We start from the raw sequence: 288,358 nt of genomic DNA on the forward strand, positions 1-288,358 counted from the left end.
GGTGCTGTCGCCATCATCGGTTGCCTACCAGTGCCATTGCTAATATAGCGTTGCTGTCGTTAGTACCGGGACCATTGCCGGTGTCGTTGAGGTAGGAGTGCCGACCACACGGCACACCCAGTGTGTGGTTGAGAGGAGCAGGGAGACTGGGCTTGAGCTCAGGAGAGAGCTGTGGTGTACCAGGACCATGGTGTTCATACCCACACAGGAAAGTTGTTACTTAACATTAGTAACCTGACACTAACCCTTAGTATGCGTGCCTCATAAGCATTACTTAACCATTACTGAATGCTTTTTGGACCCTTATTGTAAAGTGTAAACATGTATACCATAGGTAACACTTTATAAATGCTTAACTGCCTCATAAGCATTACTTAACCGTAGGTAACCATTACTGAATGCTTTTTGGACCCTTATTGTAAAGTGTAAACATGTATACCATAGGTAACACTTTATAAATGCTTAACTGCCTTATTAGCATTACTTAACCGTAGGTAACCATTACTGAATGCTTTTTGGACCCTTATTGTAAAGTGTAAACATGTATACCATAGGTAACACTTTATAAATGCTTAACTGCCTTATTAGCATTACTTAACCGTAGGTAACCATTACTGAATGCTTTTTGGACCCTTATTGTAAAGTGTAAACATGTATACCTTAAGAAATGCATAACAGTTGTAAATAAGCATTACTTAAGCACTATTAGTTTAAATGTAGTTGAAGCAATCACATATAAGCACTTAACACATTTTATTAAACACATGAAAACACATAAAAACAAATATAGAACTGTCTCTCCACACTGTCTGTCAGTCTCCACTGTCTGTCAGTCTTCACCTGTCTGTCTTCACCTGTCTGTCAGTCTGACAATAAACTCAGAAGTGTTGTGTTCACAGTAAATGGCAGGTCATTGTTTACAGTTCTTGATAATGTTGAGATCAGGAAAAAAGAGGCTATTTTAGAAAGGCTATCTGCTCATCTGCAATTCTTTGAGCTTGCCGATTCTCCACTCGTTGAATATCCTCATCTTGTAAAAGCTCTCCGGTCGCAGTTCGGCTTGCTCCGCGTCCTTGACCTCAAGTTCCTCGGCCTCTGCCCCTTGCACCCCCGATAGCACGGCCTCCTCTGGCTCTAGCACGACCGCGTCCCCTTGGAGCTGAAGACGTGCTCGGTTCAGGACTGTTAGCTCGGGTCTGAGCCAGTGCTCTCATCGTGTAAACTCTAACAATGAAACAACAAACATAGCGTTAGCCTAATAGAATATGTATCTAAGTTTTATAGAAAAATTGAGATATTGGCCCAAATTTACTTTCCTAACACTTCTGCATCACCCTGCATAATTGTCAATAAAAAACATAGCAGATATGCTATGTGACTAATAAAAACATAAAATACACGTTTGTCAGTGAAAAACACGTAACAGTTATTACAATGTAATTTAGCTGATGGGTCTGAATCCAGCCGTATCCTTGGGGAGATTCAGCAGATTCAGACCCGGGTCCCGGATCTGAATCTGCACAGACTGATGTGCTATAAAACAAACAAAAAACATAATAATATAGTTTACTTACAGGTAAATGAGACATGAGTCTGTTTGGTTGTTGTCCAAAATACTTAGAAAAGGCTAGCTCGTAGCTCTCCTCTCCTCCCTGCAGCAGTGTGCGCGTTCCAGTTTGTGGGGGCGTGGCTTGGACGGACTCACTGACGGGAGGGGGAGCAGCGGGGTTGAACCAAAGTCCTCTCTGGTTGAACTTAGAGGAGGCAGGAGGAGGTGCTATTTTCAAATCTTGCTAGCTCTCTTGCTAGCTTTCCAACATTACCAACCCTACCTTTAAGCATTTATAAAGTGTTACCTATGGTATACATGTTTACACTTTACAATAAGGGTCCAAAAAGCATTCAGTAATGGTTAAGTAATGCTTATGAGGCACGCATACTAAGGGTTAGTGTCAGGTTACTAATGTTAAGTAACAACTTTCCTGTGTGGGTATGAACACCATGGTCCTGGTACACCACAGCTCTCTCCTGAGCTCAAGCCCAGTCTCCCTGCTCCTCTCAACCACACACTGGGTGTGCTGTGTGGTCGGCACTCCTACCTCAACGACACCGGCAATGGTCCCGGTACTAACGACAGCAACGCTATATTAGCAATGGCACTGGTAGGCAACCGATGATGGCGACAGCACCACTAGAAACGGCTTACTAAATGCGGAGTAGCGCATGCATAATGATAACTAATTACATGATTCAACTTTTATTAATGCTTAATAATGTGTTAATTAACTTTGAGTAGTAAACATTAATTAAGTACTTACTAATGCATTAGCTAATGTGTTACCTAATGCTAAGTAATACATAATAATGATTGTTCATGTATTACTAAACCGTTAAGTAATGCTTAATAATGCACTACCTAACGTTAATTAAGGGACCCTTATTGTAAAGTGTTACCAAATCTGTTCTGAGAAACATGTAAACAGGAAGTTAGATGGATAAACACTAACATACATTCCTACTGAATATTATTAATATTAAAAACACCATGTTTAGTCTTAATTGGGTTTATTTAAAGGTATGAAACCAAATGTGTTAATTCAACCACAGCTTTTCATACTAGAGGGGTTTTTAATTAGTGCCTTTTTAGAAAAGTGGAAGCAGATAAACAGTGATGATGGTGGAACAACTGAGCAGGCCACAGATTTCAGATCAGGTTTCATATCAGCCTAGTTAGACCAGCCACTACAGTTTAGTGTGGGCAGATATACTGTAGATGTAAGAAGGCATCATGAAGCAATATCTGCGGTTTATAGACAGAATGCAATAACACCTCAAACGTATACTTGCTAAGAGATCTGATGTAACTTTAAAGTAAAACTACGCCACCTAGTGGAGGTACGTATATATACAGTCAGTCAGGGAGACAGCGATAACTGTTCTGTACAAACCTCTCAGTTAATAAAACATGTTAGTATTCAATAAGTTGTTGTTCTCCTGGTGTATAGGGAAATAATGACTAATCATTTCAGCCCTAATATATTATTGTATTCACATCTTTATGCTACACTGCCTCTCAGCTCAATGAATAAATATATCGGTCATGAATTTCTGTATTGCCTTTGTTTCTTTTTGTCCTTTTTTGTTTGTTTGCTTGCTTTTTTCTCCTTTCTACATGTTTATTAGTGATTGCTGCTTGTTTTTTGCTTTTTTCACGTAAACACAACTGAGCAGCTGCTGCATTGGTGAACACTCCCAGTTATTTGCCGTTGCATTTGATTTGATGATAGTTCATGTTTTAATTTGCCATTGTGGCTCATTGTATAATTTGTCAGTTTCAGTGTGTTGGGGTCACTGTTAACTAACTTCTGACTAAACTGTTGGTAAACTGGTGCTTCAGAGTAACTGAAGTCACACATGTAAATGTATTATCTGACTTTATGTCTTTCAGGCCAACAGGTCAGTGTAGCTGTGGAAGAAGGAGCAGACGTCATTTTACCCTGTTCCCTCAGCACCAAGGAGAACATTGAGAATATGATCTTTGACTGGAAGAAAGATGGTCAGAAGGAGGTGTTCTTCTACAATAAAGGCGATCATTACAACAATCGTCTTACAGGTCAAGATGAGCAGTTCAAAGGACGAGTTTTTCATTTTGAAAATGAACTTCAGTATGGCAACGCCTCCATAAAAGTCACAAACATTAAGATGAATGACAATGGAACCTACTCATGTACTTTCCCAGGAAAACAAAAGTCCCACATTACACTTTTTGTAGGTGAGTATTGTTATAAAACAGTTTTAAACACTGATGTGACCAGTTTACACTCACTAAATGGACTCCAGTCAGGATCCTTTTCCCCAGCTTGTTGTGTAAAAGTTGATAGTTATTGTTGCTGATTATTCTCATATTTCTGTTTCTCCCTCTTTCTCTAATCCAACTAAGTATCACGTATGTGATGACACACACACAGACACACAGACACACACACACACACACACACAAACACACACATAGTCCAACTGTAACAAGGGGGATTTTGCCGATTTTACAATTTTTCTTCTATGCGCGATTCTTCTAATCTGAAGATGTGGCAGTTTTCTCATTATAAGATTTCTTCAACACTCTTTTTATTTGAAATTAACAATATTTTTTTACAAATCACATATTTTATATGAGTGAAGAGCTTTGTGAGAACAATTTATTCACAACCAGTAATGTTGTGTTATGTAATGTTATCCTCAGTGAAGCCTGATAACTGATATAAATTCAGAGGTTGAAATGTCTCAGGTGTCACATTTTTGGCATGTTGGTAATATCACAATCATTCTGAGTTAATTATGTTCTGTTTTCTTTTTAGCTCCTGACCCAGAGCGCTTTGTCTTAACCTCTTGTGGTTCAAATTGATTTAATGCATTTCTGGCCCTTAACACCTTCTCACTTTAAACTGTATATAATACAAAAACTACAAAGAACTGACACATTTCCAGTGAAACTCTGTAAAGCCCCAAAATAAGTTTCAGTAGGTGTGTTTCTCTTAGTCACAGCTCCAAAAGAGCTGAACTGGTAAAGGATTAAACAGAAAAAAATGGAAGATTTCACGTTTTTTCGTTTTACTTATTTTTTTTAAATAAAATATATCAGTCATAATCTGGACTACCAGGCTGAAATTCACAGGATAGTTCCACCAACATGTCTTTAATGTATTCACCAAATTTCAGGTTGATAGTCAGAAGTGGCTCTGAGATATTTCAGAAAGAGCAGTGATGAGCATCTCAAACAGATGACTACAGAGCTCTCTAAAACCTCTTTAAAGTTAATAAATAATGATGATAAATATCTTTAATGATGCTGAAAAATGTCCTTAAATATTAAAGTTAATTATAAAAATAAGTTGTTAATATTTAGATAAAGATTTACATATTTATTATCATTGAATCATGTCTGCTTTCACAGATTAAACAGTTTCTCTCTTATGTGGGTGTCTCAGCACCACAGGAAGTCAAACTACATTAACTTCCATATATGGTTCTGCAGGTGATTTTAGTGGCTACAAACTAACTGTGTTTTTAAAGTGCAGAGTTTCTATTGGATGAAACTAGCTGTCAATCAAACTCAGGTGGAGCTCACCTAAGCATGCCCTCCTCTGATTGGTTGATAGAGTTAAAAGTCTGTTAATTTCGTCACTTTATGTCGTGTGAAGATGCGGATTGGTCAGTTTTGTTCCTGGGCGTTTCCTGATCGCACTGATACTGAACATCATTGGTCAAATCTGTTATCGAGCCGTTAAATTGATCAAAATGTCGTTGTTTCGGAAGTTTGACGAGCTGCGCTAAAACTAGACGAAGGAAATAATTCACGTTTATTCAGATTATTTTAACTTTGACTTGAATTTCTAGGAGCTGGATTTAATCAGTGTATTTTAGTTGTTTAAAAGGAGCCGTCGTTAGTTAGTGAATGTGTGTTATTAAGCGTGTAAAAGCCTTTTAACTGCGGAGAGACAGGTTAGCAGGTAAATGACTAACTGTTTACTGCTGCAATGTGTGACGCTGCTGCTTTTATGTCGTAAATCCTAAATTGAGACGCTTCCATCGGTTGAAAAAACGAACATTTAAGCTTTCAAACGAGATATAATATGTGTGTACTAACATATACAGTCAACATGAAAATATGTAGTATATTTATTTATTATTTTAACGTGTAAATATCGGGTCGCATCCAACCTCCGCACCTTAAACTGTTAAAAGACAGAACAGGTGAAAACATCCCAGGTGAGTCCTGATTATGATGACGTCATTGATTGGTACATTTAACACGAATATAGTTTATTACTAAACTAAAGATTTTTGTATTTACAATGTTTGTAGTCCTACACAAAAACAGTATTCTAGTTATTCTCAGTTATAAATCATTTTAGTATCTCTGCAAAACTCCACATTCATAAACAATATTCATTTACAGTTTTCATAAGTATGAAAAGAAGGCCTACCTACTAAAACCAAAAGGAAACATATTTGCTTCGTGATCAGAAGTTTTTTGTAAATTACACTCACTGTAAAAATGTGCTTTCTTGAGTCAAGGGTGACAATAATGCCTTCAAACATGAGGATAAAATCCAAATCCCTCTGAATCTTAAATATGATAATAAAACGCCTTTAATATAACATTACTGACACCAACGTGTATCAGCTGGAAACTTTTCATCAGGTGTTAAAATGAAACATAAACAAAGACATTCAAATAGGTAGCACTCTGCAAACTCCTAAACCTTAAAGACTCTAAACACAATACTTCTATAATTGTCTGAACCTTTTTGTTTAATATACATTTATTTAGCCATGAACCAACCTTTTTCAAATTCTAGAAGTTTGGCTCCACAGGTCAGGGCAGTATTCAGGATGTTTATATAAATGTACATTACAAATTTAGATTTATTGTTCCATAAAGTTTGTCACATTAATTTTTTACAATTGTTTGAATTTGAAATAAAGTATTTGAGATATAATATTTATAGTATTTAATGTGCATCAGGAGGATGAGGGCAATAAAGTCATCTTACCTTACTCAGTACTTGAATGTGCTGATATCAATCTAATATATTGGATCAATGCATCTCTAATGATACATTAATATTATATTATTGTCCTAAGTTAGTACAGATCATGGATGGATGGTGAAAGATGTTTCTCATATTTTGTCCAGTTATTGATAAACAATGATCAACTTACTTGTTGTAAAAATGAAATAATTTACAGTAAAATCGTCAACACGCTTTTCTGGACTGCAAACAATAAGTTTAAACAAATGTATTGATCCGTTTTCCATTCAGCACCATGATTAGATATATTTCTCTCTAACCCTAACCCTGATGAACAGGTATACACTTTAATAACCTTTAACACAATGATCACAGCAAACTATAAACATTTACATCCATGTGATTTCTTCTCAAGATGATTTTTGTAGCATCATTTCTGGGCTGAATTTGTGCTTCTGTCATGATACAGAGGTGAACAGTTAACACACTTTTGTAAAAAAAATTAATTAATTAATTAAAACATTTGAAATCTTCTCTGTCAAATTATCCTGGGAGCTGTAATTAAGATGGACTGTGTTATTATTATGGACTGCGGCTGTGGCTCAGGAGGTAGAGCAGTCGTCCTCCAATTGGAAGATTGGTGGTTCGATTCCCGGCAAGACACTTAACCCCAAATTGCTCCCGTTGCTGTGCCAACGGTGTATGAATGAGAATGAATGATTAGATTCCCTCCTGATGAGCAGGTTGGCACCCTGCCGCTTTGAGTGGTCGCAAAGACTAGAAAGGCGCTATATAAGTACAGTCCATTTACCATTTACCATTATTCTCTGTTTTTCTGTCCTAAACACACTTTAATCCTCATATACACAAGAAAAAACAATGTTACATTAATGATATTAGAATTGTCTTTTTTTATAAGCTTTTGATCTACATACTTTGTTCACAGGTGCAGTTCGAAAGCCGTCTGTCACAATACTTAATGAAACAGCAGACGGAGTGCTGCTGCAGTGTGAGGTTCAAGGTGCTTTTTATAAACCAGAGGTACAGTGGAAGGACAGTGATGGAAACATCCTTCTTGCTGAGGAGAGGGTTTCTGAAAGCAACGGCCGCTATGACATCAACCTCCAAACTACTGTGACCAAAGCTAGGCGCTATCGCTGTGTTGCTACGCAGAGGGAAATCTACCATACAACCTATACTGACATCTATGTTCCTTACAAAGGTGAGTCTTTTTCAAGTCAGATTTTTTCTTTTAGATAACTTAAATGCTATTTTTCCAGAAAATTTAAACTGTGTTCAGACGGAACTCAAAGCTCAAATTGGGATGAAGACGTGGAAAATTAAACTCAAAACTGAGTGAAAAATTCACATTCATACTGAAGCTCTGTGGCTCCACTTCATTAATCAGTATTGATGAGAAGATCAATGAAAGGATCTGCAGTGAAATAACATACAGTAACAGTTCAAGGTTGTGGTACATTTTAAGATCAGTCTGAACAATTGACAAAAACTCAGACTGTAAAAACACTCAACAGTCACGTTCACAGGAATTATGTATGTGCTGTACATGATGTACAGTTACATGCTGATTGTTATCATGATTTGTGTGATGGAGTTTCAGAGAAAATGTTTGAGGACAGAAATGAAGTTCAACATATTTAGTAGTGAAACACATTTGAAACAAGCGTCCTCTGGTCAGCAAAACAAAAGTCTCACTTGATCCGTACACACAAGCTGATGATTGAATATTTACGTATTAAGCTTGTTACTTAATGACCCAATAATAGACCTAAATCAGAACCCCTTTTTTCTACAGGTGAAGTCTTATTGAAGTTGAGATGACAGTCTGCACAGATCAAAACCTTCAGTGTAGATCCTCAGGCTGCCTGTACTGTGTCCTGTCTTCACTCAGTCATGTTAACATTAGTTTCCTGCAGCGGGTTGTCAATTCAGACTTTATGTGACTTCTCACATTGACCAACATTTGTCTTGTGGTTAGTTTTAATGCTACACTGCACAGCTCACTAAAGCATGGAAGTGAATTGACTGGATCATAGGTGCTGTATGATGTTGTAACCAGCAGACTGCAGCACAGAGGACACTAAATGACATTATAGTGGGATTATACAGCAGTGATTTACAGTCAGCTGTGTGTATATTTCTAAGTGCTGTCTGGCAGCTTCCTCACAGCACAATTAATGTGTAAATATTCTTCTCAGCAAATAAAACAACAAGCTCTCTCTTTGTGTTTCTCTCAGCACAGTAATCACACTGCTAGCTTTATTAATGAATGAGCAGACATTTATTAAAGTTTACATATTCAACACTGAAACTAAATGATCATACTCCTTAAACATTTTCTAACATTAAAATAAATTCCAGTGTGATTGTTTATAAGATTTATTTTCTAACACAGCAGAGTTTCATCTGATCTGAGTGTTAGTCAAACCTGAATATGAGATCTGAGCATCATGAGAAGGTGTGTGTGTGTGTGTGTGTGTGTGTGTGTGTGTGTGTGTGTGTGTGTGTGTGTGTGTAACATGTAATTTACAGACTCTGCTCCTACTCAACAGTGTTTAGTGACGTAGCCAGTGTGAACCAACAGTGTGGGCCATTTGTTTCCACACACCTTTTTTTTCTCTTTAAGGTCCCGGTAGCTCGTTAAATACTCGTCATAGAGAAGTCAGAGACTGTGACCATCAGCTTTTCATCTGTTTACTGTAAAGTTATTTCAAGTAGCAGAGTGGAGTAATGTGAATGTGCAGCAGCTTAAGACAGGATGTTTGTGAAATCTGACACTGTGCTTTATTTTTCCTCCAATCAGTTGTGTTCAATAAACAGAGAAACAAAGTTGAGTTTTTACACTTTTACCTGTCTGCCATGTTGATATCACATCAACTCTCTAACTTCATTATGTTTTCTTTTTTCTCTTTTGGGTTTCATCTGAAAACAAAAACCAGCTGAAGTCAAAGCAGGTGAGTTGTGATTTTGGTCAGTGATCTCTACATGTGCATGTTTGTGCTGTAAGTTGTGAATATGATGATAAAAATGTTGAATGAGTAAAGCTCAGTGTGTTGAGCTGACTGGGATCATTGTTCCTCATGTACGCTGAGACTAATATACATATACATGTTTTTATATTTGTCCAAAGGTAAAGTGCTCCATAGTTGTGGAGGCTTATAAAATGTTATTGTTACCATTTCATAACACAAGTGTCTACAAATGATATTTAATGTGCATATGACAGGACAGTTTATCTGTGCGATAATCAATACTTTAATAAGTGATCAGAGCTGATATCAATCCACTATATATTGGATCAGTGTATCTCTCATGATACACAGACACAGATACAGACACAGACCTAAGCTGTCCATCCCAATGAAAAGCAAGTGACATAAACTCAGTGACTTTATGAAGTCCACCTCTCTAAAACTAATGCAGTGTGATACAACAGTCTTACAATGAATCCACTTTGATGAAGGTTTGAATGTTCAGCTTTTTGTTTCAACTGTTTTAAGAAAGGTGTTGATTCAATGCAGGCTGTGTTTTTGCTGTGTTTGAATTGTACTGTGTTGTTCTCACACTTGTTTCTAATATTTAGTCCACCCTCACTGACATAAAATGCTGCTCTGATATAAAAAATACACTCCAGTGAAAAGTTTCATGTGTTGGTTGTAAAATAAGAATCAGAATAAATGTGACGGTCAGTTTTTCATTCAGCAGCATGATCAAATATTTCTCTGTGACACAATGAAGTGCTGATAATAGAAGAGGTGAACGTACCTTTGACAAACATGTTTAATATTTTATCATTATATAGAAGAAGATATATGTATATATATATAGAAGATTTCACTCTCACTACTGTATTAATATATGTTATTGTAAAAGTGAAACATTCCTTCATATAGAAATAATAGTAGAGCATCTAGAAACACATGAAAGGAAAAAGTGTGATATGTGCTGAACCTTTCCAAAGAATCAGCAGCTTAGTTTAATCCATCATTTGTCTGCTTGAAACTAGTTTTCATAAGTGTTGTTACAGATGCTGATGCTGCACTAACTTCCATGTTCACATTGTTGATGCTTTTCTGATTGGACGCTGCAGCAGCTGTTTTGTAACTTTGACCATGTTTAACATAGATATCCAACATCATGACAGTATACACATAACAGAAAAGCACAAAGACACAATATGTCCCCTTTAACTAGAAACTGAAGTCAAACTAAAACTAGGAGCAGACTCTAAATCTATCCAATGACAGAGCCTGCTAATAATATGATAGCATGAAGGCTCATAGAGGCTTTGGAGCTGCACACTTTATTGTAAAGTGTAAACATGAAATGAGTAAATCTTGTCTTCACTCATTGCTCTGCAGTGAGGGTCCAGATGACAAACATGTTGACATGACAGATTTCCACACATGTGCAGATCTCAGGTACGGCAGGAGTGTAGCAAAAGTCAGCTGTAAAAAGCCTAAAGTGGAGTGACAGGACAGTGATTGAAACATCCTTCCTACTGAGGATCAACACGTGTCAGAAACAGCAGGATGCTACAACAACATGAGCCTCCTCACTACTGTGACCAAAAGCAACCTCTGAGCTGTGGAGCCCAGCAGGAGGAAACTGCTCAGAAGATGGATGCTAATATCACTGTGGCTGCTGAGAGTCATCTCACTGCTGTTTGAATCTGTCAATCATTGGAGATTTTAGGAGCATGCACACCTTTAGTTGTTCTCTTTGTGTAGGTTATGATGTCTGAACATGATGGACACTTTGATTCTCACTCTTACTTTACCTTCTTATCTGTTTCAGGGTTCCCCACTGGAGCATTTGTTGGTGGTGTTATTGTTGGTGGTGTTGCGATTGGTCTAGTGATGTTTGGAATCATGAAACTACGAGGTAATGAAGTTTTGAATAATGTTTTTAATAATTTTGTTAAAATAATTTCATTTAATGTGGATTTTTTATAAAGTATTAATAACAAGCAGAAAACGCTGAATTGTTTATCTGTCACATTTGTTCTGATCTTCTTGGACTTTAAGCTTTCTGATGAGTAAATGAGTAATACTTAATTTGTTTATTATGAACACAATAAGGAACGCTATGAGAAGTTAATTATGTCTTACATGTGTTTTAATTCAAATGTCACAAATACATGAAATGCAGTTCATGTGTTTAGTAACCAAAATTATTTTCTCTCCTGCAGGAAGGAGTGCTGTTGTTTAACAAACCAATCAACAATATAATCAACTTGAGGCTTTCCCGCTTGATTAGGTGCCTTGAACTTTGCTGCTGAAGTGTGTGTGCTCTTGTATCTTTTGATGTTTGTGAGGATCAGTTTGAGTTTTAGACCAAAACAGTGAAAACATTTTAGGAGCATTTTGTCCTCATTGATCCAAAGGCTGGTTTTTAAGTTGAGGTCTGGTTTTAGAGTTAAAGATAGAAACAGACGACTGTATAAACCTGTTAACTTTAAGATGAAGCTTCCTGTCTTACTGCAGCAGGACCAGGAGGGGGCAGTGTAGCTCACAACATGATATCAAATAGAAAACACTGAAATGCCCAAAAAACAGAACTAAACACTGAACCCCAAATGACTCCTGAGGCCTGTACTACGAAGCTGGATTAACCTATCCAGGATCTCTCTCCGTTACCTGGATTGACTTACCCAGATCTTCGCAGTCCAGGATAAGCGGTACTACGAAGCTGGATATCAACTCGGTAAATCAACCCAGGGTTTTCCAATCTGGATCTCTGCGCGTTCACATAAAGGGGAGGTGTTTGCAGCGTCTGACCAATCACAAACATGCAGAAACCCTGCAGAGCAGACTACTTTACCATGGAGGAGCAGACAATTATTCTTCATAAATATGAAGAATTCAAACATCATCCAGGCCAAAAGCAACACTGTTGCTGCAGCAAAAGCCAGGAAGGAATGCTGGCAGAAAATTGCCGACTCTGTTAATGTGTAAATTCATGAGATCATACAATATTAATTTATCAGACAATATAAACGGACACTCTGATCACACAATGCCACTTTATTACGGCACAGACGTTTGGGGCAGATCGCTTCCTCAGTGCCCTTCCTTTCATAGACACATTAAGTTAGTTTAATATTCAACATTCAAAATACAAACCTATTATGCGCTTCAACCATTTGAGTGAATGATTTCAAACCAACTGTATAACATACAGAATAATATCCCCCACGTGCCTCAATGATTATTTTTTAAATATATATTTTGGCCAATTAAAAAATTGCATCTATCCCTAAAAACTATTTCTCTCCTAAGCGCTCCTCTCGCGATCCGCGCACCAATGTTGACAGCCAGGATCTTTTAAGAATGGGCAGGTCATTTTCTAAGAGAGCTGATTGGTCAGGAGGTGGTGCTTTTGTACTCGCTGATCTCTTATCCAGAACATTAACCTGCTCCGGAGCAGGTTAGCCGTTCAGCATAAGTTACCATGGTGATTTACCCCGGTAAGAAGTGAACCAGCTTCGTAGTACGGAAAACCCAGAGTTAACCCTGAAGTTACCTCGATAAGAGAAAATCCAGCTTCGTAGTACAGGCCTCTGATGTTCAGACCTGCAGCCTGCATGCTAGCTGGCTGCCATCAGTGTGTTTGTGAGTGTTAATGAGTGAATGAGAGGAACATTTTAAAGCACGCTGGATAAAAGCAGCATATAAATGCATCCATTTATCAAATATTATCATACTGCTCTTAAAGATCCTCACTGAGTCAGACTGCTCTGAAATAAAACCTGCTGTTAAGCTTTGAATAATGTCAATATTATATTAATATGTTATATATTGTGCTCAGCCAGAATCAGTCAGGTACAGTTTCATACTGAACTATAAACTGTTGTTGACTGTGATATTTGAATTGAGCTGAAAGTTCATGTATGTTTATGTTGTTTATGTTGCACTTGCATGGTTTCATGTCATTTCAGGCTCTTCTTTTCTATTCAATCATTTGAATAAAACATGAAAAATGTCAAACTGTATGTTGTGACTGATTTGAATGTTTCTGTCTGTTCAAACTTTGATAAGAGAAACAAAAGTGATGAAGTGTGTGAAGATAAAGCTCTGATCAGAGGGAGGATGTTCACATGTCATTTGTGCTGTTCTTGTGCACAATTCATGAGTCATAGTAGTTAATATACAGCAGGACAATGAAGTTCAACCATGGTTCAGATGTTTCCAGCTGTGTTTTTTGGGGGCTGATGTTGTACAGACACGGTGAAAACCTGTTTTTACATGTTTTAGTTTGTATAAAAGAGTTTTATGGTTGTATCTGAGGTGTCATCATTCTCATCAGTAATCCACACACAATAAACAGTGGCCTGCTTCATTTATGGTTGAAGCTGAAGTGCTGTTATTGACACAGATGTGTTGTGGTCAGATAGGACACATTATGGGATGTACCTGTATGAGTGTAGAAGAGGTTACAAGCTCATATTTATTGGGATGTAGGTGAGCCTTGTGTTTATATTGTTATCTACTGCACATTTACGACGAGTCCTGTCAAACATTTGATGCAGTCTATAAAAGGACAAACTTCAGCTTTCATTAGGGGCCCAAATGTTAGTATTGGAGGGTCAGATTTGTCCCGCGGGCCGCTGTTTACCAACCACTAACGCTTTTATTGTGACAGGGCTGTGCCGGATGTGCTGCTAGTGTTGAATCCGAGGAACCGAAAGTGTTGTTGGATGAAGCAGTGAGGCTGTGAGGAGCGGCTAAAGCTTCGTTATATAGAGATGTTAAAGTGATGTTTGATCTCCAGGTGACGCAGACAGCTATGGAGCTTCTTCCTCTCGTGTGTGTCTCTCTCCTGACTTGGTCTGGAACAACGTTTGCTGCTGAAAACGGTGAGAAAACCAATCACTTCCACTGATAATCACACTGAATGACATTTATTCATTGTATTTGATTTAAAATGTGTAAATTCATGCAGGAGTCTGAAAGCACGCAGAATGAAAATGACTGGATAGTTTAAATGACGTCATCAGCTGCATACAGTCTTATAATAGACCTACTCAGAGTTTAGATGTTTATCATCATTTAGGATGTCATACTGTTATAAGAGGGGTTAATACCTTTAGATGTGACGTCATGACGGCTGCAGGGTGTCGTCTCCATCCTGTCATGAGGATCCATCAAAATAGTCTGAGATGAAATTTACAACTAATCAGTTAATCGTTTGCAGCTCTATTCAAATCTAATATAATATCTTATAAAGCTTATATGGCTTCATAAATAGATGTTTTTTTTGGCTCCTCCTCAACCAAAACCAAAACTATTTGGAGAAGTAGAGATGGCACATTCATGTATGTCCTTATTTTACTACTGTACTGTAGCCTATGTGAGACACGCTGTCAGAAGTGAAAACTGGCCCCATTTAATACACTCAGCCTGTCCTCTCCTCAGAAATACAGAAGGTTTACTTCCTGTTTTGTGGATGATGGACCTGTAGTTATCTGACTCAGAGCAGTTTTCATATGTGCAGACTTACAGAGAAGCAGCTGCAACAATCAGTTCTGTTGAGTAACAATCTGATTATGTCTGCTATATTGAACATTGCTGTGTTTGAATGGATCAGTTTAATATTTAATTTATATCTATTGTATCATACAGTATGTGTCTACTTCTCCATTGGTAATGGATTTTATAGTCAGATGTAACAGAGCTGGTTTTCTCCAACAGTGAGTCAGCTGACTGAGAAGACTCTGCACCTGATTACTGAATTATTTTCACTGGTTTAAGATTTTGACTTTTCAATAAAGCCACTCATAACAAGGAGTACTGTAATAATCTGTTCTGAGAAACATGTAAACAGGAAGTTAGATGGATGAAAACACTAACATACATTCCTACTGAATATTATTAATATTAAAAACACCATATTTAGTCTTAATTGGGTTTATTTAAAGGTATGAAACCAAATGTGTTATTTCAACAACAGCTTTTCATACTAGAGGGGTTTCTAATTAGTGCCTTTTAGAAAAGTGGAAGCAGATAAACAGTGATGATGGTGGAACAACTGAGCAGGCCACAGATTTCAGATCAGGTTTCATATCAGCCTTAGACCAGCTACTACAGTTCAGTGTGGGCAGATATACTGTAGATGTAAGGCAGCATCATGAAGCAATATCTGCTATTTATTGATAGGATGCAATAACACCTCAAACGTGCACCTGCTAAGAGATCTGATGTAACTTTGAAGTAAAACTACGCCACCTGGTGGAGGTACGTTTATATACAGTCAGTCAGGGAGACAGAGATAACTGTTCTGTACAAACCTCTCAGTTAATAAAACATGTTAGTGTTCAATAAGTTGTTGTTCTCCTGGTGTATAGGGAAATAATGACTAATCATTTCAGCCCTAATATATTATTGTATTCACATCTTTATGCTACACTGCCTCTCAGCTCAATGAATAAATATATTGGTCATGAACTTCTGTATTGCCTTTGTCTCATTTTGTCCTTTTTTGTTTGCTTGTCTGTTTTTTTCTCCTTTCTACATGTTTATTAGTGATTGCTGTTTGTTTGCTTTTTTCAAGTAAACACAACTGAGCAGCTACTGCACTGGTGAACGCTCCCAGTCATTTGCCGTTGCATTTGATTTGACGATAGTTCATATGTTTTAATTTGCCATTGTGACTCATTGTATCATTTGTCAGTTTCAGTGTGTTGAGGTCACTTTTAACTAACTTCTGACTAAACTGTTGGTAAACTGGTGCTTCAGAGTAACTGAGGTCACACATGTAAATGTATTATATGACTTTATGTCTTTCAGGCCAACAGGTCAGTGTAGCTGTGGAAGAAGGAGCAGACGTCATTTTACCCTGTTCCCTCAGCACCAAGGAGAACATTGAGAATATGATCTTTGACTGGAAGAAAGATGGTCAGAAGGAGGTGTTCTTCTACAATAAAGGCGATCATTACAACAATCGTCTTACAGGTCAAGATGAGCAGTTCAAAGGACGAGTTTTTCATTTTGAAAATGAACTTCAGTACGGCAACGCCTCCATAAAAGTCACAAACATTAAGATGAATGACAATGGAACTTACTCATGTACTTTCCCAGGAAAACAAAAGTCCCACATTACACTTTTTGTAGGTGAGTATTGTTATAAAACAGTTTTAAACACTGATGTGACCAGTTTACACTCAATGAATGGACTCCAGTTAGGATCCTTTTCCCCAGCTTGTTGTGTAAAAGTTGATAGTTATTGTTGCTGATTATTCTCATATTTCTGTTTCTCCCTCTTTCTCTAATCTAACTAAATATCATGTATGTGATGACACACACACAGACACACACACAGACACACACACACACACACACACACACACACACACACAGTCCAACTGTAACAAGGGGGATTTAGCCGATTTTACAATTTTTCTTCTATGCACGATTCTTCTAATCTGAAGAAGTTTTCTCATTATATGATTTCTTCAGCACTCTTTTTATTTGAAAATAACAATATTTTTTACAAATCACACATTTTATACGAGTGATGAGCTTTGTGAGAACAATTTATTCACAACCAGTAATGTTGTGTTATGTAATGTTAGCCTCAGTGAAGCCTGATAACTGATATAAATTCAGAAAATAGGTTGAAATGTCTCAGGTTTTGTTTGCAATGTCACATTTTTGGCATGTCGGTAATATCGCAATCATTCTGAGTTAATTATGTTCTGTTTTTTTTTAGCTCCTGACCCAGAGCGCTTTGTCTTAACCTCTTGTGGCTCAATTTAATTTAATGCATTTCTGGCCCTTAACACCATCTCACTTTAAACTGTATATAATACAAAAACTACAAATAACTGACACGTTGCCAGTGAAACACTGTAAAGCCCCAAAAAAGGTTTCAGTTTGTGTGTTTCTCTTAATCACAGCTCCAAAAGAGCTGAACTGGTAAAGGATTAACCTGAAAAAAATGGAAGATTTCATGTTTTTTTTTCTTTTACTTCATTTTTGAAATACAGTATATCAGTCATAATATGGACTACCAGGCTGAAATTCACAGGATATTTCCACCAACATGTCTTTAATGTCTTTACCAAATTTCAGGTTGATAGACAGAAGTGGCTCTGAGATATTTCAGAAAGAGCAGTGATGAGCATCTCCAGCAGATGGCTACAGAGCTCTCTAAAACCTCTTTAAAGTTAATAAATTATGATGATAAATATCTTTAATGATGCTGAAAAATGTTCTTAAATGTTAAAGTTGATTATAAAAAGAAGTTGTTAATATTTAGATAAAGATTTACATATTTATTATCATTGAATCATGTCTGCTTTCACAGATTAAACAGTTTCTCTCTTATGTGGGTGTCTCAGCACCACAGGAAGTCAAACTACATTAACTTCCATATATGGTTCTGCAGGTAATTTTAGTGGCTACAAACTAACTGTGTTTTTAAAGTGCAGAGTTTCTATTGGATGAAACCAGCTGTCAATCAAACTCAGGTGGAGCTCACCTAAGCATGTCTTCCTCTGATTGGCTGATAGAGTTAAAAGTCTGTTAATTTTGTCACTTTATGTCGCGTGAAGATACTGATTGGTCAGTTTTGTTCCTGGGCGTTTCCTGATCGCACTGATACTGAACATCATTGGTCAAATCTGTTATCGAGCCGTTAAATTGATCAAAATGTCGTTGTTTCGGAAGTTTGACGAGCTGCGCTAAAACTAGACGAAGGAAATAATTCACGTTTATTCAGATTATTTTAACTTTGACTTGAATTTCTAGGAGCTGGATTTAATCAGTGTATTTTAGTAGTTTAAAAGGAGCCGTCGTTAGTTAGTGAATGTGTGTTATTAAGCGTGTAAAAGCCTTTTAACTGCGGAGAGACAGGTTAGCAGGTAAATGACTAACTGTTTACTGCTGCAATGTGTGACGCTGCTGCTTTTATGTCGTAAATCCTAAATTGAGACGCTTCCATCGGTTGAAAAAACGAACATTTAAGCTTTCAAACGAGATATAATATGTGTGTACTGACATATACAGTCAACATGAAAATATGTAGTATATTTATTTATTATTTTAACGTGTAAATATCGGGTCGCATCCAACCTCCGCACCTTAAACTGTTAAAAGACAGAACAGGTGAAAACATCCCAGGTGAGTCCTGATTATGATGACGTCACTGACCTGAACACCAACATGTGTTGTAAATTTGACTCAATGAGTCTGAGTATCACTCAGCGTTTTTTCACAACTTTTTTTATACTTCTAAAACAATTGTGTTTACAGCTTCACTTCACCTGAATGTCCTTTAGACTAATCACACATCAGGTGCACGTGGACACGTTTAAACATCAACATCTGTCTGATTTTGTCCTCATTTTACATGTTACACTTCTATAATGACAGAAAATAGAGAGAGGTAAAAGATCATTGATCACATGTGGGCTGTAATTAATCCTAAAATAATCTGTACCAAAATCAATCCGGTTTGTTGGTCGTGGTTCTTAAACACAATGTTCAAAGTAGATACAGCTGTGCATTGACTTGCCTGTAAAATAGTGAAAGATGAAAGGCCATGGTGATGTTCCAGCTGGTCTTGTTTTGTCCCGACCAACAAACCAAAGATATTTAGTTTAATATCACTTTAGAAACTGGAGTCAAAGAATTACGACTTTTTTTAAATGAGTTAAAATGTTTAATATTCATCAATAATTGATTATCAAAGTAGTTAACAATCAGTTGATCTTTGCAGCTCTAAGTGCAGTTTATTCTATTGAGAGGTTTGTCATGTTTCTAACATTTAGTTCATTGCCATAAAATGCTCCTCCTGGTTCTGATTCAAATAAAATACATCACAGTGAAATCTTTCATCAGCTTCTCTTGAGAAACAGTTTCAACTTTTTTTTCTGATGGTAAGATACTGTTGATCAACTGTTTCTGGAGGACATAATGAAACCCTGATAAACAAGAGATTTACAGACCTTTTTAATATTGTATATTTATATTTCATAACACAATTTTGTAAATTACTTGATTGTTAAAATATTATAGATTTAAATTATCATGTCCTGTAAAACAATGATGTGATGTGTAATTAAAGTTTATATTGAGCTTTTCTGTTCTCTAATTTCTAATGTTATAATTGTCTAATTTAAGCTGCTGCTTACTGTTCACAGGTGCAGCTCCAGAGCCGTCTGTCAAAATACTTAATCAAACAAAGGACTGGGCTTTGCTGCGATGTGCAGTTAAAGGAGCTTTTCCAAAACCAGAGGTTCACTGGGAGGACAGTGATGGAAACATCGTTCCTGCTGAGAATCCACAGGAGTCAGAAAGAGGAGGTCGTTACTACATCACTCTGCAAACTACTGTGACTAAGACTGACTACTACCGCTGTGTAGCTACACAGAAGGAAATCTACCATCAGATTTATGATGAGACTTATGTGCATTTGAATGGTGAGTGGAGTTTTTATCTTCAGGTAAATGGTTCATGTCTCTCTGTGTGTGCTGTGACCAACCATGAAACATTGAGCTCCTCTGTGTAAGTTGTGCTTTTCATTCTTTATGGAGATGAAAAGTTATCCAATCATTAGTGTTATTTAATAAAAACAATAATCTTTTTGGCTCACAGGAGCTGATGAGATGAACTATTGTTAACACTAGTGATTAATCAGTGATACTCTGTTAACATTAAATCTGTTTGTCAGTACTTTAAAATATTTATTTTTTTCTTTTTGTGATCAAAATGTGGTGAAAGTATCAAAACACCCAGAGAAATGCACACAGTCTTATGGATAAGTGTAAAACGTAACCTTTAAAGTTGCAACCCATTACAATAAATGACTAGTCTAAAACTAAAGAGAATTTAAGATGTTATTAAATACTTCACACACAAACTCAGTAAAATATCAAATCTGATGCAAACCAATCCTGAAGACAGACAAGGTGACACAACATGTGAGCAATTAAGAAAGTGAAATAAATAGAAAAAAGGTTATAAAACTGAAGAATGAACCACAAGTGAACTAAAACAGACTGACGCTCACTAAGAAACTACAATTGAATACATTGTGACTTTTAATGTGAGTAGAAATCCTCCTCCTCTGTCTGCAGCTGAAACCAGAGTTAACTAATGTTCACCACTTCTCACATTGACCAACATTTGTCTTGTGGTTAGTTTTAATGCTACACTGCACAGCTCACTAAAGCATGGAAGTGAATTGACTGGATCATAGGTGCTGTATGATGTTGTAACCAGCAGACTGCAGCACAGAGGACACTAAATGACATTATAGTGGGATTATACAGCAGTGATTTACAGTCAGCTGTGTGTATATTTCTAAGTGCTGTCTGGCAGCTTCCTCACAGCACAATTAATGTGTAAATATTCTTCTCAGCAAATAAAACAACAAGCTCTCTCTTTGTGTTTCTCTCAGCACAGTAATCACACTGCTAGCTTTATTAATGAATGAGCAGACATTTATTAAAGTTTACATATTCAACACTGAAACTAAATGATCATACTCCTTAAACATTTTCTAACATTAAAATAAATTAGCTGACATTTATTTATAGTGTCAGGTCCCCAAGATTGGTTCCCGCAAGACAAGAGGGTGAAATGTGGGAATGTGGGTGCAGATAGTGTTGGGTACTCCAACTTTGCAACAACATTATAACCTTGTGTGGGAACAGGTGCACCTGGTCTCTCTCTCTCTCTCTCTCTCTCTCTCTCTCTCTCACTCACTCACTCACTCACTCACTCACTCACTCACTCACTCACACACTCACACACTCACACAGGTCCAGAGAGGAGGAAGGGAAAATGAGGGTGCACAGGATCTTTTACACACTTTCACTAGACCCGGGCCAAGGCCAATGAATTTTATTTTGAAAAAATTATTATTTGTATCATTTTTCTTAAACTAAAAACTGAAAACAGGTCCCACAGACCAGAACACCTTATAAGGGTTAAAAAATTCCAGTTTGATTGTTTTTTAACATTTATTTTCTCTTCTTTCTCTCTTCTCTTCTGGGTTTCATCATAAAAGAACCAGCAGTTGTAAACCCACCAGGTGAGTTGTGATTTTGGTCACTGATCTCTACTTCTGTGTGTTCAATCAATCAATCTTTATTTGTATAGCGCCAAATCACAACAAAGTCATCTCAAGGCTCTTTCCACATAGAGCAGGTTCTAAACCGAACTCTTCAGGTTTTAACTTTAAAGAGACCCAACATTCCCACATGAGCAACAGTGGCAAGAAAAAACTCCCTTTTAACAGGAAGAACCCTCAGAACCAGACTCAGAGTGGGAGAACATCTGCCTCGACCGGTTGGAGTAGATAGGAGAGTAGGCATGGGCCGGTTACCGGTTTCAAGGTAAACCACGGTATGAAAAAGTCACGGTTTCAAAACCACTAAAATTTTCCATCATACCGTTCCTGCGGTATGAGCGGGTTTTTTTTTAATGTGACGTCTCGTCAGAGAGAGAGTGGAAGTCCCTCAGACGGCTGCGGCTTGGAGGAAGAAGGTCCCGGACAGTAGCAGCGCGAGGAGGCAATACATCCAATATGATAGTGAGCAAGTCTCCAAAAAATGTTGAGATTCAGTTTTAAGCTCCTGCCTGCAATTATTTATTTATGTTTATCTTAGAGGTGTTTTTACTTTTTAAAATTCTTTATGTTCTGATCTTGAGCCACAGGTTAAGTGATTGCATTTATTTCCATTTTCTGAGAGAGAGGGAGGAGGAGAGAGGAGCTCAGTGCATCATGGGAGTCCCCCGGCAGTCTAAGCCTATGGCAGCATAAGTAAAGAGCTCAAAGAGCCCTAACTATAAGCTTTATCAAAAAGGAAAGTTTTAAGCCTACTCTTAAATGTAGAGAGGGTGTCTGCCCCCTGGACCAAATCTGGAAGATGGTTCCACAGGAGAGGAGCCCGATAGCTGAAGGCTCTACCTCCTGTTCTACTTTTAGAGATACTAGGAACCACAAGTAGACCTGCATGCTGGGAACGCAGTGTTCTAGTAGGTACATAAGGTACTATCAGCTCTTTAAGATATGATGGAGCCTGACCATTGAGAGCTTTGAAGGTGAGGAGAAGATTTTAAATTCTATTCTAAACTTTTAAGGGTAGCCAATGCAGTGAAGCCAAGATGGGATTAATATGATCTCTCTTTCTAGTTTTTGTCAGAACACAAGCAGCTGCATTCTGGACCAGCTGGAGAGTCTTTAGAGACTTGTTAGGACAGCCTGATAATAATGAATTATAATAGTCCAGCCTAGAAGTAAAAAATGCATGGACTAGTTTTTCAGCATCATTTTGAGGCAGGATGTGTCTATTTTTTGCAATATTACGCAGATGAAAGAAGGCAGTCCTTGAGCATAAATGTGACAGTCAGTTTTTCATTCAGCAGCATGATCAAATATTTCTCTGTGACACAATGAAGTGCTGATAATAGAAGAGGTGAACGTACCTTTGACAAACATGTTTAATATTTAATAATGATATAGAAGATATTTCACTCTCACTACTGTATTAATACATGTTATTGTAAAAGTGAAACATTCCTTCATATGGAAATAATAGTAGAGCATCTAGAAACACATGAAAGGAAAAAGTGTGATATGTGCTGAACCTTTCCAAAGAATCAGCAGCTTAGTTTAATCCATCATTTGTCTGCTTGAAACTAGTTTTCATAAGTGTTGTTACAGATGCTGATGCTGCACTAACTTCCATGTTCACATTGTTGATGCTTTTCTGATTGGACGCTGCAGCAGCTGTTTTGTAACTTTGACCATGTTTAACATAGATATCCAACATCATGACAGTATACACATAACAGAAAAGCACAAAGACACAATATGTCCCCTTTAACTAGAAACTGAAGTCAAACTAAAACTAGGAGCAGACTCTAAATCTATCCAATGACAGAGCCTGCTAATAATATGATAGCATGAAGGCTCATAGAGGCTTTGGAGCTGCACACTTTATTGTAAAGTGTAAACATGAAATGAGTAAATCTTGTCTTCACTCATTGCTCTGCAGTGAGGGTCCAGATGACAAACATGTTGACATGACAGATTTCCACACATGTGCAGATCTCAGGTACGGCAGGAGTGTAGCAAAAGTCAGCTGTAAAAAGCCTAAAGTGGAGTGACAGGACAGTGATTGAAACATCCTTCCTACTGAGGATCAACACGTGTCAGAAACAGCAGGATGCTACAACAACATGAGCCTCCTCACTACTGTGACCAAAAGCAACCTCTGAGCTGTGGAGCCCAGCAGGAGGAAACTGCTCAGAAGATGGATGCTAATATCACTGTGGCTGCTGAGTCATCTCACTGCTGTTTGAATCTGTCAATCATTGGAGATTTTAGGAGCATGCACACCTTTAGTTGTTCTCTTTGTGTAGGTTATGATGTCTGAACATGATGGACACTTTGATTCTTACTATTACTTTACCTTTTATCTGTTTCAGGTTTATCCGGTGGAGTGGTTGCTACTATATCAGTTCTTGTTGTTGTTGTTCTCATTCTTCTAGCAGCACTTATCGCCACGTGTTGGAATTTACAAAGACGCAAGAAAAGTAAGTTCAAATAATATATAGCGGAAAACACCTTCTTTACATCAGCCACATTTTTACAGTGTTAAAGTTCAAATTACATGGTCTTGGTGCTCTTATACTTGGTTTTGCATGTCATAAACACATTTGTCACTACTTCTGCAAAATGTATGTCTGAGTAGATCAGTACAAACTTTGAGTACATTTAAAAGAAATATTTACATAATCATTCATTTGAATTTTTTAAAATATTATTCACAGTTTAACACAAAACTTGTCATTGTGTCTAACATGTCAGTTAGACACAATGCAGTTAGTTATTAACTGAACAACTTCCAAGTAGTGGAAGTAAGTAATGATTTTCTTTAATTTAATTTTTGTTTTTTTCTCCTGCAGATGGAGGTGTTGATTATAAAACCAGTCCAGAAGAGGAGGCTTGAACTTTGTTGCTGAAGTGTGTGTGCTCTTGTATCTTTTGATGTTTGTGAGGATCATTTTGAGTTTTAGACAAAACAGTGAAAACATTTTTGGAGCATTTTGTCCTCCTTGATCCAAAGGCTGGTTTTTAAGTTGAGGTCTGGTTTTAGAGTTAAAGATAGAAACAGACGACTGTATAAACCTGTTAACTTTAAGATGAAGCTTCCTGTCTTACTGCAGCAGGACCAGGAGGGGGCAGTGTAGCTCACAACATGATATCAAATAGAAAACACTGAAATACCCAAAAACCAGAGAACAGAACAGTTTCAGCTGCCTGAACCTCAAAGAGATTAAAACCTTTATAATGTGACTTGTAGCTTGACCATTCTAACATTATTAATAAATATCAATGAATAATGAGAACTGTTGTAGTTGTGATGGACTACATTTGATCTCTGATCCTCAGCTGAAATAAACAACCATCGTAGTCAGTCACACTTTAAAAGATAAAGTAGAAATGTGTGCCAGCGGTGGTCCGGTTGGATCCCTGCTGCTCCTGTCATCATGTCAAAGTGTCCTTGAACTAAACACTGAACCCCAAATGACTCCTGATGTTCAGACCTGCAGCCTGCATGCTAGCTGGCTGCCATCAGTGTGTTTGTGAGTGTTAATGAGTGAATGAGAGGAACATTTTAAAGCACGCTGGATAAAAGCAGCATATAAATGCATCCATTTATCAAATATTATCATACTGCTCTTAAAGATCCTCACTGAGTCAGACTGCACTGAAATAAAACCTGCTGTTAAGCTTTGAATAATGTCAATATTATATTTATATATTATATATTGTGCTCAGCCAGAATCAGTCAGGTACAGTTTCATACTGAACTATAAACTGTTGTTGACTGTGATATTTGAATTGAGCTGAAAGTTCATGTATGTTTATGTTGTTTATGTTGCACTTGCAGGGTTTCATGTCATTTCAGGCTCTTCTTTTCTATTCAATCATTTGAATAAAACATGAAAAATGTCAAACTGTATGTTGTGACTGATTTGAATGTTTCTGTCTGTTCAAACTTTGATAAGAGAAACAAAAGTGATGAAGTGTGTGAAGATAAAGCTCTGATCAGAGGGAGGATGTTCACATGTCATTTGTGCTGTTCTTGTGCACAATTCATGAGTCATAGTAGTTAATATACAGCAGGACAATTAAGTTCAACCATGGTTCAGATGTTTCCAGCTCTGTTTTTTGGGGGCTGATGTTGTACAGACACGGTGAAAACCTGTTTTTACATGTTTTAGTTTGTATAAAAGAGTTTTATGGTTGTATCTGAGGTGTCATCATTCTCATCAGTAATCCACACACAATAAACAGTGGCCTGCTTCATTTATGGTTGAAGCTGAAGTGCTGTTATTGACACAGATGGTGGCACATTCATGTATGTCCTCAGCTACCCCCCCCCCCCCCCCCCCCCAACAGTGAGTCAGCTGACTGATAAAACTCTGCACCTGATTACACATGTAGCATAAACTTGCTAATAATGTCATCATCCGAAAAGAAGAAAAATACACATTTTAAAAAGTGATTTGATTAAATAAGTTAAGGCGTCATTTACTCTTAAACACACTTTTATTGGTTGAAGTAGAATGTATATGCTTTTTACTGATAGCAGTAAAACTACGCCACCTGGTGGAGGTCCGTATATATGCAGTCAGTCAGGGAGACAGCGATAACTGTTCTGTACAAACCTCTCAGTTAATAAAACATGTTAGTGTTCAATAAGTTGTTGTTCTCCTGGTGTATAACTACAGAAACATTACAGGGTCAGACAGCAGGTTATCTAACATGAATACTGGGCTTCATAGAAACATTCAGCTTTCCTTTATCACATAATATTGTTATAGAAATCTTGAGTTCATCACTTCAGAAACTTCAGTAGATATGGATTTCTAATGCGAAATATTTATTGACAAACACAAATATTCTTTACAATTTATATCAATAAACAGTCTCTTTAAATACACTACTCTTTTTTTCACAGTATAAACTGGTTCACAACACACTTTCACAGTGTACAATACAACTAACTACATGTCTCTGTAAGATGTACAGAGCACTGAAATGTATGAATCACAAAATGCTTGCGTTACATTTTTAAATGTATATTTACAAGGCAACAGGCCTGTAAACACAGATATATTAAATTTCTCAACGAAAATATAAAAATTTTACAAAAGTACATATTAACAACATTTCATGATGCATTAACTGTTTACAGCAGATGAAGCAGAGGAATGAGGACACAGTTCATCTTGTTTCCTTTCTATATTGCCTCTGAGGAAACAGCACGAGTCAGTGCTCCCTTACTGCTTTTACAATCTCATTGTGGCTGCCTGAGAATATTCGTCCTTATTCCTTTGATCAGGGCAGACTGGAGCTAGAGTTGATATGGTTGCGTCGTGCCACATTCCTCTGCTTGAAGACTGACATAAACTGTATTATACCAAAGACACATTTCCCTCAGGACATTAAAGTTTAAGACATTTTCTCATCTTATCTCATCTCATCTCCCAGATATACTATAAAACTGTGACCCAGGCACAGGCATTGTACCCCTTCTAGCACTGCTACTGCTCCCCAAGGCTCACTCATTAGATCTGAAGTATGACAGTCTCCTCATATCTGCATATTTACCTGAACTGTTTCCTGTTGTCTCTCATCAGTGTCTCTCTGCCATATTTGTTCATAACAGCAGCTCCTTCCTGCTTAAAGTTTAGACTGGGGTGGAGCCACCAATCTTTTTAAATCTCTGCTCTCACTTGTGTTCGAGGATCTCAGCATTCACAGGTGTTCTGCAGTTAGCAAGGTAATGTGATTCCTCATACCTATAACAAAAACCCTGCGCTTGTGTCTTTTGATAAAGTTTCTTTAGACTTCCTTTCAGTTAAATTCTCTCTTCTCTCTTTCTTGCCTTTGAGTTCTAGGCTGGGCTTTTCTTGGCATTTTCTGGGGTGTTGTCTCCATCTTGTCATGAGAAGCTAAACCCACCACTAAGTCAAAAGGTCGGTTGCTGGAGTGCAGGTCAGGATGAGCACCCTTCAGATGTTTGTGTAATAACAGTAAAGAGCAAGTCTGTGGTTCTTTGTTATACATCTTACTGGAAGATTATTGTTCAGAGGTCATTTCTAAACAGTGACACATGAACTTATGGCCCCAAAATGAATTATTTTGCTGCAATATCACTTTCGTGTTGAGTTAACTTGTGGAAATGATGCTGCTCTGCTGAAGGAAACACACTGAAAAGGTTTTGTTTCTCACGTCGTGATGAGTACAGATTTCTGTGATCACAGTAAATGAAGAAGCCACCAGTTGGATTTAAGGACCAATAGTTGTATTTCTTGCACAACTACAGATGAAATGTTAGTGTGATCACAGGGAATATTTTCACATGTAATTTGTGCTGTTCTTGTGCCGATTTATGTTAAAGTGATGTTTGATCTCCAGGTGACGCAGACAGCTATGGAGCTTCTTCCTCTCGTGTGTGTCTCTCTCCTGACTTGGTCTGGAACAACGTTTGCTGCTGAAAATGGTGAGAAAACCAATCACTTCCACTGATAATCACACTGAATGACATTTATTCATTGTATTTTTAAATGACGTCATCAGCTGCATACAGTCTTATAATAGACCTACTCAGAGTTTAGATGTTTATCGTCATTTAGGATGTCATACTGTTATAAGAGGGGTTAATACCTTTAGATGTGACGTCATGACAGCTGCAGGGTGTTGTCTCCATCCTGTCATGAGGATCCATCAAAATAGTCTGAGATGAAATTTACAATCAACTAATCAGTTAATCGTTGCAGCTCTATTCAAATCATTGTCAATAACGTTCTCTGTTTCTTTATTGTATTTTTAAGACACAACAACAGAAAAATCATTTAATCTTCTCTGTTAGCTTTCTGAGTAGGTTTTAAATAAAGTTGTGATGGCAGCAGGTGTTCAGGTGTTATAAGTGACCCAGTTTATAGATTATTTATTTCAGCAAATGTTCAGATTTGCTTTCACCTAATCACAATTTCAGTTTTTTCACTTTAGCAGAACTACTCACTGCTGGTTTACACGTTTATTATGATTTATTTTTATTTACTAGCTTTAGTGACTTTTAAAATAAGTTTAAATAAGTTTTGTTGTGTTTAGTCTCCCTCCTTTCCTCTCTCTGTCTTACCTGCTCTTGTGTTTTCAGTTAGAAATACCTGTTTGTGTGGGTTTACTTATCTGGGTGTGGAGATGAAGAATGTCTCATAAAGCTGATCAGTGTTTTCATTCTCAACATAATGTGGGAGCTGTTTTATCTACAAGTGATCATTGGGTTATTATAGTTTATTTCATTTTTTAACACTTGGGGACAGTTGAACAAGCTGAAAACACATTATTTTCACTTAGTTTATCACAAACATGTTAATAAACAGCTGCATATTTACACATCCAGCAAACATGCAGCAACAGTTTTCAGTTTGATGACAGTAAACTTACTGTAAATATGAGGAAGCATTTCTGTAACACTTCCAACCGATCAGGTTTGAGGTGAATGTGGCACCAAAGACTGCAGCAGTCACACATGCAGAGAAATACCTGTTAAATGAACCTCCTGCTTCACCTTATGAAGACAGCACAGCAATCAATTAATAATAAAAATAAGTCACAATAAAAAGTATTCAATCAATCAATCTCAATCAATCTTTATTTGTATAGCGCCAAATCACAACAAAGTTATCTCAAGGCACTTTACACATAGAGCAGGTTCTAAACCAAACTCTTCAGGTTTTAACTTTAAAGAGACCCAACATTCCCACATGAGCAACAGTGGCGAGAAAAAACTCCCTTTTAACAGGAAGAAACCTCAGAACCAGACTCAGAGTGGGAGAACATCTGCCTCCACCGGTTGGAGTAGAGAGGAGAGAAAGGAAGGATAGAGGAGAGAGGCACAATGAAAATCAACAATGGAGCCAGATGGTCCGGGACTGGAATCCGTCATCCGGACGTCTACAGGCCCAGATTACCTGTAGGACGAGAAAGCAGAGCCAGAAACCAGAAACCAGAAAGACAACTCCGGGGAAGAAGTTTAGGTTATTGAATGCATTAATAGAACATGAGTGTTAATGGATATAGATAGGTAGAGAGAGAGAGAGAGAGAGGAGGAGGAGAGAGAGGCCCAGTGCATCATGGGGGTCCCCCGGCAATCTAAGCCTATGGCAGCATAAGTTAAGAGCTCAAAGAGCCCTAACTATAAGCTTTATCAAAAAGGAAAGTTTTAAGCCTACTCTTAAATGTAGGGAGGGTGTCTGCCCCACGGACCAAATCTGGAAGATGGTTCCACAGGAGAGGAGCCTGATAGCTGAAGGCTCTACCTCCTGTTCTACTTTTAGAGATATTAGGAACCACAAGTAGACCTGCATGCTGGGAGCGCAGTCTTCTAGTAGGTACATAAGGTACTATCAGTTCTTTGAGATATGATGGGGCCTGACCATTGAGAGCTTTCATCCCCTTTAGAAGTTTGCATCTTTTATTTTGTATCTATATGTTGTTTATTCGATGTCAGATGAAGGACAACAAGGATTCATTTTCTGGGCGTCTGAAGTGTTTCTACAAAATTTCCAGACACCATCCCATAGTTGTGGATATGTTTCAGCCTTGTGGCTAAAAAAACATAAATCATCATTAACTCGTCAAATCACCCTAAAGATCAATTCAAAGTTTGTTTAATACAAATACAAATATTGTTTGCTGTTAAAAAGTCTTAAAAGTATTTTATATTTCAGAAGTTTAATTACTGGACTCAAGATGTCTCCTTCTTCACTGTAGAGTCTATTCTCAGGCTTCAAGTTTCCATTTCACACTTGTTTAAGATGAATACTGGACGATGATTGGTTTCAAACCAGTTGTAATATCATAACATCATCGTCTATAAATACAAAGAATATTTTTCACAATGTCCACCAGGTGTAAATAAAAAATAACACCACATGAGCAGAAGTAGCACCAAATAGTCAGAATTCATTGTGTTCCTTCAATATTCACATAAATGCATTGAACTCATGTTACTTTCCACAAACACTGTGGTTTATGTTATTGATCTGCTATTAAATGTGCCAGTTTCTTTCCATGAACGAGGCACTGCCAGTATACTAAAGTGAGAGGATCTGAGAGGTCTGGCAGTGTTAGAAGAATTAGAAGAATTTTGAATGTTATCCTGTAATGAACAGGGAGATAGTGTAAAGATGTACAGATAGTGATGATGTGATCTTGTGTCTTGCAGTGTTCAGTATCAGTTGTAAAGCAGGAAATGGAAGCTTGAGAGATATGTTGGTAGAGCGAGTTACAGTAATCCAGTCTGGATGATAATGAGTCTTTCTAGGTCAGAGGGTAAGACTGAGAGGAAATGCCTGATTATGGAGATGGTTCTGAGTTGTAGTTGTAAACACTCCCACAAATATTCCTACAACACAACATTCAGTTCAGGTTTCAAACCAGTTAGACCAGCTAGTGTAGTTTAGATATTTAGATATATAGCTGCATCATGATGCAATACCTGCTCTGTACTCAAAGGACACAAGAACGTGTTAAAGATTCACCTGGTAAGAGAAAGAAGTTTTATGATATAACTTTGCATTGAGCAAAGGATTTGTTGAAGACAATGTGCCAGATGACAAGAAACAAGAATAGTTTCTTGTTATAATATAAGTTGATATGTTGCTATGACAACAAACGTTCATATGTCTGTCTTAACCTGATTATTCTGCATGTAAACATACTGATTAATAGGTGTTTATGTCTTCCAGAGCCAAAAGTCATCAGAGTGAAAGAGGAAGGTAGTATCATTCTACCCTGTTCACTCAGCAGCAAGCAGGACATTTCTTCACAGCTGTTTGACTGGAGGAAAGATCATCGCAAACCTGATGAGAAGCAGGTGTTCCAGTATAATGGACGTGATCCTTCCAATATCATCATTACAAATAAAGATAAACGAGTCTCACATTTTCCAGATAAACTGAAGTCAGGCGACGCCTCCATAACCATCAGAGACATGAAGGTGGATGACACCTGTCTACACCTGTATATTTCCAGATCTTAATCCAGAACAAATATTCCATATGAAGCTTGTTGTTGGTGAGTACTTTGATAAAACACTGATTTACTGGTGTGATTGGTTTAAGAGTCCCAGATGGACTCAAGTCAAATAGTCAGAAACACATCTGGCAGGGCCTCGTCCCCACAGCACTGCAACCATGTATGGAGTGATTCCCTCTTTATCAAACATGCTGGATATGTGTGACACATTGCAGATTGTGTCACTGTGTCTGATACATTTAGTCACTTTCCAAAACCTGTTAAATACACCCAGCTTCATGCAGTGATAGTTCAGGTGTGTGGAGGTAAGAAAGAGAAACTTCTCTCTCAAACTCCTGATTTTAACATCATGGATGTCTTGAAGGGGAGACGGTATGAAAGTGTGCACTGTTATCACCATTTAAGGATGATCACGTCTCGCCCCTCTCTATAACACCAGGCTTTACACTCAGTTCAGAGCAGATATAAACACTTTGACCTTTAGATGATATGTTTCGTAGGAACCATGTATTTGATTTTGACTAGGGGGGACATAGTAAAGGCTGGCTGGGCACAAATTTATTTAAGATCATGCCAGTCATCACAGATGTGCTGATGGTGAGAGGCTAAAAGTTTTTTTGTGATTGTGATTTGATTTTGATTTTGATTGTGCTCAGAAGCAAAAGGGCAATTTTTACTTTTTGTTTTATTGTGTAATTTTTGTAAAAAGATTACAAAGTGTGCAGAAAATGCGCACTGTGACATTTGATTTCATCAATGGGAAAAATGGGACTGAAATTCATTAATTGAGTACACACCTGAACAATCAGGGCCATTAGCAGTCAGTAGTGGCTAAAGTTTAGGGCATAGTCACTTCTACTCCAGCGTACTCCAGCCTTAACCCGTCTGGGACTGACATAAAGCAGCCGTGTCTGTGAAGCCAGGATGTTTGTGAAAACTGAGACTGTGGTTTATTTTTTAAGTTTTCAACAATTGTTTTCAATAAACAGGGTAGCACAGTTGTTTTTCTGGTATTACCAGTCTGATATGTTGATGATACCACAAACACTCTAACATATGCTTTCCTTTTTCCTTTTAGGTGATTTAACCTCTTGTGGCTCAAATTGATTTAATGCATTTCTGGCTCTTAACACCATCTCACTTTAAACTGCATATAATACAAAAACTACAAAGAACTGAAATATTTCCATGAAACACTGTAAAGCAAAAAAAAAAAAAAGAGTTCAGTTTGTGTGTTTCTCATAATCACAGCTCCAAAAGAGCTGAACTGGTAAAGGATTAAAGGATTTTTTTCCTTTCACTTCATTTTTGAAAAACAGTATATCAGTCATAATTTGGACTACCAGGCTGAAATTCACAGTTTATTTCCACCAACATGTTTTTAATGTCTTTACCAAATTTAAGGTTGATAGACAGAAGTGGCTCTGAGATATTTCAGAAAGAGCAGTGATGAGCATCTCCAGCAGATGACTAGAGAGCTCTCTAAAACCTCTTTAAAGTTAATAAATAATGATGATAAATATCTTTAATGATGCTGAAAAATGTTCCTAAATGTTAAAGTTGATTATAAAAAAAGAAATTCTTAGTATTTAGATAAAGATTTACATATTTATTATCATTGAATCATGTCTGCTTTCACAGATTAAACAGTTTCTCTCTTATGTAGGTGTCTCAGCACCACAGGAAGTCAAACTACATTAACTTCCATATATGGTTCTGCAGGTAATTTTAGTGGCTACAAACTAACTGTGTTTTTAAAGTGCAGAGTTTCTATTGGATGAAACCAGCTGTCAATCAAACTCAGGTGGAGCTCACCTAAGCATGCCCTCATCTGATTGGCTGATAGAGTTAAAAGTCTGTTAATTTCGTCACTTTATGTCGCGTGAAGATGCGGATTGGTCAATTTTGTTCCTGGGCGTTTCCTGATCGCACTGATACTGAACATCATTGGTCAAATCTGTTATCGAGCCGTTAAATTGATCAAAATGTCGTTGTTTCGGAAGTTTGACGAGCTGCGCTAAAACTAGACGAAGGAAATAATTCACGTTTATTCAGATTATTTTAACTTTGACTTGAATTTCTAGGAGCTGGATTTAATCAGTGTATTTTAGTAGTTTAAAAGGAGCCGTCGTTAGTTAGTGAATGTGTGTTATTAAGCGTGTAAAAGCCTTTTAACTGCGGAGAGACAGGTTAGCAGGTAAATGACTAACTGTTTACTGCTGCAATGTGTGACGCTGCTGCTTTTATGTCGTAAATCCTAAATTGAGACGCTTCCATCGGTTGAAAAAACGAACATTTAAGCTTTCAAACGAGATATAATATGTGTGTACTGACATATACAGTCAACATGAAAACATGTAGTATACTTATTTATTATTTTAACGTGTAAATATCGGGTCGCATCCAACCTCCGCACCTTAAACTGTTAAAAGACAGAACAGGTGAAAACATCCCAGGTGAGTCCTGATCATGATGACGTCACGGTCTCTACATTTTACACCCTCACTCTATATTTGTTACCAGAAATGGTGAAATTTCCTGTTTTTCTCTGTACACTGTAATACACATTAACAAGCAGACAAGAGATTAACACAAGAACATCCAAATGAAACATTGTAATGCTGTAATTGTTAAAACTGTTTTTACCATGATCCCAGGTTCAGCTCCAAAGCCATACATCACATCACTTAAACCAAAAAACAACGGGGAGGCACTGCTGCAGTGTGAGACTCATGGTGATCCACAGCCTCAGTTACACTGGCAGGACAGTGATGGAAACAACCTCACAGCTGATGGACCACAGGTTTCAAAACAAGGAGGTCACGTCACCCTCGAAATAACTGTGGATAAGACTGGTGTCTACCGCTGTGTTGCTACTCAGGAGGAGATTCGACATCAGATTTATTCTGAGACCCACGTGACTAGAATCGGTGAGATTCTTTCTCGTACTAATATTTCATCTTTAAAACACTTTTTTGTGTGTATGTTGTTCATTTTCATGAACTGTTGTCTTTTAGTTTGTGAAACACTTCATTAATATAAAGAGACAGAGGAAAGAATAAGTGGAGTATGAAGATCAATAAAAAGCTGAGTTTATATTTTAGATCAGTCTGAACTGTCACACAAACACAGAATCAGTTTGATTGTTCCTGACTAGCTGTAGCTCACATTTCAGTAATTTAATGTTTGGTGCAAAATAAATATAAACTACAAAAACTCTCCAGCAGCAATTTAAAGGAGTAAAGTGAGGTGAACATTAGCTTTGCATTCAGTTTTTTAGGGCAGACACATCACTGATGTACATGAAGTAAAACACATTTGAGTTCCTCTGTGGAAGTAGAGCTTTTCCTTCCTGATGGAGGTGCAAAGTTACTCAATCATCAGTAACTTTTTATTAAAAACATGATTTGGTGCTCTGGAGCTGATTAAATAAACCTCTCATGGAGCCTTAATGCTCAATGCTTAAGACAGGATGTTTGTGAAATCTGACACTGTGCTTTATTTTTCCTCCAATCAGTTGTGTTCAATAAACAGAGAAACAAAGTTGAGTTTTTACACTTTTACCTGTCTGCCATGTTGATATCACATCAACTCTCTAACTTCATTATGTTTTCTTTTTTCTCTTTTGGGTTTCATCTGAAAAGAACAAACAGGTGAGTTGTGATTTTGGTCCGTGATCTCTACATGTGCATGTTTGTGCTGTAAGTTGTGAATATGATGATAAAAATGTTGAATGAGTAAAGCTCAGTGTGTTGAGCTGACTGGGATCATTCTTCCTCATGTACGCTGAGACTAATATACATATACATGTTTTTATATTTGTCCAAAGGTAAAGTGCTCCATAGTTGTGGAGGCTTATAAAATGTTATTGTTACCATTTCATAACACAAGTGTCTACAAATGATATTTAATGTGCATATGACAGGACAGTTTATCTGTGCAATAATCAATACTTTAATAAGTGATCAGAGCTGATATCAATCCACTATATATTGGATCAGTGTATCTCTCATGATACACAGACACAGATACAGACACAGACCTAAGCTGTCCATCCCAATGAAAAGCAAGTGACATAAACTCAGTGACTTTATGAAGTCCACCTCTCTAAAACTAATGCAGTGTGATACAACAGTCTTACAATGAATCCCACTTTGATGAAGGTTTGAATGTTCAGCTTTTTGTTTCAACTGTTTTAAGAAAGATCCAGAGTCCATCACAGACTTGTACTTGTGAGCCTCGGCTCAGGATGTAGAAAACCTGAACTACGGACAGATTTCCACACATGTGCAGATCTCAGGTACGGCAGGAGTGTAGCAAAAGTCAGCTGTAAAAAGCCTAAAGTGGAGTGACAGGACAGTGATTGAAACATCCTTCCTACTGAGGATCAACACGTGTCAGAAACAGCAGGATGCTACAACAACATGAGCCTCCTCACTACTGTGACCAAAAGCAACCTCTGAGCTGTGGAGCCCAGCAGGAGGAAACTGCTCAGAAGATGGATGCTAATATCACTGTGGCTGCTGAGAGTCATCTCACTGCTGTTTGAATCTGTCAATCATTGGAGATTTTAGGAGATACTTTACCTTTTTTCTGTTTCAGAGTCCACCAGTGGATGGAAGATTGCTACTGCAGCTTTTGCTGTTCTTTTTTTTCTTGTTCTTTTTGTGCTTGGGATTGTAGCCTGGTGTTGCATCTCACAGAAACGTAAGAAAATTGAGTTTAAATAATGTTTTAACATCATGTGAACATACAAATTCTTCTATATCTGTCACTATGTTAGAGTTATAATGTTTGTTCTGATCTACTCAGACATAAAGCTTTTTGGTAAAATCTAAAATGATTCTGTTTACATAATTATACATTTGAACATTTTTTGAATAATGTGTTTTATTAACTGAATAACTTTTCAAATTTTTCTTTATTTTAATTGTGTTTTCTCTCTTGCAGGCAGGGGTGATGTTGTATAACAAAACACTCAACATAATCAATTTAAGGATTAACAAGGTGCCTTGAAGTCGGCTCCTGAAGTGTGTGTGCTCTTGTATCTTTTGATTTTTGTGAGGATCAGTTTGAGTTTTAAACCAAAACAGTGAAAACATTTTTGGAGCATTTTGTCCTCATTGATCCAAAGGTTGGTTTTTAAGTTGAGGTCTGGTTTTAGAGTTAAAGATAGAAACAGACGACTGTATAAACCTGTTAACTTTAAGATGAAGCTTCCTGTCTTACTGCAGCAGGACCAGGAGGGGGCAGTGTAGCTCACAACATGATATCAAATAGAAAACACTGAAATACCCAAAAAACAGAACTAAACACTGAACCCCAAATGACTCCTGATGTTCAGACCTGCAGCCTGCATGCTAGCTGGCTGCCATCAGTGTGTTTGTGAGTGTTAATGAGTGAATGAGAGGAACATTTTAAAGCACGCTGGATAAAAGCAGCATATAAATGCATCCATTTATCAAATATTATCATACTGCTCTTAAAGATCCTCACTGAGTCAGACTGCACTGAAATAAAACCTGCTGTTAAGCTTTGAATAATGTCAATATTTTGCAGCTAAAATCAAATCAAATGTGACTTTTCTATATTTAGAATAATCATGTGTTATTTCTTAGTATTTGTTAATGTGCTCAGCCAGAATCAGTCAGGTACAGTTTCATACTGAACTATAAACTGTTGTTGACTGTGATATTTGAATTGAGCTGAAAGTTCATGTATGTTTATGTTGTTTATGTTGCACTTGCAGGGCTTCATGTCATTTCAGGCTCTTCTTTTCTATTCAATCATTTGAATAAAACATGAAAAATGTCAAACTGTATGTTGTGACTGATTTGAATGTTTCTGTCTGTTCAAACTTTGATAAGAGAAACAAAAGTGATGAAGTGTGTGAAGATAAAGCTCTGATCAGAGGGAGGATGTTCACATGTCATTTGTGCTGTTCTTGTGCACAATTCATGAGTCATAGTAGTTAATATACAGCAGGACAATGAAGTTCAACCATGGTTCAGATGTTTCCAGCTGTGTTTTTTGGGGGCTGATGTTGTACAGACACGGTGAATACCTGTTTTTACATGTTTTAGTTTGTATAAAACAGTTTTATGGTTGTATCTGAGGTGTCATCATTCTCATCAGTAATCCACACACAATAAACAGTGGCCTGCTTCATTTATGGTTGAAGCTGAAGTGCTGTTATTGACACAGATGTGTTGTGGTCAGATAGGACACATTATGGGATGTACCTGTATGAGTGTAGAAGAGGTTACAAGCTCATATTTATTGGGATGTAGGTGAGCCTTGTGTTTATATTGTTATCTACTGCACATTTATGACGATGAATATGATGATATTAATATTGAAGGACCAGATTTGTCCCGCAGGCCGCTGTTTACCAAATACTGACGCTTTTATTGTGACAGGGCTGTGCCGGATGTGCTGCTGGTGTTGAATCCGAGGAACCGAAAGTGTTGTTGGATGAAGCAGTGAGGCTGTGAGGAGCGGCTAAAGCTTCGTTATATAGAGATGTTAAAGTGATGTTTGATCTCCAGGTGACGCAGACAGCTATGGAGCTTCTTCCTCTCGTGTGTGTCTCTCTCCTGACTTGGTCTGGAACAACGTTTGCTGCTGAAAACGGTGAGAAAACCAATCACTTCCACTGATAATCACACTGAATGACATTTATTCATTGTATTTGATTTCAAATGTGTAAATTCGTGCAGGAGTCTGAAAGCACGCAGAATAAAAATGAGTGGATAGTTTAAATGACGTCATCAGCTGCATACAGTCTTATAATAGACCTACTCAGAGTTTAGATGTTTATCATCATTTAGGATGTCATACTGTTATAAGAGGGTTTAATACCTTTAGATGTGACGTCATGACGGCTGCAGGGTGTCGTCTCCATCCTGTCATGAGGATCCATCAAAATAGTCTGAGATGAAATTTAAAATAGATTTTTGTCTCCTTCTCAACCAAAACCAAAACTATATGGAGAAGTAGAGATGGCACATTCATGTATGTCCTTATTTTAACACTGTACTGTATGTGAGACACGTTGTCAGAAGTGAAAACTGGCCCCATTTAATACACTCAGCCTGTCCTCTCCTCAGAAATACAGAAGGTTTACTTCCTGTTTTGTGGATGATGGACCTGTAGTTATCTGGCTCAGAGCAGTTTTCATATGTGCAGACTGACAGAGAAGCAGCAATGATGATGCAACAATCAGTTCTGTTGAGCAGCAATCTGATTATTTCTGGTATATTGAACATTGCTATGATTGAATGGATCAGTTTAATATTTAATTTGAATGTATAGTATCATACAGTATGTGTCTACTTCTCCATTGGTAATGGATTTTATAGTCAGATGTAACAGAGCTGGTTTTCTCCAACAGTGAGTCAGCTGACTGAGAAGACTCTGCACCTGATTACTGAATTATTTTCACTGGTTTAAGATTTTGACTTTTCAATAAAGCCACTCATAACAAGGAGTACTGTAATAATCTGTTATGAGAAACATGTAAACAGGAAGTTGAATGGAGAAACACTAACATACATTCCTACTGAATATTATTAATATTAAAAACACCATGTTTAGTCTTAATTGGGTTTATTTAAAGGTATGAAACCAAATGTGTTTCAACAACAGCTTTTCATACTAGAGGGGTTTTTAATTTCTGCCTTTTAGACAAGTGGAAGCAGATAAACAGTGATGATGGTGGAACAACTGAGCAGGCCACAGCATTCAGATCAGGTTTCATATCAGCCTAGTTAGACCAGCTACTACAGTTTAGTGTGGGCAGATATACTGTAGATGTAAGGCAGCATCATGAAGCAATATCTGCTCTTTATTGACAGGATGCAATAACACTTAAAAAGTGCACCTGCTTAGAGATCTGATATAACTTTACAGTAAGACTACGCCACCTGGTGGAGGTACGTATATATACAGTCAGTCAGGGAGAAAGCAATAACTATCTGTTCAAAACTCTCAGTTAATAAAACATGTTAGTGTTCAATAAGTTGTTGTTCTCCTGGTGTATAACTACAGAAACATTACAGGGACACATTTCCCTTCAGGGAGAATAAAGTATATATCTATCTATTTATCTATGAACAGATACAGCACCAGTGTAAAGGGTTAGAGCTTGGGTTTATTTATGCTTTCTTTATTATCAGGATAAGTGACTACATTTAAATAATGACTTGAGTGAGTTTAGTTTATTCTTCTTGATTAAAGGCTCAAAAAATACTTCGTTAATCACAAAATCACATCTCCCAGTTATTTGTCGTTGCATTTGATTTGACAATATTTCATATGTTTTAATTTGCCATTGTTTGTCATTGTATCATTTTTCAGTTTCAGTGTGTTGAGGTCATTGTTAACTAACTTCTGACTAAACTGTTGGTAAACTGGTGCTTCAGAGTAACTGAGGTCACACATGTAAATGTATTATCTGACTTAATGTTTTGTCTTTCAGGCCAACAGGTCAGTGTAGCTGTGGAAGAAGGAGCAGACGTCATTTTACCCTGTTCCCTCAGCACCAAGGAGAACATTGAGAATATGATCTTTGACTGGAAGAAAGATGGTCAGAAGGAGGTGTTCTTTTACAATAAAGGCGATCATTACAACAATCGTCTTACAGGTCAAGATGAGCAGTTCAAAGGACGAGTTTTTCATTTTGAAAATGAACTTCAGTACGGCAACGCCTCCATAAAAGTCACAAACATTAAGATGAATGACAATGGAACTTACTCATGTACTTTCCCAGGAAAACAAAAGTCCCACATTACACTTTTTGTAGGTGAGTATTGTTATAAAACAGTTTTAAACACTGATGTGACCAATTTACACTCAATGAATGGACTCCAGTTAGGATCCTTTTCCCTACCTTGTTGTGTAAAAGTTGATAGTTATTGTTGCTGATTATTCTCATACATCTGTTTCTCCCTCTTTCTCTAATCTAACTAAATATCATGTATGTGATGACACACACACACACAGTCCAACTGTAACCAGGGGGATTTTGCCGATTTTACCATTTTTCTCTTATGCGCGATTTTCATTTTTCATTTTTCATTATAAGATTTCTTCAATCCTCTTTTTATTTGAAATTAACAATATTTTGTTAATATTGTATAATAGTATTGAGCTGTGTGTTATTCACAACTAGTAATGTTAGCCTCAGTGAAGCCTGATAACTGATATAAATTCAGAAAATAGGTTAAAATGTCTCAGGTTGTGTTTGCAATGTCACATTTTTGGCATGTTGGTAATATCACAATCATTCTGATATAATTATGTTCTGTTTTCTTTTTAGCTCCTGACCCAGAGCGCTTTGTCTTAACCTCTTGTGGCTCAAATTAATTGAATGCATTTCTGGCCCTTAGCACCTTCTCACTTTAAACTGTGTATAATACAAAAACTACAAAGAACTGACACATTACCAGTGAAACACTGTAAAGCCCCAAAAAAGGTTTCAGTAGGTGTGTTTCTCTTAATCACAGCTCCAAATAAGCTGAACTGGGAAAGAATTAAATAGAGAAAAGTGGAAGATTTCGTGTTTTTTTCCTTTCACTTAATTTTTGAAATACAGTATATCAGTCATAATATGGACTACCAGGCTAAAATTCACAGGATATTTCCACCAACAGGTCTTTAATGTATTTTCCAAATTTCAGGTTGATAGACAGAAGTGGCTCTGAGATATTTCAGAAAGAGCAGTGATGAGCATCTCCAGCAGATGACTGCAGAGCTCTCTAAAACCTCTTTAAAGTTAATAAGTAATGATGATAAATATCTTTAATGATGCTGAAAAATGTTCCTAAATGTTAAAGTTAACTATAAAAAGAAGTTGTTAATATTTAGATAAAGATTTACATATTTATTATCATTGAATCATGTCTGCTTTCACAGATTAAACAGTTTCTCTCTTATGTGGGTATCTCAGCACCACAGGAAGTCAAACTACATTAACTTCCATATATGGTTCTGCAGGTAATTTTAGTGGCTACAAACTAACTGTGTTTTTAAAGTGCAGAGTTTCTATTGGATGAAACCAGCTGTCAATCAAACACAGGTGGAGCTCACCTAAGAATGCTCTCCTCTGATTGGCTGATAGAGTTAAAAGTCTGTTAATTTCGTCACTTTATGTCGCGTGGAGATGCGGATTGGTCAGTTTTGTTCCTGGGCGTTTCCTGATCGCACTGATACTGAACATCATTGGTCAAATCTGTTATCGAGCCGTTAAATTGATCAAAATGTCGTTGTTTCAGAAGTTTGACGAGCTGCGCTAAAACTAGACGAAGGAAATAATTCACGTTTATTCAGATTATTTTAATTTTGACTTGAATTTCTAGGAGCTGGATTTAATCAGTGTATTTTAGTTGTTTAAAAGGAGCCGTCGTTAGTTAGTGAATGTGTGTTATTAAGCGTGTAAAAGCCTTTTAACTGCGGAGAGACAGGTTAGCAGGTAAATGACTAACTGTTTACTGCTGCAATGTGTGACGCTGCTGCTTTTATGTCGTAAATCCTAAATTGAGACGCTTCCATCGGTTGAAAAAACGAACATTTAAGCTTTCAAACGAGATATAATATGTGTGTACTGACATATACAGTCAACATGAAAATATGTAGTATATTTATTTATTATTTTAACGTGTAAATATCGGGTCGCATCCAACCTCCGCACCTTAAACTGTTAAAAGACAGAACAGGTGAAAACATCCCAGGTGAGTCCTGATTATGATGACGTCACTGTCTCTACATTTTACACCTGCTGTAATTTTGACTCCTACAGACCTCAATCATTCACTAACTAGAAAATATGCTGAACATATTGAGTAAAACTGGGATTGGGATCATTATTCTGATTTTATACGAGTCTAATTTCACATCATGAATGCAGACATTTATACAATTTTACATCATGACAAGAAGTCACATTTTTATAAAGACAATTTTACCTATATAACCTATTACCTATTGCCTATACTCTCACCAGTGTTTGCAGTGGTGATATGTTCTGTGTTGTTCTCTTCACACTGTATTCCACAGAAACAAGCAGAGAAGAGATAAACACAAGAACATCTAAATATAACATGATAATGTTCTTATTGTTAAAACTGTTTACACCTTGATCACAGGTGCAGCTCCTATGCCATCCTTCAAATACCTTACATCAACAAGGGACGGGGAGGCACTGCTGCAGTGTAAGACTCATGGTAATCCTCAGCCTGAGTTACTCTGGCAGGACAGTGATGGAAACAACCTTAAAGCTGAGGAGCCTCAGGTTTCAAAACAAGGAGACCAATTCTACGTCACCCTCCAAATAACTGTGTATAAGACTGGTGACTACCGCTGTGTTGCTACTCAGGAGGAGATTCGCCATCAGATTAATGATACGACCCATGTGACTATAAATGGTGAGATTCTTTTTAGTAATCTTTTTTTTTCAACTCTTCTTATTTGAATTTTACCACAAAGTGACATATACAGTGTTTACTTACAGTACAAAATAAGGCATTATTGGTTGAGTGGCTAGCTGCTGCTGTAAGACAGACGTGTAGGGATGAGAGTTTAGTCTTCTTCCAAATCCAGAGACCGGTTAGGGGAAAGGGTTCCATGTACTTCGGGATTTCTTGGTAAAGCCAATGAGTGAAAATATACGTTTTTCAAGTTTTAGATTACAAAGAACTTCCTTGACCCAATAGTTATGTGATTGTGGACAGGCGAGTCCCAGGCCAGCAAGGTTGTAAAAGCCAGAGTCCGCCTCACTACAACAGAGAGGTTAGTGTGAGCAGGGGTGCTAAAGATGGCTGATAGTGGGTTGGGGGAATGGTCTGGCCATAGACTCTGCTTATGGTGTCAGAAACACTCTCTCATAAGGTCAATTTAGGGCAAGACCAAAACATATGAGTGTGATTAGAAGGGGATTATTTGCATCTGTTGTAGATTCTGGCTTTTAGAAATCATATTTAATCTGTTTTTTGTGTGCATGTTAACTGGCATAAAGATAAGTCTGCTCATGTGAACAATGATTCAGACTGATCTCTGCAGACACATCACTGATGTACATGAAGTTAGTGAACTTTCCTTCCTGATGGAGGTGCAAAGTTAGTCAATCATCAGTATCATCTTCGGTATCAAATGTGATGCTGAATTTACATGTTTGTTAACAACGTGCTCCTGAGGAAAGGAACAAGAACTCCACTCTGAGAGATTTAAAGTTAGAAAACTTGTTTGTGGATCATAGGTGCTGTATGATGTAACCAGCAGACTGCAGCACAGAGGACACTAAATGACATTATAGTGGGATTATACAGCAGTGATTTCCAGTCAGCTGTGTGTATATTTCTAAGTGCTGTCTGGCAGCTTCCTCACAGCACAATTAATGTGTAAATATTCTTCTCAGCAAATAAAACAACAAGCTCTCTCTTTGTGTTTCTCTCAGCACAGTAATCACACTGCTAGCTTTATTAATGAATGAGCAGACATTTATTAAAGTTTACATATTCAACACTGAAACTAAATGATCATACTCCTTAAACATTTTCTAACATTTAAATAAATTTGCTGACATTTATTTATAGTGTCAGGTCCCCAAGATTGGTTCCCACAAGACAGAGGGTGAAATGTGGGAATGTGGGTGCAGATAGTGTTGGGTACTCCAACTTTGCAACAACTTTACAACCTTGTGCGGGAACAGGTGCACCTGTTCTCTCTCTCTCTCTCTCTCTCTCTCTCTCTCTCTCTCTCTCTCTCTCTCTCTCTCTCTCTCTCTCTCACTCACTCACTCACTCACTCACTCACTCACTCACTCACTCACTCACTCACTCACTCACTCACTCACTCACTCACTCACTCACTCACTCACTCACTCACTCACACACACACACACACACACACACACACACTCACACAGGCCCAGAGAGGAGGAAGGGAAAATGAGGATGCGCAGGATCTTTTACACACTTTCACTAGACCCGGGCCAAGGCCGATGAATTTTAATTTGAAAAAATTATTATTTGTATCATTTTTCTTAAACTAAAAACTGAAAGCGGGTCCCACAGACCAGAATACCTTATAAGGGTTCAAATAAATTCCAGTGTGATTGTTTATAAGATTTATTTTCTAACACAGCAGAGTTTCATCTGATCTGAGTGTTAGTCAAACCTGAATATGAGATCTGAGCATCATGAGAATGTGTGTGTGTGTGTGTGTGTGTGTGTGTGTGTGTGTGTGTGTGTGTGTGTGTGTGTGTGTGTGTGTGTGTGTGTGTGTGTGTGTGTGTGTGTGTGTGTGTGTGTGTGTGTGTGTGTGTAACATGTAGTTTACAGACTCTGCTCCTACTCAACAGTGTGTAGTGACGTAGCCAGTGTGAACCAACAGTGTGGGCCATTTGTTTCCACACAGCTTTTTTTTCTCTTTAAGGTCCCGGTAGCTCGTTAAATACTCGTCATAGAGAAGTCAGAGACTGTGACCATCAGCTTTTCATCTGTTTACTGTAAAGTTATTTCAAGTAGCAGAGTGGAGTAATGTGAATGTGCAGCAGCTTAAGACAGGATGTTTGTGGAATCTGACACTGTGCTTTATTTTTCCTCCAATCAGTTGTGTTCAATAAACAGAGAAACAAAGTTGAGTTTTTACACTTTTACCTGTCTGCCATGTTGATATCACATCAACTCTCTAACTTCATTATGTTTTCTTTTTTTCTCTTTTGGGTTTCATCTGAAAACGAAAACCAGGTGAGTCGTAATTTTGGTCAGTGATCTCTACATTAGCATGTTTGTGCTGTAAGTTGTGAATATGATGATAAAAATGTTGAATGAGTAAAGCTCAGTGTGTTGAGCTGACTGGGATCATTCTTCCTCATGTACGCTGAGACTAATATACATATACATGTTTTTATATTTGTCCAAAGGTAAAGTGCTCCATAGTTGTGGAGGCTTATAAAATGTTATTGTTACCATTTCATAACACAAGTGTCTACAAATGATATTTAATGTGCATATGACAGGACAGTTTATCTGTGCAATAATCAATACTTTAATAAGTGATCAGAGCTGATATCAATCCACTATATATTGGATCAGTGTATCTCTCATGATACACAGACACAGATACAGACACAGACCTAAGCTGTCCATCCCAATGAAAAGCAAGTGACATAAACTCAGTGACTTTATGAAGTCCACCTCTCTAAAACTAATGCAGTGTGATACAACAGTCTTACAATGAATCCCACTTTGATGAAGGTTTGAATGTTCAGCTTTTTGTTTCAACTGTTTTAAGAAAGGTGTTGATTCAATGCAGGCTGTGTTTTTGCTGGGTTTGAATTGTACTGTGTTGTTCTCACACTTGTTTCTAATATTTAGTCCACCCTCACTGACATAAAATGCTGCTCTGATATAAAAAATACAGTCCAGTGAAAAGTTTCATGTGTTGGTTGTAAAATAAGAATTAGAATAAATGTGACGGTCAGTTTTTCATTCAGCAGCATGATCAAATATTTCTCTGTGACACAATGAAGTGCTGATAATAGAAGAGGTGAACGTACCTTTGACAAACATGTTTAATATTTTATCATTATATAGAAGATATTTCACTCTCACTACTGTATTAATACATGTTATTGTAAAAGTGAAACATTCCTTCATATAGAAATAATAGTAGAGCATCTAGAAACACATGAAAGGAAAAAGTGTGATATGTGCTGAACCTTTCCAAAGAATCAGCAGCTTAGTTTAATCCATCATTTGTCTGCTTGAAACTAGTTTTCATAAGTGATGTTACAGATGCTGATGCTGCACTAACTTCCATGTTCACATTGTTGATGCTTTTCTGATTGGACGCTGCAGCAGCTGTTTTGTAACTTTGACCATGTTTAACATAGATATCCAACATCATGACAGTATACACATAACAGAAAAGCACAAAGACACAATATGTCCCCTTTAACTAGAAACTGAAGTCAAAGTAAAACTAGGAGCAGACTGTAAATCTATCCAATGACAGAGCCTGCTAATAATATGATAGCATGAAGGCTCATAGAGGCTTTGGAGCTGCACACTTTATTGTAAAGTGTAAACATGAAATGAGTAAATCTTGTCTTCACTCATTGCTCTGCAGTGAGGGTCCAGATGACAAACATGTTGACATGACAGATTTCCACACATGTGCAGATCTCAGGTACGGCAGGAGTGTAGCAAAAGTCAGCTGTAAAAAGCCTAAAGTGGAGTGACAGGACAGTGATTGAAACATCCTTCCTACTGAGGATCAACACGTGTCAGAAACAGCAGGATGCTACAACAACATGAGCCTCCTCACTACTGTGACCAAAAGCAACCTCTGAGCTGTGGAGCCCAGCAGGAGGAAACTGCTCAGAAGATGGATGCTAATATCACTGTGGCTGCTGAGAGTCATCTCACTGCTGTTTGAATCTGTCAACCATTGGAGATTTTAAGAGCATGCACACCTTTAGTTGTTCTCTTTGTGTAGGTTATGATGTCTGAACATGATGGACACTTTGATTCTGACTCTTACTTTACCTTCTTATCTGTTTCAGGGTTCCCTTATGGATGGGTTGTTGGTGGAGTTCTTGGTGGTGCTGCTGTTGTTTTTGTTCTTGGTATTATTGTTCTAGCTATGCTTTTTAAAACAGGTTACATCACACTAAATAAGAAAGGCGAGTTTAAATAATATTGTATTAATATAATCACAATGAACAGTTTTTTTTAATGCATTTTTGGATTTTCTTTAATATAATTGTGTTTTCTCTCCTGCAGATGGAGGTGCTGATTATAAAACCAGTCCACTAGAGGAGGCTTGAACTTTGCTGCTGAAGTGTGTTTGCTCTTGTATCTTTTGATGTTTGTGAGGATCAGTTTGAGTTTTAAACCAAAACAGTGAAAACATTTTTGGAGCATTTTGTCCTCATTGATCCAAAGGCTGGTTTTTAAGTTGAGGTCTGGTTTTAGAGTTAAAGATAGAAACAGACGACTGTATAAACCTGTTAACTTTAAGATGAAGCTTCCTGTCTTACTGCAGCAGGACCAGGAGGGGGCAGTGTAGCTCACAACATGATATCAAATAGAAAACACTGAAATGCCCAAAAACCAGAGAACAGAAGAGTTTCAGCTGCCTGAACCTCAAAGAGATTAAAACCTTTATAATGTGACTTGTAGCTTGACCATTCTAACATTATTAATAAATATCAATGAATAATGAGAACTGTTCTAGTTGTGATGGACGACATTTGATCTCTGCTCCTGTCATCATGTCAAAGTGTCCTTGAACTAAACACTGAACCCCAAATGACTCCTGATGTTCAGACCTGCAGCCTGCATGCTAGCTGGCTGCCATCAGTGTGTTTGTGAGTGTTAATGAGTGAATGAGAGGAACATTTTAAAGCACGCTGGATAAAAGCAGCATATAAATGCATCCATTTATCAAATATTATCATACTGCTCTTAAAGATCCTCACTGAGTCAGACTGCACTGAAATAAAACCTGCTGTTAAGCTTTGAATCATGTCAATATTTTGCAGCTAAAATCAAATCAAATGTGACTTTTCTATATTTAGAATAATCATGTGTTATTTCTTAGTATTTGTTAATGTGCTCAGCCAGAATCAGTCAGGTACAGTTTCATACTGAACTATAAACTGTTGTTGACTGTGATATTTGAATTGAGCTGAAAGTTCATGTATGTTTATGTTGTTTATGTTACACTTGCAGGGTTTCATGTCATTTCAGGCTCTTCTTTTCTATTCAATCATTTGAATAAAACATGAAAAATGTCAAACTGTATGTTGTGACTGATTTGAATGTTTCTGTCTGTTCAAACTTTGATAAGAGAAACAAAAGTGATGAAGTGTGTGAAGATAAAGCTCTGATCAGAGGGAGGATGTTCACATGTCATTTGTGCTGTTCTTGTGCACAATTCATGAGTCATAGTAGTTAATATACAGCAGGACAATGAAGTTCAACCATGGTCCAGATGTTTCCAGCTGTGTTTTTTTCATTTGGATATAGGTCAGCCTTGTGTTTATATTGTTATCTACTGCACATTTATGACGATGAATATGATGATATTAGTGTTGGAGGACCAGATCTGTCCCGCGGGCCGCTGTTTGTCCATCACTGACGCTTTTATTGTGACAGGGCTGTTCCGGATGTGCTGCTGGCGTTGAAGTCGAGGAATCGAAAGTGTTGTTGGATGAAGCAGTGAGGCTGTGAGGAGCGGCTAAAGCTTCGTTATATAGAGATGTTAAAGTGATGTTTGATCTCCAGGTGACGCAGACAGCTATGGAGCTTCTTCCTCTCGTGTGTGTCTCTCTCCTGACTTGGTCTGGAACAACGTTTGCTGCTGAAAACGGTGAGAAAACCAATCACTTCCACTGATAATCACACTGAATGACATTTATTCATTGTATTTGATTTAAAATGTGTAAATTCATGCAGGAGTCTGAAAGCACGCAGAATAAAAATGAGTGGATAGTTTAAATGACGTCATCAGCTGCATACAGTCTTATAATAGACCTACTCAGAGTTTAGAAGTTCATCATCATTTAGGATGTCATACTGTTATAAGAGGGTTAATAACTTTAGATGTGACGTCATGACGGCTGCAGGGTGTCGTCTCCATCCTGTCATGAGGATCCATCAAAATAGTCTGAGATGAAATTTACAATCAACTAATCAGTTAATCGTGGCAGCTCTATTCAAATTAAATAACTTATTTAGCTGATATGTTTTCATAAATAGATTTTTTTTATTTGCATCTTCTCTGTTAGCTTGTTAAGTAGTTTTTAAACACATGGCAGCAGGTGAAGAGGTTATAAACACTGAGGTGGTATAGCTCGCAATTTTTTGATTTTGACTAAACAAATGGTAATGATCACACCAATTTATTATATTTGTTTTATTGCTCCTCCTCAACCAAAACCAAAACTATATAGAGAAGTAGAGATGGCACATTCATGTACGTCCTGAGCTACTTTCCCCCAACAGTGAATCAGCTGACTAATAAGACTGCACCTGATTATCCATGTAACTTGCTAATAATGTCATCAGCCTACAGGAAGAAAAACACACATTGTAAAAAGTGTTTTGATTAAATTAGGTAAGGCTTCATTTACTCTTAAACACACTTTTATTGGTTGAATGTGTCTGCGTAGGACGCAATGACACTTCAAATGTGCACCTGGTAAGAGAGACGTTTTCTGATATAACTTTACAGTAAAACTACGCCACCTGGTGGCGGTACGTATATATACAGTCAGTCAGGGAGACAGCGATAACTTCTGTTCAACCTCTCAGTTAATAAAACATGTTAGTGTTCAATAAGTTGTTGTTCTCCTGGTGTATAACTACAGGAACATTACAGGTTCAGGCAACAGGTTATCTAACATGAATACTGGGCTTCATAGAAACATTCAGCCTTCTTTTATATAATATATTGTAGATAGAAATCTTGAGTTCATTACTTCAGAAACTTCAGTAGATATGGATTTCTTATGCAATGCCTTTACAATCTGTACAGCAATATATTTAATTGACCCCCTAAATAATGGAAGAAACCTCAGTAAGAGCAACAGAGGGATCCCTCTCAAAGAAACAAATGTGTGTAGAGAGTCAATCGATAAAGCTAAACTACAGAAATACAATATGGGAGACAAAATTAAGTCTTACATAGATGATCCTTTATCACAAGGAAAATACAAAGGCTAGAACGCTGTCACTGAGGAACAAGATGAACTAACACAGAGGCGAGAAAACAAACAGACCACATACTCTACAGGGAGGGGAGACAATGAAACACAGGTGCAACACATGAGGGTAGGGCAGGTAATCACACAGGCGGTAAACACATGAGGACAGGAAGTGAAGGACCTGAAACGAGACAAGAGGTGAATATCAAAATAAAGACAAGTGACACTAGGAGAAACAAAAAGTGACTTAACTAACAGAACGAGATATGGCATGAACAGACATCATAACAATAGCACTCGGGGTTGAGCACCCGCCCCCTGTGTAAAGGCTACAGTCCTCACTGCAGGCGACCCCGGTTCGAATCCCGCACCGAGTGGTCTTATCCTGCATGTCATTCCCCCCTCTCTCTGACTCCTGTTTCCTGTCTATCTCTACTAACCTGTCCATTAAAGGCAAAAAAGCCCAAAAAAATATACTTAAAAAAACCCAAACAATAGCACTCAAAGAACAATCTTAAATCAACATTTGTACATTGATACTGATTAAACAAAAGAAAAACCTTGAATGAGTAGGTGTCTCCAAACTTGGCCTGGGACTGTAAGCAACAGTATAGTCAACACTAGTTCACTAGTTTATCTACCTCATGTGATTCACGTGACTCAAAACCTTTCAGAACTGTATCAGTTCACTTAGGCTATGTATCCACTACATAAGTGACCAAAGTCTAGTGACCAAACTAAACATAAAGTTATGTACCGTCCTTCATGTAGAATAATTGTCAGGCAGCCAACACACATGATACAGGTTTGTGTTTTTAAATGACTGCTTGGAATCAGAAGGAAAGACACGCAGGTAACATTTAAATATAATAGAGGAAATAAATTTTTCAGCACTTCATGCTGGTCAGTTCCACACCAGTCCCAAACAGACATGAACCAGTATTAGTGTGCTGGTGATGGACTGAGGCTCTGCTGAAATCTAATGCTGCCTGTGTCCTGCTGATAACCTTTTTTCATTTCTGAAGTTTAATTTCTGGATACAAGATGTTTCCCATTTCTTTATAAAGTCCATTATCATTGGTTGTGTATCAGAGGCTTCAAGTTTCCACATCAAATTTGAATAATTTGATATTTTACCAGGAGGACTTGAGATGTCACAAATCATGGTGGTTGGTCCACCTTCTAAACTCAGATTTAGATTCTGATTTTCAATGAGCTCAGATAAACGTTCTGTCTTCAGCAGATGACAGTGAAACAAACTCTTCACAAATATCAATCTGCTCAGTGAAGCACAAACATCCCACTGAAGGAACAAGAAGAAGAAATATATTTTGAGTGGAGGGAAACTTTCAGTTTGACTTTGTTTAGTTCAGTTTTCCTCTTCGTCAGCAGTGCTCTCTCCTGCTTCTCTTTCTTTCTCTCACTCATTTGTTCAACCAGGTGTTATATTTATTTGTGTGTGGGATGTGCAGACATGCTGAACATCATCATCATTCAACATCAGAAAGAGTAAGCAAGTGTGGTATGTTCTTTTGGGCTGAAATATAAGCACTAATAAAATTAGATATAAGAGAAAAAATTAGTTTACGAAGTGAAATATGTGTGCAATATATGTGCAGCACAGAGCAAAGGATTTGTTGAAGACAATGTGCCAGACGACAAGAAACAATAAAAGTTTGTTGTTATAACATAAGTTGATATGTTGCTATGACAACAAACTTCCATATGTCTGTCTTAACCTGATTATTCTGCATGTAAACATACTGATTAATGTGTGTTTTTGTCTTCCAGAGACAAAAGTCATCAAAGTGGAAACAGGAAGTGATGCCATTTTACCCTGTTCAGCCAGAGGCAAGCAAGACATTTCTTCAGAGATGTTTGAGTGGAAGAAAGATGGTAACAAGAGGGTATTCCTGCGTAGTGAAGGTCTTTATTACGAAGACATTCCGGGTCAAGATCAGCAGTTCAGAGGACGAGTCTCACATTTTCCAGATGAACTGAAGCCAGGCGACGCCTCCATAACCATCAGAGATACGAAGGTGGCTGACAGTGGAGTCTACACCTGTGAATTTCCTAATCTTAAACCAAGTCAAATATTCCACATTAAGCTTCTTGTTGTTGGTGAGTACTTTGATAAAACACTTATTTAGTGATGTGACTGGTTTAAGAGTCCCAGATGGACTCAAGTCAAATAGTCAGAAACACATCTGGCAGGGTCCCCACAGCGCTGCAACCATGTATGGAGTGATTCCCTCTTTATCAAACATGCTGGATATTTGTGACACATTGGAGATTGTGTCACTGCGTCTGATACATTTAGTCACTTTCCAAAACCTGTCAAATACGTCCAGCTTCATGCAGTGATTGTTCAGGTGTGTGGAGGTAAGAAAGAGAAACTTCTCTCTCAAACTACTGATTTTAACATCATGGATGTCTTGAAGGGGAGCCGGTATGAAAGTGTGCGCTGTTATCACCATTTAAAGGATCATCTCACCCCTCTCTATAACACCAGGCTTTACACTCAGTTCAGAGCAGATATAAACACTTTGACCTTTAGATGACACGTTGTAAGACCTACAGTAGTTCATTTCAAACGTACTCCAGCCTTAACCCGTCTGGGACTGACACGAAGCAGTTGAGTCTGTGAAACCAGGATGTTTGTGAAATCTGAGACTGGTTTAGTTTTTAACAGTTTATTTCAATAAACAAGGTAACAAAGTTGTTGTTTTCCTAGTATTACCTGTCTGTTATGTTGATGATATCACAAACACTCTAACATATGCTTTCCTTTTTCCTTTTAGGTGGTAACTTAACCTCTTGTGGCTCAAATTGATTTAATGCATTTCTGGCCCTTAGCACCTTCTCATTTTAAACTGTATATAATACAAAAACTACATAGAACTGATACATTTCCATTGAAACACTGTAAAGACAAAAAATAAGTTTTAGTATGTGTGTTTCTCTTAATCACAGCTCCAAAAGAGCTGAACTGGTGAAGGATTAAACAGAAAATAATGGAAGATTTCATGTTATTTTAATTTTGCTTAATTTTTGAAATACAGTATATCAGTCATAATATGGACTACCAGGCTGAAATTCACTGTTTATTTCCACCAACATGTTTTTAATGTCTTTACCAAATTTCAGGTTGATAGACAGAAATGGCTCTGAGATATTTCAGAAAGAGCAGTGATGAGCATCTCCAGCAGATGGCTACAGAGCTCTTTAAAACCTCTTTAAAGTTAATAAATAATGATGATAAATATCTTTAATGATGCTGAAAAATGTTCCTAAATGTTAAAGTTGATTATAAAAAGAAGTTGTTAATATTTAGATAAAGATTTGCATATTTATTATCATTGAATCATGTCTGCTTTCACAGATTAAACAGTTTATCTCTTATGTGGGTGTGTCAGCACCACAGGAAGTCAAACTACATTAACTTCCATATATGGTTCTGTAGGTAATTTTAGTGGCTACACACTAACTGTGTTTTTAAAGTGCAGAGTTTCTATTGGATGAAACCAGCTGTCAATCAAACTCAGGTGGAGTTCGCCTAAGCATGCTCTCATCTGATTGGCTGATAGAGTTAAAAGTCTGTTAATTTCGTCACTTTATGTCGCGTGAAGATGCGGATTGGTCAGTTTTGTTCCTGGGCGTTTCCTGATCGCACTGATACTGAACATCATTGGTCAAATCTGTTATCGAGCCGTTAAATTGATCAAAATGTCGTTGTTTCGGAAGTTTGACGAGCTGCGCTAAAACTAGACGAAGGAAATAATTCACGTTTATTCAGATTATTTTAACTTTGACTTGAATTTCTAGGAGCTGGATTTAATCAGTGTATTTTAGTAGTTTAAAAGGAGCCGTCGTTAGTTAGTGAATGTGTGTTATTAAGCGTGTAAAAGCCTTTTAACTGCGGAGAGACAGGTTAGCAGGTAAATGACTAACTGTTTACTGCTGCAATGTGTGACGCTGCTGCTTTTATGTCGTAAATCCTAAATTGAGACGCTTCCATCGGTTGAAAAAACGAACATTTAAGCTTTCAAACGAGATATAATATGTGTGTACTGACATATACAGTCAACATGAAAATATGTAGTATATTTATTTATTATTTTAACGTGTAAATATCGGGTCGCATCCAACCTCCGCACCTTAAACTGTTAAAAGACAGAACAGGTGAAAACATCACAGGTGAGTCCTGATTATGATGACGTCACTGTCTCTACATTTTACACCTGCTGTAACTTTGACTCCTGCAGACCTCAATCATTCATTAACTAGAACATCTGCATAAAACACTGTATGAAACTGATTGGGATCATTCTTCTATTTTTACATGAATCTAATTTCACATTATGAATGCAGATATTTATATAATTTTAAATAATAACTTTTTAAACATGAATTCAAGGGCCTCTCAAACTTCACACTACCAGAAATGTTTTTTGCAGTGGTGAGATTTTATGTGTTTTTCTCTTCACACTGTAATCCACATAAAGATATAAACACAAGAACATCCAAATAAAACAATATAATGTTGTTATTGTTAAAATTGTTTATACCATGTTCACAGGTTCAGCTCCAAAACCATCTTTCAAACATCTTCAGCAAACGAGGTACTGGGCACGGCTGCAGTGTGAGACTCATGGTGATCCTCAGCCTGAGTTACTCTGGCAGGACAGTGATGGAAACAACTTTAAAGCTGAGGAGCCTCAGGTTTCAAAACGAGGAGACCAATTCTACGTCACCCTCCAAATAACTGTGAACAAGACTGGTCTCTACCGCTGTGTAGCTACTCAGGAGGAGATTCACCATCAGATTTATGATACGACCCACGTGTATATAGAAGGTGAGATTTTTTTTTGGATGTGGTATTTAATCGTGATATTAGTTTTCAAAACACTATAAACACACATGGACACTTCACTGCTTTGAGCAGCAGTGTTAACTGGAATATATTATTCAGATTAGAAAAATGCTTTAAAATCCTGGTTCATTAATATGAAGATGCAAAATTTATATAAACTACAAAAACACTCCAGCAGCAATTTAAAGGAGTAAAGTGAGGAGAAAATTAATTGTGCATTCAGTTTTGTGGGACAGACACATCATTTATTGTTCTCGAAGTAAAACATATTTCAGTTCCTCTGTGGAAGTAGAGCTTTTCCTTCCTGATGGAGGTGCAAAGTTAGTCAATCATCAGTAACTCTTTATGAAAAACACAATTTGGTGCTCTGGAGCTGATTAATTAAACCTCTTAGATATCAAATTTGTGCTGAATTTACATGTTTGTTAATAATGCATTACTGGGGAAAGCAACAGGAACTCCACTCAGGGCAGATTTAGATTTGCAAACATTAGAATAATTTACATTTTCATGATCCAAGTTTTTTCTTATTTAAATTTATGAAACTGAATAATAAATGTACCATAAGTGACCTAAATATGTTGATGCTCACTAAGAGGTTTTAATTTAATATGAAGTCTTTGAAATTAGAGTTTACTGGACAATATGAATTTACACTGGATCATAGGTGCTGTATGATGGTGTAACCAGCAGACTGCAGCACAGAGGACACTAAATGACATTATAGTGGGATTATACAGCAGTGATTTACAGTCAGCTGTGTGTATATTTCTAAGTGCTGTCTGGCAGCTTCCTCACAGCACAATTAATGTGTAAATATTCTTCTCAGCAAATAAAACAACAAGCTCTCTCTTTGTGTTTCTCTCAGCACAGTAATCACACTGCTAGCTTTATTAATGAATGAGCAGACATTTATTAAAGTTTACATATTCAACACTGAAACTAAATGATCATACTCCTTAAACATTTTCTAACATTAAAATAAATTAGCTGACAGTTATTTATAGTGTCAGGTCCCCAAGATTGGTTCCCGCAAGACAGAGGGTGAAATGTGGGAATGTGGGTGCAGATAGTGTTGGGTACTCCAACTTTGCAACAACTTTACAACCTTGTGTGGAAACAGGTGCAAAAAATTGTTGGTAATATATTTTTCTCTCTCTCTCTCTCTCTCGCTCTCGCTCTCGCTCTCTCTCTCTCTCTCACACACACACAGGCCCAGAGAGGAGGAAGGGAAAATGAGGGTGCACAGGATCTTTTACACACTTTCACTAGGCCCGGGCCAAGGCCAATGAATTTTAGTTTGAAAAAATTATTATTTGTATCATTTTTCTTAAACTAAAAACTGAAACCAGGTCCCACAGACCAGAATACCTGATAAGGGTTAAAATAAATTCCAGTGTGATTGTTTATAAGATTTATTTTCTAACACAGCAGAGTTTCATCTGATCTGAGTGTTAGTCAAACCTGTATATGAGATCTGAGCATCATGAGAAGGTGTGTGTGTGTGTGTGTGTGTGTGTGTGTGTGTGTGTGTGTAACATGTAATTTACAGACTCTGCTCCTACTCAACAGTGTTTAGTGACGTAGCCAGTGTGAACCAACAGTGTGGGCCATTTGTTTCCACACACCTTTTTTTCTCTTTAAGGTCCCGGTAGCTGGTTAAATACTCGTCATAGAGAAGTCAGAGACTGTGACCATCAGCTTTTCATCTGTTTACTGTAAAGTTATTTCAAGTAGCAGAGTGGAGTAATGTGAATGTGCAGCAGCTTAAGACAGGATGTTTGTGAAATCTGACACTGTGCTTTATTTTTCCTCCAATCAGTTGTGTTCAATAAACAGAGAAACAAAGTTCAGTTTTTATACTTTTACCTGTCTGCCATGTTGATATCACATCAACTCTCTAACTTCATTATGTTTTCTTTTTTCTCTTTTGGGTTTCATCTGAAAACAAAAACCAGGTGAGTTGTGATTTTGGTCAGTGATCTCTACATGTGCATGTTTGTGCTGTAAGTTGTGAATATGATGATAAAAATGTTGAATGAGTAAAGCTCAGTGTGTTGAGCTGACTGGGATCATTCTTCCTCATGTACGCTGAGACTAATATACATATACATGTTTTTATATTTGTCCAAAGGTAAAGTGCTCCATAGTTGTGGAGGCTTATAAAATGTTATTGTTACCATTTCATAACACAAGTGTCTACAAATGATATTTAATGTGCATATGACAGGACAGTTTATCTGTGCAATAATCAATACTTTAATAAGTGATCAGAGCTGATATCAATCCACTATATATTGGATCAGTGTATCTCTCATGATACACAGACACAGATACAGACACAGACCTAAGCTGTCCATCCCAATGAAAAGCAAGTGACATAAACTCAGTGACTTTATGAAGTCCACCTCTCTAAAACTAATGCAGTGTGATACAACAGTCTTACAATGAATCCCACTTTGATGAAGGTTTGAATGTTCAGCTTTTTGTTTCAACTGTTTTAAGAAAGGTGTTGATTCAATGCAGGCTGTGTTTTTGCTGTGTTTGAATTGTACTGTGTTGTTCTCACACTTGTTTCTAATATTTAGTCCACCCTCACTGACATAAAATGCTGCTCTGATATAAAAAATACACTCCAGTGAAAAGTTTCATGTGTTGGTTGTAAAATAAGAATTAGAATAAATGTGACGGTCAGTTTTTCATTCAGCAGCATGATCAAATATTTCTCTGTGACACAATGAAGTGCTGATAATAGAAGAGGTGAACGTACCTTTGACAAACATGTTTAATATTTTATCATTATATAGAAGATATTTCACTCTCACTACTGTATTAATACATGTTATTGTAAAAGTGAAACATTCCTTCATATAGAAATAATAGTAGAGCATCTAGAAACACATGAAAGGAAAAAGTGTGATATGTGCTGAACCTTTCCAAAGAATCAGCAGCTTAGTTTAATCCATCATTTGTCTGCTTGAAACTAGTTTTCATAAGTGATGTTACAGATGCTGATGCTGCACTAACTTCCATGTTCACATTGTTGATGCTTTTCTGATTGGACGCTGCAGCAGCTGTTTTGTAACTTTGACCATGTTTAACATAGATATCCAACATCATGACAGTATACACATAACAGAAAAGCACAAAGACACAATATGTCCCCTTTAACTAGAAACTGAAGTCAAACTAAAACTAGGAGCAGACTCTAAATCTATCCAATGACAGAGCCTGCTAATAATATGATAGCATGAAGTCTCATAGAGGCTTTGGAGCTGCACACTTTATTGTAAAGTGTAAACATGAAATGAGTAAATCTTGTCTTCACTCATTGCTCTGCAGTGAGGGTCCAGATGACAAACATGTTGACATGACAGATTTCCACACATGTGCAGATCTCAGGTACGGCAGGAGTGTAGCAAAAGTCAGCTGTAAAAAGCCTAAAGTGGAGTGACAGGACAGTGATTGAAACATCCTTCCTACTGAGGATCAACACGTGTCAGAAACAGCAGGATGCTACAACAACATGAGCCTCCTCACTACTGTGACCAAAAGCAACCTCTGAGCTGTGGAGCCCAGCAGGAGGAAACTGCTCAGAAGATGGATGCTAATATCACTGTGGCTGCTGAGAGTCATCTCACTGCTGTTTGAATCTGTCAATCATTGGAGATTTTAGGAGCATGCACACCTTTAGTTGTTCTCTTTGTGTAGGTTATGATGTCTGAACATGATGGACTCATTGATTCTGACTCTTACTTTACCTTTTTATCTGTTTCAGAGTTCCCCACTGGATGGGTTGTTTTGGCCGTTTTTTGTTGTCTTATTATTTTTTGTCCTCTTGGAATTGGAGTCGGGTATTGCATCTCACAAAGACATAAACAAAGTAAGTTCAAATGAAGTTTTTTTTCTTTTTTTATGAACTTTGTTTATTGATTTTTAATATGCAAATTGACAATAATAAAGTGCATGTGAATGATGGTATCATATAAAAGCAAAAGAGAGAGAAGAAAAAGCAACATTAAAAAAAAACACAGTCAGTCAGCTTGGGCCATATTATTATAGTAAACATGGTAACCTCACTTTTCAGGTCATAGTAGAAATAAATAAATAAATGACAAAAGGTAAATAAAATAAAGTGGGATCTTATTCGGTGTATCTGGGAAGGTGATTTCCTTTTTAAATAATCTAAATTTTCTGGAAGAGCCTCTCAAAGGACTTTTTCAAGCCTCAAATTATTGAAAATCTCGTATCCACACTGTACGGGATGGTGGAATTGGTGATTTCCACCTCATTAGGATTAGACATCTTGCCAATGGTGTCACAAAAGCTATCAGATCTGCTTGGAGTCTAGGCAAAGGCAGTTGAGAAATGCCAAACTAACAGCATTTGTTGGTGGTGTTGTGATTGGTCTACTGATGTTTGGAATCATGAAACTACTAGGTAATCAAGTTTTGAATAATGCTTTTAATTTTGTTTAAATCATTTCTTTTAATGTGGATTTTTATAACATTAATAACAAGCAGAAAACACTGAGTTGTTTATCTGTCACATTGATTCTGATCTTCTCGGACATAAAGCTTTCGTACGTACAAAATCAGTCAACAAGATTTACGATTGAGTGCTTTTAAAAGTAAATATTTTGTTTTTCTGATTATCAGTTCATATATATTTTTAATAGAGGACTTGCATCATAAATGAGTAATACTTCATTTTTTATTATGAACACAATAAGGAACACACAAACAGCAAAAAACATTAATACTATGAGAAGTTAATTATGTCTTACATGTGTTTTAATTCAAATGTCACAAATGCATGAAATGCAGTTCATGTGTTCATTAACCAAAATGAATCATCTTTAAATCTGTAACATAGTTGTTTTCTCTCCTGCAGGAAGAAGTGCTGTTGTTTAACAAACCAGTCAACATAATCATCTTGAGGCTTTCCCGCTTGATTAGGTGCCTTGAACTTTACTGCTGAAGTGTGTGTGCTCTTGTATCTTTTGATGTTTGTGAGGATCAGTTTGAGTTTTAGACCAAAACAGTGAAAACATTTTTGGAGCATTTTGTCCTCATTGATCCAAAGGCTGGTTTTTAAGTTGAGGTCTGGTTTTAGAGTTAAAGATCGAAACAGACGACTGTATAAACCTGTTAACTTTAAGATGAAGCTTCCTGTCTTACTGCAGCAGGACCAGGAGGGGGCAGTGTAGCTCACAACATGATATCAAATAGAAAACACTGAAATACCCAAAAAACAGAGAACAGAAGAGTTTCAGCTGCCTGAACCTCAAAGAGATTAAAACCTTTATAATGTGACTTGTAGCTTGACCATTCTAACATTATTAATAAATATCAATGAATAATGAGAAGTGTTGTAGTTGTGATGGACTACATTTGATCTCTGATCCTCAGCTGAAATAAACAACCATCGTAGTCAGTCACACTTTAAAAGATAAAGTAGAAATGTGTGCCAGCGGTGGTCCGGTTGGATCCCTGCTGCTCCTGTCATCATGTCAAAGTGTCCTTGAACTAAACACTGAACCCCAAATGAGTCCTGATGTTCAGACCTGCAGCCTGCATGCTAGCTGGCTGCCATCAGTGTGTTTGTGAGTGTTAATGAGTGAATGAGAGGAACATTTTAAAGCACGCTGGATAAAAGCAGCATATAAATGCATCCATTTATCAAATATTATCATACTGCTCTTAAAGATCCTCACTGAGTCAGACTGCACTGAAATAAAACCTGCTGTTAAGCTTTGAATAATGTCAATATTATATTTATATATTATATATTGTGCTCAGCCAGAATCAGTCAGGTACAGTTTCATACTGAACTATAAACTGTTGTTGATTGTGATATTTGAATTGAGCTGAAAGTTCATGTATGTTTATGTTGTTTATGTTGCACTTGCAGGGTTTCATGTCATTTCAGGCTCTTCTTTTCTATTCAATCATTTGAATAAAACATGAAAAATGTCAAACTGTATGTTGTGACTGATTTGAATGTTTCTGTCTGTTCAAACTTTGATAAGAGAAACAAAAGTGATGAAGTGTGTGAAGATAAAGCTCTGATCAGAGGGAGGATGTTCACATGTCATTTGTGCTGTTCTTGTGCACAATTCATGAGTCATAGTAGTTAATATACAGCAGGACAATGAAGTTCAACCATGGTTCAGATGTTTCCAGGTGTGTTTTTTTCATTTGGATATAGGTGAGCCTTGTGTTTATATTGTTATGTATTGCATATTTATAACGATGAATATGATGATATTAGTATTGGAGGACCAGACCTGACCCGCAGGCCGCTGTTTATCCATCACTGACGCTCTTATTGTGACAGGGCTGTGCCGGATGTGCTGCTGGCGTTGAAGTCGAGGAACCGAAAGTGTTGTTGGATGAAGCAGTGAGGCTGTGAGGAGCGGCTAAAGCTTCGTTATATAGAGATGTTAAAGTGATGTTTGATCTCCAGGTGACGCAGACAGCTATGGAGCTTCTTCCTCTCGTGTGTGTCTCTCTCCTGACTTGGTCTGGAACAACGTTTGCTGCTGAAAACGGTGAGAAAACCAATCACTTCCACTGATAATCCCAGGAATATAAAACATAAACATGTATAATGTAAAAAAAATGTAAATGAATCAAGTGTACTGACAAATGTATTTCCCTCTGATATGTGACTGTGTTCTCTGAAAAGTAGTTTTTGGAGTGAGAAGTTTTTAGTGTCGATTCTCAACCCTGTGGTTCCCTCTGCTGTCCTAAAACTTAAAACACTTCTTTTTTTAAAGTTTTTTTTTCGTTATAGACGCCTTTATTGAGCAGTAGACTGATAGGAAACATGGGAGAGAGAGGGGGGTGTGACCATAGACTGTATGCAGCAAAGGACCTCCGGCCGGGATTCAAACCTAATATATTGTTAATAAACCTGTAATGCTGTCAGATTACTAAATATGTTGTCGTAAATCGGTTAGACCAATGAATTGGCGTTATTACCATTATAATTCAGCCTTTTTGAGTTTTAAAAATTACAAATCACTTAGATTAGGCCTACATAGTAAAAATTAGTCATGCATTTTAATGACCTCAGCAATTTTGACTCATAAAGTTGTGATGCAAATAGCTTCACAATTGATTAAAACAACACACAAAAAAGTTTTCTCTCTTCCTGCATTCACTTCAAACACTGGATTCCATAACTGTTCATACAAATGTATTTTATGGATCACAAATGCCATTTTTAATGTTTTTTGTCTATTTATAAATTAATCAAATGTATATTTATTTAAGTTCTTGATCATTTTGATGGCACCCAATTCATTCATTTAAGATATTCTGTTTGATTCCTGTTTTTAAGATGTAGATGAGAAAGCCTTATATATCATATCACAACCTTTTACAAAGTGCATTTCATGCTTTTTAATACAAATGCTGTTTACGGATATTTTAATATAGCTCAGCAAATAAAATGTCAATTTCTTCAATTCATTAAAATTAATGGTCAGTTCAACCAATAGAGGCCTGTAAAAATTACAATTTCGGGTCCATTTAAATGCTTTTTGTTGGCAAAACAATATTTTTTTAATACCACTTTCTTGGTGTGACCTATAAAGGGTTAAGATGAGTAAAATTAGATGCTCACTGTCATCACAGATGCAGCAGCACACACTGACTGGATGATACTGCTACTTATGGCCATGTGGGGGCGGTGTTGCGCCCTGCTTGCTGCTTGGTCTTTCTTCATCTCTTTTATCTCTCGCTCCCTGGCGCCCTCCCTCTATCTCTATCTGTCTCTTCTCTTTTTTTAGGAAGAAGCAGCTGAAAGCAATTGGCGATCCTCTGTGTGAGGATTTGAGGAGGACTGAGAGGAATCCTCATTCTCTCTCTCTCTCTCTCTAGCCACTGCCGAAACACTGAACTGGGGAACATTTCCCTTCCCCTTGTTTTTCCCCAGCATGTTATGTTTTGTTAGTTATTTTAGTTTAGGTCAGACACTACTGATCTAGTTTTCCAGTTTTCATTACTTTCTTATTTCTTAATTAAAGTTTGTTTTTCTGTAGCCTAGTTTATTTCTTATATGAACTGAGTGTCTAAGAATTGCAAAGATAATAACACTCCTGGTACAAACTGTGTTTTTAGGCCTCATTAATCAGATATGAGCTGAAGTGTTTGGCTCATTATGGGAGTAAATGCATGTTCAAGCACTGTGCACACATTGTTTATTATTTATTATTGCATATTATTTACTCTGCTGAGTCTCGGTGAGCTTGCCTAGTGAAGGCTAGTTATAACTGTGTATGTGTGAACATTCATCATTTCCTCTTTGTGTCTATTTTAGTACAGTGATGCTGCAGACACAAGCTGTTAAATCTCCAGGACACTGAGCCTTTACTAGAACAACAGTCATCAACCTGCTCAAAGTGAAAGCATTGGAGCTTAGAGAGGGTTGATAACTTTAGATGTGCCGTCATTACTGCTTCGGATGTGGGAAGGACAGTGGTGGTGTGGTGGTGGGGGTGGGGGTCTACGTCCTGTTGTGAGAGGGAACATGCAGCACTGTTACAGAGAAACTGCCTTCCTCTCAAACATGTTCATTTAGATTATTATTATGCTATATTTACAAGTAAATCAATGAATAGTTGCAACATGTTACTGATAATTTAACTTTGGATGCTTAAAGTTGTGCAACCGATACTTCAAACCTTTTTAATATCTTAAAGTAATAACCACAAAACATCATGGTGTTCACTTCTGTTTTTTGCTTCCCCTCCTCTCTGTTCTCTCAAGCTCACTAGTTTCAAATTCAAAAGGCTTAAATTCATTTGTGCAGATTATACTGTTAATGGCACTACCTTCTGATAAAGACACCTTTGTGAATGCATTGATTAATGGTGAATGAATACAATTATTAATGACAGTTAAGATCTGATGACTTCTTCAAAAGTGGTTATAAGTCATTAGTAAAAGTTTAGTGTTTCTAAGTCATTGATGCAAATAATTATAGTCATAAATGTTTATAAGAGTCCTCTCAAGGCACTCAAGAGCACAGAGAACGCAGGGGGGGGGGGAAAGGTTTAAGGTAGTGAATGCATTAATAGTACATGAATGTAAATGGTGGAGAGAGGAGCTCAGTGTGTAACCCCCGGTTACAAAAACACTGAAATCAGTTAGAGAAAGGTGAATTCATGTGGACATGATTCAACACCTTGTTTCCTTTCTAGATTGCCTCTGAGGAAACAGCAGGAGTCAGCGCTCCCTTACTGCTTTTACAATCTCATTGTGGCTGCCTGAGAATATTCGTCCTTATTCCTTTGATCAGGGCAGACTGGAGCTAGAGTTGATATGGTTGCGTCGTGCCACATTCCTCTGCTTGAAGACTGACATAAACTGTATTATAGTAAAGACACATTTCCCTCAGGACATTAAAACTGATCTTATATTATCTTATCTTATCTTATCTTATCTTGTACCCCAGATATACTTTAAAACTGTGACCCAGGTACAGGTATTGTACCCTTTCTAGCACTGGAGTATGACAGTCTCCTCATATATTTACATTAACTGTCTGTTTCCTGTTGTCTCTCATCAGTGTCTCTCTGCCATATTTGTTCACAACAACAGCTCCTTCCTGCTTAAAGTTTAGACTGGGGTTGAGCCACCAATATTTTAAAGTTGACCACTGATCATATCTCTGCTCTCACTTCTGTTGCAGGATCTCAGCATTCACAGGTTCTCTGCAGTTAGCAAGGTAATGTGACTTCTCTTCATATCTGTAACAAAGACCCTGCACTTGTTTCTTTAGACTTCCTTTCAGTTAAATTCTCTCTTTCTTGCCTTTGAGTTCTCGGCTGGGCTTTTCTTGGCATTTTCTGGGGTGTTGTCTCCATCTTGTAATGAGAAGCTAAACCCACCACTACTCCTGAGAAACTGCTTTCCTCTCAAACGAGTTTCTTCAAGTGAATCAAGGAATAGTAAAACTTTGCTGAAATTTATGCAACTGCTACTTTTAAAATACTTCTGTTTTTTGTTTCCCCTCCTCTTTGTGCTCATAGTTTTAGGACTTAAGTTAATTTGTGGAGATGATCCTGTTAATGGTACCACTTTCTGATCAGGAATCACTTGTAAAGGCTTTATAGTAACAAATTAATCTCTAATACTTGGTTGTTCAAAAGATGTTGGAGTCCAGCTCAATGCAGTTATTGCCAGCAACAGATGTTTCTTTTTATACTGATAATTTAGCTGACCATTGTGGAAAAGTGGGACTTCCTCTTTAGCTGCGTAAATTTCAACCAATCAGCTTCCTTTCAAAACAACTTTCTTGGCACCTATGATGCCCACTTCATCCATTTCTCAATTAAAACGAGTCGCAGGGAGTTTTTTCATACCAGTAGGGGTTTTTTTCAGGCTTTTTTTTTTATACAGGGACAGTTCACCCAGCTGGTGGCCACTTAATTTAAGCTCTATTGACTGTAGGCCATATCAATTCTAATACTGTTCAATTACTTTTGTTACTGCATTCTCTGTTTTAAAGATAATAATAGTAAAAGTGTGTTATATTTAATCACATACATTTTAGTGAATAGTTATCAGATCATCAAATGTGCTTATTCACTCAGTAAGTGCAGAATCACATACATCTCTTCTTTTATCATAATGCCCTCAGTTTTGATTATCTTTAGCAAATAACAGTCAATAATCAAATACCCTTTAAGAAGATACAACATTGTTCATTGTTAGTATTTATCACCCAAATGTTACACTACAGCTTAATTTATGGTTAATTATACAGCTACTGTTGATCAATGGTTTTAAGACCTGATGATTTCTTCAAAAGTGTGAAACAAATATAAATGGTTATATGTCATTCATAATGGTTTAGTGTTTCTAAGTCAAAAGGTCTGCAGTTATATTTATTAAGTCATAAATGCAAATAATTCAATTCTGTTATAAATGTTTAATATTATTATCCCAACAAGTAACTAGCTTAGAGAAGGATAGAAACCCAGTCATTAAACATTCTAGGGAGGTCTGGGCGAAGATTCATAAGTTACACAAAATGCCTCTTTACAAACAGCAATATTCCTCACTATGGCTTAACCCTGAAATTAAAATAGGGAAACAAACAGTGTTTTGGAAAAAGTGGGTAGAGAATGGGATCCATACAATTAATGACCTTTACAAAGAAGGTATTATTAAATCTTTTGCTGAGCTAGGTCAGGAGTACAATCTGCAAGAGAAGGGTGATTTCTGGAAGTACTTACAGATCAGAAACTGCTTATTGAAAAAAACTCAGCCAAATGAAGTAGACAATCCAATTGCCAACTATCTTCGATATCCATGTAATCATAAGGCATCAGTGTTTTATAAGAACTCAGTTTGTTTGACCAGTAGCTCATGTGAAAACTTAAGAATAATTTGGCAGAGAGATCTTGAATGTGATATAGACCAAGACACCTGGGAACACATTCTGGCCGATAATGGCAAATATATCAAAGAAATTAGATGTAAATTTATTCAATACAAAATCCTACACAGGTTTTACTGGACCCCATGCAGACCCTTTAGAATGGGACTAATGAATAATGATATCTGCTGGAAATGTAAAAAGGAAACTGGCACATTTCTACATCTCATATGGGATTGTGGTATGGTCAAACCATTCTGGTGTAAAATACTGAAATTCCTAGAGACATGGACAACTATAAATCTCCCGATATGCCCACGTTTATGTCTCCTAGGAGACAAAACAGTAATACCACAACTGACAAAAGATGCACACACAGTGTTGATAGTAGGAATAACCTCAGCTGCTAGAATCATACTAAGACATTGGAAGTCACCAGAAAACCCAACATTCCAAGAATGGAAAGTTCTAATGACTGAAACTGTGTCATATGAGGTCATGTTGACTAGAATAAGAGGCAAAAGGCCTGGGGTGTTGAGTTGTTGGGACTTCTTTGGAGAGTACCTGACCTCTAATTAGTGGCTTAAACATACGACTACTACAAAGCCTATGAACTTTCACCTTTTTCACTTTGGCGTTAAGATAGGACTGTACTTTGTATGTTGTAAGGCATATGTTTATGTATAACCACATATATATATGTTTCTGTTGATTTTTTTTTTATTTTTTATGAAGGGGCACTTTCTAATTTCTAATGTTATTGTCTGACCATGTTTTATATTCATTTTTGTGTATGATGTACCATATGAGCTATGTACCAACTTTGTCTAAATAAAAAACTTTAATTACAAAAAATAAATGTTTAATATTTTCATCTGGATGACATGCAGAATTTCAAAAAAGTTAAATGGTTGAACATTGGAGATGTCTTCTTGAAGAATTACATAAAGAAAATAATATATAGAGATGTTAAAGTGATGTTTGATCTCCAGGTGACGCAGACAGCTATGGAGCTTCTTCCTCTCGTGTGTGTCTCTCTCCTGACTTGGTCTGGAACAACGTTTGCTGCTGAAAACGGTGAGAAAACCAATCACTTCCACTGATAATCACACTGAATGACATTTATTCATTGTATTTGATTTAAAATGTGTAAATTCATGCAGGAGTCTGAAAGCACGCAGAATAAAAATGACTGGATAGTTTAAATGACGTCATCAGCTGCATACAGTCTTATAATAGACCTACTCAGAGTTTAGATGTTTATCATCATTTAGGATGTCATACTGATATAAGAGGGGTTAATAACTTTAGATGTGACGTCATGACGGCTGCAGGGTGTCGTCTCCATCCTGTCATGAGGATCCATCAAAATAGTCTGAGATGAAATTTACAATCAACTAATCAGTTAATCGTTGCAGCTCTATTCAAATTAAATTGTCAATAAGTTTTTGTTTCTTTTTTATGTTTTTATTTTCATCTTTTTCATTTTGCATCTTCTCTGTTTTTAAACAAATGTAGTTTTTAAACACATGATAGCAGGTGTTTTGATGTTATAAACACTGTACTTATTATTTACTAAATATTTATTAGTGTGTTGGATGTGCAGACAGATAATCTGATGACTTAGTCACTGCTGAAGATCATCATCCTTTTGGAAAAAGTTAAAGAGTTAAATGCTATAGTAAAATATTGGACTGGTGAGGATGGAAGGTTGGTTTTACAGGATAGTAGATCATTGCAATGGCTTTTGTTAGAACAACAATCACACAACAAGGAGGATCGAGTTCCAGTCCATTTTATTACTTAAGATGGTTTGTATATCAAATACAAAGCTTATACTATTGTGTATTTAGGGAGGTAGGTCAGCCAGCTCCTTTGTTCTCCAGGGAGGGAAAAAGACTGACACAGGTGAGCTGGCTGCCTAAATAGTCTCTGTGGGCGGAGCTGGAGTGAGATGTGGTGGAAGGAGGTGGTGTTCTCCTCAGGTTGTGATAAAGGATTAGAAGAATATAATAATGTGAAAAATAAGAATCAAAACAAAAAGATCAAACATAAATAGATGTAAAAAAGTGAAATATGAACAAGTGTAAGTATGATATGTGCAGAGCAGAGCAAAGGATTTGTTGAAGACAATGTGCCAGATGACAAGAAACAAGAAAAGTTTCTTGTTATAAGTTGACATGACAACAGACTTCCATATGTCTGTCTTAACCTGATTATTCTGCATGTAAACATACTGATTAATACGTGTTTTTGTCTTCCAGAGCCAAAAGTCATCAGAGTAGGAGAAGGAAGTGACGCCACTTTACCCTGTTCACTCAACACAGTGGACATTACTAACAAGAAGTTTGTGTGGAAGAAAGATGGTCGTCAGGTGTTCCTGTATAATGACGAATATCATTCCAATAACGTCTATACACATCAAGATGTGCAGTTCAGAGGACGAGTCTCACATTTTCCAGCTAAACTGAAGTCAGGAGACGCCTCCATTACCATCAGAAATATGAAGGAGGCAGACAGTGGAGACTACACCTGTGAATTTCCAGATCTTCAGCCAAGACAAATATTCCACGTGAAGCTTCTTGTTGTTGTTGGTGAGTACTTTACTTGATAAAACTCTTATTTAGTGATGTGACTGGTTTCAGAGTCCCAGATGGACTCAAGTCAAATAGTCAGAAACACATCTGGCAGGGCCTCGTCCCCACAGTGCTGTAACCATGTATGGAGTGATTCCCTCTTTATCAAACATGCTGGATATTTGTGACACATTGCAGATTGTGTCAGCATTGTCCATGTGAAATCATGACCTCAACTCTGCTCCACATATTTCACTCCTGACAACATTATCCTTTACTTTCTGGAAGTTTTTAAACCACGCTGGACTTTTGTGTGTCTTCGTCTGCATCATGTTCCCTCCAGTCAGCTAACTAGCTAGCAGGCTAACTTACTACCGAGTCAAAGTAGCTGAGGACAGCAGTAAAAATTCAGTGTGTCAAATTACTCTCCAGTTGCTCGGACCCAGAACATTATATGTAATGTAGCCTAAACTAATAACCCTATAGGAAGAAAAAAACACATTTCCCACATAAAAAAAGAAGATTTGGGTGAAGTTGCATGTTTGTTTGTGTGTTTGTGTGTGTGTGTGTGTGTGTGTGTGTGTTATAATTGACAAAGATGTTATAACCTGTTTTTTTATGTGTAGTCTATAAGCTCTTCAGCCTTTTTACATAAATTCTGTCTTTGGTTAACAATGTTAATTAGACTTCTGTAATTATGTCTTTTTAGCATGCCACTAGTTTAAGATACTTTTCAATTAAGCCACTCATAACAAGAAGTGGCTTTATTGAGTGTTGAATACTGCAGTTTCTACTTCATCATCATAGTTTTACTTTAAAAATACTCTGAGCTGTTAACAGCTCAATTTGTCATAAAATGACTGAACCAAACATAAAGTTATGTACTTTTCTGTGGAATAATTGTCAGGCAGCCAACACACATGAAGAACACACTATAATGAAGCCATACATTGTTACTGGGATAGAGTTCACATGGAGCCTTTTCTACAGTATCTCTAATGATCCGTCATAGCTAGAAACAGGTGGGGGCGTGGTCCTCATGGTGGAGCAGCTGTGTCTGTGGAAACTCCATCTTCTGTATCAACCATGCTTTATATTAGTGGACAGTGATATTTCTGCAGTATAGTAGATGAACTCTGGGTGTGCTCGCTGTCTGAGTGGAGTTCAGAGCTTCGTCCTTACTGTCTTTTTATTTAGCTCCTAGTAATCAGGATGAATTCTGGGAAATAAAGTTTGACTTTGTTTAGTTGAGTTTTCCTCTTCCATCTGCAGCGCTCTCTCCTGCTTCTCTTTCTTTCTCTCACTCATTTGTTCAACCAGGTGTAATATTTATTAGTGTGTTGGATGTGCAGACAGAGATAGTCTGATGACTTAGTCACTGCTGAAGATCATCATCATTTTGGAACAAAGTTAAAGAGTTAAATGTTATTATTTATTAATGTGTGTGTTGTTCTCCTCAGGTTGTGATAAAATACTAGAATAATATAATAATGTGAAAAATAAGAATCAGTCAAAACTAAATGTAAAAGACAAAAACAGATAAAACATAAGTTTATATGTTGCTATGACAACAAACTTCCATATGTCTGTCTTAACCTGATTATTCTGCATGTAAACATACTGATTAATATGTGTTTTTGTCTTCCAGAGACAACAGACATCATAGTGGAAGAAGGAAGTGACGTCATGTTACCCTGTTCACTCAGAGAGGACATTACTAACAAGAAGTTTGAGTGGAAGAAAGGTGGTCGTCAGGTGTTCCTGTATGATGCTGGAGATCATTCCAATATCGTCAATACAGGTCAAGATCAACAGTTCGTAAGACGAGTCTCACATTTTCCAGATAAACTGAAGTCAGGCAACGCCTCCATAACCATCAGTAATATGAAGGTGACTGACAGTGGAGTCTACACCTGTGAATTTCCAGATCTTCAGCCAAGACATATATTCTACATTCAGCTTCATGTTGTTGGTGAGTACATAAAACACTTATATTTTAGATTAGATTAAAACAGATTTCTGAAGCACTGGATCAATATGAAGCATTTGATAGAATTAAAATAGAAACATCTGCAGAGCAACTGTTGGTGTTGCATTTGTGTGAATGGATTAAATCAATGACTAATAAAAATGTCAGAATATATAAATAAATATATATATTGATTTAGGTTGTAGGATAAATTCAGATGATACACTTGAACAAGCCTGTAGTTTTTAGTGATATCAAATAATGCTGAGAAAATAAAAGCTCCAGTTAAATGTTTGATCAGCTACTAAAGAAGAACTACAGTCAGTTTTTCATTCAGGTTGAGACTTATTACTCCCTCCAGTTAAATCACAAACTCAAGAGGTTCCTATGGTTACAGGTGTTTATTCTGCATATCCCTGCTGTGACAACTACATAAATATAATACACACATCATGAATTTAGTCTGACATCAATTCTCAGAGAATAATAATATTAAACAGATCTGTCACAAACACAAAATATATATTTATATAATCCTTTAACTTTGAAGACCATGAGCCATTTAGCTAACGGGTAATTAGCATAGAAACATTCATTAAAACATAGGTGAGTTAACATGCAGCTATCACATGAACTCCACTAGTATATGAACCATTAGCATATCAAATAATTACCAGCATGTAGAACAATAATAATACACTTGCAAACCTCATTAACTCAAGGAGGTAAGAAAGGAAACCTCCAGCTTTATAAATCCTCACCTTGTTCCAGTCTTCATGAACATTAACACAGTAGCTGCATATTTTTAAGAACACATTTAATGACTTTTAAGACCTTTTTAAAACCTCTATAAGGAAATGAAATGACCATTGTTGAAACATATAATAATAATACTAATAATAATAATAATAATAATAATAATAATAATAATAATAATAATAATAATAATACAATAGCAGGATTTTACTGTATTAGTGGGTTAAATGGAGCTCATTTTTAAGTAATATGTAAAGGACTGCAGCTAATGATTAGTTTCATTATATATCAAACTGCTGATTATTGTTGACTTTAATTAACAAGTTGATTGGTTGTTTATGTAAAATAATCAGAAAATAATATAATAATGATAAATAACAAAAACTATACTGAACTTTATTACCACCAATTATCCAAACATAAATTATTCTTATTTTTAACTGAAATGGTTAAATGAACTGTTTGACTGACTCTGACAGCTTGAGACTGTTGATGAAATGTTTCTCACTGACACAATTAAACTGTGAGGAAATGCTGAAACCGATGGCAACCTTCACCCAGAATGTTGTTAAGTTATCTAGGACACTGTCATGTTTTTGTGTTAAGAAATGTTGAGGATATGAATAAAATCATCAGTGAATTATCTTCCCGGGACTTATAAGGACACAACGGGTAAAATCTCCTGGTTAAATGTTGAATAATCAGTGTTTCCCACAGACGTGTGAGAGAATATAGTGGTGAGGTCTCATCTAACCCTCGGGGGACCAGGAAGAAAATGTACATTTTTAAGTCAAATGTATCATTCTGGTGCACTCTGAGAGCAACATTAAGAGGTTATATATAGAATTTAATTTAATGTGCTTTAGTCATTTAACTACTAGTATGAATGGTGATGACACACCCACAGATCAGAGAATGTTCCAATCAAACAATCAGAAAAGACCAACGCCCATTTTTGAAGTTAAACAGCACGCTGGTGTTTCAGATTCAGAGGTGAAGCTGCAGGTTGAGTGGAGGAGTGTGGAGAAGTTATTTGTATTGTTGAACATAACCGCTGTGAAACATTCAGAAAATAAAGTTTTATTGACCTGATTAACCCTCTTTCTTACTGTCAGCGCTCCCTCTCTTCATTCACTCTCTAGCTCGCTCGACAACAACTAACACAACAGCGTCCTGTTGCCGCTTACTGACGGAGAAACTCTGTCCCCCATTCAGTGCAGTATTACAGTTCCTGTCTAATCCTGGAATTGTTCTTTACAAATTATTCTTTTATACTTTGTTCATAGCTGAAGCTCCAAAGCCGTCTGTCAAGATACTTGATCAAACAAAGGATGGGATGCAGCTGCAGTGTGAAGTTAGAGGAGCTTTTCCAAAACCTGAATTACACTGGCAGGACGGAGCTGGAAACAAACTTCCTGCTGAAGAACCACAGGAGTCAGAAAGAGGAGGACACTATGACATCATCCTCCAAACTACTGTGACCAAGACCGACCGCTATCGCTGTGTTGCTACACAGAAGGAAATCAACCATCACACTGATGCTGAGATATACGTGCCTGTCCCTGGTGAGATTCTTCCTGATTATATTTAATATTGAAATGATTTTAATAGTTAACATGTTTTGAACTGAGTGAAAACTTCACTCTGAAGCTCTGTGACTATTAAAGCAGCAAACTGAGGTTTTAGGTTGGAGGATAATTTCAGATTCAGAAATCAAGACCTTCTCTGTTGTTTCACAGTGAAATAAATGATTGTGCTTTTAAATCATTTTACAAAAATTGAATATAGATTCTGCTGTGAGCTTTGTGACTAAAAACAGAATTTCATGAGGTTATATTATTTATAAATATGTGTGGAGAGTAAAACTGTATCTCAGTATACATGTGAACTAAAATATGTGAATATGCACAAACATTTCTAAATATTTATCAGATATGAATATGTGTAAAATAATGTGAACATATTTACTCATAAAGTGAATGTAAATGAGGTAAAGTGTATTAGTGCTGCAGAGCCTCATGCTGTATAACAGCAGACTGTATGGCTCTGCTCTCATTGTGCTTCAGTAGCTGTAGAGTCGACCCACCAGCCAGAAGCATCTGTTGCTTTAAATCTTCACATTACTGGACAGTCTGTGTTAGTGAGCTAGTGCTACTTAATGTCTCAGTCTGCTCAGTGAAACATAAAGTTTATCAGTAGTAGCCATGACAACAACTATCATAAAGTGAAGATGTGAATCCAGAGTCCATCACAGACTTGTACTTGTGAGCCTCGGCTCAGGATGTAGGAAACCTGGACTATGGACAGATTTCCACACGTGTGCAGATCTCAGGTACGGCAGGAGTGTAGCAAAAGTCAGCTGTAAAAAGCCTAAAGTGGAGTGACAGGACAGTGATTGAAACATCCTTCCTACTGAGGATCTACACGTGTCAGAAACAGCAGGATGCTACAACAACATGAGCCTCCTCACTACTGTGACCAAAAGCAACCTCTGAGCTGTGGAGCCCAGCAGGAGGAAACTGCTCAGAAGATGGATGCTAATATCACTGTGGCTGCTGAGAGTCATCTCACTGCTGTTTGAATCTGTCAATCATTGGAGATTTTAGGAGCATGCACACCTTTAGTTGTTCTCTTTGTGTAGGTTATGATGTCTGAACATGATGGACACTTTGATTCTCACTGTTACTTTACCTTTTATCTGTTTCAGGGTTCTCTGTTCGATGGGTTGTTACGACTATAGTTCTTGCTGTTATTCTTGTTGTTGTTCTATCTGTGGTCATATATAGACGTTATAGAGGTAAGTCCAAATAATTGTATCAGCATAATGAGCAAGAAAACTTCTTTTTATATCTTGTTTTATTTTCTCTGATGTAGAACTTTCTGTTTCTGTGACGCATACAAGATCTGCTTTTATCTATGATTGATTAAATATAACAAGTATATACAGTATTGTGCAAAAGTCTTTGGCCCCCATTAGACTTGTTGTTTTATCAATGCTGTAATGACCAAAACTAATGATTGCCTCTTTATTAGAATATATCCAGAATATACAGGAAATATCTAGTACTATCTAGTATAGCAGGAACCTGGCTCTCTTAAACATAAATGGAGCCTCAATTAATATTAATATTTAATAAGTAATGTTAAATTTTGTGTAGATAGTTCCTGTATTTTCTGTTTATATGATGGTGGTGTCATTTTGCACAGTACTGTATATTAAATAGGTAAGTCTATATCCATAGTTATTCATACTGCATATTTCAGATATAGATTCAGATATCAGTGTATTACCATGTAGGCCATTTCAGCATAGCTTTCATTATCATTTTTAGTTTCATCTAAGTCACACTTTTTTATTTTTTTATGAACACAATAATCAATCAATCGATCAATCTTTATTTGTATAGCGCCAAATCACAACAAAGTCATCTCAAGGCTCTTTCCACATAGAGCAGGTTCTAAACCGAACTCTTCAGGTTTTAACTTTAAAGAGACCCAACATTCACACATGAGACACAGTGGAGAGAAAAAACTCCCTTTTAACAGGAAGAACCCTCAGAACCAGACTCAGAGTGGGAGAACATCTGCCTCGATAACAGGAACACACACAATAAAAACAAATAGTAACACACTGTGAGAAGATAACTATGTCTTACAATTGTTCCAGTTCAAACATTTCAGTTAGATGCACACACTGCAGTTAATGTGTTTATTTACTGAAGAACTTGTGTTTCCAAAGTTGGGTTTTCTGTAATATAATAAATGTTTTCTCTCCTGCAGACAGACGTGATGTGGTCCAGTCCTGTCCACAAAATCAACTTGAGGCTTTCCCGCTTTAACAAGGTGTCTTGCAGTCGGATGCTGAAGTGTGTGTGCTCTTGTATCTTTTGATTTTTGTAAGGATCAATTTGAGTTTTAGACCAAAACAGTGAAAACATTTTTTGGAGCATTTTGTCCTAATTTATCCAAAGGCTGGTTTTTAAGTTGACGTCTGGATTTTAGAGTTCAAGATAGAAACAGACGACTGTATAAACCTGTTAACTTTAAGATGAAGCTTCCTGTCTTACTGCAGCAGGACCAGGAGGGGGCAGTGTAGCTCACAACATGATATCAAATAGAAAACACTGAAATGCCCAAAAAACAGAACTAAACACTGAACCCCAAATGACTCCTGATGTTCAGACCTGCAGCCTGCATGCTAGCTGGCTGCCATCAGTGTGTTTGTGAGTGTTAATGAGTGAATGAGAGGAACATTTTAAAGCACGCTGGATAAGAGCAGCTTATAAATGCATCCATTTATCAAATATTATCATACTGCTCTTAAAGATCCTCACTGAGTCAGACTGCACTGAAATAAAACTTGCTGTTAAGCTTTGAATAATGTCAATATTTTGCAGCTAAAATCAAATCAAATGTGACTTTTCTATATTTAGAATAATCATGTGTTATTTCTTTGTATCTGTTAATGTGCTCAGCCAGAATCAGTCAGGTACATTTTCATACTGAACTATAAACTGTTGTTGACTGTGGTATTTGAATTGAGCTGAAAGTTCATGTATGTTTATGTTGTTTATGTTGCACTTGCAGGGTTTCATGTCATTTCAGGCTCTTCTTTTCTATTCTATCATTTGAATAAAACATGAAAAATGTCAAACTGTATGTTGTGACTGATTTGAATGTTTCTGTCTGTTCAAACTTTGATAAGAGAAACAAAAGTGATGAAGTGTGTGAAGATAAAGCTCTGATCAGAGGGAGGATGTTCACATGTCATTTGTGCACAATTCATGAGTCATAGTAGTTAATATACAGCAGGACAATGAAGTTCAACCATGGTTCAGATGTTTCCAGCTGTGTTTTTTGGGGGCTGATGTTGTACAGACACGGTGAAAACCTGTTTTTACATGTTTTAGTTTGTATAAAACAGTTTTATGGTTGTATCTGAGGTGTCATCATTCTCATCAGTAATCCACACACAATAAACAGTGGCCTGCTTCATTTATGGTTGAAGCTGAAGTGCTGTTATTGACACAGATGTGTTGTGGTCAGATAGGACACATTATGGGTTGTACCTGTATGAGTGTAGAAGAGGTTACAAGCTTATATTTATTGGGATGTAGGTGAGCCTTGTGTTTATATTGTTATCTACTGCACATTAATGACGAGTCCTGTCAAACATTTGATGCAGTCTATAAAAGGACAAACATCAGCTTTCGTTAGGTCCCCAAATATTAGTGTTGGAGGGCCATATTTGTCCCGCGGGCCGCTGTTTACCAACTACTAATGCTTTTATTGTGACAGGACTGTTCCGGATGTGCTGCTGGTGTTGAATCCGAGGAATCGAAACTGTTGTTGGATGAAGCAGTGAGGCTGTGAGGAGCGGCTAAAGCTTCGTTATATAGAGATGTTAAAGTGATGTTTGATCTCCAGGTGACGCAGACAGCTATGGAGCTTCTTCCTCTCGTGTGTGTCTCTCTCCTGACTTGGTCTGGAACAACGTTTGCTGCTGAAAACGGTGAGAAAACCAATCACTTCCACTGATAATCACACTGAATGACATTTATTCATTGTATTTGATTTAAAATGTGTAAATTCATGCAGGAGTCTGAAAGCACGCAGAATAAAAATGAGTGGATAGTTTAAATGACGTCATCAGCTGCATACAGTCTTATAATAGACCTACTCAGAGTTTAGATGTTTATCATCATTTAGGATGTCATACTGTTATAAGAGGGGTTAATACCTTTTAGATGTGACGTCATGACGGCTGCAGGGTGTCGTCTCCATCCTGTCATGAGGATCCATCAAAATAGTTGGAGAGGAAATTTACAATCACCTCATCAGTTAATCGTGGCAGCTCTATTCAAATTAAATTGGCAATATCTCATAAGATATAGATTAGGCCTATATGGCTTCATAAATAGAATTTTTTCATTTGCGTGTTCTCTGTTAGCTTGTTAAGTAGTCTTTAAACAAATGGCAGCAGGTGTTTAGATGTTATAAACACTGAGGTGGTATAGCTCGTAATTTATTGATTTTGACAATACAAATGGTAATGGTCACATCAATTTCTCATATTTGTTTTATTGCTCCTCCTCAACCAAAACCAATACTATATGGAGAAGTAGAGATGGCACATTGATGTATGTCCTCAGCTATTTTCCCCCAGCAGTGAGTCAGCTGACTGATAAAATAATGTCATCATCCTACAGGAAGAAAAAACACACATTGTAAAAAGTGGTTATATTAAATTAGGTAACTCTTGAACACACTTTTATTGGTTGAAGTTGAATGTATATGCTTTTTAGTGATAGGACGCAATGACATTTCAATAGTGCACCTGCTAAGAGATCTGATATAACTTTACAGTAAAACTACGCCACCTGGTGGCGTTACGTATATATACAGTCAGTCAGGGAGACAGCGATAACTGTTCTATATAAACCTCTCAGTTAATAAAACATGTTAGTGTTCAATAAGTTGTTGTTCTCCTGGTGTATAACTACAGAAACATTACAGGGTCAGACAGCAGGTTATCTAACATGAATACATTCAGACTTCTTTTATCACGTTAATATTGTTATGGAAAGCTTGAGTTCATCACTTCAGAAACTTCAGGAGATATGGATTTCTTATGCAAAATATTTATTGACAAACACAAAATTGACCAATAAATTATCCTGTCAAATTATTGATAAGTATTTTGTTGTTCCAAAGATGTTGGAGTCTCAGAAAGATTCAATCAGAAATCACCAGGAGTCAGGAGTCGTCCAGCTGAATGCAGTTAGAGTTTTATTGTCGACAGCAAAACCCGGAATCATTATACACAGACAGAATCTATGCATAAATGACACAATGAACTCCCCCCGGCCCAATCCAGGTCTGCGTTAAATATATTTTAATCTATAGTATGTGTTATGCTTTATATGCTGCTATTTGGTCTGCAGATGGCGCCAAACTCCACACTTTAATACACTCTTTAGCAGTCAGCTGATCCTGATTCAGTATCTGCAACATTTCCATATTTTAACATTTCATGTTCAACCAAACACAAACCTTCAGGACTAAAAAAACTCAGAGTAGTTGATGAAGCACACAAGTCAAAGTCTGCTGACAATAATGTGGATAAAACTTTCTGAATAAACTCTTTATCATTCTGTTTGTTTGTCCAACAGACTTCTTCCTTCTCTTTTCTCTTTCACTTTCTCCTTCTATCTTTTTTCTGAGACTATCTGGAGGTTTGGTTCATGGCTCCTGTCTGTGCTTCACCCATTTTGATTCATGCATTGTGTGTTGTCTGTGATTAACTGCAGCATCCTCTCTTAGTGCGTTTTGTCTCTTAAAGTGTCGCTACATTTGTGTTTAAATTTGGACCACAGATTGTGTTAATGATTTACAATCAAAGATGAACTCTACAGTTATCCTTTTCTTTCTTCCAAATCACACAGTTGTATAGAATGGAGAAATTTGAAGGCCTGCAGGGTTTTATTGCATGTATGTTTCTTAAGTAAAAGCCTTCAACAGTGTGATGACGTATGTTGTGCATTATCTGTATGTAGATTCTAATTTTATAGCAGCTTCTGCACCCCATATACTGCTGACTACAGGGGATTGCCTTTTATATTCAACAAAACACTCCTTTAACACAACACAAGCACCATCACTCACATACGTACCAGAGGGAGGTAAGTGACCTCAAGAACATTGTAGCAGTTAGTGAAGAACAGTAGCATCCATCATTGTGTATAAGACATCACCGTTGGTGATTTAGAACAGATTTTTATCTTAAATTATGTCTGAAAACACATTCAACCCACTTATCCCCAGAACAATACAATATACGTGTTATGCTTTATTTATCATCACTTGGTGTTATGGGCCCTTCTGCACTTGAATGACTTCAATGTTAATAACACACTAATATGGATTACTTAAGTAGTGGAATAGGGTTATTTTCTGTAGTGTAAATAATAAAAAAAATACCTCAGCACAACGAAACTGATGGTCTCTAATGCAATAATAAGTCAAGAAATTCCACCAATAAACTTTTGACAAGGCACACCTGTTAACTGAAAACCATCCAGGTGACGACCTCATGAAGCTGGTTCAGAGATGTCATCAAAGCAAACAGTGGCTACTTTGAGGAAGGTGATATATCCACTACAACTAATAAGCAGTTACTGAACCGTTTGCAGACCCTTTTGTCATCAAGTGAAGTAAATGACTGAAGTTACACAACAAACTTCCATATGTCTGTCTCAACCTGATTATTCTGCATGTAAACATAATGATTAATACGTGTTTTTGTCTTCCAGAGCCAAAAGTCATCAGCATGGAAGAAGGAAGTGACGTCACTTTACCCTGTTCACTCAGCAGCAAGCAGAGCATTTCTTCAGAGACATTTGAGTGGAAGAAAGATGATCAGAAGCAGGTGTTTCTGTATAATGGAGGAATTCATTCCAATAATGACCTTGGTGGTCAAGATGTGCAGTTCAGAGGACGAGTCTCACATTTTCCAGATGTACTGAAGTCAGGCAACGCCTCCATAATCATCAGAAATACGAAGGTGACTGACAGTGGAAACTACACCTGTGAATTTCCAGATATTCAGAAAAGACAAATATTCCACATTAAGCTTGTTGTTGGTGAGTACTTTGATAAAACACTTATTTAGTGATGTGACTGGTTTAAGAGTCCCAGATGGACTCAAGTCAAATAGTCAGAAACACATCTGGCAGGGCCTCGTCCCCACAGCGCTGCAACCATGTATGGAGTGATTCCCTCTTTATCAAACATGCTGGATATTTGTGACACATTGCAGATTGTGTCACTGTGTCTGAAACATTTAGTCACTTTCCAAAACCTGTTAAATACGTCCAGCTTCATGCAGTGATTGTTCAGGTGTGTGGAGGTAAGAAAGAGAAACTTCTCTCTCAAACTCCTGATTTTAACATCATGGATGTCTTGAAGGGGAGATGGTATGAAAGTGTCCGCTGTTATCACCATTAAAGGATAATCACGTCTCACCCCTCTCTATAACACCAGGCTTAACACTCAGTTCAGAGCAGCTATAAACACTTTTACCTTTAGATGACACGTTGTAAGACCTACAGTAGTTCATTTCAAGCCTTAACCCTTCTGGGACTGACACAAAGCAGTTGAGTCTGTGAAATCAGGATGTTTGTGAAAACTGAGACTGTGATTTAGTTTTTAACAGTTTATTTCAATAAACAGGGGAGAAAAGTTGTTGTTTTTCTAGTATTACCTGTCTGTTATGTTGATGATACCACAAATACTCTAACATATGCTTTCCTTTTTCCTTTTAGGTGGTATATTAACCTCTTGTGGCTCATATTGATTTAATGCATTTCAGGCCCTTAGCACCTTCTCTCTTTAAACTGCATATAATACAAAAACTACATAGAACTGATACATTTCCATTGAAGCACTGTAAAGACAAAAAATAAGTTTCAGTAGGTGTGTTTCTCTTAATCACAGCTCCAAAAGAGCTGAACTGGTAAAGGATTAAACATAAAATAATGGAAGATTTCATGTTATTTTCATTTTGCTTAATTTTTGAAATACAGTATATCAGTCATAATTTGGACTACCAGGCTGAAATTCACAGGATAGTTCCACCAGCATGTCTTTAATGTCTTTACCAAATTTAAGGTTGATAGACAGAAATGGCTCTGAGATATTTCAGAAAGAGCAGTGATGAGCATCTCCAGCAGATGACTACAGAGCTCTCTAAAACCTCTTTAAAGTTAATAAATAATGATGATAAATATCTTTAATGATGCTGAAAAATGTTCCTAAATGTTAAAGTTAATTATAAAAAGAATATCTTAATATTTAGATAAAGATTTACATATTTATTATCATTGAATCATGTCTGCTTTCACAGATTAAACCGTTTCTCTCTTATGTGGGTGTCTCAGAACCACAGGAAGTCAAACTACATTAACTTCCATATATGGTTCTGCAGGTAATTTTAGTGGCTACAAACTAACTGTGGTTTAAAAGTGCAGAGTTTCTATTGGATGAAACCATCTGTCAATCAAACTCAGGTGGAGCTCACCTAAGCATGCCCTCCTCTGATTGGCTGATAGAGTTAAAAGTCTGTTAATTTCGTCACATTATGTCGCGTGAAGATGTGGATTGGTCAGTTTTGTTCCTGGGCGTTTCCTGATCGCACTGATACTGAACATCATTGGTCAAATCTGTTATCGAGCCGTTAAATTGATCAAAATGTCGTTGTTTCGGAAGTTTGACGAGCTGCGCTAAAACTAGACGAAGGAAATAATTCACGTTTATTCAGATTATTTTAACTTTGACTTGAATTTCTAGGAGCTGGATTTAATCAGTGTATTTTAGTAGTTTAAAAGGAGCCGTCGTTAGTTAGTGAATGTGTGTTATTAAGCGTGTAAAAGCCTTTTAACTGCGGAGAGACAGGTTAGCAGGTAAATGACTAACTGTTTACTGCTGCAATGTGTGACGCTGCTGCTTTTATGTCGTAAATCCTAAATTGAGACGCTTCCATCGGTTGAAAAAACGAACATTTAAGCTTTCAAACGAGATATAATATGTGTGTACTGACATATACAGTCAACATGAAAATATGTAGTATATTTATTTATTATTTTAACGTGTAAATATCGGGTCGCATCCAACCTCCGCACCTTAAACTGTTAAAAGACAGAACAGGTGAAAACATCCCAGGTGAGTCCTGATTATGATGACGTCACTGTATCTACATTTTACACCTGCTGTAATTTTGACTCCTACAGACCTCAATCATTCACTAACTAGAAAATATGCTGAACATATTGAGTAAAACTGGGATTGGGATCATTATTCTGATTTTATATGAGTCTAATTTCACATCATGAATGCAGACATTTATACAATTTTACATAATGACAAGAAGTCACATTTTTATAAAGACAATTTTACCTATATAACCTATTACCTATATTCTCACCAGTGTTTGCAGTGGTGACATGTTCTGTGTTGTTCTCTTCACACTGTATTCCATAGAAACAAGCAGAGAAGAGATAAACACAAGAACATCTAAATATAACATGATGATGTTCTTATTGCTAAAACTGTTTACACCTTGATCACAGGTGCAGCTCCTATGCCATATATCAAACACCTTACATCAACAAGGAACGGGGAGGCACTGCTGCAGTGTAAGACTCATGGTAATCCTCAGCCTGAGTTACTCTGGCAGGACAGTGATGGAAACAACCTTCCAGCTGAGGAGCCTCAGGTTTCAAAACAAGGAGACCAATTCTACGTCACCCTCCAGATAACTGTGAAGAAGACTGGTGACTACCGCTGTGTTGCTACTCAGGACGAGATTCGCCATCAGATTAATGATACGACCCATGTGACTATAAATGGTGAGATTCTTTTTAGTAATCTTTTTTTTTCCAACTCTTCTTATTTGAATTTTACCACAAAGTGACATATACAGTGTTGACTGACAGTACAAAATAAGGCATAATTATGATTGAATGGCTAGCTGCTGCTGTAAGACAGAAGTGTAGGGATGAGAGTTTAGTCTTCTTCCAAATCCAGAGACCGGTTAGGGGAAAGGGTTCCATGTACTTTGGGATTTCTTGGTAACGTTTTTCAAGTTTTAGATTATAAAGAACTTCCTTGACCCAGTGGTTATGTGATTGTGGACAGGCGAGTCCTGGGCCAGCAAGTTTGTAAAAACTTATATTTCTAAGTGCTGTCTGGCAGCTTCCTCACAGCACAATTAATGTGTAAATATTCTTCTCAGCAAATAAAACAACAAGCTCTCTCTTTGTGTTTCTCTCAGCACAGTAATCACACTGCTAGCTTTATTAATGAATGAGCAGACATTTATTAAAGTTTACATATTCAACACTGAAACTAAATGATCATACTCCTTAAACATTTTCTAACATTAAAATAAATTCACTGACATTTATTTATAGTGTCAGGTCCCCAAGATTGGTTCCCACAAGACAAGAGGGTGAAATGTGGGAATGTGGGTGCAGATAGTGTTGGGTACTCCAACTTTGCAACAACTTTACAACCTTGTGTGGGAACAGGTGCACCTGTTCTCTCTCTCTCTCTCTCTCTCTCTCTCTCTCACTCTCACTCTCACTCTCACACTCTCACTCACTCTCTCTCTCACACACTCACACACACAGGTCCAGAGAGGAGGAAGGGAAAATGAGGGTACACACTTTCACTAGACCCAGGCCAAGGCCAATGAATTTTTTAGTTCGAAAAAATTATTATATGTATCATTTTTCTTAAACTAAAAAGTGAAAACGGGTCCCACAGACCAGAATACCTTATAAGGGTTCAAATAAATTCCAGTGTGATTGTTTCTAAGATTTATTTTCTAACACAGCAGAGTTTCATCTGATCTGAGTGTTAGTCAAACCTGAATATGAGATCTGAGCATCATGAGAAGGTGTGTGTGTGTGTGTGTGTGTGTGTGTGTGTGACATGTAATTTACAGACTCTGCTCCTACTCAACAGTGTTTAGTGACGTAGCCAGTGTGAACCAACAGTGTGGGCCATTTGTTTCCACACAGCTTTTTTTTCTCTTTAAGGTCCCGGTAGCTGGTTAAATACTCGTCATAGAGAAGTCAGAGACTGTGACCATCAGCTTTTCATCTGTTTACTGTAAAGTTATTTCAAGTAGCAGAGTGGAGTAATGTGAATGTGCAGCAGCTTAAGACAGGATGTTTGTGAAATCTGACACTGTGCTTTATTTTTCCTCCAATCAGTTGTGTTCAATAAACAGAGAAACAAAGTTCAGTTTTTACACTTTTACCTGTCTGCCATGTTGATATCACATCAACTCTCTAACTTCATTATGTTTGCTTTTTTCTCTTTTGGGTTTCATCTGAAAACAAAAACCAGCTGAACCAGGTGAGTTGTGATTTAGGTCAGTGATCTCTACATGTGCATGTTTGTGCTGTAAGTTGTGAATATGATGATAAAAATGTTGAATGAGTAAAGCTCAGTGTGTTGAGCTGACTGGGATCATTCTTCCTCATGTACGCTGAGACTAATATACATATACATGTTTTTATATTTGTCCAAAGGTAAAGTGCTCCATAGTTGTGGAGGCTTATAAAATGTTATTGTTACCATTTCATAACACAAGTGTCTACAAATGATATTTAATGTGCATATGACAGGACAGTTTATCTGTGCAATAATCAATACTTTAATAAGTGATCAGAGCTGATATCAATCCACTATATATTGGATCAGTGTATCTCTCATGATACACAGACACAGATACAGACACAGACCTAAGCTGTCCATCCCAATGAAAAGCAAGTGACATAAACTCAGTGACTTTATGAAGTCCACCTCTCTAAAACTAATGCAGTGTGATACAACAGTCTTACAATGAATCCCACTTTGATGAAGGTTTGAATGTTCAGCTTTTTGTTTCAACTGTTTTAAGAAAGGTGTTGATTCAATGCAGGCTGTGTTTTTGCTGTGTTTGAATTGTACTGTGTTGTTCTCACACTTGTTTCTAATATTTAGTCCACCCTCACTGACATAAAATGCTGCTCTGATATAAAAAATACACTCCAGTGAAAAGTTTCATGTGTTGGTTGTAAAATAAGAATTAGAATAAATGTGACGGTCAGTTTTTCATTCAGCAGCATGATCAAATATTTCTCTGTGACACAATGAAGTGCTGATAATAGAAGAGGTGAACGTACCTTTGACAAACATGTTTAATATTTTATCATTATATAGAAGATATTTCACTCTCACTACTGTATTAATACATGTTATTGTAAAAGTGAAACATTCCTTCATATAGAAATAATAGTAGAGCATCTAGAAACACATGAAAGGAAAAAGTGTGATATGTGCTGAACCTTTCCAAAGAATCAGCAGCTTAGTTTAATCCATCATTTGTCTGCTTGAAACTAGTTTTCATAAGTGATGTTACAGATGCTGATGCTGCACTAACTTCCATGTTCACATTGTTGATGCTTTTCTGATTGGACGCTGCAGCAGCTGTTTTGTAACTTTGACCATGTTTAACATAGATATCCAACATCATGACAGTATACACATAACAGAAAAGCACAAAGACACAATATGTCCCCTTTAACTAGAAACTGAAGTCAAAGTAAAACTAGGAGCAGACTCTAAATCTATCCAATGACAGAGCCTGCTAATAATATGATAGCATGAAGGCTCATAGAGGCTTTGGAGCTGCACACTTTATTGTAAAGTGTAAACATGAAATGAGTAAATCTTGTCTTCACTCATTGCTCTGCAGTGAGGGTCCAGATGACAAACATGTTGACATGACAGATTTCCACACATGTGCAGATCTCAGGTACGGCAGGAGTGTAGCAAAAGTCAGCTGTAAAAAGCCTAAAGTGGAGTGACAGGACAGTGATTGAAACATCCTTCCTACTGAGGATCAACACGTGTCAGAAACAGCAGGATGCTACAACAACATGAGCCTCCTCACTACTGTGACCAAAAGCAACCTCTGAGCTGTGGAGCCCAGCAGGAGGAAACTGCTCAGAAGATGGATGCTAATATCACTGTGGCTGCTGAGAGTCATCTCACTGCTGTTTGAATCTGTCAATCATTGGAGATTTTAGGAGCATGCACACCTTTAGTTGTTCTCTTTGTGTAGGTTATGATGTCTGAACATGATGGACACTTTGATTCTCACTGTTACTTTACCTTTTTATCTGTTTCAGAGTCCACCAGTGGATGGAAGATTGCTACTGCAGTTTTTGCAGTTCTTTTTGTTGTTGTTCTTGTTGTTCTGGTTTGCTATTACATATCACAAAAACGTAAGAAAAGTAAGTAATATATTGTATCAATATGTGTAATGAACAGAGAACACATCATTTATGTCACATTTTTTGTTTTAAAGCTTTCTCTTAACATACAAACACTAACACACATTAAAAATAAATATTTAAATTATAACAAACATTTGACATTATTCACATCTTTCCAAGTTTTCCTATTGAATCAGTTAATACATTTTAAATAGAGGGCTTTATTTTTGCCTTTCGTGACTTTTTTTTCTTTGTGTTTTTTGAACACACAAAGGAAAAAAAATTGTCTTGTGTATTTTAATTCAAACATATTCAGTTATTTATTAAAGAAATTGTGTTTCCAAAGTTTAAATTGTCTTTAATATAATTGTGTTTTCTTTCCTGCAGACGGAGGTGCTGATTATAAAACCAGTTTACAAGAGGAGGCTTGAACTTTGCTGCTGAAGTGTGTGTGCTCTTGTATCTTTTGATGTTTGTGAGGATCAGTTTGAGTTTTAGACCAAAACAGTGAAAACATTTTTGGAGCATTTTGTCCTCATTGATCCAAAGGCTGGTTTTTAAGTTGAGGTCTGGTTTTAGAGTTAAAGATAGAAACAGACGACTGTATAAACCTGTTAACTTTAAGATGAAGCTTCCTGTCTTACTGCAGCAGGACCAGGAGGGGGCAGTGTAGCTCACAACATGATATTAAATAGAAAACACTGAAATACCCAAAAAACAAAGAACTAAACACTGAAGCCCAAATGACTCCTGATGTTCAGACCTGCAGCCTGCATGCTAGCTGGCTGCCATCAGTGTGTTTGTGAGTGTTAATGAGTGAATGAGAGGAACATTTTAATGCACGCTGGATAAAAGCAGCATATAAATGCATCCATTTATCAAATATTATCATACTGCTCTTAAAGATCCTCACTGAGTCAGACTGCACTGAAATAAAACCTGCTGTTAAGCTTTGAATCATGTCAATATTTTGCAGCTAAAATCAATCAAATGTGACTTTTCTCTATTTAGAATAATCATGTGTTATTTCTTAGTATTTGTTAATGTGCTCAGCCAGAATCAGTCAGGTACAGTTTCATACTGAACTATAAACTGTTGTTGACTGTGATATTTGAATTGAGCTGAAAGTTCATGTATGTTTATGTTGTTTATGTTGCACTTGCAGGGTTTCATGTCATTTCAGGCTCTTCTTTTCTATTCAATCATTTGAATAAAACATGAAAAATGTCAAACTGTATGTTGTGACTGATTTGAATGTTTCTGTCTGTTCAAACTTTGATAAGAGAAACAAAAGCCTTTTTAAATGTATATTTACAAGGCAACAGGCCTGTAAACAGATATATTACGTTTCTAAATATACACATTTTAACAAAAGTACATATTCACAACAACATTTCATGATGCATTAACTGTTTACAGCAGATGAAGCAGAGGAATGAGGACACAGTTCATCTTGTTTCCTTTCTAGATTGCCTCTGAGGAAACAGCAGGAGTCAGCACTCTCTTACTGCTTTTGCAATCTCATTGTGGCTGCCTGAGAATATTCGTCCTTATTCCTTTGATCAGGGCAGACTGGAGCTAGAGTTGATATGGTTGCATCCGTGCCACATTCCTCTGCTTGAAGACTGACATAAACTGTATTATACGAAAGACACATTTCCCTCAGGACATTAAAGTTGACCTTATCTCATCTTATCTTATCTTATCTCATCTCCCAGATATACTGTAAAACTGTGACCCAGGCACAGGCATTGTAACCCTTCCACCACTGCTACTGCTCCCCAAGGCTCACTCATTAGATATGAAGTATGACAGTCTCCTCATATCTGCATATTTACCTGAACTGTCTGTTTCCTGTTGTCTCTCATCAGTGTCTCTCTGCCATATTTGTTCACAACAGCAGCTCCTTCCTGCTTAAAGTTTAGACTGAGGTGGAGCCACCAATCTTTTTAAATCTCTGATCTCACTTCTGTTGCAGGAGCTCAGCATTCACAGGTGTTCTGCAGTTAGCAAGGTAATGTGACTCCTCATACCTATAACAAAAACCCTGCACTTGTGTCTTTTGTTAAAGTTTCTTTAGACTTCCTTTCAGTTAAATTCTCTCGTCTCTCTTTCTTGCCTTTGAGTTCTAGGCTGGGCTTTTCTTGGCATTTTCTGGGGTGTTGTCTCCATCTTGTCATGAGAAGCTAAACCCACCACTAAGTCAAAAGGTCGGTTGCAGGTCAGGATGAGCACCCTTCAGATGTTTGTGTGATAACAGTAAAGAGCAAGTCTGTGGTTGGATTTGAAGGCCTTTTGTTCTTTGTTATACATCTTACTGGAAGACTATTGTTCAGAGGTCATTTCTAAACAGTGACACATGAACTTATGGCCCCAAAATGAATCATTTTGCTGCAATATCACTTTCGTGTTGAGTTAATTTGTGGAAATGATGTTGCTCTGCTGAAGGAAACACACTGAAAAGGTTTTGTTTCTCACGTCATGATGAGTACAGATTTCTGTGATCACAGTAAATGAAGAAGCCACCAGTTGGATTTAAGGACCTGTAGTTGTATTTCTTGCACAAGTACAGATGAAATGTTAGTGTTAAGATAAAGCTCTGATCACAGGGAATATGTTCACATGTAATTTGTGCTGTTCTTGTGCCTATTTACGTTAAAGTGATGTTTGATCTCCAGGTGACGCAGACAGCTATGGAGCTTCTTCTTCTTGTGTGTGTCTCTCTCCTGACTTGGTCTGGAACAACGTTTGCTGCTGAAAACGGTGAGAAAACCAATCACTTCCACTGATAATCACACTGAATGACATTTATTCATTGTATTTTAAAATGACGTCATCAGCTGCATACAGTCTTATAATAGACCTACTCAGAGTTTAGATGTTTCATTTAGGATGTCCTACTGTTATAAGAGGGGTTAATACCTTTAGATGTGACGTCATGACAGCTGCAGGGTGTTGTCTCCATCCTGTCATGAGGATCCATCAAAATAGTCTGAGATGAAATTTACTATCAACTTATCAGTTAATCGTTGCAGCTCTATTCAAATCATTGTCAATAACGTTCTCTGTTTCTTTATTGTATTTTTAAGACACAACAACAGAAAAATCAGCATTTAATCTTCGTCGTTCATCGTTCATCGTTAGCTTTCTGAGTAGGTTTTAAATAAAGTTGTGATGGCAGCAGGTGTTCAGGTGTTATAAGTGACCCAGTTTGTAGATTATTTATTTCAGCAAATGTTCAGATTTTCTTTCACCTAATCACAATTTCAGTTTTTTCACTTTAGCAGAACTACTCACTGCTGGTTTACACGTTTATTGTGATTTATTTTTATTTACTAGCTTTAGTGACTTTTAAAATAAGCTTAAATATGTTTTGTGTGTTTAGTCTCCCTCTTTTCCTCTCTCTGTCTTACCTGCTCTTGTTTTTTCAGTTAGAAATACCTGTTTGTGTGGGTTTACTTATCTGGGTGTGGAGATGAAGAATGTCTCATAAACCTGATCAGTGTTTTCATTCTCAACATAATGTGGGAGCTGTTTTATCTACAAGTGATCTTTGGGTTATTATAGTTTATTTATTATAGTTTAACACTTGGGGACAGTTGAACAAGCTGAAAAAACATTTTCACTTTACTGTATCACAAACATGTTAATAAACAGCTGCATATTTACACATCCAGTAGACATGCAGCAACAGTTTGAAGTTTAATGACAGTAATCTTACTGGGTAAATATGAGGAAGCATTTCTGTAACACTTCCAACCGATCAGGTTTGAGGTGAATGTGGCATCAAAGACTGCAGCAGTCACACATGCAGAGAAATACCTGTTAAATGAACCTCCTGCTTCCCCTACTGAAGACAGCACAGTAATTAATTAATAATAAAAATAAGTCACGATAAAAAGTATTCATCCCCTTTAGAAGTTTGCATCTTTTATTTTGTATCTATATGTTGTTTATTTGATATCAGAGGATAACAAGGATTCATTTTCTGGGCGCCTGAAATGTTTCTACAAAATTTCCAGACACCATCCCATAGTTGTGGAGATGTTTCAGCCTTGTGGCTAAAAACAACATAAATCATTAATTGGTCAATTTACCTTAAAGATCAATTCCAAGTTTATTTAATACAAATACAAATATTGTTTGCTGTTAAAAAGTCTTAAAAGTATTTTATATTTCAGGAGTTTAATTACTGGACTCAAGATGTCTCCTTCACTGTAGAGTCTATTCTCAGGCTTCAAGTTTCAATGTTACTCTTGTTTAAGATGAATATTGGACAATGATTGGTTTCAAACTAGTTGTAATATCGTAACATCATCTCTTATAAATACAAAGTATATTCACACAATGTCCACCAGGTGTAAATAAAAAATAACACCACATGAGCAGAAGTAGCACCAAATAGTCAGAATTCATTGTGTTCCTTCAATGTTCACACTAATGTTTTGAACTCATGTTACTTTCCACAGACACTGTTTAATGTTATTTATCTGCAATTAGAAATGCCAGTTTTTTTCCATGAATGAGGCACTGCGAATATACTAAAGTGAGAGGATCTGAGAGGTCTGGCAGTTTTGAAGAATTAGAAGAATTTTGAATGTTATCCTGTAATGAACGGGGAGATAGTGTAAAGATGTACAGATAGTGATGATGTGATCTTGTGTCTTGCAGTGTTCAGGATCAGTTGTAAAACAGGAAATGGAAGCTTGAGAGATGTGTTGGTAGAGCGAGTTACAGTAATCTAGTCTGAATGATAATGAGTCTTTCTAGGTTAGAGGGTAAGACTGAGAGGAAATGCCTGATTATGGAGATGGTTCTGAGTTGTAGTTGTAAACACTCCCACAAATATTACTACAACAACATTCAGATCAGGTTTCAAACCAGTTAGACCAGCTAGTGTAGATTAGAGTAGAACAGATATGTTGATATAAAGCTGCACCATGATGCAATCTTTAATGCAATCTGTTCTTTAATGATAGGACACAAGGACATGTTAAAGATTTACCTGGTAAGAGAAATAAGTTTTATGATATAACTTTGCAGTAAAAATACGCCACCTGGTGGACATACAATTAGTCAGGGAGGCCGTGATAACTGAGCTGAACAAAACCTCTCAGTTAAACCTACCTGCTTACTATTTACTTACTAGCTACAAACAGACATCATAACAATAGCACTTAAAGAACAATCCTTAATCAAATCAATACTTGAACATTGAAACTGATTTAACTGGACAGCCTTGTGCTTTAGCCATGTGCTTTCTATGCTATGCCCAGTACGTTACCAAGTCCATGGAAGGAGAAAGAGCCGATCGCAGACACATTTCAATTGAGTGACTGAACCAAACATAATGTTGTGTACCGTCCTTCATTTGGAATAATTGTCAGGCAGCCAACAAGCAAATCAAATTTATTACAAAAGAGGAAATAAATGTTTTAGTACTTCATGCTGGTCAGTTACACACCAGTCCCAATAAGAAAGAAACCAGTATCAGTGTGCTATCACTGCTGTCACTATAAAGTCCATTATCAGTGCTTGTGTACCAGAGGTTTCAAGTTTCCGCTTCACATTTTAATAAGTTGAATATTGGACCAGTATTGACATTAGCTCAGAGAAACTTTCTGTCTTCAGCAGATAAAAGTGAAACAAACTCTGTACATACATCATTATTCTGCTCAGAGAAGCTCAAACATCCAACGGAAAAAAATATCTTCTGAGTGGAGGGAGACACTGCTAATGACAATCATTTTTGAGAAATAGCAAAGTGTTATAATTTCATTGATGCGTATGGTATGCTCCTGAGGCTGAAATAAAGGGAGTAATTAATTGAAATGTAAGGATAAAATGTGTTTACACAGTGAAATATGAACAAGTGTAAGTATGATATGTGCAGGGCAGAGCAAAGGATTTGTTGAAGACAATGTGCCAGATGACAACATAAGTTGTAATTTTGCTGAGACAACGAACTTCCATATGTCTGTCTTAACCTGATTGTTCTGCATGTAAACATACTGATTAATACGTGTTTATGTCTTCCAGAGCCAAAAGTCATCAAAGTGGAAATAGGAAGTGATGCCATTTTACCCTGTTCAGCCAGTGGCAAGCAGGACATTACCTCAGAGGAGTTTGAGTGGAGGAAAGATGGTAACAAGAGGGTATATCTGCGAGGTGAAGGTTATCATCACGAAAACATTCCGGGTCAAGATCAGCAGTTCAGAGGACGAGTTAAACATTTTCCAGATGAACTGAAGCCAGGCGACGCCTCCATAACCATCAGAAATACGAAGGTGGCTGACAGTGGAGTCTACACCTGTATATTTCCCAATCTTAATCCAAGTCAAATATTCCGCATGAAGCTTCTTGTTGCTGGTGAGTACTTTGATAAAACACTTATTTAGTGATGTGACTGGTGTAAGAGTCCCAGATGGACTCAAGTCAAATAGTCAGAAACACATCTGGCAGGGCCTCGTCCCCACAGCGGTGCAACCATGTATGGAGTGATTCCCTCTTTATCAAACATGCTGGATATTTGTGACACATTTTGTCATTTCCAAAACCTGTTAAATACGTCCAGCTTCATGCAGTGATTGTTCAGGTGTGTGGAGGTAAGAAAGAGAAACTTGTCTTGAAGGGGAGACGGTATGAAAGTGTGCGCTGTTATCACCATTTAAGGATGATCATGTCTCGTCTCTCTCTATAACACCAGGCTTTACACTCAGTTCAGAGCAGATATAAACAGTTTTACCTTTAGATGACACATTGTAAGACCTACAGTAGTTCATTTCAAGCGTACTCCAGCCTTAACCCATCAGGGACTGACACAAAGCAGTCGAGTCTGTGAAGTCAGGATGTTTGTGAAAACTGAGACTGTGATTTTACTTTTTATTTTTCAACAGTTTTGTTCAATAAACAGGGCAACAAAGTTTTCCTAGTATTACCTGTCTGCTATGTTGGTGATATCACAAACACTAACATATGCTTTCCTTTTTCCTTTTAGGTGGTATCTTAAAAGACGGAACAGGTGAAAACATCACAGGTGAGTCCTGACTATAATGACGTCACTGACATGAACACCAACATGTGTTGTAAGTTTAGCTCAATGAGTCTTTATATCACTTAAAACAACTATTAATGTTTCATCGAACAGTGAGGTTTACAGCTACACCTCAACTGAATGTCAGGTTAATTACACATCAGGTGCACGAGGACATGATTGATCTTATTTGTCCACATTTTACATATTAGTTACACTTCTACAGAAAATGGAGGTAATGTTGAAGGTGCTTTGATCACTTGTGGGAAACACTCAATATTTAATTAATCAAAACAACATGCACAAATCAATCCAGTTTTCTGTCATTTTATTTTAAATGATCAATTAACATTGATATTCATATAATCCTAAGTGGACATACAGTAGCGATGAAGCTCAATGGAAAAACATAAGCTACTAGAGCTTCAATGATGAGTTGATTGACAGAAAATTATTCAGCAACTATTTTGATAAAAAAAAAGAATCTTGTTCCAGCTTCTTTTTTTCTGGCCGAACAACTAATCGATTAGTCATTAAACATATCCATAACTTTTCTGTTATGTGTATACTGTCATGATGTTGGATATCTATGTTAAACATGGTCAAAGTTACAAAACAGCTGCTGCAGCGTCCAATCAGAAAAGCATCAACAATGTGAACATGGAAGTTAGTGCAGCATCAGCATCTGTAACATCACTTATGAAAACTAGTTTCAAGCAGACAAATGATGGATTCAACTAAGCTGCTGATTCTTTGGAAAACTTCTCTTTTTCTGATATTTCATAGACCAAACAACTAATCGATCAATCAAGAAAATTATTAATTAGGTTAAATCTTGTTTTGTCCACAATGTAGAGTTCATACACAAACATAATCCAGTCTACTATCATAGAATATTAACAATAGAGAAAATATTCACATTCACTAACACAATTTTGTTTATTACTTGACTGTTAAAATACTACAACCCGTCAAACAATGCTGTTAACTGTAATTTAAGTGATTTTTTTTTTTTTATGTCTCTCTGTTCCTCTGTGTTTTTCTCTTAAACACACTGTAAGAATGAACACAGAACATCAGGTGTTATGATTGTCTCATATAAGCTGTTTATCCAATGTTCACAGGTGCAGCTGCAAAACCATCTATTACTATACTTAATCATACAATGGACTGGGCTCTGCTGTGGTGTGAGGCTCATGGTGCTCCAAAACCTGAGGTAGTATGGAAGGACAGTGATGGAAACACACTTCCTGCTGAGAAGACACAAGTCTCAAAAAGAGGAAGTCGCTTCTACGTCACCCTCCAAACTACTGTAACCAAGACTGGCCACTACCGCTGTGAAGCCACACAAATGGAAATCTACCATCAGATTTATACTGAGATCTATGTGCTTATAACTGGTCAGTATAATTCTTATCTTCAAATAAAATGTTAATGTGCTATGACCAGGCATGACACACTGAGCCTCTCTGTAGAAGTAGCACATAATTTAGATTTTTTTATGCCAGTGTTATTTAAGAAAAAAAATATTATTTAAGGCTCTCTGGAACAGATGAGATGAACTATTGTTGATGCTCCTGATTAACCAGTGTTAATCTGTCAACATTAAAGCTGTTTGCACTCACTCCCTCTCTCTCACTCACTCACTCACTCTCACTCTCACTCTCACTCACACTCACACTCAGACACACACACACAGGCCCAGAGAGGAGGAAGGGAAAATGGATGCACAGGATCTTTTACACACTTTCACTAGACCCGGGCCAAGACCGATGATTTTTTTCTTAAACTAAAAACAGAAACCGTGTCCCACAGACCAGAATACCTTATAAGGGTTCAAATAAATTCCAGTGTGATTGTTTATAAGATTTATTTTCTAACACAGCAGAGTTTCATCTGATCTGAGTGTTAGTCAAACCTGTGTGTGTGTGTGTGTGTGTGTGTGTGTGTGTGTGTGTGTGTGTGTGTGTGTGTGTGTAACATGTAATTTACAGACTCTGCTGCTACTCAACAGTGTTTAGTGACGTAGCCAGTGTGAACCAACAGTGTGGGCCATTTGTTTCCACACAGCTTTTTTTTCTCTTTAAGGTCCCGGTAGCTGGTTAAATACTCGTCATAGAGAAGTCAGAGACTGTGACCATCAGCTTTTCATCTGTTTACTGTAAAGTTATTTCAAGTAGCAGAGTGGAGTAATGTGAATGTGCAGCAGCTTAAGACAGGATGTTTGTGAAATCTGACACTGTGCTTTATTTTTCCTCCAATCAGTTGTGTTCAATAAACAGAGAAACAAAGTTCAGTTATTACACTTTTACCTGTCTGCCATGTTGATATCACATCAACTCTCTAACTTCATTATGTTTTCTTTTTTCTCTTTTGGGTTTCATCTGAAAAGAACAAACAGGTGAGTTGTGATTTTGGTCAGTGATCTCTACATGTGCATGTTTGTGCTGTAAGTTGTGAATATGATGATAAAAATGTTGAATGAGTAAAGCTCAGTGTGTTGAGCTGACTGGGATCATTCTTCCTCATGTACGCTGACACTAATATACATATACATGTTTTTATATTTGTCCAAAGGTAAAGTGCTCCATAGTTGTGGAGGCTTATAAAATGTTATTGTTACCATTTCATAACACAAGTGTCTACAAATGATATTTAATGTGCATATGACAGGACAGTTTATCTGTGCAATAATCAATACTTTAATAAGTGATCAGAGCTGATATCAATCCACTATATATTGGATCAGTGTATCTCTCATGATACACAGACACAGATACAGACACAGACCTAAGCTGTCCATCCCAATGAAAAGCAAGTGACATAAACTCAGTGACTTTATGAAGTCCACCTCTCTAAAACTAATGCAGTGTGATACAACAGTCTTACAATGAATCCCACTTTGATGAAGGTTTGAATGTTCAGCTTTTTGTTTCAACTGTTTTAAGAAAGGTGTTGATTCAATGCAGGCTGTGTTTTTGCTGGGTTTGAATTGTACTGTGTTGTTCTCACACTTGTTTCTAATATTTAGTCCACCCTCACTGACATAAAATGCTGCTCTGATATAAAAAATACACTCCAGTGAAAAGTTTCATGTGTTGGTTGTAAAATAAGAATTAGAATAAATGTGACGGTCAGTTTTTCATTCAGCAGCATGATCAAATATTTCTCTGTGACACAATGAAGTGCTGATAATAGAAGAGGTGAACGTACCTTTGACAAACATGTTTAATATTTTATCATTATATAGAAGATATTTCACTCTCACTACTGTATTAATACATGTTATTGTAAAAGTGAAACATTCCTTCATATAGAAATAATAGTAGAGCATCTAGAAACACATGAAAGGAAAAAGTGTGATGTGTGCTGAACCTTTCCAAAGAATCAGCAGCTTAGTTTAATCCATCATTTGTCTGCTTGAAACTAGTTTTCATAAGTGATGTTACAGATGCTGATGCTGCACTAACTTCCATGTTCACATTGTTGATGCTTTTCTGATTGGACGCTGCAGCAGCTGTTTTGTAACTTTGACCATGTTTAACATAGATATCCAACATCATGACAGTATACACATAACAGAAAAGCACAAAGACACAATATGTCCCCTTTAACTAGAAACTGAAGTCAAACTAAAACTAGGAGCAGACTGTAAATCTATCCAATGACAGAGCCTGCTAATAATATGATAGCATGAAGGCTCATAGAGGCTTTGGAGCTGCACACTTTATTGTAAAGTGTAAACATGAAATGAGTAAATCTTGTCTTCACTCATTGCTCTGCAGTGAGGGTCCAGATGACAAACATGTTGACATGACAGATTTCCACACGTGTGCAGATCTCAGGTACGGCAGGAGTGTAGCAAAAGTCAGCTGTAAAAAGCCTAAAGTGGAGTGACAGGACAGTGATTGAAACATCCTTCCTACTGAGGATCAACACGTGTCAGAAACAGCAGGATGCTACAACAACATGAGCCTCCTCACTACTGTGACCAAAGCAACCTCTGAGCTGTGGAGCCCAGCAGGAGGAAACTGCTCAGAAGATGGATGCTAATATCACTGTGGCTGCTGAGAGTCATCTCACTGCTGTTTGAATCTGTCAATCATTGGAGATTTTAGGAGCATGCACACCTTTAGTTGTTCTTTGTGTAGGTTATGATGTCTGAACATGATGGACACTTTGATTCTCACTCTTACTTTACCTTTTATCTGTTTCAGGTTTATCCACTGGAGTGGTTGTTGGTCTTGTTTTTGGTGGTATTGCTTTTGGTGGTCTACTGGTGTTTGTAATCATGAAAATACGAGGTAATAAGAAGTTTTGAATAATGTTTTTATTTTTTAATTTTGTTAAATAATATCATTAAATTTGGATTTTTATAACATAATATTAATAACAAGCAGAAAACACTGAGTTTATCTGTCACATTGATTCTGATCTTCTTGGACTTTAAGCTTTCTGTTGGCACACGTACAAAATCAGTCAACAAGATTTGAGTGCTTTTAAAAATAAATATTTTGTTTTTCTGATTGTATCAGTTCATATATATTTTAAATAGAGGACTTGCATCATAAATGAGTAATACTTTATTTTTTTATTATGAACACAATATGTCTTACATGTGTTTTAATTCAAATGTCACAACTACATGAAATGCAGTTCATGTGTTTAGTAACCAAAATGAATCATATTTAAATCTTTAACATAATTGTGTTTTCTCTCCTGCAGGAAGAAGTGCTGTTGTTTAACAAACCACTCAACATAATCAACTTGAGGCTTTCCCGCTTGATTAGGTGCCTTGAACTTTGCTGCTGAAGTGTGTGTGCTCTTGTATCTTTTGATGTTTGTGAGGATCAGTTTGAGTTTTAAACCAAAACAGTGAAAACATGTTTGGAGCATTTTGTCCTCATTGATCCAAAGGCTGGTTTTTAAGTTGAGGTCTGGTTTTAGAGTTAAAGATAGAAACAGACGACTGTATAAACCTGTTAACTTTAAGATGAAGCTTCCTGTCTTACTGCAGCAGGACCAGGAGGGGGCAGTGTAGCTCACAACATGATATTAAATAGAAAACACTGAAATACCCAAAAAACAAAGAACTAAACACTGAAGCCCAAATGACTCCTGATGTTCAGACCTGCAGCCTGCATGCTAGCTGGCTGCCATCAGTGTGTTTGTGAGTGTTAATGAGTGAATGAGAGGAACATTTTAATGCACGCTGGATAAAAGCAGCATATAAATGCATCCATTTATCAAATATTATCATACTGCTCTTAAAGATCCTCACTGAGTCAGACTGCACTGAAATAAAACCTGCTGTTAAGCTTTGAATCATGTCAATATTTTGCAGCTAAAATCAAATCAAATGTAACTTTTCTATATTTAGAATAATCATGTGTTATTTCTTAGTATTTGTTAATGTGCTCAGCCAGAATCAGTCAGGTACAGTTTCATACTGAACTATAAACTGTTGTTGACTGTGATATTTGAATTGAGCTGAAAGTTCATGTATGTTTATGTTGTTTATGTTGCACTTGCAGGGTTTCATGTCATTTCAGGCTCTTCTTTTCTATTCAATCATTTGAATAAAACATGAAAAATGTCAAACTGTATGTTGTGACTGATTTGAATGTTTCTGTTCAAACTTTGATAAGAGAAACAAAAGTGATGAAGTGTGTGAAGATAAAGCTCTGATCAGAGGGAGGATGTTCACATGTCATTTGTGCTGTTCTTGTACACAATTCATGAGTCATAGTAGTTAATATACAGCAGGACAATGAAGTTCAACCATGGTCCAGATGTTTCCAGCTGTGTTTTTTGGGGGCTGATGTTGTACAGAAAACCTGTTTTTACTTGTTTTAGTTTGTATAAAACAGTTTTATGGTTGTATCTGAGGTGTCATCATTCTCATCAGTAATCCACACACAATAAACAGTGGCCTGCTTCATTTATGGTTGAAGCTGAAGTGCTGTTATTGACACAGATGTGTTGTGGTCAGATAGGACACATTATGGGATGTACCTGTATGAGTGTAGAAGAGGTTACAAGCTCATATTTATTGGGATGTAGGTGAGCCTTGTGTTTATATTGTTATCTACTGCACATTTATGACGAGTCCTGTCAAACATTTGATGCAGTCTATAAAAGGACAAACTTCAGATTTCATTAGGGGCCAAATATTAGTATTGGAGAGCCAGATTTGTCCCGTGGGTCGCTGTTTGTCCATCACTGACGCTTTTATTGTGACAGGGCTGTGCCGGATGTGCTGCTGGTGTTGAATCCGAGGAACCGAAAGTGTTGTTGGATGAAACAGTGAGGCTGTGAGGAGCGGCTAAAGCTTCGTTATATAGAGATGTTAAAGTGATGTTTGATCTCCAGGTGACGCAGACAGCTATGGAGCTTCTTCCTCTCGTGTGTGTCTCTCTCCTGACTTGGTCTGGAACAACGTTTGCTGCTGAAAACGGTGAGAAAACCAATCACTTCCACTGATAATCACACTGAATGACATTTATTCATTGCATTTGATTTAAAATGTGTAAATTCATGCAGGAGTCTGAAAGCACGCAGAATAAAAATGACTGGATAGTTTAAATGACGTCATCAGCTGCATACAGTCTTATAATAGACCTACCCAGAGTTTAGATGTTTATCATCATTTAGGATGTCATACTGTTATAAGAGGGGGTTAATATCTCTAGATGTGACGTCATGACGGCTGCAGGGTGTCGTCTCCATCCTGTCATGAGGATCCATCAAAATAGTCTGAGATGAAATTTAAAATAGATTTTTGTCTCCTTCTCAACCAAAACCAAAACTATTTGGAGAAGTAGAGGTGGCACATTCATGTATGTCCTTATTTTACCACTGTAATGTATGTGAGACACGTTGTCAGAAGTGAAAACTGGCCCCATTTAATACACTCAGCCTGTCCTTTCCTCAGAAATACAGAAGGTTTACTTCCTGTTTTGTGGATGATGGACCTGTAGTTATCTGACTCAGAGCAGTTTTCATATGTGCAAACTTACAGAGAAGCAGCAATGATGATGCAACAATCAGTTCTGTTGAGCAACAATCTGATTATTTCTGCTATATTGAACATTGCTGTGTTTGAATGGATCAGTTTAATATTTAATTTGAATGTATTGTATCATACAGTATGTGTCTACTTCTCCATTGGTAATGGATTTTATAGTCAGATGTAACAGAGCTGGTTTTCTCTAACAGTGAGTCAGCTGACTGAGAAGACTCTGCACCTGATTACTGAATTATTTTCACTGGTTTAAGATACTTTTCAATAAAGCCACTCATAACAAGGAGTACTGTAATAATCTGTTCTGAGAAACATGTAAACAGGAAGTTAAATGGTTAAACACTAACATACATTCCTACTGAATATTATTAATATTAAAGAACATGTTTAGTCTTAATTGGGTTTATTTAAAGGTATGAAACCCAATGTGTTAATTCCACAACAGCTTTTCATACTAGAGGGGTTTTTAATTAGCACCTTTTAGAAAAGTGGAAGCAGACAAACAGTGATGATGGTGGAACAACTGAGCAGGCCACAGCATTCAGATCATGTTTCATATCAGCCTAGTTAGACCAGCTACTACAGTTTAGTGTGGGCAGATATACTGTAGATGTAAGGCAGCATCATAAAGCAATATCTGCTCTTTACTGATAGGATGCAATAACACTTCAAACGTGCACCCGGTAAGAGATCTGATGTAACTTTGCAGTAAAACTACGCCACCTGGTGGAGGTACGTATATATACAGTCAGACAGGGAGAAAGCAATAACTATCTGTTCAAAACTCTCAGTTAATAAAACATGTTAGTGTTCAATAAGTTGTTGTTCGCCTGGTGTATAACTACAGAAACATTACACGGACAAATTTCCCTTCAGGGACAATAAAGTATATCTTATCTATCTATGAACTGATACAGCACCAGTGTAAAGGGTTAGATTTGGGGTTTATTTATGCTTTCTTTATTATCAGGATAAGTGACCACATTTAAATAATGACTTGAGTGAGTTTAGTTTACTCTTCTTGATTAAAGGCTCAAAAAATACTTCCTTAATCACATAATCACATCTCCCAGTTATTTGCTGTTGCATTTGATTTGACGATATTTCATATGTTTTAATTTGCCATTGTTTGTCATTGTATCATTTTTCAGTTTCAGTGTGTTGAGGTCACTGTTAACTAACTTCTGACTAAACTGTTGGTAAACTGGTGCTTCAGAGTAACTGAGGTCACACATGTAAATGTATTATCTGACTTTATGTCTTTCAGGCCAACAGGTCAGTGTAGCTGTGGAAGAAGGAGCAGACGTCATTTTACCCTGTTCCCTCAGCACCAAGGAGAACATTGAGAATATGATCTTTGACTGGAAGAAAGATGGTCAGAAGGAGGTGTTCTTCTACAATAAAGGCGATCATTACAACAATCGTCTTACAGGTCAAGATGAGCAGTTCAAAGGGCGAGTTTTTCATTTTGAAAATGAACTTCAGTACGGCAACGCCTCCATAAAAGTCACAAACATTAAGATGAATGACAATGGAACTTACTCATGTACTTTCCCAGGAAAACAAAAGTCCCACGTTACACTTTTTGTAGGTGAGTATTGTTATAAAACAGTTAAAACACTGATGTGACCAGTTTACACTCACTAAATGGACGTCAGTTAGGATCCTTTTCCCCAGCTTGTTGTGTAAAAGTTGATAATTATTGTTGCTGATTATTCTCATACATCTGTTTCTCCCTCTTTCTCTAATCCAACTAAGTATCATGTATGTGATGACACACACACACACACACACACACACACACACACAGTCCAACTGTAACCAGGGGGATTTTGCCGATTTTACCATTTTTTCTCTTATGCGCGATTTTTCATTTCAAAAGAGATTTCTTCAACACTCTTTTTATTTGAAATTAACAATATTTTTTACATATCACACATTTTATATGAGTGTTGAGCTGTGTGTTATTCACAACTAGTAATGTTAGCCTCAGTGAAGCCTGATAACTGATATAAATTCAGAAAATAGGTTGAAATGTCTCAGGTTGTGTTTGCAATGTCACATTTTTGGCATGTTGGTAATATCACAATCATTCTGATATAATTATGGTCTGTTTTCTTTTTAGCTCCTGACCCAGAGCGCTTTGTCTTAACCTCTTGTGGCTCAATTTAATTTAATGCATTTCTGGCCCTTAACACCTTCTCACTTTAAACTGTATATAATACAAAAACTACAAAGAACTGACACATTACCAGTGAAACACTGTAAAGCCCCAAAAAAGGTTTCAGTAGGTGTGTTTCTCTTAATCACAGCTCCAAAAGAGCTGAACTGGTAAAGAATTAAACAGAAAATAATGGAAGATTTCATGTTTTTTTCCTTTCACTTCATTTTTGAAATACAGTATATCAGTCATAATATGGACTACCAGGCTGAAATTCACAGGATATTTCCACCAACATGTCTTTAATGTCTTTACCAAATTTCAGGTTGATAGACAGAAGTGTCTCTGAGATATTTCAGAAAGAGCAGTGATGAGCATCTCAAACAGATGACTACAGAGCTTTCTAAAACCTCTTTAAAGTTAATAAATAATGATGATAAATATCTTTAATGATGCTGAAAAATGTTCCTAAATATTAAAGTAAATTATAAAAAGAAGTTGTTAATATTCAGATAAAGATTTACATATTTATTATCATTGAATCATGTCTGCTTTCACAGATTAAACAGTTTCTCTCTTATGTGGGTGTCTCAGCACCACAGGAAGTCAAACTACATTAACTTCCATATATGGTTCTGCAGGTAATTTTAGTGGCTACAAACTAACTGTGTTTTTAAAGTGCGGAGTTTCTATTGGGTGAAACCAGCTATCAATCAAACTCAGGTGGACTCACCTAAGCATGCTCTCGTCTGATTGGCTGATAGAGTTAAAAGTCTGTTAATTTCGTCACTTTATGTCGCGTGAAGATGTGGATTGGTCAGTTTTGTTCCTGGGCGTTTCCTGATCGCACTGATACTGAACATCATTGGTCAAATCTGTTATCGAGCCGTTAAATTGATCAAAATGTCGTTGTTTCGGAAGTTTGACGAGCTGCGCTAAAACTAGACGAAAATAGAGAGAGGTAAAAGATCATTGATCACCTGTGGGCTATAATTAATCCTAAAATAATCTGTACCAAAATCAAGCAGGAAAGGGATAAACACAAAACACAAAATTACATTTCTAATCCTATAATTGTTTTTCATAAGCTATTGTTTACGTTAACAGGTGCAGCCTTAAAGCCAAATATCGCTATACTCAATGAAACAAAGGACTGGGCTCTGCTGTGGTGTGAAGTTCGAGGAGCTTTCCCAAAACCAGAGGTTCACTGGGAGGACAGTGATGGAAACATCGTTCCTGCTGAGAATCCACAGGAGTCAGAAAGAGGAGGTCGTTACTACATCACTCTGCAAACTACTGTGACTAAGACTGACTACTACCGCTGTGTAGCTACACAGAAGGAAATCTACCATCAGATTTATGCTGAGACTTATGTCCATATGAACGGTAAGTGGAGTTTTAATCTTCAGTTTAATGGTTGATGTCTCTCTGTGTGTGCTGTGACCAAGCATGAAACATTGAGCCCCTCTGTGGAAGTCGCTCTTTTCATTCTTTATGGAGATGCAAAGTTAGCCAATCATTAGTGTTATTTAATAAAAACAATCATCTTTTTGACTCTCTGGAGCTGATGAGATTAACTATTGTTGACACTACTGATTAACCAGTGATACTCTGTCAACATTAAAGCTGTTTGTCAGTACTTTAAAATCATTTATTTTTTCTTTTTGTGATTATAAAGCAGATCAAAATGTGGTGAAAGTATCAAAACTAGTCTAAAACTAAAGAGAGTTTAAGATGTTATTAAATACATCACACACAAACTTGCATGGTGAAACTCTATGTGAGCAATTAAAGTGAAATAAATAGAAAAAAAAGTTATAAAACTGAATTATGAACCACAAGTGAACTAAAACAGACTGATGCTCACTAAGAAACTACAATTGAATACATTGTGACTTTTAATGTGAGTAGAAATCCTCCTCCTCTGTCTGCAGCTGAAACCAGAGTTAACTAATGTTCACCACTTCTCACATTGACCAACATTTGTCTTGTGGTTAGTTTTAATGCTACACTGCACAGCTCACTAAAGCATGGAAGTGAATTGACTGGATCATAGGCGCTGTATGATGTTGTAACCAGCAGACTGCAGCACAGAGGACACTAAATGACATTATAGTGGGATTATACAGCAGTGATTTACAGTCAGCTGTGTGTATATTTCTAAGCGCTATCTGGCAGCTTCCTCACAGCACAATTAATGTGTAAATATTCTTCTCAGCAAATAAAACAACAAGCTCTCTCTTTGTGTTTCTCTCAGCACAGTAATCACACTGCTAGCTTTATTAATGAATGAGCAGACATTTATTAAAGTTTACATATTCAACACTGAAACTAAATGATCATACTCCTTAAACATTTTCTAACATTAAAATAAATTAGCTGACATTTATTTATAGTGTCAGGTCCCCAAGATTGGTTCCCGCAAGACAGAGGGTGAAATGTGGGAATGTGGGTGCAGATAGTGTTGGGTACTCCAACTTTGCAACAACTTTACAACCTTGTGTGAGAACAGGTGCACCTGTTCTCTCTCTCACTCACTCACTCACTCTCTCACTCACTCACTCACTCACTCACTCACTCACTCTCACTCACTCTCACTCACACGTCCAGAGAGGAGGAAGGGAAAATGAGGGTGCACATGATCTTTTACACACTTTCACTAGACCCGGGCCAAGGCCAATGAATTTTAGTTTGAAAAAATTATTATTTGTATCATTTTTCTTAAGCTAAGAACTGAAAACGGGTCCCACAGACCAGAATACCTTATAAGGGTTCAAATAAATTCCAGTGTGATTGTTTCTAAGATTTATTTTCTAACACAGCAGAGTTTCATCTGATCTGAGTGTTAGTCAAACCTGAATATGAGATCTGAGCATCATGAGAAGGTGTGTGTGTGTGTGTGTGTGTGTGTGTGTGTGTGTGTGTGTGTGTGTGTGTGTGTGTGTGTGTGTGTGTGTGTGTGTGTGTGTGTGTGTGTAACATGTAATTTACAGACTCTGCTCCTACTCAACAGTGTGTAGTGACGTAGCCAGTGTGAACCAACAGTGTGGGCCATTTGTTTCCACACAGCTTTTTTTTCTCTTTAAGGTCCCGGTAGCTGGTTAAATACTCGTCATAGAGAAGTCAGAGACTGTGACCATCAGCTTTTCATCTGTTTACTGTAAAGTTATTTCAAGTAGCAGAGTGGAGTAATGTGAATGTGCAGCAGCTTAAGACAGGATGTTTGTGAAATCTGACACTGTGCTTTATTTTTCCTCCAATCAGTTGTGTTCAATAAACAGAGAAACAAAGTTGAGTTTTTACACTTTTACCTGTCTGCCATGTTGATATCATATCAACTCTCTAACTTCATTATGTTTTCTTTTTTCTCTTTTGGGTTTCATCTGAAAAGAACAAACAGGTGAGTTGTGATTTTGGTCAGTGATCTCTACATGTGCATGTTTGTGCTGTAAGTTGTGAATATGATGATAAAAATGTTGAATGAGTAAAGCTCAGTGTGTTGAGCTGACTGGGATCATTCTTCCTCATGTACGCTGAGACTAATATACATATACATGTTTTTATATTTGTCCAAAGGTAAAGTGCTCCATAGTTGTGGAGGCTTATAAAATGTTATTGTTACCATTTCATAACACAAGTGTCTACAAATGATATTTAATGTGCATATGACAGGACAGTTTATCTGTGCAATAATCAATACTTTAATAAGTGATCAGAGCTGATATCAATCCACTATATATTGGATCAGTGTATCTCTCATGATACACAGACACAGATACAGACACAGACCTAAGCTGTCCATCCCAATGAAAAGCAAGTGACATAAACTCAGTGACTTTATGAAGTCCACCTCTCTAAAACTAATGCAGTGTGATACAACAGTCTTACAATGAATCCCACTTTGATGAAGGTTTGAATGTTCAGCTTTTTGTTTCAACTGTTTTAAGAAAGGTGTTGATTCAATGCAGGCTGTGTTTTTGCTGGGTTTGAATTGTACTGTGTTGTTCTCACACTTGTTTCTAATATTTAGTCCACCCTCACTGACATAAAATGCTGCTCTGATATAAAAAATACACTCCAGTGAAAAGTTTCATGTGTTGGTTGTAAAATAAGAATTAGAATAAATGTGACGGTCAGTTTTTCATTCAGCAGCATGATCAAATATTTCTCTGTGACACAATGAAGTGCTGATAATAGAAGAGGTGAACGTACCTTTGACAAACATGTTTAATATTTTATCATTATATAGAAGATATTTCACTCTCACTACTGTATTAATACATGTTATTGTAAAAGTGAAACATTCCTTCATATAGAAATAATAGTAGAGCATCTAGAAACACATGAAAGGAAAAAGTGTGATATGTGCTGAACCTTTCCAAAGAATCAGCAGCTTAGTTTAATCCATCATTTGTCTGCTTGAAACTAGTTTTCATAAGTGATGTTACAGATGCTGATGCTGCACTAACTTCCATGTTCACATTGTTGATGCTTTTCTGATTGGACGCTGCAGCAGCTGTTTTGTAACTTTGACCATGTTTAACATAGATATCCAACATCATGACAGTATACACATAACAGAAAAGCACAAAGACACAATATGTCCCCTTTAACTAGAAACTGAAGTCAAACTAAAACTAGGAGCAGACTCTAAATCTATCCAATGACAGAGCCTGCTAATAATATGATAGCATGAAGGCTCATAGAGGCTTTGGAGCTGCACACTTTATTGTAAAGTGTAAACATGAAATGAGTAAATCTTGTCTTCACTCATTGCTCTGCAGTGAGGGTCCAGATGACAAACATGTTGACATGACAGATTTCCACACATGTGCAGATCTCAGGTACGGCAGGAGTGTAGCAAAAGTCAGCTGTAAAAAGCCTAAAGTGGAGTGACAGGACAGTGATTGAAACATCCTTCCTACTGAGGATCAACACGTGTCAGAAACAGCAGGATGCTACAACAACATGAGCCTCCTCACTACTGTGACCAAAAGCAACCTCTGAGCTGTGGAGCCCAGCAGGAGGAAACTGCTCAGAAGATGGATGCTAATATCACTGTGGCTGCTGAGAGTCATCTCACTGCTGTTTGAATCTGTCAATCATTGGAGATTTTAGGAGCATGCACACCTTTAGTTGTTCTCTTTGTGTAGGTTATGATGTCTGAACATGATGGACTCTTTGATTCTCACTGTTACTTTACCTTTTTATCTGTTTCAGATTCCACCAGTGGATGGAAGATTGCTACTATAGTTCTTGCTGTTGTTTTTCCACTGGGGATTGCAGGGTATTGCATCGCAAAAAAACTTAAAAGTAAGTTCAAATAACATATTGTATCAATATATAAAGAGCAGAAAACACAATACATTCTTTATATCTGTCACTATGTTAGAGTTATAATGTTTCTCTGTTTACATAATTATTCATTTGAACATTTTTTGAATAATGTGTTTTATTAACTGAATAACTTGTTTCCAAAATTTTCTTTACTATAATTGTGTTTTCTCTCTTGCAGGCGGAGGTGATGTTGTATAACAAAACACTCAACATGATCAATTTAAGGATTAACAACGTGCCTTGAACTTTGCTGCTGAAGTGTGTGTGCTCTTGTATCTTTTGATGTTTGTGAGGATCAGTTTGAGTTTTAAACCAAAACATTGAAAACATTTTTGGAGCATTTTGTCCTCATTGATCCAAAGGCTGGTTTTTAAGTTGAGGTCTGGTTTTAGAGTTAAAGATAGAAACAGACGACTGTATAAACCTGTTAACTTTAAGATGAAGCTTCCTGTCTTACTGCAGCAGGACCAGGAGGGGGCAGTGTAGCTCACAACATGATATCAAATGGAAAACACTGAAATGCCCAAAAAACAGAACTAAACACTGAACCCCAAATGACTCCAGAGGCCTGTACTACGAAGCTGGATTAACCTATCCAGGATCTCTCTCCGTTACCTGGGTTGACTTAACCAGATCTTCGCAGTCCAGGATAAGCGGTACTACGAAGCTGGTTATCAACTCGGTAAATCAACCCAGGGTTTTCCAATCTGGATCTCTGCGCGTTCACATAAAGGGGAGGTGTTTTCAGCGTCTGACCAATCACAAACATGCAGAAACCCTGCAGAGCAGACTACTTTACCATGGAGGAGCAGACAAGTATTCTTCAACAATATGAAGAATTCAAACATCATCCAGGCCAAAAACAACACTGTTGCTGCAGCAAAAGCCAGGAAGGAATGCTGGCAGAAAATTGCCGACTCTGTTAATGTGTTCAATTCACGAGATCATACAATATTAATTTATCAGACAATATAAACTGACACTCTGATTGTCATAGGTGGACTACGTCAGACGTATTACGCAGAGTAGTTACGTGAGACGTGAACTGGAGGCGGGAGTTTACGTTGGGGTTCCAAGACAGTTGTCTGTACTACTGTACGAGGAGAGAATAAAAGGTTTCTGAAAAGCACACTTTACACTGATCACACAATGCCACTTTATTACGGCACAGACGTTTGGGGCAGATCGCTTCCTCAGTGCCCTTCCTCTCATAAGAGACATTAAGTTAGTTTAATATTCAACATTCAAAATACAAACCTATTATGCGCTTCAACCATTTGAGTGAATGATTTCAAACCAACTGTATAACAGACTAATATCCCTCATGTGCCTCAAGGATTACTTTACAAATATATATTTTCGTCAATTTTTTACAATTACAATAAATAAATACAGTTATTATGCTCCCTGACACTTTGATCTCAGGATGTCAAACCTACAGAATAATATCCCCCACGTGCCTCAATGATTATTTTTTAAATATATGTTTTGGCCAATTAAAAAATTGCATGTATCACTAAAAACTCTTTCTCTCCTAAGCGCTCCTCTCACGATCCACACCAATGTTGACAGGATCTTTTAAGAATGGGCAGGTCATTTTCTAAGAGAGCTGATTGGTCAGGAGGTGGTGCTTTTGTACTCATTGATCTCTTATCCAGAACATAACCTGCTCCGGAGCAGGTTAGCCGTTCAGCATAAGTTACCATGGTGATTTACCCCGGTAAGAAGTGAACCAGCTTCGTAGTACGGAAAACCCAGGGTTTACCCTGAAGTTATCTCGATAAGAGAAAATCCAGCTTCGTAGTACAGGCCTCGGATGTTCAGACCAGATAGAAAAGACTGAAATGCCCAAAAAACAGAACTAAACACTGGACCCCAAATGACTCCTGATGTTCAGACCTGCAGCCTGCATGCTAGCTGGCTGCCATCAGTGTGTTTGTGAGTGTTAATGAGTGAATGAGAGGAACATTTTAAAGCACGCTGGATAAAAGCAGCATATAAATGAATCCATTTATCAAATATTATCATACTGCTCTTAAAGATCCTCACTGAGTCAGACTGCACTGAAATAAAACCTGCTGTTAAGCTTTGAATAATGTCAATATTTTACAGCTAAAATCAAATCAAATGTGACTTTTCTATATTTAGAATAATCATGTGTTATTTCTTAGTATTTGTTAATGTGCTCAGGCAGAATCAGTCAGGTACAGTTTCATACTGAACTATAAACTGTTGTTGACTGTGATATTTGAATTGAGCTGAAAGTTCATGTATGTTTATGTTGTTTATGTTGCACTTGCAGGGTTTCATGTCATTTCAGGCTCTTCTTTTCTATTCAATCATTTGAATAAAACATGAAAAATGTCAAACTGTATGTTGTGACTGATTTGAATGTTTCTGTCTGTTCAAACTTTGATAAGAGAAACAAAAGTGATGAAGTGTGTGAAGATAAAGCTCTGATCAGAGGGAGGATGTTCACATGTCATTTGTGCTGTTCTTGTGCACAATTCATGAGTCATAGTAGTTAATATACAGCAGGACAATGAAGTTCAACCATGGTTCAGATGTTTCCAGCTGTGTTTTTTGGGGGCTGATGTTGTACAGACACGATGAAAACCTGTTTTTACATGTTTTAGTTTGTATAAAACAGTTTTATGGTTGTATCTGAGGTGTCATCATTCTCATCAGTAATCCACACACAATAAACAGTGGCCTGCTTCATTTATGGTTGAAGCTGAAGTGCTGTTATTGACACAGATGTGTTGTGGTCAGATAGGACACATTATGGGATGTACCTGTATGAGTGTAGAAGAGGTTACAAGCTCATATTTATTGGGATGTAGGTGAGCCTTGTGTTTATATTGTTATCTACTGCACATTTATGATGAGTCCTGTCAAAGATGTGATGCAGTCTATAAAAGGACAAACTTCAGCTTTCGTTAGGGGTCAAATATTAGTGTTGGAGGCCCAGATTTGTCCCGCTGGCCGCTGTTTGTCCATCACTAACGCTTTTATTGTGACAGGGCTGTTCCGGATGTGCTGCTGGTGTTTAAGTCGAGGAATCGAAAGTGTTTATGGATGAAGCAGTGAGGCTGTGAGGAGCGGCTAAAGCTTCGTTATATAGAGATGTTAAAGTGATGTTTGATCTCCAGGTGACGCAGACAGCTATGGAGCTTCTTCCTCTCGTGTGTGTCTCTCTCCTGACTTGGTCTGGAACAACGTTTGCTGCTGAAAACGGTGAGAAAACCAATCACTTCCACTGATAATCACAGGCATTTAAAACATAAACATGCATAATGTAAAAAATGTAAATGAATCAAATGTGCTGACAAATGTATTTCCCTCTGATATGTGACTGTGTTCTCTGAAAAGTTTTTGGAGTGAGAAGTTTTTTGTGTCGATTCTCAACCCTGTGGCTCCCTCTGCTGTCCTAAAACTTAAAACACTTCTTTTTTTAAAGTGTTTTTTCCCGGTATAGACGCCTTTATTGAGCAGTAGACTGATAGAAAACATGGGAGAGAGAGGGGGGTGTGACCACAGACTGTATGCAGCAAAGGACCTCCGGCCGGGATTCAAACCTAATATATTGTTAATAAACCTGTAATGCTGTCAGATTACTAAATATGTTGTAGTAAATTGGTTAGACCAATGAATTGGCGTTATTACAATTACAATTCAGCCTTTTTGAGCTTAAAAAATTACAAATCACTTAGATTAGGCCTACATAGTAAAAATAAGTCATGCATTTTAATGATAAATAAAGTTGTGATGCAAATAGCTTCATAATTGATTAAAGCTAAAAAAATAAAAATAAAACAAATCTCTCTGCATTCACTTCAAACACTATATTCCAAAAATGTTCATACAAATGTATTTTATGGATCACAAATGCCATTTTTAATGTTTTTTTTTTTTTTTTGTCCATTTATAAATTAATGAAATGTATATTTATTTAAGTTCTTGATCATTTTGATGGCACCCAATTCATGCATTTAGGATATTCTGTGTGATTCCTGTTTATAAGATGTAGACGAGAAAGCCTTATATATCATATCACAACCTTTTACAAAGTCCATTACATGCTTTTTAATACAAATGCTGTTTACCGATATTTAAATGTAGCTCAGCAGATAAAATGTCAAATTCTTCAATTCATTAAAATCCCTTAACGGTCTGTTCAACCAATAGAGGCCTGTAAAATTTACAATTTAGGGTCAATTTAAATGTTTTATGTTGTCATGGCAAAACAATATTTTTTTAATACCATTTTCTTGGTGTGACCTATAAAGGGTTAAGATGAGTGGAGGAGCCAGATATGAATTTGAGTGTAGTGCTCCTCCCAAACAGCAGGGGGTGCATGGTTATGGTGGCAGCGCACTGATTTGTTTTTAAAGGGTCATGCCAATCACCACGGGTGCGCTGATGGTGAGGGCAAAAAGTTTTTTGAATGCGTTCAGGTCGCAGCTATTTTCTGTTGTTTTGGTTTATTATGTTATTTTTGTATTAAGAGCAAACAAACTATTATATTAAATTAAGTGTTGTGTTTAAACGACGAATAAATAACTTTATGAACAAGTTAAGTAGTCTGCGTATTGAGTGCACGTCGGAACATCCAACCATTAGCAGCCAAGTAGTGGCTTTAAGTTTAGGACTAGTCACTACAATGAGTAAAATTAGATGCTCACTGTCATCACTGCTGCGGCAGCACACACTGACTGGATGATACTGCTACTTATGGCCATGTGGGGGCGGTGTTGCGCCCTGCTTGCTGCTTGGTCTTTCTTTGTCTCTTTTATCTCTCGCTCTCTGGCGCCCTCCCTCTATCTCTATCTGTCTCTTCTCTTTTTTTTAGGAAGAAGCAGGATCTTCCCCTGGAGAAGTAGAGGGGTGATTGCCTAATGACGGTGGCGCTGTGGGAGGAAAAAAAGCAGAGGGCTCCGGGAAGCTGGGATGACTGAGCGTGGCTGTGGTATATTCGAAATGAGACGAAGGGGGATGGAGCGGATAGGGTGTGACTTAAGTATTGCTTGTGCGGAAATTGAGAAGGTATGGGGCGTGGTCTTCATTCCTGAACTTTGTTATAAAACTTCATTTATGACAAGCAGTTGTAGAGGGTGTGGAAAAAAGCCTCTTATTAGAAGTTAGGTGAAACTAACACCCCCCTCATTTTTACCAAAAAATGTCATTTCATTTATTTAAAAAGCACAGATAACTAATTACTTTCTAAAAAACTTCCAAACATACATCTGGTTGCTATTCCATTTTGTGACCATAGGTGGCACTGTGATACCAGGTTTAGTGAGAAATCCCTAATTTGAGCCCATGCTGCACCCGTAGGAGACAGAATATAGTGGCGCTTATATACAGTCTATGATAGTAACGCACCACTGAAACGTGTTTCTTACTGCTCCACAGGTATGTACAAAAATGTGAAATACAACTATAAGCATACTGCGTAGACATTGGGAAATCATTTAATCACGCAGGTGCATTTTTAAAATGTTCAAGTACTGGGTTTGAACGGGGTTATGTATCTGTTTATAGCAAGCTAGCGCACTAGCTATTGTTTTCATTGCTGACAGTGTAGTAAGTTTTAAGTTTTTATTGACTGCACTTGAAATATGATATCTGTCATTGTGTGGTGGTTTGTAGCGCTGTAGTTTGTATAATAGCCACCAGCAGATATTGCAGGTTCAGGTACATTGGTGTATTTATGTTAGGGAGCGATACATTACATGTATATAAGCATGTTGCTATGGTGATGTAATGTTGATTATTTCAATGTAGTTATTTCAAGTGAGCTTTATTTTTATGTATTCGTTAATGTAGCCACAGTATGTGCTTTCACTGTTTGTCTTACCATTTATGTATTGGTAATAACATGCATTTAGAGTCAGACTAAAGCAGCAGCCTGATATGTTGTATGAGACAGAATAAAGTGGCGCTTGAGGTAGTAACACACCACTGAAACGAGTTCGCTGTGCAGCAAATAGCTACCGGCCCACGTACCCCTAGGCTTGAGTCCGGTAACACAGGCATGATGAGAGAGCGAGTCAGAGAAACAACACACCAGCACATGAAAAATAAAGTGAGGATTAAAAAATGGAGAATGCGGGTAAAAAACGAAGAGGCGGAGCTGAAAAACGGAGAAAAGAAAAGCTCTCGCGACCGATGCTGCTAGGAGCAAAAAACTGGAAGTGGGGTCCAGCGTGGCCAGAGCTCGCAGCAATGATGCTGCTGCTTCAGCAGTGGTTCCTCTCAGCAGCAGGTGTGTCAGAGTGAGGCTCCCGCTGCCATGCAGCAGCAGGTTGAGGAAGACTCTCCATGTGGAAGTGATGATACAGTCTTAAGCAGGTGTGATCCTGCCAGCATGGATAAATAAACACTCATTAAATGTTCAGAACAGTAACTTAACTGTCTATGAACTTTACTTGACATAATAAACAGCAAACTCTGCATAGTGTGGTGTGTTACAACTAGGCCTAAATCTAGTTACCTAAAGTATTGGAAAACAATCATATTCATATACTATCCTGATTCATTGATTAGTTGATTTTATTAACCACTTACCACTATTTTCATCAAAGGATGCCACACATAATTACAAATCTGCAAGCTTACAACTCACATGTTGCAATGTGATGTGGTTTGAGCATACTGCTATTTTCACTATTTTTGATCATTTCCCAAATCAGGTCATTAGAGTTAAAGTGTTTTAAGTGTGAACATGCACCTTTCTTTGTGCCCACAGTCCAATGTGTTCATGAAGGACATTGATCTAACAACATAACACATATGTAGTCTATGATGCTTTACATATTTTTTTCAGTCAGTGTTTTTGGTTTATTCAGTTTCACATTATACAGTTAAAACTAATTCAAGTCTCCAGAATATAAGGGATATTGTTCAGTATACTACTGTTATTAAGGGCTTGTGTGTTTAAATGTACATCAACGGGAGTTGGCACAGTATCTGAGCACGGATTGTAGTGGGCCGATCTGGACCAAAAAGTCCAGGGCTGAAGTTTTGTCACAGTCCAGGCCTGGCCACAGTTGTGATAATTACGTAACAACAAATGTTAAACTTTCTAAGACACATACCTTTGCTATAATTGTGGACGTACAGTTGTGTGTATAATTATGACCGTTTAATACAGAGAAAAGCAGACGTTTTAGCGCCACCGCTCAACGGGCTGCTGTGCGCGCTCCCGCGGCCAGAAATCAGATTCTGGCAGATAATCACTTTTTGGCAGGACACATGTCAGCAGTCGGAAGGTTTTGGGTCAGTAGACTACAGTTAAAGTGACTTTGAATCTCCAGCCGTCATCGATAACCATGGAACTTCTTCTGGTGTTTTTCTGTCTCCTGACTGGCTCTGAAGTAACGTTTGCTGCTGGTAAGAAAAGTATTTATTTATTTATACTGATGATCAAACTGATTAAACATACGGACATTTGTCGCTTTCACTAAACAAGGAAACGGAGTTTTTATCTCGTCATTTTGACTTTCTTATTCCGACCTAGTGTCTGATAATGAGGAGTAAAAAGGTGTGACACATTATTCTGTAACACACACACTCTGTGAGCAGCTTTTACAAGTTTTTATCTTATGTTTTATTACATGTTTTGTTTCTGACACCAAATGACAGTTTGACGCATTTCAGATGTGACTTCAGGCTTCAGGTCAGACACACCTGCGTGTTTCATATACTTGCAGTGTTGGGAAGATTACTTTGGAAATGTAGTTGGTTACAATTACGAGTTATCCTGTTGAAAATGTAATAGTAGTGTAACTATTTAAATTACTTTATCAAAGTAATGTAACTAATTACATTTGATTATATTTTGATTACTTTTCTTAATTTTGAACGAATGCTCTCGACTCGACTGTTAACCATTTTCACATTTTAAGACCTGATAGTGTTACTGTTTACCTTCACCGCTGGCAAACACTCTTTGCATTGTATTACAATGTTAGAGTTTGCTTTCTGTACTAATTTAAGGGAGTGTCGTTGCGGGGAAGGGGTGCGATCGGTGTCGATATAATAAGCAGCAACACAGAGCTATAAGGACGCTTTGCTCTCTCACACACACTGCATTTATAGTCACATATACACACGCACAGACACTCTCTAGTCTGCTCACTCACTCCAGATTCCAGGAGATTGTGTCGCGGGCGTCAGGAAGCTGCTATCAGGGAGATAGGATGTCTGTGTTTGTATTTCCAACATAGGAATGTATTCTTCTGCGCCTCAGACATGTTGCTGAGTCTGACTGAATGGCACATGACCAGAGACAGCCAATCACAAACGTCAGGATGCAACTTGTGGCTTTGGAAGGAATATGAAAAAACTACAGTATGTGATAAATCCAAGCTTTTGCTGCGATTTTTCAAATGTAACTAAAATTGTAATCATTTTCTCCCAGTAATGTAACGGATTACAATTATGTAATTTGTAATTAAATTACATAACGTTGTTACATGTAATTCGTTACTTCCCAACACTATACTTGTAATGTTTCTTTTATCATCACTTAGTGTCTAATAAACTAAACAGTTTATATTAAATTAAATATGTAACAGCTACTCAGTGCTGATGTAGGTATGGAGCGGATGTGCATCCTTTTCACTGTCTGTCACTAGTACATAACATGCAATTTTAGCAAAGCAAACTCTCACAAAACTATACTATACAATAGTCATCAAATAAACAATATATAAACAGCTGTGCAGAATACATTTCTACCGTGCACAAGCACGTTCACAAAATAACATACACACTCGGCCTAGCTACGGGTTAGGGTAACTTTACTCACACACACTTGTTACCATACTTGACAAAACTTTACTTTAACTTACTCAAAATTCGTATATAATCCATAAACACTCAAAAACATGTGAAATCTTAGAAAATCATCTGAAAATGTTAGAAAATGATCACGACGCAGTTAGCAGTGAAATACCAGAAATATACCTGAATAAGAGGAGAAATAATCACGAGAGTGATAAGAGTGGTGTTTCCTCTGTAACAACTTTTACTGTAATGAGGAAAATACCGCAATTCCCCTAATATGTGGGTGGAGACCATAGTAATCGATCTCAGACTAACGGATCAAGACCACATTGTCGATCACTGATAATACTATAAGTTTTAAAAATGAACAATGAAATAAACAATGAATTAATTAAAGAGACTTTTTAGCATTTTAAACCCTTTGTAAACATACCATGAGTTTTTACTGTTTTTAACCCATTTCAAAACACATCTTATGAATTGTTGCTCATGACCATATGATCTTTTTAAACCTCATCACAGCATTTTAATCTTATTATGAAAATTGCAATCTTTTTAAACTTATCAGATTATTAGTGTATCATCATTTTAACTTGTCACACTAACAGTTCCAGAACATATGAGCTAATGATGCTAACACATGCCCATAACGTTCACATAAAGGATTCTGGGAACATTTTATTGAGCTTTTGTTTCGACCAATGTAGATGGTGAATTATCTTCAAATGCTCCATAGTTGCTGTGGATGTCAGCTGAGACAGTTTCTTATATATTCTTGTAATATTTCCTTTCTTGTGAGGATGTAGTGACAGAATCAATATACCCATCTGGACCAGGTGCCTCTGAGTTTTGTAAACTACGGATTACCAGATGAATCTCTTCTAAAGTAACAGGTTTATCTTCATCAGTAATGGATGGGATGATTAATTTATCAAAGAGATCTTCCAAGACTTTGACTTCCCTCGTTGATTCTGTTGTATATAACTTAATAAAAAATGTTTAAATTCTTTAATAATTTCTAATAGTTTTTTTGTTATACTGCCAGACCTGCAAACCTCAGTTATTAATCTTGCAGCCTCAGATACTCTTATCTGGTGAGACAGATATTTGCCTATTTTCTCCTGATTTTTAATATTTGCGTCTGGACCTATTTATTAACTTAGTAGTCCCTGATGTCGAGAGAAGGTTAAACTTTGTAAAAAATGGTAGATACTGCATGATGCTGATCTAGTTCTGAAATTTGATCAGTTAGTTTTTGTCTTTTCTGTCTTTGTGTTCTGGTCAATTGTGCTCTGTGGGAGATGATCTGCCCATGTATAAAGGCCTTCAGGGCTTCCTAACATACCTCCAGAGATATCAGGTGCATTATTAGTTTTCATATAAAAAGCTATTTGGGATTTTATGAATTAGGTTGTGGGTGTGACGGTTGGGTAAGGAAGCTAGTACTGATGTCATAAACCTGTCATCATCATAATTGGGGGCGTAGATGTTTGCCAGTGTTTCTGGGGTACACTTACTATAATATACCGTTTGGGTCCGAGATTGTGTCGTATGGAGTAAAAGGGATATTTCTATTAATTATAATAGCAGTTCCGCGTGATTTAGAATTGAACTGGGAATGAAACACATGTCCAACCCAGTTCTTGTGTAAGTTATGAGCTTGGTTTTTGAGATGCGTTTCCTGCAAAAAAAGGCTACGTCTGCCCTCAACTTCTTTAGAGCCAGTTTGTATTTGACAATATGTGAGTATATAAATATCCCTGCATCCATCCCTTCCCCAAAGGAAAGAAAAATGAGAAAAAGAAGAAAAAGAAAAGAAAAGGAAAAATGGACAGGCCTGTAACCATACATAAAAGGCGTGAATCCTGAACACTGCAATTTTCGCTCCCACCCAGCCACCACTTCCCAAACAAGTAGCAAGGGAAAAAAAGCTTAACTAAAGCTTTGTTGCTCTCCTATACAGCTTTACCAAAATAAGATTAAAAACTAACTCCCTAAACTCCTAAACTCCACCTGAGCATATAGTTGTTTGAAGCATCTGAACCTCAGTCTGTTACTGGACTTAAACGGGAGCAAGTAACCTACAAAACAATAGATAAAATAAATATGAATACAAAATCTTTCTTCTGTTCATTTATTAAGTCAAATATGTCTGTTATTGTGTATTTATCCGGGCTTGAATCCGAAGCTCTATCATAATTAAATAGTCCTCATCTTTATGAAAATTGTGTCAAATTTTCAAACCCGTTCAATGAATCAGTTTGCTGCTACAGGTACCATAACGAATATGCATCAACATCTTATACCATCATTGTTTTTTTTTTTAATTTTGTAAGTTATTAATTTCTCCCTCCTATACTAGCGCTGCTGTTTGTGTAGACGGCATCTCATTGACAGAAACTGGCAAATTAGTTGCAAAAGAAAACCTCAGTTGTCTTTGCTGCTTCCTCTAATTTTAGATCTGCTATAGAGCACTCTTATCACCAGCTCCTTACCAAATTATCTGGAAGAGTTTATGTCCGTGTGTTTCAGTGTTACTCCACTCTCATCTCCTACAGCCATCGTCCCCCACATACACGTCAGATGTCTGAATGTCAGGTGTAACAGCCAATCAGAGAGCTTCTTACATCTCCGCTCAGAGCTAATTTGCATTGCAGTTTCCAAGTGTGCGTGGAGGACTAGAAGGGACACTGAATTTGAAAAAGACAAGGAGAGATGACTCAGCATATCCATTTTCGAATTGAATTTGGAAAAGCAATAAGGAAATGGTAATGCAAATAGAAAACAGAATGGCTTTTTTAAAAGCCTGAATAAAAGTTGCATTTGTTTTTTTCATTTTGCAAATTCATTTATTTATTTCTGTTTTTAAAACTGCAGTTTGAAATTGATTTTGAAATTCAGTTATTCATTTGGGAATTCATTAGTGCATTTTCTAAATGATGTTTTAAATGACTATTTTAAAGTTGCTTTTTGAAATCCCTTTTTATAATTCCTCTTTTTAATTGTAGTGACCCTTGTGGTCCTTCATAGAGTCCAGGATGTCTTGTACTGATAGTGTTTTTTGAAGCTTGGCCAAGGAGAATCAAAGAATTATCAATACACCGTCTGATGCCACCATAGATTCATTTGTTTATTCCTTTTGTTTTGTTCATTATTCACAATTTGTTTTTATTGATTGTTTATCACTATTAGTTAATAAAACCCATATAATCATAATCAGTCGTGTATGTGTATTGATTAGGAGTGAATATTAAGACGCTCCCTGACTCCGGAGAATTCATAACTTCAGATATTTGACTGATTCAGTAATTGATTGACTTTATCCAAGTGTATTAAATTGTTATACAGTATTAATTGTGTCCAGTCAATCCCGTAATTTCCGGAAACTTCGGTGCCCCTGATACGAGTGTTTATAGATTATAATATTTTATAATATCCATAACTGCTACATATCCAAAATGAAAAGTCTCTCACAAATATAATACTTTTTATTGATAGAAATAACAGTAGTTGGTTGTGTTAATAAATATATAAAAACACAAACATATGTGCTGTTGTCCCAGTTTAAAAATATAACTAGACAGTCATGAAATTTGGATTTCACTTCTACAATACAACATCTTCAGATAAAACTCGCTAAAAAAAAAAACACCGGCCCACAGAGCTCCGCTGCAGCCTGCAGACACAGACCCTAACCCTTTGTCCCAATCCAGGCCTGACCATGATTCTGAGGAAACTGTCCTCCGTGTATCGTCTTTAAGCCTTCACAGATAGTACCATGAATACTCAATGCATCTACAGTAATAGAATGAGCCTATTGGTTCGTTATTCTACAAACAAGGAAACAGAGTTACCCATCTGTGGGTTTAGGGAGTCAGAAAGTCATATCCTTTGAACTTGGGGGCCACAGCAATGCTGTTATCAAAGTGACTCCTGCTTCCCCCAAAACATCACAGACAGTTGCCTTCACCGTCTCAAGGAGAGAGACAGTATGTCTTTTTGGCAAGATGATAGTGCAGCTTTTACTGTGACCTCAAGGTCCAACCCTAACCCTAACACAAACATTCCTGAGATGTGTAGTTAAGGCTGATGTGCTTTTCTCTGTTTTTGCTCCTCTGAAATATGATCATATACAAGCAGAGACAGGCTGAACAAAACCATCCCAGTATTACAGCTCATGTCTAATCCTCATTAGTTTTTTTAAGCCTTTATTTGTTTACATGTTGACAAATTGGCTCGATTAGAAATGATCACTTCCTGTTTGCAGTACAGTGATGATGTACAGACAATGATCTCTGGATTACTTTGATATGAAGGAAACTTAAACACTTGATGATTGTTAGGTGAGTTGTGCAGTTATAGGAAGAGTCTTTTTATGGTTTCTAAGTGGATTCGTTAGAGGTACTTGTACTTTACTGCAGTATAGTTAGAGGTACTAGTACTTTACTGTAGTACAGTTAGAGGTACTAGTACTTTACTGTAGTACAGTTAGAGGTACTAGTACTTTACTGCAGTACAGTTAGAGGTACTAGTACTTTACTGTAGTACAGTAGAGGTACCTTTTAGTCTTCTGCTTCAGCAGTCGTGTCTGTGAAGCCAAGATGTTTGTGAAAACTTAATTTTTACTCCAAACAGTTTAGTTCAATAAACAGATTAACAAAGTTGTGTTTTTCTAGTATTACCTGTCTGCTATGTTGATGATATCACAAACACTCTAACATCATTATGTTTTCCTTTTGTCTTTTCTTAAACAGAAAGAGACACCCGAAGTGAGTACTGATTATGATGATATCACTGTCTCTACATCTTACACCTGCTGTAACTTTGACTCCTACTGTAGTACAGTTTGAGGTACTTGTACTTCACTGTAGTACAGTTAGATGTACTTGTACTTTACTGTAGTACAGTTAGATGTACTTGTACTTGTTCTTTACCGTAGTACAGTTTGAGGTACTAGTACTTCACTGTAGTATTTCCATGTGATGCTACTTTCTACTCCACTACATTTATTTAACAGCTTTAGTTACTTTTCAGATGCAGATTTGACACAATGGATAATATAACAAGCTTCTAAAATACAACACATTGTTAAAGATGAAACCAGCGGTTTCAACCTTTTAGTCTTCAGCTTTAACCCGTCTGGGACTGACACAAAGCAGTCGTGTGTGTGAAGCCAAGATTGTGAAAACTGAGACTGTGGTTTAATTTTTACTCCAAACAGTTTAGTTCAATAAACAGATTAACAAAGTTGTGTTTTTCTAGTATTACCTGTCTGCTATGTTGATGATATCACAAACACTCTAACATCATTATGTTTTCCTTTTGTCTTTTCTTAAACAGCTGTAGTCCCAGGTGAGTCCTGATTATGATGACATCACTGTCTCTACATTTTACACCTGCTGTAACTTTGACTCCTACAAACCTCAATCATTCACTAACTAGAAAATCTATAACTGTGTGAAACTGATTAGGATCATTCTTCTATTTTTACATGAGTCTGATTTCACATCACTTGGAATCATTTATTCACTAATAACATTTACATAATGGCTTTTTAAACAATAATTCAGTTTAAACTTCTTTACTCTCTTTACTATATATGTGTTATATGTTTACTGGAAATACTGTTTGCACTGCTGAGCTTTTATCTACACATTGTAATCCAAATATATTTATAAGTAGAGAAAAGAACACCTCAATATTAGTTTAGTTTTAACTCCAAACAGTTTAGTTCAATAAACAGATTAACAAAGTTGTGTTTTTCTAGTATTACCTGTCTGCTATGTTGATGATATCACAAACACTCTAACATCATTATGTTTTCCTTTTGTCTTTTCTTAAACAGCTGTAGTCCCAGGTGAGTCCTGATTATGATGACATCACTGTCTCTACATTTTACACCTGCTGTAACTTTGACTCCTACAGACCTCAATCATTCACTAACTAGAAAATCTACAACTGTGTGAAACTGATTAGGATCATTCTTCTATTTTGCTTATAGACAATGTAGATATACTACTGTCCATAATAATAATAATAATAATAATAATAATAATGACAACAATGAATTTTATTTAAAGGCACCTTTCAAAGCACTCAAAAACACCTTAGAAGGCTCATATAACACAACAACAGTCCATCAAACAATATAAATCAGGTGACATTTAGTGCAAAGATAAAGAATAAATATGAATGTGACTACAAAGTGCATATATGAGTATATGAGTCTGATTTCACATCACTTCTAAGTGGAATCATTTATTCACTAATAACATTTACATAATGACTTTTTAATTAATAATTCAACAGTTGTTTAAACTTCTTTACTCTACATGTGTCTATTGTAAATAGTGTTTCCTCTGTTTTTCCCTCTGTGGAAGTAGAGCTTCTCCTTCCTGATGGAGGTGCAAAGTTAGTCAATCATCAGTGTCTCTTTATGAAAAACCTGTTTTTGTTTCTCAGGAGCTGATTAAATAAACCTCTTAGGTATCAAATGTGATGCTGAATTTACATGTTTGTTAACAACCTGATCCTGAGGAAAGGAACAAGAACTCCGACTCAGAGACATTTAAAGTTTGAAAACTTAAGAATAACTATTAATAAATTATAAACATTTTCATGATGTAAAAACAGTCAGTTTTCCCTGTTTCCAGAAACAGTTTGTGGATCATAGGTGCTGTATGATGTTGTAACCAGCAGACTGCAGCACAGAGGACACTAAATGACATTATAGTGGGATTATACAGCAGTGATTTACAGTCAGCTGTGTGTATATTTCTAAGTGCCGTCTGGCAGCTTCCTCACAGCACAATTAATGTGTAAATATTCTTCTCAGCAAATAAAACAACAAGCTCTCTCTTTGTGTTTCTCTCAGCACAGTAATCACACTGCTAGCTTTATTAATGAATGAGCAGACATTTATTAAAGTTTACATATTCAACACTGAAACTAAATGATCATACTCCTTAAACATGTTCCTAAATTAAAGTCCAGTGTAATAGTTCATTAGGTTTTTTTGTGTCTCAAACCTGAAGCCACAACCTGAATATGAGATCTGAGCATCATGAGAAGCTCCACCAGAAATGTATGAACCAAGAGGAGTGAACATGCTTTATAAACTCAGTGATTCATATTTCATCACAGTTTTTATATCATTGATCAGTTTTTACAGTATTATTGAAAAGAAAAGTTTGGACACAGCTTAAAGTTCCTCAAATGTTTGACTGAGATAATAAACATGAGTTTAACAGGCTGAGTAATCCTCCTCATGACAGTAAACTGATCTTTGATATCACTGGAGTGTCTCTTTACAGGAAAACTACAATTATTTATTTATTTATTTATTTATTCATGTATTTATTTATTTATTTATTTATTAGGCTGAATTTGGTTCATATAAAATATTTGATTAAACTTTTAATGAACTTTAGTTTGTAGGATAAATTGAGATGATAAACATGAACAAACGTAAAATAATGCTCTCCTTCCTCTGTGAGAAAATAAAAGCTCCAGTTAAATGTTTGATCAGCTGCTGTCGGCTACTAAAGAAGAACTACAACACATTTGATGGTCAGTTTTTCATTGTGGCAGCTTGAGACTGTTGATCAAGTGTTTCTCACTGACACAATTAAACTGCGATAACACAAAGGCTCAGACATGCTGCACAAGAAGCTATGATTCACATTTTACAACAGTTGTTATATTACTTTAGTGGAACAGGAAATACTGTCTACATCTCAGACAACACATTACAGGATTTCATTTTTATTTTTGTGGTTCAAGAAACTTCAGAAATTCAAGGTTTGTCCAAACTTGTTGACTGTATGTGTCTCTGTCATGATATGAGTAAGAAATAGTGTTTGCAGTGGTGAGAAGTTACCAAATATTTAGTTCAAACATGTTTTCTCAAACATTCCTGAGATGTGTAGTTAAAGCTGATGTGATTTTCTATTTCACTGTTTCTCTGTTTTTGCTCCTCTGAAATATGATCATATACAAGCAGAGACAGGCTGAACAAACATCCCAGTATTACAGCTCATGTCTAATCTGTCTCTAATTGTTCTTTACTACTTATTCTTTTATACTTTGTTCACAGCTCCAACACCGTCTATCAGGATACTTGATCAAACAAATGGCAGGGCGCAGCTGCAGTGTGAAGTTCGAGGAGCTTTTCCAAAACCTGAATTACACTGGGAGGACAGAACTGGAAACAAACTTCCTGCTGAAGAACCAGAAGTGACAGAAAGAGGAGTACTCTATGACATTATCCTCAAAACTAATGTGACCAAGACCAACAACTATCGCTGTGTTGCTACACAGAAGGAAATCAACCATCAGGCTGATTATAAGACATACGTGTATATCGGTGAGATTCTTCTTAATTATATTTTAATATTGAAATGATTTTAATAGTTAAAATGCTTTTAGTTGTGAATAAATGTCAGTGTGTGCTCAGACTGAACACAAAGTGAATGAACTCAAAGAAACACACACACACACACACACACACACACACACACACACACACAATGACAGAAATTGATGTGATTTACTTGAAGTTAAACTGTATTTTAAAGAAGTTACAGCAATAATAACATTAAAGTAAATGACGCAGTTATGTTTGTTATGTAGCGTCATCTGATATTTCACTCTCACTCTAAACTGTATTAAAGCTGCAGTTGGTAAGTCTTATAAAAGTAACTTTTTGTCATATTTACTAAGACTGTCACTATGTAAAGACACTAGTAATCTGTAAAAAAAACAAAAAAAAAACAGGCTCATTTAGCCCCGCCTACTGCTCCTACTGCAAACTGCCAGAATCCACCGCGGCCGGAAAAAAGAAACAATCAGAGCCAGGATTGTGTCTGATGGAGTGTCTGATATCTGCCAATCACTGCTCATACACACAGCCCCTCCCCCTTCATCCTCACAGGCCCCTCCCTCATCACAGGCCCCTCCCCCTTCCTCCTCAGCTCGGTGAAGCTCATATCTCAGATAGTTTCTAGATAAGGTATAGCCATGTGAAAGTCACTGTAAAGCGTTTTATATCTAGCTGTGTGGAGTGTAGTTCATGTATTACTGATCGCGTGCACGTGGTCGTGCGCATGTCAGCCTTCTCTGGGGGAGGGACTTTGGAGGCAGGGCAGGAGTGCGGGGGAGGGGGAGGGATCTGAAAGTTGTACTTCTTCAAATGCTAAGTCCTCTCTCTCCTCAAAGTTACCAACTGCAGCTTTAATGCACATTATTCTTAAATCAAACATTCCTCCATAAATGCATCTATCCATCCATCCTCTTCCACTTATCCGGGATCGGGTCGCGGGGGCAGCAGCCTAAGCAGGGAAGCCCAAACTTCCCTCTCCCCAGCCACTTCCGAGGCGTTCCCAGGCCAGCCGAGAGACATAGTCTCTCCAGTGTGTCCTGGGTCTTCCCTGGGGTCTCCTACCGGTGGGACGTGCCCTGAACACCTCACCAGGGAGGCGTCCGGGAGGCATCCTGATTAGATGCCCGAGCCACCTCATCTGGCTCCTCTCGATGCGGAGGAGCAGAGGGTCTACTCCGAGCTCCCTCCGGATAACTGAGCTTCTCACCCTATCTCTAAGGGAGAGCCCAGCCGCCCTACGGAGGAAACTCATTTCGGCCGCTTGTACCCACAATCTTGTTCTTACGGTCACTACCCAAAGCTCATGACCATAGGTGAGGGTAGGAACGAAGATTGACTGGTAAATCAAGAGCTTCACCAGTCGGGCTCAGCTCCCTCTTCACCATGACGGATCTGTGCAGAGTCTGCATCACTGCAGACGCCGCACCGATCTGCCTGTCGATCTCACGCTCCATCCTTCCCTCACTCGTGAACAAGACCCTAGGGTACTTGAACTCCTCCACTTGGGGCAGGATCTCATCCCCGACCCAGAGAGTGCACTCCACTCTTTTCCGGCTGAGGACCATGGACTCGGATTTGGAGATGCTGATTCTCATCCCGGCTGCTTCACACTCGGCTGCGAACCGATCCAGTGAGAGCTGGAGGTCACGGTCTGATGAAGCCAACAGGACCACATCGTCCGCAAAAAGCAGTGACCTGATCCTGAGGTCACCAAACCGGACCCCCTCCACACCCTGGCTGCGCCTAGAAATCCTGTCCATAAAAATTATGAACGGGATCGGTGACAAAGGACAGCCCTGGCGGAGTCCAACCCTCACCGGAAACAAATCCGACTTACTACTAGACTTACTAGATGCGGACCGAGCTCTGATGCCGGTCATACAGGGAACGGACGGCCCTTAACAGGGGGCCCTAGCTGCACTCTGCTTGGCCTGCCGGACCCTGTCTGCTGCCTCCGGAGTCCTACAGGCCAAAAAGGCCCTATAGGACTCCTTCTTCAGCTTGACGGCATCCCTCACCGCCGGTGTCCACCAGCGGGTTCGGGGATTGCCGCCCCGACAGGCACCGACCACCTTGCGGCCACAGCTGCGGTCAGCCGCCTTAACAATGCATCTAGAAAGATTCAAACCAGATCAACACCTGATGAATCTTTACAGTTAAAACTAGCTGTTAGTTTCTAAGTTATTTTACAGCTTATGATGATGTTATGGTTTCTACAAAAGGCTCCACTCACTCTAAAACTAGTTAGTAGTTAGCAGTGTTGGGGAGTAACGAATTACATGTAACAACGTTACGTAATTTAATTACAAAATGTACATAATTGTAATCCGTTACATTACTGGGAGAAAATGCGTAATTAAATTACAGTTGCTTTTGGAAATTTCCATGATTACAATTTTAGTTACATTTGAAAAATCGCAGCAAAAGCTTGGATTTATCACATACTGTAGTTTTTTCATATTCCTTCCAAAGCCACAAGTTGCATCCTGACGTTTGTGATTGGCTGTCTCTGGTCATGTGCCATTCAGTCAGACTCAGCAACATGTCTGAGGCGCAGAAGAATACATTCCTATGTTGGAAATACAAACACAGACATCCTATCTCCCTGATAGCAGCTTCCTGACGCCCGCGACACAATCTCCTGGAATCTGGAGTGAGTGAGCAGACTAGAGAGTGTCTGTGCGTGTGTGTATATGTGATTATAAATGCAGTGTGTGTGAGAGCAAAGCGTCCTTATAGCTCTGTGTTGCTGCTTATTATATCGACACCGATCGCACCCCTTCCCCGCAACGACACTCCCTTAAATTAGTACAGAAAGCAAACTCTAACATTGTAATACAATGCAAAGAGTGTTTGCCAGCGGTGAAGGTAAACAGTAACACTATCAGGTCTTAAAATGTGAAAATGGTTAACAGTCGAGTCGAGAGCATTCGTTCAAAATTAAGAAAAGTAATCAAAATGTAATCAAATGTTATTAGTTACATTACTTTGAGAAAGTAATTGAAATAGTTACACTACTATTACATTTTCAACAGGATAACTTGTAATTGTAACCAACTACATTTCCAAAGTAATAACACTAACACTAACACTGGTAGTTAGTAATAGTGTCATTAGATTTAGACAGAGGCGGACAGAGTACACAGCTTCCTTACTTGAGTAAATGTACAGATACCCCTTGCTAAATTTTACTCAAGTACAAGTAAAAGTACTACGGTCAGATGTCTACTTAAGTAAAAGTACTGAAGTACTTGTTTTTAAAGGTACTTGCGTATCAAGAGTACAAGAGTACATTTTCTAAATATTGCATTACTACTGCCACAGTACTTACATTTATGTATAGAAATGTCCCAGACGGAGTTATGACAAATGTTAATGTTAATACCTTCGAGAATGTAAAAGGAATTGAAAGTAAAATCAAGTCATTTTCATCCCGGGCCGGGATGGACCTGCTGCGTTTTCTTCCATTGTTTCCTCCATGGTTTCGTCTCTCATCTAACCTGACCATGGAGTTGACTTTGGCTGAAGGTGATTGCTGATAGGCTATCCCAATCATTGGTGCCTGCACTATCCAATCACGTTTGAGAGGGAAACGACAAATTGAGTTTTGTTTTTGTGTTTTTAGTAGAAGTAACGGGTACTCACGGTTATGGATAGAAATGTAGTGGAGTAAAGAGTACAATATTTGCCTCTCAAATGTACTTGAGTAAAGTCATGAGTACTCCCCAAAAATGATACTTGAGTAAAGTACAGATCCCTCAAAATTGTACTTAAGTACTGTACTCAAGTAAATGTATTCCGTTACTGTCCGGCTCTGGATTTAGAGACTGAAATCCTGTCAAACCTTTGCTCCACCATGGTCCTCATGGTGGAGCAGCTGTGTCTGTGGAAACTCCCATCTTCTGTATCAAACATGCTTTATATTAGTGGACAGTGATATTTCTGCAGTATAGTAGATGAACTCTGGGTGTGCTCGCTGTCTGAGTGTAGTTCAGAGCTTCGTCCTTACTGTCTTTTTATTTAGCTCCAAGTAATCAGGATGAATTCTGGGAAATGAAGTTTGACTTTGTTTAGTTGAGTTTTCCTCTTCCATCTGCAGCGCTCTCTCCTGCTTCTCTTTCTTTCTCTCACTCATTTGTTCAACCAGGTGTAATATTTATTAGTGTGTTGGATGTGCAGACAGAGATAGTCTGATGACTTAGTCACTGCTGAAGATCATCATCATTTTGGAAAAAAGTTAAAGAGTTAAATGTTATTATTTATTAATGGGTGTATTGTTCTCCTCAGGTTGTGATAAAAGACTAGAATAATATAATAATGTGAAAAATAAGAATCAGAGAAAACTAAATGTAAAAGATAAAAACAGATGAACAAGTGTAAGTATGATATGTGCAGAGCAGAGCAAAGGATTTGTTGAAGACAATGTGCCAGATGACAAGAAACAAGAAAGGTTTCTTGTTATAAGTTGACATGACAACAAACTTCCATATGTCTGTCTTAACCTGATTATTCTGCATGTAAACATACTGATTAATACGTGTTTTTGTCTTCCAGGGACAAAAGTCAATGTGGTGGAAGGAAGAGACGTCATTTTACCCTGTTCACTCAGAGAGGACATTACTAACAAGAAGTTTGTGTGGAAGAAAGATGGTCATCAGGTGTTCCTGTATAATGCTGGAGATCATTCCAATATAGTCAATACAGGTCAAGATCAGCAGTTCAGAGGACGAGTCTCATATTTTCCAGATGAACTGAAGTCAGGTGACGCCTCCATAATCATCAGAAATACGAAGGTGACTGACAGAGGAGAATACACCTGTGAATTTCCAGATATTCAGCCAAGTCAAATATTCCTCATTGATGTTGCTCTTATTTCTGGTGAGTACTTTGATAAAACTCTTATTTTCTGATGTGACTGGTTTCAGAGTCCCAGATGGACTCAAGTCAAATAGTCAGAAACACATCTGGCAGGGCCTCGTCCCCACAGCGCTGCAACCATGTATGGAGTGATTCCCTCTTTATCAAACATGCTGGATATTTGTGACACATTGCAGATTGTGTCACTGTGTCTGATACATTTAGTCACTTTCCAAAACCTGTTAAATACGTCCAGCTTCATGTGGTGATTGTTCAGGTGTGTGGAGGATCAGTTTAATTGTTCCTGATTAGCTGTTGCTCACATTTCAGTTGTTTGATGTTTGATACAAAATCCATATGAATTACAAAAACACACAGCAGGAATAAAGGAGTAAAATTAGGTGAAAATGAGATTTGCATTCAATTTCTTTGGTGCACAGGTAATTTATTGTTCTCTGCAGACATATCACTGATGTACATGAAGTAAAACACATTTGAATACCTCTGTGGAAGTAGAGCTTTTCCTTCCTGATGGAGGTGCAAAGTTACTCCATCATCAGTGTCTCTTTATGAAAAACATGTTTGTGTTGCTCAGGAGCTGATTAAATAAACCTCTTAGGTATCAAATTTGATGATGAATGTATATGTTTGTTAACAACCTGATCCTGAGGAAAGGAACAAGAACTCCACTCAGAGAGATTTAAAGTTTGAAAACATAAAAATAATTTTCATTTTCATGATGTAAAAAAAATCATAGAATGAATGTACCACATGTGAGCTGAAAATCGACTGACACTAAGAAGCTGTAATTCAACAGTTACAGAGTTTACTTAACAGTCGTAACTTAAAAAGGTTAAATATTATCTTCATCAATACTTACTAACTTACTGTTATGATTTAGTATGATTAGTATTTCTATTTTCTACATGTGTCGACCAGTCTCGCAGGGTGGGGATATAGTTGTAGTTGTTGTTACAAAGCATTATATATTATGGATAAAACCCAATAAAAACAACTGAATAATAATAATAATAAACTGTGATAACACAAAGGCTCAGACATGCTGTACAAGAAGCTGTGATTCACATCTTAGAGCACAGTTTTACTTTAGTGTAACAGACAACAAATTACGTGATTTCATTTTTAGTTTTGTAGCTCAAGAAACTGAGCAGAAATTAAAGGTCATAGTTTATTTAGCCTGTATTTGTTTCCATGTTGACAAATTGGCTCCATTAAAACTATTGAGAAATGAGAAATGATCACTTCCTGTTTCACTGAGTGCAGTGATGATGTACAGACAGTGATCTCTGGAGTTCAGGTGAGTTGTGCAGTTATAGGAAGAGTCTTTTTATGGTTTCTAAGTGGATTCATGGAGGTTTATTTGTGATTCTGATCACAGATGATGATATCGTCCGGAAGTGTAAAAATATGAGCATCATGTCTCTGTGATTTGAGATGTGACTCAAAGAAGAAGTTCAAACTAATTGTGTCTCAGGCCTCTCGTCTGTCCTTCTGCTGCCGACTGTAAAAACACTCCAGCTGTCAAATGAACTTTGTTCAGTCTGAACGTTTAGGAGCAAAAACGTCAAGATCAGTCACACAAAATAACCAAGTACATTTACTAAGTACTTTACTGTAGTACAGTTAGAGGTACTAGTACTTTACTGCAGTACAGTTAGAGGTACTAGTACTTTACTGTAGTACAGTTCGAGTTACTAGTACTTTACTGTAGTACAGTTAGAGGTACTAGTACTTTACTGTAGTACAGTTTGAGGTACCTTTTAGTCTTCTGCTTTAACCCGTCTGGGACTGACACAAAGCGGTCATGTCTGTGAAGCCAAGATGTTTGTGAAAACTGAGACTGTGGTTTAATTAACAAAGATTAACAAAGTTGTGTTTTTCTAGTATTACCTGTCTGCTATGTTGATGATATCACAAACACTCTAACATCATTATGTTTTCCTTTTGTCTTTTCTTAAACCGCTGCAGGCTTACCAGGTGAGTCCTGATTATGATGACATCACTGTCTCTACATTTTACACCTGCTGTAACTTTGACTCCTACAGACCTCAATCATTCACTAACTAGAAAATCTTTAACTGTGTGAAACTTATTAGGATCATTCCTCTGTTTTTATATGAGTCTAATTTCACATCACTTCTGAGTGGAATCATTTATTCACTGATAACATTTACATAATGGCTTTTTAATTAAGAATTCAGTTTAAACTTCTTTACTCTCTTTACTATATATGTGTTATATGTTTACTGGAAATACTGTTTGCACTGCTGAGATTTTATCTACACATTGTAATCCAAATATATTTATAAGTAGAGAAAAGAACACCTCAATATTAGTTTAATTTTAACTCTCCAAACAGTTTAGTTTAGTTTGAATAAACAGATTAACAAAGTTGTGTTTTTCTAGTATTACCTGTCTGCTATGTTGATGATATCACAAACACTCTAACATCATTATGTTTTCCTTTTGTCTTTTCTCAAACAGGTCAAGTCGGTGGTGAGTACTGATTATGATGACATCACTGTCTCTACATTTTACACCTGCTGTAACTTTGACTCCTACAGACCTCAATCATTCACTCGCTAGAAAATCTATAAATATGTGAAACTGATTAGGATGATTATTCTATTTTGCTTATAGACAATGTAGATAGATATACTACTGTCCATAATAATAATAATAATGATAATGATAATAATAATAATAATAATAATAATAATAATAATAATAATAATAATAATGATGATGATGATGATGATGATGATGATGATGATAATAATAATAATAATGCATTTTATTTAAAGGCACCTTTCAAAGCACTAAAAAACACCTTACAAGGCTCATATGACACAACAGTCCATCAAACAATATAAATCAGGTGACATTTAGTGCAAAGATAAAGAATAAATATGAATGTGACTACAAAGTGCATTAGTACAATAAATAAACAAGAATGAAGATTGCATAGTTAGCGAGAGACAGAGTAGGCCACTCTGAATAGGAGCATTTTCAGGCCAGATTTAAAGGTAGGGACAGAGTCAGAAGTGTGAATGTCTGGTAAGAGAGAGTTCCATAGAATGTCTGGTGGGAGAGAGTTCTATAGAATGTCTGGTGGGAGAGAGTTCTATAGAATGTCTGGTAGGAGAGAGTTCCATAGAATGTCTGGTGGGAGAGAGTTCCATAGAATGTCTGGTGGAGAGAGTTCCATAGAATGTCTGGTGGGAGAGAGTTCCATAGAATGTCTGGTGGGAGAGAGTTCCATAGAATGTCTGGTGGGAGAGAGTTCCATAGAATGTCTGGTGGGAGAGAGTTCCATAGAATGTCTGGTTCCATAGAATGTGTGGTGGGAGAGAGCTCCATAGAATGTCCGGTGGGAGAGAGTGCCATAGAATGTCTGGTGGGAGAGAGTTCCATAGGATGTCTGGTGGGAGAGAGTTCCATAGAATGTGTGGTGGGAGAGAGTTCCATAGAATGTCTGGTGGGACAGAGTTCCATAGAATGTCCGGTGGGAGAGAGTTCCATAGAATGTCTGGTGGAAGAGAGTTCTATTGAATGTCTGTCGGGAGAGAGTTCCATAGAATGTCTGGTGGAGAGAGTTCCATAGAATGTCTGGTGGGAGACAGTTATATAGAATGTCTGGTAGGAGAGAGTTCCATACAATGTTTGGTGGGAGAGAGTTCTATGGAATGTCTGGTTCCATAGAATGTCTGGTAGGAGAGAGCTCCATAGAATGTCTGGTGGGAGAGAGTTCCATAGAATGTCTGGTGGGAGAGAGTTCCATAGAATGTCTGGTGAGAGAGAGTTCCATAGAATGTGTGGTGGGAGAGAGTTCCATAGAATGTCTGGTGGGAGAGAGTTCTATAGAATGTCTGGTGGGAGAGAGCTCCATAGAATGTCTGGTAGGAGAGAGTTCTATAGAATGTCTGGTGAGAGAGAGTTCCATAGAATGTGTGGTGGGAGAGAGTTCCATAGAATGTCTGGTGGGAGAGAGTTCTATAGAATGTCTGGTGGGAGAGAGTTCTATAGAATGTCTGGTGGGAGAGAGTTCCATAGAATGTCTGGTTCCATAGAATGTCTGGTGGGAGAGAGTTCCATAGAATGTTTGGTTCCATAGAATGTCTGGTGGGAGAGAGTTCCATAGAATGTCTGGTAGGAGAGAGTTCCCTAGAATGTCTGGTAGGAGAGAGTTCCATAGAATGTCTGGTGGGAGAGAGTTCCATAGAATGTCTGGTGGGAGAGAGTTCCATAGAATGTCTGGGGGGAGAGAGTTCCATAGAATGTGTGGTGGGAGAGAATTCCATAGAATGTCTGGTGGGAGAGAGTTCTATAGAATGTCTGGTGGGAGAGAGTTCCATAGAATGTGTGGTGGGAGAGAGTTCCATAGAATGTCTGGTGGGAGAGAGTTCCATAGAATGTCTGGTTCCATAGAATGTCTGGTGGGAGAGAGTTCCATAGAATGTCTGGTTCCATAGAATGTCTGGTGGGAGAGAGTTCCATAGAATGTTTGCTTCCATAGAATGTCTGGTGGGAGAGAGTTCCATAGAATGTCTGGTGGAGAGAGTTCCATAGAATGTCTGGTGGGAGAGAGCTCCATAGAATGTCTGGTTCCATAGAATGTGTGGTGGGAGAGAGCTCCATAGAATGTCCGGTGGGAGAGAGTGCCATAGAATGTCTGGTGGGAGAGAGTTCCATAGGATGTCTGGTGGGAGAGAGTTCCATAGAATGTGTGGTGGGAGAGAGTTCCATAGAATGTCTGGTGGGACAGAGTTCCATAGAATGTCCGGTGGGAGAGAGTTCCATAGAATGTCTGGTGAGAGAGAGTTCCATAGAATGTGTGGTGGGAGAGAGTTCCATAGAATGTCTGGTGGGAGAGAGTTCTATAGAATGTCTGGTGGGAGAGAGCTCCATAGAATGTCTGGTAGGAGAGAGTTCTATAGAATGTCTGGTGAGAGAGAGTTCCATAGAATGTGTGGTGGGAGAGAGTTCCATAGAATGTCTGGTGGGAGAGAGTTCCATAGAATGTCTGGTGGGAGAGAGCTCCATAGAATGTCTGGTAGGAGAGAGTTCTATAGAATGTCTGGTGGGAGAGAGCTCCATAGAATGTCTGGTAGGAGAGAGTTCTATAGAATGTCTGGTGAGAGAGAGTTCCATAGAATGTGTGGTGGGAGAGAGTTCCATAGAATGTCTGGTGGGAGAGAGTTCTATAGAATGTCTGGTGGGAGAGAGTTCTATAGAATGTCTGGTGGGAGAGAGTTCCATAGAATGTTTGGTTCCATAGAATGTCTGGTGGGAGAGAGTTCCATAGAATGTCTGGTAGGAGAGAGTTCCCTAGAATGTCTGGTAGGAGAGAGTTCCATAGAATGTCTGGTGGGAGAGAGTTCCATAGAATGTCTGGTGGGAGAGAGTTCCATAGAATGTCTGGGGGGAGAGAGTTCCATAGAATGTGTGGTGGGAGAGAATTCCATAGAATGTCTGATGGGAGAGAGTTCCATAGAATGTCTGGTGGAGAGAGTTCCATCGAATGTCTGCTGGGAGAGAATTCCATAGAATGTCTGGTGGGAGAGAGTTCTATAGAATGTCTGGTGGGAGAGAGTTCCATAGAATGTGTGGTGGGAGAGAGTTCCATAGAATGTCTGGTGGGAGAGAGTTCCATAGAATGTCTGGTTCCATAGAATGTCTGGTGGGAGAGAGTTCCATAGAATGTCTGGTTCCATAGAATGTCTGGTGGGAGAGAGTTCCATAGAATGTCTGGTTCCATAGAATGTCTGGTGGGAGAGAGTTCCATAGAATGTTTGCTTCCATAGAATGTCTGGTGGGAGAGAGTTCCATAGAATGTCTGGTGGGAGAGAGTTCTATAGAATGTCTGGTGGGAGAGAGTTCCATAGAATGTCTGGTGGGAGAGAGTTCCATAGAATGTCTGGTGGGAGAGAGTTCCATAGAATGTCTGGTTCCATAGAATGTGTGGTGGGAGAGAGTTCCATAGAATGTCTGGTTCCATAGAATGTCTGGTGGGAGAGAGTTCCATAGAATGTTTGCTTCCATAGAATGTCTGGTGGGAGAGAGTTCCATAGAATGTCTGGTGGAGAGAGTTCCATAGAATGTCTGGTGGGAGAGAGCTCCATAGAATGTCTGGTGGAGAGAGTTCCATAGAATGTCTGGTGAGAGAGAGTTCCATAGAATGTGTGGTGGGAGAGAGTTCCATAGAATGTCTGGTGGGAGAGAGTTCTATAGAATGTCTGGTGGGAGAGAGCTCCATAGAATGTCTGGTAGGAGAGAGTTCTATAGAATGTCTGGTGAGAGAGAGTTCCATAGAATGTGTGGTGGGAGAGAGTTCCATAGAATGTCTGGTGGGAGAGAGTTCCATAGAATGTCTGGTGGGAGAGAGTTCCATAGAATGCCTGGTGAGAGAGAGTTCCATAGAATGTGTGGTGGGAGAGAGTTCCATAGAATGTCTGGTGGGAGAGAGTTCTATAGACTGTCTGGTGGGAGAGAGCTCCATAGAATGTCTGGTAGGAGAGAGTTCTATAGAATGTCTGGTGAGAGAGAGTTCCATAGAATGTGTGGTGGGAGAGAGTTCCATAGAATGTCTGGTGGGAGAGAGTTCTATAGAATGTCTGGTGGGAGAGAATTCTATAGAATGTCTGGTGGGAGAGAGTTCCATAGAATGTTTGGTTCCATAGAATGTCTGGTGGGAGAGAGTTCCATAGAATGTCTGGTAGGAGAGAGTTCCCTAGAATGTCTGGTAGGAGAGAGTTCTATAGAATGTCTGGTGGGAGAGAGTTCCATAGAATGTCTGGTGGGAGAGAGTTCCATAGAATGTCTGGGGGGAGAGAGTTCCATAGAATGTGTGGTGGGAGAGAATTCCATAGAATGTCTGATGGGAGAGAGTTCCATAGAATGTCTGGTGGAGAGAGTTCCATCGAATGTCTGCTGGGAGAGAGTTCCATAGAATGTGTGGTGGGAGAGAATTCCATAGAATGTCTGATGGGAGAGAGTTCCATAGAATGTCTGGTGGGAGAGAGTTCCATAGAATGTCTGGTTCCATAGAATGTCTGGTGGGAGAGAGTTCCATAGAATGTCTGGTTCCATAGAATGTCTGGTGGGAGAGAGTTCCATAGAATGTTTGCTTCCATAGAATGTCTGGTGGGAGAGAGTTCCATAGAATGTCTGGTGGAGAGAGTTCCATAGAATGTCTGGTGGGAGAGAGCTCCATAGAATGTCTGGTGGAGAGAGTTCCATAGAATGTCTGGTGAGAGAGAGTTCCATAGAATGTGTGGTGGGAGAGAGTTCCATGGAATGTCTGGTGGGAGAGAGTTCCATAGAATGTCTGGGGGGAGAGAGTTCCATAGAATGTGTGGTGGGAGAGAATTCCATAGAATGTCTGGTGGGAGAGAGTTCTATAGAATGTCTGGTGGGAGAGAGTTCCATAGAATGTGTGGTGGGAGAGAGTTCCATAGAATGTCTGGTGGGAGAGAGTTCCATAGAATGTCTGGTTCCATAGAATGTCTGGTGGGAGAGAGTTCCATAGAATGTCTGGTTCCATAGAATGTCTGGTGGGAGAGAGTTCCATAGAATGTTTGCTTCCATAGAATGTCTGGTGGGAGAGAGTTCCATAGAATGTCTGGTGGAGAGAGTTCCATAGAATGTCTGGTGGGAGAGAGCTCCATAGAATGTCTGGTGGAGAGAGTTCCATAGAATGTCTGGTGAGAGAGAGTTCCATAGAATGTGTGGTGGGAGAGAGTTCCATAGAATGTCTGGTGGGAGAGAGTTCCATAGAATGTCTGGTGGGAGAGAGCTCCATAGAATGTCTGGTAGGAGAGAGTTCTATAGAATGTCTGGTGAGAGAGAGTTCCATAGAATGTGTGGTGGGAGAGAGTTCCATAGAATGTCTGGTGGGAGAGAGTTCCATAGAATGTCTGGTTCCATAGGATGTCTGGTGGGAGAGAGTTCCATAGAATGTCTGGTGGGAGAGAGTTCTATAGAATGTCTGGTGAGAGAGAGTTCCATAGAATGTGTGGTGGGAGAGATTTCCATAGAATGTCTGGTTGGAGAGAGTTCTATAGAATGTCTGGTGGGAGAGAGTTCTATAGAATGTCTGGTGGGAGAGATTTCCATAGAATGTTTGGTTCCATAGAATGTCTGGTGGGAGAGAGTTCCATAGAATGTCTGGTAGGAGAGAGTTCCCTAGAATGTCTGGTAGGAGAGAGTTCCATAGAATGTCTGGTGGGAGAGAGTTCCATAGAATGTCTGGTGGGAGAGAGTTCCATAGAATGTCTGGGGGGAGAGAGTTCCATAGAATGTGTGGTGGGAGAGAATTCCATAGAATGTCTGATGGGAGAGAGTTCCATAGAATGTCTGGTGGAGAGAGTTCCATCGAATGTCTGCTGGGAGAGAGTTCCATAGAATGTGTGGTGGGAGAGAATTCCATAGAATGTCTGATGGGAGAGAGTTCCATAGAATGTCTGGTGGGAGAGAGTTCCATAGAATGTCTGGTTCCATAGAATGTCTGGTGGGAGAGAGTTCCATAGAATGTCTGGTTCCATAGAATGTCTGGTGGGAGAGAGTTCCATAGAATGTTTGCTTCCATAGAATGTCTGGTGGGAGAGAGTTCCATAGAATGTCTGGTGGAGAGAGTTCCATAGAATGTCTGGTGGGAGAGAGCTCCATAGAATGTCTGGTGGAGAGAGTTCCATAGAATGTCTGGTGACAGAGAGTTCCATAGAATGTGTGGTGGGAGAGAGTTCCATAGAATGTCTGGTGGGAGAGAGTTCCATAGAATGTCTGGGGGGAGAGAGTTCTATAGAATGTGTGGTGGGAGAGAATTCCATAGAATGTGTGGTGGGAGAGAGTTCTATAGAATGTCTGGTGGGAGAGAGTTCCATAGAATGTGTGGTGGGAGAGAGTTCCATAGAATGTCTGGTGGGAGAGAGTTCCATAGAATGTCTGGTTCCATAGAATGTCTGGTGGGAGAGAGTTCCATAGAATGTCTGGTTCCATAGAATGTCTGGTGGGAGAGAGTTCCATAGAATGTTTGCTTCCATAGAATGTCTGGTGGGAGAGAGTTCCATAGAATGTCTGGTGGAGAGAGTTCCATAGAATGTCTGGTGGGAGAGAGCTCCATAGAATGTCTGGTGGAGAGAGTTCCATAGAATGTCTGGTGAGAGAGAGTTCCATAGAATGTGTGGTGGGAGAGAGTTCCATAGAATGTCTGGTGGGAGAGAGTTCTATAGAATGTCTGGTGGGAGAGAGCTCCATAGAATGTCTGGTAGGAGAGAGTTCTATAGAATGTCTGGTGAGAGAGAGTTCCATAGAATGTGTGGTGGGAGAGAGTTCCATAGAATGTCTGGTGGGAGAGAGTTCCATAGAATGTCTGGTGGGAGAGAGTTCCATAGAATGTCTGGTGAGAGAGAGTTCCATAGAATGTGTGGTGGGAGAGAGTTCCATAGAATGTCTGGTGGGAGAGAGTTCTATAGAATGTCTGGTGAGAGAGAGTTCCATAGAATGTGTGGTGGGAGAGAGTTCCATAGAATGTCTGGTGGGAGAGAGTTCTATAGAATGTCTGGTGGGAGAGAGTTCTATAGAATGTCTGGTGGGAGAGAGTTCCATAGAATGTTTGGTTCCATAGAATGTCTGGTGGGAGAGAGTTCCATAGAATGTCTGGTAGGAGAGAGTTCCCTAGAATGTCTGGTAGGAGAGAGTTCCATAGAATGTCTGGTGGGAGAGAGTTCCATAGAATGTCTGGTGGGAGAGAGTTCCATAGAATGTCTGGGGGGAGAGAGTTCCATAGAATGTGTGGTGGGAGAGAATTCCATAGAATGTCTGATGGGAAAGAGTTCCATAGAATGTCTGGTGGAGAGAGTTCCATAGAATGTCTGGTGGAGAGAGTTCCATAGAATGTCTGGTGAGAGAGAGTTCCATAGAATGTGTGGTGGGAGAGAGTTCCATAGAATGTCTGGTGGGAGAGAGTTCCATAGAATGTCTGGTGGGAGAGAGCTCCATAGAATGTCTGGTAGGAGAGAGTTCTATAGAATGTCTGGTGAGAGAGAGTTCCATAGAATGTGTGGTGGGAGAGAGTTCCATAGAATGTCTGGTGGGAGAGAGTTCCATAGAATGTCTGGTTCCATAGGATGTCTGGTGGGAGAGAGTTCCATAGAATGTCTGGTGGGAGAGAGTTCTATAGAATGTCTGGTGAGAGAGAGTTCCATAGAATGTGTGGTGGGAGAGATTTCCATAGAATGTCTGGTTGGAGAGAGTTCTATAGAATGTCTGGTGGGAGAGAGTTCTATAGAATGTCTGGTGGGAGAGATTTCCATAGAATGTTTGGTTCCATAGAATGTCTGGTGGGAGAGAGTTCCATAGAATGTCTGGTAGGAGAGAGTTCCCTAGAATGTCTGGTAGGAGAGAGTTCCATAGAATGTCTGGTGGGAGAGAGTTCCATAGAATGTCTGGTGGGAGAGAGTTCCATAGAATGTCTGGGGGGAGAGAGTTCCATAGAATGTGTGGTGGGAGAGAATTCCATAGAATGTCTGATGGGAGAGAGTTCCATAGAATGTCTGGTGGAGAGAGTTCCATCGAATGTCTGCTGGGAGAGAGTTCCATAGAATGTGTGGTGGGAGAGAATTCCATAGAATGTCTGATGGGAGAGAGTTCCATAGAATGTCTGGTGGGAGAGAGTTCCATAGAATGTCTGGTTCCATAGAATGTCTGGTGGGAGAGAGTTCCATAGAATGTCTGGTTCCATAGAATGTCTGGTGGGAGAGAGTTCCATAGAATGTTTGCTTCCATAGAATGTCTGGTGGGAGAGAGTTCCATAGAATGTCTGGTGGAGAGAGTTCCATAGAATGTCTGGTGGGAGAGAGCTCCATAGAATGTCTGGTGGAGAGAGTTCCATAGAATGTCTGGTGACAGAGAGTTCCATAGAATGTGTGGTGGGAGAGAGTTCCATAGAATGTCTGGTGGGAGAGAGTTCCATAGAATGTCTGGGGGGAGAGAGTTCTATAGAATGTGTGGTGGGAGAGAATTCCATAGAATGTGTGGTGGGAGAGAGTTCTATAGAATGTCTGGTGGGAGAGAGTTCCATAGAATGTGTGGTGGGAGAGAGTTCCATAGAATGTCTGGTGGGAGAGAGTTCCATAGAATGTCTGGTTCCATAGAATGTCTGGTGGGAGAGAGTTCCATAGAATGTCTGGTTCCATAGAATGTCTGGTGGGAGAGAGTTCCATAGAATGTTTGCTTCCATAGAATGTCTGGTGGGAGAGAGTTCCATAGAATGTCTGGTGGAGAGAGTTCCATAGAATGTCTGGTGGGAGAGAGCTCCATAGAATGTCTGGTGGAGAGAGTTCCATAGAATGTCTGGTGAGAGAGAGTTCCATAGAATGTGTGGTGGGAGAGAGTTCCATAGAATGTCTGGTGGGAGAGAGTTCTATAGAATGTCTGGTGGGAGAGAGCTCCATAGAATGTCTGGTAGGAGAGAGTTCTATAGAATGTCTGGTGAGAGAGAGTTCCATAGAATGTGTGGTGGGAGAGAGTTCCATAGAATGTCTGGTGGGAGAGAGTTCCATAGAATGTCTGGTGGGAGAGAGTTCCATAGAATGTCTGGTGAGAGAGAGTTCCATAGAATGTGTGGTGGGAGAGAGTTCCATAGAATGTCTGGTGGGAGAGAGTTCTATAGAATGTCTGGTGAGAGAGAGTTCCATAGAATGTGTGGTGGGAGAGAGTTCCATAGAATGTCTGGTGGGAGAGAGTTCTATAGAATGTCTGGTGGGAGAGAGTTCTATAGAATGTCTGGTGGGAGAGAGTTCCATAGAATGTTTGGTTCCATAGAATGTCTGGTGGGAGAGAGTTCCATAGAATGTCTGGTAGGAGAGAGTTCCCTAGAATGTCTGGTAGGAGAGAGTTCCATAGAATGTCTGGTGGGAGAGAGTTCCATAGAATGTCTGGTGGGAGAGAGTTCCATAGAATGTCTGGGGGGAGAGAGTTCCATAGAATGTGTGGTGGGAGAGAATTCCATAGAATGTCTGATGGGAAAGAGTTCCATAGAATGTCTGGTGGAGAGAGTTCCATCGAATGTCTGCTGGGAGAGAGTTCCATAGAATGTGTGGTGGGAGAGAATTCCATAGAATGTCTGATGGGAGAGAGTTCCATAGAATGTCTGGTGGGAGAGAGTTCCATAGAATGTCTGGTTCCATAGAATGTCTGGTGGGAGAGAGTTCCATAGAATGTCTGGTTCCATAGAATGTCTGGTGGGAGAGAGTTCCATAGAATGTTTGCTTCCATAGAATGTCTGGTGGGAGAGAGTTCCATAGAATGTCTGGTGGAGAGAGTTCCATAGAATGTCTGGTGGGAGAGAGCTCCATAGAATGTCTGGTGGAGAGAGTTCCATAGAATGTCTGGTGAGAGAGAGTTCCATAGAATGTGTGGTGGGAGAGAGTTCCATAGAATGTCTGGTGGGAGAGAGTTCCATAGAATGTCTGGGGGGAGAGAGTTCCATAGAATGTGTGGTGGGAGAGAATTCCATAGAATGTCTGGTGGGAGAGAGTTCTATAGAATGTCTGGTGGGAGAGAGTTCCATAGAATGTGTGGTGGGAGAGAGTTCCATAGAATGTCTGGTGGGAGAGAGTTCCATAGAATGTCTGGTTCCATAGAATGTCTGGTGGGAGAGAGTTCCATAGAATGTCTGGTTCCATAGAATGTCTGGTGGGAGAGAGTTCCATAGAATGTTTGCTTCCATAGAATGTCTGGTGGGAGAGAGTTCCATAGAATGTCTGGTGGAGAGAGTTCCATAGAATGTCTGGTGGGAGAGAGCTCCATAGAATGTCTGGTGGAGAGAGTTCCATAGAATGTCTGGTGAGAGAGAGTTCCATAGAATGTGTGGTGGGAGAGAGTTCCATAGAATGTCTGGTGGGAGAGAGTTCTATAGAATGTCTGGTGGGAGAGAGCTCCATAGAATGTCTGGTAGGAGAGAGTTCTATAGAATGTCTGGTGAGAGAGAGTTCCATAGAATGTCTGGTGGGAGAGAGTTCCATAGAATGTCTGGTGGGAGAGAGTTCCATAGAATGTCTGGTGGGAGAGAGTTCTATAGAATGTCTGGTGGGAGATAGTTCCATAGAATGTTTGGTTCCATAGAATGTCTGGTGGGAGAGAGTTCCATAGAATGTCTGGTAGGAGAGAGTTCCCTAGAATGTCTGGTAGGAGAGAGTTCCATAGAATGTCTGGTGGGAGAGAGTTCCATAGAATGTCTGGTGGGAGAGAGTTCCATAGAATGTCTGGGGGGAGAGAGTTCCATAGAATGTGTGGTGGGAGAGAATTCCATAGAATGTCTGATGGGAGAGAGTTCCATAGAATGTCTGGTGGAGAGAGTTCCATCGAATGTCTGCTGGGAGAGAATTCCATAGAATGTCTGGTGGGAGAGAGTTCTATAGAATGTCTGGTGGGAGAGAGTTCCATAGAATGTGTGGTGGGAGAGAGTTCCATAGAATGTCTGGTGGGAGAGAGTTCCATAGAATGTCTGGTTCCATAGAATGTCTGGTGGGAGAGAGTTCCATAGAATGTCTGGTTCCATAGAATGTCTGGTGGGAGAGAGTTCCATAGAATGTTTGCTTCCATAGAATGTCTGGTGGGAGAGAGTTCCATAGAATGTCTGGTGGAGAGAGTTCCATAGAATGTCTGGTGGGAGAGAGCTCCATAGATTGTCCGTTGGAGAGAGTTCCATAGAATGTCTGGTGAGATAGAGTTCCATAGAATGTGTGGTGGGAGAGAGTTCCATAGAATGTCTGGTGGGAGAGAGTTCTATAGAATGTCTGGTGGGAGAGAGCTCCATAGAATGTCTGGTAGGAGAGAGTTCTATAGAATGTCTGGTGAGAGAGAGTTCCATAGAATGTGTGGTGGGAGAGAGTTCCATAGAATGTCTGGTGGGAGAGAGTTCCATAGAATGTCTGGTTCCATAGGATGTCTGGTGGGAGAGAGTTCCATAGAATGTCTGGTGGGAGAGAGTTCCATAGGATGTCTGGTGGGAGAGAGTTCCATAGAATGTCTGATGGGAGAGAGTTCCATAGAATGTCTGGTGGAGAGAGTTCCCATAGACATATATACGTAGACGCCGCATTGACTGCTGCTGACGATTGGAGTGACGTGCCTACACGGCGGCCATCTTGGTACGGGGCCACTCGCCCCTGCAGCGCATTACGTCTATAGAGGAATGACTGTTTACACCATGGTTTGCACTATTAAAAAGTGCTCATACATCGCTGAATGGTAATAAAAATAAATAAATAAAATTGCTGAATTGTCAAGACAGACAGACAGACAGATAAAGACATAAGTAGAACAAAAGGAACCCAGAAAACGTTTAGATGTGTTCAAGTCTTTATTTAGGAAATGCTTGTAGGGTTACATTTCATTTGATTATTATTTTTATTATTATGTTGCTATTATCATTATATTATTATTATTACTATTATTATAATTTTGTTGCTATTATCATTATATTATTATTATTATTATCATCACTATTATAATTATATTGCTATTATCATATTTTCATTATCATTATAATTATATTGCTATCATCATTGAATTAGTCCCAGATAGCAGTCATTGAAACAATGTTAAATCAACATTGTTTTGTCAATGTTAAGTCATTGAAACAACGTTGAACTCTGATGTTGATTCATAATTTTTGCACCCTCAATTAATATTGAAACAACGTTGATTTTCTAACTGAAGATCAACAGAATTTCAATGGTATTTCAACTAACACAAATGTTGAAACGTTGAAATTTCAACCTAACCATAGATCAACGTGCTTTCAATGATATTTCAATATTAAATATAATAATATTAAACTATAATAATTACTAAATATGCCTTTATAAAAATAGGCCAATAATACAAATCCTGCTTTATCTACAGTCAGGGTGTTATGGACATAGGCCTAAATATGATGGGTCTTATTAAACAGGTTTTTCTCTAATAGCAAATGACAAATCCACACATTTTTTTTAAACAGTCATTTATTTAATCAATAAATTTCACAGCTTCTAAGGGCGTCCAATCCCTCCTGACTGGTCTGGGGTGTAATGCAGCCTCTTCTGATCTGCCTGAGAAAGGGCTAATTCGTTTGCAGTCCCCATTTGTAGTGTCAGGGCATCTTAAACAGAAAACACAAGCAAAACACAAACTGTCAGTTAAATAGCTATTACTGTACATGCCATTGTGCAAGTGGTGTGCAGATTCAGATATTAAAAAGAAACAAAAATAAGGCATAAAGTACTTTAAAGACTTGCTTACTTGATAAATGATGTGGATCAATGATCTGTAAAAAGGACAAAAAAGGTTAAGTAAACAGCAATTTAACATTAACAACCAACCACAGTCCTGATAACTCTACAGCAAGTGTTTTTGTAACCATGGAAACACACAGTGTATATGCTAACTTCAGAAGAAAAGTGAACGTATCTTTTCTAATATCTCTTTAATTAATAAAATGGCTGCAAATTGGTCATATTGCTTTTAAATTGAGCGATAATATGGACTGTATGTATCCTCGATCGCTGATCCTAGATAACATTGTCCTCATACAGTTAAAAAGATAAGCTATCTTAGCGAGCTACGCTAATGCTAACGCTAATCCTAACGCTAATGCTAACGCTAATCCTAACGGTAATGCTAACGCTATGTATACACTTCATCGATAATTTCACATCCTGTTTATTTAAAGCTAACATTTCCACGAAATAAACCGGTAGGCCTACATAAATGCTTGCTTTATAACTTCTGAGTGTTTATGAAGCGCTTGAATGAACTTGCTGTGGTGCTGCATGAATGTGTGTATTAGTATATTATACTTATAAATTATAACTTATAAATTAATGGTAATGGTAAATTCTGACAGCATACGAATGACTGCATATAATGCTGCACTACCGTTTGGAGATTGGTCGACATTTCAGTGAATAATTCTACTTTTAGACTGTGGAGCACCTCTTACCTCCGTAGACATACATGTAGTACTGTCTCTGCTAACCCCGTACCAAGATGGCGGCGCTTTAGGCACGCCTCTCAACAGTCAATGCGGCGTCTACGTATATATGTCTATGAGAGTTCCATCGAATGTCTGGTAGGAGAGAATTCCATAGAATGTCTGGTAGGAGAAAGTTCCATAGAATGTCTGGTGGAGAGAGTTCCATCGAATGTCTGGTGGGAGAGAGTTCCATAGAATGTGTGGTGGGAGAGAGTTCCATAGAATGTCTGGGGGGAGAGAGTTCCATCGAATGTCTGGTGGAGAGAGTTCCATCGAATGTCTGGTGGGAGAGAGTTCCATAGAATGTGTGGTGGGAGAGAGTTCCATAGAATGTCTGGTGGGAGAGAGTTCTATAGAATGTCTGGTGGGAGAGAGTTCCATAGAATGTCTGGTGGGAGAGAGTTCCATAGAATGTCTGGTGGGAGAGAGTTCCATAGAATGTCTGGTGGGAGAGAGTTCCATAGAATGTCTGGTTACATAGAATGTCTGGTGGGAGAGAGTTCCATAGAATGTTTGGTTCCATAGAATGTCTGGTGGGAGAGAGTTCTATAGAATGTCTGGTGGGAGAGAGTTCCATAGAATGTCTGGTGGGAGAGAGTTCCATAGAATGTCTGGTAGGAGAGAGTTCTATAGAATGTCTGGTGGGAGAGAGCTCCATAGAATGTCTGGTTCCATAGAATGTCTGGTGGGAGAGAGTTCCATAGAATGTTTGGTTCCATAGAATGTCTGGTGGGAGAGAGTTCCATAGAATGTCTGGTGGAGAGAGTTCCATAGAATGTCTGGTGGGAGAAAGTTCCATAGAATGTGTGGTGGGAGAGAGTTCCATAGAATGTGTGGTGGGAGAGAGTTCCATAGAATGTCTGGTGGGAGAGAGATAAACCGAAAATTTATCGATACCGAAATTTACGACGATAACTGACGTAATTTTGCCCAAGTCGGTATATCCGGTTTTTAACCTCCTAATGCACGCTGTTCTGCCTACGGGACGGGACGGGATGGATGTTAGGAGGTAGCCACACGTTCTTCTGACTTGTTTTAAACAACAACCCGTAAACATATATAGTCATGCCGTACATTGTTGGAAAGCTTAGATTGCCCTGATTCATTCAAGACCACTCACGACTTATATGTTTGCTCACAGCCGTAATAGTATTAGCGATTAGCTTGGCTAGCCACTCAGCTAAAGTAAGCTAACAGCTATAATGCTACATACCTTCAAAGTCTTCCCTTTATCCACAACGATCCTCTTATGACTCAGGACTTTCTGTACAGCTCGCCAAGTATCCATTCTTGTGAAATATGAAATCCGTTTCCATAAAAATCGAAATACTTTCCTCAATATGTCCATGTATTTAGTCCAACACGTAACGTAATAACAAAAATAACAAACCATATACGTTCCATTTACGTCATTTCCTGACCTGCACGTCCATCTCAGAGTACACGTGACTAGATGTTTACGACCGTGAGCCTCTCCTGCTTCTGACGACACCACACACAAGCCAATCGGTGTTTAGGATTAGGCAGTACATGTCTCCAAAGCCAATGAGGACATGTGGCCGACGACAACGTGGGTTTGATTGACTGCTGTTCCAGCCAATGGAAATATTCGGTGAAATGAAGTTGATAACCTTTTAACCAATAGTCTGAGGTTTCCAACGGTGTATGACATTAAGCTATTAAGTTTGGCTGTCCATAAACAAACTCCAAGCGTCACCGGCGTGCGCCCGGTGCGTAACAGAGTTGAACCATATCATTACGTACTCAGCATTTTGGTACAGGGTTGGTTCTTCTTCGACTTGACATATGACTTATAGCAAAATAAACAGATAGATAGATAGATAGATAGATAGATAGATAGATAGATAGATAGATAGATAGATAGATAGAGGACAGTTCAAACCTCGAAGGGGCAGCTGCAGCGCCGGCGGCGGAGGTACACCTGGTGGAGGAGGAGGAAGAGCAGCAGCTTGTTCCCAAGAACCAGCCAGGGCAATACATCTAACCTTGGAGTGGAGCAATTATGCTGCCACAGCCCCATCTAGTGGCCAAACTTTTTTTAGCGCACGGGGTGGTGGTAGTCAGAGCGATAGATATAACATATGTTATATCTATCGCTCTGGTGGTAGTTATCGTCCATTTATCGTTATCGAGGTGAACTGTATCAATATCGTGATATTGATTTTAGGCCATATCGCCCGGCCCTATGCTAGATTGTGAAGGATCTTGAACGTGAGGAGTAGAATCTTAAAGTCAATGTGGGATTTGATAGGGAGCCAATGAAGTTGCTGCAGGGCAGGAGTGATGTGATGTTGTCAGGATTATGCTAAAATATTATTTTACACAACTATATTTAAGTTCCCTAATAAGAACATACCTTGAGTTTAGTAAATTCCTGGTTTATTCCTGTTAATTCCCATGGAAAGTTTCCAAGTTTGAAAATTCCCGGAATTTTGTAACCCTACTTTTTATTTTTACTTCTTTACTCTCTTTACTATATGTGTTTTATATGTTTAAATATAAATATGTGTATATATAAGAAATATTAGAATAAGTGGATTCTGGAGATAAATGAGTTTTCCTCTATAAATAAATGAATACATTTAATGTTTTTGTCTGGTTTGTTTAACTGGGTTCCCTTTATCTAGCTCTAGGACTTTTATAAAAATCTAATCATGTTTTAGGTCATATTTATGCAGAAGTAGGGACTGCGTGTTTAAAATTGTATTATTTTGCATTTCTCAACAGTTTTTAAGTCCATATTATCAATATGAAGTAATTCTTACCAGTGTATCTTTATTGTGAATCAAATGAATGCAAAGAAAATAACTTAATAAACTTGACTTTTAGACTTATTTCAAATCAAAAGAAGTGCAATGAGCCTGAGGTAACACAATGTCTGCTTCAGAAATATAGCTAGCCTTAAAGCAGTCGTGTCTGTGGTTTATTTTTTTTAATTTTTACTCCAAACAGTTTAGTTCAATAAACAGATTAACAAAGTTGTGTTTTTCTAGTATTACCTGTCTGCTATGTTGATGATATCACAAACACTCTAACATCATTATGTTTTCCTTTTGTCTTTTCTTAAACAGGTGTAATACCAGGTGAGTACTGATTATGATGACATCACTGTCTCTACATTTTACACCTGCTGTAACTTTGACTCCTACAGACCTCAATCATTCACTAACTAGAAAATCTATAACCGTGTGAAACTGATTAGGATCATTCTTCTATTTTTGCATGAGTCTGATTTCACATCACTTCTGAGTGGAATCATTTATCCATAAATAACATTTACATAATGGCTTTTTAAGCAATAATTCATCAGTTGTTTAAACTTCTTTACTCTACATGTGTCTATTGTAAATAGTGTTTCCTCTATTTTTCCCTCTGTGGAAGCAGAGCTTTTCCTTCCTGATGGAGGTGCAAAGTTTTTACAGTATTATTGAAAAGAAAAGTTTGGATATCACTTAAAGTTCCTCAAATGTTTGACTGAGATAAATAAACATCAGTTTAACAGGCTGAGTAATCCTCCTCATGACAGTAAACTGATCTTTGATATCACTGGAGTGTCTCTTTACAGGAAAACTACAATTATTTATTTATTTATTTATTAGGTTGAATTTGGTTCATATGAAATATTTGATTAAACTTTTAATGGACTTTAGTTTGTAGGATAAATTGAGATGATAAACATGAACAAACGTGTAGTTTCAGTGAAATAAAATAATGCTCTCCTTCCTGAGAAAATAAAAGCTCCAGTTAAATGTTTGATCAGCTTTGATATTCAGTCATTGATATGAAGGAAACTTAAACACTTGATGATTGTCAGGTGAGTTGTGCAGTTATAGGAAGAGTCTTTTTATGGTTTCTAAGTGGATTCATGGAGGTTTATTTGTGATGCTGATCACAGATGATGATATCGTCTGGAAGTGTAAAAATATGAGCATCATGTCTCTGTGATTTGAGATGTGACTCAAAGAAGAAGTTCAAACTAATTGTGTCTCAGGCCTCTCGTCTGTCCTTCTGCTGCCGACTGTAAAAACACTCCAGCTGTCAAATGAACTTTGTTCAGTCTGAACGTTTAGGAGCAAAAACGTCAAGATCAGTCACACAAAATAACCAAGTACATTTACTAAGTACTTTACTGTAGTACAGTTAAAGGTACTAGTACTTTACTGTAGTACAGTTAGAGGTACTTGTACTTTACTGTAGTACAGTTTGAGGTACTAGTACTTTACTGTAGTACAGTTTGAGGTACTAGTACTTTATTGTAGTACAGTTTGAGGTACCTTTTAGTCTTCTGCTTTAACCCGTCTGGGACTGACACAAAGCAGTCATGTCTGTGAAGCCAAGATGTTTGAAAACTGAGACTGTGGTTTAATTTTTACTCCAAACAGTTTAGTTCAATAAACAGATTAACAAAGTTGTGTTTTTCTAGTATTACCTGTCTGCTATGTTGATGATATCACAAACACTCTAACATCATTATGTTTTCCTTTTGTCTTTTCTTAAACAGTTGCAGTCAATGGTGAGTCCTGATTATGATGACATCACTGTCTCTACATTTTACACCTGCTGTAACTTTGACTCCTACAGACCTCAATCATTCACTAACTAGAAAATTGTTAACTGTGTGAAACTGATTAGGATCATTCTTCTATTTTTACATAAGTCTAATTTCACATCACTTCTGATTGGACTCATTTATTCACTAATAACATTTACATAATGGCTTTTTAAATAAGAATTCAGTTTAAACTTCTTTACTCTCTTTACTATATATGTGTTATATGTTTACTGGAAATACTGTTTGCACTGCTGAGATTTTATCTACACATTGTAATCCAAATATATTTATAAGTAGAGAAAAGAACACCTCAATATTAGTTTAATTTTAACTCCAAACAGTTTAGTTCAATAAACAAATTAACAAAGTTGTGTTTTTCTAGTATTACCTGTCTGCTATGTTGATGATATCACAAACACATCAACATCATTAACATCATTATGTTTTCCTTTTGTCTTTTCTTAAACAGCTGTAGTCCCAGGTGAGTCCTGATTATGATGACTTCACTGTCTCTACATTTTACACCTGCTGTAACTTTGACTCCTACAGACCTCAATCATTCACTAACTAGAAAATCTTTAACTGTGTGAAACTGATTAGGATCATTCTTCTGTTTTTACATGAGTCTGATTTCACATCACTTCTGAGTGGAATCATTTATCCTCTAATAACATTTACATAATGGCTTTTTAAGCAATAATTCACTTTAAACTTCTTTACTCTCTTTACTACATATGTGTTATATGCTGAGTTTTTATCTACACATTGTAATACAAATATATTTATAAGTAGAGAAAAGAACACCTCAATATTAGTTTAGTTTTAACTCTCCAAACAGTTTAGTTCAATAAACAGATTAACAAAGTTGTGTTGTTCTAGTATTACCTGTCTGCTATGTTGATGATATCACAAACACTCTAACATCATTATGTTTTCCTTTTGTCTTTTCTCAAACAGTTGCAGTCAATGGTGAGTCCTGATTATGATCACATCACTGTCTCTTCATTTTACACCTGCTGTAACTTTGACTCCTACAGACCTCAATCATTCACTCACTAGAATATCTATAACTGCCCAGAGGAAAAGCTTTTTTACTGAGGGTAGTCTTTTCTTGAACTCTCAAGAAAGTACAGAGATCTCAATTGAATATCTTTATGATATTCTCAATCTGAATTATTGGTCTTAAACCCCCCCTTAGGAGCAAAACTGAGATAATGTGAGAATGACTTTTTGAGACTCCTAGGAGAAATGCAAGTCATAGATGAGATCTCATCAGTGCATCCTTATGATCTCATTCATGTCTTGCTTATTGCTCCTAAAAAGCCATGAGGAGCACTACAGAGTTGTAAAACGGATCTCAATTGCTTTTCTTCTTGAGATCACCTCAATCTGAGCTATTGCTCCTAACGCGGGCCCCCCCCTCCCAAGTAGAAAAACTGAGATAATGTGAGAATGACTTTGAGACTAAGGTAAGAGAATATTGAGATTAAAATGGAAGAAATAAGAACCAACTGTGAATAAACTGCAGCCCCATTTATTTTGCATTAATTCAACATGCAGTGTGCATACCATTTTACAAGAGTGAACCATACATTGTAACAGTGATAGCAATCACATTCCATACATGGAGGGTTAGTATGCATCAACCTACTGAAAATGGCCCCGTGACCCACTTTTGGGTCCTGACCAGGCGAGGAGTTCTGGTCCTCTGAAATGAAGCCAACGCGTAAGTCACTTAGAACTGCATTTTATCAAAAGGCCACCAGGGGGCGACCGTCTCTATACAAGTCAATGGAGAATTCACCAACTTCTCACTTGATTTCTAACCTCAGTAAACGTTTTCAAAATGTGTTTATGGTCTCAATCGCTAGTTTAAAGCCTTCTTCAATGCAGTATGATGTTCATTTGGGACATTTTGGCCTCCCTGATTTTATATTTGATGATAAAGCAAGGTATGCATTAGGGCGTGGCTACGTCCTGATTGACAGGTTGATTGACCAATGTCCTTGAGATCCAGCCCTCGCAACCATAGCAACCTCCCCGCTCCGCCCATGGCCCCGCCTCATGCCCATGCCCATTTCAGACTCCATTCAAAAGTCAAAATGTAGCCACAAGTCTCATCTATAGATGTGTGTAATTTGGTCTGGCTATGTTTTATGCTGCGACCCACATGTGCACCTTGTTCCTCTCACATTCAATCCGGACTCTGCCTGCGGTCTGTGTCCTCATGCGCTCCAGTCGTTAACTACCATGGCAACGACTGTGTGTGTGTGTGTGTGTGTGTGTGTGTGTGTGTGTGTGTGTGTGTGTGTGTGTGTGTGTGTGTGTGTGTGTGTGTGTGTGTGTGTGTGTGTGTGTGTGTGTGTAGCTGGCTCATTTGTTCTCTGCAGTCATCCTGATTCATTTGTGGTCTTAGTGTGCCACCCAGTGTAGAAAACTTGTAATGACTCATGATACCTGATGAGCAAAAGGTGCCTCAGTTTTCTGTTTCTAGTTCAAGTTTATTGACTGTAATTATGTTTTTAGATATCTGTGCAGTCTGTCAGCTGTTTCACTGACATTGCTGTCAAAGTCTAGATCAAACGCGAATTACAAGAGCATGACCTACAAACATATCTACAGGTTTCACTGGAAATAAGTTCCTCTCCTGTTTGACTCATCAAAGTGTTGGCAGTTAATTTCAGTATGAAACTGAATAGGATCATTCTTCTGTTTTTACATGAGTCTGATTTCACATCACTTGGAATCATTTATCCTCTAATAACATTTACATAATGGCTTTTAAGCAATAATTCAGTTTAAACTTCTTTACTCTCTTTACTATATATGTGTTATATGTTTACTGGAAATACTGTTTGCACTGCTGAGATTTTATCTACACATTGTAATCCAAATATATTTATAAGTAGAGAAAAGAACACCTCAATATTAGTTTAGTTTTAACTCTCCAAACAGTTTAGTTTAGTTTGAATAAACAGATTAACAAAGTTATGTTTTTCTAGTATTACCTGTCTGCTATGTTGATGATATCACAAACACTCTAACATCATTATGTTTTCCTTTTGTCTTTTCTTAAACAGATGCAGTCAAAAGTGAGTCCTGATAATGATGACATCACTGTCTCTACATTTTACACCTGCTGTAACTTTGACTCCTACAGACCTCAATCATTCACTAAGTTACATAATGTTCATAAAACTCATTCACTTCTCGTAACATATCTTACAATGTGAGAAAGTCATCAGTTAAACTAAAACAGATTTAGTGCTAGCTCTAATGTGTAGCATTGTGATATATGATATAACTGCCTTTGGTCTCACAGATGAAATCTAACAGTTGTAGCTGCCACATGTTTGAATGTAAAGTGAAGCTTCATGTTTTTACTGACAGAAGAACAGCGCTGCCCAGACTATCACTAGCTTTACATACTCAACATAAATGTATTATTTTATGAAGCGTCCTCCTGCTCCCGAGTAAAATAAGGAGAAAATTAGCTTTGCATCCAATAGGTTTATTAATGAATGAGCAGGGATTTATTAAAGTTTACATATTCAAAACTGAAAACTAAATGATCATACTCCTTAAACATGTTCCTAAACTAAAGTCCAGTGTAATAGTTCATTAGGTTATTTTGTGTCTCAAACCTGAAGCCACAACCTGAATATAAGATCTGAGCATCATGAGAAGCTCGACCAGAAATGTATGAACCAAGAGGAGTGAACATGCTTTATAAACTCAGTGATTCATATTTCATCACAGTTTTTATATCATTGATCAGTTTTTACAGTATTATTGAAAAGAAAAGTTTGTACACAACTTAAAGTTCCTCAAATGTTTGACTGAGATAATAAACATCAGTTTAACAGGCTGAGTAATCCTCCTCATGACAGTAAACTGATCTTTGATATCACTGGAGTGTCTCTTTACAGGAAAACTACAATTATTTATTTATTTATTTATTTATTCATGTATTTATTTATTTATTTATTTATTAGGCTGAATTTGGTTCATATAAAATATTTGATTAAACTTTTAATGGACTTTGATGATAAACATGAACAAACGTGTAGTTTTAGTGAAATAAAATAATGCTCTCCTTCCTCTGTGAGAAAATAAAAGCTCTGGTTAAATGTTTGATCAGCTGCTGTCGGCTACTAAAGAACAACTACAATGTATCTTCTCGTCATAGAGAAGTCAGAGACTGTGACCATCAGCTTTTCATCTGTTTACTGTAAAGTTATTTCAAGTAGCAGAGTGGAGTAATGTGAATGTGCAGCAGCTTAAGACAGGATGTTTGTGAAATCTGACACTGTGCTTTATTTTTCCTCCAATCAGTTGTGTTCAATAAACAGAGAAACAAAGTTGAGTTTTTACACTTTTACCTGTCTGCCATGTTGATATCACATCAACTCTCTAACTTCATTATGTTTGCTTTTTTCTGTTTTGGGTTTCATCTGAAAAGAACAAACAGGTGAGTTGTGATTTTGGTCAGTGATCTCTACATGTGCATGTTTGTGCTGTAAGTTGTGAATATGATGATAAAAATGTTGAATGAGTAAAGCTCAGTGTGTTGAGCTGACTGGGATCATTCTTCCTCATGTACGCTGAGACTAATATACATATACATGTTTTTATATTTGTCCAAAGGTAAAGTGCTCCATAGTTGTGGAGGCTTATAAAATGTTATTGTTACCATTTCATAACACAAGTGTCTACAAATGATATTTAATGTGCATATGACAGGACAGTTTATCTGTGCAATAATCAATACTTTAATAAGTGATCAGAGCTGATATCAATCCACTATATATTGGATCAGTGTATCTCTCATGATATACAGACACAGATACAGACACAGACCTAAGCTGTCCATCCCAATGAAAAGCAAGTGACATACACCGCGTTCCAAATTATTATGCAAATGATATTTTTCTCAGATTTTCCTAAATAGTCAATGAGAATGACAGTCAGTATAATTTTCAAGTCATCAACCGTTAGAGTATAATTCATATTTTATTGAACAAACGTCCCAATGATAACAGTATTTTTTTCAAAAATAAAAAACTCAAAATGCACTGTTCCAAATTATTATGCACAACACAGTTTCAAAACATTTTATAGGTTGTAAAGAACTGAAAATGGTCATTTGTTGAATTTGCAGCATTAGGAGGTCATAATTATTGAAATCAAAATCTATTTCAATAAAAAAAGCATCTTAACAGGCCAAGTTACATGTTAACATAGGACCCCTTCTGTGATATCACCTTCACAATTCTTGCATCCATTGAACTTGTGAGTTTCTGGACAGTTTCTGCTTGAAACATCGGTTCAAGAGAGAGCAGCTGCTAAAATGCCATCATGAAGCAGCAAACAGGTATGCTTTGAGATAACTTTGTTGTGATTTGGCGCTTTACAAATAAAGATTGATTGACCTCTCTAAAACTAATGCAGTCTGATACAACAGTCTTACAATGAATCCCACTTTGATGAAGGTTTGAATGTTCAGCTTTTTGTTTCAACTGTTTTAAGAAAGATCCAGAGTCCATCACAGACTTGTACTTATGAGCCTCAGCTCAGGATGTAGAAAACCTGGACTATGGACAGATTTCCACACATGTGCAGATCTCAGGTACGGCAGGAGTGTAGCAAAAGTCAGCTGTAAAAAGCCTAAAGTGGAGTGACAGGACAGTGATTGAAACATCCTTCCTACTGAGGATCAACACGTGTCAGAAACAGCAGGATGCTACAACAACATGAGCCTCCTCACTACTGTGACCAAAAGCAACCTCTGAGCTGTGGAGCCCAGCAGGAGGAAACTGCTCAGAAGATGGATGCTAATATCACTGTGGCTGCTGAGAGTCATCTCACTGCTGTTTGAATCTGTCAATCATTGGAGATTTTAGGAGCATGCACACCTTTAGTTGTTCTCTTTGTGTAGGTTATGATGTCTGAACATGATGGACACTTTGATTCTCACTGTTACTTTACCTTCTTATCTGTTTCAGGGTTCTCAGCTGGAGAGATTGTTCTTATATTTCTCACTTTTGTTGGTTTTGTTGTTCTCGCTGTGTACAAACGGTGGTATCGCATCAAAAGCTGTTTTAGGAACGGTGAGTTTAACTAATATTTTGTATCCATATAATCATAATGAGCAGACAATAGATTCTTTAGAAATGTTTGTAATATAATAATTTATTTATAAATACATCATGTTTATTTTTTAACATTTGTTTTTATCTTTCATACAAAATCCACCAAGTCTACATGAATCTATTACTCAATACTTCTATTTTTATATGAGTCTGATTTCACATCACTTCTGAGTGGAATCATTTATCCTCTAATAACATTTACATAATGACTTTTTAATTAATAATTCAGCAGTTGTTTAAACTTCTTTACTCTACATGTGTCTGTTGTAAATAGTGTTTCCTCTGTTTTTCCCTCTGTGGAAGTAGAGCTTCTCCTTCCTGATGGAGGTGCAAAGTTAGTCAATCATCAGTGTCTCTTTATGAAAAACCTGTTTTTGTTGCTCAGGAGCTGATTAAATAAACCTCTTAGGTATCAAATGTGATGCTGAATTTACATGTTTGTTAACAACCTGATCCTGAGGAAAGGAACAAGAACTCCACTCAGAGAGATTTAAAGTTTGAAAACATTAAAATAACTATTAATAAATTATAAACATTTTCATGATGTAAGGAAAAACAGTTTCTGGATCATACAGTGGGGCAAAAAAGTATTTAGTCAGCCACCAATTGTGCAAGTTCTCCCACTTAAAAGGATGAGAGGCCTGTAATTGTCATCACAGGTACACTTCAGGAAATTACATTGTCTGATTTTTAATGAATTAATTGTTGAATTCCTCAGTAAAATAAGTATTTGGTCACCTACAAACAAGCAGGATTTCTGGCTCTCACAGACCTGTAACTTCTTCTTTAAAAGACTCCTCTGTCCTCCAGTCGTTACCTGTATTAATGGCACCTGTTTGAACTCGTTATCAGTATAAAAGACACCTGTCCACAACCTCAGTCACACTCCAAACTCCACTATGGCCAAGACCAAAGAGCTGTCAAAGGACACCAGAAACACAATTGTAGACCTGCACCAGGCTGGGAAACCTGAATCTGCAATAGGTAAGCAGCTATGGAAATGGAAGACATACAAGACCACTGATAATCTCCTTCGATCTGGGGCTCCACCTAAGATGTCACCCCGTGGGGTCAAAATGATCACAAGAACGGTGAGCAAAAATCCCAGAACCACATGGGGGGACCTAGTGAATGACCTGCAGAGAGCTGGGACCAAAGTAACAAAGGCTACCATCAGTAACACACTACGCCGCCAGGGACTCAAATCCTGCAGTGCCAGACGTGTCCCCCTGCTTAAGCCAGTACATGTCCAGGCCCGTCTCAAGTTTGCCATGTCATATGATCAGATGAAACCAAAATAGAACTTTTTGGTAAAAACTCAACTTGTTGTGTTTGGTGGAGAAAGAATGCTGAGTTGCATCCAAAGAACACCATACCTACTGTGAAGCATGGGGGTGGAAACATCATGCTTTGGGGCTGTTTTTCTGCAAATGGACCAGGATGACTGGTCCGTGTAAAGGAAAGAATGAATGGGGCCATGTATCGTGAGATTTTGAGTGAAAACCTCCTTCCATCAGCAAGGGCATTGAAGATGAAACGTGGCTGGGTCTTTCAGCATGACAATGATCCCTAACACACCGCCCGGGCAACGAAGGAGTGGCTTCGAAAGAAGCATTTCAAGGTCCTGGAGTGGCCTAGCCAGTCTCCAGATCTCAACCCCATAAATCTTTAGAGGGAGTTGAAAGTCTGTGTTGTCCAGTGACAGCCCCAAAACATCACTGCTCTAGAGGAGATCTGCATGGAGGAATACCAAAATACCAGCAACAGTGTGTGAAAACCTTGTGAGGACTTACAGAAAACGTTTGACCTCTGTCATTGCCAACAAAGGGTATATAACAAAGTATTGATGAACTTTTGTTATTGACCAAATACTTATTTTTCACCATAATTTGCAAATAAATTCTTTAAAAATCAGACCTGTGATTATCTATCTATCTATCTCAACCACAGCTGAAACAGAGTGCTGTACATAAATAGATAGAACACAGGAACGTAAAACAATTACCAGGAAATAAATACTAAAATAATTAATTTATTGTTTTTAAAACAAATTCAAAACAAACAAATCATAAAACAGGAGCAGAGTCTCATGCACGGTTGAAAGCCAAGGAATAAAAATGGGTTTTAATGCAAGTTTTAAAAACAGACAGTGAGGAGGCTTGTCTAATATGTAAAGGAAGCTCGTTCCATAATTTAGGAGCAGCTACAGAAAATGCTCTATCCCCTCTGAGCTTCCGCTTTGACCTCGGTACCTCCAGGAGCAGCAGATCAGCTGACCTGAGGCAACGAGCAGGAGTGTGGGGGTGAAGGAGCTCAGTGAGGTAGAGCGGGGCCAGGCCATTTAAAAATTTGAAAACAAATAAAAGAATCTTAAAATGGACTCTAAAGTGCACAGGCAGCCAGTGGAGGGAGGCCAGGATGGGAATTATGTGCTCCCTCTTACGTACTCCAGTTAAGAGGCGAGCGGCTGCATTTTGCACCAACTGGAGAGACGTGCGAGGGAGGACTGACTGACTCCAAAATAAAGTGCATTGCAGTAATCCAATGTAAAAATATCATATTTTATTTTAGTATAAACACAATAAGAGGAACAAAAACAAACATTAACTCTATAATAAGATAATTATAGTTTGTGTTTTAATTCAAACATATCAGTTGGACACAATGCAGTTAATGTGTTTATTAACTGAAGAACTTTTTCTGTATTATAATTATATTTTCTCTGCTGCTGTTGGAGGTGATAACACAAAGGCTCAGACATGCTGCACAAGAAGCTATGATTCACATTTTACAACAGTTTTTATATTACTTTAGTGGAACAGGAAATACTGTCTACATCTCAGACAACACATTACAGGACTTCATTTTTATTTTTGTGGTTCAAGAAACTTCAGAAATTGAAGGTTTGTCCAAATGTGTTGACTGAATGTGTCTCTGTCATGATATGAGTCAGAAATAGTGTTTGCAGTGGTGAGAAGTTACCAAATATTTAGTTCAACTTGTCTCAAACATTCCTGAGATGTGTAGTTAAAGCTGATGTGATTTTCTATTTCACTGTTTCTCTGTTTTTGCTCCTCTGAAATATGATCATATACAAGCAGAGACAGGCTGAACAAAAACATCCCAGTATTACAGCTCATGTCTAATCTGTCTCTAATTGTTCTTTACAACGTTTCTTTTATACTTTGTTTACAGTTGCAGCTCCAAGGCCATCTGTCATGATATATCATCAAACACAGCGTGCGGCACTGCTGCGGTGTGAAGTTCGAGGAACTTTTCCAAAACCTAAATTATACTGGGAGGACAGTGATGGAAACATCCTTCCTGCCCCAGAACCAGAAGTGACAGAAAGAGGAGGACACTACGACATCATCCTCCGAACTACTGTGACCAAGACCGACCACTATCGCTGTGTTGCTACACAGGAGGAAATTAACCATCAGACTCATGCTGACATAGACGTGCATATCACTGGTGAGATTCATTAATTAATATAATTAATATTGAAATGATTTTAATAGTTAAAATGTTTTTAGTTGTGAATAAATGTCAGTGTGTGCTCAGACTGAACACAAAGTGAATGAACTCAAAGAAAGTTGAAAACATTTTAAACTGAGTGAAAACTTCACACTGAAGCTCTGTGACTCCACACACACACACACGAGAGTACTGAAATATTCTACTCAAGTAAAAGTACAAAGTAGTCTGTTTAAAATTTACTCAGAATAAAAGTTCAGGGTTGCACCCCTAAAAACAAATAAATTATCAGTGTTTCCCATTAACTATATGGGTAGACTGTGGTGCCTCGCTGAGATAGAGGAGAGGACTAAAGGTTTGTGACTTTATTCCTCCTCACTGTTCTGTGTTAAAGGTCCGGACACTGAACAGGGACAGAGTTGCTCCGGCAGTAAGCGGCTACAGAGGTAGACACAGAGCCGGTGTTTCAGTTTCATTGGTGACTTTCACGTAGGTGTTCTCTTAAAGCCTTTAGTAGTTTCATTATTTTTAAATAAATACTCGTCTGTGTTTAACATCTAAGTTACGCTGAAGTTAAATTGTCATTCACCTCTCCTAACGTATCTTGTAATGTGAGAAAGTCACCACTTAACACAGTCACCAGTTAAACCGAAACACCGACTGATGGTGCGGGAGTGTTTTTGTTTTTTGTTTTTTAACACTCGAAGTGTGTTGAATGTCAAATTCTCATTAGGAGCTGAGCCCTCCTAATGTTCTGATCCTACAGTTGCCCCTGCTGTAAACCATAATTTTCTTCACCAACAGTCATACTGCAGATCTATAAATCAATACGGGTCAAAGTCACAAGAGCAATAACTTTTCTTTAAATGACCCAAAGAAAACCAAACGCTTAAGTTGTAAAAAAGGCTGTGCCCCTGTGCACCAGACGCTGTCCTGTGCACCTGAACGCATCATGCTCACTGCCTTTACCTGCAGAGACAGATGACGGCACAACGTCTAATAGACATTTCTTTTAGTGTGTGTCTAGAAATACGTTCTGTTAGAGTTAATGTTGCTATGAGAGCTAGCTGCCATGTTGTCATAGGCTGCAACACTGAATGTTAAGTTATTGTATCATGCTGGCAGTGTTGGGGACTCCTTCTTCAGCTTGACGGCATCCCTCACCGCCGGTGTCCACCAGCGGGTTCGGGGATTGCCGCCCCGACAGGCACCGACCACCTTGCGGCCACAGCTGCGGTCAGCCGCCTTAACAATGCATCTAGAAAGATTCAAACCAAATCAACACCTGATGAATCTTTACAGTTAAAACTAGCTGTTAGTTTCTAAGTTATTTTACAGCTTATGATGATGTTATGGTTTCTACAAAAGGCTCCACTCACTCTAAAACTAGTTAGTAGTTAGCAGTGTTGGGGAGTAACGAATTACATGTAACGATGTTACGTAATTTAATTACAAAATGTACATAATTGTAATCCGTTACATTACTGGGAAAAATGATTACAATTTTAGTTGAAAAATCGCCGCAAAAGCTCGGATTTATCACATACTGTAGTTTTTTCATATTCGTTCCAAAGCCACAAGTTGCATCCTGACGCTTGTGATTGGCTGTCTCTGGTCATGTGCCATTCAGTCAGACTCAGCAACATGTCTGAGGCGCAGAAGAATACATTCCTATGTTTGAAATGCATGAACTGTCACCAAAATAACACTACACATTATGCATCAATTATCTGCACTCAATAACACCAAAGTATTATTACTCTGTCCTGCTTACATATATAAAGTTACAGAATAATTATGCCAGAAGTATAAGCTTACAGAAATAAAGGAAATGCTATAAATATCCGTACTAAGCATTTCTTGGTAATATGGGTTAGCTGTGAAACTTATTTCATTAAGCTAAATTTAAATGCAGGTAAACTTGCACTTACTTTTTTACATTCACGCAGACAGAAAGTCCAAGGAAAATAAACTGACTGATAACTGGTACTATTAACTTCTAAACTCTCATTTGCTCCAAACTCTTTTCTTCTCCTCCCGGGCCTTTACACTGTTTTCGTCTGCTGCAGAACTAGTCAGCTCTGATTGGCTGCTGCCACTCAACGAGCAGCTGAGAGGAGAGGGAGGGGGGATATGCTCATGATCTGCATGATCTCAAGTCTGCACCTCAGAGTCTCTTGAACAATCTCGATTGATAGGAGTTAGTAGAAAGTTCATGTGCAACAAAATCTACTGAGACTCACTGAACTTGTTATTAGCTGTAATTAGACAGATAGAGCAGATAGAGAGAGTTAAGCCAAAGTTACACATGAATCACATTAGTAACAACATAAGAAAACTGAGTTCTTAGTTATTGATGATTTTATGATTGTATTTCTTATAACAGCAGGAAATGTGTGCTAGTGTTTAACTAGGTCTTCTTCTAGTTACTAAACATACTTTGTTAATGATACTGCGCTCTGCTAACTGAGCTGCTGCCTCGTGCTGTATTCACCTTCTGCTCTGCTCCTGCACTCCCTCCCAATCAACACAGCTCAATCACACTGACCACATACCTGACCAATAACACTACACAACTAAACCACATCAGTCTTGTGAGTGAACTCTCACCACATTCAACTATTTACCTTCAAAATCTACTTAAAATACATTTATATTCTTTATACCTGAAATCTCTTTATTAATAATGTTTGTGTCTCTATTAAGTGTTTGTCAGACTTACCATAAGCGGCTGGACGATGCAGCAAATAGCAGTCACAGGCGATAGTAGGTTGCACCAAATAGTGGGTGTTTATTCACCAAAACAACAAATACATACAGCGGTGCAGCATGAATGGATGACAGACCTGACCAGCAACAAGGGCAGATGGAAACTGGCGTCTTTTATACCCTATCACTAGTCTACCTAATTGGAGGCATCCACTCATGGGTTTCCTTTAACAATATGATTTCACAGCTAACCCCACAAACAATACTGTTACATCACATTGATCCCTACTGCTGTCCTGCTGTTCTGCTATTTACACCTCCCAGAATAAACAAACCCACTACAATAAATATACATATATATACACACACACAAACTACCAAACCCCCCTCTTCCTATCCTCACTTGGTCTCTCCCGGAACCTTTAAATGTGTGTTCGTATGCCTGGGGACTCCTTTGGTTGAACACTCTGGAAGAGACATCAAAAGGACAGGTAAGAATACACAAACAACTTAAACACAGGCCGCAACTTTAACACACTAAAACACTCATTGAAATATTCAAGCACATTTATGTCTTCATTCCCACTGTTTATCAATTATTATACACTGGAGGTGTGCACACAATCTTATCTAATCTAACTCCCTCTCCCCCTCAGATAAAGCAGATTATCCACACCCCCACCTGGCAGAAGACACACAATCACACTTCAATAAAAGATCAATGTGCAAATATGCAATGTGCAAACTGCTAATAAAGTGCAAACTGCTAATAAATTGCAAATATTACAATGAAAGTGCCATGTGCCATTATTAAAGTGCCTAATTAAGTGCTATTAAAACCCAGACCCAGTTGTGCCATATTCCCAAGGCCAAATCCATCAGTCTCTTGTGATGAAGGGCTCTTCGTTACAGTGTTATTAAAACAACTTTAGTTTCACTTTAATTTCTTATCTTAGTAGGTTTTCCTTTCTTCATAAGGCACTAAATGTATTTAAACCCTGATGTTCTCACATGGGAGACATAACTATGTAGATTCCCAAAATGTGGTCAGTTTATTAAAATATCACCTGTTTGTAAATCTGCTGCGACGTTTTCAGACGTGAAAAGCAGCCGGTCATCTCAGCTGTTAGCAGCCCGACTCTGAGATGATGAGCGATCATCTGAGGGAGAAAATGATCCCATGAACTGATCTGTGCAGCTTTTTAATGATTTAGCGCTAGCTTTAATGTGTAGCATTGTGATAGATAGATGAAATCCAACAGTTCTAGCTGCCACCAGGGGGCGCAGTAAGAGGGGTTAGGGTCAGTGAAAGGTTAGGAGGACCCTAAGGGCCAGTGACTGACAGGGGCCCTAAAATATATGAATTAATTTAATAAACTAAATATTTATTAAACTAAAGCTTCACTTTTCTTGTTTCTGGCAAAATGGAACCATCCAAAGCCTCTGTAGTGCCCAAACACCCCCCTCTATTGACATGAAATGGTTCAGTCCTGTCTCCAAACCAGGCAGCACTGCTAGCAGTGAGTTGTGAGTGAGGAGGAGCTACAAGAGCAAAATGTCCCAACAGCTTCATCAAATCAAATCAGGGCTCCAAATGAAAAGAAAGAAAAGAAAGACAAGAGAGAAGTGAGAGGGCCACAATATGTCAGCCAATGTTTCTTAAAGATGGGTTTAGTCCATGAGTGGAAATGAACCTGTTAGTTAAACTTAGTCCACAGTCAAACATTCATGTAACATTTGCTCCCCAAATATTAGTTACTGCTAATATCTTCACACAAGATTCAGAGTGTTTGCATTTCTCTCCTCTTTTATCTGACATTGAATCAATGCAGGTCAACTTTTAGCTGATATTCATACTAACTCACTTCTTCCTTCTCCTGCTGCCAGAACAAACAGCCCCGAAACCCCCTGGTAATGGATCAGCCCAAGACGGAAATGAAGGAGGTGAGCAGCATTGTGTTGAATGAGATGTTACTTGGTGTAACTGAAGGAGGTCTGTGGGAATTTCTTATTTCTTATTATAAAAAATAAATAGAAGAATGATTAAATACTTTTAAATGATAAAAAAAGGTTGTATACTTTTAATTTTAATATTAAAAGCTGTGTAGCAGCCAATAACGTAATCTTTTTGCCCGTTTTTTAATGTAATAAGCCAATAACATAATAAAAGTACTGAACCAATAATGTAATGACCAATATAAATATTAAGTTATTACGTTATTGGCCTGGTAAAAAATATCCAATAAATAAAACTTAAATAAAGTGATATTAGTATATTATTATGTTATTGGCTCCAGTTATTACATTTGTGAATAATAACGTAATAACCAACTAATTACATGATTGGCTGCTACAAGCTGGCCTTCAGCACATTATTTATAGAGGATGTCAGTCTTAATCAGGTAGTGAATTCCACTGTTTGCAGAATGTTGCATTAATGTTTGCACAGTGTTATATTTTCATAGTTCAGTAAATATTGTACAGTTAGTATCGGACTACAAGAGAGCTGCAAACCTTCACAGGTAGAGCTGTGGTTTACTGCAATGGTGCATGGTTGGTGTGATCTGTGTGTGGTAGTGGGGCCAATATCTTTACATGGGGCCCAATGTGATGTCTTTACATGGGGCCCAATGTGATATCTTTACATGGGGCCCAATGCGATGTCTTTACATGGGGCCCAATGTGATATCTTTACATGGGGCCCAATGTGATGTCTTTACATGGGGCCCAATGTGATGTCTTTACATGGGGCCCAATGTGATGTCTTTACATGGGGCCCAATGTGATGTCTTTACATGGGGCCCAATGTGATACTTTTACATGGGGCCCAATGTGATGTCTTTACATGGGGCCCAATGTGATATCTTTACATGGGGCCCAATGTGATGTCTTTACATGGGGCCCAATGTGATACCTTTACATGGGGCCCAATGTGATGTCTTTACATGGGGCCCAATGTGATGTCTTTACATGGGGCCCAATGTGATGTCTTTACATTGGGGCACAATGTAATGTCTTTACATTGGGGCCCAAAGTGATGTCTTTACATGGGGCCCAATGTGATGTCTTTACATCGGGGCCCAATGTGATATCTTTACATGGGGCCCAATGTGATGTCTTTACATGGGGCCCAATGTGATGTCTTTACATGGGGGCCCAATGTGATGTCTTCACATGGGGCCCAATGTGATGTCTTTACATGGGACCAAAAATCCTTGGCAGCACCCCTGTGGACACATTGTAGTTCATGTATTTATTTACTGAATAACTTGTTACCAAAGTTGAGGTTTTCTTTAATATAATTGTGTTTTCTCTCCTGCAGACGAAGGTGATGTTAATGGAACCAGTTCACCACTCATGACTGCAGATTCTCGAGTGTAACAACATGTCTTGAAGTTGTCTGCTGAACTGTGTGTGCTCTTGTATCTTTTGATGTTTGTGAGGATCAGTTTGAGTTTTAGACCAAAACAGTGAAACATTTTTGGAGCATTTTGTCCTCATTGATCCAAAGGCTGGTTTTTAAGTTGAGGTCTGGTTTTAGAGTTAAAGATAGAAACAGACGACTGTATAAACCTGTTAACTTTTAAGATGAAGCTTCCTGTCTTACTGCAGCAGGACCAGGAGGGGGCAGTGTAGCTCACAACATGATATCAGATAGAAAACACTGAAATGCTCAAAAAACAGAGAACAGAACAGTTTCAGCTGCCTCAACCTTAAATTTGAGTTTTCATGAATACAATCCCACACATTTAACCTCTTTAACTCAAATTATAGTAACCTCACAAACATTCAGTAAATAGAATAATTAATAAATAAATAATCGAACACTGATAGAAAAAATCCAAAATAACCTTTAACTGTTAAAAAACGTCATTATACATTTTAATTTGGATATTGGCAGAATTTCAGTGTTCATCACAGGAGATGTTGAGGTTGTTTCTGTTTATTTCATTTATTGGTTTATTTAATAGTGAACATTCACCTTGATAAACATTGTTGTAAATATGCTGAGTCAGCCGAAAGTCTGGTTTTCATCCACAGTCCCTCAACAGATGTTACATAGTCGCCCTAAAATAATACATTCAAAAATATAAAACACAATAAAACAGAAGACAAACACATGTAGAGCCATTTACTAAACAACCATAAAACTCTCCACTGGACTGTTGATGAGAACATTATAGTTCATGGATAAATGACGTGAACCTGCAGAAACACAATCAGACTCACCTGAGGTCGTTTATCATTTAAGACTTTAAAAATAAACAGTGAAAAATAGAAAATGTGATATTGAGGTAGTAAAGCAGGATAATCAAACAATCATTTAAAATTAAACAATAAAATACCAAATACAACAGAATTAAAAAGGGTCAAGTTAAAAGGAGCAAACTAGGAAGGTTTTCTGATGAAAGTGAGTTTTTAGGAAGGATTTCAAAGATGGAGCTGACTGATGTTCTGATTTTTAAGAGTCTCAGAGCAAAAACAGTCGAGTGACTCTGAACAATCAGCTGGAAACCACCAGGAGACCCTGACTGAGGATTTCAGGCTGCAGCTCAGAACACATTAAAACCTTTATAATGTCACCTGTAGCTTGATCATTATAACATTATTAACCCTTTACAGCTCATATTCTGACTCATTAGTCTCTACATCTGTTCACATTCATAATTACCCATCAGTCATTAATTATGTTTTATTAATCTTATAGAAAAAGACAATCACTGTTTAATGATCCAGGAGAATGTTTTATACAATATGATGAATACAACATGTTTTAATGATGATTTTTAATTTTTTTTTAAATTAGCACAAACTTGTACATTTGCTTATATAAGATATATATCAGCTTCAAAGATTTTTTTAATGCATTTTATTCCAATTTTTGTAAACTGTGGGTCATGTTAGGAAAAGTTCAGCTAAAAGAAATGTGTTTGGTGTTTTTACAGTTCTCAAATGAAACAATGGGTCAAATTTAACCCTGAACAGTTTGTACAGGTTAAGAAACATCAATGAATAATGAGAACTGTTGTAGTTGTGATGGACTACATTTGATCTCTGATCCTCAGCTGAAATAAACAACCATCGTAGTCACTCTGACTTTAAAAGAGAAAGTAGAAATGTGTGCCAGCGGTGGTCCGGTTGGATCCTTGCTGCTCCTGTCATCATGTCAAAGTGTCCTTGAACTAAACACTGAACCCCAAATGACTCCTGATGTTCAGACCTGCAGCCTGCATGCTAGCTGGCTGCCATCAGTGTGTTTGTGAGTGTTAATGAGTGAATGAGAGGAACATTTTAAAGCACGCTGGATAAAAGCAGCATATAAATGCATCCATTTATCAAATATTATCATACTGCTCTTAAAGATCCTCACTGAGTCAGACTGCACTGAAATAAAACCTGCTGTTAAGCTTTGAATAATGTCAATATTTTGCAGCTAAAATCAAATCAAATGTAACTTTTCTATATTTAGAATAATCATGTGTTATTTCTTAGTATTTGTTAATGTGCTCAGCCAGAATCAGTCAGGTACAGTTTCATACTGAACTATAAACTGTTGTTGACTGTGATATTTGAATTGAGCTGAAAGTTCATGTATGTTTATGTTGTTTATGTTGCACTTGCAGGGTTTCATGTCATTTCAGGCTCTTCTTTTCTATTCAATCATTTGAATAAAACATGAAAAATGTCAAACTGTATGTTGTGACTGATTTGAATGTTTCTGTCTGTTCAAACTTTGATAAGAGAAACAAAAGTGATGAAGTGTGTGAAGATAAAGTTCTGATCAGAGGGAGGATGTTCACATGTCATTTGTGCTGTTCTTGTGCACAATTCATGAGTCATAGTAGTTAATATACAGCAGGACAATGAAGTTCAACCATGGTTCAGATGTTTCCAGCTGTGTTTTTTGGGGGCTGATGTTGTACAGACACGGTGAAAACCTGTTTTTACATGTTTCAGTTTGTATAAAACAGTTTTATGGTTGTATCTGAGGTGTCATCATTCTCATCAGTAATCCACACACAATAAACAGTGGCCTGCTTCATTTAGTGTTTTATGTTTCCAGCTGTGTTTTTTTATTGGGTAAGTGAGCCTTGTGTGTATATTGTTATCTACTGCACATTTATGACGATAAATATGATGATATTAGTATTGGAGGGCTAGATTTGTCCCGCGGGCCGCTGTTTACCAACCACTGACGCTTTTATTGTGACAGGGCTGTGCCGGATGTGCTGCTGGTGTTGAATCCGAGGAACCGAAAGTGTTGTTGGATGAAGCAGTGAGACTGTGAGGAGCGGCTAAAGCTTCGTTATATAGAGATGTTAAAGTGATGTTTGATCTCCAGGTGACGCAGACAGCTATGGAGCTTCTTCCTCTCGTGTGTGTCTCTCTCCTGACTTGGTCTGGAACAACGTTTGCTGCTGAAAACGGTGAGAAAACCAATCACTTCCACTGATAATCACACTGAATGACATTTATTCATTGTATTTGATTTAAAATGTGTAAATTCATGCAGGAGTCTGAAAGCACGCAGAATAAAAATGACTGGATAGTTTAAATGACGTCATCAGCTGCATACAGTCTTATAATAGACCTACTCAGAGTTTAGATGTTTATCATCATTTAGGATGTCATACTGTTATAAGAGGGGTTAATACCTTTAGATGTGACGTCATGACGGCTGCAGGGTGTCGTCTCCATCCTGTCATGAGGATCCATCAAAATAGTCTGAGATGAAATTTACAATCAGCTAATCATTTAATCATTGCAGCTCTATTCAATTGCAATAGTCAATATCTTATATAGATTATATTTCTTCATAAATAAAAAAGTTTTCATTTGCGTGTTCTCTGTTAGCTTGTTAAGTAGTCTTTAAAAACATGGCAGCAGGTGTTTAGATGCTCGTAATTTATTGATTTTGACAAAACAAATGGTAATGATCACACCAATTTATCACATTTGTTTTATTGCTCCTCCTCAACCAAAACCAAAAACTATATGGCGAAGTAGAGATGGCACATTCATGTATGTCCAGCATAAACTTGCTAATAATATCATCATCCTACAGGAAGAAAAAACACACATTTCAAAGAGTGGTTTGATTAAATTAGGTAAGGCTTCATTTACTCTTGAAGTTGAATGTATCTGCTTTTTAGTGATAGGACGCAATGACACTTCAATAGTGCACCTGCTAAGAGATCTGATATAACTTTGCAGTAAATCTACGCCACCTGGTGGCGGTACGTATATATACAGTCAGTCAGGGAGACAGATAACTGTTCTGTACAAACCTCTCAGTTAATAAAACATGTTAGTGTTCAATAAGTTGTTGTTCTCCTGGTGTATACCTACAGAAACATTACAGGATCAGACAGCAGGTTATCTAACATGAATACATTCAGACTTCTTTTATCACATTAATATTGTTATGGAAAGCTTGAGTTCATCACTTCAGAAACTTCAGGAGATATGGATTTCTTATGCAAAATATTTATTGACAAACAAAAAAAGAATCAATAAATTGTCGAGTCAATGTTTGAAAAGTATTTTGTTGTTCAAAAGATGTTGGAGTCTCAGAAAGATTCAATCAGAAATCACCAGGAGTCAGGAGTCGTCCAGCTGAATGCAGTTAGAGTTTTAATGTCGACAGCGAAACCCGGAATCATCATACACAGACAGAATCTATGCATAAATGACACAATGAACTCCCCCCGTCCCCAATCCAGGTCTGCGTTAAATATATTTTAATCTACAGTATGTGTTACACTCTATGTGCTGCTATTTGGTCTGCAGATGGCGCCAAACTCCACACTTTCATACACTCTGTTAGCAGTCAGCTCATCCTGATTCAGCATCTGCAACATTTCCATATTTTAACGTTTCATGTTCAACCAAACACAAACCTTCAGGACTAAAAAAACTCAGAATAGTTGATGAAGTATACAAGTCAAAGTCTGCTGACAATAATGTGGATAAAACTTTCTGAATAAACTTTCTATCATTCTGTTTGTTTGTCCAACAGACTTCTTCCTTCTCTTTTCTCTCTCATTTTCTCCTTCTATCTTTTTTCTGAGACTATCTGGAGGTTTGGTTCATGGCTCCTGTCTGTGCTTCACCCAGCTGACTCTGATTCATGAATTGTGTGATGTCTGTGATTAGCTGCAGCATTCTCTCTTAGTGCGTCTTGTCTCTTAAAGTGTCACTACATTTGTATTAAAATTAGGACCACAGATTGTGTTAATGATTTACAATCAAAGATAAACTCTGCAGCAGTTATCCTTTTTTTCTTCAAAACCGCACAGTAACGTAGAATGGAGAAATTTGAAGGCCTGCAGGTTTTTATTTCATGTATGTTTCTTAAGTAAAAACCTTCAACAGTGTGATGACATATGTTGTGCATTGTCTGTAAAATATCAGTTGGTGTTACACTGTATTTTGTAACCCACAAACTATCCTATATATCCACTACAACTAGCAAGCAGTTACTGAACTGTTTGCAGGGCCGTTTGTCATCTAGTGAAGTAAATGACTGAAGTTAGACAACAAACTTCCATATGTCTGTCTTAACCTGATTATTCTGCATGTAAACATACTGATTAATACATGTTTTTGTTTTCCAGAGCCAAAAGTCATCAGCATGGAAGAAGGAAGTGACGTCACTTTACCCTGTTCACTCAGCAGCAAGCAGAGCATTTCTTCAGAGACATTTGAGTGGAAGAAAGATGATCAGAAGCAGGTGTTTCTGTATAATGGAGGAATTCATTCCAATTCAATTCTTGGAGGTCAAGATGTGCAGTTCAGAGGACGAGTCTCACATTTTCCAGATGACCTGAAGTCAGGCAACGCCTCCATAATCATCAGAAACACAAAGGTGACTGACAGTGGAAACTACACCTGTGACTTTCCAGATATTCAGAAAAGACAAATATTCCACATTCGGCTTTTTGTTGGTGAGTACTTTGATAAAACACTTATTTAGTGATGTGACTGGTTTCAGAGTCCCAGATGGACTCAAGTCAAATAGTCAGAAACACATCTGGCAGGGCCTCGTCCCCACAGCGCTGCAACCATGTATGGAGTGATTCCCTCTTTATCAAACATGCTGGATATTTGTGACACATTGCAGATTGTGTCACTGCATCTGATACATTTAGTCACTTTCCAAAATCTATCAAATACGTCCAGCTTCATGCAGTGATTGTTCAGGTGTGTGGAGGTAAGAAAGAGAAACTTCTCTCTCCAAACTCCTGATTTTAACATCATGGATGTCTTGAAGGGGAGATGGTATGAAAGTGTACGCTGTTATCACCATTTAAAGATAATCATGTCTCGCCCCTCTCTATAACACCAGGCTTTCAGAGCAGATATAAACACTTTGACCTTTAGATGATACGTTGTAAGACCTACAGTAGTTCATTTCAAGCATACTCCAGCCTTAACCCGTCTGAGACTGACACAAAGCAGTTGAGTCTGTGAAGCCAGGATGTTTGTGAAAACTGAGACTGTGATTTAGTTTTTAACAGTTTATTTCAATAAACAGGGGAGAAAAGTTGTTGTTTTTCTAGTATTACCTGTCTGATATGTTGATAATACCACAAACACTCTAACATATGCTTTCCTTTTTCCTTTTAGGTGGTATCTTAACCTCTTGTGGCTCAAATTGATTTAATGCATTTCTGGCCCTTAGCACCTTCTCACTTTAAGCTGTATATAATACAAAAATTACATAGAACTGATACACTTCCATTGAAACACTGTAAAGCCAAAACATATGTTTCAGTAGGTGTGTTTCTCTTAATCACAGCTCCAAAGGAGCTGAACTGGTGAAGGATTAAACAGAAAATAATGGAAGATTTCATGTTATTTTCATTTTGCTTAATTTTTGAAATACAGTATATCGGTCATAATTTGGACTACCAGGCTGAAATTCACAGGATATGTCCACCAACATGTCTTCAATGTCTTTACCAATTTTGAGGTTGATAGACAGAAGTGGCTCTGAGATATTTCAGAAAGAGCAGTGATGAGCATCTCCGGCAGATGACTACAGAGCTTTCTAAAAACCTCTTTAAAGTTAATAAATAATGATGATAAATATCTTTAATGACTCTGAAAAATGTTCCTAAATGTTAAAGTTGATTATAAAAAGAAGTTGTTAATATTTAGATAAAGATTTACATATTTATTATCATTGAATCATGTCTGCTTTCACAGATTAAACAGTTTCTCTCTTATGTGGGTGTGTCAACACCACAGGAAGTCAAACTACATTAACTTCCATATATGGTTCTGCAGGTAATTTTAGTGGCTACAAACTAACTGTGTTTTTAAAGTACAGAGTTTCTATTGGATGAAACCAACTGTCAATCAAACTCAGGTGGAGCTCACCTAAGCATGCTCTCCTCTGATTGGCTGATAGAGCTAAAAGTCTGTTAATATCGTCACATTGTGTCGCATGATGATGCAGATTGGTCAGTTTTGTTCCTGGGCGTTTCCTGATCTCACTGATACTGAACATCATTGGTCAAATCTGTTATCGAGCCGTTAAATTGATCAAAATGTCGTTGTTTCGGAAGTTTGACGAGCTGCGCTAAAACTAGACGAAGGAAATAATTCACGTTTATTCAGATTATTTTAACTTTGACTTGAATTTCTAGGAGTTGGATTTAATCAGTGTATTTTAGTAGTTTAAAAGGAGCCGTCGTTAGTTAGTGAATGTGTGTTATTAAGCGTGTAAAAGCCTTTTAACTGCGGAGAGACAGGTTAGCAGGTAAATGACTAACTGTTTACTGCTGCAATGTGTGACGCTGCTGCTTTTATGTCGTAAATCCTAAATTGAGACGCTTCCATCGGTTGAAAAAACGAACATTTAAGCTTTCAAACGAGATATAATATGTGTGTACTGACATATACAGTCAACATGAAAATATGTAGTATATTTATTTATTATTTTAACGTGTAAATATCGGGTCGCATCCAACCTCCGCACCTTAAACTGTTAAAAGACAGAACAGGTGAAAACATCCCAGGTGAGTCCTGATTATGATGACGTCACTGTCTCTACATTTTACACCTGCTGTAACTTTGACTCCTACAGACCTCAATCATTCACTAACTAGAAAATCTGCATAAAACACTGAGTAAAACTGTTTGGGATCATTCTTCTAGTTTTATATGAATCTAATTTCACATCATGAGTGCAGACATTTATATATTTTATAATTTTATGTAATGACTGTTTAAGTAAAGAACACACGAACATCCAAATGAAACGCTTTTATGATGTAATTGTTAAAACTGTTTTTACTTCCATTACAGGTTCAGCTCCAAAACCATACATCACATCACTTAAAGAAACAAAGGATTGGGCGAAGCTGCAGTGTGAGACTCATGGTAATCCTCAGCCTGAGTTACTCTGGCAGGACAGTGATGGAAACAACCTTAAAGCTGAGGAGCCTCAGGTTTTAAAACAAGGAGACCAATTCTACATCACCCTCCAAATAACTGTGAACAAGACTGGTGACTACCGCTGTGTTGCTACTCAGGACGAGATTCGCCATCAGATTCATGCGGAGACCCACGTGTATATTAACGGTGAGCTTGTTCTTATTAGTATAAATAGAAAAAATCTAGTTTCATGTGTTTTCAAAACAATTGTCCTTGGCCCTGGATCAGGAGGGGGGGGGGGGGCAAAAGTGAGCTCTCCTTAAATCATCTGCCTTTTCTAAAGTAGTTACTTACACAAAAATGGTTTAACCTGTCACTCCACATATGAGGTCAAAAGTTCAATGAACCATAAGTTAACCTTAAACTTGATCTTCGTCCATTACTCAGCAGTGAGGGTCGTAGATGACCAACATATTTGTGATCATGTGACTTCCTGACGCTTCATTCGCTGCTTCTGGAGCAGCTGGCTGTTGGTTCATTACAAGCAGAACTAACTTCACATCCAGCGTTACGTTGTGACTATTAAAGTGAAGATTAATATGAAAACAACAGTGAACCTTTCTACATTGTGACTTTTAATCTGAGTAGAAATCCTCCTCCTCTGTCTGCAGCTGAAACCAGAGTTAACTAATGTTCACCACTTCTCACATTGACCAACATTTGTCTTGTGGTTAGTTTTAATGCTACACTGCACAGCTCACTAAAGCATGGAAGTGAATTGACTGGATCATAGGTGCTGTATGATGTTGTAACCAGCAGACTGCAGCACAGAGGACAGGTCCCCAAGATTGGTTCCCACAAGACAAGAGGGTGAAATGTGGGAATGTGGGTGCAGATAGTGTTGGGTACTCCAACTTTGCAACAACTTTACAACCTTGTGCGGGAACAGGTGCACCCACAGTGTGCACCTGTTCCCGCACATATTGTTCCTGGTCTCTCACTCTCTCACTCACTCACTCACTCACCCACACACACACACACACAGGCCCAGAGAGGAGGAAGGGAAAATGAGGGTGCACAGGATCTTTTACACACTTTCACTAGACCCGGGCCAAGGCTGATGAATTTTAGTTTGAAAAAATTATTATTTGTATCATTTTTCTTAAACTAAAAACTGAAAACGGGTCCCACAGACCAGAATACCTTATAAGGGTTAAAATAAATTCCAGTGTGATTGTTTATAAGATTTATTTTCTAACACAGCAGAGTTTCATCTGATCTGAGTGTTAGTCAAACCTGAATATGAGTGTGTGTGTGTGTGTGTGTGTGTGTGTGTGTGTGTGTGTGTGTGTGTGTGTGTGTGTGTGTGTGTGTGTGTGTGTGTGACATGTAATTTACAGACTCTGCTCCTACTCAACAGTGTTTAGTGACGTAGCCAGTGTGAACCAACAGTGTGGGCCATTTGTTTCCACACACCTTTTTTTTCTCTTTAAGGTCCCGGTAGCTCGTTAAATACTCGTCATAGAGAAGTCAGAGACTGTGACCATCAGCTTTTCATCTGTTTACTGTAAAGTTATTTCAAGTAGCAGAGTGGAGTAATGTGAATGTGCAGCAGCTTAAGACAGGATGTTTGTGAAATCTGACACTGTGCTTTATTTTTCCTCCAATCAGTTGTGTTCAATAAACAGAGAAACAAAGTTGAGTTTTTACACTTTTACCTGTCTGCCATGTTGATATCACATCAACTCTCTAACTTCATTATGTTTTCTTTTTTCTCTTTTGGGTTTCATCTGAAAAGAACAAACAGGTGAGTTGTGATTTTGGTCAGTGATCTCTACATGTGCATGTTTGTGCTGTAAGTTGTGAATATGATGATAAAAATGTTGAATGAGTAAAGCTCAGTGTGTTGAGCTGACTGGGATCATTCTTCCTCATGTACGCTGAGACTAATATACATATACATGTTTTTATATTTGTCCAAAGGTAAAGTGCTCCATAGTTGTGGAGGCTTATAAAATGTTATTGTTACCATTTCATAACACAAGTGTCTACAAATGATATTTAATGTGCATATGACAGGACAGTTTATCTGTGCAATAATCAATACTTTAATAAGTGATCAGAGCTGATATCAATCCACTATATATTGGATCAGTGTATCTCTCATGATACACAGACACAGATACAGATACAGACCTAAGCTGTCCATCCCAATGAAAAGCAAGTGACATAAACTCAGTGACTTTATGAAGTCCACCTCTCTAAAACTAATGCAGTGTGATACAACAGTCTTACAATGAATCCCACTTTGATGAAGGTTTGAATGTTCAGCTTTTTGTTTCAACTGTTTTAAGAAAGGTGTTGATTCAATGCAGGCTGTGTTTTTGCTGTGTTTGAATTGTACTGTGTTGTTCTCACACTTGTTTCTAATATTTAGTCCACCCTCACTGACATAAAATGCTGCTCTGATATAAAAAATACACTCCAGTGAAAAGTTTCATGTGTTGGTTGTAAAATAAGAATTAGAATAAATGTGACGGTCAGTTTTTCATTCAGCAGCATGATCAAATATTTCTCTGTGACACAATGAAGTGCTGATAATAGAAGAGGTGAACGTACCTTTGACAAACATGTTTAATATTTTATCATTATATAGAAGATATTTCACTCTCACTACTGTATTAATACATGTTATTGTAAAAGTGAAACATTCCTTCATATAGAAATAATAGTAGAGCATCTAGAAACACATGAAAGGAAAAAGTGTGATATGTGCTGAACCTTTCCAAAGAATCAGCAGCTTAGTTTAATCCATCATTTGTCTGCTTGAAACTAGTTTTCATAAGTGATGTTACAGATGCTGATGCTGCACTAACTTCCATGTTCACATTGTTGATGCTTTCTGATTGGACGCTGCAGCAGCTGTTTTGTAACTTTGACCATGTTTAACATAGATATCCAACATCATGACAGTATACACATAACAGAAAAGCACAAAGACACAATATGTCCCCTTTAACTAGAAACTGAAGTCAAACTAAAACTAGGAGCAGACTCTAAATCTATCCAATGACAGAGCCTGCTAATAATATGATAGCATGAAGGCTCATAGAGGCTTTGGAGCTGCACACTTTATTGTAAAGTGTAAACATGAAATGAGTAAATCTGTCTGCAGCTGAAACCAGAGTTAACTAATGTTCACCACTTCTCACATTTACCAACATTTGTCTTGTAGTTTGTTTTAAATGTAACAGTGTGCAGCTCACTAAAGCATGTAGTACAATTCAACCAATCATAAGAGCTGAATGATAGAAACATCAGGCTGGAACAAAGTGGACAGTAAATGGAGGAATAGTGTGTGTGTGTGTGTGTGTGTGTGTGTGTGTGTGTTAGTTTTCCAGACAGCAGAAGTACGAAGTGTATATAGCCTGAACTGACTTTCTTCTCCAGTAAACATAACATCAAATATAACGTTTACACATCACTCAACTTTTAGCTTAATTTGTTCTGATTCTAAATGATCTTAAACATTATTTGAAATGTTTTCTGTGACATAAAGTTAATAATTATTACATTACACTAACTTCTTTTTATCTGTTTCAGGGTTCTCAATTGAATGGGTTATTGTTGGTGTGGTTGGTGTAGTTCTTGGTGCTCTCCTTTTTGGTGTTGTTCTTCTTGTTCTCAAAATGAAGGGTTGCGTCACACTAAATTGTACGACAGGTGAGATTAAATAATATATTTTATCCATATAATCATAATGAGCTGACAAATATGTCATCATCATTATTTTATCTTTTCTTTTGGCTCCCATACAAAATCCATGTCATTCCTGTTCATCCAAGCTTTCTGGAAATCAGTAAATCAGTTTGTCAACATTTTAAATGGAAAGCCTGGGTTTCACATTTCACAGTTAATCAATCAGTTAATACTTTATTTTATTACACACACAAACAACAACAAAACATGAACACATGTTGGATTAGAAGATAGTTATGCTTTAATTCAAACGTGTTTCCAAAGTTTGGATTTTCTTTAATATTGGTGTGTTTTTCTCTCCTCTCCTGCAGATGGAGGTGCTGATTATAAAACCAGTCCAGAAGAGGAGCCTTGAACTTTGCTGTTGAAGTGTGTGTGCTCTTGTATGTTTTGATTTTTGTGAGGATCAGTTTGAGTTTTAAACCAAAACAGTGAAAACATTTTTGGAGCATTTTGTCCTCATTGATCCAAAGGCTGGTTTTTAAGTTGAGGTCTGGTTTTAGAGTTAAAGATAGAAACAGACGACTGTATAAACCTGTTAACTTTAAGATGAAGCTTCCTGTCTTACTGCAGCAGGACCAGGAGGGGGCAGTGTAGCTCACAACATGATATCAGATAGAAAACACTGAAATACCCAAAAACCAGAGAACAGAACAGTTTCAGCTGCCTGAACCTCAAAGAGATTAAAACCTTTATAATGTGACTTGTAGCTTGACCATTATAACATTATTAATAAATATCAATGAATAATGAGAACTGTTGTAGTTGTGATGGACTACATTTGATCTCTGATCCTCAGCTGAAATAAACAACCATCGTAGTCAGTCACACTTTAAAAGATAAAGTGGTCCGGTTGGATCCCTGCTGCTCCTGTCATCATGTCAAAGTGTCCTTGAACTAAACACTGAACCCCAAATGACTCCTGATGTTCAGACCTGCAGCCTGCATGCTAGCTGGCTGCCATCAGTGTGTTTGTGAGTGTTAATGAGTGAATGAGAGGAACATTTTAAAGCACGCTGGATAAAAGCAGCATATAAATGCATCCATTTATCAAATATTATCATACTGCTCTTAAAGATCCTCACTGAGTCAGACTGCACTGAAATAAAACCTGCTGTTAAGCTTTGAATAATGTCAATATTTTGCAGCTAAAATCAATCAAATGTGACTTTTCTATATTTAGAATAATCATGTGTTATTTCTTAGTATTTGTTAATGTGCTCAGCCAGAATCAGTCAGGTACATTTTCATACTGAACTATAAACTGTTGTTGACTGTGATATTTGAATTGAGCTGAAAGTTCATGTATGTTTATGTTGTTTATGTTGCACTTGCAGGGTTTCATGTCATTTCAGGCTCTTCTTTTCTATTCAATCATTTGAATAAAACATGAAAAATGTCAAACTGTATGTTGTGACTGAATTGAATGTTTCTGTCTGTTCAAACTTTGATAAGAGAAACAAAAGTGATGAAGTGTGTGAAGATAAAGCTCTGATCAGAGGGAGGATGTTCACATGTCATTTGTGCTGTTCTTGTGCACAATTCATGAGTCATAGTAGTTCATATACAGCAGGACAATGAAGTTCAACCATGGTCCAGATGTTTCCAGCTGTGTTTTTTGGGGGCTGTTGTACAGACACGGTGAAAACCTGTTTTTACATATTTTAGTTTGTATAAAAGAGTTTTATGGTTGTATCTGAGGTGTCATCATTCTCATGAGTAATCCACACACAATAAACAGTGGCCTGCTTCATTTCTGGTTGAAGCTGAAGTGCTGTTATTGACACAGATGTGTTGTGGTCAGATAGGACACATTATGGGATGTACCTGTATGAGTGTAGAAGAGGTTACAAGCTCATATTTATTGGGATGTAGGTGAGCCTTGTGTTTATATTGTTATCTACTGCACATTTATGACGAGTCCTGTCAAACATTTGATGCAGTCTATAAAAGGACAAACTTCAGATTTCATTAAGTGACCAAATGTTAGTGTTGGAGGGCCAGATTTGTACCGCGGGCCGCTGTTTACTAACCACTGACGCTTTTATTGTGACAGGGCTGTGCCGGATGTGCTGCTGGTGTTGAATCCGAGGAACCGAAAGTGTTGTTGGAGGAAGCAGTGAGGCTGTGAGGAGCGGCTAAAGCTTCGTTATATAGAGATGTTAAAGTGATGTTTGATCTCCAGGTGACGCAGACAGCTATGGAGCTTCTTCCTCTCGTGTGTGTCTCTCTCCTGACTTGGTCTGGAACAACGTTTGCTGCTGAAAACGGTGAGAAAACCAATCACTTCCACTGATAATCACACTGAATGACATTTATTCATTGTATTTGATTTAAAATGTGTAAATTCATGCAGGAGTCTGAAAGCACGCAGAATAAAAATGACTGGATAGTTTAAATGACGTCATCAGCTGCATACAGTCTTATAATAGACCTACTCAGAGTTTAGATGTTTATCATCATTTAGGATGTCATACTGTTATAAGAGGGGTTAATACCTTTAGATGTGACGTCATGACGGCTGCAGGGTGTCGTCTCCATCCTGTCATAAGGATCCATCAAAATAGTCTGAGATGAAATTTACAATCAACTAAGTTAATCGTTGCAGCTCTATTCAAATTAAATTGTCAATATCTTATATAGATTAGGCCTATATGGCTTCATAAATAGATTTTTGTAATTTGCGTGTTTTCTGTTAGTTTGTTAAGTAGTCTTTAAACAAATGGCAGCAGGTGTTTAGATGTTAAACACTGAGGTGGTATAGCTCGTAATTTATTGATTTTGACAAAACAAATGGTAATGATCACACCAATTTATTATATTTGTTTTATTGCTCCTCCTCAACCAAAACCAAAACTATATGGAGAAGTAGATGTGGCACATTGATGTATGTCCTCAGCTACTTTTCCCCAACAGTGAGTCGGCTGACTGATAAAATAATGTCATCATCCTACAGGAAGATAAAAACACACATTTTAAAAAGTGGTTTAATTAAATTACGTAAGGCTTCATTTACTCTTAAACACACTTTTATTGGTTGAAGTTGAATGTATCTGCTTTTTACTGATAGGACACAATGACACGTCAATAGCGCTCCTGGTAAGGGAGAGCCGTTTTCTGATATAACTTTGCAGTAAACTACGCCACCTGGTGGCGGTACCAAGCCAGACATAAATCATGTAAATTACAGTCTATTTAACAAGGATATTAGACATAACAAACACACAAACATAAAAATAACATTATTGACTGTAATCACATTAATATCATGCCTGATTATGTGACCACTGTGTTGTGTCCTCTGCTTAAAAAGGAGTTGCTCAGAGTCATGGTAACAGCAGGTTTATTGTTCTGCATTTGGAGCAAAGGAAAACACATCAGCAGTCGTCTTGTCTTGTCAGTAAACAGTGCATGCTCTGTCTCTAGGTGAATCCTCTGCTGCTTTTAGTATTACCCATAACACTTATTTTGAAAACTATGTAAATAAAATAAATAAAACAAAACAGAAAGTCTCTCTCTTAAATTTACAAGGAGAAATTACAGTGACTAACAAAATAAGTGTATAAAAGTTTTTATATTTTTTCCTACTTAAAAATAACAATATATCATCATACCTGCATTTGGCCAAAAGGAACTCAGGAAGGAACAACTCAGCAGTTGTCTTGTGTTGTAGGTATACAGCGCATGCTCTGTCTGAAAAGACGCATGTGTATAACAGTTAGCTAACTGTGCAAAGTTTACTGGCGATAAAAAAAAAACATGTCGAAATTAATGTAAGACTACGGAAGCACATTGCATTCACTGGATAAAAAAATTAGACACCTTATGAGGAGAGAAAAGATCTCGTAATTACGAGACCTTGTGTGCAAACACAAAGATGAGTGACAGTCAAGAGGCTCCTGGCTGCAGGCCTCAATAGCTGTGAAAACACAAAGGCAGAATATAATGTTATTTATTTATGATTATTTTTACTCTATACAGGTAATCTTTGTTTTATTTGTCCAGATTTCACTTTTTATAAAAGCAACCGACTGATAAAAATCAGATCAGGATCTCGTAATTACGAGATAAGGTGTCTATTATTTTTTTTTTTATCCAGTGAATGCAATACGCTTCCGTATAAAACAAATAGTAATCAAATAAATAAAGCCATCTTAACTTTCATATACTCTGCAGTTAGTTAAAATTGTTTTGCCCACACACATAAAAAGACATGTTACCTCTAAGTGAATCCTCCGCTGCATTGAGGATCACCCATAATCCCTTGCCATTACTCCATAATGCAGGTAAATAATAATTGGCAAATAATTGGCCCATTTAGCGGGATTTAACCTGAACCTTTTTAACCATGTTACAATTACACAGTAAACAGCAAACATGTTTATGGCCGCAAATTCTGTTCAAATAAACCTAATCGTCTCACACATAAATACCATCACTATTATCTCAGACATACTATCGCTCCCTCCAGGAAATACACGGGACCACGGTTCTTCAAGTGCAGATGACTTTATTTTCCTCCTTCCTCATAAACCATGATAAGCCACCGTCGAACTGTTTAAATACACAGTGTGCAAAATTAAGATACATTTGTACAGAATGTAAACACATAAGCACAATACAACATAACACAAATAAACGTATACTCGCTGGCTGCACACAAGCGAGTCCACTTGATAAATCTTCCAAAACCAAAAATATAATGTCCACAAAATTATGATCCTTAAAACCAAAAATAAATCTTCAAATAAGCAATAAAATGTCTCTTTGCACAAACTTAAGGGTATAAACTTATTAGTGGAGGTTTTGCACACTGCACCTGCTTCTCTCCACTCAAATGCTCTTTTTCTCTCAAGTGGCTTGTTACAATTAAATTGGTCCCGCTTGCAACACGATTACAAAATAAATTCCTACTCAGTGTTACACAAAGAAAATAAATATCCATGAAAATAAATAGTGTGAAAATAAAATATTTAACAAAACTAAAAAATATTGGTGGCAGTTAAACATAGTTAGTGTATTTGTTCGTAATGTCTGTTTGATCCAGATGAAAAAAGCTGTAGAGGCTGCGCGCCCTCCCGCAAATCACTTTTTTTGCACGACACCTGTCTCGTGTTGCTGCTTCCGGATGAAACCGAAAGTATTTCGGGTCCGTTCAGTCAGCGGAAGGTTTTGGGTCTGTACCGTTACTTTGAACTATGGAGCTTCTTCTTCTGGTGTTTTTCTGTCTCCTGACTGGCTCTGAAGTAACGTTTGGTGATGGTAAGAAAACTATTCATTTATTTATACTGATGATCAAACTGATTAAACATACGGACATTTGTCGCTTTCACTAAACAAGGAAACAGAGTTTATATCTCGTCATTTTGACTTCCTCATCTCTAAATTCCGACTTAGTGTCTGATAATGAGGAGAAAACAGGTGTTACACATTATTCTGTAACACACACACTCTGTGAGCAGCTTTTACAAGTTTTTATCTTTTATTTTATTACATGTTTTGTTTCTGACACCAAATGACAGTTTGACGCATTTCAGATGTGACTTCCGGCCTCAGGTCAGACACGCCTGCGTGTTTCATATACTTGTATGTTTCTTTTATCATCACTTAGTGTCTAATAAACTAAACAATTTATATTAAATTAAATATGTAACAGAGCTACTCAGAGCTGATGGAGGTTTGGAGCGGATGTGCAGGGCGGTGTCTGTTTCCTGCTGTTATTTCTGAGAAACTGCGTATCAAACATGTGTGACAGCTGCATCACATCATCTACTGTGTAACTTTATGATGATATTTCTCATCACAAAATGTGAGTGTGCCCGCTGCCTGAGGGCCACTGGGAGTTGTATTAATAGTTATTTTAATTAATTTTATTTTTTATTTCTTTGTCCAAATGAACCTCAATGAACTACAGAAAGTAGTTTGACGTTGTTTGCTCTCACTTCCTGCTTTCACGTGCGCTCAGAGCTTCATCTTTCAAATGTCAGATTGAAAGATGTTAATAGATGTGACTCAGAGAAGGTCTATAAAGTAATGTCTATGATCATATTCACACCATGTTCATTTCTCTCTCAGTAGTTTCTTCAGTTTATTTCAGGAGCAGCTTGTTTGTGTGTTTACTGTGGAGACAAATGAATCTGAGTGAGAAATGTGATTCATCCAGGTTATCCATCACAATACTAATAATACTAAGAATTAATCACATGATCAATATCCTCTATCTGTGTTGAAGACTGTTTCTGAAACATTCAGTACACAATAACTATTTTAGTCTCTTGTTTGATTTCAAAGTTCAAAGTCAACTTTATTGTCAATCCTCTATATGTAGCCTACAGGACATGTAGAGGACTGACAATAATACATAAATAAGGGCTGTTAAGCCATTATGTAAAAAAAAAGAAGAAGAAGATTAATCGCATTTTTATCGTGTTTTAAAATTATATTATTTTGCAGTTTTTAAGTCCATATTAACAATGTAAAGTAATTCTTACCAGTCGATCTTGACTGAGAATCAAATTCATTCAAAGAAAGTAACTTTATGAACTTGACTTTTAGACTTCTTTCAAATCAAAAGAAGTGCAATGAGCCTGAGGTAACACAATGTCTACTTCAAAAATATAGAAAAGAAATGCTCCAACAACAGAGTGGTCAACTTGAAAGTGCTTATTCTGTGAAATATTGAAGGATTACACTGTTTTTGCTTCCTGCTGTCACTAAGTGCTGCTCATGTGTGAATGTTGGGTCTCTTTAAGTTAAATTAAAGAGACTGGTCTAGACCTGCTCTGTGTGAGAAGTGCCTTTAGATGACTGTTGTTGTGATTTGGTTCTATATAAATAAAGATTGATCGAAATATGCAGAAGTGCACAAAACGTACATCACATTATAATAAAGTGCTTAACAAACTAAAATAGTCCGTAGCTCCGTTATCTTTGAGTTGAGTTGTAAATTGAGGAAGTTGCCACAGTGATCAGCACAAGTGCAGAAACATGAGCAGCACTTGTGTGAAGCTGCAGAGCGATGGGACATTGAAGGAAAGTCCCAACAGTCTGCAGACAGTGCGGATGTGCAGGGCGGTGTCTGTTTCCTGCTGTTATTTCTGAGAAACTGCGCATCAAACATGTGTGACAGCTGCATCACATCATCTACTGTGTAACTTTATGATGATATTTCTCATCACATATAAAATGTAAGTGTGCCCGCTGCCTGAGGGCCACTGGGAGTTTTATTGATAGTTTTTATTTCTTTGTCCAAATGAACCTCAATGAACCACAGGAAGTAGTTTGACGTTGTTTGCTCTCACTTCCTATGATGTTAATACAGATTAAATTTTAAGACATGTAATGAGTAATCTGTAGAGGAATACATTTTAAAAGTAACCCTCCCAACACTGCTTGTAGGGTTATTAATGAATGAACAGAGATTTATTAAAGTTTACATATTCAACACTAAAAAATAAATGATCATACTCATTAAACATTTTCATAAATTAAAGTCCAGTGTAATAGTAATAGTAATAAATTTAAAAAAAACAATTTTGTTTCTTGTCTTTTAATACAAAATAACAAGATTGTACAAAGCAGTCCCCATACATCCACAAAGTATAGTTATAAATAATAATAAAATATGGTAATAAAAGAAAATAAAGTTCAAAAATTAAATTTAAATAATAATAAAGACTCATATACGAGTATCAACAAGACCAAAATAAATGGACCAGTGTCCTTTCTTGACCTCCAGCATTGTCTGTAGCTGTCCATCATGTTCTGATACAGTCTTCCATGTAGACTTTATGTATGGGGAATGAACATCCCATAGTCTGTCCACCATTACACAAGGCACATTACCTCGTTTGACTCATAATTGTGTTACAATCTTCATCTCACAATGTTAGACATCAGTCAATCATATTATAGCCTCTCTCCACATAGAAGGAGCTAGTAGAGAATTAACATAACATTATAAAAAGACTTAATTAAAGAAGAAAAAAAAGGAAAAGGGGTTGCCCTGAGTGTTTCACTCTCTATTTCCACTCTCCTTTTCAGTGTTTTTTCTAAAACAAACAAATAAATAAATAAATAAATAAAAAGTTTTTAAAAATAAATAATGTAAGATGTGTACAATTTCTGTATTTTTCTAATTTTAAGTCTAAGCGACCCTCTTAACTTTTGTCAGGTGATTCAGTGCAATTCAAATAATAAAAGGTTGCCATATTTTTAAAACCTTCCCCTGTTTTTTCAGAGAGAATCTAATTTTCTCTAATTCCAAGTGTTTCATTACATCAGATTCAAATGTGTTGGAGCAGTCTTCTGTTTCTAGTTAAACAAGAACAATCTTTAGCCAGTAGGCAGACACATTTCACCATACTATATTCCATCCTAGTTTTTATCACATTAGAGTCTACTATTTCTACAACTGTCATCAAAGGGTTGATTCAAAATATTCGCCAAGAACTGAAAAATATTTCTCCAATAATTTGATAGCCTTGACAGTATCCTAATGTTACGCCCCTGAATAAGGGGGAAATAATCACGAGAGTGATAAGAGTGGTGTTTCCTCAGTAACAACTTTTACTGTAATTATAGAAAATATATACATTCAATTTCCAAATAACATTTATACTACAGGTTAGATGTACATATTCCTTTTCAATCACAACAAAAATGTATTTCTTAGAGACATAACATAAAAAACATTTTTAAATGTTAGAAAATGATCACGACACAGTTAGCTGTGAAATACCAGAAACATACCTGAATAAGAGGAGAAATAATCACGAGAGTGATAAGAGTGGTGTTTCCTCAATAACAACTTTTACTGTAATGAGGAAAATACCGCAATTCCCCTAATATGTGGGTGGAGACCAGAGTAATCGATCTCAGACTAACGAATCAAGACCACATTGTCGATCACTGATAATACTATAAGTTTTAAAAATGAACAATGAAATAAACAATGAATTAGTTAAAGAGACTTTTTAGCATTTTAAACCCTTTGTAAACATACCATGAGTTTTTACTGTTTTTAACCCATTTCAAAACACATCTTATGAATTGTTGCTCATGACCATATGATCTTTTTAAACCTCATCACAGCATTTTAATCTTAATACAGACCATGAAATTGCAATCTTTTTAAACTTATCAGATTATTAGTGTATCATCATTTTAACTTGTCACACTAACAGTTCCAGAACATATGAGCTAATGAAGCTAGCACATGCCCGTAACGTTCACATAAAGGATTCTGGGAACATTTTATTGAGCTTTGGTTTCGACCAATGTAGATGGTGAATTATCTTCAAATGCTCCATAGTTGCTGTGGATGTCAGCTGAGACAGTTTCTTATATATTCTTGTAATATTTCCTTTCTTGTGAGGATGTAGTGACAGAATCAATATACCCATCTGGACCAGGTGCCTCTGAGTTTTGTAAACTACGTATAGCCAGATTAATCTCTTCTAAAGTAATAGGTTTATCAAAGGAGATTTTATCTTCATCAGTAATGGATGGGATGAATTTATCAAAGAGATCTTCCAAGAGTTTGATTCTGTTGTATATAACTTAATATAAAATTGTTTAAATTCTTCAATAATTTCTAATAGTTTTTTTGTTATACTGCCAGAACCTGTGCAAACCTCAGTTATTAATCTTGCAGCCTCAGATACTCTTATCTGGTGAGACAGATATTTGCCTATTTTCTCCTTGGATTTTTAATATTTGCGTCTGGACCTATTTATTAACTTAGTAGTCCCTGATGTCGAGAGAAGGTTAAACTTTGTAAAAAAATGGTAGATACTGCATGATGCTGATCTAGTTCTGAAATTTGATCAGTTAGTTTTTGTCTTTTCTGTCTTTGTGTTCTGATCAATTGCTCACTGTGGGAGATGATCTGCCCATGTATAAAGGCCTTCAGGGCTTCCTAACATACCTCCAGAGATATCAGGTGCATCATTAGTTTTCATTATAAAAAGCTATTTGGGATCTTATGAATTAGGTTGTGGGTGTGACGGTTGGGTAAGGAAGCTAGTACTGAAGTCATAAACCTGTCATCATCATAATTGGGGGTGTAGATGTTTGCCAGTGTTTCTGGTGTACACTTACTATAATATACCATTTGGGTCTGAGATTGTGTCGTATGGAGTAAAAGGGATATTTCTATTAATTATAATAGCAGTTCCGCGTGATTTAGAATTGAACTGGGAATGAAACACATGTCCAACCCAGTTCTTGTGTAAGTTATGAGCTTGGTTTTCCACCCACATATTAGGGCAATTGCGGTATTTTCCTCATTATAGTAAAAGTTGTTATTGAGGAAACACCACTCTTATCACTCAGTATGTCTTTTAAGCAAGATGATAGTGCAGCCTTTACTGTGACCTCAAGGTCCAACCCTAACCCTAACACAAACATTCCTGAGATGTGTAGTTAAGGCTGATGTGATTTTCTATTTCACTATTTCTCTGTTTTTGCTCCTCTGAAATATGATCATATACAAGCAGAGACAGGCTGAACAAAAACATCCCAGTATTACAGCTCATGTCTAATCCTCATTAGTTTTTTTAAGGCTTTATTTGTTTACATGTTGACATATTGGCTCCATTAAAAGTATTGAGAATTAGAAATGATCACTTCCTGTTTGCAGTGATGATGTACAGACAATGATCTCTGGATTACTTTGATATGAAGAAAACTTAAACACTTGATGATTGTCAGATGAGTTGTGCAGTTATAGGAAGAGTCTTTTTATGGTTTCTAAGTGGATTCACGGAGGTTTATTTGTGATGCTGATCACAGATGATGATATCGTCTGGAAGTGTAAAAATATGAGCATCATGTCTCTGTGATTTGAGATGTGACTCAAAGAAGAAGTTCAAACTAATTGTGTCTCAGGCCTCTCGTCTGTCCTTCTGCTGCCGACTGTAAAAACACTCCAGCTGTCAAATGAACTTTGTTCAGTCTGAACCTTTAGGAGCAAGAACGTCAAGATCAGTCACACAAAATAACCAAGTACATTTACTAAGTACTTTACTGTAGTACAGTTAGAGGTACTAGTACTTTACTGTAGTACAGTTTGAGATACTAGTACTTTACTGCAGTACAGTTTGAGATACTAGTACTTTACTGTAGTACAGTTTGAGATACTAGTACTTTACTGTAGTACAGTTAGAGGTACTAGTACTTTACTGTAGTACAGTTAGAGGTACTAGTATTTTACTGTAGTACAGTTAGATGTACTTGTACTTTACTGTAGTACAGTTAGAAGTACTAGTACTTTACTGTAGTACAGTTAGAGGTACTAGTACTTTACTGTAGTACAGTTTGAAGTACTAGTACTTTACTGTAGTACAGTTAGAGGTACTAGTACTTTACTGTAGTACAGTTTGAAGTACTAGTACTATACTGTAGTACAGTTAGAGGTACTTGTACTTTCTACTCCACTACATTTATTTAACAGCTTTAGTTACTTTTCAGATGCAGATTTGACTCAATGGATAATATAACAAGCTTCTAAAATACAACACATTGTTAAAGATGAAACCAGCGGTTTCAACCTTTTAGTCTTCAGCTTTAACCCGTCTGGGACTGACACAAAGCAGTCGTGTGTGTGAAGCCAAGATGTTTGTGAAAACTGAGACTGTGGTTTAATTTTTACTCCAAACAGTTTAGTTCAATAAACAGATTAACAAAGTTGTGTTTTTCTAGTATTACCTGTCTGCTATGTTGATGATATCACAAACACTCTAACATGCTTTCCTTTTGTCTTTTCTTAACCTCTTAGGGCTCAATTTCATTTAATGCATTTCTGGTCTTTAACAAGTATTTATTTTAAACTGTATATAATACAAAAACTACAAAGAACTGATACATTTCCATTGAAACACTGTAAAGCAAAAAACTAAGTTTCAGTAGGTGTGTTTCTGTTAATCACAGCTCCAAAAGAGCTGAACTGGTAAAGGATTAAACAGAAAATAATGGAACATTTGTTTTTTTCCCCCTCACTTTATCTTTTAAAATACAGTATATCAGTCATAATAGGGGTTACCAGATTTAAATTCACAAGATATTTCCACTAACATGTCTTTAATGTCTTTACCAAATTTCAGGTTGATAGACAGAAGTGGCTCTGAGATATTTCAGAAAGAGCAGTGATGAGCATTTCGAACAGATGACTACATAACTCTCTAAAACCTCTTTAAAGTTAATAAATAATGATGATAAATATCTTTAATGACTCTTAAAAATGTTCCTCAATGTTAAAGTAAATTATAAAAAGAAGTTTTTTAATATGTAGATAAAGATTTACATATTTATTATCATTGAATCATGTCTGCTTTCACAGATTAAACAGTTTCTCTCTTATGTGGGTGTCTCAGCACCACAGGAAGTCAAACTACATTAACTTCCATATATGGTTCTGCAGGTAATTTTAGTGGCTACAAACTAACTGTGTTTTTAAAGTGCAGAGTTTCTATTGGATGAAACCAGCTGTCAATCAAACTCAGGTGGAGCTCACCTAAGCATACCCTCCTCTGATTGGCTGATAGAGTTAAAAGTCTGTTAATTTCGTCACTTTATGTCTCGTGAAGATGTGGATTGGTCAGTTTTGTTCCTGGGCGTTTCCTGATCGCACTGATACTGAACATCATTGGTCAAATCTGTTATCGAGCCGTTAAATTGATCAAAATGTCGTTGTTTCGGAAGTTTGACGAGCTGCGCTAAAACTAGACGAAGGAAATAATTTCACGTTTATTCAGATTATTTTAACTTTGACTTGAATTTCTAGGAGCTGGATTTAATCAGTGTATTTTAGTAGTTTAAAAGGAGCCGTCGTTAGTTAGTGAATGTGTGTTATTAAGCGTGTAAAAGCCTTTTAACTGCGGAGAGACAGGTTAGCAGGTAAATGACTAACTGTTTACTGCTGCAATGTGTGACGCTGCTGCTTTTATGTCGTAAATCCTAAATTGAGACGCTTCCATCGGTTGAAAAAACGAACATTTAAGCTTTCAAACGAGATATAATATGTGTGTACTGACATATACAGTCAACATGAAAATATGTAGTATATTTATTTATTATTTTAACGTGTAAATATCGGGTCGCATCCAACCTCCGCACCTTAAACTGTTAAACAGATCACGGTGAGTCCTGATTATGATGACGTCACTGCCTCTACATCTTACACCTGCTGTAACTTTGACTCCTACAGACCTCAATCACACTGTGGGAAACTGATTAGGATCATTCTTCTATTTTTACAAGAGTCTGATTTCACATCACTTCTGAGTGGAATCATTTATCCTCTAATAACATTTACATAATGGCTTTTTAAGCAATAATTCAGCAGTTGTTTAAACTTCTTTACTCTACATGTGTCTATTGTAAATGGTGTTTCCTCTGTTTTTCCCTCTGTGGAAGTAGAGCTTCTCCTTCCTGATGGAGGTGCAAAGTTAGTCAATCATCAGTTTCTCTTTATGAAAAACCTGTTTTTGTTTCTCAGGAGCTGATTAAATAAACCTCTTAGGTATCAAATGTGATGCTGACTTTACATGTTTGTTAACAACCTGATCCTGAGGAAAGGAACAAGAACTCCACTCAGAGAGATTTAAAGTTTGAAAACATTAAAATAATAATTAATAAATTATAAACATTTTCATGATGTAAAGGAAAAAACCAGTTTGTGGATGGTAGGTGCTGTATGATGTTGTAACCAGCAGACTGCAGCACAGAGGACACTAAATGACATTATAGTGGGATTATACAGCAGTGATTTACAGTCAGCTGTGTGTATATTTCTAAGTGCTGTCTGGCAGCTTCCTCACAGCACAATTAATGTGTAAATATTCTTCTCAGCAAATAAAACAACAAGCTCTCTCTTTGTGTTTCTCTCAGCACAGTAATCACACTGCTAGCTTTATTAATGAATGAGCAGACATTTATTAAAGTTTACATATTCAACACTGAAACTAAATGATCATACTCCTTAAACATGTTCCTAAATTAAAGTCCAGTGTAATAGTTCATTAGGTTTTTTTGTGTCTCAAACCTGAAGCCACAACCTGAATATGAGATCTGAGCATCATGAGAAGCTCCACCAGAAATGTATGAACCAAGAGGAGTGAACATGCTTTATAAACTCAGTGATTCATATTTCATCACAGTTTTTATATCATTGATCAGTTTTTACAGTATTATTGAAAAGAAAAGTTTGGACTCAAGTTAAAGTTCCTCAAATGTTTGACTGAGATAATAAACATCAGTTTAACAGGCTGAGTAATCCTCCTCATGACAGTAAACTGATCTTTGATATCACTGGAGTGTCTCTTTACAGGAAAACTACAATTATTTATTTATTTATTCATTTATTTATTTATTAGGCTGAATTTAGTTCATATAAAATATTTGATTAAACTTTTAATGGACTTTATTTTGTAGGATAAATTGAGATGATGAACATGAACAAATGTGTAGTTTTAGTGAAATAAAATAATGCTCTCCTTCCTCTGTGAGAAAATAAAAGCTCCAGTTAAATGTTTGATCAGCTGCTGTCGGCTACTAAAGAACAACTACAACACATTTGATGGTCAGTTTTTCATTGTGGCAGCTTGAGACTGTTGATCAAATGTTTTTCGGTACTTTCTACTCCACTACATTTATTTAACAGCTTTAGTTACTTTTCAGATGCAGATTTGACTCAATGGATAATATAACAAGCTTCTAAAATACAACACATTGTTAAAGATGAAACCAGCGGTTTCAACCTTTTAGTCTTCAGCTTTAACCCGTCTGGGACTGACACAAAGCAGTCGTGTGTGTGAAGCCAAGATGTTTGTGAAAACTGAGACTGTGGTTTAATTTTTACTCCAAACAGTTTAGTTCAATAAACAGATTAACAAAGTTGTGTTTTTCTAGTATTACCTGTCTGCTATGTTGATGATATCACAAACACTCTAACATCATTATGTTTTCCTTTTGTCTTTTCTTAAACAGATCCATTCAGAGGTGAGTCCTGACTATGATGACATCACTGTCTCTACATTTTACACCTGCTGTAACTTTGACTCCTACAGACCTCAATCATTCACTAACTAGAAAATCTTTAACTGTGTGAAACTGATTAGGATCATTCTTCTATTCTTACATGAGTTTAAATTGACAACACTCCAGCAGTAATTTAAAGTAATAAAGACAATTAAAACTGCAAGCAGTGATGAACGGGCCCTCGCGCCCCCATGCACCGCCCCGTACTCGCATGTCGGTGCATGCTGCAGTGACATGGCAGACACAGCGGGCACGTAGACTTCTTGCCACATGGGCTTTTAATGAACATTGTGTGATGGGGCTAAGTCACATTGCATGTGTCTACTAGGTGGCGCTAGAGATCACCCACCAATTATATGTCATGTTGCAGTGTGTGCTGTGGAGAACACATCCTGTAAATTTCATGTAAATCGGATAATGTTTGTTATATGAGGCTGACTTCCTGTGTCCAGTAGGTGGCGCTGTGTATTTAACACAGTATTGATGCATAGATGTGTTCAGGGCGCAACCCTCTACATGCATGGTGAATTTGGTGTAGACAGGACAATGTCTGTAGGAGTTATAAGGACTTCCTGCCTCATGGCGAAGCATCGAAATTGTCCGCACAGCCACGCCCAACAGGAAGAAGTCATAAAAAAGATTTTGATAACTGGTGTTATGTCTTGGCTGAGTCAATTTCAGGTGTAAATACTTAAGATTATGAGAGTAATTAGTGAAAGAATGAAGCAAGTGACTTCCTGTTGCCAGTAGGTGGCGCTATGACTGTCACTAAATATGAGACTGTACATGTGTTCAGACGGGGACACTGTACAAGAATATTAAATTTGGAAAAGCTCAGACCATGTGGAGTGCAGTTATGAGGGTTTGAAATTTCATGGCGAGACATCGAAATTCGCCACGTCACCACGGCAACCAGGAATGACGGGGGAAAAAGCTTTTGATAACTTGTCATCTCCAATGTCTCAAGATGATTCTGTGTGAATTTGAAGTGGATAGGATGAAATGTCTAGGACTAGTTCGCTCAAATATGATGCCTGGAAATGACCAAAAAACTCACCAATATTGAGGATTTTTCCCAAGATGGCCGACTTCCTGTTGGACTTAGGGTATGGGTCCAAATGGCATTTTTGTGCGTCTGGAGATGATACATAAAGCTACCGAATTTCATTCTTCTATGTCAATCGGGAAGGCTGAGGTTCAATTTTGAAATATTCAAGGGGGCGCTATTGAGCCATTTAGTCACGCCCATCCCATTGAAGTATATAGGATGTTAAATGACCCCACTCCAGATGTGTGTGTTGAGTTTCATTACCGTGGAGGCATCCTTTGCCTCTGAAAAGTATAATCGTATTTTCATGGCGTTGAATGCGTTGTCATGGCAACAGTATTTGATGATGGGTCATGAGTTGCAGAATGTAGCATCACCAAGGTCTTATGTCTCAGCTGAGTCAATTTCAGGTGGAAATACTTAAAATTATAGGAGTAATTAATGAACAAATGACGCAAGTGACTTCCTGTTGCCAGTAGGTGGCGCTATGACTGTTACTAAATATGAGACTGTACATGTGTTCAGACCAGGACGCTGAACAAGCATATTAAATTTGGAAAAGCTCAGACCATGTGGAGTCAAGTTATGAGGGTTTGAAATTTCATGGCGAAGCATCGAAATTCGCCGCGTCACCACGGCAACCAGGAATGACGGGGGAAAAAGCTTTTGATAACTTTTCATCCCCAATGTCTCAAGATGACTCTGTGTGAATTTGAAGTGGATGGGATGAAATCTCTAGGACTAGTTCGCTCAAATATGATGCCACAATTTGCATTACAATCAATATTTTGATACAAAATGGCCGACTTCCTGTTGGTGTTAGGGTATGTGTCCAAGAGACTTTTTGGTGCGTCTTGACATGATGAATATGTGTACCAAGTTTCGTTGCTCTATGTCAATCTGTGGCGAGGGGCTCGATTTTATAGATTTTGTAGGGGGCGCTAGACAGCCATTTTGCCTCGCCCATTTATGCAAACCATAAAATATCAAATTTTTCGCCAGGTCTGACTTGCATGCAAACTTTGGTGACTTTCGGGGCACGTTCAGGGGGGCAAAAAGGCAGTTACTTTGTCAGAAGAAAAATAAAGGGGAATTAAAACTGCAAGCAGTGATGAACGGGCCCTCGCGCCCCCATGCACCGCCCCGTACTCGCATGTCGGTGCGTGCTGCAGTCACACGGCAGACACAGTGGGCACGTAGACGTCTTGGCACCTGGGCTTGTAATGAATGTTGTGTGATGGGGCTAAGTCACATTGCATGTGTCCACTAGGTGGCGCTAGAGATCACCCACCAATTACATGTCATGTTGCAGTGTGTGCTGTGGAGAACACATCCTGTAAATTTCATGTAAATCGGATAATGTTTGTCATATGAGGCTGACTTCCTGTGTCCAGTAGGTGGCGCTGTGTATTTGACGCAGTATTGATGCATAGATGTGTTCAGGGCGGGACCCTCTACATGCGTGATCAATTTGGTGTAGACAGGACCATGTCTGTAGGAGTTATAAAGACTTCCTGCTTCATGGCGAAGCATCGAAATTGTTTGCACAGCCACGCCCAACAGGAAGAAGTCATAAAAAAGCTTTTGATAACTTTTCATCTCCAATGTCTCAAGATGATTGTGTGTGAATTTGAAGTGGATGGGATGGAATCCCTAGGACTAGTGCGTTCAAATATGAGGCCTGGAAATGACCAAAAAATGCACCAAAATTGAGCATTTTTCCCAAGATGGCCGACTTCCTGTTGGACTTAGGGTATGGGTCCAAATGGCGTTTTTGTGCGTCTGGAGATGATACATAAACCTACCGAGTTTCATTCTTCTACGTCAATCGGGAAGGCTGAGGTTCGATTTTGAAATATTCAAGGGGGCGCTATTGAGCCGTTTAGTCACGCCCATCCCATTGAAGTATATAGGATGTTAAATGACCCCACTCCAGACGTGTGTGTTGAGTTTCGTTACCGTGGAGGCATCCTTTGCCCCTGAAAACTGTAATCGTATTTTCATGGCGTTGAATGTGTTGTCATGGCAACGGTATTTGATGATGGGTCATGAGTTGCAGAATGTAGCATCACCAAGGTCTCATGTCTCAGCTGAGTCAATTTCAGGTGGAAATACTTAAGATTATGGGAGTAATTAATGAACAAATGACGCAAGTGACTTCCTGTTGCCAGTAGGGGGCGCTATGACTGTCACTAAATATGAGACTGTACATGTGTTCAGATCAGGACGCTGAACAAGTATATTAAATTTGGAAAAGCTGAGACCATGTGGAGTGAAGTTATGAGGGTTTGAAATTTCATGGCGAAGCATCGAAATTCGCCGCGTCACCACGGCAACCAGGAATGACCGGCGAAAAAGCTTTTGATAACTTTTCATCTCCAATGTCTCAAGATGAATCTGTGTGAATTTGAAGTGGATGAGATGAAATCTCTAGGACTAGTTCGTTAAAGTACGAGGAGTGGAATACGCCAAAATCGCACATATTTTTCAAAATGGCCGACTTCCTGTTGGAGTGACGTCATGGGCCCCAGTGACTTTTTTGTGCGTCTGGACATGATACATATATATACCAAATTTCGTTCATGTACGTCAATCTCTCACATTTTTATATTCAATAGGGGGCGCTAGAGAGCCATTTTGTCACGCCCATTTCTGCAAACCATAAAATATCAAAATTTTCGCCGGGTCTGGCTTGCGTGCAAACTTTGGTGACTTTTAAGGCACGTTCAGGGGGGCAAAAAGGGCGTTGTTTTGGGAGAAGAAGAAGAATAATTAAAACTGCAAGCAGTGATGAACGGGCCCTCGCGCCCCCATGCACCGCCTCGTACGCGCATGCCGGTGCGTGCTGCAGGCACATGGCAGACACAGCGGGCACGTAGACGTCTTGGCACCCGGGCTCGTAATGAATGTTGTGTGATGGGGCTAAGTCACATTGCATGTGTCCACTAGGTGGCGCTAGAGATGACCCACCAATGACATGTCATGTTGCAGTGTGTGATGTGGAGAACACATCCTGTAAATTTCATGTAAATCGGATAATGTTTGTCATATGAGGCTGACTTCCTGTGTCCAGTAGGTGGCGCTGTGTATTTGACGCAGTATTGATGCATAGATGTGTTCAGGGCAGGACCCTCTACATGTGTGATGAATTTGGTGTAGACGGGACAATGTCTGTAGGAGTTATAAGGACTTCCTGCTTCATGGCGAAGCATCGAAATGGTTTGCACAGCCACGCCCAACAGGAAGAAGTCATAAAAAAGCTTTTGATAACTTTTCATCTCCAATGTCTCAAGCTGACTCTGTGTGAATTTGAAGTGGATGGGATGAAATCTCTAGGACTAGTGCGTTCAAATATGAGGCCTGGAAATGACCACAAAACTCACCAAAATTGAGCATTTTTCCCAAGATGGCCGACTTCCTGTTGGACTTAGGGTATGGGTCCAAATGGCGTTTTTGTGCGTCTGGAGATGATACATAAACCTACCGAATTTCATTCTTCTATGTCAATCGGGAAGTCTGAGGTTCAATTATGAAATATTCAAGGGGGCGCTATTGAGCCATTTAGTCACGGCCATCCCATTGAAGTATATAGGATGTGAAATGACCCCACTCCAGACGTGTGTGTTGAGTTTCGTTACCGTGGAGGCATCCTTTGCCTCTGAAAACTGTAATCGTATTTCATGGCGTTGAATGCGTTGTCATGGCAACAGTATTTGATGATGGGTCACGAGTTGCAGAATGTAGCATCACCAAGGTCTTATGTCTCAGCTGAGTCAATTTCAGGTGTAAATACTTAAGATTATGGGAGTAATTAGTGAAAGAATGAAGCAAGTGACTTCCTGTTGCCAGTAGGGGGCGCTATGACTGTCACTAAATATGAGACTGTACATGTGTTCAGACGGGGACACTGTACAAGCATATTAAATTTGGAAAAGCTCAGACCATGTGGAGTCAAGTTATGAGGGTTTGAATTTTCATGGCGAAGGATCGAAATTCGCCACGTCACCACGGCAACCAGGAATGACGAGGGAAAAAGCTTTTGATAACTATTCATCTCCAATGTCTCAAGATGATCCTGTGTGAATTTGAAGTGGATGGGATGAAGATTATGGGAGTACTTAGTGAAAGAATGAAGCAAGTGACTTCCTGTCGCCACTAGGTGGCGCTATGACTGTCACTAAATATGAGACTGTACATGTGTTCAGACCAGGACACTGAACAAGCATCTGAAATTTGGGAAAGCTCAGAGCATGTGGAGTCAAGTTATGAGGGTTTGAAATTTCATGGCGAAGCATCGAAATTCGCCGCGTCACCACGGCAACCAGGAATGACGTGGGAAAAAGCTTTTGATAATTTTGCATCTCCAATGTGTCAAGATGATTCTGTGTGAATTTGAAGTGGATGGGAAGAAAACTGTAGGAGTAGTTTGTTCAAATATGATGCCACAATTTGCATTAAAATCAATATTTTGATTCAAAATGGCCGACTTCCTGTTGGTGTTAGGGTATGTGTCCAAGAGACTTTTTCGTGCGTCTTGACATGATGAATATGTGTACCAAGTTTCGTTTCTCTATGTCAATCTGTCACGAGGGGCTCGCTTTTATTGATTTTGTAGGGGGCGCTAGAGAGCCATTTTGCCACGCCCATTTCTGCAAACCATAAAATATCAAAATTTTCGCCGGGTCTGGCTTGCGTGCAAACTTTGGTGACTTTTAAGGCACGTTCAGGGGGGCAAAAAGGCCGTCATCGGGAGAGAAAAAAAATAATAATAATAATCATGGCAAAAACAATAGGGCTTCGCGCTGGTCAGCGCTCGGGCCCTAATTAAAGCTGCAAGCAGCGATGATCGGGCCCAAGCCCCCCCACGCACCGCCCCGTACGCGCATGTCGGTGCGTGCTGCAGTCACACGGCAGACACAGCGGGCACGTAGACGTCTTGGCACCCGGGCTCGTAATGAACGTTGTGTGATGGGGCTAAGTCACATTGCATGTGTCCACTAGGTGGCGCTAGAGATCACCCACCAATTATATGTCATGTTGCAGTGTGTGATGTGGAGAACACATCCTGTAAATTTAATGTAAATCGGATAATGTTTGTCATATGAGGCTGGCTTCCTGTGTCCAGTAGGTGGCGCTGTGTATATGAAGCAGTATTGATGCATAGATGTGTTCAGGGCGGGACCCTCTACATGTGTGATCAATTTCATGTAGGTGGGACAATGTCTGTAGGAGTTATAAGGATTTCCTGCTTCATGGCGAAGCATCGAAATTGTTTGCACAGCCACGCCCAACAGGAAGAAGTCATAAAAAAGCTTTTGATAACTTGTCATCTCCAATGTCTCAAGATGATTGTGTGTGAATTTGAAGTGGATGGGATGGAATCTCTAGGAGTAGTTTGTTCAATTATGAGGCCTGGAAATGACCAAAAAACTCACTAAAATATAGCATTTTTCCCAAGATGGCCGACTTCCTGTTGGACTTAGGGTATGGGTCCAAATGGCGTTTTTGTGCGTCTGGAGATGATACATAAACCTACCGAATTTCATTCTTCTATGTCAATCGGGAAGGCTGAGGTTCAATTTTGAAATATTCAAGGGGGCGCTATTGAGCCGTTTAGTCACGCCCATCCCATTGAAGTATATAGGATGTTGAATGAACCCACTCCAGACGTGTGTGTTGAGTTTCATTACCGTGGAAGCATCCTTTGCCCCTAAAAACTGTAATCGTATTATCATGGCGTTGAATGTATTGTCATGGCAACGGTATTTGATGATGGGTCATGAGTTGCAGAATGTAGCATCACCAAGGTCTTATGTCTCAGCTGAGTTAATTTCAGGTATAAATACTTAAGATTATGGGAGTAATCAGTGAAAGACTGAAGCAAGTGACTTCCTGTTGCCAGTAGGTGGCGCTATGACTGTCACTAAATATGAGACTGTACATGTGTTCAGACCGGGACACTGAACAAGCATATGAAATTTGGAAAAGCTGAGACCATGTGGAGTCAAGTTATGAGGGTTTGAAATTTCATGGCGAAGGATCGAATGGTGAAGGAAATTGTCGGCGCCGCCACGGCCAAACCGGATCCCTAATCAGAAAGTTCTTGATAAGTTTTCATCTCCAATGTCTCAAGATGGTTCTGAGTGAATTTGAAGTCGGTCGGATTAAATCTCTAGGAGGAGTTTGCTCAAATGCGATGCGTATTCGATACAAAATGGCCGACTTCCTGTAGGAGTGAGGGTATGGGTCCAAGAGACTTTTTTGTACGTCTTTCCACGATACATATGTGTAGTGAATTTCGTTTGTCTAGGACAATCTCAGGGGTGGGGCTCGCTTTTTTTAATTTTCTAGGGGGCGCTACAGAGCCATTTTGCAACGCCGATTTATGCAAACCATAAAATATCAAATTTTTCGCCGGGCCGAACATGATTGCACAATTTGGTGACTTTTCAAGCACGTTCAGGGGGGCAAAAAGGCCGTCGTTTAGGCAGAACGATAATAATAATAATAATTAAAACTGCAAGCAGTGATGAACGGGCCCTCGCGCCCCATGCACCGCCTTGTACGCGCATGTCGGTGCATACTGCAGTCACATGGCAGACACAGCGGGCACGTAGAAGTCTTGGCACCGGGGCTTGTAATGAACACTGTGTGATGGGGCTAAGTCACATTGCATGTGTCCACTAGGTGGCGCTAGAGATCACCCACCAATTACATGTCATGTTGCAGTGTGTGATGTGGAGAACACACCCTGTAAATTTCATGTAAATCGGATAATGTTTGTCATATGAGGCTGACTTCTTGTGTCCAGTAGGTAGCGCTGTGTATTTGACACAGTATTGATGCATAGATGTGTTCAGGGCGGGACCCTCTACATGCATGATGAATTTGGTGTAGACAGGACAATGTCTGTAGGAGTTATAAGGACTTCCTGCCTAATGGCGAAGCATCGAAATTGTCTGCACAGCCACGCCCAACAGGAAGAAGTCATAAAAAAGCTTTTGATAACTGGTGTTATGTCTCAGCTGAGTTAATTTCAGGTATAAATACTTAAGATTATGGGAGTAATTAGTGAACGACTGAAGCAAGTGACTTCCTGTTGCCAGTAGGTGGCGCTATGACTGTCACTAAATATGAGACTGTACATGTGTTCAGACCAGGACGCTGAACAAGCATATTAAGTTTGGAAAAGCTCAGACCATGTGGAGTCAAGTTATGAGGGTTTGAAATTTCATGGCGAGACATCGAAATTCGCCATGTCACCATGGCAACCAGGAATGACGGACGAAAAAGCTTTTGATAACTTTTCATCTCCAATGTCTCAAGATGATTCTGTCTGAATTTGAAGAGGATGGGATGAAATCCCTAGGACTAGTTCGTTCAAGTATGATGCGTGGAAATGACCAAAACACTCACCAAAATTGAGCATTGAGCCAAGATGGCCGACTTCCTGTTGGACTTAGGGTATGGGTCTAAATGGCGTTTTTGTGCGTCTGGAGATGATACATAAACCTACCGAATTTCATTCTTCTATGTCAATCGGGAAGGCTGGGGTTCAATTTTGAAATATTCAAGGGGGCGCTATTGAGCCGTTTAGCCACGCCCATCCCATTGAAGTATATAGGATGTTAAATGACCCCACTCCAGACGTGTGTGTTGAGTTTCGTTACCGTGGAGGCATCCTTTGCCTCTGAAAACTGTAATCGTATTTTCATGGCGTTGAATGCGTTGTCATGGCAACAGTATTTGATGATGGGTCATGAGTTGCAGAATGTAGCATCACCAAGGTCTTATGTCTCAGCTGAGTTAATTTCAGGTGGAAATACTTAAGATTATGGGAGTAATTAATGAACAAATGACGCAAGTGACTTCCTGTTGCCAGTAGGTGGCGCTATGACTGTCACTAAATATGAGACTGTACATGTGGTCAGACCAGGACGCTGAACAAGCATATTGAATTTGGAAAAGCTGAGACCATGTGGAGTCAAGTTATGAGGGTTTGAAATTTCATGGCGAAGGATCGAATGGTGAAGGAAATTGTCGGCGCCGCCACGGCCAAACCGGATCCCTAATCAGAAAGTTTTTGATAACTTTTCATCTCCAATGTCTCAAGATGTTTCTGAGTGAATTTGAAGTCGGTCGGATTAAATCCCTAGGACGAGTTCGCTCAAATGCGATGCGTGGAAATCGCCGAAATCGTGGCAAAAACGCAGATTCGATACAAAATGGCGGACTTCCTGTAGGAGTGAGGGTATGGGTCCAAGAGACTTTTTTGTGTGTCTTGACACGATACATATGTGTACCGAATTTCGTTTGTCTAGGACAATCTCAGGGGTGGGGCTCGCTTTTTTAAATTTTCTAGGGGGCGCTACAGAGCCATTTTGCCACCGCTATTTTGGCGGACCTTAAAATATCAAATTTTTCGCCGGGCCGAACATGATTGCACATTTTGGTGACTTTTTGGGCATGTTTAGGGGGGCAAAAACGCGTTTGTTTAGGCAGAACGATAATAATAATAATCGGTACGATTACAATAGGGCCTTCGCACTGTAGTGCTTGGGCCCTAATAATTAAAACTGCAAGCAGTTATGAACGGGCCCTCGCGCCCCCATGCACCGCCCCGTACTCGCATGTCGGTGCGTGCTGCAGTCACACGGCAGACACAGCGGGCACGTAGACGTCTTGGCACCCGGGCTTGTAATGAATGTTGTGTGATGGGGCTAAGTCACATTGCATGTGTCCACTAGGTGGCGCTAGAGATCACCCACCAATTACATGTCATGTTGCAGTGTGTGCTGTTGAGAACACATCCTGTAAATTTCATGTAAATCGGATAATGTTTGTCATATGAGGCTGACTTCCTGTGTCCACTAGGTGGCGCTATGGAGCTGACACAGTATTGATGCATAGATGTGTTCAGGGCGGGACCCTCTACATGCATGATGAATTTGGTGTAGACAGGACAATGTCTGTAGGAGTTATAAGGACTTCCTGCCTCATGGCGAAGCATCGAAATTGTCCGCACAGCCACGCCCAACAGGAAGAAGTCATAAAAAAGCTTTTGATAACTGGCGTTATGTCTTAGCTGATTCAATTTCAGGTGTAAATACTTAAGATTATGGGAGTAATTAGTGAAAGAATGAAGCAAGTGACTTCCTGTTGCCAGTAGGTGGCGCTATGACTGTCACTAAATATGAGACTGTACATGTGTTCAGAGCAGGACCCTGAACAAGCATATTAAATTTGGAAAAGCTAAGACCATGTGGAGTCAAGTTATGAGGGTTTGAAATTTCATGGCGAAGCATCGAAATTGGCCGTGTCACCATGGCAACCAGGAATGACGGAAGAAAAAGATTTTGATAACTTTTCATCTCCAATGTCTCAAGATGATTGTGTGTGAATTTGAAGTGGATGGGATGAAATCTCAAGGACTAGTTTGTTCAAATATGATGCCTGGAAATGACCAAAAAATGCACCAAAATTGAGCATTTTTCCCAAGATGGCTGACTTCCTGTTGGACTTTGGGTATGGGTCCAAATGGCCTTTGTGTGCGTCTGGAGATGTTACATAAACCTACCGAGTTTCATTCTTCTATGTCAATCAGGAAGGCTGAGGTTCAATTTTGAAATATTCAAGGGGGCGCTATTGAGCGATTTAGCCACACCCATCCCTTTGAAGTATATAGGATGTTTAATGAACCCACTCCAGACGTGTGTGTTGAGTTTCGTTACCGTGGAGGCATCCTTTGCCCCTGAAAACTGTAATCGTATTTTCATGGCGTTGAATGTGTTGTCATGGCAACGGTATTTGATGATGGGTCATGAGTTGCAGAATGTAGCATCACCAAGGTCTTATGTCTCAGTTGAGTTAATTTCAGGTGGAAATACTTAAGATTATGGGAGTAATTAATGAACAAATGACGCAAGTGACTTCCTGTTGCCAGTAGGTGGCGCTATGACTGTCACTAAATATGAGACTGTACATGTGTTCAGACCGGGACACTGAACAAGCATATTAAATTTGGGAAAGCTCAGACCATGTGGAGTCAAGTTATGAGGGTTTGAAATTTAATGGCGAAGCATCGAAATTCGCCACGTCACCACGGCAACCAGGAATGACGGACGAAAAAGCTTTTGATAACTTTTCATCTCCAATGTCTCAAGATGACTCTGTGTGAATTTGAAGTGGATGGGATGAAAACTGTAGGACTAGTTCGCTCAAATATGATGCCAAAATCTGCATTAAAATCAATACTTTGACTCAAAATGGCCGACTTCCTGTTGGAGTGACGTCATGGTACCCGCAGACTTTTTTGTGCGTCTTGACATGATGAACATGTGTACCAAGTTTCGTTTCTCTATGTCAATCTGGGGCGAGGGGATCGATGTTCTTGATTTTGCAGGTGGCGCTAGAGAGCCATTTTGGCACGCCCATTTATGCAAACCATAAAATATCAAATTTTTCGCCGGGTCTGGCTTGCGTGCAAACTTTGGTGACTTTTAAGGCACGTTTAGGGGGTCAAAAAGGCCGTTACTTTGTCACAAGAAAAATAAAAAGAAAGAGAATAATCATGGCAAAAACAATAGGGCTTCGCGCTGGTCAGCGCTCGGGCCCTAATAATCTTGACGATTACAATAGGGCCTTCGCACTGTAGTGCTTGGGCCCTAATAATCATGGCAAAAACAATAGGGCTTCGCGCTGGTCAGCGCTCGGGCCCTAATTAAAACTGCAAGCAGTGATGAACGGGCCCTCGCGCCCCCATGCACCGCCTTGTACGCGCATGCCGGTGCATGCTGCAGTCACATGCAGACACAGCGGGTACGTAGACGTCTTGGCACCCGGGCTTGTAATGAATGTTGTGTGATGGGGCTAAGTCACATTGCATGTGTCCACTAGGTGGCGCTAGAGATCACCCACCAATTACATGTCATGTTGCAGTGTGTGATGTGGAGAACACATCCTGTAAATTTCATGTAAATCGGATAATGTTTGTCATGTGAGGCTGACTTCCTGTGTCCAGTAGGTGGCGCTGTGTATTTGACACAGTATTGATGCATAGATGTGTTTAGGGCGGGACCCTCTACATGTGTGATCAATTTGGTGTAGACGGGACAATGTCTGTAGGAGTTATAAGGACTTCCTGCTTCATGGCGAAGCATCGAAATTGTCTGCACAGCCACGCCCAACAGGAAGAAGTCATAAAAAAGCTTTTGATAACTTGTCATCTCCAATGTCTCAAGCTGACTCTGTGTGAATTTGAAGTGGATGGGATTAAATCTCTAGGAGTAGTTCGTTCAAATATGAGGCGTGGAAATGACCAAAACATTCACCAAAATTGAGCATTTTTCCCAAGATGGCCGACTTCCTGTTGGACTTAGGGTATGGGTCCAAATGGCGTTTTTGTGCGCCTGGAGATGATACATAAACCTACCGAATTTCATTCTTCTATGTCAATCGGGAAGGCTGAGGTTCAATTTTGAAATATTCAAGGGGGCGCTATTGAGCCGTTTAGTCACGCCCATCCCATTGAAGTATATAGGATGTTAAATGACCGCACTCCAGACGTGTGTGTTGAGTTTCGTTACCGTGGAGGCATCCTTTGCCTCTGAAAACTGTAATCGTATTTTCATGGCGTTGAATGCGTTGTCATGGCAACAGTATTTGATGATGGGTCATGAGTTGCAGAATGTAGTATCACCAAGGTCTTATGTCTCAGCTGAGTAAATTTCAGGTGGAAATACTTAAGATTATGGGAGTAATTAATGAACAAATGAAGCAAGTCACTTCCTGTCGCCACTAGGTGGCGCTATGTCTGTCACTAAATATGAGACTGTACATGTGTTCAGACCAGGACGCTGAACAAGCATATTAAATTTGTAAAAGCTCAGACCATGTGGAGTCAAGTTATGAGAGTTTGAAATTTCATGGCGAAGCATCGAAATTCGCCGCGTCACCACGGCAACCAGGAATGACGTGGGAAAAAGCTTTTGATAACTTTTCATCTCCAATGTCTCAAGATGACTCTGTGTGAATTTGAAGTGGATGGGATGAAATCTCTAGGAGTAGTGCGTTCAAATATGATGCCACAATTTGCATTAAAATCAATATTTGATTCAAAATGGCCGACTTCCTGTTGGTGTTAGGGTATGTGTCCAAGAGACTTTTTGGTGCGTCTTGACATGATGAACATGTGTACCAAGTTTCGTTTCTCTATGTCAATCTGTCACGAGGGGCTCGCTTTTATTAATTTTGTAGGGGGCGCTAGAGAGCCATTTTGACACGCCCATTTGTGCAGACCATAAAATATCGAAATTTTCGCCGGGTCTGGCTTGCGTGCAAACTTTGGTGACTTTTACGGCACGTTCAGGGGGGCAAAAAGGCCGTCGTTGTGAGAGAAGAAAAATAATAATAATAATTAAAACTGCAAGCAGTGATGAACGGGCCCTCGCGCCCCCACGCATGTCGGGCTGCGGCTCGATCGCAGAATGTAGCATCACCAAGGTCTTATGTCTCAGCTGAGTTAATTTCAGGTGTAAATACTTAAGATTATGGGAGTAATTAGTCAACGAATGAAGCAAGTTACTTACTGTTACCAGTAGGTGGCGCTATGACTGTCACTAAATATGAGACTGTACATGTGTTCAGACTAGGACGCTGAACGAGCATATGAAATTTGGAAAAGCTCAGACCATGTGGAATCAAGTTATGAGGGTTTGAAATTTCATGGCGAGACATCGAAATTCGCCACGTCACCACAGCAACCAGGAATGACGGGGGAAAAAGCTTTTGATAACTTTTCATCTCCAATGTCTCAAGATGTTTCTGAGCGAATTTGAAGTAGATGGGATGAAATCTCTAGGACTAGTTCATTCAAATATGAGACCTGGAAATGACCAAAAAATTCACCAAAATTGAGCATTTTTCCCAAGATGGCCGACTTCCTGTTGGACTTAGGGTATGGGTCCAAATGGCATTTTTGTGCGTCTGGAGATGATACATAAACCTACCGAATTTCATTCTTCTATGTCAATCGGGAAGGCTAAGGTTCAATTTTGAAATATTCAAGGGGGCGCTATCGAGCCGTTTAGTCACGCCCATCCCATTGAAGTATATAGGATGTTAAATAAACCCACTCCAGACGTGTGTGTTGAGTTTCGTTACCGTGGAGGCATCCTTTGCCTCTGAAAACTGTAATCGTATTTTCATGGCGTTGAATGCGTTGTCATAGCAACAGTATTTGATGATGGATCATGAGTTGCAGAATGTAGTATCACCAAGGTCTTATGTCTCAGCTGAGTAAATTTCAGGTGGAAATACTTAAGATTATAGGAGTAATTAATGAACAAATGAAGCAAGTGACTTCCTGTCGCCACTAGGTGGCGCTATGACTGTCACTAAATATGAGACTGTACATGTGTTCAGACCGGGACACCGAACAAGCATATTAAATTTGGAAAAGCTCAGACCATGTGGAGTCAAGTTATGAGGGTTTGAAATTTCATGGCGAAGCATCGAAATTCGCTGCATCACCACGGCAACCAGGAATGACGGGCCAAAAAGCTTTTGATAACTTGTCATCTCCAATGTCTCAAGATGACTCTGTGTGAATTTGAAGTGGATGGGATGAAATCCCTAGGACTAGTTCGTTCAAGTATGATGCGTGGAAATGACCAAAACACTCACCAAAATTGAGCATTTTTCCCAAGATGGCCGACTTCCTGTTGGACTTAGGGTATGTGTCCAAATGGCGTTTTTGTGTGTCTGGAGATGATACATAAACCTACCGAATTTCATTCTTCTATGTCAATCGGGAAGGCTGAGGTTCAATTTTGAAATATTAAAGGGGGCGCTATTGAGCCGTTTAGTCACGGCCATCCCATTGAAGTACATAGGATGTAAAATGACCCCACTCCAGATGTGTGTGTTGAGTTTCGTTACCGTGGAAGCATCATTTGCCCCTGAAAACTGTAATCGTATTTCATGGCGTTGAATGCGTTGTCATGGCAACAGTATTTGATGATAGGTCACGAGTTGCAGAATGTAGCATCACCAAGGTCTTATGCCTCAGCTGAGTTAATTTCAGGTGTAAATACTTAAGATTATGGGAGTAATTAGTCAACGAATGAAGCAAGTGACTTCCTGTTGCCAGTAGGTGGCGCTATGACTGTCAGTAAATATGAGACTGTACATGTGTTCAGACCAGGACGCTGAACGAGCATATTAAATTTGGAAAAGCTCAGAGCATGTGGAGTGAAGTTATAAGGGTTTGAAATTTCATGGCGAGACATCGAAATTCGCCACTTCACCACTGCAACCAGGAATGACGGACGAAAAAGCTTTTGATAACTTTTCATCTCCGATGTCTCAAGATGACTCTGTGTGAATATGAAGTGGATGGGATGAAATCTCTAGGACTAGTTGGTTCAAATATGATGCGTGGAAATGACCAAAAAATGCACCAAAATATAGCATTTTTCCCAAGATGGCCGACTTCCTGTTGGACTTAGGGTATGGGTCCAAATGGCGTTTTTGTGCGTCTGGAGATGATACATAAACCTACCGAATTTCATTCTTCTATGTCAATCGGGAAGGCTCAGGTTCAATTTTGAAATATTCAAGGGGGCGCTATTGAGCCATTTTGTCACGCCCATCCCATTGAAGTATATAGGATGTTAAATTAACCCACTCCAGACGTGTGTGTTGAGTTTCGTTACCGTGGAGGCATCTTTTGTTTCAGAAAACTGTAATCGTATTTTCATGGCGTTGAATGCGTTGTCATGGCAACAGTATTTGATGATGGGTCACGAGTTGCAGAATGTGGCATCACCAAGGTCTTATGTCTCAGCTGAGTCAATTTCAGGTGTAAATACTTAAGATTATGGGAGTAATTAGTGAAAGAATGAAGCAAGTGACTTCCTGTTGCCAGTAGGGGGCGCTATGACTGTCACAAAATATGAGACTGCACATGTGTTCAGACTGGGACACTGAACGAGCAAAGTAAATTTGGAAAAGCTCAGACCATGTGGAGTCAAGTTATGAGGGTTTGAAATTTAATGGCGAAGGATCGAAATTCGCCGCGTCACCACGGCAACCAGGAATGACGGGGGAAAAAGCTTTTGATAACTTTTCATCTCCAATGTCTCAAGATGACTCTGTGTGAATTTGAAGTGGATGGGATGAAAACTCTAGGACTAGTTCGCACAAATATGATGGCACAATCTGCATTAAAATCAATAATTTGATTCAAAATGGCCGACTTCCTGTTGGTGTTAAGTTATGGGTCCAAGAGACTTTTTGGTGCGTCTTGACATGATGAACATGTGTACCGAATTTCGTTTCTCTATGTCAATCTGTGGCGAGGGGCTCGATTTTCTTGATTTTGCAGGGGGCGCTAGAGAGCCATTTTGCCACGCCCATTTATGAAAACCATAAAATATCAAATTTTTCGCCGGGTCTGGCTTGCGTGGAAACTTTGGTGACTTTTCAGGCACGTTCAGGGGGGCAAAAAGGCCGTTACTTTGTCAGAAGAAAAATAAAGGGGAATAATAATCATGGCAAAAACAATAGGGCTTCGCGCTGGTCAGCGCTCGGGCCCTAATAATCTGGACGATTACAATAGGGCTTCGCGCTGGTCAGCGCTCGGGCCCTAATAATAATAATCATGGCAAAAACAATAGGGCTTCGCGCTGGTCAGCAAACAATAGGGCTTCGCGCTGGTCAGCGCTCGGGCCCTAATAATTAGCTTTTCATTCACTTTGAACACACACATCATTTATTGTTGTCTACAGGCACATCACTAATCAGTTAAATGAATCTAAAACCTTCCACTTGTTTATTTATTGAGGAAAATGATCCAATGTTACATATTTGTGTGAGTTAAAGTATGTGAACCCCAGGATTATCAATTCATTTGAAGGAGAAATCAGAGTCAGGTGTTTGAATCAATGGGATGATGATCAGGTGTGAGTCTGGGAGGCCCTGTTTTATTTAAAGAAGAGGAATCTGGGTCTTCACTATAAAAGTCTGAGCTTCACAACACAGATTTGTGGAAGTGTGTCATGTCTCAAACAAAGGAGATTTGTGATGAGCTGAGAAGAAGAGTTGCTGATACTCAGCAGGCTGGAAAGGGTTAAAAACAGTTTGTAAAAAGTTTGGACTCCACCAGTCGACTATCAGGCAGATTGTGTAGAAATGACAGACATCCAACAGCAGTGTTACTCTCCCCAGGAGTGGATGAACAACAAAGATCACACTAATGGCCCTTTTCCACTGCACGATTTAGTAACGGTACGGTACGACTCTACCTGCTTTGTGCCCTTTTCCACTGGGGGCTGGACCTGGGAACCGTTACCATTTTTCGTACCTGTTTCAGAGGTGGTACTAACCGAGCCGAACTGATACTAAATTGTCACGTGAACGGCGCTGTCCACTGATTGGTCGAAGGAGATGTCGTCATACATGCGACGAAGCTCGGGGTCTTTAAATAATCACCCGCGTTAAAGCACAAACACAAACACAGCGAGCCACAGAGCAAACAGCAGCAGCAGTACCGCCTCGATGTCATCCAGTGCCTTCATCGTTGTTGTTTACTTTACTGACTGCGGCATGGGCACATTAGCAGTCGCCTGCAAATTACGTCACGGCAGTGTCGACCCCGCCAACTCCGCCCATTCCAAGTAGTCCGACTAGTACCTCTTGGCAGTGGAAAAGGAACAGGGCCGGTTCTAAAAGTGGGTAGAGTCGTGCCGTGCTAAAGCGTACCGTACCGATTCTGCAGTGGAAAAGGGCCATAAGAGCAGCTGTGTAATAGTCCAGAGGCCTGTACTACGAAGCACGTTCAACACACCCAGTGTATCTTTCAGTTACGCAGCTTCACTGGGTTTTCTATCCAGCTACAGACGTGTTCATGTGAAAGAGGCGGAGTTATTAATTATGATTGACAGAAATCATCACTGTGACTGTACACAGCTGTAGCCTATGATATGAGAGGAAACGGTAAGGCGCATGCACGGACAACAGTATGTTTTACACACTGTAAAAAAGCCAATGAGAGGAAACATAAACGAGAGTAACCATCTAACCTTACACCAGAACAAGATACTGTAAAGTAGGGCTGCAGCTATCGATTATTTTAGTCTATAAATGATTCCATTGATTAATGGAGTAATCGTTGCAGCCCTACTGTAAAGCAAATGTATTCTTACATGTAGTTCACCTCAGTTCTGTATTGCCTGATGTTTGTAGTTCCCATATAATTGTGCATTTCATACACATCATCTTGTCTAATTTAACAGATGCAGAAACACTAGAAATGATTTCCAAATATTAAAAGTAGTTTAGGACAAGGAACAGGAATTATTGTGACTTAAAATATTCATCAGAGTATTTTTAGCTGTTTAGTTTGATAATGAATGAATCATTCTGAATATCTCACAGAAGAATAAAATATAGCTTACATAATGTCAGACTGGATCTGCTGCTGAAGCAAAGAGAGGAAACGTATTTAGTGACTGAGATCTATCTGATCCAAACGTTGCATTTATAATCACTGAAGAAAATGAATAGTGTATTTCTTTTAATAAAAGAGGATCTTTCATTATTTCCAGTGATCATCACACAGTTTCTTCATGTTACTCTGAGCTGCAGTGATAAATGGGAGTCTATAATCATCCACAATCAGCTTCACTCTGGGGATAAACTATACTATAGCTAAATCATCATTCTGATCAGCTGCTGTCGGCTACTAAAGAACAACTACAACATTTGATGGTCAGTTTTTCATTGTGGCAGCTTGAGACTGTTGATCAAATGTTTTTCGGTACTTTCTACTCCACTACATTTATTTAACAGCTTTAGTTACTTTTCAGATGCAGATTTGACACAATGGATAATATAACAAGCTTCTAAAATACAACACATTGTTAAAGATGAAACCAGCGGTTTCAACCTTTTAGTCTTCAGCTTTAACCCGTCTGGGACTGACACAAAACAGTCGTGTGTGTGAAGCCAAGATGTTTGTGAAAACTGAGACTGTGGTTTAATTTTTACTCCAAACAGTTTAGTTCAATAAACAGATTAACAAAGTTGTGTTTTTCTAGTATTACCTGTCTGCTATGTTGATGATATCACAAACACTCTAACATCATTATGTTTTCCTTTTGTCTTTTCTTAAACAGCTGCAGCCAAAGGTGAGTCCTGATTATGATGACATCACTGTCTCTACATTTTACACCTGCTGTAACTTTGACTCCTACAGACCTCAATCATTCACTAACTAGAAAATCTGTAACTGTGGGAAACTGATTAGGATCATTCTTCTATTTTTATATGAGTCTGATTTCACATCACTTCTGAGTGGAATCATTTATCCTCTAATAACATTTACATAATGGCTTTTTAATTATTAATTCAGCAGTTGTTTAAACTTCTTTACTCTACATGTGTCTATTGTAAATGGTGTTTCCTCTGTTTTTCCCTCTGTGGAAGTAGAGCTTCTCCTTCCTGATGGAGGTGCAAAGTTAGTCAATCATCAGTTTCTCTTTATGAAAAACCTGTTTTTGTTTCTCAGGAGCTGATTAAATAAACCTCTTAGGTATCAAATGTGATGCTGACTTTACATGTTTGTTAACAACCTGATCCTGAGGAAAGGAACAAGAACTCCACTCAGAGAGATTTAAAGCTTGAAAACATTAAAATAATTATTAATAAATTATAAACATTTTCATGTTGTAAAGGAAAAAACCAGTTTGTGGATGATAGGTGCTGTATGATGTTGTAACCAGCAGACTGCAGCACAGAGGACACTAAATGACATTATAGTGGGATTATACAGCAGTGATTTACAGTCAGCTGTGTGTATATTTCTAAGTGCTGTCTGGCAGCTTCCTCACAGCACAATTAATGTGTAAATATTCTTCTCAGCAAATAAAACAACAAGCTCTCTCTTTGTGTTTCTCTCAGCACAGTAATCACACTGCTAGCTTTATTAATGAATGAGCAGACATTTATTAAAGTTTACATATTCAACACTGAAACTAAATGATCATACTCCTTAAACATGTTCCTAAATTAAAGTCCAGTGTAATAGTTCATTAGGTTTTTTTGTGTCTCAAACCTGAAGCCACAACCTGAATATGAGATCTGAGCATCATGAGAAGCTCCACCAGAAATGTATGAACCAAGAGGAGTGAACATGCTTTATAAACTCAGTGATTCATATTTCATCACAGTTTTTATATCATTGATCAGTTTTTACAGTATTATTGAAAAGAAAAGTTTGGACTCAAGTTAAAGTTCCTCAAATGTTTGACTGAGATAATAAACATGAGTTTAACAGGCTGAGTAATCCTCCTCATGACAGTAAACTGATCTTTGATATCACTGGAGTGTCTCTTTACAGGAAAACTACAATTATTTATTTATTTATTCATTTATTTATTTATTAGGCTGAATTTAGTTCATATAAAATATTTGATTAAACTTTTAATGGACTTTATTTTGTAGGATAAATTGAGATGATAAACATGAACAAACATAAAATAATGCTCTCCTTCCTCTGTGAGAAAATAAAAGCTCCAGTTAAATGTTTGATCAGCTGCTGTCGGCTACTGTAGGTTCAAATATCCGATAAGTTCCTCGTTGTTTAAAACATTGAAGTTCAAAATTAAATCAAATCAAAGATCATCAGGAGTCGTCCAGCTGAATGCAGTTAGAGTTTTATTGTCGACAGCAAAACCCGGAATCACAATACACAGACCATGTCCATGCAACAGTGAAACAAAGAGATAAGACTCTTGGGGAGTCTTTTTTATACTATCAATATTGCTAACCCTTGCCAAAAGTTGTATCCCCCCCATGTTTGGTATACGTTTAACCAATCAGTTTTCTTCCAAAACATATGATATCATCTTGGCCCAGACTCTTGGAAATACAGGTGCTTTCTGGTCTCCTCCCATGTTGAGTTGTTTTTGTTTTTTTTGGGTACACAGCTGCTGTTTGCTCAGCAGATCTGACACAGGTCATGTCAAGTTCAATCTGGCCTGTTACCTTGTTTCAACTGCATTCGTTTTCAATAATAGTGATTATAATGATTATGATAATGAAACAGGGATTAAAGTTTTCCGGCCCCGTGCCGGAATTCCGGCGTGCGGCGCTTGACTGCGGGCGCGTCAAAACAAAATAAATAAAATAATATAATTTTTAAATGTGAAAGAGAGTGTAATCGTTCGTCTGCCAATGATATGAGAGAAGTACAACTCTCCCGCTCTGAAACTAACATTATTATCCAATCAGAGGTGAAATAAGGCGGGTCTTGAGGAAACGTGCCTCCACCAATGTTACGTATGAAGCCTAATCGCCAGAGTAGAGAGAGAGACGTTGCATGGAGTGGAAAGATGGCTCAGTTCATGACTTCAGGGGAAAATGCCCTGATAATCGACCAAGGGTTGAAAAATAAATGGCGTTGGGCATGGCTAGATGAGCTAGGGAAGGACGGCAAGCCGTTTAGTAGTTGGTGCAAAAAGATGAGAGAGCCAGGTGCCTGTTTCTGCACGCTGTGCTCCAGAAAGATTAAATGCATCCAGCGGCAAATTTTTTTTATTATTACTATTTATTTTAAAGAAAGTTCAAAGTTGTTGAAATGGTGAAACCGTTTTAAATCTAACTATCTGATTTAACTACTGTACATTCCGGACTATAAGCTGTACAATGGCAGAAGGAGGTAGATTACTCCAGTAAAAGTAAGACTTAGTTTAATGACTTAGAAGTCGTCAAATGACTTACTTTAACGAATTTCGTTAGTTTATATAATGCAGATTTGTAAAGTATTACTTTTATGAGGGTCACAGTCACAGACAATAAACGTAGCATTTCATAATTGTGGTAGCAGCGGTGCAGCAGATGTAATGAAGTCCACGCAGCACGCTGGATGTAAACTAATATTAAGCCTATAGCCTATTCATTATAATGGTCGGATTGGGAATCCATATGCATAATCTCTCCACATTGCATGTTGCTTGAAATGACCAGGGCTCAGCTAATGTTGCCTTTTAAAACGTCGTTGATGTCCCGGGATTCCCTGCCCTAAATGTCTGTAGTCAGAGGAGGCGGGGGGGGGGGGTTGCGTGATGGCTGTCAGGCATCGCCGATCGGACCAACCCTCGCTAATATCTCATATTACAACGTGGGACACCTGCGGTTTAAAATCCGGTGCGGCTTGTACAAGTACAACATTGATTTTCTTTCTAAAATTAGAGCATGCGGCTTTTAATCAGGTGCGCTCTGTAGTCCGGAATTTACGGTAATTGTACCTGATTTGTTACTACTTCATGTAGAAGTTGATATTTTTTATGTTATTTATAGACTTGATTTACTAACGTCTAGTAATTTCTTAGTATTTAATTTGCCACTATTTATTTTAAAGAAAGTTCAAATATGTTGAAACTGTTGAATTAAAACTCTTTAAAAAGAGAATCATTGTCCTTTTTGAATACCTTAAATTAAATGGTTGCAAATAAATCTTATTCTTCAAATGCCTGCCTTCCAATTTCACATGTCACCTTGTGATTGTAGGCCATTTTGTAACCTGTCAAAGACAAAGATTAGCAGCGAAACTTGATATCAAAAGAAATCCTAAATGCTACATGTAGCATATTGTAGTGTGTTGGACTACTATTGCCACCTATTGGCCTTTCTTGGTGTTGCAGTTTAGTCAAACCTTAGTCTGCAATCATTTTGACCTTGCGAATGTGTACACGCCACAGATTACCACCAACATCAAAAACAAGGCCTGTGTCGTGTGCAAACACTCCAAAAAGTAAACCGGTTTCCAATCGATCAACCAACGTAGTGGCGTGTAGAGTCAAGTGCACAAGTCTAAAAAAGTTCAGGCTCAGGATTTTTTTTTGCTTTAATCCCTGATGAAAATGAAAGTAATGCATATTTCATTTAAACACATATAGTACTACTTTACTGTAGTACAGTTTGAGGTACTAGTACTTTACTGTAGTACAGTTAGAGGTACTTGTACTTTACTGTAGTACAGTTAGAGGTACTTGTACTTTACTGTAGTATTTCCATGTGATGCTACTTTCTACTCCACTACATTTATTTAACAGCTTTAGTTACTTTTCAGATGCAGATTTGACACAATGGATAATATAACAAGCTTCTAAAATACAACACATTGTTAAAGATGAAACCAGCGGTTTCAACCTTTTAGTCTTCAGCTTTAACCCGTCTGGGACTGACAAAGCAGTCGTGTGTGTGAAGCCAAGATGTTTGTGAAAACTGAGACTGTGGTTTAATTTTTACTCCAAACAGTTTAGTTCAATAAACAGATGAACAAAGTTGTGTTTTTCTAGTATTACCTGTCTGCTATGTTGATGATATCACAAACACTCTAACATCATTATGTTTTCCTTTTGTCTTTTCTCAAACAGAGGAACTCATCAAAGGTGAGTCCTGATTATGATGACATCACTGTCTCTACATCTTACACCTGCTGTAACTTTGACTCCTACAGACCTCAATCATTCACTAACTAGAAAATCTGTAACTGTGTGAAACTGATTAGGATCATTCTTCTGTTTTTACATGAGTCTGATTTCACATCACTTGGAATCATTTATTCACTAATAACATTTACATAATGGCCTTTTAAGCAATAATTCAGTTTGAACTTCTTTACTCTCTTTACTATATATGTGTTATATGTTTACTGGAAATACTGTTTGCACTGCTTTTCTCTACACTAATCTAAATATATCTATAAGCAGAGAAAATAACACCTCAATATTACATTTAATTGTCCATTTCAAGTATTATACCAAGGCTTTAATTTAAGTTGATGGTAGATTTTAGATCAGTCTGAACTGTCACACACACACAGAATCAGTTTAATTGTTCCTGACCATCTGTAGCTCACATTTCAGTCAGTGCAAAATAAATATGAAGTACAAAAACAGTCCAGCAGTAATTTAAAGTAATAAAGTCAGAAAATAATTAGCTTTTCATTCACTTTGAACATTTGATCATTTATTGTCTGCAGACACATCACTAACCAGTTAAATGAGTCCAAAACCTTACACTTGATGAGACAGATCCAAGCGGATGTGATTTTTTTACAGGAGACACATCTGAAAAATGAAGCACACAATAAAATTAGAGCCAGTTGGATAAACCAAGTTTACCATTCCAAATTTAATGCCAAGGCAAGAGGAGCAGCCATAATAATTCGTAAAAATGTTCCCTTTTTGCATAAATCTACCTTAGCTGACAAAGATGGGAGATTCATCATGGTCGCAGGAGAGATGCACTCCATACCAATTACATTACTGAACGTGTATGGACCAAATTGGGATGACCCAGAATTTTTTAGAAAGACTTTTAGTATGATCCCAGACATCTGAAGCACGAATCTCATTATCGGTGGGGATTTCAATCTGGTTTTAGATACCTATCTGGACAAATCATCAAATCAAAGATCACCTCAATCCAATGCTTCCGATTTTCTGAATTCATTTATTAAAAATACCAATTTGGTAGATGTGTGGAGAATCTTGAATGCATCCGGTAGAGAGTATTCGTTTCATTCTCGAGCACATAATGTGTACTCCAGAATTGATTTTTTTCTTTTAGACAGCAAACTTCTATCTGGGGTAAATAATGTTAAATATCACAATATAATAATCTCAGATCATTGCCCGGTTTCTGTCTCACTGCAGCTGCTTGAGCTGAGGAGAAACTTTAGATCCTGGAGGCTTGATCCGCAGTTGCTAACAAGGAAAGGATTCTGCGAATATTTGCAGACTCAAATAGGAATATTTTTTGAAACAAATGATAAAGATGATATCTCCCCAGTTCTTTTGTGGGAATCTTTCAAAGCATATATAAGAGGATGCATTATTTCCTATCAGTCCTCACAAAAGAAACGCAACAATCGAAAACAGACAGACCTAGAGGAGCAGATACGAAAACTAGATGCAGAAAATGCTGCCCAGCCCTCTGCAGAGAAACACAATAAAATCTCAGCCCTTAAATACCAGCTCAATACACTTCTGTCTGAAAAAATTTCTAAAGCTTTTACTTTTACTAAACAGACTTTTTTTTAATTTGGGGATAAACCTCATAAGCTGTTGGCTAGGCAATTGCGGAAAAGGGAAAGTGATAGAGCTCTTCATAAGATAAGTTCAGGAACTGGCACCCCTGTCACATCACAAAACGATGTTAATAACGCATTTCGCCATTATTATGAGGCTTTATACAGCTCCCAGGCACATGCTCCTGAGACCATGAAACAGTTCCTAAATACATGTCAATTACCAACACTGTCAGAGAGTGAGCAGAATTCCTTAGGAATGGAAATTACAGAGGGAGATATAAAGAAAACAATTAATTCCCTAAAGAATGGAAAGAGCCCAGGACCAGACGGGATATGTAATGAGTTCTATAAAAAATTTGGTAATAAAATATCCCCATTTCTTCTCAGGATGTATAAAAAATCCTTGGAGGATGGCAAATTACCATCAACACTGAACGAGGCTACAATAACACTTATCCCAAAGAAGGGGAAGGACTTAGAGCAGGTGGGCTCATATAGACCAGTGTCACTACTGAATTCTGATTTGAAAATCTTCATAATGTTAGACGCCTACTTAATATTCTGTACTCCCCTCGGCATCCAAAAGAAGATCTTTTCATTCTGAGTTTGGATGCCGAAAAGGCTTTTAATTGTGTAGAATTCCCATATTTATATGCTGTATTAGGAAAATTTGGACTTGGAACAAGATTTATCTCATGGATAAAATTACTTTACTCCAATCCTACTGCCAGAGTTCTCACTAATCAGACAATGTCAGAGACAATTAACCTATATAGAGGCACTAGACAAGGGTGCCCTCTTAGCCCCTTGTTGTTTGCACTAGCACTGGAGCCATTAGCGGAGACCATTCGTACAAATAAAGAAATTCATGGTTATGACACAGATTACACAACAAATAAAATATCGCTTTATGCGGATGACATTTTGACCTTTATTACAGAGCCAAAAACTTCAATGCCTGTTTTATTGGAGACAATTGATTTATTTAGTTCGTTCTCTGGATACAGAGTGAACTGGACAAAAAGTGAGCTGATGCCAGTGCGATGCAGTGACCCAGGTGCATTAGAACAAACTCCATTCAGACTGGCACAGGAGAGATTCACATACTTGGGGTTAGAAATTACAAAGAAATATAGTAAATTATTCGAGGCTAATTATATGGCTATATTAAATAAGTTTAAAAACAAACTGGAGTTCTGGAAAACCCTCCCTATTTCCTTGATAGGTAGAGGGAATGCAGTCAAAATGGTCTGTCTCCCTCAGTTACTGTTCCTCTTTCAAAACTTACCCATCTTCCTTAGTAAAACCTACTTTAAAAAACTGGATTCTATGATTCTTTCATTTATTTGGAATTACAAAACACATAGGATTAGAAAGGGGCATCTGTGCAAGAGTAAAACCAATGGTGGGTTGGCCCTCCCGGATTTTGTCAGGTACTATTGGGCAGCAAATATCCGATGCATCTCCTACTGGCTAGACGAAACAGTTGTGCTTGCCAGCTGGCTGGACATAGAGCAAGAGGATTGTTTTCCATATTCGATTGGTGCTATTGTGATGTCTCCCATCCATCTTAAAAAATCATACTATAGTTACAACCCAATTATACATAGCACTATTAAAATCTGGAGGCAAATATCAAAACAACTCAAACTTAGGAAACTATCCTTTACACTTCCAATATCAGCAAGCCCATCATTCACCCCTTCTATTATAAATGGAGGCTTTGATAGATGGAAAGAACTTGGACTGTACAGTGTAGGTGACTTGTACATTAGTGGTTCATTTGCATCATTTCAACAACTACAGGAGAAATATGGTCTGTCAAAAAGTGATTTTTTCTTCAAGTCAGACATTTTGTAAGGACACATTTGGACCATTTTGAAAATGCTACCCCTGACAAGCTAGACAGGTGTCTTAGAGATTGCACGACGGAGAGGAATGCAGTTTCAGTGATATACGATTCATTTCAGGAGCTAGATCAGGTGAATACAGCATACATAAAGGAAGGCTGGGAAAAAGAATTGGGTATGACGATAGCGGAGGATATATGGAAGGGAAGCCTGAGATATATCAACACTTGCTCCCTAAATGCTAGACACTGTCTGATCCAGTTTAAAACTCTGCATAGGCTGCATTACTCAAGAGTAAAATTACATAGAATATTCCCAGAAATATCACCCATCTGTGAAAAATGTAACCAAGAGGAGGCAAATCTACTTCATAGCTACACACTATGCCCCAAACTAGAACATTTCTCGACAGCAGTGTTTTCATTTTTCTCAAAAGTCTTCAAGACTACATTACAACCAGATCCTCTCTTGGTTATACTAGGGACATCAGGGAGCATTGGGAACCTGCAGATTATGCAGCGCCGCCTTTTATCCTATGGTCTCCTCTGTGGGAAAAAACTTGTTCTCCTCCACTGGAAAAAAACGGAGACACCTACTTTCAAAGAATGGTTAACGGCACTGACTGACACATTACACCTTGAAAGGATTCGTTATTCTCTTAGTGGTAGGTTGGAAGACTTCAAAGAGATGTGGCGACCGATTATTTCTTTCTTGAAACAGGATGTAGGACAACCTGAGTAGTACTAGGTGGGTGGGATGGGGTGGGTCAGGGAGGGAGGTATTATTATTTATTTATTTCAATAATGTATTATTTACTTATTTTTGTATATTTTTCTGATTTTTCTCCCATTTTTTTTTCTTTTTCTTTCAATTATTTACTTGTTCGTAGGACACCTTTGTTACTTATGTTACAAAATATTGAAGCATTGCATAAACCAAGATGGATGTACTGTATATTTGATATACTATCTGCTTCACAATAAAAAAACATTTGAAATTAATTAATCAAAACCTTACACTTGTGGGCCTTATTGAGACAGCAGCTGTAGAGATCTTCCAGAGAGGAGAGAGGGCAGCTGATGATCTTCTTTGTGGTGGTGACGACCCTCTGGAGCGTTTTCCTCTCTGCTACTGTGCAGCTAGCAAACCTCACACAGATACAGAAGGTCAGAACGCTCTCTATGGAGCAGCGCTAGAAGGACACAAGCAGTTCCTGACTGAGATGGTTCTTCCTAAGGATCCTCAGGAAGTAGAGTCTCTACTGTGTCTTCTTAACCAACGCTGTAGTGTTAGTGCTCCAGGTCAGGTCCTCCTCTATCTGGACACTCAGAAAGCAGAAGTGTGAGACTCTCCACACAGACACCGCTCATGTTTAAAGGCTGAATGTCTGTTTATTCCTCCTGTAGTCGATGATCAACTCCTTGGTCTTGGCCCCCCCCCCCCCCCCCCCCCCCCGCAGGTCTGTGTGCCTCACCAATCAGGACTCAGAGCTCTAATGAGACAGCAGTTTAGTGTAAAGTGTCCTCTGATAAAAGCAGTGAAATGTTTACCACTATAATGAAGCCATACATTGTTACTGGGATAGAGTTCACATGGAGCCTTTTCTACAGTATCTCTAATGATCCGTCATAGCTAGAAACAGGTGGGGGCGTGGTCCTCATGGTGGAGCAGCTGTGTCTGTGGAAACTCCATCTTCTGTATCAAACATGCTTTATATTAGTGGACAGTGATATTTCTGCAGTATAGTAGATGAACTCTGGGTGTGCTCGCTGTCTGAGTGGAGTTCAGAGCTTCGTCCTTACTGTCTTTTTATTTAGCTCCTAGTAATCAGGATGAATTCTGGGAAATGAAGTTTGACTTTGTTTAGTTGAGTTTTCCTCTTCCATCTGCAGCTCTCTCCTGCTTCTCTTTCTTTCTCTCATTCATTTGTTCAACCAGGTGTAATATTTATTAGTGTGTTGGATGTGTAGACAGAGATAGTCTGATGACTTCGCCATTGCTGAAGATCATCATCATTTTGGAACAAAGTTAAAGAGTTAAATGTTATTATTTATTAATGTGTGTGTTGTTCTCCTCAGGTTGTGATAAAAGACTAGAATAATATAATAATGTGAAAAATAAGAATCAGAGAAAACTAAATGTAAAAGATAAAAACAGATAAAACATAAATAGATGTAAAAAAGTGAAATATGAACAAGTGTAAGTATGATATGTGCAGAGCAGAGCAAATGATTTGTTGAAGACAATGTGCCAGACGACAAGAAACAAGAAAAGTTTCTTGTTATAACATAAGTTGATATGTTGCTATGACAACAAACTTCCATATGTCTGTCTTAACCTGATTATTCTGCATGTAAACATACTGATTAATACGTGTTTTTGTCTTCCAGGGACAACACTCATCAGAGTGAGAGAAGGAAGTGACGTCACTTTACCCTGTTCACTCAGAGAGGACATTACTAACAAGAAGTTTGAGTGGAAGAAAGATGATCGTCAGGTGTTCCTGTATGATGCTGGAGATCATTCCAATAACGCCAATACAGGTCAAGATCAGCTGTTCAAAGGACGAGTCTCATATTTTCCAGATGAACTGAAGTCAGGCAACGCCTCCATAACCATCAGAGATACGAAGGTGGCTGACAGTGAAAAATACACCTGTAACTTTCCAAATCGTCCAGGAGAAATATTCCTCGTTGTCCTTGTTGTTGGTGAGTACTTTGATAAAACTCTTATTTAGTGATGTGACTGGTTTCAGAGTCCCAGATGGACTCAAGTCAAATAGTCAGAAACACATCTGGCAGGGCCTCGTCCCCACAGCGCTGCAACCATGTATGGAGTGATTCCCTCTTTATCAAACATGCTGGATATTTGTGACACATTGCAGATTGTGTCACTTTCCAAAACCTGTTAAATACGTCCAGCTTCATGCAGTGATTGTTCAGGTGTGTGGAGGATCAGTTTAATGGTTCCTGACTAGCTGTAGCTCACATTTCAGTTGTTTGATGTTTGATACAAAATAAATATGAAGTACGAAAACACACAACACAAATTTAAAGGAGTTAAATGAGGTGAAAATTAGCTTTTCATTCAGTCTGAAGACTTCTTTGGTTCAGAGATCATTTATTGTTCTCTGCAGACTCATCACTGATGTACATGAAGTAAAACACATCTGAGTTCCTCTGTGGAAGTAGAGCTTCTCCTTCCTGATGGAGGTGCAAAGTCAGTCAATCATCAGTGTCTCTTTATGAAAAACCTGTTTGTGTTGCTCAGGAGCTGATTAAATAAACCTCTTAGATAAGTTGGCAGATGACCAAGAATACACTGATGCTCATTAATACGTTTTAATTGGACACAAAATGTCTATGATCTTTGATCAAATGTTTCTCACTGACACAATTAAACTGTGATAACACAAAGGCTCAGGACATGCTGCACAAGAAGCTATGATTCACATTTACAACAGTTTTTATATTACTTTAGTGGAACAGGAAATACTGTCTACATCTCAGACAACACATTACAGGACTTTTTTATTTTTGTGGTTCAAGAATCTGAGCAGAAATGTTTGATGATATCACAAACACTCTAACATCATTATGTTTTCCTTTTGTCTTTTCTTAAACAGAAAGAACCATCCTAGGTGAGTCCTGATTATGATGACATCACTGTCTCTACATTTTACACCTGCTGTAACTTTGACTCCTACAGACCTCAATCATTCAATAACTAGAAAATCTATAACTGTGTGAAACTGATTAGGATCATTCTTCTATTTTTACATGAGTCTGATTTCACATCACTCCAGCAGTAATTTAAAGTAATAAAGACAATAATTAGCTTTTCATTCACTTTGAACACACACATCATTTATTGTTGTCTACAGGCACATCACTAATCAGTTAAATGAATCTAAAACCTTCCACTTGTTTATTTATTGAGGAAAATGATCCAATGTTACATATTTGTGTGAGTTAAAGTATGTGAACCCCAGGATTATCAATTCATTGGAAGGAGAAATCAGAGTCAGGTGTTTGAATCAATGGGATGATGATCAGGTGTGAGTCTGGGAGGCCCTGTTTTATTTAAAGAAGAGGAATCTGGGTCTTCACTATAAAAGTCTGAGCTTCACAACACAGATTTGTGGAAGTGTGTCATGTCTCAAACAAAGGAGATTTGTGATGAGCTGAGAAGAAGAGTTGCTGATACTCAGCAGGTTGGAAAGGGTTAAAAACAGTTTGTAAAGAGTTTGGACTCCACCAGTCGACTATCAGGCAGATTGTGTAGAAATGACAGACATCCAACAGCAGTGTTACTCTCCCCAGGAGTGGATGAACAACAAAGATCACACTAAGAGCAGCTGTGTAATAGTCCAGCAGGCCACAGAGACTCCAGGGCAACGTCTAGGAAATTAAAGGACATTCTCACAGTGACCACAGTTAATGTTCATGAGTCCATCATCAGGAGAACATGGAGGGCCCTGGGGTTTAATTTTTACTCCAAACAGTTTAGTTCAATAAACAGATGAACAAAGTTGTGTTTTTCTAGTATTACCTGTCTGCTATGTTGATGATATCACAAACACTCTAACATCTTTATGTTTTCCTTTTGTCTTTTGCCTTTTGTCTTGTAAACAGATAGAGCCACCCTAGGTGAGTCCTGATTATGATGACGTCACTGCCTCTACATTTTACACTGCTGTAACTTTGACTCCTACAGACCTCAATCATTCACTAACTAGAAAATCTATAACTGTGTGAAACTGATTAGGATCATTCTTCTATTTTTATATGAGTCTGATTTCACATCACTTGGAATCATTTATTCACTAATAACATTTACATAATGGCTTTTTAAGCAATAATTCAGCAGTTGTTTAAACTTCTTTACACTGTGTTAAATGTTTACCAGAAATACTGTTTGCACTGCTGAGTTTTTTCCTTCACACTGTAATCCGAATATATCAACAAGCAGAGAAAATAATGCTTCAATATTAGTTTATTTTTTTACTCCAAACAGTTTAGTTCAATAAACAGATTAACAAAGTTGTGTTTTTCTAGTATTACCTGTCTGCTATGTTGATGATATCACAAACACTCTAACATCATTATGTTTTCCTTTTGTCTTTTCTTAAACAGCTGAAATCAGAGGTGAGTCCTGATTATGATGACATCACTGTCTCTACATTTTACACCTGCTGTAACTTTGACTCCTACAGACCTCAATCATTCACTAACTAAGTTACATAATGTTCATAAAACTCATTCACTTCTCGTAACATATCTTACAATGTGAGAAAGTCATCAGTTAATTAAAACAGCGTCATCTCAGCTGTTAGCAGCTTCTGAGTTGAATCTGAGATGATCTGCCGGTTATCTGAGGGAGAAAATGATTCGATGAACTGATCTGTTCAGCGTTTTGGTGATTTAGTGCTAGCTCTAATGTGTAGCATTGTAATATATGATATAACTGCCTTTGGTCAGATGAAATCTAACAGTTGTAGCTGCCACATGTTTGAATGTAAAGTGAAGCTTCATGTTTTTACTGACAGAAGAACAGCGCTGCCCAGACTATCACTAGCTTTACATACTAGACATTGATGTATTATTTTATGAAGCATATTTACAATAATCACCACAAATGTGAATATTAACAGGAAGTATTTATGAAGTAAACCTACTGTCCAGATCCCGAAAACGTTAAATTAGAGCCTCAAATGAATTCACATTATTTACACACAGAGAGGTCGTGAACACACAGTCAGGCTGTTCAGGATTCCCCTCTATAACACAGACGTGGCTCTGACCAATCAGAGAGCTGAAATGACCACTGTTTCAGTTTAACTGGTGACTTCCTCATATTACATGAAGACAATTTAACTCAGGCTACATCAATGGTAAAGCATAACTGAGGTATTAAGCACAGATGAGTCTGTAGTTAAAAAGATTAAATTACTATTAAACTATGTAAAAGTCACCAGTTAAAGTGAAACACGCTGGTTCATCTAAGAGGCACCTGGCTGCAGACCTCACAGTGGAGGCCTGCAGCCTCTCGGTTCGTCAGGCTTTTCACACGTCTGAAAACGTTGCAGCAGATTTACAAACAGGTGTTATTCTGATAAACTGACCACATATTAGACATTTACATAATTACTTTCTCTCCTTTAAAAATCTGAATTCTGGCAAACAGGTGGTCGAGTGGTTGGGAGCGCATGCCATGTACGCAGCAGACCCCAGTTCGAGTCCCGGCTGGTGGACCTTTCTGCATGTCACACCCCCCTCTCTCTCCTGTAATTTCCTACGTCTCTACTTTCAAATAAAGGTGTCTATGCCAGAGAAAATCTTTAAAAAATATGAATTCTTTATAAAGCTGTCAGCTCTGAACAATATTACACATGTAGCTCCCCATTGCACACGAGACTAATGGGGTGATGTTGTGTGTGTTTAGTGTTAAGGTTTACCTATTTAGAGTGAGCTGATACTTCTCTTAATGATAACAAAATTTAGTCCAGGCCTATACACCTGCTATACCTTATTAACTGGCACCAGACACCTTTTGTAAAAGAAAACAAATGTAGTTGTAGAGATTCTATTAAACTGCCTAGCTTTCCATACTGCTTGGTTTAATAAACTCCCTCTGGAAGGGTCTCAGGACAAGTACGGCGGTCACAACTCAGTTCTCCACACGGTTTTATTGCACATATCCGTTAAATATCAGCAAACTAATTAACCTGTGCTACGGCTATCCTAGCTAACTAGGATAATACGTGTTCATAGATTTAGTAGTAGAACTAGTAGTAGTGTTAGTAGTAGGTTGTAAACCTGCAACATAAACACAAAACAAGAGGGGTATTGCTCAACAGTAGAATAAAGAAATCCAGGATAACTGAGCAAGCGCAGCTTGATCTAGTCTGACCAGCGCATCTTGGCTTATTCGGTTGCACGTTTGCTGAGCCAGGATGAAAAGGTGCGGCTATGTCAAGCCAGGTGTAGATAGTTGGGATAAGTGCGTGTTCACGGCATTCTCAAATAGACCCATGGCATCGATCACAGAATCACAGATTGGAAAATGGAAAGGTGTCGCACGTCATTCTTCACGGCCGCTGAACAACAGCTCCTGATGGAGTTTCATGATGAGGTTAAAGAAATTTATAAGAACAAAGGCAACACAAGCACAAAGCACTGTAATCAAAGAAAGGGAGAAAGCCTGGCAGACAATCGCGGACCGGCTCAATGCATAAGTAGTGCAATTAATATACAATTAAAGGGTTGAGCATAGCTCAGTGGGTAGAGCACTTGCCCCATGTGTTGAGGCTGCAGTCCACGCTGCAGGCGATCCTGGCAATCCTATCCTGCATGTCATTCCCCCCTCTCTGTCTCCAGCTTTCCTGTCTCTCTTCTAACCTGTACATTAAAGGCAAAAAGCCCAAAAAATATACTTTAAAAAAAAAAAGTACAATTAATACAACAGTGCTCCACTAGAACTGTCAAAATTACAATTAAAGGACTAAAGAAGTTACTGTCCAAGCCCACTAATCAACAGTTGTACACTTTGATTTAAATGTGGCATGTAAAAGTGCATGCTACTCAGGAAATATAATTAAGTGCAAACAATTATTATATTTAGGTGTAGGGCAGGGGGAAGGCACATCTGCAGCTGCAGGATGCACTTCTGCAGATGAGGAGACAGTGTTGCTGGACTCCAGGCTTGAGGTATCATGTCAATTTTGTGGAAATGTCTTGCTCATTTAGCCCATAATGGATATGAAGTCAGTGATTAGGTGCTAATAGAAAATAACATGTGTAACAGGACCCAGATGCTGCTTAGCCTCAGAAGCAGCCAAGTAACATTGTGAGTATCGGCTAGTAAATAGTACAAAGTAAATCTACTGTACATTATACACAATAATGATACCACATGAATGACTATAAAATGACTGTTGCAATTAAACAGTCAACAGACTTTAATGAAACAACAATATAGTCTATTATATCAACATATTTAGAAAGACCATGGAAATGCTGTAAAACCCATTAATTTGTCACATGATTGACAGTAGAACTGCCAGATAAATCCCTGGGAATAATTTTAGCCTGGTTGTTAGCCTGGTCTGGAGCAGGCTAGCTGCAGAGAATAAATCACCATAGTAACTGGGCCAGGTTAAATTTAACCTGCTTTCATGCAACCGACTTGAGGCTAAATTCAGCCAGGATAACTAACATATCCTGGCTTAATCCCTTATCCTGGTTTCGTGCAATACCCCTAAGGTGTTATTCCCCAAATAACACACTTATCCTTGCACTCTTAATTTTAACTTAGAAATATTACCACTATTGTTCCTTACTTACCGACAAGCGTACCCGTTCTGACAATTAGTGTCATGATGAAAACTAAACTAAAACACCTGCCCTTAGTAATGAACAGCACACGCCCACTCCCACACAGAAACTGCCTACTGGAAAGTTCTACAGTAGTTTACTCAAAGTTTTTACGGCAATACAAATATTTACCTTTTTTTTATTTTTTTATTTTTTTAAAGTATATTTTTTTGGGCTTTTTTGCCTTTAATGTTCAGGACAGTGGAGATAGACAGGAAACAGGAGGCAGAGAGGGGGGAATGACACGCAGGATAAGACCGCTCGGCTTGGGATTTAAACCGGTCGCCTGCAACGAGGACTATAGCCTCAACACATGGGGTGGGTGCTCTACCCACTGAGCTATGCTCAACCTCAAATATTTACCTTTTAAAACTAAAATTAAACACAAAAAATATATTTCCCTAAATAACACAAAAAAGACCCACTTAAAATAAATAAATGATAACCTCTGGACTATACCAAAAGTATATTTACCTCACTGAGTCAGGAAGTTACTTCAAAAAATATACACCTCTCAATTGGCTTATGCAAATATGTAACACAATACCTTAAATGTCCTAAATTGTCTGTAATATATCCCTATGTCCTATTATTTAATACTCAGCTGATAACACAATATATACATAATGTGGGCCCACACACGCACACGCACTTGCAGTAACAGAAAAGCCCATTGCAGGCCTGTATGATGCTCAGGTGCAGTACAGCCGATGGAAATCCTCTTTTCCCATGAAGAAAACACACATCAGACTCACAGTTCAGTTGAAGAAGTCCTCTCCTCCATGCAACAGCAGTTCAGCTAGTCCTTCTCACAGTTCAGCTGGGGAAATCATTGGCTTCTATACTAAACATACAATTTGTTAATGGTACTGTGCTCGTCTCTGCGCTAACTCAGCTGCTGTGTTCACTCATGTTTTTGTCTTCACACTGTAATCCCAATATATAATATATATAAAATGTGGAGTCTGGAGATCAGAATCATAAGCTGCAGTTCATGGTAGATTTTAGATCAGTCTGAACTGTCTGAGCATACTCAAACCTGAAACTAAATGATCATACTCCTTAAACATGTTCCTAAATTAAAGTCCAGTGTAATAGTTCATTAGGTTATTTTGTGTCTCAAACCTGAAGCCACAACCTGAATATGAGATCTGAGCATCATGAGAAGCTCCACCAGAAATGTATGAACCAAGAGGAGTGAACATGCTTTATAAACTCAGTGATTCATATTTCATCACAGTTTTTATATCATTGATCAGTTTTTACAGTATTATTGAAAAGAAAAGTTTGGACTCAAGTTAAAGTTCCTCAAATGTTTGACTGAGATAATAAACATGAGTTTAACAGGCTGAGTAATCCTCCTCATGACAGTAAACTGATCTTTGATATCACTGGAGTGTCTCTTTACAGGAAAACTACTATTATTTATTTATTTATTCATTTATTTATTTATTAGGCTGAATTTAGTTCATATAAAATATTTGATTAAACTTTTAATGAACTTTATTTTGTAGGATACATTGAGATGATAAACATGAACAAACGTGTAGTTTCAGTGAAATAAAATAATGCTCTCCTTCCTCTGTGAGAAAATAAAAGCTCCAGTTAAATGTTTGATCAGCTGCTGTCGGCTACTAAAGAACAACTACAACACATTTGATGGTCAGTTTTTCATTGTGGCAGCTTGAGACTGTTGATCAAATGTTTCTCACTGACACAATTAAACTGTGATAACACAAAGGCTCAGACAAGCTGCACAAGAAGCTATGATTCACATTTCACAACAGTTTTTATATTACTTTAGTGGAACAGGAAATACTGTCTACATCTCAGACAACACATTACAGGACTTCATTTTTATTTTTGTGGTTCAAGAAATTCAAGATTTGCCCCCCAACAAAACTGAGACAACAGCCCCCCATCACCCTCCATGTAGCCTCAGCTCCTGGACCACCACAGGACAAACATCAGTATATGAATGTAGAGAGGAGAGAGTCAGTGATCCAGGAGTATCACACTCTGATACTTACAAACAAAGTTCATATTAATATTTAGTTCCTCGTCTTACTTTGATTTGAGGGATAATCGTGCTCTCAGGTTTGGAAATACAGTTCCCATAATGCTTTGGGGGATGTTAACAGGAAGTATAGTGTTGCCATGGATTCAGTGAGTTAGCTGTGGGCTCCAATTTGAGCCTCATAGTTTATTTAGACTGTATTTGTTTCCATGTTGACAAAGTGGCTCCATTAAAAGTATTGAGAATTAGAAATGATCACTTCCTGTTTGCAGTGATGATGTACAGACAATGATCTCAGGATTACTTTGATATGAAGGAAACTTAAACACTTGATGATTGGCAGTTGAGTTGTGCAGTTATAGGAAGAGTCTTTTTATGGTTTCTAAGTGGATTCACGGAGGATAATATGACAAGCTTTTAAAATATAACACATTGTTTAAGATGAAACCAGTGGTTTCCAACCTTTTTGAAGATGTTTGTGAAAACTGAGACTGTGGTTTAATTTTTACTCCAAACAGTTTAGTTCAATAAACAGATGAACAAAGTTGTGTTTTTCTAGTATTACCTGTCTGCTATGTTGATGATATCACAAACACTCTAACATCATTATGTTTTCCTTTTGTCTTTTCTTAAACAGATGCAGTCGAAGGTGAGTCCTGATTATGATGACATCACTGTCTCTACATTTTACACCTGCTGTAACTTTGACTCCTACAGACCTCAATCATTCACTAACTAGAAAATCTATAACTGTGTGAAACTGATTAGGATCATTCTTCTATTTTTGCATGAGTCTGATTTCACATCACTTGGAATCATTTATTCACTAATAACATTTACATAATGACTTTTAATTAATAATTCAGCAGTTGTTTAAACTTCTTTACTCTACATGTGTCTGTTGTAAATAGTGTTTCCTCTGTTTTTCCCTCTGTGGAAGTAGAGCTTCTCCTTCCTGATGGAGGTGCAAAGTTAGTCAATCATCAGTTTCTCTTTATGAAAAACCTGTTTTTGTTTCTCAGGAGCTGATTAAATAAACCTCTTAGGTATCAAATGTGATGCTGAATTTACATGTTTGTTAACAACCTGATCCTGAGGAAAGGAACAAGAACTCCACTCAGAGAGATTTAAAGCTTGAAAACATTAAAATAATTATTAATAAATTATAAACATTTTCATGTTGTAAAGGAAACCAGTTTGTGGATGATAGGTGCTGTATGATGTTGTAACCAGCAGACTGCAGCACAGAGGACACTAAATGACATTATAGTGGGATTATACAGCAGTGATTTACAGTCAGCTGTGTGTATATTTCTAAGTGCTGTCTGGCAGCTTCCTCACAGCACAATTAATGTGTAAATATTCTTCTCAGCAAATAAAACAACAAGCTCTCTCTTTGTGTTTCTCTCAGCACAGTAATCACACTGCTAGCTTTATTAATGAATGAGCAGACATTTATTAAAGTTTACATATTCAACACTGAAACTAAATGATCATACTCCTTAAACATGTTCCTAAATTAAAGTCCAGTGTAATAGTTCATTAGGTTTTTTTGTGTCTCAAACCTGAAGCCACAACCTGAATATGAGATCTGAGCATCATGAGAAGCTCCACCAGAAATTTCTAGATTTCACTCCAGCAGTCAAATGAACAAACAGTTTAGTTCAATAAACAGATTAACAAAGTTGTGTTTTTCTAGTATTACCTGTCTGCTATGTTGATGATATCACAAACACTCTAACATCATTATGTTTTCCTTTTGTCTTTTCTCAAACAGCTGCAGCCAGAGGTGAGTCCTGACTATGATGACATCACTGTCTCTACATTTTACACCTGCTGTAACTTTGACTCCTACAGACCTCAATCATTCACTAACTAGAAAATCTATAACTGTGTGAAACTGTCTAGGATCATTCTTCTATTTTTACATAAACTTCTTTGGTATCAAATGTGATGCTGAATTTACATGTTTGTTAACCTGATCTTGAGGAAAGGAACAAGAAATAAGTTTACATATTCAAAACTGAAACTAAATTATTATACTCCTTAAACATGTTCCTAAATTAAAGTCCAGTGTAATAGTTCATTAGGTTTTTTTGTGTCTCAAACCTGAAGCCACAACCTGAATATGAGATCTGAGCATCATGAGAAGCTCCACCAGAACTTTCTAAATTTCTCTTCATCAGTCAAATGAACGAACAGTTTAGTTCAATAAACAGATTAACAAAGTTATGTTTTCCTAGTATTACCTGTCTGCTATGTTGATGATATCACAAACACTCTAACATCATTATGTTTTCCTTTTGTCTTTTCTTAAACAGATCTCGGTGAGTCCTGATTATGATGACGTCACTGCCTCTACATTTTACACCTGCTGTAACTTTGACTCCTACAGACCTCAATCATTCACTAACTAGAAAATCTGCACAACACACTGTGTGAAACTGTCTAGGATCATTCTTCTATTTTTACATAAACTTCTTTGGTATCAAATGTGATGCTGAATTTACATGTTTGTTAACAAACTGATTCTGAGGAAAGGAACAAGAAATAAGTTTACATATTCAACACTGAAACTAAATTATTATACTCCTTAAACATGTTCCTAAATTAAAGTCCAGTGTAATAGTTCATTAGGTTTTTTTGTGTCTCAAACCTGAAGCCACAACCTGAATATGAGATCTGAGCATCATGAGAAGCTCCACCAGAAATGTCTAAATGTCACTCCATCAGTCAATGAACAAACAGTTTAGTTCAATAAACAGATTAACAAAGTTGTGTTTTTCTAGTATTACCTGTCTGCTATGTTGATGATATCACAAACACTCTAACATCATTATGTTTTCCTTTTGTCTTTTCTTAAACAGCTGCAGTCAAAGGTGAGTCCTGATTATGATGACATCACTGTCTCTACATTTTACACCTGCTGTAACTTTGACTCCTACAGACCTCAATCATTCACTAAGTTACATAATGTTCATAAAACTCATTCACTTCTCGTAACATATCTTACAATGTGAGAAAGTCATCAGTTAAACTAAAACAGCGTCATCTCAGCTGTTAGCAGCTTCTGAGTTGAATCTGAGATGATCTGCCGGTTATCTGAGGGAGAAAATGATCCCATGAACTGATCTGTTCAGCTTTTTGGTGATTTAGTGCTAGCTCTAATGTGTAGCATTGTAATATATGATATAACTGCCTTTGGTCAGATGAAATCTAACGGTTGTAGCTGCCACATGTTTGAATGTAAAGTGAAGCTTCATGTTTTTACTGACAGAAGAACAGCGCTGCCCAGACTATCACTAGCTTTACATACTAGACATTGATGTATTATTTTATGAAGCATATTTACAATAATCTCCACAAATGTGAATATTAACAGGAAGTATTTATGAAGTAAACCTACTGTCCAGATCCCGAAAACGTTAAATTAGAGCCTCAAATGAATTCACATTATTTACACACAGAGAGGTCGTGAACACACAGTCAGGCTGTTCAGGATTCCCCTCTATAACACAGACGTGGCTCTGACCAATCAGAGAGCTGAAATGACCACTGTTTCAGTTTAACTGGTGACTTCCTCATATTACATGAAGACAATTTAACTCAGGCTACATCAATGGTAAAGCATAACTGAGAGATTAAGCACAGATGAGTCTGTAGTTAAAAAGATTAAATTACTATTAAACTATGTAAAAGTCACCAGTTAAAGTGAAACACGCTGGTTCATCTAAGAGGCACCTGGCTGCAGACCTCACAGTGGAGGCCTGCAGCCTCTCGGTTCGTCAGGCTTTTCACACGTCTGAAAACGTTGCAGCAGATTTACAAACAGGCGTTATTCTGATAAACTGACCACATATTAGACATTTACATAATTACTTTCTCTCCTTTAAAAATCTGAATTCTTTATAAACGCTGTCAGCTCCCCACTACACACTAGACTAATGGGGTGTTGTGTGTGTTTAGTGTTAAGGTAGCTACCTGAAGGTTTACCTATTTAGAGTGAGCTGATGCTTCTCTTAATGAAAGTTACTCTAGTTACTAAACATACACTGAGCTCCTCTCTGTGTTCTCTGTGTGCTCATGTTTTTGTCTCCACACTGTAAATACAAATATATCTTTAAGCAGAGAAAAGAACACTTCAATATTACATTTAATTGTCCATTTCAAATATTATACCAAGGCTTTAATTTAAAGAAATATTAGAATAAGTGGAGTCTGGAGATAAATGATAAACTGCAGTTGATGGTAGATTTTAGATCAATCTGAACTGTCACACAAACACAGAATCAGTTTAATTGTTCCTGACCAGCTGTAGCTCACATTTCAGTCAGTGCAAAATAAATATGAAGTACAAAAACACTCCAGCAGTAATTTAAAAGAGTAAAATAAGGAGATAATTATCTTGTGTGTGTGTGTGTGTGTGTGTGTGTGTGTGTGTGTGTGTGTGTGTGTGTGTGTGTGTGTGTAGTGACGTAGCCAGTGTGAACCAACAGTGTGGGCCATTTGTTTCCACACAGCTTTTTTTTCTCTTTAAGGTCCCGGTAGCTCGTTAAATACTCGTCATAGAGAAGTCAGAGACTGTGACCATCAGCTTTTCATCTGTTTACTGTAAAGTTATTTCAAGTAGCAGAGTGGAGTAATGTGAATGTGCAGCAGCTTAAGACAGGATGTTTGTGAAATCTGACACTGTGCTTTATTTTTCCTCCAATCAGTTGTGTTCAATAAACAGAGAAACAAAGTTGAGTTTTTACACTTTTACCTGTCTGCCATGTTGATATCACATCAACTCTCTAACTTCATTATGTTTTCTTTTTTCTCTTTTGGGTTTCATCTGAAAACAAAAACCAGGTGAGTTGTGATTTTGGTCAGTGATCTCTACATGTGCATGTTTGTGCTGTAAGTTGTGAATATGATGATAAAAATGTTGAATGAGTAAAGCTCAGTGTGTTGAGCTGACTGGGATCATTCTTCCTCATGTACGCTGACACTAATATACATATACATGTTTTTATATTTGTCCAAAGGTAAAGTGCTCCATAGTTGTGGAGGCTTATAAAATGTTATTGTTACCATTTCATAACACAAGTGTCTACAAATGATATTTAATGTGCATATGACAGGACAGTTTATCTGTGCAATAATCAATACTTTAATAAGTGATCAGAGCTGATATCAATCCACTATATATTGGATCAGTGTATCTCTCATGATACACAGACACAGATACAGACACAGACCTAAGCTGTCCATCCCAATGAAAAGCAAGTGACATAAACTCAGTGACTTTATGAAGTCCACCTCTCTAAAACTAATGCAGTGTGATACAACAGTCTTACAATGAATCCCACTTTGATGAAGGTTTGAATGTTCAGCTTTTTGTTTCAACTGTTTTAAGAAAGATCCAGAGTCCATCACAGACTTGTACTTGTGAGCCTCGGCTCAGGATGTAGCAAACCTGGACTATGGACAGATTTCCACACATGTGCAGATCTCAGGTACGGCAGGAGTGTAGCAAAAGTCAGCTGTAAAAAGCCTAAAGTGGAGTGACAGGACAGTGATTGAAACATCCTTCCTACTGAGGATCAACACGTGTCAGAAACAGCAGGATGCTACAACAACATGAGCCTCCTCACTACTGTGACCAAAAGCAACCTCTGAGCTGTGGAGCCCAGCAGGAGGAAACTGCTCAGAAGATGGATGCTAATATCACTGTGGCTGCTGAGAGTCATCTCACTGCTGTTTGAATCTGTCAATCATTGGAGATTTTAGGAGCATGCACACCTTTAGTTGTTCTCTTTGTGTAGGTTATGATGTCTGAACATGATGGACTCTTTGATTCTGACTCTTACTTTACCTTCTTATCTGTTTCAGGTTCTGCCAGTGGACTGGTTGCTGGTTCAGTTCTCAAACTCTTTTTGTTGATGGTGTTCTTGGTGTTACTGTTCTAGCTGTGCTCGTAAAAAAGGGTTTTATGAAAGGTGAGTTTAAATAATATATTGTATCCATATAATCATAATGAGCAGACAACAGATTTGGCTTCCAATCCACAAATCTACATTAATCTATACATTTGAAATTAATATAGCAAATATAATAAGTAGTTGTTCATTTATACAACATTTTGAATTTCATTCAGTTCTGTCCATGTTTTCTGATTAACTCAGTTCATATACTTTAAAGTGAAGGGCTTGAATTTTACATTTCAAGACAGTTAATCTAAAAAATGAACATTTAAGTTTTAACTTTTTTAAAAGTTGAACACACAAAACAAACAGTAACATGCTGTGATTAGATAATTATGTCTTAACCGTGTTGTAATCAAACATATCTAAAAGGACACAACATAGTTAATGTATTTATTAACTGAAGGACTTTTGATTCCAACATTAGGATTTTCTTTAATGTAATTCTGTTTTCTCCCCTGCAGGCAGACATATTGTGATTCAACAAACCAGTCAACATAATCAACTTGAGACTTTCCTGCTCAACAACGTGCCTTGAACTTTGTTGCTGAAGTGTGTGTGCTCTTGTATCTTTTGATGTTTGTGAGGATCAGTTTGAGTTTTAGACAAAACAGTGAAAACATTTTTGGAGCATTTTGTCCTCATTGATCCAAAGGCTGGTTTTTAAGTTGAGGTCTGGTTTTAGAGTTAAAGATAGAAACAGACGACTGTATAAACCTGTTCACTTTAAGATGAAGCTCCCTGTCTTACTGCAGCAGGACCAGGAGGGGGCAGTGTAGCTCACAACATGATATCAAATAGAAAACACTGAAATACCCCAAAAAACAGAGAACAGAACAGTTTCAGCTGTCTGAACCTCAAAAACCTGCACTGAAATAAAACCTGCTGTTAAGCTTTGAATAATGGGAATATTTTGCAGCTTCAAGTATTTAAAGAGTGACTTTATATTGAACATGTGTGTTAAGCACAGAAGTGGATTCAAGTCATCTTCATGAATGAATCAGTTTGGAGCTGTATAAACTGCAGTCACAATCTTTGTAGTATCTGTATTTGTGCTGTTCACATTTCTTCTTTACATAATGTGTAATTGATCACTGAGTTAAAAATTTAGCTTGTGTGGTAAATTATGAACAGAGCACATTAGTTTTCAGGTGTACAAAGTAAGCAGCATGTTTTCACTCAGGCTAAATGCTTCAAACACCTGAAACTGAAATGTATCCCATATTTGCCATATTACAGCTTTTGTGCCTTTTTACCGCTGTTCGCTGTGTGCTTTTTTAAATAAAATATTTGTTACAATAATTGGTCTCTGTTTGTGAATTAAACACTAGAGAAAAGGTGAGAGATAAGGCATTAAAACATTGTCATGAGTCTTAATGAAAAATACTGAAACATGTTGATTTTAAACATTCATGACTGTTATGAGAAGTTGAAAACGTTCTCATTTAAAAATCCAATCTGGAAGATATAAACATTTAGCACTATACATAAATCTGTAAGGTAAGAGGACAAAGCTTTACATACGGACACAGACAGCGTTGGACATCATTGGACAAACCATTTGAAAGACGGCTCTTCTCTGGATTTAGTTAGGGTGTTTGTACTCCTGCAGCCTCTTGTGTGTTTGCAGCTCACCTTTAAACATGTGAAATGAAGACAGACTGAATCACAGCTGAGTCAATAAAACATTATTGTTTAATGTTAATCATGAATCCACAACACAGCAGTTTAGTGAGTAGGAAAAAAAACGTGAGTATTTACATCTACTGTCATACACGTCACAGTTTATACCCATGCTAACACCATGAAGACTTTTATATATACAAGAAATACCTTAGCATCATTGTACAAAGGAGTACCATCATAGTAACTCAGTCTGTTTGTCATTGATGCAAAATACACAAAATAATAAACCTCCCATCAGCTGCCCTGAAATCATCTGAATAATTAGACAAAAGGAACTTGTAATGTTTGCTGTAGTTTAGGTTTAAAAACAGTTTTACATCAGAAAGTACAAGGCAAGACGATCACAATCTACATGTATACAAGGTTTGCCCTTTATGATCGGTATAAATACTCTCTCTGCTAGTTTATGTACACAGAAATCACAGAATGTCGTCTTTCTCTTCACATTCCTCCTCTTTTTATCCAAAAAACAAAGAAATACAAACTGTGTTCAGTGGTTTTAGTGTCTTCATGCTGTTGCTAGTCTACTCTGTGCATCACTTAGAGAGAATTATCCTTTCAGACTGTTTCAGACCGCAGCGCTCTCCCTTCCTCCAGTCAGCTTCTCACATATCTAACAATCATTACGACACTTTGCTTTGTCACTTTTTAAAAGAGCCAACATTTAGGACACCTCCCTGCTCTCAGGCTGGAATACTGGCTGTTTCTTTATTAAATCACTTAAAAACTAAGAAGGAAAACAAGCAGGACTTTGCATAGGTGATCCTAAACCCTCACACTGACAGAAGTATTCAGACTCATGTTCAGAGTGGCATCAATAATGGTTTATGGGTATTTTTATATTGATAATCCATTAAGTTTGGTAAATAGACTGCAGGCGTTTCAGCTGAGTTTCTGTAATCAGTTTTATTAAACCATATTTCATCTTGTGTGCTTTGTGAATGTCGAGTATTGTCTTTACGTTTGGTCAATATATATATGTTAGAACTTGTATTATGTTCTGTATAGTAATATATTGTTATTGTAGGAGATAATTAAGCCAAATAACTTCACCTCCCTTATTAAAACTATTAACACATTTGTTGTAATATAACTATGCTCATAATGTTTTCATCATCAGGTTTCACTGTCATCAACAATCCTCAGGGTCAGATATAGTAGATATACAGTAACAGTCCTGATTCACAGGCGTTGAAGATGGGTAAAGAAAGAAGGAAACATCTGATGAACTGTCCTGATTCAGTATAAATACAACACACTAGTCCATCAGTAAATATTCTGAATAAAACCAGCTTGTTTGATGGGTGGTGTTTAAATACAAGAGTCAGCTTCTTTCACAAGTAAGAAAACGTATGAAAATCACAGAATGCATGTTGGAGATATAAATTAATTTGCTTTGTGAAAAAACAACAACATTTCAAACACAAAGGAGTGAACATGATGTACGACTTTAACTCTGAATTTCATCTCTGAGAACTTTGAACTGCCACAAGACTAATGTTATCTAAGCCTCACAGACCAACTAATCCATCAGGCTGTGGTTTCTATGGCAATGTAAAGTTAAAACACCAGGAAACCCACAGCTGTAAACTATTAGAAATTTCACCAACTTCAACCAAACATTGATGAAATATCTCCTGCTCCACATCAGATCAACATGAAAAACCTGTGACCTGAACAATGCTGCTGCTGGAACAGTAAATTACTGAAAACATATTACTGCTCATTTAAAGTTAATTAGGAAAAACTCACCTGCTGCTGAGCTCCAGTAAAAGTCCAACAGCATGCAGCCTAAACCCTCCAACTCTAATCACTAAACCTTCACTAAACTAACTACTGCTTCATGTTTTCCTTCAGAATAATTTCTTAAATGTCACATCCAGATAAAATAACGCTGCATTGTTTAACACACCTTTTCCACATGTGAGTTTATCCCAGCTGGTTAAACACAGGTGGAAGTAATAAGATCCCACTAAGATAACAGGCAATAGGACCCAGAAACTGATACCTGGACAGAAAGCAGCCATCGTTAATCACACCTGTGCTCTCTCTGCTTCACTATTACACATTAAAATATCTGCTATGAATAAAATAGCTGAAGCAGGAAATAACTGATTGTTAAAGAATGGAAGCATTTTCCGTATTTCTGCATGTTTCCATAAAGCTTACGGATACGGACCAAACGGAGCAGTACCACCGGAAACCACGGGGTGGCAGTGTCGCTGTCACTACTCGATACGTAGCTCTGGTGAGACACCACGAAGAAGAAATAACTTTTTGAGGAAAGGTTTTGCTAGTTGGTTAGAAACTTTAAACATATCGTGTTTGTCTTTTATGCATGAGGAACATTATCAATATCTCCTCCACAGTCGCCATGTTTGTTTTTGAGTTTGGTGTTGTCATAAACTTTTGACTCGGTGCTGCCCCCTGGTGGACGTATTGGATAACATCCATGCCAACGTAAAGGACGCATGGAAGTATGAGAGCAGTGACGGTAACATCGTTTGAAACGGACGGATACATTTTCGTACGTCCGTTGAGCATAAATGGGCCCTTAGTCTGTCTTTGAACACTTTATGACTTCCTAACATGTTTGTTCCAACACTAGTTAAAATCGCTATAAGTTTAAAAATTAGTCACGTCTCAATAATTACCGAAAAGAGTTTTTAAGCAAACAGCAGTAAGTGGTTGAGGACTATTTTCAGCGGTGGATTAACCTCCTGACACCTGAGTTTATGTTTGGTGTACATTTATAATTTCTCCTACATATTTGGGATTAGTTGGACCTGATACGAACAAACATAAGCATCAACTTTGAACAGGAAGTAGTTTTTAAATGTCCTCATATGGGGAGAATGGGTAATTAATTCATCAGTGTATAATACTATTTCCTTACATTTACACTTTCCTAACTTCCTGATTAGCAGTGTTGTAGCTTGTTGCTAAAATTTGTCAAATTTTTTATCAAATTACAAACATTTTTAAGTATAAATAATCAAGTTTTAACCATAAAATGTATTAAGGTTTTGTATCTGCTCCATTTTTTTTGGGATCGGCTGTTGATTGATTTCAATATGCCTGCTATTTAAGTTTTATTGACACTGTAATGTGCTTTTAGTACCACTAGATGGCACCAAATAGCAGGTACAGAGGAGCAACATGAAGTAGAATGAGGACACAGGGTCACAGGAGGTTAATACACATCTGGAGCTATAGAGAGTATTTACAGCAGCAGGGGTGTGTCTGTGTTATGGTGTGTGTGTTACTGAGTGTGTGGCTCTGAGACAAAACAACTAACATCTAGTGAGAAACAAATGTGTGACTTTGAGCTTCTTGTTTGTGACTTTGTGATTAAAGATACAGGATCTTCTCTTCTAGTGAGAATATGATCCAGTATCAGGCAGGAAACACTGAGCACTGTGACAGAAGCGACATCTGGTGGTTAAAACGCTAAATCAGCTGTTCTCACTTCTTCTTCACCTCTACCAGAACAGAGAGCAGCGGTTCGGTGGCTCAGGGAAACAGCATGAACACAGTCTAAAGCTGGTGGCTAAAAGTAAAAAGTTTAACATAGAAAAAAAAACAACAAAAACAAAAAGTCCTTCACAGTACTTTTACACCAACATCACCGAGATCAAACCTTGTAGATTTAATGTTCTTGGTGATTTTATAAGTGGTTTTGCTTCTCAGTGCACAAAACTCCTCAAAGTGTTCCAGTTTTATACCTCTGAGGAATCGCTCACAGTCTCTTTTTAAGTCGGACCTTTCAATAAATGAACATGCATACAAAACAGTACCCTGATTAAAAAAAATACAGTCATTACAGTTCATTACTTTCATTAAAAAATGGCAAAAAGTGTATATTTATAATAGTGGATTATTCTCTATAAACCCATCTGAAGCCTCCCACACATTTACAGGTTTGTCTTTCTTCCCTTAAACGCATCATCAGCTAAAATTAAACTGTCACAGGTTCATAAATCATCTTCATCACTTTAAATTCAAATATTTCATCAAAACCTGTCAGAGTTTATGTGTGAGGAGTTTTCACATCGTCCCTTTAATCAAGTGCACATCATGTCTCTTCAAGCAGCTACTAATGGTTGGAGCCATTTATCTTGCATATTTCTACATAGGTTTCACCTTCAATCAAAAGTATAAGGATTAAATATAAATTATATTTATATATTTCTACATACTGTATTACATTTATCTACATACTTTGATTCTTGTGTTGGAAAATATAATTACTTCTCAGCTCCGTTGTTAATTGGTCAGGAATGATGTCGTCTGTTTGCATAAAAAGCACTTTCTGTTCATCCTGTGAATAAAATGAAGATGATGATTGAAGCTTTTACAGCTTCAGTGTGTTTGGCTGCTTGTTGCTCAGGTGGAAGAACTCACTTGTGCATGTGAGTGATACCGATAATAATTTATTTGCTTTTTACTCTTTTGTTCTGATCGTCTCTTTAATTTGTACGCATCTAAATAATCCAGAGCCTCAACACAACCTGTAATCTATGTTTCTGCATTTCTAAATAAAAATAATATGTGAAAATGTTTAATTCTTCTATGTTTTGGTGCTTTGTTGCTTCATTAAAGTGCTGCTTGTTTTAACATCTTCAGATCGAGGAACATGATTAATGTTTGATTAATGTGAAAATAAAACCAATAAAGCACACGTGTGTCAGAATTAAAGTACTTGATTCAAAATGATTTCTCAATCTAACAAAGTAAATGAAGCTCGATGTTGCTTGTTTGGTTAAAGGACAGAGATGCTCGATGAAGACGAGATGTGAGAGAGCAAAATACTTTAACCTTCATCTCTCAGTCTGGACCTTCAGGTTTCTGGACCGGGACACCTGGGGGGTTTCTCTCTTCATCACTTTCAGTTCTCACTTCTTCCTCCTGTAGAAAGGGTTCATCTGTTCATTCACTCCTCAGTGACTCCGTGTCCCCAAGCTACCTTAGCTTGCTCGTCTTTAGTAGCTGCGATTATTGGCTGGGAGATCTTGCGTGGCATTGGTCGGGGTGCGGGGGGCTGTGGAGGTGCAGACTGGATGTTCAGGTCCTCTTCAGGGATGCAGCCCTCTCTGAGGTAAGGTTTGGGGGGCAGGGCTGGAGGAGGCTCGTGGAGGTGGTAAAGAGGCGGGTGGTGGGGGAGGTAGTGTGGGTGGAAGTGGTGGTGATAGTAGATGTGTTGGGGGAGCGGCAGGCCGTCCTGCTGCTGCAGGTGTGCTGGTGCTCCAACGGAGGCCGACACCAGGGCCTGGGGCTGGGTCTGCCCCCCCGCCTGGGCCGGGGTGACACCTCCCGGAGCAGACTGGCTGCGGCAGGGTTGGGGTTTGACTCCATCCAGGACTTCGGGCTCGGAGACGCTGTACCTGACGGGCTGGTAAGGTGAGTCCAGGTCTTCCTGGTCAGTGGTCCAGGCCTGGCTGCTGGGGACGGACTCCAGGGTGTCGGTGCGGCTGGCTGGGGGGTCGGAGGAGGAGGGGGGGCCGCCGAAATTACTCTCACTGAGGGAGGAGACTCCAGAGCTGGCGCTGCCTGACAAGGTGGAGTTACTGCCATCCAGGATGGACTGTGGACTGGTGGGCGAGGCAGGTATAGGGTGCAGGGGGGACTGAGGGAGGGGGGGGCAGAGAGAGAGCGAGAAAGGGGGGTTAGAGAGACTGTTTTATCTAAAGTATATCTGCTTTAAACCAGCTACTGTGAGCAAACTAACTCTGTCCAGTATTCAGGTAACCTGCATCTTATTAGTGTAGAAATATAAAAAGTGTTTAAAACTCAACAGCTGATGATGTAAACATGTAACAAACCAGCTGAACACACTGATGTCAGACCTACAGCACGAATCAATCAAAGACATGAGCCATCGTCTCTTTGCTCTCATTTAAAGGTCAGAGCTGTAACATTAACATCATGTTTATAATCATCTGTAAGAATAAACATATTTGTGCTGAAGACGAGCTGAATAAGAGGAATGTTTGTGTCGTGTTTAGGAGTCGACTCGTCAACAGGAAGGTTTGAAAAGAACAAACTGAAGAAAACTGAGTAACGGACAGAAAAGAGGACAACATAAAGAGAGGGAGGGATCTTAGCTGAATCTTTTGATTTACACACTCCTGCTTATGTTCACTTACATACACATCCAAACATCTCATCTCACAGTCAATGATTAAAAACTCAACAGTGTTAAGTATCAAAACATTGAAAGTTTCAGGTCAAATGAATTTTTCTCTGGATGGCTTGTTTCATCTTCCTGTTAGAAATTCACTGCTGTCTCATGTTCAGTGTTTGTGTCCTTGCAGCTTTTTCACTATTTTAAATAATACATTGTGTTTCTTGCACAAAAGCCACATTAAACACTATTATACATGATCTGTGCACAGTGAGGCTGTGAAGTGTTCAACACAGTTCACACAAAACAACAACTTTGCTGGGGAGTGCAGACAGACAATCATCCAGACCAACAGCAGGAGTGAGGAGGAGGAAGAGGAAGAGGAACAGCAGGAGGAAGAGGAGGAGAAGGGGGAGGAGGAGGAAGAGGAGGAGGAGGGTACCTTTCTTAAGGAGCGCGCAGGGAGGGCTGGAGGAAGGTCGCTGACCTGGTGGTGGAAAGCGTCAAAGTGCATCGACAGGTGTTGGCCTACAGGGGAAGACACAGCAGGACTGACTGAGAGAGATGCACACACACTTTCAGACCAGAGAAGAAGAAGAGGAGAGAGGGAAGTGGAAGTGTGGAGAAGGAAGTGAGGAGTAGGAAAGCAGAGAAGAAGAAGAGAGAGACAGAGAGAAGAAGAAGCGGGGAGGAGGTGGAGGAGTGTGTGGGGGGGCAGTGGGGGGGCTTTGGCCTCCAAAATCCTTTAACTTTGTAGATGTTTTTTAATCAGAGATGTTTGCCTGCAGTGTTAGAAGCTGCTGAACTGATCAACTGGTTTAATCCTATAAATCATTTTCAGCTTATTTTAAAATTTAAAGGGTCAGTTCAGCCAAATCACACACTTTAAAACACTTTGTCTCTTTTCCACTGTCTATAAAGCCAGAGACAAGATATCCACCTCTGAATATTTGCACACAGACAACTACACAGCTCTCAGTGTAACTCAGAGTATTATTTATAGTCTCAGTTGATCCAGACTACAGTGTGAGCAGCTTTCAGTTCTACATCTGCAATGATCAAAGTAACTGGAATTGATCCTGATTATGAAGTCAACACCAACATGAACATTTAGGAAATATACACAACAGACCACCACACACTACAGAAACATTATATCTCTCTCATCATGTCAGCTCTGTACACAAACTAACCTGACCAAACTCAGCAGACCATTTAAAGGTTTGCTTTTGATTGAAGCTCCATGTAATAATGAGTGAGCTCTGCTGTGTGCTGAGCATCATTAAAGGTTAAAGCTTTTCACAAAAAGGTACCTTTAATGAACAATGACCATATTTGGCATCATGCATTCTTTATAGGCGGCTTTTCCTCCTAATACCTGAAAAACTAAATAAAAACTAAAACAGCTTCATCACTTGTTAAACTAATTAAAACTAAACTGAAATTTAAAAGAACTAACTGTATAAAAATAAAAACTAATGAAAATATCATAACTATAATAATAACCCTGGTCCTGAGATGAGAGAGAACAATCTGCAGGTTTGACTCCACAGATCAGCTGTTTCCTGTCTCGTTTTCATTATCAGTGATGAAACAAGTCATTCCAGTTCATTGTTGATTAATAATATGAAAAATATAGATAACTGCAAGTCTTCTCCTTTAACTTAATGTTGAGACACTATGATATCATTTAATCTAAAACATGTTATAACTAATAAGCATGTGTGAAGGTTTCTTTGCTCGGGGGCCATAAAAAAAAAGTTTTTACACACAAAATTTGGACAAACATGTTCACAAAAATCGACACACACACACACACACACACACACACACACACACACACACACACACACACACTGAGCGGTAGTGTCATACCATGCGGCTGGTTGCGAGGGGGGACAGGAGGCGCCATGACGCTGCCGACGTGAGCGGAGAGGAAAGGGAGGGCGTCTCTGGTACCACTGTCCAAACTCCAACTACTGGGGGTGGTGAGGACTGGAGGAGGAGAGGAGGAGGAGATCAGTGTGTGTGTGTGTGTGAGAGAGAGTGTGTGTGTGTGTGTGTGTGTCGCCTACCTTTCTCAGCTACAGAGAGGTTTGGGTCACTGCAGGGTTTACACGGACCGATCACCTGATGGAACAACGCTCGCTGCAAGTTTGCTGGCTGGAGAGAAAAGTAGAACGTTAACATTTAAACAACTAATTATACTTCATGAGATAAAGTATCATCACTGTATAAGAGTTTACTGTTCGGTGCATCTCATCCTGCCTCCTGCTGACACTGTTGGAAATATTTTTAATGCTGTTCAATTTTGTTGGCCATCTAAAAGCCAGCTGATCATCTCAAAATAAACTAATAGAGACTCCAACTAAAGTGTCTTATTCTCCCACTACACCGTTTCTAGTGAATTGAATGGAGCTGGACATAAAGGCCCAGTTTAGATGTGACATTAACATACATCTCACAAGTTACAGCACTAAATACAAGTGGACAAGCCCTCTGAAACACATTGTGATCCAATCACTCTTACATCATGAATGCAGGATGAGGCGGTTGTTTTAGTAAATATAAACAGGCTGAAAGATGGAGAGGAGCACAGATGTACGAGGTTGGAGTAATCTGGACAGTTAGAATAGCTCGGACATGTTTTTTTAATTCTTGAAATATTTTCTAAAAACAAATCTGGTGCTTGTCTGGCTGAAGTAATAAGTGTTAGCAGAAGTGATGTCGGCAGAAAATGAAATCTGGGCACAAGTGGTCAGCTGGAGATGCATAATAGAGACAAGTGTGACCAGTGAGGTGTGTCAGCTGTCCACTTCTGATCGGATCATCTGACACACATATTAACAGATATGAACAGCTCCATACTGTAGTACTAACCAGTCCTGAGGTGTGTGACCTATATACTGTGTCTCAGATATAATTTGTCATTGTCTAACAGTCACTACTCTGCTTCAGGTTGAAAACATAAGCCCATACCTGTCCATTCTCTGTGATGTTGGTGTACATGGCGCTGCTCGGTCTCTCTCTGTGTGGCGGCAGCAGCATCAGCATCTCTCTGTTATGTCTGTATTTATCTGGCAGAGAAGGAGAACCGACTGCAGGCAGGAGATAAAACACACCAGATAAAAAACAGATAAATGTGTGAGTGTCATGTGACTTCCTGTAAACATGTATGTCCATGTTTAAACAGTGCAGTTATACAGTGTGTCTGAGCTGCTCACCTCTGATGGTGGAGGGGGCGGAGTTAATCATCTGAGAGGGAGCTGAGTGGGTGGAGCTCAGGCTGGAGGAGGAGGGGCTTGCCTGCAGCGAGACAGTTATGATAGAAAATAAATACAAACTACTGTGAGACAATACTGTAGGAACATGAAAGCAAATGTTCGACTGAAGAAGAAAATGAATAATTACACCTTAATTATTTCATAAACAAATTTCACTGTTGTTGCTTTTTATTGTTGCTTGTCATGAAGCCTCTGTTTAAATGAATATACAGGTCAATGATGTTTTTTTGTGTCTGTGTGGTTTGACTTTGTCTTTTTTAAAATTTGACAACAGTACACACTTTAAACAGCAACATTAATAACTCTCTGTCACTGTGCACTTGTTTTACTGACCCTGGCAGCCCTGAGCAGCACTGACCTGCATGCGGTAGAAGTCCTCTGGGTGCTCCACCACCATGCCGTCGGCCAGGATGAGCAGACTGCCAACGTTGCCCGTCTCACTGGAGTTGTGAGAGGAGAGAGAGGAGGAGGAGTTGCGCACTGGAGTCAAAACGGCTATGGGACTGGGAGGAGGGAAAGAGGGAGGGGACGGTGGGAAAAAAAGAGGGGGGGGGGGTAGAAGTAGAGGGAGGGAGTGGGAAGAGGAAGGAGGGTTGGGAAGGAGGGAACAGGAGCAGGGTGGTGGAGGAGGTATGGGGAGGAGAGGACGGGTAGAGGAGGTATGGGGAGGAGAGGAGGGGTAAAGGAGGTATGGGGAGGAGAGGAGGGGTAAAGAAGGTATGGGGAGGAGAGGAGGGGTAGAGGAGGTATGGGGAGGAGAGGAGGGGTAGAGGAGGCGTGCAGAGTACAACAAAAAATAAAAGGAAGGAGGCCGAGCAACAACCAAAACATGCATGAGGTGATTTAATGGGAACGAGAGTGAAGCAGGAGTTCAAGACATGCAGGAAGTAAAGATGTAGATCAATAGAACAGAGAAAGAGAGAGAGAGAAAATGGCAGAAATTGAGTGTGATAAGAGTGGAAAGTACATAAATGCAATGAGGACATTAGCAGAGATCTTTAATGACAGAAACAGCAGATGATAAGAGTGAACGTCACTGTGAGCAGAGATGGAGGATGAGGAGGTGGAGAGTGTGTGTGGACTATAATGTGTGATGAAGATGTGACACTGCGTCGCTCAGTGAAGACGAAGCAGAACAACATTACAGTCTCAGTCGTGGTTAAAGTGAATGTGTGTGTGTGTGTGTGTGTGTGTGTGTTGCTGACCTGTGCCGGTGCATGATTTTGAAGCTCTCGGGACTCATGGGACTGTGAGAGGCCAGGATCCGTCCTGAACCAGCTTTGTCTAAACCAGGCAGACCCTGTAACGCCACATAGAAACAGAGCTCTGAATGTTCTCACTGCCTTCAGATACATGCTGCTATCACAAATGCATGTTTGAAAGGAAGAGACAAAAGTGTTGACTGGACACATTCACATAAAGCAGGGTTGGGTTAATGGCTTAAAGCTGCTGAGAGTTAAAATTTAGAGTCTGAAAATTTAAATTTAAAAAGGTGAAATGTTCAAAGTTGATAAAGTTCAGATTCTCAGGCAGTGACGAGCTGGAAGCATAAAAACATCGTCTTTGAAGAAGTTACTAATGAGCTTCTTTCACTGTGATGATCCTCACGCTTCCAGCATGTTTACACTAGAATGAATCCTCTTCTAGACTCAACATTGGTTTAGTTTGACTTTGTCTTGCTGTATTTTGCTTATAAAGACTTTACAACATTATTTCTTTGTGTATGTTTTGCACTTTATTTTCTGTGATGAGGTCTGCAGGTTAAAAAACTCAAAAGCAGAACAGACTGAACGTTTGTGTGAATGTTTCCGTGCACTCACGTGACAGAGGCTGCTCCTCATCATCTGGAACTGATCTATCAGCTTCTTGTGCAGGGGACGCATTTCTGGGTGCACCAGCTTCTCGTGCACGGCCAGGCCGACCCCTAGGATGTGAACCTGTAAGGAACCAACAAAACATCACTGAGTATTTATAGAGTGAGGAGAGAGAGGAAGTCCTAGTGGTCCCTCATTGAGCAAAGCTTGAATCATTATATCTGGAAAAACTATTGGCTGGATTTCACTACTGATACTGGTCTCTGCATGTTGGTCACTGCTTTAACTTCTCCTGTAGAGCCACAAACAGGCCACAAAAATGTAAATCTAACAGCATGAAACTAGTACAGCACATTCATGATTCTATGGTTATGGTCTAAGAAACTGAACACTTCCCTGCTTAACTTAATGTGTGGCTATTAAAAACAAACAAACAATAAACCCACTGATGTATATTGTTTATATAAAGAATAAACTTCAATATATGACATGAGAGGAATGTGTTTACAAAGAAAAGTCACTCAGCTACAGGACAAATGATGAAATCTCATATTCATAGTTTTAAAAGACAGAAGCAGCAGAAGTCCGTCAATGAAATGCTTAGAATGAGAGCACATTGTCTGACCTGCTCCTGCATGAGATCTTTGAGCTGTGTGATCTTCTCAGTGTCTTCAGGATGGCTGGTGATGTACTCCTTGTCAAAGAAAGCCTAGAAACCAAGAAAAAAAAAACATCATTATGAGCTGTTACTACTAAACAATGTTATTTTCTTATGCAGTTATAACTACTTGAACAGTGATGACAGCTGTGTGTAAGCCTTAATAATAACAGCACATATCCATTTTAACAGATTAACAAATTAACAGTGAAGAGAAACAGAACCAGGAAGAAGATTTATCAGTAAATCACCTCATTAACCAACAATGTTCAGGTGCATCAGTTATCTTCATACTTAGATGTTTGAGCTAAATATATAATATTTAAATCCATGTGTATAAACTGTATTGTTATGTATCTGTGATAGTGTTGGTTAGTTTTACCATTTGAGAAAAATGAATGAGTCTCCTATGGCAAGTTATGGTATATAAAATAAATACAATAACTTGCACCTGGCAGTAAAACACTCCAATTAGCATATTAATATTCAAATTAACAATAATACAACCCCAGTTTTGCATTTTCAGGGTTTTTTACACCTTCAAATGAGGCTGATCCTCACAGGGACTGACTAAATGTTTTTTAAAGATCCCCTCCAGACATGTTTTAAAATGCATATAAAATACTTTAAATAATAATTCATGTCTGATAAAAAAAAAAGTTTAATTATCTTGTTAATTCCTTAAAATTGCATCTCCTCCTTCTCACTCATTACACATTCCAGACTCTATGAATATGTAACTTCATTTCACATGATGTCTCTTCTTTCATTATAAAGTCCATTCTCACTGTTCCTCCTCCTAAACTGAATACTGGACCACAATTGGCAACAAACTAGTTCTGATGTCAAAAACCTTGCTCATATGCCATCTCTTAAAAACTGGACTTAAGACAGATAAATATGAAAACAGCTTTCTGGTGTCGAACTGCACATTCATCATCACAGCTGTAGGAACAAGAAGAAAGACATATTTTTGAGTGGAAGGGGAGATTAAATGTTGTTTTTTTGTGTGACCTCTTGGTATCTGGCGATGCCTCCGTTAACAGCAGCATCGATGACTCCGTTCAGGGTCATGCTGAGCAGGTTGATGTTGCCGTGCAGCTGCTTGTGTTGGTACTGGCTGATCAGAGTCCGCAGCTCTTGGTTCTTATTCTCCACCACAGCGATGGCGTTTTCTAACGGACTCACCTCGACCTGAGAGAGAGAGAGAGAGAGAGAGTGGAGAAAATATTCACTGATGATGAAGTGTCTGTAGGTGTCTCTCTTTGTCAGATACAGAGTTCATCAATGCTCATGCTAAGTTCTCATATCTCTCTTCGGGATGTGTGCATGAGCCCATTCTTTCATGGTCGACTAATCGGTGGGTGTACCTGTCGACTAGCCGAATATTCGTTACATGCTAGCATACACAAGAGCTAAATAGATAAAGCGTCAAAAAATACTTTCAATATTCATAACTAACAAGCTGTAACGGCACAAACTTGTTATAATTTAAATGATAATCTTAATTTCTTTAATTAAACACATTCATTAAAAGACAAAGTTAGTCTTACAAACTCTTAAAAATATAACAGTGTATTTTTTTCTCCCTGTCTTAAACAACTATGAGCATTTCCTTTACAATCATGTTAGCAAAGAGAGACGTAACGTTAGTTTTCTCTCTGAGACTTGTTTTGTTCCAGACGTTGACGTAGCTACTAGTTTGGTGATTAGCGTCAGGTCCGTCTCCCTTAGCAACCGTCACAGCAGACAGCAGCTTTCTGTCCGTGTGAAACCACGATAGCTCAACTCTGCTCCACGTATTTCACTCCTGACAACATTATCCTTTACTTTCTGGAAGTTTTTAAACCACGCTGGACTTTTGTGTGTCTTCGTCTGCATCATGTTCCCTCCTGTCAGCTAACTAGCAGGCTAACTTACTACCGAGTCAAAGGTGCTTTACAGAAGCTTAGAGCTCCTCCTAGTGGCTGAAAGCGAACATTGCTCTGCAGTAGCTGTTAATGAAGCCTTCATACCTCATACTAGACTTCACAGCTCAACTCGTCATTAAAAGGTTTTCAATGAAAAAAAACAACAAAACAAACAAAAACAAAAAAATGACCACAACACAAAGTTCGACTTTAGACCCGTGAACTGTCTACAACAGTCCCAACACAACTTAAAGATATTCAGTTTACTGTCACAAAAGAAAATATTCACATTAGAAAAGCTGGAATTGGAGAATCTGAACTTTTTTCTGTTAATCTATCAATTAATAAATATATTAATTAATATGATAGTTGGCACCTAATCAATTTATTGGCAAATCTGTGCAGCTCTAAAGAAGATATTTATTTACCTCCAACTATTAAAGATAATTTTTTCATTGACTCACCAGCTCTCTCTTCTCCACCTCAAACCAGCGTGAGATACCAGGCAGAGGGTGAGTGAGGATCAGAGTCGTCCTCTCAATCCAAAGACTCTGAAACACACAACAAACATCAGCATCACTGAGGTCTGTGTGTCATTTTAATACACAGGTACAATTATCATTCAATTCAACCATTACAAATTACACTGTGATGTGCTGTTCAGGGGAAATCTGCAATGTTTATTGTTGCTTTTAATTTTGCTCTTCTGGAGTCTTTAAACATCAAAATGAAATGGACTTACAGAAATCATTATTTACATTTCTATTTAATGTTATAAAATGTTGATCATGGCTTGAGAATAATTAAATCAGCAGAATCAGTAACAGCTGTGAGGAAGAGGAGGCCGACAGACTTTTTATGTAAAAGGACTCATGTTACCAGTGAGCTTGTTTACATGCTTAGTATATGAGGGGAAGACGAGGGGACAATTGAAATTTAGGATTTCAGGACAGGATCTAACATCTGTCTACACTATAATGCATTGAGAAAGTGAGTATTGATGAGTGAGGTGGAAATCTGGATCAGCTGCTTTTGACAAGTTAAGCTTTATGGAAACACAAATCGAACACACCATCACTACAAACACTGAATAAAGACTTGAGATGTTTCCCTAAAAGCTGAGTTTAACTGTTATTATTTAGTGTTTTAACAATTTGCTGGAAATTATATTATTTTAGCTGGATTGTTTAGTTTTTTTATTTAACCACAAGATGGTGCTATAATCTGTAAAACAAAGGCAGGTAACAGTACATAGATGACACAGACGATGTATTTTGTGTGTCTGATTACTGACTGATGAATTATTCCACAGGATGTCTTGTGTGACGTTTGGAAATTCATAAAAGGTGGTTTCCAACCCGTTATTCCTGTTTGGCCCATGATGAATCATTGGGCTTTGATTCAGCAATATTAATTTCCACATTTTAACAGTAAAGAAATACAGATAGTATAACTATAAACACATTTAATAAAGGGTAAAAACACAACAACAGGCCAATAAAACCAGACAAACACACAATGGTCCTGATCCTCCAAACAGTCGAAGAGTTTTAACTTCTCCTAACTCACCTTGAACTCATTGTCTCGGTCTTTAGGTCCTTTGTGGAAGGGCCGGTCGTAACGGAAACGGCGAACGTTGTTGACACGGTAGAAGCTCTTGATGCGGTCGGGGACTCTGTCCATCTGGAGGACGGTGACGCTGTCTGGTACCGGCGTTACTGCGTAAATCTGGAGGTCTGAGCCGAGAACGCGGTTAAAGAACTAACGGAAAAAATGCTGTAAGTAGACTCAGACTGGTGACTGAGACTGAACTGGTATTTATGAAACGTAACACAGAATAATTAGATAATGGAACATGTGAGTCCTATATTAAAATGAATCACAAGTAACACACACACACACACACACACACACACACACACACACACACACACACACACACACACACACACTTTTGCTAAAGGATACACTGTGCGTCACACTGCAGAATGGCTTCATCTGGCTGATTGGGGTGCTGCATCGCAATGGCCTGTGGGAATTCTCCCAGCATCCTTTGCTGGAAGGCCTCGAGTCTTTCATAGTCGTGGCCGCGACAGACAAACTCTTTATTCTGGTGCAGATAAATCAAAAGCAAACAAAAGAGGGTGAAAGAGATTATTATTTATAGGGAAATATGTGCAAATGTATTTCCTGAACACAATAATCAGCTTTATACTATAAACAAATTTAACAGATGAATGTTTCACTCACTCTGAGGAAGAAGGGGAACTTCCTGCCGTAAAACCCGACCCTGAAGAACTCCGGCTCCAGACGCTGCTGCTCCATGATGTTGTCATAATACGCTGCCTCCATTTTCTACACACACAAGCCGCAGAAGAAGTAGACGATGATGATGAGGAAGATAAAGTCACATTCACTACCTCAGGGAGAGAGTGACTAAGCTGATAGAAGTGATTTTGTGGTTATTATTTTAGTGATGTGAAACCACAGTGAGAGTGTGTGTGACCGCAGCTCACCCGAATCCAGCTGAGACTCTGGTAGTCATACAGAGATTCATACTGAAAAGCCAGCTCCCTGCACAGAGGAATACCATACTCCCAACACTGGAGGACACACACACACACACACACACACACACACACACACACACACACACACACAAACTTTATTAGTACAGTTTTTAAGCACAAATGGTGCTGACTGCAGATGGAAATTAGCTGGTAGCTGAATCTGGTACAAAACAAAACAAATCTATTAGGACTCTGTGTGTATTAATGCACACTTGAACATTTGTAACAATCTTACCTTGCCTTTGTTAAAATAGTGGATGAATCCTAACGTGTTGAGCAGGTGTGTGTGTGACCCCTCACCTTGCCTTTGTTAAAGTAGTGGATGACTTTGCGGCAGAGTCCTTCCTTGCGGTGCCACTCTGTCTGAGCGGGATAATGCAGGAACTCTTTTAGCGGCCGCTCATCCCAGTGCAGCAGCTCCCAGTATAACAACAGAGTGAAGGCAGCCTCTGTGGACAAATACCCCAGGTACAGCAGTCACACCTCTGTCACACAGTGTATGTGTATGTATGTGGTTGTGTACTGTATGTGTCTGTGTGCTGTACCGGTGTAGTTCTCTGCCTGTAGATGCATATCACACAGCTTGTGGATGTAGCGGATGTACATCTCTTCCTTGTTGATCTCTGACTTGTAGAAGTTCTGAAAACATACAAACAAACTTACAGCAGCAGCTTCTAAATCTGTGGGTTTATATAAGATGCATTCAGGCATAGTGTTGACAGTAGGTCACCTGTGTTCTCTGTAGTTATGTTTGAATGGAAGAAAATAGATCTGAAGTGTAAAAAATGCTGTTAAATGCCCTTTGTAGACAGATTTATAATAAAAGCACATCTGTTCCTGAGTCTTAAACACTTCAGATACAACATTTTTAAACATACAAAACTTACATTTCTAAATAACTGAATCTTCAGCACAGATGCTCTTATATAACAGTATGTGGTCCACTGGGTGTGTACTGTACTAAATACTGAAGGTTTCTGCAGTCATTTCAGTGAACTAGAACTAAATCAGTGGTTTGCTGACTAATGAAGACATTAGTGAGACATGAATCTTACCAGAAGGTTTACAGTGCAGCCAATCTTCTTGTTCTCTGTCTCATCTCCCTTCATACAGTCCCTAAAGACAAGATGGACCAAGTTAATAAACAACTCCTACCCCTCTCCCAATGGGCCTCTGTTCCTCTGACTGTAATAACTCAGAGGATTTTCTGACAGATGGTTTCAGGAGTTTGAAATTCAAAACTAAATTAGTATCTAATACAATAAAAAAGTTAAGTGGCAACACATTTTCCCATGGGTAAAAGTCTAACGTAGATGCTGATGTAAATGAAGTAACTATTGTATAAAACTTTGCAAAAAAAGACAACAGACATCTATTCTGGTCAAATACTAGATAATAATTTATGTACAACAAATTCAACGGCACATATACAGTGCATGTTGCGTGCGTGTAATTAAGAGCATCCTGTGTGTTACCGGTAGTCCAGCAGTCGTTCCATCAGCCGTGTAACCGAGGTAACGAAGGAGATCCCCGTCTCTCTCCACGTCTCCTGTTCGATCTTCTCCAACAAGCTTTTAAAGAAAACAGACACAAAAAATGAGTCATAATTGTAGAGTCATGAGTCATGATTTCTCCAATTGTAAACATCCTGAACACTTATCGAAAACTTGTAAAGACACAATTTTTTTTGACAGAAGAGCCAGAAAAAGTAGTTGGTTAGAGGAAAATCTGAGTAAATTTGGGTTCAAATGGTAGCAAATGTAGTTTTCTTGGAAGTGTCTTGTAAAGTAAAATATAAATAATGTATTTTAATAAGATGAGTGATGGTAGCAAAAAAAGTTTATTTTGTTATAACAGTTAAAATAGAAATAGATCTTATTCTCACCAATAAACAGCATACATGTATCACTTAATCGCCAATCAATCAGAATAAATAATCAGTCGGTCTATGTGAAAACTCAGAGTGTGAAGTGATTTCAGGAGGGCGGGCAAATAAAAAGACTGAGTTGGACTGAAAACCCTGACATTTTTTTAACTCTTTCAAAGTAGGTTAATGAAGACTTAATTGCAGGTTTCACAGACTCACACCACCATGTCAGTAACATATCAGGCCCTGTGTCTCCGTATGAGTTAGTGATGTCATACCTGGGGTACGGCCCAAACAGCTGGGTTCTAGTCCCGCAGCACAGAGCAAAGCAAACACACAACTAGTGTTAGAGCAGAAAAACTGAGCGTTAATTATTAATGTTTGAGACAGAACAGCAAGATCCACACTGGTTAGACATGTATTAATCAGAGAGAGACGGGAGGAGAGAGAGAGAGAGAGAGAGAGAGAGAGTGAGAGAGCGATAGAGAGACAAGGAGGGGGGGGGGGGGGGGGGGGGGGGGGGCAAAGAGAGAGAGAGGGACAGAGAGAGAGAGAGTCGTGTTCCTTACAGCAAACCGAAGAGCTCTCTGTAGTTCTCGTCACCTTTTCCTTCAGAAACCAAACTGTCCAGCTTATCGATCAGCTCAGCCTCCACCTGCAAACACACACACACACGCACACACACACACACACACACACACACACACACACACACACATACACACACACACACAAAACCGTCCTGACTTCATCGTTTCATACTGTAAATCCTGTTTTTTAATGGTTGTTGTTGCTCCCAGTTGATTATATGAAAGATATGTGAGGGTGTGTGTGTGTGTGTGTGTGTGTGTGTGTGTGTGTGTGTGTGTGTGTGTGTGTACCTGTTTGAAGTTTCCATTCTTGCGTTGCTCCCAGTCCATCATGTCGTGGAAGATAGGGATCATGATGTTTCGTACTTCCACCTGAGGAACCAGCGTCACTCCCAGGAATGGACCGATCATCCCGGGAATGAAATGAATCTTATTCTCACCTGCAACAATCAAACAAGCATAAACTCATCTTTAATCACCACATCAATCAGAAAATATGTTTGTACAGATGTTATTCAAGACTTTGGCCATTGCAGCTACTGATAAGGGTTTAGACTGTAATGTAAACTAAACTGAACTCTAGTAGATAAAATCTTACCGAGGTTCTGCCACATGCTGAAGAGTTCGTAAGTCATCATCACCCTCATGTCACCATACCTGCAGACCAAATATGAAGATTTAAATCCAAACAATAAAATGACTCATTCTCCGTATCACAATGCAGCTGCAACAGCTGCTCGGAAAACAAGTAGAAAATGAAACTGAACATTGCAGATGGTTGAAGGAGGATACTTTTTATAAAACATAACAAAAGATAAGATAAGATAAGGGTTTATTTTTACATTACATTTAGTAAATGTTATGTAGTTGACTTCTTAATGTGTTCAATATAAGTTTTATTCTAATGCAGATAAATAGAGAAGAGAAGAATGAACCATCAGATCATCAGTACTTTGGAAACAGGTGTCTCCTCTTGTCTTGCTTTTTTCCATCCCTCCATCCTTTCAAACATCGCATTCATTCAAGATTTAGCTTTTTCAATCCGAGTCGTGACTTTTAAAATCATATCTGCCTAATATGGCCAATTTTCAGTGTAAATGAGAAGAAGAGAAGCTGGAGGAACTTCTAACGCCTGAGGTAGTTTAATAGTTTAGTATCCGGGGCTCCCTCCTTCCCGGCACTATTTGGGTGAAAAGGCCTCCCAGAGAGGGAAATGAGCTTTCCTTGAGTAAAGAAGACTTCCTGCAGGACTCATAAAAATAGGTCGCTAAGTTTGTAGTGCCACTGTGCTTCAAAGAGGAGAAACGGGTTCTTTCAACTTCTGACTTTCAGCATTTTAGCTGCTGACGACACGTAACAAGAACAATGCTTATGAAAACACGCTGGCAGCTAAGTGTGTGTGTTTGTGTGTGTGTGTGTGTGTCCTTACTTGTCCAAGACCTTCTTTCTCTTTGCAGGACTCAAGTTTTCCAGCTGCAAACTGGGCTGGTTGATGTATAACACTGCAAGACTGAAGTAGGAGTTCCACACCTGCTCAGACACACACACACACACACACACACACACACACTGAATAACACTGAAGCAGCAATGATGAATATTTTCTGTCCAAGAGGAGAGAATTAATAAAAACAAAAAAACAGAAAAACTCTTCTTTTGAACTCAATGGACAGAGAAACTGGTGGTTAGGCTCTCTTCACAGTTGCCATGGTAACGTGCGTGCATCAAAGTGTGAGAGTTATAGTCCACAAACCTTAAAGTCAAAGTCGGCTTCTATGAAGTTCTTGTGTAGAGCAGGAGAGAGGTACTGAGCTGTGGTCAGGATGATGCTGCAGAGAAGAACACACACACACACACACACACACACACACACACGGTTGTTGGTGTATGTGAATGTTATTGTATCTGGCTTGAGGCTGTGATTGATATGTGGGTCAGTGACAAGATGAACAATTCAAAAAAAATCTTTAAAACTAGTTTGGTTGGTTTTATATCATTTGAAATGACATTTGCACCATTTTTTAACGTAGTAAGTAAGTAAGTAAGACTGAATGCTCCTGAAAATGTCAAATGGTGTAACCACATGTGATGCTGGGTCCACAAAAAAAGAATGTGTGCAAGTTATTCATATGTTTATTTTCACATTTTAACTCTTTAAATTTGACTTTAAACCACATGGACACAAAATAACATCATTGACCTGTCTATCAGAGCTGTGATGATGTGAAGGAGTTTATCGTGTCTTACTTGCTGGTAAGGAGCCTCATGACGTTCCAGTCACGAGGGAAAATACTGAGCTTCATCAGATTCCTAAACACGCACAAAATCTTCAACAAGAACTCCTGAAGAGAGAGAACGAGAGGAGAAGACAGAGGAGGAGTTTCAGAGTCAGTTACTTTTAAACAACTGTCATCAACTTACGCCAAAACAAGGAAATATGGCCAAGCTGTTGTTTTGTATGTTTTGTCATGTTTATTCCCATTAACCCTTTGACTACTCTGTATGGTTGGCTTATATTAAAGTTTGTCATGTTGGTTGCTCAGTGACAGGATGTGGAGGCCAGATTTCCGTACCTTGAGCTCCTCCTTGCTCTGAAAGTTTTCCATCAGGTGTTGGAAGTGGATATCGGTCATCTGGCGGAGGAGGGAAAGGAGGCAGGACACGTACTCTCCCTGTCAATAGGAACCCAGGGATAGGCATGTGAGCCAATCGCATAGAGGCGTGACACAGCGAATGAACAGTCAGATCAGATATGGTGACAGTAGGATGAGATATGAAAATGAGATATGAGATAAATTGGCTCTTTCCCAAACGGATCTGTGCTCACTAGTCTGAATGAAATCACACCTGCAACTGTTGAGTTAATCTGTATTATATTATGTATATTATGAAATGTTTAACTGTAAATGAGCAGTATGTACAGTATATGGGTAAATTAATCTAGGAGCTGTAAACCAATCAATAATATAGGGTGTACAAGTATAGGACAATTAGAAAGTATAGCTAAAGGTTCATGTGCACCAAACTAGCAAAGTATTAATTCTCATGATTCTAGTTAGTTGTAGGAAATAAAGTCAGCACTGGTTTTATTTGTCACCTCTTCTCCTCACTAGCTGGTTCGGGATGCAGCTTAATAGTGAAACCTCCTGAGTTAAATCTCAAAATGCATAAATGAAAGTTTAGTGGAAGGAGCAGACGGACCAGATTTGTGACTGAGCCAAAGATGAAAGATGTGAAATGTGAATGAAAGATGGCGGAAAGTCATGAAACAATCACAATAACATCATCATTGAAATGTGTGAAATGTGCAGACTATACTAAGAGACTGAGCTATACCTAAACACAGTCACATCTACAGTGTAACTACAGATACATACTGTTCTTCTCCAGAGATAAATATTACAAACAAAAGGATGCAAAGAACAACAAAACAACACTTTTAATAAGAATGAATTAAGGTGTGCAAGCATGCTAAAAGAGAGGAGGATGAAGAGGAGGAAGAGGATGAAGAGAAGGAAGGGTCCAATGAGACAGATGTGAAGAGATGTGGACAGGATGGATGAAGGGATGTGTAAGGGGAGGGCAATAGGTACAAAATTAATAATGTGGTCATTATCAAAAACATTATATGAAGTAGTCATTTATTAAGTTTGACCTATAACATATACGTTTTATTAACCCTCCTGTTGTCCTCAGGTCAAGGAAGGGAGTAAGGAGGGAGGAACAAAGGAAGGAAGGGAGGAAGGAAAGGAGGGAGGAAGGAAGGAAGGAAAGAAAGGAACGAAGTAAGGAAGGATGGAAGGAAGTGAGGAAAGAAGTATGGAAGGATGGGAAGAATTAAGGAAAAATTAAAGAAAGAGGGAGGAAAGAAGGAAGGAAGGAGGGAGGGAGGGAGGAAAGAGGGAAGTAAGGAGAGAAGGAAGGGAGGAAAGAAGGATCAATTTGACCCGGGAGGACAACAGGAGGGTTAACAACATTTAGATATGAGACCTGTGAACCACAATATCTTAATATGAGGATTTAATGATATGATAATATAAAGGAGCATTAAAACATTGCCCAGCCCTGGAGGAAGGGGGGGTATAGGGTAGAGGGAGGTGTAGTAGTAGTAGTAGTCGTATTGTTAGTTACTAACAGTGATCTCCGCGGTGCACTGCGGACAGCGTTGACCCCTTACCGCCTCCTGCGATTGGCTCTTGCTCATGATTGACAGCAGGGTCTGCAGCAGGACGTCCAATAGGGACTCGACCATCATCTCCACTTCCTCCTGCACGGACGTGTCCTGGAGGAAGACATGACAGGGGGAAAAAGAAAAAGAGGAAGAGTGAAAGGAATGGTGAGTAAATCAAAAGGAGGAAGAAGAGAGCAAAAACAAGGGGAGAAGAAGGGGAAGTAAAATAAAAATAGATACACACTTCCACATAAAGTAAGAGGCTGATTATGAACGAAAAAAACCCATATGACCAAATTCAGACATTGTGGGTTGTACAAACATAAAACTATGAATCATTTAATATTTTTTTCAAGGATTTGTTTAATAATTAAGAAGAATCTCATGTTGGACCATTGCAACAACACACTGACACATAGTTTATGTGTGAGTGACAGTGTTTTATTATTTTATATGCATGTATGTGTGTGTGTGCGTGTGTGTGTGTGTGTGTGTTATGTGTGTGTTACCAGTGAGCCGGTCTTGATAATAGAGAATATAGAGCTGAGTATTCCAGAGCAGATAAGCAGCTCCTTCTGCTGCCTCAGGTGGAGATGGATGTGATGCAGGACAACAGGAAGCAGGATCCTCCGAGACTCTGAGGGCAGAAATACACACACACACGCACACACACACACACAATAACATCAGAACATGGGCAAAGCATAGTTAAACCAACAGAAGGGAAACAAAACTAACAAGAGTGATATGAATGATTTATTATTTGTCTTGTCTTGTCTTATTATTTGTGACTGATTTGTATTTAAGAGCTATCAGATTATATTTTATAATCTTTTGTGTAGAGGACAAGGATTCAGGAAGTACTTCTGAATAGTTTTAATTATAATCTGTCAAATATAAATTAACATATCTGTGCTGGTAAAAACAAGGATTTTCTTTAGCAAAAGGCCTAAAAATGACATTATCCTCAGGTTAGGTGATTACATTAATAATAGATTGAACGACTCTATGTCTCATTTTTCACTTTCACTCAACTTTCACATCATAGAATGAGGATGAATTATCAATCAATCAATCAATCAATCAATCAATCTTTATTTATATAGCGTCAAATCACAACAAAAGTCAAAGCAAGGAAAAACACCCTTTAAACAGGAAGAAACCTCTAAGTGGACGACTATCTGCCTCGACCGGTTGGGGAGAAGGAGAGAGAGAGAGAGAGAGAGAGAGAGAGAGAGAGAGAGAGAGAGAGAGAGAGAGAAAGAGAGAGGAGTTTCCCAGGTAAAACCTTTACCTGGGAAAGAGAAGAGCCTGCTGTCCACAGTTCGGGCGATGGACTGAAGTTTGACCACATCCATGGACTGTCCGATGTGGACCGTGGACGGCATGCTGCCCAGAGTGCCGCGCACAAACTCCGCCACTTCCTGGACCGTAAACATCTGCAGCAGCTCATCGAAGATAGCCGGGAAAGAGTTTAACAGAGCGGCCTGAGGAAGAGGAGAAGGGGGAGACGAAGGTGAGAGAAGGGTTTACAGAGGAGGGCAGAAGTTAAAAAAGGAAGTTTGAAGAGAAAGAAAGAGAGAGAGAAGTTTGGTTTCAGGTTAATAATGTTAGTGTCTGAGAAATGTGAGCATGCCTTCAGTCTGTAAAACAAAGGAACAGAGCAGAAGTGAGTCCACATGGTGAAAAGCTGAAATTCCAAAATGCTGATTGCATAGCTAATCGTTTCCACTACACTACAACACAGTGGTATTTTCTTCCTGCCATCTTCCAGCCATGGATCCAGTGTGAAGTATATTCTCTGCTACTTTCTAATGGAAGTTGGGCATTTTGCAACACAGCTGTTCACCACACTGTAAGACATTTGAAAGGCACACAGGAGAGTGAATAAAGGGGTAAAAAACACATTAACACTGATTAGAAGCAAAAGAAAATTATGAAAAAGATCAGATTCAGCAGGAAAATGTGAGAGAAAATCAACAAGATAGAATTCAAATCACACCAATCAGAACAGAGAGGGGGGACGTCCAGTTGTCATTTGCTGGTTTTAGCAACACAGAACATTATAGATAAGATTTGGGGAATTTTAGTGCTTGGAGTAAATGTGTTGCAGGAGTTGGAGGGTTAAGGCCCATTTATGCTCAACGTTAAATACGGATCCAGACGGAGCCTTCTGTCCGTGCTCTGCGTTCATTTCCTCCGTATTTCTGCACGTTTCCATAAAGCTTACAGATACGGACCAAACGGAGCAGTACCACCGGAAACCACGGGGAGGCAGTGTTGCTGTCACTACTCGATACGTAGCTCGAAAGCTCTAGTGAGGCACGAAGAAGAAATAACTAGCAGAACTTTTTGAGGAAAGGTTTTGCGAGTTGGTTAGAAACTTTAAACATATCGTTTTTGTCTTTTATGCAAGAGGAACATTATCAATATCTCCTCCACAGTCGCCATGTTTGTTTTCGACTCTGTGCTACCCCCTGGTGGACGTATTGGATAACATCCATGCCAACGTAAAGGACGCATGGAAGTATGAGAGCAGTGACGGTAACATCGTTTGAAACGGACGGATACATGTTCGTATGTCCGTTGAGCATAAATGGGCCCTTACAGTATGTGATCCAGCTGTGAACAGACACTGTGGTGGTCTGAAACGATAGAAATTCACTAAAAGTCTTCTTGCAACTTACTCTGTTAGAGTAATAAACAGTTCATTGATTATTGATCGCAGATTTGTTGGGGAACCAAATATTCCCTTTAATTATCATTTCTTGGTTAAAACCCCTTTGAACATTTCCTTCATCTTGGATTAAGTTGAGGTGAATTTGGGGAATCTCTCTTTTTTTTTTTGCATGGTCTCACCTAAAAATAAATATCATGTAATCCATATAACCATGACAGAGGCTTTTATTCTCACTGTGCTTGACTGTAGAGCAGCTCATGCTCGGTTGTGAAGGTTTTAGTAGCTCTCTGAGTCAGATACAATTAATGTGGGAAGCTTTACTTAAGCTAATAATTGTTTGACTGTCTATTAGCATCCACTCTTCAGGGTTGGACTTTCCTTTTGAATGAAACAGGGCTTAGTATGAGGAAATGACGTTCTGAATCAGGTGTTTTTAGAGTCGATTGTGATGGATTTGGTGTGATTATGCAGTCGGTGCAGTCAGGGTGTGAGTGTGTGTGTGAGAGAGTGTGAGAGGTTAGGCTCACAAACAGCTGAACAGGTGAATTAGCAGTCTGGGCTTCACACAAAGAACGGGGTTTTGTGGTTTTCATCCAGACGTCTACTTACTGACAGTGGAGATGGCCGCAGAGCGTTGGAGCTCCAGGCCTGAGTGCAGTTGATTTGCCCGCTGCCAGGAACCTGTCCTGGGGCGGGGGGCTGGGCTTGGCCCGGGACTAGAGCTAAAGGAGCTGTAGGCCCAGCACCAGGGCCTGCCGGGGCTTGATTTGGGCCCAGACAAGGCTGCGAGCCCTGTGGTGTGTGGGTGTGGAGGAAAGAGGCCCGGGAGGAATAATTGGGGACCCAGAGGATGGAGCAAAGGATTGTAGGAGAATGAGAGAGAGACGGTGAGGGAGGGGAAGCAAGGTAAGGTCCGAGGTGCAGGTAAAAAGAGGCACATAAAGGAGATAGCGTCAGATCAAAGCAACTAAAAGCAGAAGGAAAAAAAGCTACGGAAGAAAGTGATCTAAACTATAAACTAAGGTAAATAAATTAAGGGATTAGCTGTTATACAAGCAAATAAGAGTCTCATCTAAAAGACACAACAAGCTGTGAAAAAAGATCACTCAGAGATAAACTGTATAACATATAATAACTTTAACATTTGACACTTCTTTAAAAAGAAAATAGGGAAAAAAGGGAATATGCAGAGTCCATGTGTTATGTGTGTGTATGTGTGTGTGTGTGTGTGTGTGTGTGTGTGTGTGTGTGTGTGTGTGTGTGTGTGTGTGTGTGTGTGTGTGTCCTCACCTGTGTGAAGATGAGGGTCTCTGAGTTGCGGCTGTCCAGGCTGAGGACGAAGCGGATCGACTGGAAGAGTTCCTGGATGCTGGTGCGAAACTGTTCCTCCTCCATACCGCAGGTGGCCCGAGAGTAAAGGATACGAGACTGGACGATGAACTTAAAGAGATACTCGAGAGCCTGAGAGACACATGAGAAGAAGGCTTCAGAATCAGATATTAATATAACATTCAACAGTAGTGTCATTAACCCTCCTGTTGTCCTCGAGTCAAGGAAGGAAGGGAGGAAAATGGAAGGAAGGGAGGGAGGGAAGAAGGGAGGAAAGGAGGGAGGGAAGAAGGGGGGGAAGAAGGAAGGAAAGGAGGGAGGAAGGAAGCGAGGAAAGGAAAAAAGGAAGGAAAGAAGGAAGTATGGTGGGAGGGAGGAAGGACAGAAGGAAGGAAGGAAGGACAGACGGAAGGGAGGAAGGAAGGAAGGAAAGAAGGAGGAAGGAAGGAAAGAAGGAAGTATGGTGGGAGCGAGGAAGGACAGAAGGAAACGAAGGAAGGAAGGACAGACGGAATGAAAGAAGGAAGGAGGGAAGAAGGAAGGAAGGACAGACGGAACAAAAGAAGGAAGGGTGGAAGGGAAGGACGGAAGGAAGGAAGGACAGATGGAACGAAGGAAGGAAGGAAGGAAAGAAGGAGGCAGGGAGGAAGGAAGGAATCATCTGGATCAGTATATTACTTCCTAAAAAGGGTGAAGAAGTGCACAGTTTGTGGAAGAAGGAGAGACAGATACAGACTCATAACGCAGATATTCTGGTGAAAGATGAATAAAAACTCAGATCTGACCTCAGAGCTGCAGCATGTGTCAAAACTAAGCTCAATAATTCACACCGTCCACTTTTACATGACAGAGTGAACCATTTGAGACAGATGTTTGAGTCTGATTAATATTTTACTATCTGGTGCAATCTATTCTAAGCTCTGTCTACTATACTGATGCATTACTGAATATATGCAGTCAGCTTTATGAAGCCTGATCGAGGACATTAAGTAGAAGCTAGTGGTGTAAAAGTAAAGAGAAAACACACACAGAGTCCTTCTGTTTTCACTAGCAGCATTAACTAGTCATTAGATGATTATAACCACATGTATAGCTTCGGTTTAACTGCTGCTGTTACTGTTTAAACACGCTAAGCCAGAGGTGTCAAACTCATTTTCATTCAAGGGCCACATACAGACCAATTAGATCTCATGTGGGCCGGATTATTAAAAAGATGGAAGGAAGGAAGGAAAGACAGACAGATGGAAGGAAGGAGGAGAAGGAAGAAAGGAAAGAGGGAAGGAAGGAAGGAAAGACAGACAAAAGGAAGGAGGGAAGAAAGGTAGGAAGGACAGACAGAAGGAAGGAAAGAAGGAACAACAGAAGGAAGGAAAGACAGACAAAAGGAAGGAGAGAAGAAAGGTAGGAAGGACAGACAGAAGGAAGGAAAGAAGGAACAACAGAAGGAAGGAAAGACAGACAAAAGGAAGGAGGGAAGAAAGGTAGGAAGGACAGACAGAAGGAAGGAAAGAAGGAACAACAGAAGGAGGAAAGGGAGGAAGGACAGACAGAAGGAAGGAAAGAAGGAACAACAGAAGGAGGAAAGGGAGGAAGGACAAGTGGAAGGAAGGGCCGAAGTAAGGAACAAAGGAAGTTAGGAAGGACAGAAGGAAGAAAGGAAGGAAGGACAGGTGGAAGGAAGGAAGGAAGGGAGGACGGACAGAAAGAAGTAAGGGAGGAAGGACAGACAAACGAAAGGAAGGAACAAAGAAAGTAAAAAAGGAAGGTAGGAAGCACAGATGGAAGGAAGGAAAAGAACTGTGGAAGGAAACTGGGCCAAATTGCACCCTTCAGCGGGCCAGTTCTGGCCCACGGGCCACGTGTTTGACTCCCCTGCGCTAAGCTCTCCAGCTGCTTCAGGAGGTTGATGTCTCTCTGATTGGCTCTTACCCTCATGGCTTCCTGTATGTGGTCCTGCCTCACCACCTCGGCCGAGCGGTCCATGTACCACTTCAGACAGCGGATCAGCTCTCTGAATCACATCAAACAGTAAACACCTCATTTACAACTGACATGTTAAATCATCACATCTGATCAATGTGAGACTCACGGTGCAGAAAACACACAAGCTGGTTTCAATAAAAGCTTCAATATCGTCCAAATATATGAGTAAAGGCTTTTCCTTAACTCTTATTAAAGGGATTAGAAATTCATCAACATTACAATCTATAAATAACAAACTTCAACTTCTCATATCATTTCTGTTCTGTTGATTTCAATGCATGTAAAATGTATCTGGAAGAATAAAAACTTTGACATGTCAGGAATGTTGGGAGGATTAAGAACATTAAATTTAGGCATGGAAAATACCATTTTGAAAACAATGACACACACACCCACGTCCCTCTTTTGCACATTTGGTATCAGATGGCACATGCTTTTTTGCACGTCTGCCTCAGCCCCAGCACTAATAACTCCAAACAAAATACAAGTTGCACCATGGCAATACCCAAAACAAGTCTGTGAAGATCCTGAAAGTCTTTTTCCACAAAAATTAAACACACTCACACATTGAGAATTAATACTGTAGTGTAGTGTGCCAGAGAAGCAGGGAAATGCTCACTTGGAGGCCAGAGCACCAAATGAAAATGCTTGTTTGTGACCTCAAGACGAACATGCAAACACAGATTTGCAAAGATATACATAAATACTGTACATGGATACGTTAAAAGAAGAAGAACAATATGGAAACAGAGTCAAGCCACTTTACCCCACCCTTAGTAAACATGGATTTCAGCACATCTGGTCTGTTTGTTTACCCAGTCAACCTCCACCTCTCCCCACACAGACACGGACGCGCACACACACACACACACACACAGATTGAGAGTGGACTCTGTGTGTGACAGTGAAGCAGCCTGTGAGTTTACAATAAGTCGAGGTGTAAACACTCACTTGTAGGCCAGAGCACCAGCAAAGTGCTTCTGGATGTACGTGTCCATCACCGGCCTGAAGTGGTAGTACTTACTGTCCCTGAGTAGGTTGATAATGAACACCTGGGACAGAAAGAGAAAGGCACCAACATAACAATTAGGCATGGGCCGGTATGAGATTCTGGTGGTATGATAACCATAAGAAAAAATATCATGGTATGGTGGTATTGTGATTCCAGCTCTAAAATGTTCCTAAAAGGAAGAAAAATAAAGACAGACATGTTAATTTAACCTGAATCTGTAATGACAGTGTGAGGGGTCGTGATACTCTACGCTGCACCTGCACCACCTGAGGGATTTCTGACCAGCACTTCCTGTCTTTGACCAGACTAAAAACAGCTCATACCTTAGGAACGCTATGACAGGAAATTTGCCAGTTTCGGTTGTCGCGGTATACCTTGAACACGGTTTTCATCCCATGCCTAATAACAATACATATACTATTTTAAGCAGCACATGTACAAATGTGTCTTTTTATTCACCTTGATCAGACTGTGTGTGTATATTATAACATTCTGCTTTTTACTTACCAATGACTGAAACACCAGCGGTCCATATTTGTCTGTGTTGTCATCCAAGATGGAGAACAAAGTGTCCAAGATGTCTTGAAGAAACTGTCACACAAACACAATCAGTTACAGTCACATTGGATCTGTCCTTATAGATGCATTTAGATACTTTAGCATTTATCAGGTGTGACTGATAAAGAAAGTCAAAGTAGTGATAGATGATGCTGTAAGTGAACGGGGTCAAACCACTGGGTCACTTTGCCTCTTTAGTTTTACTGCTCACTGCATATGAACATGAACCCTCCTGTTGTCTAGGGCCAATTCTGACCGGGTAAGACAACTAAAACATGAGGTATACTTTCATTTAAATGAGGCCTATTGACCATGGTTTCCAAAAATATGTGTAAAACCTTTGGTGATTACTTAAAAGGTCTAACACAGAATTAATAATAATAATTTATATGTTATGCTTTATTAACAGTCAAACCAAACTGGCTCAATTTTGATCCTGGAGGACTTCAGTCATGTGACATAACTAGTATTACAAACACACCGTGATCACAGCCATGTCTCCTTAGTGACGCGCTGAACACACACTGTCAGTGATTGATAATAGACTGGAATAACTTAAGGTGCCTCACAAAGGAAATCACATTCTGCTCAAACTGTGTACTGAAGATATTTGACCCACTCCAGTGTTTCCCACAGATCTGAAGGCAATGTGTGGTGGTAGGCCTGCGACCGACGGGGGGGAGGGGGGGTTGGTTTCGGTAAACTGACCGACGGGGGGTGTGCACGGAGGGGAGGGACTGTGTGTGAGCTATGTGAGAGAGACGCGTGAGTGACAGAGAGACGCAGGGAGAGCAGAGAAAGGAAAAAGGAAATGCAGCTTAACGAATACGATGCGTATTTTTTAATTAGCGTTAAAAAAAAAATTAATAACGAAACGCAATATGTGGCGGCCGGTGTTGAATCTGTGGCGCACCGCCACGAATTAGTCTATGTGTGGGAACACTGCACTCTGTGACAGTATAAGACTCTTGTGTCCTGGCATGCAGACATGAACCGAGCTTGTATTAAAACATGTATTAAGACAAATCTGATTTGATTAATTCATCACACACACTCTCTTAACACTTTCATTCATTCTTAAATATGACTCTGGTATTTTTTTTATCAGATTAGTTCATTTTCATAAACTAGATTTCATAAAAAGTTTTACTTTACTCTGAGCAGTTTCAACATTCAAGCGTCTACAGACCTTTCCTATCTTTGTTACTTTATATCTGCCAACTACCGACCCACCCCCGCTAATTTTCAACAGATGGCAGCATGACATATGACATCACACTGCAGCATGTGATACTTGGGGGGGGGGGGGGGGGGCAGAGCTACAGCTCAGACCGGCAGTGTAATTTAGTGGTCTTTGAAAGAGGGAACAGATGTTTACTCTTTAGGATCAGTGAGTCAATGTGCTGATACTGTTGCACATTAACTGAGACTACTGAGAAAGTGATACAATCAAAAGTGCTCAAGTGAAGAAAACAAGTTAGTTAAAACATGCCTCTGTCCAAAGTAAATATTTAGTTATAATTTTAGTTTTTAGTTTTAACTTCACCTTAACGATCTCCTCTCCACTGACGTGGCGTAGCCGGCCCAGGATGTCCATGACCCGGTCAGGATGGGCTTTCCACTTAAGCAGAGCCAGCAGGTCCACTGGAAGACAATAGTAAAGTCAACAAGTCAAAGACGTAAACTGACACATTGTTCACCAGGAAAGTTCTGGTCAGGTTTTATACAGTTTATTAATAATCACCAGGGTCCAGTATCTGCACACGGAAAGGATCAATTAGCAAATACATGGTGAATCAGACACTTTTAATATGTTCAAGGTTGAAGATTACGCAGCATATGATTAAGACTAAGATTAGTCTGTATCACTAAGGTGCCTATAAACAAATATTTACATCATGTATCACTGTTCTGCATGCTTAAAAAATATGCTGGATGATGTTGGATCAGCTGTGTACCGTTCTGGGTGAGCTTGGTGGAGGAGAGCTGTGTGGAGATCCAGAAGGTTTCCTTGGTGCTGCGCTGGAAGATGAGGCTGGACGGGATGTTGGGACAGCTGTTGAAGTCTTCTTTACAGCAGGGCAGGCCCAGGTAGAGCGCGTGGTTACTGAAGGTTGTGTTCTCGTCACACTGAGGCCAGCAGAGGTCAGGAACAAGGAGGAAGAAACGAGTCATAAATGATACCATTCAAATATTTGAAAACTATATTTTATTCTGTCATGTCATGTTAAACTAACACAGCTGCAGATATTGTACAGCAGAACATTTTTAGTGTGTAAATGCCCCAAACCTTTAATCTATATTGAATAATGTAATCTTGGCTGCCACAGAAAGGCAGACAGTACAGCAGAGTCATTTCCTACCTTATAAACGTAGAGTTCATGACTTTCATCTGAAAGAGTGGTTCCATCCTCCCTCATCAGAGGAGTGAAGGAAAAGCCAAACAGCTTCTTCTCTCCTTTGTCCTTTGCTGTAGATTTGGGGAAATTGGGAGAGAGACAAACATAGAGCATAGAGTCAGAGGGAGAGAGAAAGAGACACAGAGACAGAGACAGAGAGAGACAGACAGACAGAGACAGAGAGAGCTTTGCTTTGATTGTTTGACTTGTTAAATAAATGGTAAATGGATGTACTTATATAGCGCCTTTCTAGTCTTTGCGACCACTCAAAGCTCTTTATATGACATCATTCACCCGTTCACACACATTCACACACATTCACACACATTCACACACTGATGGCAGGAGCTACCACGCAGGGCACCAACCTGCTCATCAGGAGGAATTTAACCATTCATTCACATTCATACACTGTTGGCGCAGCAACAAGAGCAATTTGGGGTTAAGTGTCTTGCCCAAGGACACATCGACATGTGGACTGGAGGAGCCAGGAATTGAACCGCCAATCTTCCATTTGGAGGACGACCGCCACAGCCGCCCACAAATAAAGTGAGAAATAAAGGCATAATTTAAACTATTATCATCATAAATACGTCATATTCATTGTTTTCATCAACATTTGACTCTCACTACTGTGCAGATGAAAAAGATGTTTCAACAAAAAATTGACAGCAAACTCATTCATGTTTCTGCTCAGTCCTGCTAGATTACACTTAAAGTTCGGTTTAGAGGAAAATGTGCTGGTATGTGGATAAACCCGTCTCTTTTATTCTGGAGAAAAGCATAAAGAGTAAATATTACATCCATCTGAACATTGTTCTTTCACTGACATTAATAGATATGTGCCTCACTATGATATTTCTTATTCTCTCTCAACATGTTAAACAATCATTTGACATCACGTCAGTAATTAAAAACATTATGAACCGTTACTATTACTAATACTAGTGCTGGCGGTCAGTACTCACTGGAGCAGTGTCTGAACTCAAAGCGCAGGTGGGAGCCTCTGAAACGGTCGATGGGAATCGGTAGTTTGATGACCTCACTCCATCGAGGGCTGTTGTTATGGTAGAGAACGAAGGAGCGGTGCTCTGGCATGTTGGGCTCACCTGAACCCAGACTGATGCAGTCCTACAGTGGGAGGTGGAGTGTGTGTAAAAACAGAAAAAGGGACAGGAAGACAGATGGAACCGGGTTACACAAGAATCATTATAAAAAATAACAACAACATAAACCTACATAATACCAGATAGAAAATTCTTCCGAAAATATGTGTTTTATATTTGGATATGGATACACAACTTACAAATCTTTTATTTTTATTTCCAGTCCTCATCACACAGTTATCTCACATTATTCTGAGCTGATGGAGTCAGAGTGTAAAATCATCACTACAGACAATCTGATTTTTTTGGAAGCTTTGTTTTAAAACCAGAGTTTAAATAGAAAGCCTGAAACAATAAAATGATCTAAAGTATTTGGACACCTTTCTTTTTTTATGACACCCCATTCTAAATCCATAAGCATTTGGCGCGGGTTCCCTGCGCACAATAACAAAGGTTTTATTTTGAAAGCTTAGACCGGAAGCCGCCGCAGCTGTGTTAGTTTGACAGAAGCTGAAACACTTCATGGCGAAATGTTTTAACTGTAAATAAAAGTGTACATTGTCCAGCCTGCTTCAGACAATGGCGAGATGACCGACTAATGATTAAAACCCACCATCGTCATCGTGTTCCCGCTCCGCACTAATATCTCCGCACATGTTTCGCTTTACTGCGAACAGGAAGAGACCCTGTTATTTCCCACTTACTTGGGTCTGACAACTGAGGACCCGTTACAACTCAGCTGTTTTGGGGTAAACAATAACGTCAATAAAGAAAGGCGGACCGGATCGTGGCCCTCCTGATCTGATTGGCCATCCCGTGTATGCCCACAGTTTTCCGAAATGTACATGTCTGACACTTCCTTGTGATGCTAGGTTCCCTGAAAGTGCAGAACTGCTTTCTGATGTCACACACCGGCATTGTAACACGGAGAAGTCTGAAGTTAACAACTATGCTTGTGTGTCTCTTTCTTCTGCCGCTGCTGCTGCTTGCAGGATCCTCGGCGGATAGAACCGGTAAGAAAGCAAAAACTTCTCTTTACTTGAGGTTGTTTGACTTGTTGGAAACTACTTGGGCAGAAGCTAGCAGTATTGTTAGCATTGGCTAAACAACACTTTTACATAAAAAACAACGTGGAACAATAACATTAGTGGTCGACTTTAGGATTAGATATTAGTCATAGAGATCGGCATGTTTTATTATCTAAAGTGATGTATGCGCAGCCATCACTCTCTCTGGCAGAGTACCGCTGCACTACACGAGTGTGGGCGTGTGTACAGGAGCAGCCACACAACATTTCATGAATTACTTTACAAGATAAAAAGTTAAGAGAAGCACACCACACGCAGAAAACTCAGTCAGTAACAAAACGTAACGCTGAATCTCTCTCTCTGTCTGTCTGTCTGTCTGTGTCTGGTGAGGAAATAGAGGAAAGGAGTGGAAAAGGAGGAGAGGAACATTTGCTGCAGCATTGCTAGTCTTCCATATGCATACCAGTGTATAATACATAGGCTAATGCAGAACAATACATCACATTACAAGATAATAAAGACCAATTCATGCTCTTAAATATCTTTGATATCACTCCATACCTGCACCCATTAACAATCAATACATATGCACACATGATAATCAATACAATATTATAACTATTTACAGTATCACTATTTATTTTCAGATTTTGTAATATTTATGATATCTCTAACTTAATCCTATTAGCGCCTACATATTTCATTGTTTCTGTTAAAGAGAGGTTTCTTTTACTAATGATTTGAATTGAACTTCACTGTGTTACTGTGTTACGTGCTGCTGAAATAACAGTATTGGTCGATCCCCACATAAGATACCAGCTTAGAGACTGATGAATCGGAAGATTTTGGCATATATGCTGGTTGATGAGCAAAGTTAAAGTAATTCTGACCCTCAAACTGATTACACTCTACTTAAACATGTTGATTACATTTTGTCTTCCAGGTCAAACTGCCACCAAGTTCATCATTGATGAAGGAAGTGATGTCATATTACCCTGTTCAGTCAGCACCAAGGTGGACATTACATCACACAGGTTTGACTGGAAGAAAGACGGTCAGATGGAGGTGTTCTTCTATGAAGGAGGAAACTCCTACGCCAACGGTCGTGATGGTCAGGATCAGCAGTTCAAAGACCGAGTCTCACATTTTCCAGGTGAACTGAAGTCAGGCAACGCCTCCATAACCATCAACAATACGAAGGTGGCTGACAATGGAACCTACACCTGTATATTTCCAGATCTTCAGGGAGGATCCACCGTACATCTTGTTATCAGTGAGTGCTTTCATTAAACTGTAAACCTAAATAATTGTTACTGGTAGATATTGAACATTTCAGATGTTTTGCATACTGGCAACACTGAAACTTTTTTTAAACATTTAAATCCCACATTTAACATAAAGTCTTCATAGGACAGGCTTATACAGACTTTAGTTTGTCTGAAGTCATAAATATTTATTTGCCACAGTGTTTTTTTGTTTGTTTATTTTAGATTTGTTGAAATCAGCATCATGTGCGCCAAATTAACACCTTTTCACCCCATTCATATACATAAGGACAGACTAGATATTAGATATTATTATGTTTTAATAATATAATTACTCTATTGATCTGCTGATGCTCTGTGTCTCCTTGATTCCTTTTCAAAAAACGTCCTTTAACAACATACGTGTGTGCTGAAAATACATGTTAATAAGAATTTAACATCTTATGTTAGACATGTAGTGATAGTGAGAATAGAAGATACAGAATGGTGATGTAGTTTAATGTGCACTCTGCAGGTGTTTGTTATAAAGCATACCTCTTCTAAGTTTACACACCCATAGGTGGTTTAGAAAGTTCTGGGTTAACAAAACAAGACGATGCTGTGCAGATGGAGCAGATGAGCAGCTGACCTGAGACTCTAAGCTTAGATGTAATCATCTGGTACTGTAGGTTTCACGTTCATGGCAGCCAAGCGCTCTAACAGACTGTGACTGTTGTATTTTTGCCTTTTTAAGGAAGTACGTTAAAGGACAGAACAGCTGAAAACATCTCTGGTGAGTCCTGATTTTGATGATGTCACTGATTACTAAATCTGCAATGTGTGTGTTATAGCTGGTTCTCTAGGCCTGGGTACCATAGCAACAGCAGGGTATCACAAACCACACCTCAACTTTAAAGCAGATACTCTCCTCACATGGTTATACAGGTAGATACAGTACGATCTATATGAATATATTTCATTGATTTCATTATCTATGGTTCGTGTTAAAGGCATCAAAACCGTTATAGTGATATTTGACCAAATGCACAAGAGCATATAGTTTCTGTGAGGTAGTGTACAGAATGAAGAGCGGCTAATAAAGATGTGACGAATTACATCGAAATGTAAGAAAAAAACAATTATTTTTATGAACCTGGCACCTGTCATCTCTGATATCTATTATCAGAGAGTTGAGTTTTATAATTTTAGGAGATCAGATATTTGGGATACATATAGGATTTAGGGGCAGCTGTGGTTCAGGAGGTGCAGCAGGTGGTAGATCCCAGACAAAGTGTCCTTGGGCTAGATACTGAAACTCAAATTGCTCTGGAAAGCTGTGCAATCATTATATGAATGTGTGAATGTTTATATGTAGTGTAAAATAGTTCTGTGTGGTTGAGAGACTAGAGAAGTATTGTATATGGTGCAGCCATAGCTACAGCATGCAGGCTATTAACCTCTATCACAACCACTTGACTTTATACTTCAGTAATGTACAATAGAGTCAAGAGGTTGTAACATGTAACACAGCAAGCTAGCACAACAAGCTAGCACAGCACAGCAAACACAACAAGCTAGCACAACAAGCTAGCACAGCACAGCAAACACAACAAGCTAGCACAACAAGCTAGCACAGCACAGCAAACACAACAAGCTAGCACAACACAGCAAACAGAACCACGTTCTTACACATAAAAACTCTCCTGAGACTGAAATCATGACTAAATCATGACTTATAACGCTGTTATTAGTCTTAGTTTCTGTTTCTAAGCTAACTAACGTGACCAAACATTCATAATGAAGGAACATGTCTCCCAGTAAATAAAATACTGGTTTGGCTTTTCACTTTAGATCTGTTGACAGTAAGAAACATAGAAAGTCATTACTCTTTCAGCCCTATCCTAAACTTTTATAATCCAGCATGTGCTGTGCTTTAATAGTGTCAGTTTTAGCTAAATGAAGCCACACATTATAATTTCTTAAAAAACACATTAGTGAAAACTAGCCACAGCCCACACATACCGTAACTGAATTTATGAAATGAAATCTCCAGACATGCTGAAAAGACTTTATTAACAACAGCGCAGCGGTTTGTTTTGTTGTAGCCTAAGCTCAGTTCAGAAAGGTAGTTCATTCCTTTAATACCTTTTAATAACTTTTTAATAAAATGAATTTGTTGAATCAAAGCTTAATCAATTGAGGTCACTGCAGTACTGCACATGTAGTCCACATTGAGGGTTTCTTTAAACCATATGACCCCAGTGAGTTCTGTACTGTGTTAAACATGTAGTTGTTCTGTATGGTCGGAGGTCTGAATAATAACCAGCGTAAACTCTGCTCAGTATGCTGCTCTACCTGTCTGTCTCTACCTCCACCTGTCTTCATTCCCTTCTGCCTTCTACCTGAAGTTAATATTTGCGAGGCATGGCGACGACATACATTGCAAATTCAGAAGTCAGTGAAATCATTAGAAGCAGTGACACTTTAAACTTCTTAATATACATTACAAATATAGACCCAACCCATCGTGGTGGTTTGGGTTAATGTGTTTTATGATGTAATGTATGTTGTTGATGATCCAGATGAAGTGCACAGGTTGTGACTGAATAAACCACAGAGCTCACAAAATAAATGAACAAAAGCTCAAAGTCACAGTTAAACAAATAATTTAAACTTTGTTTGTTTATTTTTGTTGTTTGTATTTCAGCTTTGCAGAGCAGTGTAATTGTCATTACAGTGTAATCTGTCAAATATTTTTATGATTAATTGATTAATCACTTGGTCTATAAAACATAATTGTCTTTTAAATGTTTTTAAACAGTCCAAAATGTTCAACTTACAGTAATTAAAACGCAAGTGAAGCAGCAAATCTTTACATCATAGAAGCTGAAAAAGCTTTCTATTGTCAGAATTGTTAAAGATCAGTTTTCTCATTGTATCAAAAATAGTTAAATGATATTTTAAATGAACTGTCTGACCACCATGGAAACTTGGGTACGCAAACATGTTGAACATGTGTAGTTAACAAACATTCCAAACATTTAATTAAAAACCTCTTTTTGTTTAAATATCTTAAGCTTTTTTCATGCATGTCACATAATGACATTTCATATTCATTCATATGTTCACAGGAGCATCTCCAAGGCCCTACACTATGATGGGTAACGCCACAGATGATGGGGTGATAATTCAGTGTGAGGTTCTAGGTACTTATCCAGAACCAACGCTGCAATGGCAGGACAGTGATGGAAACTTCCTTCCGTCTGATGAGCCACAAGTCACAGAAAATGGAGGACGTTACTACGTTTCTCTACAAACTACGGTGAAGCAGACTGAAACCAAGCGCTTTGTCTGTGTTTCCACTCAGAAGGCCATCAGCCACACCGTTAAAGCTGAGATCACTGTGCCTGGTGAGATTCCTCAGAGTGATTCTTTAAATCAATGTGATTAAATACAAATCATTTTAGCCCTGATTCATTTTATTTAGGTTAAATACACAAATGTAATTGTTGTATTTGTGTTGTCTATGTTCACGATGCTTTACATGATGTGCAGTTACATTTACTTTTATAATGTGTTTCAGAGAGATGTGAAGCTCCAGGTCTAAGCGTTCGTGATGTCATCGTGTTTGTACTTGGATGTGCTGTTGGAATTGGTGGAACTGTGATATACTTCAAGTGCTTCATAAAAGGTAATGTTTAAACAATGGCTGGCTTAATGTGCAGCAACATAGTTTATATTTTGAGTCTTGTTTTTGTCATATCACACATACATACATACATACAATTTTCCATCTATTGTAAAGCGCCCTGACAATACATTAATTTATGTGGTCTCTGTCTTAATACTGAATGATCAATCTTAGGAATAGATCAGACATGTTTTACTTGACTTTGTGCAGCTTTGTCTGTAGTTTTTTTTACAGCCATTATGTATATTTAGTTTACAAGCATCTTTATCATCCAATTAAAGTGCACGTAAAAGGTTTGATTTGGTACATTTGGTGTACTGGGACAGACTGATAGTTGTTCTGGCCAAACTTGAAGACTGAACTTCACCAGCGAAAATAGAGGAAAAAGAATGAGTTGACAGACCAATCAAATCCACTTATCTGGTAACCAACGTAATAACGCCTCTCCGTGATACTCAGTTATCAAGGGTATTACAGCTCCACTGTCTTAAATCTGCAACTGTGTGTTTCCATGCAAATTGCAAGAAATGGAAGGTCAGAAATAAATAAATAAAAAAGCGACATGTTTGTCAGGAGGGCGGGTCAGTCAGGAACACATTTTCTTTTAAACGGGGCTATACCAGCACTCAGTCAGGTCACATAACCTAATGTTAGGGAAAGTGTGTAGCCTGACCACTGGGTTTTTTCTTGCCAAGGTGGAGAAAGAAGCAACAGCAGCACTAGTTCTACAGGTGCTCCTGGAGATGAGGGACTGCAGATGGTGAACACAGAGTCACACGGAAAGCAGGAACCAACAGGTACCACTTAAGAGCCCAAAGCTAAACATGTGTGCCTTGTACATTTGTGTGTCCTATGACTGCTGTATTCCAAATTAGTCTTTGAGGGTTCGCTCATAGCATAGGTGTTTGATAAATATGTTGTATAGTATTTTTTGTTCTTGTTGTATTCATGTGTATCTCTAATTATGGACTGCTGTGTAGAAGCCAAATTACATTCAAAGCTTTACTCTACTCAATGCAGAGACCAGAAAACGCAAAGACCAAAACACCAATGATGTGCTGTAAAGAAGTCCGACGTGTCAAAGGTTGACTGAGTTTGTGCATTAAGGTAAGATGGCCAAGAAATAAGAGAAGTAGAAAGAATGCTAGAGGGTTACTGATCGATTTTCTGATTATTTAAAAAAAGAAAAGATTCATTGTTTAGTCTGTAAAGTGTCAACATTCCCATCAAAAGTTATCAGAGCCTAAAGTGAGGTTGTTAAATAGTTTTCCTCTGAGTAATAATAATTTAAATTAAAACAAATTAAACCCCTCCACAGAGAGGAAAGCTACCTTTTATTTACAGCCTAGAGAACTGAGCTCACTATCAAGACTAGAGCAAACCAATGTGTGGCCAATTACCAACAGTGCCAGCCTTTGTCCATACTAGAGAGAATATGTGCACACTGGAGGAGACAAACACTCTTTCTGTCTCAAATGTAACAAATATAAAAAGGTCAAACCCACTGCCTGATGGACAATCTGCCAGCTGCCATCATATCACAGTAGGAAGTGAGGCTGTGCAGGTTTCACACATGTGGCACACTGGTGACTTTATGAGTTATTAAAACACATGACACAACATGAGAACCTCACAATAATTAATGATCTGGGTTTTTCTAAGCATCAGTTCATTAAGGCTGAGGATAAATCAGAAGGTGGTTCGTAACATCAGCTGATAAAACGCGTAGCACCGCAGCATTTTACACATTGCGCCGCTAATATCAGCTGTTTAGTTGGAGCCATTAATTTACTCTGAGCCGGTTAGCCTGAAACTTGTTGCTATAGTAACGTCACAGTTACCTGTCTGAGGATTAACGTTGTTAACATTGACATCACATGGCGCTACCGGTGTCATTCGTTTTTCAGGCTCTGCTGTTTTTTTCTGAGCAGGTTCTGCCTCAGATGATGTAGATTTATGTTTTAACCAGCGGTCTGTGTTTGTTTTCTTGAACTTAATACAGATGAAGCCATTTCAAAGTTCCCATGTTTCCTTGATGGCTCCTTGACTGGTCCTTGACCGGTCCTTGGCTGGCCGATAATGGAAGCAGGGGGATAATGTGATCCCCCAGCGATGACGTGGTGAGGCCCCGACTGGAAACGCCCCTAAGTTGCCTGAGTGGAAACCAGCTGCAATGCCTCATTTGTCCACGGGGAGGAGCAGTGTGTTTAGACCGGTTTAGACCCACTGCTCATAGAAAAGATTAGGCAGTCCAACGATTAAAAAAATTAACTGGATTTATCACATTACAACCCTGTGATTAAACCTGATTAAAATATGAGGCTAAATATTATATACACCAATATTACTTGTTTTACTTCTATTCTTCTGTATAAAGTAGCTTAATGAAGGGTACAATATAGTTAATCCATTAGAAAGTAAGGATGCAGTCGAAGCTGTCATACATTTGACTGGACACCGTCCGTCACATTCTATTATGAAAGCTCACAGTGACCCCTCTCAGAAAATAGTTCTGACGTCCATGAACACTATTCTGAATCTGAATCTCTCGTGCGTGATTTGTGTGACAATGGAACCAAATGGCCCATTAAGCCCAAACAAAAGGTTGAGCAATGATAATGCTAATAAGGTGGATGGGCTTACCTGGCTTGAAGCATGCACTGAATAGACCGGGGTTGGCTGGCACATATGTGCTGTATAATTGCACATAATCAAATACAGTCCTGTGGTCCGTTTTTGTCATTTCGTATTATTTATCTGAGCCTAAAAGTAAAATACGAAAAGGCTTTTTTTTGTCGTTTATTGTGTTAGATTGAAAACAAATAACAAAATAATCAGTAGTCAGTAGGCTATTTCATTTTTTGATTTGATTATATGAATTTCGGATGACCACTGACCTGTCAGTAAAAAATCATAAAACATAAGAATGTGAGCTAGTTTGTGACAGAAGCGCCATCTCCTGGTCAAACCCTGTGTTACAATGAATAGGCGGGTTTACAGGAAAAGATAGACACGCCCAGGAGAAGGAGGGGGTCTCTCCAGCTGCTGGAACTCAGCTGGAACTTGGCTGGAACTTGGCTGGGAGTCAGCTGCCATTCAGCTGGCATTCAGCTTGGAGGGGAACTTTGAAGTGGCTACTACTGTATGTATAAATTATGGTCATCCATAATATAATCGTGATATATATATATAAGAGTGGAGATTATTTATTTTTATTTTTTAATTTTATATTTCTTGTACCTACATGCTCACATTCTGCTGTTTCTGTGCAGTTCTGTATGTGAAAAATGTAAATAAAAATATTTTTCCAAAAAATAAATAAATAAATAAATAAAAGACTGTTCAAGTTCAAGTTTTTTGTTTTTTTTGTTTTTAAATACAGACATTTCAAAATATCACATTTTATAGCTGTAATCATAATACCGTGAAGCCGTGATATTTTTACCTAAGGTTATCATACCGTCAGAATCTCATACCGGCCCAAATTAATGTATATTTAATTCACCGGGAACCTGAGTACTGTATTCTGCTCTTTTATTTACCTACATGGCTGAATGACAAGTAAAATCCTTGAAACCTTGAACAATGACATTTTTAGCCAATATAACACAAAAATAGTTACAGACTGCAGCTTTAATGACGAACCACGGGGGAACAATACCAAGAAGCCAATGTGATGGGTTGGGCATACCGAGAAAGCATGAGAAAAAGCTGTCTCTCTGTGATGACACGGCTGTCATCATAGAGCGTCTTGTATGCAAGGTGTTTATGGTGGGACCGTGTCTTTCCTACCTTTAGGATCTCTCCATCGGCGTAGAGCACATAAACTGTGACTTCAATGTTTTTCTGAACGCTCTTCCCTCCTCTCTCAAAGTCTCCTCGCTCCAGCGTCAGATACAAGTCGTTACGGATGTCACCTGGAACCAGGACGGACACATCAACATTTATTCCACATATCACCTGAGAAATAAACTGGAATACAAATATGAGAAACATGCACATATATCTGGTTATTTTATAATAAACCCACCTTTCAAAACTCAGTGCTTTACAGTAACTAAAAAGTAAATAAAAAAATCCAGAAGAGTTATACAAATTACCATCAGTAAAGATAAAGATAAAAATGAGTTTTAAGAAGAGGATTTAAAAGAGGATGGAGGGAGTTTTAAAGCTGCAGTGCAGGAACATTAAAGACCAGGTCAACGCTTAATGACAAGGTGAGATTTAGGAATCATTAATGAGTCTGTGCTGCAGGATGTTAAGCAGCAATCAGGCTGAACTGTGATTTTAAACTATGAGGAGGTATCAGGCCTCAAAAAAACAATTATAAATGCATAAACACACTTCCTCCTTAAAATCTTTTTCTTTTTTTAAACATGCATGTCATCACTTATACCTGCTAACACTAACAGTTACAAAGATGTGGATACTCTATAGTATAATATGCTTTGTCCACAAACACAGATGGAGACACACACAAGGGTCTCACACACATTTAAAGCTGAATACCTCTGACATACACAAGACTAATGACCTGTGTTAAAGTGTGTGGATCCATTCATCATGTCTGCTCGTCCTTATAGAGGAGATGTCGCCCTCAATGTATCAAGACGAGAGTTAAATACTCGCTCCATCACTGCCCGATGGGAGGGCACAAGTGTGTGACACACATGATTAATGAATGTGAAAGTGTTGTGAAAGGTTTTCTGCATACAATATATGTATGGATGTGTTTTTACACTCAGCTTTAATCCCTTTGGTGTTTTTGAATGCAGCTTCACTCCCTTCACCACTAACCCTCTGAGAACTGGGTCTGTTGGTCACAAAACTGTTTGAAGTAACAAGGTTATCCATTTTAAGATTGACAGTCAACATGCAGGTCCTCACAGTGTCTTGTCGTCACTGTGAGGTTGCCAGGCAACCAGCGGAGACAACAAGAAGTCACTGCATAGTACCAAACTGTACATAACTCCTCTGTTACTCCCCCATAAAAACACAACTTGCCTCCATAGTTAATATGAGGATGGCATCAATCTTCTCCTCTAACTCTCCACACAAATGCATTTCTGAAAGCATCGAACTAGTCCTTTAAAATAAAATGACTGGTTGCTAAGAGAAGACACCTTTAAAATCCCCCACATCTGTTGATGAGCGCGCCCAGTTTGGTTTTTATTCATGTTGTTGAAACAAAATGTTAAGCAGCATTTCATTTAATTAATAAAGATAAGAGTTGTGACTTTGTGTGGCATATTTCTTTCTACTGATTTTTGTGCCACTTTTTATAAGAATTAATTTACAGTCTAATCGATTCAATCAATCAATTGGCAGAAGTACCATGTTTGTGTGTAAAAACAGAGTGATGCTTTGCACATAAATCCAACTACTTATGTGCAAAGTACTTCAGAATGATGTAGGCCTCATACCTAGCACCACACACACACACACACACACACACACACACACACCATCTAAAATGAAGCCCTTTCATTTTCGTTTTTCATTGTAATGTACTGAAGACATAGTTCAGAAACTGACAGATTTTCTCTTCCACATCTAGTAGACAAAACTTCCTGGGCCATCACTATGTTACTTTCTATCAGCTATGTGGGAGAAGACTACAGCACTTGAAGGCTAAGTATACTTTATTTGAGTGAAAAGTGAAACTTTTTAAACTTTCAACCCATCTGTTACTGTTGCATAATGTGCCAATCCAGCGCCAACACAAGACCTTCAGGAGCAACAGAAAGAAAATTAATCGGAGCTGACATCTCCTCGTTTTGTGATGGGAAACATGTCTGCATCCAGAGAGAGACAGCTTTCAACTTGGCAAACTTTCCACACATTAGAAACTATCTCTCTCTGGATGCAGCCAAGGTTGTTACACATGCTATGATTGCTTTACATGTTGTAGGAAGGCTGGAGAAACAGTCATAAAACCACTAATATGTAGACAAGGTGTAAAAAGCCAATTCATCATTGTAGGATAATGAATCTATCTATCTGTCTATCCATCTATCTATCTATCTATCTATAAATATTTTTTAAATTTTATTTCAAATTTGTCCATTGTTTATGAAATTTAAAATGGTTTGGCTTCTCCTTCATTATGTGACTTTGTGTATTTATGTTCAGTGAACTCTATAAAATTATCCAGAATACCCTCTATAATATATTTTCCTGTACCATTTCGAATAGGGATGTATCATTAAGACCAAACAATCGAATAATCGTTTGCGTGGACTAACGTCAGCCTTCAATAAAGAGTTGAGCTGTGTAGTCTAAGGCTTCGTTAACAGCTACTGCAGAGCAATGTTCACTTTCAGCCACTAGGAGGAGCTCTACGCTTCTGTAAACCACCTCCACCTTGTGTAGAAGTAGAGAATTGTTACTGCTGCCCTCAGCTACTTTGACTCGGTAGTAAATTAGCCTGCTAGCTAGCTGACTCGGTAGTAAGTTAGCCTGCTAGCTAGCTAGCTGACAGGAGGGAACATGATGCAGACGAAGACACACAAAAGTCCAGCGTGGTTTAAAAACTTACAGAAAGTAAAGGATAATGTTGTCAGGAGTGAAATATGTGGAGCAGAGTTGAAGTATCGCGGTTTCACACGGACAGAAAGTTGCTGTCTGCTGTGACGGTTACTAAGGGAGACGCTAATCACCAAAATAGTAGCTACGTCAACGTCTGGAACAAACGTCTCAAAGAGAAAACTAACGTTACGTCTATCATTGCTAACATGATTGTAAAAGAAATGCTCAGAGTTGTTAATGACTGGAAGAAAAAAAATCCACCTGTTATTTTAGGGGTCTGTAAGCCTGTAAGATTTATCTTTTAATTAACTTGTTCCTGTAAAGAAATGAAGACTGATTATCATTTCAATAAATGCACGTTTTTGCAGTTAAAGCTTGTTTGGTATGAATATTTAAAGTAATTTTTTGACCATTGCCATTTAGCTCTTGTTAAAGTCGGTATGCAGCGATATTCGGTTAATCACCGGGTTAAACCCAGCGATTAGTCAACCATGAAAAAAATGGGCTCATGTTCATCCCTAATTTCAACACACTGCATTCAGTCAGCTTTCTCTCAACTCAGGGTGACGTCACCATCTGACGACATGAAGAGCTGCAGCTCCAGCAGTACTTAAAAAAACAAATATAAAAAGGGCCATCTCATGTTTGTCAAGCATACATTTGTAGACGGTGAGTGTGAGTGCGTGTGTGTGTGTGTGTGTGTGTGTGTGTGTGTGATGTGCTATTGTGTTGCTTCAAACTACTTTATTACTGTGTGTATGTTTTAATCCAGACCTGCTATAAATGGTAACACTGTACACAGTCCCTAAAAAAAATAGATAAAATAAAGTGACTCACCTGGCATGATGACATCAGGAAAGCCCAGTTTTCGTGTGATGGCCACCCCCCTGCTGAAAATGAGCGGGTTCTCCCTGCGGACCTGCTCCATGTCGCCCCGCAGCAGCTGCAGAGAGATGATCAGACCTGCAGGGACAGACCCGAAAGAGAGAGAGAGAGAGTGAAAACAGAGAAGAAAAGAGACGAGAGAAATGAAGCGAGGCCTGTTTATAGCTGCTTCTAAAAATGAAGTTACAGCTGAAAGTGTGAAATAACCACATCTTCCTGTAGGGCTTGAAAACACAGTGGTTACATCCTCCTTTCAATAACACCATAAGTTAGATGATACAACTTAGTGCCACAGGAGTTCACTGACTTTAACATGATGGAGAGGCTGAGACTTCCCTGCAGTGACACTAATTAAGATGATTCTCCAGCTGATGTCAACTGATGTCATGCGAGTGTCAGTCAGAATATGTGCTGGTCTCCAAAAGAGTTGAAGGGTTGAGTTCATGAGTTTTGTGTTTGTGTGTCTAACATTTTATTAATTTATCAGTCTGCAAAACTAGACACGTTCTCCTCATTTACACTCCCTCGTCACAGTTTCTAACATCAAAAAAGTCTCGGTGTCATGTGATGAGAGAAGTCAAGCTGACAAACAAGATCCTGAAGCATGTTATAAAAACAGCTCAGGACATTATTGGCACTGAAAAGGGCAAAAAACATTCATTTCTGAGTTGTTTTTATCAGCTACCACAAACACATTCGATCAGATTTGGGTTTACAACTTTCTGTAAATGAATCAATTAACCACACTGTCACTGTCACAAAGCTATTTACAGTCATAATTAAAGTAGCAGCAACACACACACACAGTCCTACCGTAGTTGGTGCTAGGAGCCGTGTATTTGGTGCTGGACTTGCGGATGATGTTCTCGTGGATCTGGTACCACTCGTTCTCGTTGTTGCACCTGTAGAGCGACATAAATCTCAGGTCTGAACAAACAGAAAACATTTTTATAACTAATTTAAAACCTGCGAGAGGCTTAATGAACATGACTTTCTTGTCTTTTAACAGCACACCAGTACATTTTTGGGGATACTGCATGAGAAATCTGCAACTAGGCCTTCCTATTTGAAATGAAACGCAGTATTTAAAGGGTTAATTCATGCTACATGTGCAACAGAGTGTATAAAGTTACAATTATGCAAAAAAGGAACTTTACTGCAGTCACACAGTAACACAGATGATAACAGCTCCTCCATTTCCAGCAGCATTACCTGCATAATAAGCAAGTAGAATAACCAGCGGATTCTAGTAGTTATTCATTTATTTATTTATTTATTTTAGGTTGTGAATGTGAAGAATGTGAAGAATTGTGCCACGGGGACACTGAGATGTTGGTGTTTTCAGTCACAAAGATGTCACACAAGAAGGTTGAGAAGAAGGAACCCCGAGGTACACAGAGAGGATGTGAAACCACCCGTGAAGCACGAACCCTCCCCTGGAGTTCAGCTAAGACCCACGCGCACACACACACACACACACACACACACACACACACACACACACACACACACACAGCAGACACAAAGGGAATCCCCCTTCGGCTGAAACTTCTGAAGACTCGCCTGGAGGAGCCCTACGGTGCTCACAGTCACAACATGATGCAACTATGGCTGTGTGTGTGTGTGTGTGTGTGTGTGTGTGTGTGTGTGTGAAGCATGGCAGGGTGCTGATGGCATTATAAGACTGCAGAAACGACTCTGACACAACAGTGAAGTGGCTGTCGGTGGTTAAGGAGACAAAGGGGACGACATGATGTACAGATTTCCCTCTTGTACGTCTCATCTTCAGACTTTTTCTCCTTTCTTCTTCCTGACCTTTTCTGTCACATTCATTTGTCACAAATTTTGCTCTCAACTTCTTTTCCTCAGCACCTCAAAATGCTCAGTTTTGGGACTAAAGTCTTTTCTGTGTGTCCATCTTCTGAAGTTTTCCTCTTTTCCTCTTTTCTATCGCTTCTCTTCTCTTCTTTCTTTCTTTTTGTGAGTCTCTGTCATCTGAGTGTCTCAGAGGAGCAGGTCTTGTCATCTGACTAGAGCTGAGTCAGACTAGAAATTGAAAACAGGTTGCCAAGGTCAAGTGTATTTGTGGACTGTGTGTGTGTGTGTTACTGTGTGTGTGTGTGTGTGTGTGTTTGTGTGTCAAACTGGAACATATTTCTAAGCCTTTTCTAAGGCATTTCTAAGACTGAGGTCCATTATTCTGGCTGCGATGTGAGCAGCCACAGAGCCACTCTTGTCTCCCACGCACGCACACACACACACACACACACACACACACACACACACACACACACACACACACACACACACACACACACACACACACACACACACACACACACACACCAAACCCCATGACACAATTAACAAAGACGCCAGTTGAGGTTGCATCAGTCAAAAACATTTACAAATCATGCCATTGATATTC

The 288,358-nt window shown here is 38.4% G+C and overlaps 1 protein-coding gene and 1 long non-coding RNA gene across 2 annotated transcripts in view; one reads left to right on the forward strand and one right to left on the reverse strand.

The window, feature by feature from the left end:
- Positions 1-73,201: 73,201 nt before the first annotated feature.
- On the forward strand, positions 73,202-237,439 carry LOC128356165 (uncharacterized). Its single transcript, XR_008321157.1, has 3 exons — positions 73,202-73,473; positions 236,722-236,828; positions 237,278-237,439. It is a non-coding gene; the product is annotated as an uncharacterized LOC128356165 (long non-coding RNA).
- Positions 237,440-243,432: 5,993 nt separating this feature from the next.
- The window catches only part of LOC128355403 (dedicator of cytokinesis protein 3-like), a 268,462-nt gene continuing 223,536 nt past the window's right edge, over positions 243,433-288,358 (reverse strand). The window contains exons 14-56 of the mRNA XM_053315642.1: positions 286,744-286,832; positions 285,883-286,008; positions 282,310-282,434; positions 272,417-272,579; positions 271,413-271,519; positions 271,008-271,179; positions 270,596-270,693; positions 268,999-269,082; positions 268,431-268,531; positions 267,426-267,507; positions 265,458-265,628; positions 264,777-264,959; positions 262,782-262,974; positions 261,997-262,124; positions 261,452-261,598; positions 259,890-259,988; positions 259,564-259,658; positions 259,070-259,145; positions 258,746-258,846; positions 257,915-257,973; positions 257,608-257,756; positions 257,296-257,381; positions 257,005-257,031; positions 256,335-256,430; positions 255,915-255,975; positions 255,405-255,498; positions 255,160-255,308; positions 254,806-254,892; positions 254,540-254,644; positions 254,258-254,399; positions 253,859-254,025; positions 252,754-252,840; positions 251,394-251,573; positions 250,347-250,430; positions 249,727-249,844; positions 249,113-249,227; positions 248,266-248,410; positions 247,848-247,929; positions 247,603-247,721; positions 246,699-246,786; positions 246,499-246,618; positions 245,066-245,151; positions 243,433-244,125 (exon numbers count right to left, since the gene is read on the reverse strand). Coding sequence (XP_053171617.1) covers positions 243,433-244,125; positions 245,066-245,151; positions 246,499-246,618; positions 246,699-246,786; positions 247,603-247,721; positions 247,848-247,929; positions 248,266-248,410; positions 249,113-249,227; positions 249,727-249,844; positions 250,347-250,430; positions 251,394-251,573; positions 252,754-252,840; positions 253,859-254,025; positions 254,258-254,399; positions 254,540-254,644; positions 254,806-254,892; positions 255,160-255,308; positions 255,405-255,498; positions 255,915-255,975; positions 256,335-256,430; positions 257,005-257,031; positions 257,296-257,381; positions 257,608-257,756; positions 257,915-257,973; positions 258,746-258,846; positions 259,070-259,145; positions 259,564-259,658; positions 259,890-259,988; positions 261,452-261,598; positions 261,997-262,124; positions 262,782-262,974; positions 264,777-264,959; positions 265,458-265,628; positions 267,426-267,507; positions 268,431-268,531; positions 268,999-269,082; positions 270,596-270,693; positions 271,008-271,179; positions 271,413-271,519; positions 272,417-272,579; positions 282,310-282,434; positions 285,883-286,008; positions 286,744-286,832 — 5,479 coding nt within the window. The remainder of the gene's footprint in view (positions 244,126-245,065; positions 245,152-246,498; positions 246,619-246,698; positions 246,787-247,602; positions 247,722-247,847; positions 247,930-248,265; positions 248,411-249,112; positions 249,228-249,726; positions 249,845-250,346; positions 250,431-251,393; positions 251,574-252,753; positions 252,841-253,858; positions 254,026-254,257; positions 254,400-254,539; positions 254,645-254,805; positions 254,893-255,159; positions 255,309-255,404; positions 255,499-255,914; positions 255,976-256,334; positions 256,431-257,004; positions 257,032-257,295; positions 257,382-257,607; positions 257,757-257,914; positions 257,974-258,745; positions 258,847-259,069; positions 259,146-259,563; positions 259,659-259,889; positions 259,989-261,451; positions 261,599-261,996; positions 262,125-262,781; positions 262,975-264,776; positions 264,960-265,457; positions 265,629-267,425; positions 267,508-268,430; positions 268,532-268,998; positions 269,083-270,595; positions 270,694-271,007; positions 271,180-271,412; positions 271,520-272,416; positions 272,580-282,309; positions 282,435-285,882; positions 286,009-286,743; positions 286,833-288,358) is intronic.

Source organism: Scomber japonicus, chromosome 3 (assembly GCF_027409825.1).
Source record: "Scomber japonicus isolate fScoJap1 chromosome 3, fScoJap1.pri, whole genome shotgun sequence".
NCBI classification, from domain to species: Eukaryota; Metazoa; Chordata; class Actinopteri; order Scombriformes; family Scombridae; genus Scomber; species Scomber japonicus.